The sequence below is a fragment of the Lichtheimia ornata genome (assembly GCF_029851405.1).
Source record: "Lichtheimia ornata isolate CBS 291.66 chromosome Unknown scaffold00047, whole genome shotgun sequence".
NCBI lineage: Eukaryota > Fungi > Mucoromycota > Mucoromycetes > Mucorales > Lichtheimiaceae > Lichtheimia > Lichtheimia ornata.
Window position 1 is genome coordinate 1 of NW_026695367.1, and position 272,853 is coordinate 272,853.

Sequence of the window (272,853 nt, forward strand, 5' to 3'; positions counted from 1 at the left end):
GCTCGGCTTGGCCAACAGCACCTTGTGTGAAAGTTTCGCGTTCAATGTCGCAAACAGCCCAAAAAATATTTTTTTGGTCGTCGTCGAAAGAGGTTGAGCCCCGGATCCAGTTTGGCTGGTAGCGACATTGCGAAATCTGGGATTGCCCACGATGAACTTCATACTTTGACACAAGATTCCTTTGACCCCGACGAGCACGTTGATCTATTAAAGAGCCCACGTTTGATTGTAAAGTTTGGAGATACAGACACCTTTATGTTTTACATATGCTGTAAGGGTGATGCTATATGAGAAATGGTCTTTGTTTAATGTAAAGTAGTATGGATATAATAGAGCAAAAGATGCAGAGGGCGTGTTTGTGCAACTTGAGTCATTCAGCACAGGCGATGCATGATTCATGTACACTATTTAGGAATAGTTCAAGATGCCAGCTAATAACCTTAGTCCTCCCATTCACCTTTGTTACCCGATCCAATGCATGTGAACGATTGTCCTGCTCCATCCCAGCATGCCCATCATTCAACTTTCTTGATTCGAGTGGATTTGACTGAAAAACGCTCAAACACAGAATTATCATCCAATTCAGAAAGATCAAATTGATGTAGTTATTTGTAAACTGCCACTTGATAGCCCATTCCTCCCATTCACCTTCTTTACCAAACCCAATGCATACGAACGATTCCCCTGCTCCATCCCATCATCTCCATCATTCAACTTTCTTGATCCGAGAGGATGTGATTGGGCAACGCTTGTACAAAAGAATATCATTCAAGCATCCGAAGAAGTCTCTTAATTTCCAGCTCATCCACTCCCTCCTCCTTGCTCTTCCTCCCATTCTCAACTATTGGCCCCATTCAAGTACAACTACCACCTGCGAACGATTGTCCTGCGTCAATCCATCATGTCAATCCTACAACTCTCTTGATCCGATTGTCTTCGACTGAATGCCAAGTCCATGGCATGTACACAGCCTTCTTGTCTCTCGACTACAACACGTGCCTTCCTTGATACTACACACTGTCTTGCGCACTCATCTGCCACAACCAAATGCAACAGCAGTCGCCATTACGGATGTCTACTCCATCGTTTCAAACAGCATTCACAACGTTGTCACTCTTCACAACACACGAGTTCCTTGACACCACATACGCTCTTGGACGCTTCTCTGCCACAGCAAACGCAACAGCAGACAGCCATTGTATAGAAGCAGCTTTATTTACGCTTAGCAACTTTCTTCAATACATACGACTCTTTGTGGATATGGATGTGGATATGGATATGGATTTGAATATGGGTTTGGTGCATGGGATGGGAGGGATTGGATATATGCAACGCGTGGAATAGGTATTTGTTCTTTTGTATCCATTTGTCAACTTGACCATTATGCTTGATGCTATCATCTTGAACGATTGGTGTGTTCTATCCCATGGCAACTACAATCATCATTCTTTGTGCAACCTGTCAACCATGTACAACCACCATCACCCAGCTCCATCATGCATATGATTCTCCATCTCAAATCTATTCATTCACCTTTAGACAATTCCAAGATAGAATCTTCCCATATCGATGTATCTCTCCATTAGAGCAACTCGTTTTACCTCCCAATCTATCTCTTGTGAATGATGTTGGATTAAAGGTTACTTTAGCGGATAGGAGATTGTTGTGTATTGGCCAACCATGTCTAAGCTTTAAAACCTTCCTTCTTCGTGAGTTGGAACTCACACTTGCGTGGGAACTTGATCCATTGTATTATGGAAATACTTATGGGGATTATAGAAGAGAAATCATGATTCTAATTTTATCCTTTTATTATCGCTCAAGCGGGTCATTGATGTATTATAATATGTCTATCCTTAATTACCAAATCGATTATAGAAGCCATACTTTTCCCATTCCACCTCTGTTTCTTTCAATTCACGAGATACCGGGTTCTTTCTTCTTTCCAGTTCTTCAGCGGAAGGCACTTGGTCACCCAAAGGCGTTGTAGATCGTGGAACAAGGTTGAATAACCGTACGACTTCCTCTGATGTAGGCTTTGGTGATTGATGGTTGGATCGCTTGTTGTGTTGTTGATTATTAGCAGTGGATTCCACAGGATTGGAAGAGCTGGTGTTGGATTCAAGGTTGATATGATCAAATGGATGTGCCTCGTTTGCGATAGAGTAATGGTTTAGACACTCATGGAATTTGAAGTCCTCGAAACGCTTGTATAATCGGTCATACTGCAAATGGGACATCAGTATGCATGATATTGATAAAAAAAAGTGCAGCTTACCTTCTTATTCAATGCATCCTTCAAGGTCGTAACACTGCTATCTTCAGGATGGATAACCCGCCAAGGATCACGGCAAGTGTGTGCACGGCATGCTTTCAAAACCGAAAGTAAAGCATCAAGGCGCTTCACCAATCGAGAGCTGGCATCATTGTATATGTTCTTGGTTGCATAAGGATCTTTTTTGATGTCGTAAAGCTCGTGCTCGCCTGTGCACCAAACGGTATATTTGTCTAGAAGGATGTAAAATCATTCATCAATCAATTGCCTAACAATAAACTCGTTGAACACTTACAGTTGTAGTCATCAGAAATCACTCGAATTGTTTTATACGTGTTAGGACCAGCCTTGGACGCCGTATGAACAAATCTATAATAAGAGTAAATGGTATGAGTAACCATGCACTTCAAGAAAATGAGATGGTACATACTCGATAAGCGCGCTATCAGACCAAAATTCGACACTGAAACTTTCCTTGCCAACAGGACGTGGATGTTCTTGAAGATCTTTTGTCAAAGGGATTACTCCACCATCCACCCATTCAGGTACATGCTCGTCACCCTTCGCCAAGGCAAGGAAGGTTGGTGCGAGATCGTGATGTGCACTGACAAGGCTGCTCACGTGGTTCTTTCGTACGCCCGGTCCACGCACAACAAAAGGAACGCTGTAATAATGGGCCATGTGAGTCTTTTTTTTCCCTAATCACATTGCCAAATTGGTACTCACTTGATATCTTCTTCCAATTCAGTGCACTTTCCTGGGAGAGCTCGGTGTTGGCCCAAGTGGAAACTATTACCAAAAGTACCGTTCTTAGTAATGCGTAACAAAATTTACCATGATAAACATACCCATTATCTGCACTGTAGATGATGTAAGTGTTGTCCAGCTTTCCTTGTATTTCCAGCTCGGCAATGATTGTTGGGATCATTTCATCCACGGCTTGTAACGCTTGAAGACGCTTACGATACACCTCATCGAGATAATCCACCGTAGTTTCATTGAGATGCTCAAATGTCTTCCAATAGGAGGCTGTCTTGGTTTGTTTCTTTGGGTTGAAATGTGGATGGCGGGGAACTGCAGATATCGAAGTCAGTGAATGCATTTAAAGCAAAGCAAAACAAAACACTTACTAGTGGCATTGGGGAAGAGGTATGAGTGTCGAGCAGCTGGTACAGGAGGGTATGTGCGAGTGCTGCCAGCACCGCTGTTGATAACAAATTGACCATGAGGAGCGGTAGGAGCCACTAAAAGTCATAGATGGGCACGTTAGAGACGATGACAATGACATTGGAAACAAAGAACTTACACCAAAGAAAGAATGGTTTCGTTTCGTTTCTTTGTCCTTGTAGAGCTTCAAGGCCTTTGGCATGGATCACATCCGTCTGATAGGTGTTGTTGTAGTACACTGGTGCCTCACCATTACGCGAGAAAACAGCCGTGTCGTAAATATAGGTATAAGGATCAACAAGTTGCTCTGTAAGGATATAGAAGATTAGCATCAAAGATCACTTCCCTTCAAATACGCATCATCCAATATACCTTGATAGTCAAAGCTGAATCATTCAAGTACATGAAAAGATTAGCATGGGGTCAAATTCATTAACGGGAACCTTTGTGTGCTTACCCTGGTGGAGCAGGACTGTCATAATTGTTCACATTGTATTGGTTCATGAGCTTGCCAATGTAATGGGTCGAATATCCAGCCTGTATAAATCGATTTACGATCACGTTAATGACCGTAAATAAGGAGCATGCAATAAACGTACCCGCTGTAACCATAGGGGCAAATAGTCTTCGTGTAAACCAAGCTCGACAAATCGACCATAGCCTCCATAGGGTGCATTGACATCCGTGATACTATTCTCATGAGCCGTGTGGTTAACATCAAGTTGCAGGTGGATCAAATAGGATACGTACTTGGTATTGTGAGCATACTGGCCGCGTAATAAACCCACTCTACTAGGGCAGCACACAGCAATGGTGGCATAATGATTCTCATAAAGGGTGCCTTCTTGAACCAGATACTTTTGCAAGTTGGGCATATAATCCAATGAGTCCAATCGGGAATCTTGGTCATCCGTAAAGATAAAAACAAAGTTGGGCTTGTCGCCAGAGGAAGGATTGCTTGCTGCTTGAACGCCTTGAGTAGAAATAAGGAAGCTGGATAGCATCCATGCTGCTGTCAATGTTACAGAGATGAACTTCATGTTGTCTCGAATTGATCTCCATAACCATCAAGTAAATTTTACCTCTTTTATAGACCTCTAGCATCCATTGTGTCGCCATCTTGATCAGGACGTCGGGTTACATGAAGCTCTAGATAAGCTAAAATCGCATCATTACATCTTGTGTCATTTGATACGCTTCCCCCGCGCTCCCCCACATTACATACCTGGCTAGACGTCATGATCACTTTTCGCTAGCATCTCGTGAAGATCGTTATGATAATAGTAAATTCGTGTATGAATCCAATATCAAAGCACAAGATGCGTCAATGAAGAGGGGCCAAATGAATCGTATCCATCACTGGTTGCAAGCACGACGATCGACTGTGTCACATGGGAAACGTCAAGGTATCGAAGTAGATTATCAGCGGCAACGGCAATGCGATTCAATAACAATTGGCGAGATCCACATATAGCCATATGTAGTCAATGATCGGATCCTTCCTCCAGGCACATTGTTGCACGTTGCATCCAACAACCACACACCCAACGACCAAGGATGTCATGGCAACCACTTGTGTCGATCCATATGTGAACTACGATGATTCATGGCTGTAGTTGGTATTATTGTGTGAATACCCTATAGTTTTTCCGGTGATAGCTTACTTGCACAAATGACGCGATCCTGTCACTTTTTCACGGCATCCATTTCTTGGCGACGGAGGTACCTCCCCGCACCATTCCCAAGCAGAGAACCTCAATGCGGTTGCTGAGTCGATAACATGTTGTGGTGATGGATGTATATATATATATATATATATGATGATGATAAGCTTGTTGGAATGCTGTATCGATGCTGTACCATAAACATGGATAATGATAAAAAAACAATGGTGATTGAAATGTGTCTTTGTGCAACCGATCGCGTTTGACGTGATTTGTATGTGTATGGCACAATGGTGTGTTACGTTGATCAAATAGCAGCATATTCCGCGACACCAGCCCTTTCCCTTCCCTCATCCTCATTCCTCCATTGTTGTTGTTGTTGTTTCCATGTCCAATCCATAGCACGAACTGTTCATTGCATCTGATGCTGGTATCATTGTTTATTTCGGTGGTGAAAATGATTTGGTGGCCTCCAAGTAGATTTGCGTTGATGATCGATAAGCTGACCAGAATTTGGCATGGTTGCTGATATCATTCATCTCTGTATTGACATCCTGGAATCATCATATCAAGTCGTGTTATTGTTGTGCAGTGTCAAGATGAGGGAGGTGCTATTGACATGAATACCTCTAGGCGATCATTGAGCTTCCCTAATGAACCATTGAGTGCTTTCTAAAAACAGGCATCTTGTTAGCCAGGTCCCTTCAATGGCAATCGTTCTCCATGTATGCAAGTAGACGTACCGCATTGGCAACTATTCGATCGAGCAAGGCATTTTGTCGTTCTTGATGTGGATCGTTCATGGCAAAACTGTGGTTGCTGGGTAAAGGGAAAAAGGAACAACGCACAGATCAACCCGCGTCGGATTCTCCTTCACATCATCGCCTCCTTTCATTATACATAGATTAGATTCACTATCAACCACCGATACATAAAGCTTCTCATTTTTTCCTCTCATTGTAAATGTCGTCTTAAATATGAATTGATTTACTGCAAGATGACTGCTATTGGGTGTGTACGTAACCAACATGTATTAAGTACCGTTGCTATGGTGCCAAGCAGAACGCCAGCGACCGAGAGGAGGATGGGTATCTTTGGCGAAGCCAACAGAGGGAGAGCAGAGGATCAAGTACGCATCAAGATGTAGTGTGGTAACCATCCTTGCCTATTGACGCGTTCATGAACATAGTCTTGAAGGTGCTGGCGTTGTTCTTTAGGTACATGAGCAAGGTCGTTGTTACAACCCCAATTCAATAAAGCCATACATGATATCGTCAAACAAAGACATAGAGGGGAACACACAAAAGAGATCATGCTCTTTTGATCAATCTTTGTTTTATTCTTGTCTACATGGATCAGCGTAGTAGGTTGAATCACCCACCCATGAATTTCGAGTAAAGGAAAAGTGGTCCACCAACGTAAGGTATGTACATCATGGCACAGATCCGAACGTCGTAAATGCATCAAAAGAGGAAGGAAACGACATCAAAAGAATCCGCTTTTACATCCTTAAATAGGAGGCGGCTATGTCAATCTCAGTCTAAAATGATAATGAGAGTACAGTAGGATAACAATGAAAAGCTAAAAGCGACTACAAAGATAGATGCAGTCCACGCGGTTACAAAAAAAGGACCACCGTCATCTATCATGATACATCTCCATGTAAGCAATCGAAGGTGATACCATGGAAGAAAGGGATGTGTGGCGACAACGTTCTTATTTAAATCTGTATAGTGGTGGGCGTGGGTATTTCAGTGATCACAGGAAGGTGGAAACAGTGACAAGAATGATGCATTGACTGGTAAAGTGGCGGGCCGTTTATGTACATGATCAGGATGAAATCTACTTCTCTCTCCTCATCAACGAGCCTTTAGTGTGATTGATGGCGATCATGCATGAATCAGCGAATGACATAGCTATAAGTAGGCAACATGCCTCACGAAATGAATAAGGCTAATGTTTCTGGAAATGGCATTACGGACGATTTATTGGTCGTGGTTTGGCACAAAGAAGGGTAGTATGTAATAAATAAGGGTTGCGAAGCAACAGCAAAAACGACAACTATTATAGCAACAGCCTGCAACGAATGGTCTTGTGTTTGTTGGGTAGTACAACATGGTCTTTCGAATGATTCTTTTGGTTATTGACATCCACCACCATACAACTTTGCAGAAATTGGAGCATTGAGAGGAGCTTCATTATGGGCCCCTTAATAGCGCCACCACGGTGTGGCTTTCCCATTTACGCTTGTATCACCCTATTCTTTGAATAGTCTGGATCTTTGTGCAACATCTATTGATTGAAATGGAAGCAGTAGTTATGATATGTGAACGACCTAATTCTTTCATATCCCAACTCCTTCCTTTCGCTTCTCCTGACACGCACTCTTTTTTTACCTTTGGATACTGGCTTGGTTGCCCTTTCCGTTACTCGATTCCAGTTACCCCCGACCCATTCCTTTATTCAATTGACGCACTCAAGCAGCTGGATTGCTTGAACGAGACCATGGTGACAATCAACAAGATCGTACGTGTGTCATGTTACATACTAGTCAACTTCTTGGTGCCCATGACTTATTCATGTTGTCTTAGATAACGCGTATTACAGAGACTCGCTGGTCGAAACTCTATATTGCAACTGCGGCAGTACAAGCGCTTATCATCATTATATTACAAGCGCTGATATGTTCTCAAAACACACTACAAGCAGCATATCTACCAGAGCCGTCCGAAGTTAATGTACTCTATTCGACCATAAATGGCGACGACGCAAAGATACCAGAACAAGCAGCCGATCGTTTGGGACGTATTAAATGGGAAAACCTTGCATTTATTGGATTCCAAGTATGGTTTCTTGGCATGGTCTTTGATGCTGTAAGTTATCCACTCTTTTGTATTCGTTCCTGTTAGCTTATAGACATGTATGTAGACCGTATATCAAAACACAGCCGAAATCCTTGCCCTGGCTTTTCTCAATGCAGTATGTGCTGTGTTAGGTGCCTTGCAAGTGGTCGATGGTGTCCGATGGCTGGATCGATTAAGCACTACCGATTATCCAACTACGCCCCTGCAAACAGCCATGCGACTTGAAATTGCTCTCTCAGTGGTGATTCTTTTATTTGCCTGTGCCATGATCTATCTCAGTTACGGCATGTCTCGACAATTTGGATGGAACATTTACAAGAAAATCGGTGCCGATGTTCAAATGCAACGTAGGTGTGATGCTTTTTTACGCCACAAAGTCAATAAGGCTCATGATGTATACATCTACCATTAGGCATGTACCGCATGTTTCAATTCTTTGTTCTTGGTCTTAAGATTGACATTTTCATGGAGTTCTTGGTTTCTTTGTTCTATGTGATTCAATTTGGCATGACATCCGATATCGTTACATGGGAATCTGGTATCCAAATTGTCGTCACCATTCTTATATTGCCAATGCTTTATTTTGCACGCACTGCGGTATGTAATGTAATGTACATCATTGTCATTTTGGGTTACTCATGTTTTCTATTATAGGGAAGCACCGAAAGCTATGGTCGAATGATTACATTTGTCACTTTTGAAGGCATTGTCATTGTTCACTTTTCATTGATGCTATCACAAACCGTACAGCCTTACAACAATTGGTATACCTGGATCTGCCTCGGTATGTATGGATGGATTTGAAGACTCCATCAGCACGTTACTCATGCATTCCTATAGTGGTTATTGGCATTTTGCTCACGGCAGCAACTGGTGTATTGGGTGTCATTTGCATGAAAAACTTTGGACGTGGTCTGAAAGCTTATGTTCAACGTGGTCGATCTAAAAAGGAGCGACAAGATGTAGAAATGGCGAGCAAAAACGATACAGCCTGGCAAATTGACGAAGATTAGAATCTTACTTTTTGTGTCGCCTATCATGTATACTCTTTTCCAGGCAGAGATATCTTTCTTTCCACCCACATATCCTTCTTCTTTCCTTGTTGTACAGTATAAAATCCTCTCCCATGCCTTGCCTTGATCACCGCATTTATCCACACATTCACAATCACTTTTACGCTTGCTTTCTTGAATAATAACCTTTTTACCCCATTCACACTTTCTTTTATTCCATGTGTGTGTGTGCAAAAGTAATGGGCGGATATGTTGACTGGATAATGGGTTTGGTTGGGAGGAGAATAAAAGAGAGAGGGAAATGCACATGTAGACTTTGAAGTATTATGCTGCAGAAGGATTGGAAGTGGTTCGTACAGGTGTTGCTGCAGGTGATGTTGGTTGTTGGGTGGATTCTTTGATGGCCAACAATTGTTTAGCACGGAAAGCTTCATAATGAATCTGTGCTGTGGTCTCGATCAAGTCTTGCAAATGAGTTCTCGTCAAAAAGTTGCGTAAATGGATAAACTCGCAATGATTTTCGTCCTCCACGTTAATCACACCCCATCGTGTCTTGCGTCCACGTACTGCCTTGCCATCCACAACCACGTTACGCTCCGAGCCCACAACGGCAAACGGGATCAAATCCTATGATCTATATTTAGTCTCTTGGTTTCATCTCCCACTATCCTTTCAAAGACTACTTACGCGAATATACTCATTCAACGATTGTTCCTGCTCATCGTCTTCTTCACTCTCATAAGGATAAAGTCGAATATCATGGAATGCCAACTCAGCCTTGATCTATCATGTCACATGCCCTACCCCCATCAGTAACAGGATCATCCCAAACATGACTGCGTCATACTTACACGCTGTCTAAAGGCATCACGTTCTTCCATGGTCAAACAATCCGATTTGGCAATCACAGGAACGACATTGACAACCTCTGACAACTTTTTCAGCACCACAATGTCAATAGGCTTGAGCCTAAAGAAAGAGATGAATGAGTATCACGTGATGGAAAGGCGATGGTGGATTAAACGTACGAATGACCGGATGGTGTAATAAAGAACAAGCAGCAATGAACACGAGAATCGGTAATGTAACGATCACGTTGAGCTGTCAATTCCTTTCGCAAGTAGGCTGAGTGTTGATCCTTGATGTATTTGACAATAGGTTCCCAGCTAATGATCCATTTAACAACATGAGTCTTCTTCCAAGGAATTGTTTGCATGATTCCCCCCCCCACCCACTACTACAACCTACCAATTTTCATTATTGACTTGATCACCATAACCGGGAGTATCGACGATATTGAGTCTCAAACGCACACCATGTTCTTCAATCACTGGCATTTGGATAGGAGTAACAAGAGCATAGGAGATGATGAGTGGAGTTCAGGGACATGATGGAAAAACCAGTACTTACAGTGAGAGACTTGCTCAATCTCTGTGGTTTGACGTGGAGGCTCTGCTGCTTCGAGACGACCCTTGCTATCAATGAGATGCGAGGCGAAGATGGTATTGACCAATGTCGACTTGCCGAGACCCGTCTGACCTGGGTGGCCAAATGTCCAAGAGAGAGAGAGAGAGAGAACAAAGGGGTGAGCAAGACATGCCATGGCAACAAAGAGAAAGCAATTGACATTACCAACAACCATAACATTGAATTGGAATCCGCGTTTGAGTAGTTTCTTTTCAATCTGCTGGGTGATGGTGTCGAAACCAACATAGCCATTCAAAGTAGTCTGGGAGATAGTGGTTGTCAGAATGATATCAATAAAAGGACGAGCGTAAGTAGTAGTACTCACCTTGTTTGCATCGGGAGACGTAGTAGTGGCAGTGGTAGCCATGATATAAGAGTAACGCTGTGGTGGGTGGAAAAGGAAGGGAAAGGCTTGATGAACAAAAGGTCTCACAAAGAGGAGTGCAGTGATACAAAATAAAGAGCGATGCACTGCACGTGTACCACCCCGATTCCCTTCAAGTTAGCACACTCACTTGAATCCCCGCATCTCAATTGAGATGTTATGTTGCTATTGAGATGGACATTGTTGTCATTTTCATGCACGCGTGTTTACATCTCATTGTTCATTCTTCTCTTCGTTTTCGAGATCGTTGGCTTAAAGATGTTTTTCTTTGGTACATGTTTTTGACAAGTTGCACGATTCCTTCATCTTCACCTCGACGTGGTTACCATGAAGATAACGATGTTTAACCACGTGACGCCACCACACTCATCACCCACCAAATCCCAGGTAGCGTACGATCGAAAACGGTGGATAAGTCAATACAAAGTGATACTAAATCATCTCTTTTCCTTAATAATCTTCATCTCGTCGATCTGCTGTAGCAGTTGGTTAGACTTTGTAGTATCCGTACATTTAGCAAGCAAGGTTGTTATGGCCAACCAATGCGGCCACATGTTGAGTACCATTCATCCAATCATGTTTTGCATGTGTCTTTGTCTTGATACGTGAACCTTTTTCTTTATCGTGATCCCCAAAAAGAAGGGTAAATGATGGATGATGTTGAAAACGGAGCAGTAAAATGATGAACATAAATGTGAGTGAGTGTGTGAGTGTGTGAGAGAGAGAGGAAACCCTGCATGATGGATAGCTACTACAACAACAACAATCACTAGCAAGGCCACGATACTGTAAAAGGATGAAAAGGAACGACTTGGCCGTGATATTTCCCAAAAAGACAACATGAAATGAAATGCCTATTTCCATTCATAGGTCCGTGAACGTCCTTTATAGTTGCATCCCTCTTACACTTTTTCCCTCTTTCTTTTTCTTCCTTTCTATACCCCTTGTTCGATCATGTCCCGTGATGATGATTGTTCAGAACGTGCCTTGAGTGTATGAGATGCTTCATGTTTTGTGCTCTCCTCATTGTGTGTATGTATGTACGTGGTCATCCCCTGGCAAGCTCCTTTGTATGTATGGGTGGGAACCCTATGCTTTTTTTCGCGGGTTCAGTGGTTGCTGTGCATTAATCGATGTGTGTACGTGTTCATTAGATCACAGCAAAAGGGGTGGACGCGGGGATGGAGGGAAAAAAAGAAGATGCAAGTAGTAGTAGCTGCCTAGTAAAAGGAAATCTACGGGAGAATAAACAAGGGACATTAGCCATGGGGAGAAAAAAGACATGCTCCGTGCGTGATGAAAGAGAGCAAAAAAAAAAGCAAAGCCATCGTACAGGAAGAGAGAGAGAGGAACATCCCTGATCTGCATGGTAAGCATGGAACGGGGTAATATGTATGTGTGTGGTGTATGTATGTGTTGTGGGGCACAACAACAATGTGCTGAAATCAGGTGCAGATCGTAACGCGGCTATTATAGGAGAAAAGAGAACAAAGGAGAAAAAAGCACTGGGATATGGAATGAGAGCCAAGGAATAATATGCTCTCTCGCACAATCAATGATTATGAACCGCCTTGTGTGACCCAACCATGCGGTGTCGTTGTGTGCAGATCAGCATCATGTAGCTGCATGTCACTAGCAACATCATATGCATCTCATCTCACAATCACCCGCGTATTGTATACCACTTTATCCCACAAGTAGCAAGATGATACATATTACTACTATTGTAAATGATTATCACCATGACACATTTTGTCACCCTTGTAGCACACCACCCACCCACCTTGTTAATATCAGCAGTGTACTTGTACGTATTGCCCTTGTGCACAGGGTATTAGGCGGACACACCTCCCATTGTTCCTCAATCGCGTGAGTGGTATTGGGGGTATGTGTACGGTATCAGCTTTGTGTGTACGTTCCAATCGTTCCCATTATAACATCATCGATGCATCATCGTTAGTACAGGGACGATAGATCGCTTCTCCTTGAGCATATTATAGTGTGTATGAGAGATGAATGGGATTAGGGATACCAATCATCTGAGAAGGACTAATGAAAAAAAAAGAAAAGGGTGTTCGTTGGGGAAATAGAAACAAGGTTGGCGTGTGTGTATGTGTGTGTGCCAGCAGTGTATGTGTGATGGATGCTTCAGCAAAGAGATGATTCGCATCCTATTTCCAAAACGGTGTTTGATGGTGCAACAAAGAAATACCCAGCGATTGACATCTTGAACACATGACAATCCACGCTGGTTATTGATCGGCATTCATCCGTGTCACACACACTGCTACCTTCGGTAGCAATACAATACACCGCCCAAAGCGATCATTAGTGCACACGCAGCGACACAGCAGGGCTGATCGCATTACACGAGTGGGGGGTGTTGTCTATGACAGCACGCTCTTGTCGCTAAGGTAGACACGAATTTTAATTTCTAATGGCAGTGGCTCCCTTGTTGCTCCTTTCATTGCACTTTTTATGGTCGCTCTCTTTATTCTTCTCCGTGGACCTCCTAGCACATCCCTCGACTAGTTGCAGTAGTATTGGGGGAGGGTAAAGTAAAGAAGGTTGTGATTTTTGGGGGGAGAGAAAGAGATGTTCAGGGTAGAACACATATACATGCATGTTGAGCGAACACAAGACATCTGTTGTACGTCTTTCAGGGGAACAAAAGACAAGCAAGGAGTGAGGCACAAGCATTAACAGGAGCGCGCACGAACACTTTTGCACGACCCACCACACCGCCATTATCATATGTGTGGCTATTGGCACTCATAGGTATAAATACACCCACCATTGCTTGTCTGCTTTGGCTTTTTTACACCATCTTTTTTCTTCACTCGAGCACCACACATAAACGCTCACGGACAAAACCGCACCTATATATACACTTACAATATACACACCACGTTTCTACGTTACCATGGAGATTCTCGAGCTTGTCAACCAAGACCACCTTCCCACCGAGGAGCGTCCTTTTGCATGCACCGTTTCCTCTTGCAACAAGACCTTTGGTACGACACCCTATTAAGCAAATCTAAAACAGCAATCATATTTATGTATCCTGCTTCATTATTATAGGCAGACGCTCAGACCTTGTACGCCACCTACGTATCCATACCAACGAGCGGTATGTAAAGACACACCCAAATGTCCAAATGGATCGATAAACTTATATACATTGCTTCATAGACCATTCAAGTGCCGTGAACCTGATTGTGGCAAGAGCTTTATCCAGGTAAGAATAAAAAAGACGCCTGTTCCAATTTTGGAACGTTGTAGGCGTTGATGCACCCACCTCAATAATAGCTGTATAGCTGATTTTCTTTGTTGCTTCATTATAGCGATCAGCCTTGACCGTGCATATGCGTACCCATTCAGGCGAGAGACCACACATTTGTGAATACCCATCATGCAACAAGAGTTTCAGTGACAGCAGCTCACTAGCACGTCACCGGTAAGTGATCTATCGATCGCCAAATGTATATGCAATGCATGCTTACGCCCTTTTCTTTTTTTCTTTTTCTATCATCAGCCGCACGCATACTGGCAAACGACCTTACAGATGCCCATTTGACGGATGCTCCAAAAGCTTTGTGCGTAAAACAATGCTTACCAAGCATATGAAACATGATCATGCTAGCAATGGTAAACGACCCAGTGTGCAGTGGCGTCCGTTTATCGAAGAACGTCGTCTTGTTCAACAACAACAACAACAGCTACGACAGCAACGATGCACGTGCGCTGAATGTTTCTATGGTGTTTTGCATTCGCCCACAACATGGCAACAAGCTGCTGCTGTGGCAGGTTCATCACCTCCACCAGCACCACCTTCTCTCATTGTAGAAAGCCCAAGCTCAAGCTCAGTGGATGATCTTCCACCCACATCACCTGGATTGTTACCAAGCCCATATTATCCATCACAACCCGGTGTCGTTCTTCCCAGCCTCTCAAGCTTTATCGACGTTAAGGATCAGCCCGAAAATCGACGTGATAGTGGGATTTCTCTATACTCTCTTTGAAACAAACAACCCACACTACCATGAACTTTCATTATTACAACAACAACAACATGCACCACCACCAACATCCTGATACAAACACTCGACCTATTACAGCACAGCATACAATCCTTGTTATACACCACCATCATACACAACGCCTCTTGATTATACAAACGCACAACATCATACATATACATCATCCCTCTATTAGATCTTTTGCGATCTCACACCACCACCACCGCTCTTGCTCGCTTTTTCTCCTTCCTCTCAACTCGTTCGATCCAACAAACAACAGCTGCTTGCGGTGATGTCTTATGGATCATGTTAATTTAATGCACTCGTACAATACGCACGAGCTCTTTTTCCTCCCCCAATATAACATTATGTTCAAATCCTTTATTCTCCTCTTGCGCTCCTCTCTGATCACCCACCCATACCCACCCACACAACCAACCATCCCAAGACACTCTCCCCTTAACCGTACCTATATGCCCATGTCACCCTATTTCTTCATATGGCTATTATAATTTTTCATTGCGCACATGTACATAACTTTAAACAAAAATGCCACATACACGACGTAATAGTAATAAAAAGTTCATTGTTTGTTCTAATTGATGGTGGTCTACCCATGTGGTGTGTGTGGTTTGATGTGTGAAAAGGGCTTCTTATGCAGGGTTGAAAAAAGAGTTTCCACCATTAGAAGCAGCCAACATGATGCGTATGCGTGTGCGTGTGTGTGTGTGTGCTTCACCCCTTTCTTAGCCCATGGAAATGGCTTGAGCGTCCTTTGACATACACATGGATTGGATAAAGAAAAAAGTGAGAGCGAGTGCGAACCCCTAAATGTAGCATACACATGTGCTGTTGCTTGCTTGATACATCTACTAATGCAGGGTGATTGCTGATGTAGTGGAGTGGACTGTATTGGATGAAATGTAAAAAAAGAGGGATGAAATGGAAAAATGCCTGGGGCGCGCAAGTGTGTGTGTAGAGGACGTGTGTGCATATGATGTTGGGGGAGTGAATGGGGGGAGGTTTGTTGAATTCAATCCAACAAAGACGCAAGGACATGATTGAGTAAAATATACACGTACGTGTGCTCGTGCACACGCTCTTTCCGGTGGTTTGGATGCGTTGGTTACAGGTCATGTGCAACACGGATCCGACTCCTGGGATCTTGTTTGGTATCAAACTCCACCACACAGCCTTTCTAATGCTACGACAATGACGGCAATCATCCAATACATGGCTAAGGTTCACGAGATATACCACTCTTGGATGAAACCCCATATAGATGGTTTTCATCCATAATCATCTTTCCATCCGATATGCAGAACAAGGCGTTTGCTTTTGTAATGATCATCTTTGTTTTTCCTTCCAAAGCTCAAAGTGGCGTGATTTTCCTCGTACATGTATCTTTGATGCTTCATTTCATCACGTTGCCATGTTAAAGAAGGAGCATGGCAACGAGAACAATAATGACAAATTTCCCATCTTTAGCGAATGGGACAATAAGGAACATGACCATGGAATGTGAAAGTGCCTTAACGCGCGCGCCCATATGGTGCATCTCCTCCCCTTGGTTCTTGTTCAGTGGAGGTAAGCAAGAATCTCACTACCATTACTCCTTTAACCATGTTTACCCCAAAACAATGCACGCCAAAGACAATGATGTGAAAGGGTCGAGACCCCAACAATGATCATTTGTATGTATCCTCCATGGGTGTGGTGTGTGTGTGTGTGTGTGTGGATGTGCAGATAACATTGTAGCATGAAGTGTGTGCTTGTGTATAGCATGGATGTTGCCAAACAAACGATAGCGTGCAGCGGTGATCAAGTCAAGGAGAAAGACAGCTGATCGATTCATGTCCTTACATACAAGATGCAAGAGTCAATGGAGATGTTTATTTAGACCCCCAAGTTAAATCCACCTCCTGTGCTTCTTAATCAAATTTTTTCTCGATTGCACAAACCAAAACGCGAGAAAAGAAAAAGAATGGGGACCATCCACAGAGTTGGAATGGGATATGATTGAAGAAAAAAAGGGGCGGGAGAGAGCAGAAACTTATGTCAGGGTCGTTATCATATTATTCCATCATATCGTTACCAGGGGGTCTGCTGCTTACCCAAGGAATAAAGAAAGACAAATGCAGGGATGAGGGAAGGAGACAGCAAAAGATTACTGATGCACCCTGCAACACTCAAAAAAGTGAAAGAAAAGACGACAACATAATAATGCATGTACTTGCACACACACACAATCGCGTGTATCCATGTGAGATTAGCACAATGACCAGCAGCAGCAGCAGCAGGATTCAATGAATCTTTTCCAAAAGCTTATTTGGATGCCGAGAGCTCTTGTTCAGGGTCGGGTCATTTTCTGATACACCTGCCGCTTGCGTACCATGTGTTGAATCAAAACCGGTTATAGAACATGGCCTCCCTTCCTTGCAAGGCACACACACATTGACCACCTTTTAACTTACATGTGGTGTGTGCACACATCCACGCTAGTACAAATACAGTGACCCTCCAGCATCGTCCTCTCCTTGTTCTTGTACGTACATAGTACTTATCAATCGCTTTATTGAAAACAAGTAAATTACATCGATCCTTGCTGATCAGACCCAACAACAGCTGTTAGAACCCTGCATGGTGCTGACACAATCATTCATCATCATCCTACTCACTCCCTATCTCATACATAAATGACGATAATAATAATACAACCATTTTTATTTTATCCACACATAGACATAAAGAAGAAAACGAGGGTTCTACTTTTTCAACTTTTGTTCCCGAATAAAGATCCATTCCAGCTCAATCACCTCGCGCCACATTTGACTTTGTTTTCCGAATGTATGTGCAATCGTTTCCTTGGCAAGCAAGATCCATCGCCTGACACCTCGTTCCTGCACCTTTTCAAGTTGCTTTGTTTGTGTAACGAGTTCGTTTTGGATGATCGAATTCCAGGCTGATTTGGCGAGCAGTAGCAAGTGTTGTGCAAGCATGGGATGATAAGGTGGATAAATGATGGCGTATTGAACGAGGATATACATGCCGAGTTTGGTAGCATTTCGCCAATGACCCTCCATCATTTCATCAAAAAAGAGACGAGTGCAATTGGCCAATGTGGTGATACGATATGGAATGACACGATCAGGGGTCTTGTACGAGAGCGTCTTGTCAATCGCATTTCCCAATACTTCAAGGTAGGTTTCACCTGGATAAGGACGTGCGAATGCAGTAGGTGGATCATCAAACTCTGTAATGTGTTGAATGGTCATGGATGTGCCGACCGGTGTTGATCCACCCACAAATCGAATGGCAGGATTGCTTGTGGCCCATAAATAAGGAGTCAAGAATGGCAACAAGAAATGGACGTAATAAGGTAATGTCAATGGTTCATCTGTGTCGGGTACTTCATTGTTATGACGATTGAAACGGCGTGTGAGCATCAGCAGATCCCAATCCTTTTCCAGTAACTGCAAGATCCGTGCACGATCGGTATCGCCATTTTCTTCTCCTTCTTGTAACAAGCTGGCAGCTCGATCCCAATCCGACATCTCTTCTCCCAACATGGCGTCGATTCGACCCACGGGATTATCATCACGACATCGATCACATCGACATTCAAAATAGTACTTGTCCTTCAACGTCTGCTTGCGAACCGTTCTTGAATGAGCAATATCCACGTAGGCCACTGTGATCTCATGTCCCGGTTCAATATCATCAATAGCCTTCACCATCAGTAATGCACCATCGAACAAAATGGCAGCGTTGGGACGACAATCGTGGTTGAACAAGGAGGCCACTGGATAAGTACCTTCACCAATGGCAAATAATTGTTGGTCGTAAATGCTGAAATTGTTGCATCGGAACCGGCCCATGAAACGTATCAGATCTTGTTGCGTCAAAGGCGTGTCTTCCAAATACGACTTGCTCATTGCCCTTTGAGCAACTTTGGCAAAATGCTCTTGCACATGTCTTGAATGTTTGTTGCCATGATCCATCAATGACTCGAATGCTTCCATGGTTACCTCAACCGATTCTTCCTCTTGTTCCACATCTTCTTCATGTCCATTGGATGATGATGATCCTGATACTCCTTCTTCTTCTTCTTCCTGATCCATCTTGGCTTTGCGTTTGTGATAACGAGTAGCATTCAAAGCAACACGTTCCAACATCTCCACATCCATGGATAACACATTCTCCTCCTTGTCCTCGTCGTCGTCGTCCTCTTCTTCATCGCTACTCTTGGGTCGACATACATACTGATGATAGCTGAGCCAGGCATTCTTGAAGCAATTCATGTCGCAAAAGTAAGCTGACTTGCATCGTGAGCATCGCTTGAGAGGTGTAGTGCTGTATTGAGACGCTCCAAGCTTTCTGAAACAATAGTTGCAAAACTCATTACGATGCGCCTTGAGCGGAACTGTTCCCAGAGGTTGCGATGTAGTAACGATGGATCCGCGTTCGATCAACGACGTGGCAACCACCTTGCGTCCTTTGGAAGGGTCTTCAGCCAAAGCAAGGCTATAACTTGAAAGGTATTTCTGTAGTGCTGCTGTCGTAGTTGTAGTTGTCGTTGTCATTAATAAAATAAAGAAAAGATGAAAGAAAAGAGAGAAAGAGAGAAATGGATGTCGCACATTCAGGTACTTAATGCTGCTGAGAGTGTATTGCGTGTGTGTGCGTCAGTCAGTGTGATGTTGACAGCAACTTTTTTGCTCACGCTTGGAAGTTAGTAATACAATTGTAGTAAGCGTCGGTGATAAACCCCCCACACCACCATCAATCACAATGTCATGATCGACGATGAAACCCCACATGAATGGTTCAAAGGACGAGTAATTAGAAGGTGATAAGAAAATCAAATGGGAAAAAGAGCGAGAAAATACCATTAAAGAGTAACAGCTGTATCACCCTTCATGCACAAACCTATTACCGATGACAAAGCACAATGACAATCTCTTTTCCCCACGGGATTATGTATCTCTTGAATCCCGACATCCGTAATTACAGGCAGATAATGAAGAAGGGTCACATGATCAATCCTCTTTTATATACGTCATTCAAACAAAAGGAATGAGTGGTGGCTTCATTGTGATATCAAACGATCCAAGTATAGAACGATTGAAAGTGCTAAACACGTGAAAGCTTAATGTTCGTATTTGGTACTATTCATAATCCTTTACATCAACCCGTAGTGATAGCAAGTTGACTGATTGTCTACACCATCCATAGGCAAACAAAGTATCTACACCCATTTCATCAGAAATAAAAGCACTATTATTAGGGTAATTCTCGCCGAGATATTTAATAGCAGGCACTGGCTATCCTCAGGTACTACATTGATGGTGATGATGGTCACGATTTGGAAAAAGGGAATGAGTTGAAGTACATACTACGAACGAAGACATTGTCATTTGGGTGCAAAGCCGTTCATGGGGATCACAAAAAGAAGTGTCATTGTACATCATAATCCAAGACTATAAGTAGGTATGTGAATTTCTTGGGTGCGCTAGGAGGATAGTATAGCGTATGTGCGCTCCAATTGAAATTGGCTAATAAACTTGCATCAATGTATGCAAAGACGATAAACATGTGTACATTTTTATTAAGCTCGCTATACTATCAACGTCTTTTGCTCTAGCTTCGGAAGCGTATCCGGGAAATGAGACGATAACGTGTGTCCGACATGAGAAAGAGGAGAGTTTCAAGGGCTCCAATCAGCGTATGCGACTTTCAGGTGTGTGCAACCGTACCAAATTTGATGTTGGATATTGGAAGGCCAAGAACACAAGCGACTTTGCAACGACCGTGTCTCCTTCTCTCTTTCTCCTTCCTTTGTTATTTTCCAATTCCTTCTCCTCTGCAACTCTCTCAATTCCATAAATGAAGCCACTGCTTTTCATTGCGGGCTTATTCTGCTACTACTCTCCATTTGTACCAGCAGCAGCAGCATTTCCATGGAAACGACAAGGTATGTGTTTTTCTTTTCCTTTGATTCGTTTCTTGATGCACACACATACACAACGCGATTAGGGGAAAGGAAGAGAGGGGATAGTATTATTATGATCCATGCATATTGACCGAGATACTACCATAGTAACTGTTTCAGCATCGTGTGCTAGCCAACCCAACACGGTGGGCGTCTGCTCACCCACATCAAGCGACGTTTGGTACAATGGCAGCTATTACGAGTTCACTTGGAAGTACAAGTAAGGTTGCACACTCTTACACCCCACCGCCCATGATACTATTTTTTGCTGTTGTGAGCTGACCCAGATCCCTTTTTTGATCCTCATCCCATTCTTGTCCATCATAGCAACCCCGCCTACATCACATCTGAGGTACGTACTAGCTACGCGTGTATAAAAAGAGAGAATTACTTTATATACTCATTGGCCGAATAGGATAATACAATCAATCTATATCTGTTGTACGAATCGGATGGTACTTATACTAGCGTCAAGGAATGGAAAGGACTACCACGATCACCAGGTTCCTTTGTCCAACAAGTCGATGACTCTTGGTTCCCATCCAAACTCCCTGACAATTCAGCAAACAAGACATGGCAACCCTACGCGTATGTCCTCACCGATGGATACGAATACCAGCAGGAGATCGAGAACGATTACAACTTTCCAAAACCTGTGCAATTCACGCTGATACGTAAGTATACATTGGATTGATTGATTGATTGATTGATTGATAGGGAGTGGGGTTATTAACCAAAAGAGGGGAGGGGAGAGAATGGAGAGAGGCAGGAGAGGGGGAGTATCTTTTATATCCCCAGGAGATTTATGTGTGTTACTAACTAATATTTGGTATCTTGTAGAAAGCGCACACAATACATCAAGTGATGGAAGTGATTCACCCAATGGAAGTGATAGTGCAAATGCAAGCAATAGCGGTAGCGGGTTACCAGGCTGGTTAATTGCTGTCATTGTCATTGCCTGTGTGGTCTTTGTTGCGGCGCTCGCTGGATTGCTTTGGTTCATCCGCCGACTGAAACGTACCAACGCCCAGAACAATGTCGCTGCTGCTGGCGGTGGAGCAGCCAACATGAGAGACAGCAAAACAAGCGATCAGCGTAATTTGATGCAATCACCCGATGCCAGCATGCCTACCATACCTCGCCCTTTTGCAGGCTCTATCAGCAATTCAAATGATATGTCATCGATTCACTCCTCCACGCCTATTATGGCAAGCGTACGCAATGCACAACCTGGTTCACCACAACAATCGTCACCAACAAAGAGCATCGCTGAAACTGAACTCGGCAACAATAAACCACCCACATCACCTGCTGTGGCCCACATTATGCAAAATCAGGAAGCACGTCAATCCAGCTCGATTCTCAGCTCCACCGACGCCATCATGATTGCTGACACCTTCAGACAATTTATGCGCAAACCTGAATGGAATGAACAACATGAAGAAGAAGACGATGATGAAAACACATTCAAACTTGGAAACGAACCTATCAAGCAACGCAAGCCGTTGGGCGATGATTTATTCCGAAAGAATGATGATGATGATGCGGATAATGACACAGTACATCACAATGACAATGACGATGATCGAAGGCCTTCTCGTTTAAAGGATTCAAGCAACGCATGAACGACCCCAAAAAAATGATGCACTGACATAAACCATATACCCACATCTCTCTCTCTCTCTCTCTCTCTCTCTCTCGCCTTTCTCTCATTCACTCTTCTCGTCCACCAAACTCCCCTTTTTTTCTCTCTTGTATCATTCTAATACTCTGGCATATCCTCCTCTCTTTTTTTTTCTCTCTCTCTCTTTGCAGAAGCATTATTCTTTTTCTCTTTTTTTATCCCCTCTTTTGTGTAAGAGTAACATGAACTTTCATATACAATTTGATCCATCCTAATCCATCAATTCCAATGATGTCGTAAAAGCCATGATTGATTTCTACAAGCTTATTTTATAAAGAGAGAGGGATGGGGAGAAGGAATCTATGATGATGCTACTACTAGGACTACTATACAACTTGAAGAGCTTCTTCGAGGATCTCGACGGCACCCTTTTCAATAATGACCTTGTCGTATGTGAGGAGATCGAGGACATTGGTTTCGTCGACATGGATGACTTCGCACTTTGGAATGTTGCGTGCTGCGAGTTCTAATCGTTCATTATCATCCTCAGTCACGAGCAAGAGAGTAGGATGATCATAAGTGTTCTTCAAGATAAAATCGAGTTCACGGGTCTTTGGGCTTTCAAGCTGATCAAAGTTGTCGACAATGGTCAATTGGTCTTGGGCGTACTTGGTACTCAGGGCAACACGTAAACCAAGCTCTTGCACCTGACGAGGCAAGTCTGTAGAATGATCTCGAGGCTTGGGAGCAAAGGCAACACCACCTTGAAGAAGAAAGTATAAGTTCCTATCCATTCAATACGCACACAATACCCTATTCTCCTCCTCTTACCTCCTCGCATATGAGGTGACTTCATATCACCCACACGAGCTTTGCCACGTCCTTTTTGAGGAGCCTTCTTTTTACCAGAACCAACGACTTCGGATCGTGTCTTGGCCGATTGTGTGCCTTGTCGCATGCTGTCTCGTTGCCATACAACCACACGTTGCAGGATATCTCGTCGAAGAGGTGCACCAAATACTTTGCGATCCAGATCGATAATGCCAACAGGTTCACTTGTCTTGAAATCACGCAAGAATGCTTGTACATGCTGGGGGAATGGATTGGTGGCTATGTCAACGACAAACTACTATGAGTATCCATGGTGCATTGGTTGTTGAGGCACACACACACACACACACACACTAAAATACCTTTCTCGGATACAGATGCCAATGCACGCTTTTGTTGGAATGCCGTCTATTTGGAAGGGAATCGGTTACTTGTCGTTGTCCATTGTAGGCGTGAGTTGAGTGCGATGAATACCTTGGCAATGTTGCATGCAACGGATTTGAACATTTTTGTTTTGGTGGGTTGCGGCGGAGGAGCTCAAGAGAAGGTGGGTGGGTTGATGGCTGCTGTCATTATTGTTGCCCTTCAAAACATTGGCTAGTCACGAGCCACCGGTTTCGGCCTGGTCGCATTAAAGGCATGATTCGTTTACATATCCCATCCCATCCCATTCACACATACACATGTAATACTATGATAGGGGATTTGATTTGATTCATTGTAGATATTTACAGCGTCTATAATAGTCTATTCCTGTTCACTCTTTTTATCAATTTTCTCTTCCTTCTCTAATGTATCCAGCTCACGATCAATCTCGCTTAGCATCTTTTCAAGTTTCTTTCCAAGTCGTCGGCTGGCCTTGTCAGCATCACGATGGGTAGCTTCCTTGAGTTGTTCAATCAACTAGAATGATAGTTTAAGTACACGCGAGTCATCCAACCATAATAAAAAAAAGATACTTACGTCCTTGTAATCCTCATAATTGAACTTGATCTCATTAAGTTGTGCTCGTTCTTCAAGAACATCCACCTTGGTACGCAACTTGGCCAATGCATCTTGCAATTCTTGTTGCTCTGCAGTAGAAAGCTTTTCATCCAACTTCTTGGCAGGAGCTTCTTCGGCCTATATAGCGAACCATCACCCATGAGTTACCCTGTAGATGAAATCCTTCGATCCTCAAACATACCTTGGCATCAGGAACAAATTGATCACGTTTTTCAGCTTCTTTTTGCTCCATTTCTTGTTGCTTGGCTTGTGCTTCCTCAGCTTCACGTGCAGCTTCTTCTGCCTCACGTCTTGCCTTGGCCTCCTTTTCTTCTTGTTCAGATTCATCCTCAATCAATTCTTGTTGTTGCTCCAAGACATCCAACTTTTGCTTATAGGTACTCTGGCCCACCAATTCAAGCACTTGTAATTCAGTTTCATTGACCTAGGATGACGTAAAAAATGAGTATATACATACACTTTCCATCTTGTCAACAACATACCAAATTATCAGGCAAACTGTTAAAGGTGGCACGCAAGGCATCTTCAGTGGTGAGGGCACGGTCTGTGAATGTGAAAGCACGTGATAGAATCATCAAGGTGGTAGGAACGCGGTGGTTCAAGTTGAGGTCAATCCATTGAGCAAGTTCATCTCTAAGACGGCCTGGAGAGGATCCGGTAGTTCTAATACCACGAGCAGCACATGCATGTTGCAATTCTTGCAAAGTCAAGGAGGAAATACCCTCGGTTTGAATAACCTATCATCCCAATGTCCATTGTCAATCCCATGGTTTTTCATACCCCGTATGTGATGTGTGTTACCTTGTCATCCGCCTTGATTTGTCGCATACGATTACGGATTTGGAAACGTAAAAAGTTGTCTGTACCAAAGGCATTGATATTCATGTACTTGCAAATGGAAACGAGTTGAGGTCGTGACAAGTTGTCCAAAGTCAATTCATCTTCAAAACGTCGAGCCACCTTTAATAAATCTTCTGTAGATGCTTGTTCACCGGTCATGCGGATCTAGAAAGAGAGAGAAAAAGGGTCCACCCCCATAGGTTATCATCCACACTGATAAGGGCTCACATCCACATTCCCCTCCTATTTACCTTGCGGAAAAAGTCAGAGAAATCCTTGGCTGCATGTGAATTATCAGAACCAGGGAATCCAGACTCGGCAATAGTTTCTTGCAAGAATCGGGCCATCTCCAGTCTGACTTTGAGTAGCTTGCGCTTTTTCTCCTCCTATAATGAAATGGATGAGTCAAAAGAAAATGTTCAACATGCAGGTGTGTAACCTTCCACCTACCTCTGTGGATTTGCTTTCATATGTACTTGGCAACATGTTTGGGAATAACTTCAATGCAACGGGCAACAACAATTCCATGAATGGCACCAATACAAAGACTGCAAAGGGCACCAATCGCATAATATCAGATGTAGTACGACGAAGCTATGATCCATCATCATCAACATCATCCATTAGTATATAGAGATCCTTCCCTCCATCCCATATCATCGTCATCACCCTTACCTGACGCGCTTCTCTTCGAGTCAAATGACCACCGTTCAATAGTTTCCAAGTAAGCTTGGATGAAATGCGTACTTCGAGTCCCAATAACTTGGTACCATGCCAATAATGTGTTGCTTCATCCTTGACCTTTTGCCATAGTGACTTTTTGGGCTTGGTTGTGGCAGGTGCTGCTGATGCTGATGCTGCTGCACTCATGGTAGAAGCGGTTGTGGATGCCTTTGCAGTAGTACCAGCTTGTTCTTTGGCCAATTGAGCAGCTCGTGAAGTCATGCTTGAAGATTCGCTTTCGGCAGCAGCATTAGCACTGGACGTGGTTGCTTTCGATTCTGCACTACGCAACATTCGAGCATTGTTGGAACGACGAGCGGCATGGAACGATCGTTGCACCATGATGGGTTTGCGAGTCGCGCATGGTCGAACAAGGACACTTTCGGGCACCAATGTCATGCGAGGTTTGGCGCCATGAACAGGGAGACGCGTGCAAACGGTTCGAAAACGTAAGCTGACTTGAATACCCGGGTACATTGAGGATAGTGTGTGCGCGTGAATGAGGAGAAGGAGGAGGAGTGGTGGTGGAGGAAGTGTCGAGTGAAAGGGAAAAAACAAAGAATAGATTGACAAGTTTGTTTCATGCGGTGACCTGCACTTCAAAAACATAAATCACACTCTTACGGTCACACGGAGCTGTTGATTATCCCGATCCGAAAATGACGCATCCCGGGAAACTATTATATACATCTCGGATACACCTTTTACGTCTGCATAGGGTAATGATAACACTTAGCCCCGGATTTGGCCTTATGATTCATCCACGCGTCGTATTAATGCCACATTCACATAGGCTGACAACAACCTTTTCAACTAGTCGATCACCTACCTACCTATGTATAGCATTAGCCAATCATTTGTTTCACAAGAATGAAGATAGTAAATTGCATTTTCATCTATGCCTATCTCATGGGAAAAACGTTATTTTCGTTCACTAGAATACCACCATTGAGGTTTGACATATCCCTACCTACCATATTTATTCATGTCACGTATCCAACCAAGAATAAAGCATATTAAGTACGAGTTCAAAATGTGATTATGATATGCATCCACAAGGATTCCATGTAAATCTTTATTCTTTATACTACTTGATACGTCGTCCAAGACCAACACGATTGTTCTCATTGTCATAAACAGAAACGTACTGCTGCAGGAAACCGTAACCGAGGATAATATCGATATAGGGTGGTGACTCATGAAGATAGGTGTAGCAGTAAGGTGTGCCATTGACAGACTACGACGATGGAATCAGGGGGTGGGGTTAGTCGACAAGATGAAGATAAAGCATCAAAGCACACTTACGCCGCCAGCTATGGTATGGGGAACAATGTACTCCTCAGGGTATAGCTTGAGTGGTGTCCCAGCAATGTTGAAGGTAATTGGTTTTAGCTCCTTGCTGTCACATGGCACGAGGTATTGGCCCATGTAGTCTGCCCGTATGTCATGCACGTCGCTGAGTGCAAGCTCAACGATTTCTTTTGGCACGAAAATCAAGGTTGATCCTATATACGATGAGAATCAGCATCATCATTGTTGTTGCCTATCGTTTTTCAAACCAACCTGTATCTACCAATGCAGGTATGACCGAATCAAAGTTTACAGTCTCATTGCCCACAATGATCGATTCCATATCCGCTGCCCAATAATCCTATCAAACGATGGTGAGATGAATGCATGAATAGCATTTGCTGGGTATTCTCAAACCTTGTAATCTTGATGTGAGGTGCTTGGAAAGTACGTAATCTGCTTGTCTTCCACCTTATCCAAATCGACTACGTAAAAGATGATAATCAGCAATGACTCATTCCCATACACACACAATAAAGAATGCATCATGACCCACCTCCTCCAAAAATGATATTTCCATTGATACGGCTCTCTAGGGATGTGCCGTTGATTGGCTGAAAGTAAATGGAGAACGAGTTGTTGCTAATGACACCTTGCTCAAACATGGTTGTTACGAGCGTAGGAACAATGGTTTGGTTGGGATTGTTAAAGCGGCTCAATGGATCAGGGCCTACGTGGAGCCACGTCAAAGCTTGAATTTCTAAAGATGGATCAACTTACCGATACCAAGGATACCATCTGGATGCATCAACATGCATAATTTTAGTCACCAGCATACACTGACAACAACAATAACATTCACTTACCAGCACCATCCCTTGTCAACTCGCCATCGTTTATATTGGAAACAGCAAAATTCTATTCCATCTTGGGTTAGCAAATGGGTATGAATGGAAGCGTCAAAAGACTTACTGTGTGGGGGACTGAAATGGCGTCATTCAAGGTCACCGTATCCTGAGCATCATTGTTAAGGCCATTTCAATGTCGTTTGGGCAACTATGACCAGCTGAACGTACCTCGGCATAAAAACCTCTAGAAAAGCCCTCGCCGTATCGAATGCTGAACAAGAGGCTGCTCGAGCGAAACGTGCTAGATTCGAGTGGTTGGAGCGTATGCAGAGGATAGCCACAAAAACGACCACATCCTTCCATAGGCACCCACGTTGTCGACGATCCTGTTATTATAGGTACCTTGCTGTTAAATGGATGCATTATACTTATATGTAAGCTACTTGCCTGTATCCAATAACAGGGTGAAAGGCTGAGGTGGTGTACCTAAAATCGCAAATCAATCATTGGTCCCATGCATCATCCTTGTCAATCGCTATCGTTACCAATGGAGATGTTCATCAAGTACTACGAAGAGTATTGAGGGATCATGTTAATCAATTGAAATCATCAACGTTTATCTTGTATTACCGCCAAATCCATATTCTGTAATGGTACATTGACACCTGATTCATCCAGACGTTGATTCCATGCTGATGTATGCACCCCTTTTCGATCCACGGCCACAAATGGCAATGAAACAAATTGATTGTCAGCGAAAACGTGGGTGGTGATGGCTGCAGCTGCCAGGCAAATGTCAAGGAACCGCATATCGTTTTCGATCGGATGGAGAGTCGTTGACACGACGATGGACATGAATTTTCAGTTGCTTTATATACGGGTCAATGGGCCACGCGAGTTTCCGCCCTTGGAGAATGTCGTTCCAATTCGAATCTTGTCGTGAAATCATTTTTCCTCCAACACGAGAATGTAAAGATATACAACGTTGATACCAACGATCATAATGAATAACAGTGATACGTTATGGTTACCTTTAACATGTGCATACCTCGTCGTCGTCGCCGTCATAAAGGTCCATCATCAAGTGGTCTTTCTCACCCCCAACCATCTCATTCATCCCTTTTTGGTAACCAAGGTTATAATGTAAACCGTGCCCAGTTTTCTGGCATTATCTATTTACAACATCAAAACAATGAAGGGATGATCACCTCAGTTTTTCCATGTTTAGATAATGTTTGGGGAAAAATCTCCAAATTGGATTACCTTATCATGCAGGAGAAAAAAAGATGTATTTATTGAACAAGTGTGTGTGAGTGCGTGAATGTGAGTGTACGTGTGTGTTGTGTGTTGTGTGTGTGTGTGCAATATGTGAAAAAGGGAAAACCAACGTTAAAAAGAAAGCAAATAAGAGAAAAAAAATGTACATTTACAAGCAGAGCACCTTTGCAGGCACAAGGAAACCATGTTCTTCATCCGTGGGATCACTTGCAGAAAAGCCAGGGGAGATAACAATGGTCACCGTTCCTTCAGCCTTGCCTTTACTAGCCGCTTTCATGGTGGATGAATCAAAGGTTGCTTCACCTTCTTCAATCTCTCGTACTTTAACAAGCACCTCCTGGCCCTTGATAGCAAGGTTGAGCTTGGTGGCCCGATTGACAATATTCGTCAGCTTCTTTTCTGTATTGCCGTCAACATGTGGATACACCTTTGACAAAGACTCCATCATCTCTTTAACAAGTGCTTGTTTGGCATCCTCAATAGCGCTTTCATCATCCATAGCTTGACGTGCCACGAGTGCGACCATTTGTTGTCGTAATCGAGTAGCCCATTCTGTATTGCGTTTGTCCATCCATTCAAATACTTGTTGGAAAGCATCATTGATTGGCACGCCAGGGTGTAAAGATTGTTGAAGGATGCGTGAAAGGATCATATTCACAAGATACTTTTCAATGAACACGCCAATAAATCCAACATCCATCATCATTGGCTCATCCTCTTTGTTCTCCTCTTTCATCGCTTCTTCTTTCTTCTCGTCTTGATCTTCTTGTTGCTGATCATCCTCAGTGTCGGGTTTCTTGGCTGGTTGTTGTTGTTGTTGTTGTTGTTTGCTGAGCATGTGTTCTCGAATAAGAGCTTCCTTTTCAGGCCAATGCTCCAATACAAATCGTGCACCAGCAACCTTGTCGGCTTTGGATCGTAAGCTCATGCAAAGATTGGCTGTTTGGCTAAGTACGGCGCTGAGTTCACTTTGTACGGTTGATAGGTCATCATCTGTGGCACGAATCGTGCGCATATGCGAGTAATAGTTGGCTTCCATACGCGCATATTCATTGCGTTTCTTGTCGAGATCAACGAGAGCGTTTTGGTGTGCTTGCATCAATCGATCATATTCTTGGCGTTGCGTCTCCAATGCTTGATGAGCTGCTTGTCGTTCTTGTTCGGCATGCTTTCGTTCCTGCTTACGCTCTTGCTCGACGGCTTCAATATACTGTTCCTTCTCATTTTCAATACGTTCAACAATCTCCTTGTGAATCATGAGCGACTCGGAAAGGGAGCGAATGTAAAGATCGGTATCCGATTCGTGCTGAATCCATGAAGCGATGCGTTGTCGATAGCCATGGTCATGCGATTGTTGAGATGCTGGTCGCTTATTGCCTGTGGTGACACTGTTGGTGCTAGCACCTGACTCGCTAGGTCTCGATGATGGTTCAGGCTCGTTACTTTCCACTACCATATCCGTATCTGTTGTAGCCGTAGTCGTTGTAGTTGCAGTGGTAGCAGTTGTAGTTGTTGTATCAGAAGCAGTAAAGCTGTTCTCAACAGGTGCAGAAGAAGTCTCCTTTTCGTTTGACATGTGGATGATGATATACGTGCGTGTTTAAAAATAAATCAGAGGAAGAAGGATGCTAATGGCGGCGTCGCCGCAGGGACCTTTACAAACCATCCCATATCTGCTAGATGCTAAATTAGGAACACTGGTTACACACGCATAGTGTCCTTGGCATTCATCATCTTCACTTGACTCGCTCATCTCGTATGGCCTACCTGTAGTAGATAAACACATTGATGGCCTTATAAAATGATTTGGTCATTCACTAGTGGGATGTTTGGTTGTCATCAATGATAACATCACACGTGTTTGCTTCATTCTTTTTCCCCCTTTGCCAAAAAGAACAAAGAAAAAGTAATACCAAAGGTCGCGACTGTGGCTCATTATTGATAAAGGATCATCATTGTAGGTGGTTATTTATCTTCCTGTTGTAGTACAATGATCCATGATCCATATCCCACAGGCTATTCAAACACAACAAATCCTTGTGGACTAACACGCACTATCAAATGGCAACAGAGAAAATGTACATGCCATTTATCTTGTTTATGGACATGTGAGCAAATATGTATGAAAACAACATCCTCTCAGTGACATATAAAGGGGAAAAAGACAATCAAAAGGAGTGATCCAATGGATAAAACCTGCCATATGGCACATTCTTTCTCTTTACTTTTTTGAAACAACATGTCTACCACCAAAGTGGCTCATATGCTTTATCCTTATTCATGGGAATTGGCAGTATGGGCTAACCAACAACGCTATCCAACTCATGAACGATACCCCATGCTCAAGGCATCCGAGATCCTTTCTGATGAGGTGTTCTTTTCCCAACAAGATATCGAAACACTTTCACAACAGACATCATCATCCATTGCAAACGCACAACATCAACCATACCGCCGAGGTGATCATTGCACTTGCTATCTTGATTTGATATTATTATCCGCCGATGATGAACAACGACAAAGTAACCCTGTACCCAATCTCACTACATTTCCACCAAGAGTGGATGTCCCCAATGATATCATTGCAATGATGCCTTATGGCACGGATGAAGAACCTCTTGTTCCATTGTCGGGTATACGCCGAATCGTACGCCGTTGCCATGTCGCGTTGCCAAATGTGATGCGTATGTTGCCAGCCTCTTCCATCCCTTCGGATATGATCATTCGACATGAAACATGGATCGATTCAAGTCGACGACAAATGACTATTGTAACCTTAAACGAGATGGCATCAGAGGCAGCTATTGTTGGAGATGTGACCATCTATCGTGCTCTCGATGGTCAAGATGCTATTAGACCATGGCGCGGCAAGGCACCTGTAGCACCCCTGACACCCGAATATGCAATCGCATCACCATCATTGCTATCATCTTCGTCATCACCTTCCTCTCCCTCATGGTGTTTGTTTATGCAATACGCATACTTCCAAGTATCACCTTCTTTCAAGATCCCATTTCGATCCAAGATTGAACGCACATTTTTAAACTTGTATCGGCGTAATACAGAAAAAGGACGCATGTTGGATATGGAAATCATGGCACAAAGAGCCAAGCAGCAGCAGCAGCAGCAAGAAGAGTGAAATCAATCGTGTGTATTTGACATTTATACATAGTAATAAAAAAAGATCTACAAAGAGGTTTAAATAAGACCCTTGGCAACAGCAACTTCGGCATTGAGAACGGAGCTGCCAGCAGCACCAAGAACGGTGTTGTGAACGAGGAGCATAAACTTGATATCAAGAACAGGGCAAGGACGCACACGACCCACAGTAACGGCTTGACCCTTGTGCAAGTCACGATCAAGACGAGGTTGAGGACGATCCTCATTGCGGTTGAGAAGGATGGCTTTTTCAGGGGCAGAATGGCAACCGAGTTTCTGGGCCTCGCACGTGTACTTGTCAAGCACGTCATAGATTTGTTCAATCGAAGGAGCACCATTGGCAAACTTGACAGAGACGGATTCAAGATGACCATCAATCACAGGGACACGAGTGCAAGTAGCGGAAACAATGGTGTTGGTCAAAGGTAAAAATTGCTTGCCATCTTGACCACCCAAGATCTTGGATGTCTCCCACTCCATCTTTTCCTCCTCACCAGAGATATAGGGCACAATGTTATCAAGAATATCCAAACTGGGGACACCAGGATAGCCTGCACCGGAGATGGCTTGTTGAGTGTGCACAAGGATATGGCTCATAGGACCGAATGCATCTTGCAATGCCTTGAGGGGCACCATCAAACCAGTGGTCGAGCAGTTGGCATTGGTAATAAGGAAACCCTTGTCCTGGTTATAAACGCTGCGTTGATAGGGGATCAAATCGAAATGGTCTGTGTTGACAGTAGGCACAATCAAAGGCACAGTAGGATCACGACGATAGTTCTTGGCATTGGAGAATACAACAAGGTTGGCCTTCAAGAATGCCATTTCTATATGAATGGACTCGAATCAATGGGACCGATTCACACCCTTAGATCGTTCTTGACACCAACTTACCAATGTCACCAGCAACATCGGAATCGAGACCGGAAAAGACGACATCGCATTCCTTGAATTCTTCGGGGACACAAGCCTTGACTTCAAGGTTTTCAACGTTGGCTGGGATAGGCTTGCTTTGCTTCCATTTGACAGCACTTTGGTAAGGTTTGCCAGCGGAACGAGACGAAGCACCCAAAGCATGGATAGTAAAAACAGGATGATCCGCAAGCATAAGAATAAAGCGTTGACCGACAGTGCCAGTAGCACCAAGGATGCCGACTTTCTTGGTAGGTGCCATGTTGTATATGTTGAAAGAGGAAAGGGAAAAGAGAGAGAGAGCAAGAGACAAGATAATGCCCTTGATCTGAGATGATTTTTTGTTCGGTGACTCATGATTCGCCAAAGCGATATGTTTGGTCATCCACTCTCATACATCCGATTCATGTAACTTTTACTAGGCCGCCAACTGCTCGCTTCGCTCGTAAACGTCGATTTTGTGTGGAAGGGCTTATTAGGGTACTACCTATGGAATAATGCTTTGATCCACATTGTGTAATTAGCATGCAGACACAATATGTAGTACTGTATCATTTTTATGATGAAAATAGGCTCAACTTCTAATCACACGACTCAGATGCTGCCTTATTCTCTCTTTCCTCGTTATCCTACATTGCACCCTCCCAATCTCAACTGTTTGCCAGTCCATCGCATGCGAACGATTGTCCTGCTTCACCCCATCATGTCAATCATACAACTGCCTTGATCCGATTGTCTTTGACTGAATGGCAAGTCCATGGCGTGTACACCCCTCTACAACACACGCCTTCCATAGACACTGCACCTTCTCTTGTACACTCCTCGACCGCAGCCAAACGTAACAGCATTCACAACCTTGGTCACTTCACTACAACACATGGCCTTACACGCATCTTTGCCACAGCCAACCGTAACAGCGGGTGCTATTATTGCATTATCTCCAAGTTACTTGTAGCAACCTACATTGCAGCATTTATTTACGCGTAGCAACCTGATTCAATAAATACGGGTCCTTATGGATGATGCTATATCAGCTATCATATATGTCGACAGGTTGAAATACAATGGACAAAAGAAAGAGGTTGACCAACATCAGGATGCCTAAGGAAGCTTATCAGGAGTCGAATTGGGTTATGATGGATGGGAACAATCAATTAAAGTGACGATAAACCTTGGAATGCTGCGTTGATTACTTCGCACGTTAACAGCGGGGAGGAAGGATCATATAATATGAATGCTATTGAGGATGATAATGGATGGGATTGGAGTGGTATTGATGAGAGGGCTTATATCTTTGACAAAAGTTGTCTTCCAACTGGATGGGATTATCTATGCGGCAGCAACGAACGCAATTATCCATGTTGATTCGTAGTATCGTCATCTTTGAATAAAATTCATCGTATCCCAGGCAAATTGCATCCATTCTGAAAATGTGAAATATGGAAATGAAGAGCAGGTGTCGGAGAACATTATATGATTAAGGTATGATATAGCTTGTCAACCAAACAAAGGCATGAGTTACATCGATGTCACGTCTCATGGAAAACGGTCGTATCTCAATCAAATCCCATCCATTTTGAAAAAGTAAAAGACCAAAATGTAGAGCACGTTTCAGGGAACATTTTCATATATACAAGTGATTATGACTTTTTCCTTCTTGCACGTTTTATGGCCTTCCAAATACCAACTTTGTTAGATTGGCTCGGATCAATGCGCTTGAAACGGTTTTGGAATCGTCTCATGAAAAGAACATGAGTTACAATGATCAGGGGAAAGGATTGCATTGAAAAGAAAAAAGCCAAGGGCAGAGGTATCATCATGGCGTGCTCATGTCGCGTGTTGCGCGCAGAAATGATAAAAGGCGACCCCCCGTTCCGCAGCACCTTTTTTTTTCTTCTTCCTCACTCACACCCACACACACGCACACGTTCATTTGGTAAGTGTACAGCTAATAGCATTCATCTAATGCCATCTCATTCGTATGTACTTCTTGTAGCACATATACAATATCATCAAGATTCGCTTTCGCTCCTTCGCTGCTTTTCCTCCTCCTCATCATCAACATCAGCAAGTGTAAGTTATATGATCTATCACTTTCAAAGCAACATTTCCTTACATCATCTTCTCTTTAGGATTATCAACAAGGGTGCTACCAACACGAGCCTCGCTCTCCTCTGTCTGGGCCCCGATTTCTCGCAAGCTTTGTCTCTGCCCCCATGCCTGACCCCACCTGTGCAGGGTAAGTGTACTTGTTTTTGCATTCCATCTCCTTGGCCTAACATCTGTTTCATTGCTGCAGGTGAGGGGATGGCCATCCAGCTGGTTTCTTTCTTTCTTTCTTTCTTTTTTTCTTTGTACATACTTCTTTCTTTCCCTCTTTCTCTCTTTCCCTTTTCCCCTTCTCTCTTTCCCCTTTTTTTTTCTTTGATTCCTGGCTGGAAAATCACTTGGTAAGTCTATGATGATGCGTTGATGCTACTCTCCAAATGCTAACGAATACTTTCATATGCTTTGTCTTTGTTGGGTGCCATCCTTCGGCCTTTTATTGTATTCCATGCTCTTGTTCTTTTCATCTCCACTCTGGTTCTCTCTATTACTATTACCCACCTCTATTCCATATTTGTAAATTACGTTATTTTCTTAATATTATAAAGTTGATAATAAAACGTCAACCCATTCTATCTTTTGTATTGCCATTCTTTGTCTCCAAAATGATCGTGCTCTTACTAAGGACGTCGCATCCAACATAATGACCCGCATAAACATTCTCTATGATGAAATGACTCTTCATTCATTCGATTGACAGGTGGTGGTAGCTTGAAAGGTGGGTGGGTAATAGTGACCTATATCATCAGGAGGAGAATTATGCATATTGAAAAAGCTTCCCTCGCCAAAACTATTTGAAAACGAAACTGCCGAATCACTCTTGTCAAAGCAGTAGCATAAAGACCTCATCACCATATGCGTGCATGAGACCATCATCACCCTATTTCATTATGTGACAAGAACAATGAGGCAACCTGATTAAGAGCTGCGTCTATAATATGGAAGGGCTTGTCTACGTATGTGCACAGACCATAAATTTGTGTTACGACGGCTTCATCGTGTTTACATTAGACCATACTACATCCCATGTTGATAGCATCCTTTATTTTTTTGTATGTATCATATAGACATCAATGCCCACATCAAGCTAGTTCTTCACCCAGCCACTGATTCAACATGTCAATAGCATAATCGCGCCGATCCATGGGGGCCACATGTCCCGAATCATAGAGACGCAAGAAAGCAAAGCGACCATCTTTGGTCTGACGTAGCTCACCACCATGTTCGTTTGCTGTAGGAGAGAACCAAGCAGTGTCTTTGGCAGCAACAAATTCATCGTGCCCACTCCACGGCATGTTCAACATCCATGCTTTGATGCCCATCCAATTACAAATAAAGTCCGCATCGCCTGCATAGCTAAGAATACGGATACCATCTTCCAAAAGCTCGGGAATCATATCCACAATTGGGCGCATCCAATCATTTGTCTATGTATGACCAACGAGTTAGCGGTTGTTTTTGTAGCTACATACGTATGATGATGGGCACTTGCCGCTATTTTTTCATGGAGGTCATCATTGCAGCTTTCAAACGTTTCAAATCGTGAACCAATGGCTTCCAATACTTCAGGACGATTGAGGTAGTTTTGCATACCATCAAGAACGGCATAGCACATACCACCTTGGTCACAGGTCTTTCGGACGTCGTACATGTTCTTTCCGCTATTGACATAGGGATCACCAAGATCTTTGTTGCATTGTATGTACGCTGGCATGCATGTAAACAAATTTTGTGAGGTGTAGCATCGCTTAATGAGTGCTGCACATGCTGGGTACTTTTCATCCATTGCGCCGCAAGTGACTTGGTCAAGAGCAGGACCATACGAATTCTCACATGCCATCTTTGACAAATACTTGTATTGGATAAGAGCATTCGTGAGGCCATTACCAATCATTATTGATTTGAGGTTGATGGGTAATAAATGTGAAGCGTAGACATCGTATGGTGTGCTTTGTTGTATGACTTTGTTGTTGTAATTGATCTCTGCTGCTGCTGCTGCAGGAACAAAATGACCACCATCTATACCATGCTAACGTAAATTTGGCTTGTTGTATATAGCCAATAGTGTAGTCTATGTACTCACATGATTGACCAGCGATATGAAAATCAAGGTTGGAGTATTCAGGGAACTCGGTGAAAAACAATTGGAGAAAGGAGTAAATATCCTTGGATGCTGCTTTCGATGTCATTGCACCATTCTCGCCATAGGAAAAACCCGTATTCAATGGCTATGCCAAATGGTAGTAGCAATCAGATACCATGCATTGAGTTAGACCCCATAGGTGTAATATTACTTGGTCGAGAAAGAGCAAATTTGCATTGTTGTTCCACGAGTGCTCATTCAACGTCGTATCGTTACCATGGTCGTTCACTATACAAGGGCTTTTGTACATGGTAGTATCATTTAGCATCAGATGCAAGCTTACAAGTGTCATCCCACATGTCCTCGTACCCTATTGCTACAAACACACCCAACATGGTTGAGCATGCAGGTCCTCCTTCAAGCCATAGTATAACAAGATCCTCTTTTGGGCTGCTTCGAGATTCAAAAAACCAAAAGAAGAAATGCTTGTTTGATCCTATATCAAGATACCCGCTAATCTGGGTGCATGTGCAAGCTGTTATTACCAACATCCAAGTACGCAAAAAGGTGTAAAGCAAGTGATGTGGCTAACCTGCTTGACACTTGGGTCGCAAATTTCGGGGGTCTTGTATCGCATCGAGTACTCTGGAAAGGCAGGATGAGAAAAAGACTTGAGGTATCCATCCGAGCCTTGTGATTCATCCTTGGATGAAGACGACCACCACCATTGCTCGGCCGCACCATTGATATCGTTTTCTTGGCTTGTTGTTGGCATGCAGTCTTCTTGGTTCAGGTCTTGACCCATAGCCCTTTGACTCTTATACAAGATGTTGCTGTCAATAGGCTGCTGTAATATCGTTCCTGGTTTTGCATGGATCGTCAATGATAGCAGTAAGATACCAACTGCTATTGCCTTGTACAGCAAAGATAAAGCCGACATTTCAGCGTAATAGTATGTAAGGGAATACGTGCGAAAAAACCCAATAAAGAAGTGAGCAGTCGTTGTACATGATAAAGCTTCCAATTCGACGTCGCACCACGCTTGTGAAACCAGCGTCAGCCTCATTCAAGTCCTTTGAGCTTATGCACAGCATTGGTAAGTGGTCATATCGCCGTCTATGTATCGGTAATACCTAATCATCGAAAAAAGGGAGGAGGATTATGCTATCGAATACAACCTTTGTTCAAGATACAATGAATCATTCAGACTCTTTCCCTTCCCTCTTTTCCCTTTAACACAGCAATTACAAATGGATGTACTTCTACAATCCTGCATAAATCTTCTGTAATACAATGGATCAAGTTCCCACATAAGTGTGAGTTCCAACTCACGAAGAAGAAAGGTTTTAAAGAAGCTTAGACATGGTTGGCCAATACACAACAATCTCCTGTTCGCTAAAGTAACCTTTAATCCAACATCATTCACAAGAGATAGATTGGGAGGTAAAACGAGTTGCTCTAATGGAGAGATACATCGATATGGGAAGATTCTATCTTGGAATTGTCTAAAGGTGAATGAATAGATTTGAGATGGAGAATCATATGCATGATGGAGCTGGGTGATGGTGGTTGTACATGGTTGACAGGTTGCACAAAGAATGATGATTGTAGTTGCCATGGGATAGAACACACCAATCGTTCAAGATGATAGCATCAAGCATAATGGTCAAGTTGACAAATGGATACAAAAGAACAAATACCTATTCCACGCGTTGCATATATCCAATCCCTCCCATCCCATGCACCAAACCCATATTCAAATCCATATCCATATCCACATCCATATCCACAAAGAGTCGTATGTATTGAAGAAAGTTGCTAAGCGTAAATAAAACTGCTTCTATACAATGGCTATCTGTGTTACGTTTGCTGTGGCAGAGAAGCGTGCAAGAGCGTGTGTTGTAGTATTGTGACAAGGTTGTGAACGCTGCATGAGACAATGGAATGAAGTCGTCACTGATAGCAGCTGCTGGAATGAACGATGTTACGCTTGATCGTGGAAGAGGAGTGTTCAAGAGAAGGTGTCGTGTCAAGAAACGCGAGTGTTGTAGTGGGGTGCACCCGCCATGGACTTACCATTCAGCCAAAGACAATCGGATCGAGAAAGTTGTAGGATTGACATGATGGGTTGAAGCAGGACAATCGTTTGCAGATGGTAGTTGTATACTTGAATGGGGCAACAGTTGAGAATGGGAGGAAGAGGGAGGAGAGGAAATTAACTAGGTAGGACACCTCTTGTAATAAATGCATGAACACTGTACATCAATCCTTGATATTGACATCTCCCCTTTCGAACCTGAAACTTTCACACAAGGTGCTCTTGGTCATGCTGATCATGTTGATCTAAAAAAGAACTCATGTTTCATTTGAAAATTTGGAATGGGAGGGTACAATGTGGGTTTACTATGTAAATCGGAAATGGAGGACAGCGCCGATTCATGATTTATCGAAATAGTATGTGTTACATTGGGATTCCCCCATCTCGAACCTGAAACGTTGTCAGAAGGTTCGCTGGGACATGCTGATCACCTTCATTCATTTAAAATTCGCAGACTTCATTGTGAAGATTTAAAATGCGGGGTGATCCAAATGGTGGATGATGGGATCAAAAGAGCGGACGGCCCACCGCCCCAAAGTTGCCCACTTCCCACTTGGAAATTGGTCAGAAGGGTGCTCTCGCATGCTGATCAACTTTTATCTAATAAAGACCTCATGTTTCATTTGAATATTTGGAATGGGAGCTTCCCAAAGTTTGAAAGGCGGAGACGTTCGCAGGGTCTGCGATTCATTAATTTTCATGTTTGCTGTTCCAGCGTAGCTCAGTCAAATCGCCTCGGATCAAGACAATTGAAAGATGGGAATGATGGGCTGGAGCAGGAGCATTGTTTACATGTTATAGAATTGAAAACTGTGCCGATTGTGAGGAAGTGGTTATTAGCTACCGATCATAGATAGCGTATATGGTATCATACATTCGCCATTCAAGTCATGCAAAATGGCTCCGTTACACAGCCACGCCCCTATGCATATTTGGCTCTATCAGGGTTGGACACCTTGACATTGAACAAAGACCACCGTTCATATAGCATCATGCTTACATCATATGTAAAGGTGCCTGTATCTCTAAACTCTACAATCAAACGCGGGGTCTTTAATAGAACAAAGCTGCTCGGCGGGGTGAAAGGAATCATGTGTGTGCAAGTTTGACGATCGAGGTGACCAATCCCAGATTTGCCAAATGTCGCTATCAGTTTCAAGAGGTCGACTCGACGTGAGTTTGGCTGGTGGCGACATCTGCGAAATCAGGTATTGTCCACCTCGATCGTCAAACTTGCACCCCGCCGAGCAGCTTTGTTCTATTAAAGACCCCACGTTTGATTGTAAAGTTTAGAGATACAGACACCTTTATGTTTTACGTATGCCCGCCGTAAGCGTTTTGCTATGCTAGTAGACATACACTAATGGAGCAAAAGATGCAGAGAGGCGTGTTTGCGTAACACAGCTCAGGGACAGGAGGATTTGAAGGATCAATGTTAGTGGTGGAGTGTGCATGATGGATTCCCATATACGCCTATAGAAAGGTCCACCTATTATAGTGGTGTACAATGGTTCGTTCTCATATAATGTTGCATAAGATAGGGCTAGTTGAAAGTTGATATAGGTAAGCATGGTTTGTTTATGTACTCGTCGTATCCAGCATGCATGCATCAATTCCAGTAAAGCCATCGAAGACAAAATTCCAGTGTTCTTTGTTATTATTCAAGTTGTTCATGTAGCCAACTATTTACCATGTCAAGGGCATAACCACCTTGATCCTTGGGTACCATATGACCGGCATTAAAGACACGCAAGAAAGCCAATCGACCATCTTTCGTTCGACGAAGCTCACCGCCTTGCTCGTTGGCAGTACTTGAGAACCAAGCCGTGTCTTTTGCTGATGCAAATTCATTGTGCCCACTCCAAGGTAACTTGATGACCCATGCTTTGTTCCCCATGTAGTTGCACACAAAGTCGGCATCGCCTGCATAAATGAGTACGCGGATACCATCCTCTAATAGCTGCGGGATTTCATTGACGTATGGAAGCATCCAATCACCCGTACTCTAAATCCACAACAATGAGTACATGGGGAACAAGGCCACAACAATAGGAGATAGGGGCTTACCGTAAATCGAAGGTTGATATCATCATTGCACATCACCACTTTGTCTACTTGAGCACCGACAGCCAACATGACATCCTTGCGATTGAGATACTTTTCCAAGCCCGCGTCAAGTCCAAGGCACGAGTCGTCTACGCAATCCTTTCGAATATCATATGGATTTTTTCCGGTCTTAAAGAATGGATCCCACATGTCCGAATTGCATGTATCGGTTGCAGCATTACATGATGATGGATCTTTGGATGAATAGCACTTCTGAATTAGAGCTGCGCAACCAGGGTATTTGTTATCCATGTCATTGCATATACTTTGGTTGAGCACAGGTCCATATGGATTCTCACATGCGTACTTGGAAAAGTATTTGTACTGTGTGAGTGGATCCGTCTGACCATTACCAACCAAAAGTGACTTGAGCTTGATTGCCATCCTCCGTGAACCATCTTCTTTATCGTCATCAGAGGTGCTCTTTTTGTTGTTGCGGTTAATTTCGCCACCGATGGCAGGTATGTAGTGCCCAGCATCTGTCAACGAAATATGAGCACCTTTACGTAAAGTGACAAGGATGTAAACTCACATGATTCACCTGCGACATGAAAATCGAGGGCTGCATAATCGTGAAACTCTTTAAAGAACAATTGAAGAAAAGCGTAAACATCCTTGGCAGCTTCGCTTGAATAAGGCTTGCCATCCTTTCCATAAGAGTACCCAACATTGGTCGGCTATGTTTGAGAAAAGCATAGCATCCACTAGAGGCTTAGCCAAGTACGCTGGTGCATAATAGCGTAGCTCATTGTATACCTACTTGATCAAGGAAAATGATGCTTGCATTGTTGTTCCACGAGTGTTCATTGTAAACAGTGCCATCACCTTCTTTGTTAATAAAGCAAGGGCTACATTGTAGGAATACTCGATCAACATCAATCGCACTCAGCATCATGTTTGACAATATAGATACCCCAATTCAGTAAAAAGACCTTCCAAAGATGTGCATCCAGGTCCACCATTTAGCCATAAAATAAGAGGATCTTCTTTAGGATTGTTACGCGATTCGAAGAACCAAAAGAAATAGTGCTTGTCGTCTTCAATATCAAGGTAACCGCTAATCTATTGCACGTGAGCATGTAAAAGCACCTTAGGATACAATTTCATGCAACTAACCTGCTTGACGGTTGGGTCACAAATGTCGGGTGTTTTATAGCGCATCGAATGTTTTGGGGATGTAGAATCTGCTAGCACCTTGATAAAGTTATCATTGATAGGATGGGTATTGGCCTTTGGTGTAAGCGTTCTCCACTCGATGGAAGGGTGATCCTGTGTCGTGCTTTCATCATCATGACTTTGTAGTATGTCACCTCTGCTATCACTTTGTTGCGAGGAAGAGGTCACTGGATGTGCTTCGAACACCTTTGTGAACGCCACAATGCATGCTATTTTGCATAACAAAGATACGCTGACCATGGTGTAATTGTTGTGTGAACTATAAAAGATTGCAGCATGGCTTTTATACATGGCCACATCCAACCATAGACGTGGTTCACATAGGTCGAGAAATAGCTTCAGCCACGCAAACCTTGGGGACTTTTGACAAGGTTTGCTTCCCAAAATTGTCACTTCTTTCCAAAAAGAACCCGCTTTTTTACGCGTATCCCAATGGTGGTCCTTTTACCCATATCATCTTTAGCCCATGTCTAGTCCTTTATGTATATGAAGAATGACAAGGATATGGTCTCTTTATCTTAGGCAGTTCCCTTGAGGCAAGCATTACCCAACATACCAATTGCATGACCGTCACTATCTATGCCCAAAAATTACCAACTTCAAAAACGCAAGTAGTAAATGGCCACCCCTAACCATATGCAGCTCATCCACTGCTCCTTTAATCCAAAGAGCAACAAGGCCTAAATGGCGTGCAGCCGATGTATATGCAATGTCCGTATACCATATAAGATAATGAGTTGTACAAGTAACGGCTTGAATGCCCTCACGCATTTTGAAGGGGTTGAACATGTAGCTTTATATGCATGTGGATGTGACAGAGAATTCACGTAAGCAAGTTGCACTGAGTATGTAAATGGTATGCTATTCTCCAGCTGGCACAAAAGTCATTGTCGCACGTGTGTGTGTATATCCAAGCATGAAGATTGTATTCCGCCATAGTCTCATAAAACATAGGTTGAGCATCTGATTATGAAAACGGAGAAAATGAGTCCTTTGCCATCGTGCAAAGCATGCATTACAGAAGTAATCAATGACCCTGCCTCATTGCCCCCATTCCTTTGTGCCCACCTTTTGAGCCATGAGAAATTAACGATCCTTTGAAATCTTCATGGCTTGCAATAACTTGGTAATACGCGCACAAAGAGATGATACAAGCGAGTCGTGGTCCTGTTCATCGTGATTATCACCACCATGATGGTCATTATCATCCAGGCTCATGTGATCCTCCCTGTTTCCTTCATCGGCTGAATCACCACTGCTATCGGAAGGGTATTGAAAAGTGTTCATGCTCTCATCAGATTCATCAGAAGTGGATCGCTCAACGTCCCGGGGACTCAAAAAGTCTGCATAATCGTCCTCAGTATCGTATGAGCCAGTTGTTAAATTCGAAGTCTTGCCTCCAGTGTGTCGACCTCTGATGTTAATTAGACGACTGGCAAGCTTGCATGTGTGTAGATACATTGAAAGCACTTACAAATTGGAGCCTTGATCAGCCATTTTACGTTTGATTGCGCGTAGGAGAAAGCCCACATATACAAATGATCAATTTATATTTTACCAGCATATAAAATGAACCAACGCATGATTCATGATGTCAAGTTGACGTCGTATCAATGAAGACGCGCATCAATCTGCATCCTTAAGCTTGACATCCCACGTTAAAACTACTCCAAATATTATCGCTGCCATCGCTTTAGACGATCATTTCTTGAAACAATGAGCCATACATGTTTAATAAAAGTAGATGTTTGCTTTACAATGCGTAACATTAAACAAGAGTGCCTTGTAGCCAGCTATTCAACATGTCTATAGCATAGTCGCCTCGATCCATGCCCACCATATGCCCCGAATCGAAAACTCGTAAAAAGGCGAAACGGCCGTCTTTGGTGGTACGCAGCTCACCACCTTGCTCATTCGCGGTGATGGAAAACCAATCCGTGTCGTTGGCAGCAGCAAATTCATCATGACCATTCCAAGGCAATTCAATCATCCATGCTTTGTTGCCCATCCAATTGCATATAAAGTCAGCGTCACCAGCATAAATCAAGACGCGAATATCATCTTCCAAAAGCAGTGGTATCTCGTTGACATAAGGTCGCATCCAATCATAAGTCTAGTGGTGTCCTTATTAATAGGCTACCTACATAGCGGATATAGTATTATCACTTACGCTGAATTCAAAGCCGAGATCATCATTGCAGCTTTCAAACGTGTCGACTTGTGCACCAAGTGCCTTCATAACCTCGGGCCGATTGAGATAGGCTTCCATAACACCCACGATCTCAAAGCACAACTTGTCGACTTTGCATTCTTTACGAACGTCATATAGATTTTTGCCTTGTGCTCGGTAGGGTTCAAGTATGTCCCTGTTGCATTGAAGATAAGCTGGCATACACGAGGCTTTGTCTTGGGATGCGTAGCACTCTTTGATAAGCTCTGCACATGCAGGGTACTTTTCATCCATTTGATCGCACGTCTCTTGGTCAAGGAAGATTCCATAAGAATTGCCACATGCAAATTCGGATGCATACTTGTATTGTGTTAATGCATCGGTAAGCCCGTTACCAACCAAAATCGATTTGAGGTTGATAGTCGAGAGAGCGGATTCCATGGAAAGAGAAAAGGAAAGAGATAGATCCTTATTGTTGCGGTTGATCTCACCAGCGATAGCAGGAACAAAATGGCCAGCATCTTGATACAGAATTCAGCAAACAATAATATGGTCGACGAACATTGTCACTTACATGATTCACCAGCAACATGGAAATCAAGAGATGCATAATCAGGGAACTCCTTAAAGAAGATTTGAAGGAAACTATACACGTCTTGAGCAGCAGCAACCGAATCGAGAGCACCGCCCTTTCCATAAGAATACCCCACATTCAAGGGCTAACAAGCATTCCATCCATCAATCGCATGTATCACACCATGCTATATACAACATCCATACCTGATCAAGGAAGATGACGCTTGCATTGTTGTTCCAAGAATGCTTGTTTAAGGTTGTATCCCCTGTCTCTTTGTCAACAAGGCATGGCCTAGTAAGGGATGTACAACATAAAGTCGTCAGCTTGCATTGAGACACAGGCGTTGTTTGACCAATTACACGTACCCGTATTCGGTCAAAAGACCAACCATGGATGAGCATCCAGGACCTCCATCCACCCAAAGAATAAGTGGATCCTCCTTAGGATTATGGCGTGATTCAAAGAACCAAAAGAAAAAGTGCTTATCCTTTTCAACATCCAAATAGCCACTGATCTATATAATAAAGCATTGAGGAAAGATCCAACGATATCCAATGATCCTATTCAGCTAACCTGTTTGACACTTGGGTCACAGATACCATCATCAGGCGTCTTGTAACGTATCGAATGCTCTGGTAAACTAGGGTGAAGAGAAGAGAGCCATGCATCGGTAAACTTGTCTCGATCTTGTGACTCGCTGGAAAATGTTCCACAATGATGTTGCGTCAAGCCTTCATGATGATGTTGATGATCATTCAAAGCACCAATAGGCCGTTGTAAAAAGTCTGCCACCGGGCTAGCATATGTAATTCCTGCAAGCAACACAATAGCTGCTGCCTTGGATAGTAGCGAGACACCAAGCATGTATGTGTAGATACGCGTGTGAAAAAAAGAAGGATAAAGAAGAGCTCGTAATTGTTGGAGATGATTCCCCATAGATATGGTTGACGGCCCGAGCTGCTGCGGTTGCCGAGATATTTTGGGTCTTTTGGTGAAACCAGCATTGTCCACGCACAGCCTGAAATACATCCATCTGTCACATCGCTTTTTGCATAGGCAAATAGCATCGTGTCGTTGTCGCATGCCATGTACAAAATCGTCCGTTTTTGCCAAACTTAGCCATGAGCTGATCCCTTTGTTTCAATCCCAACGCTAGAGAAGGCCAACCCGATTCATCCATTTCAAGTCTCAGTCATTGGTAACTTTGACGTTCTTTGTGTACTACTATCGAGGTTTGATAGCGGTGTTCTAAATCCATGAATCAATCCTTTCAACAATGAGCACCTTCATACGCATTTGGATATGTAACAAACATTGTATTATATGAACAAACATCTAACAATCTAGGCGTTACTCGAGCCACCATATTTATCCTTCCAGACCTGCTCCATCTTTTCATCGATCTTGGAGAAGAGATAAGCTGCACCGTTAAGCTTGTGTCCAGCAAGGATGTTGCATACAAAAGTATCAGGAATGGCGCCAAGAGGTGCGTTGAGTTGACGTGAGATGCTCTCGGAAGTAGCGGGCATGTAAGGATAAAGGAGAGAAGACAACAAGTAGATAAGGTTGAGAGCGAGGTTGATGACAGCATCGCACTTGCCACGAGTTTCAGTGAAGAGTGTGTTGCTGAGGTTGGATTCTTGCAAGTAAACGTTACCACGTGCCGAGATCGACATGGCAATGCTCAAGCCTTGGCGAAGTTTGACGTTCTCCATTGTATCCACGTATTGACCCAAGAGCTCGTTGACATCCTTGATCAATGCTTGTTCAGCATCACCCGACAAATCAGCTTCAGGAACAACACCATCGTATTTGGCAAGGGCAAACTTGATGACACGGTTGACAAAGTTGCCAAGGTTATTCAAAAGCTCGCTGTTGTTCTTGGTAATAAATTCGTTCCATGTAAACATCGAATCGCTAGTCTCAGGACGCGAAGACAAAAGATAGTAGCGCCAGACAGAGGGCGAGATACCACTCTCCTCAGCATTGGTACCAAACACACCAATGTTACGGGACTTTGAGAATTTGCCACCTTCATAGTTCAAGTACTCTACAACACCGTATATAAGTTATCCACATCCCATATAATCCTTTTTTTTTTCTCCATTTACCTGTAGTGCTGATATGGTGCACCATAGTCCACTTATCCTTGGTACCAAGTTGGGAACCAGGGAAGATGACAGAGTGGAAAGGAACATTGTCTTTGCCCATGAATTGATAGAGCTTGACGTTGTCGGGGTTCTTCCACCACTTTTCCCATTCATCGGTGTAGCATGATGTAATGCTGGGGTATCCAATACAAGCATCAAACCAGACATAGAACACCTTGTTCTCGAAACCAGGCACAGGAACAGGAGTACCCCACTTGAGATCACGAGTAATGCAACGAGGACGCAATCCTTCCTTCAACCAAGATTGGGTAATGTGAACACCATTGGAAGACCACTTGCCTATCATGCCATCCATGAGTAAATACTCCTTTCCTCAACCTATCCCTATCTTGAATAACATACCTTCAACGTTGACACGAGCATTGAACTTTTCAATATCACCTTGGAGACGATCCAAATCCAAAAAGATGTGCTTCGAGTCCTTAGTAATGGGACGAGTACCATCCAACTTGCAGCGGGGTTCTTCGAGTTCAGTAGCATTCAACAAACGGCCACAAGAATCGCATTGATCACCACGTGCATCCTACACCTCATGTTAACATTTTACTCCAATCCACAAAGCATTTCCTCTTACATTGTACTTGCAGTTGGGGCAAACACCTTCGACATAACGATCAGCCAAGAATCTATGAATGCATTAGCTATCATCATCACAATGACATGACCTATATATATATATATATATATATCCATACCTTTGGCACTTTTCACAGAAAAGCTGGGTCATGACATTTTCGCTGGTGAAACCATGTGCATGAAGCTTGTTGAAAATGTCCTGAGCAATCTCGGTTTGGTTGTCGGTGGTGGTGCGGCCAAAGTGGTCAAAAGACAACTGGAACCACTTGTACACGTTGCTGTGAATAGCATTGTACTTGTCACAAAGAGCGCGGCAAGAGACGCCTTCTTCCAAAGCCTTGGTTTCAGTGGCAGTGCCATATTCATCGGTACCACAGATGTAAAGAGTATTGTAACCACGAGCACGGCAGTAACTAGAATGATGATGACACTATAAGACCTCATGCAACATGATCCATATCCTCCTCCATCTCCATGATTATCTTACCGAGCGTAACAATCAGCGCTCAAAGTAGAGCCAATAATGTTGCCAAGATGGGGGATGTTGTTAACATAGGGCAAGGCGGATGTAATAAGCACATTTCGTTCACCATCCTTGGGAAGACTATTGAAAATGTTGTCAATCTTCTCGAATGATCAATCATGATGGTGATCCCATACTTACATCTTGGTCTTGCCATCAGGCACAGTAATGAATTTTTCAGTCTTGATCTTTTGAGTCTCGGGGTTAAGTTCACCAACTTCTGTTTGCTTGTTGGTAGACTTGCGATCAGCACCAGCCATCTTCTTCTTGGCAGCCTTGGAGATCTAATAATACCAATAAGACCCAATGAATCTTTTTTTTCCAGCAATTTCCATGCTTTTCAAATTCTTACCAGCTTATCCACGGTCTCAAGAGCTGATGCAATAGCTGGCAACTTTGACACATTGGTGAACCATGTGTTCAATGCAGGGTATTTGCCGCTGTCCTCATTGTTGTTCAAGAATTCGTAAAGAGTACCAAAGTAAATGACATCCACAGCATTCAACTTGTCGCCCTGATCGACACGAACGAGATTAGCCAATCATTCATGAGATCCATCACACCATCCTATGCTTACCGAGCTGAACATCTTTGAACCATACTTGGTCATATAACCATCCAAGATCTTGAAAGCCTCGTGTGTGCTCTTTTGTAACACCAAGCGAGAGATACCTTCTTCTTGTTCAATAGCTGCACTTTGCAAGAGAGCGGTCTCCGATCCGTCAAATGTCAATACGTTGAGAATGTACCTTGAAGAAAAAGAGTTCATGTTGAGTTCGCATGAAGAACGTGTGGTGGTGGTGGTGGTGGTTCGATTGAACAACTTACTTGACAGCAACGTTGGCATCGGTCAAAGTAGTTCCGTTGTTGGTCTCAACGGTTACTGCATCGCCAGGAATTTGTTGGAATTTGACACCGGCAACGAGGGCGGCAAGGACAACCTTGAGAGCATTAGCGAAAGGCTTTGTCTGTGGAGTTAACTTTGGAAGGACGACTTTGAGGACCATGGGGGAAATAAAGAGAGAGAGAGAGCGAGGGGGAAAAAGTGAAAGGTGTCTTGCGGCGGCAGGGCCGATTGGGGGGGAATTTGACAGATCTTACCCACACTCCCACTTGTCCAATCATTTAAGCCACCATACCTGATGCAACCTACCACAGAGATGAGTCATGCTCTAAATAACAATTGGTTCCCTCTCTTATTTACAATTATAGTTTGTATCCATGGCAACGATGATCTCTTTTTACTGGAATTACCTTTGTTAAAGTGAATATGGATCATACAATGATGACGTTTCATTGTTGTGCGCAGTAACTTCTTTATCCGGATTGGATTTGTGTGTCCCTCTGTCAAATAGAAAATGAAATCCCGCGTCATGCCGTTTATAGACACTGCTTGATTGTCATCAGAGGATGCGTCAAGTGACATTTTGCCATCATAATGAGTCAACTCTATTATAGCCATGGTCCTTTATTCGCATTGCAATGTACTTGTTTGATATCAAAGTGGAAACAGGCAATCATTAGTTTAGTCATTGTCAACGTTTGAAGACCTGTTATCCTCTCCTCCAACAATGATACCAATACAATAAAGACACCTTATCCATTAATCCCATCATTGTCACATCACTCAAAGCTCAAGTATATGAATGGAAGGGAGGAAGCCTATGCATGCGTGTGGGTGTGGGTGTCACGTATACCAAAGCTACATGAATTCCCAGCCAGTTGGCGACGTGTTTCCTCTCTTCTCTTTTTCTTCTTCCAATCGCCGCATGTTTACTTTATTGCTTACACGTACACGCCCTCTCATATCCAAGCCTCTTCAACGATGGATGACCACAGAGCCAGTCAAGAAGGAACGACAAAAGATTGTACTTGAGGATTCTGATCTCGTGGAGAAGTTCATCAAGGGATCTGGACCTGGTGGGCAAGCGATCAACAAGCGAGTCAGCTGTGTCGAGTTGAAGCATATCCCCACGGGTATTCTTGTTCAGGTAGAGATAACCATTGAATGATTTGTATGGTATGCATGATGTTAATAAGGTGGAATAGTGCCAACAAACACGCTCTCTTGAACAAAACAGAGGAATTGCTCGCAAGTTGCTTAAGGAGAAATTGGATACGTACATCAATGGTGATCTCAGCAAAAGTGCCAAGCGTGCAGCCAAGATTCAAAAGTCAAAAGCACGCAAGGCACGTCGTGCAAAGAAGAAATATGGTGATCCAAAGGAGCTTGGTCAAGAGAACAACAGCAACAACAATCCATCCGCTGAGTGAAACGCATTACGAGATCGCCTATCATTATTATCAGCAAGAGACAAAAAAGGAGAGATTATTGGCATTGGCTAAGGATTGATATATACACCATGGATGGCTGGATCAGATTGCCACCAAGCAACCCTTTCTTTATACATGCAGCGGATATCACAGCATCATTCGTTCTATGGCTAAATACAACATCATCATCATCATCAGTTTTCAAGAATGGATTATGGGGGACATCCAATGGTGAGAGGAAAAAGGGACAATCGTCATGAGTGTGTGCATATGGCTCATTTGGGATCTTATAGAGGAACACAGTCCAGATAACAATGATCAAGTGGACCAGCGTATATAAAGCCATCGATTGTTGTCCCTGAAGGTATTGGACAAGACCAAAACATACCATGGCTGTTGAAGGTGAGAGAGACCTATATCCCCTTACTGCTCTATATACATTGTTTTTCTCTTTTCCTTGTTCTTGTAATTGCTGACACGTCAAATGACAAAAGATGTCCTTTCACAGATTCAAGACCTACAGGCCACCATTGAAAATTTCACCACTTGTGGTATGTCTTAGGAGAATTATTTCATTATGCAAAAGTGACTGATTGACATTATTAGAAAACACAGAGACGATGAATAATGATCATGCGGAGACGACAGCAACATCAACAAAGAGAGATTCAAAGACGCTCATATGTCAACCGGATGAAAAGACCTTTGTCGAGGACATCGAAGACGCTGGGAAAACATTGGTTGAAAGCCTGACGACGAGTCCTGCAGCAACGGCTGGCACGTCATTGGATCAAGTCAGCATTCGTTTTTCCAACGACTTTTCATCACTCGTGGATCATTTTTCAGCATTACGTGAACGGCTTGACAGTGAAAAGTTGGCAAAGAACGACGAAAAGGCATTAGTGGATTCGAGTAGTAGCAGCAGCAATGATGGCGACAGCAAATCAGCCCATGAGGAGAGGAAGCCCATTGTTGTTGATGAGACCAAAGTGGATCAGCAGCATCAGCAAGATAAATTGCAGGTAGAGAGCGATGACAACCACACATCATCATCGTCACCCAACACGACAGCTTCACAACCAGCGATCCTAGTCGTTTCCAATGACAATACGCCACCCATGCGTCCTTCCATTGAATCACAACGTCATCATCATCATTACTATCATCAACATATGCATTCAATGCCAACATCACCCTTATCAGCATGTGTAGCCACGCCAAGATCACGCATGTCAACCACATCACGTCGTTCTCGTCGCCCATCCACCCTTAGTAAAAAATCCAGCAAATCATCTCGTTACTTTGCCAAGCACAAAAAAGAGTCCTCTACAGTTGAATACACTGCTCGATCTTATGATGAAATGATGCGGATACCCGATCCACGAGAACGTCTCGCCTTTTATGAAAAGACTTTCAAGCAATGTATGCGTGCAGATTCAAAATTGACGTCATGGATGAAACGCGTAAAGGAGAAAGGGCTTCCAAAACCAATGACTGAAGGTAGTGTTGTTATATCAAGAATGGCATTTGATATTAACCATTGATGATGGATAATAGGCTACAAACCTCCTCCTCGACCACGGACACCTGATGAAGCTGAACAATCCAAAGGAACATTACATGGCAATGGCAGCACGGCATCATTGAGTGGATCCATCAGCATGTTTCTTAAAAAGGCATCTGCATCAAGTACACTTGGACGACGCACGTTTGGTGAAACAACACCTCGACCCTCCATGAGTCGACTATTTTTACCTACTTCTCTCAGCCGGTTATCCTTGTCGAAATCATCACGTCAACCCAAAGTAGCACCCGAATATGAATCAGCACTCCCAGATTACGATTTCAACAGAGCAAAACGACCCCCACCACCCATGTCCACTGCAGCAGCACAAAAACCACCTCGTCCAGCAGCAACAATGAGTGCAACGACGACCATGGGAACAAATCGATGGAGGACGACAACAACAACAACAACAGCTAATAATCCACCTTTACGACATAAAAAGACCAAAAAGAAACGATCCACGGATTCCATGTCATCAACGACTACCTCCACTACAACCTCACCAGCAAGATCCATTTCATCTTCATTCTCAAAACTCTCTCGCTTATCACGTCGTCAAAGCACTGCCACGCTTAACAGCACTACCGCCAAATCAAAACAACAACAACAACATGGTGAATCATCCGTAGATACGGTGGTGACCGAGATGTGTAATACGCTGCCACACATGGATCGGCGTGTCATTGAAGAGTATTTGGCCGAAGCTGGAGGAGATCAAATGGTAGCCATCACACTGGCCATGAGTCAATTGAAGAGACCTACTACTACTACACAACCTATGTACCATCATTGTTGATCAAATATATACTTTTACCTTCTATTGTATGTTTTTGTGTGTGTTGAATGTTATATGTATTATACGACGTCATTCCTGTCAAAATCGGTTGTGTGCATGATCTCAGCATGAATTATGACGTTGCAAAAGTCAAAAAGGTTAGAAAGAGGATTATAGCCACTAACAATGGTTCATAGTCAGCCGATCTACGTTTATGGCAATAGGTGGGTATATCCATGATAGTCAAATCCATGGAAACTTTCTCGACTGGGGAGTGAGTAAGACATCGTTTGTGTGTGTGTGTGGTGTCCCCCTTGTCATACAAAGTCCGACGCTCATGCAGACAGCGAATAGGGATGATGGGTGGTGGCTGAATGTCCCCCTCCCCCATATCGCAGGGGTTGTTGCCTGTTTCTTGCACCACTTTTGTGCTGAACACACGAATTGAATGTTCCAAGGACAGACGAAAACGAGGTATGAAAAACCGGGCTTTTTTTTGTTTGTGGCAAAAAAGAACATCTTTTTCCTCTCTTCACTTTTTTTTTTCGTATTGATGCATATACCAATATCCATACAGCAGTGGCTGTTACTACTACTGGTTTACTGCGCAACGTCTGTGCGCGCCACACCAGCCTTCAATGAAGGTGAGCGACAGCAGCCAATAATAAAATGCGCCACTTACCAAACAACAACAACATCTATTTGTTTAATTATGTAGTCAATGGCCATCAAACGAATGGATCCGTTTGCCCACTACCAACATACCATTCGTATCCATGTCCCAACTTGTGTGTGCGTGATGTCTCATTGTGCCCACCAACGGTGCGTCCTACATGTGAACAAGGTCTTACCTTTTGCGTTGATGGCTCTTGTCGCTCGACTTGCCCTCCCAACCTTGTTTCTTCATGTGCTTGTCCCGGTGCACCTACCTTGCAAGGAAACATTTATCCATGCAGAGATACACAAACAGTGGACATTCCCAATTTCAATGCATCTCAAAAAGATACTCAAACAATCCAATCCTGTGCATCCGATATGAGCCTTACAGGCATCACTGAATGGGTCCCCAATCCATACGAGATCATGTGGGGAAATTGCCCGACCCCAAATTATGGAGCTCTCAATTTCCATGAGCCTGTTTTTATTGCCCTCTATGTCTTTTATGGTTCATGTGTCGTGTCTTTGGTGGGTTGGACTATCTATAAACGTCTTCGAGAAAAGGTCAGTCATAGTTGTATAGTATAATATGTGTGTGCTTAAACATCATGTATGCATGTATATAGGTGATTCGACTCCAATACCGCAAATCACGTAAAACGGTGGTTAGCCAGTATCATGACGACGAAGAAGCTACCAGAGAAGAAAAAAAGCCTGCCAATCCTCCTCCTTCTGTAAGTAGTAGGCAAGGTGGTGTATGATGACGCTGTCTTTTTTACATTGTTATTGTATATGTATGTAGGGAATGGAAGAAGATGATACAGGCTCATCGTATCTATCCTCTTTGGAGCCTGAAGAGCAGATGGTGATCAAGGCATATCGACGTGACTATTTGGGCATGTTTTGCTTTGTCCTGTACATTCTGCAAACCATTGGCATGGTTGCCTACATGATCTTGCTTACTCGAGACTACTACCACGACTACATCCTTTTCCGTGGTAATCAAACGGTGCAAGCTAGTGTAAGTAACGTTGTTTGGGTACATCTTTAAGAATACTCAACGTCTCTTTTAGACATTTATGGGTATGTGGTATATCTTGTTTGGTTGGTTTGCATCGCTCGTCATCTTCAAGAGCCGCCTCATGAACTTTTTCCGTATCCAATGTACCTATGACCGGGGTCAATATGTGCAAGTGGAAAAGGCTGAACCAGGTAAGACATTACTATGAGACACACATACATGCATCTAACCTTATTATTATAGCACTCATTTTCTTGGAAGATGAAGATCCTATCATGAAGCGGGTTCATCAACTTGAGTCAACAGGAAAGCGAATCTTTGGTTTGGATGTCGTGGTGAGCACATCCAAGCTTGAGCATACACGTACAGGCACCAAGTACTTTGTTTACCAATGCACACGCTATGTTTATCATCCCGAGACACAGCTATTTTCCCCACACGAATTTGAATTGGGTGACACCAATGCTGATCTTGCCAAACAAACTGAAGGCTTGACAACGGATGAAGCTGCAAGACGTAAAGAGCTGATTGGTGCCAACTTTATCAGTGTCTATGTGCCCAATGTGCCAATGGCTATTCTTCGTGAATTCTCATCCTTCTTTTACATTTATCAATTCACCGTGCTATGGCTCTTTTATTACTTTGCCTACTGTAAGTGGACAACTATAGATATAGATGCAATGGATGATGGATGATGACTAATGATTGAACTATAGGGCAGGTGGGTATTGCGGATACCGCGGTGATTTTGCTATCAGCCTTTGTCAAGGTGGTTGTGCGTCTCAAATCCGAGCATCGAATCAAGAAAATGGCCGAGTTTACAGATGAATGCCGTATTCGACGTGACGATGTATGGTCCACCATGTCAACAGCTGATCTTGTACCGGGCGATGTATTTGAAGTGCGAGAAGGCAAAACGACGCCATGTGATGGTGTGGTGTTGAGTGGTAACATTGTAGCCGATGAAAGCTCTTTGACAGGTGAACCATTGCCGATTCGAAAGTTCCCTTTGCGTACGGATGATATGATGCGCTATGATCCCATGGGTTCTGCCAAAACATCCACCATCTTTGCTGGTACCACCATTTCACAAGCTCAACGCACGGAAGCCGATCAGCCTGTGATTGCATTGGCTACCAAAACGGGCACTTCCACTGATAAGGGCGAACTCGTCAAAAAGATCCTCTTCCCGACACGCGTCTCCTTTATCTTTGATGAGCAGATCAAGATCGTCATTCTTATCCTTCTCATTTGCGGCGTCATTTGTCTTGCACTCGCCATCTGGTTATATGCCAAGGGTACAGCCGCATGGTTCTATGCCATGTTCGCCATTGCGCAATTGGTGTCTCCATTGCTCCCTGCAGCACTTGTCGTGGGTCAATCGGTGGCAGCAGGTCGTCTACGCCACAAAAAGATTTACTGTGTTGGTAGGTTTATACCTCTATACATGCCACCTCTGTTTTGTGTAATGTGGTACTAACGCTTTGTTGCATAAGATCTCCCACGTATTTTAATGGCCGGCAAGGTACAACTCTTTTGCTTTGACAAGACGGGCACCCTTACGCGTGAAGGTCTCGAGTTTTATGGTACAAAGCCAATCACGGATGTGGACAATGTCGTCGAGCAACGTGCTCAAAAGCAAACGCCCACCTTTGGTGTGCACCAGCATGATCCCTTGTCAATGCCACGTTTGATGCAGCTTAGTATCGCCACATGTCATGCTGTGACCATTCTCAACGACCAGTTTATCGGCAACCCCGTTGACATTGAAATGTTCCGATCGAGCAAGTGGAAACTTGAACTCCAATCACATGAAAAGGATGACTATGTGGATACGTTGACACCGCCTGTGAAGAATGCTGGAGACAATGCCGATCCTGTTCACGTCCTCAAACGCTTTGAATTTGTACATGCTCGCATGTCCATGTCCGTTGCTGTCTTGGATACACACACAAACAAGGTCCACATCTTCGTCAAGGGTGCTTATGAGAAAATCAAGGATCTCTCCAACCCAGAATCTGTACCAGAGGATTATGATGAGACGGCATCATCCCTTGCTCGTGAAGGATGCTACGTAAGTGATTTTACCTGAATAGGGAAAAGAGCGAGCTTTTGATGATAATGATGTTGTTGTTGTAGGTGCTTGCATGTGCTCATCGTGAGCTTGATTTGGAGGCGATTGGTGGCATGTCAAATTTCCGGGAATGGAATCGTGATCAAATGGAGCAGGATATCAACTTTATTGGATTGATTGTCTTCAAGAATCAGCTCAAGGACGACACAACTGAGAACATTGCCGAATTGAAACGTGGCGCTACACGTACCACCATGATTACAGGTGATACAGCTCTCACAGGTGTATATATTGCACGTCAATGTGGCATGGTTGAAACGGGTGCCAAGGTGCTACTTGGTGATTACAAGCCAAAAGAAGAGCGTGTGGTGTGGTCGGATGTCGATAATGAAGCAGCATTCCCAGATGTCAATGTCGATGACTATTTGAACGAACAAGAACGTGTCCCTGTGGAATTGGCTGTTACTGGCAAAGCGTTCAATTGGCTTGTGGATCATGATCTTATCCGAAAGTACTTGTTGGATATTCGTGTGTTCGCTCGTATGACTCCAAATGGCAAGGTGCAATGCATCCAACTTCATATGGAGCGAGGTATCACAGCCATGACAGGTGATGGTGGTAATGATTGTGGTGCTTTACGTGCTGCACACGTGGGTATTGCCATGTCCGATGCCGAAGCATCTATCGTATCACCCTTCAGCACAAGTATTCGAAGCGTCAAATCATGTGTGGAGCTTATTCGACAAGGCCGTGGTGCATTAGCTACATCACTTACAGGATACAAATATCTCATTAGTAAGTAATAGTGCAATGCTTTACTGATTGTGTGATACTCAACCCACCAACCCACCCTCTCTTTATAGTGTATGGTCAAGTCATGATGATGCTCAAGATCTATACTTTTTACTTTTCCACCACAATGTCTCAAAACGTGTGGATCGCTGTCGATGTATTCATTACTGTGTTCCTGACGTGGGCCGTGTCACAATCAAAGGCTGCCAAACGTCTTGCTCCTGAAAGACCAACGGCTCGTTTATTGGGTCCTCAGACATTGGCATCCTGCTGGGGTCTTGTGGCGATCAATTGGTTGTTCTTGATTGGTGCCTTTGTTATGCTATACAAACAAAGTAAGTTAGACTACTACTATACGATTCATTCATTGTCTTGATCGGCAGGATATGATTGACTAATAATTTTTCTACCTACCTTACGAATAATGTAGGCTGGTTCCGTTGCAATGAATTTGATGCATCAGCAGTGGATCTTTCAAAGTGGTGGTTGTTAGCCGACAATTACGAAGCCGAAGTACTTGCTCTTGTATGCTTGTTCCAATTCATCAACAATGCTGCCGTGTTCAACTTTGGTTACAAATTCCGTCAAAGCTGGTGGAGAAACTATGCACTCGTCATTCTTTGGCTCGGCTACCTGGTGATCGTATCCTATTGGACCCTGGCAGATCCTAACGACTTTGCATGCATGTTCCGGTTTAATTGTGGTACAAAGAGCGTGCTTGCTCAATTTGGATATACGCCTCCATCACGTAACATTGAACCTTACAATACACCTCTTGGCCATAACGTCATGCCCTGGACCTTCCGCTGGCGACTATGGGGCGTATGCATTGGCAACGTGGTGGCAGGTCTCGCTTGGGAAAGGCTGGTGGTCCTTGGTCCTGTTCATGCTTACCTTGCACGCAGGTTCCCTGTCGATCGTCTCAAAGTCAAATACTAGTAGTGATAGTAGTAGAGATACTTTTTCTTTTTTTGTTATCCATTTTCCCTATATAATCAGTCCCATGTATATTACCATTAAAGTTGTATATGTAGATTTTGTTGTTCTACAAAGCACGCATCATAGTAGCCACGTTAACGATACATGGTATCACAAAGGGGGGATTTTCAGAAAGAGAGCTAGTAAAGTGCCGAGCCGTGTTGTACCACCAAAAGTGTTGTCAAAAGTTATCGTATGGCGATAATTCTACTCACCGGATAATGTACACAAATGTACACAATCATTAATCATGCACGATAATGAGCATTGATGATCTTTCTCCGCTGCATCATAACCATGAGACACGTTCCTTTCTTTCTCCCTCCCTTAGTTTAGATGCAACATGATGCATCTTAAATCTTGACGTTCTTTGTGTGTTCCTGGATAGACTAATGCATCGTCATCACCATGACTCGCATTACTTTCTCCTTGCTACTATGTACACTTGTCAATGAGCATGCAGCAAGGGAAGCAGCAACCAACATCATCCCATTCATTATCATCGTCATCATCAACGAGTATAATGGGACAGCAATCTATTCGTTTAATTAACAAACGTCACGTCGTTTTGAGCAACATTCACTTAATTGAAAGCTCATTGCGGGGAAAAATTGACCACAATGAATGAAGCTTTGCGGAGTCATTGCATACTTTTGATTATCCCATTACTACTGTAACCATGGGCAGAATGTAGAATTCAACGTTTATGGATATAAAAGGCTTCCAATTTCACGCCACCTCCAATTTCCCCCAACACATACAAGATGCGTCTTTTCCTCAGTCACTTGTTATGCCTGGCAGTTACTACCATCATCACCATGGGTGGTGTTGTAAGTGCTGCTCCTTCCAATTCCTCATCAAAGTCATCAGGCAAAACGCTCACTGGCTATTTCCCTAATTGTAAGTCTTGCACCTACATCACATGATGTCATTATTGACGTGGTCTTTTTCAGGGTTATATGCTCGTTGGCCTGTCAGCAACATTGATTTCTCGAAGTACACCCACATCAACTATGCATTCGCCATCATGATCAAGGGAAGCACACCCGAATGGACCGATCCTCAGCAAGTCGAAACACAGCTCCCTGAATTAGTCAAAGCTGCTCATGCTAAAGATGCCAAGGTTCTCATCTCTGTTGGTGGTTGGAGTGGATGTCTCACCTTTAGGTAAAAGGAAGAATACATACAACAATCCATGATGATGATAGCTTACAATTTTAAAAACTAGTTCCATGGTTGGGGATTCATCCAAGCGATCCGAATTCATCAAATGGAGCACTGATCAAATCGACAAGTAAGTTTCGGGTCTTGTTACAAAAAGCGGGTACAGCATGCTAATCGAATGGGTCGTCATTTATTGTAATTGCAGATATGACATTGATGGCATTGATATCGGTAAGGGTTACACACACATGTCGATCTTTTCTATTATATACTAACCTAACCATGATCCATTCATTTGTATAGATTGGGAGTACCCTGGTCGTCAAGGTGCTGGTTGTAATGAGGTCGACAAGGCAAATGACGCAAAGAACCTTTTGACACTTCTTCAAGAACTTCGATCGGCCATTGATAAAAAGTACAAGAACAAGGAGCTTACAGCAGCAGTGCATGTGCGTACTTTTGACACATCTTCTGGTAACATGAAGGATGTATCCGCTTTTGGCAAAGTTTTGGATCGCGTCAACATCATGGCTTATGACATCAATGGCGCCTTCAATTCCACTTCGGGTACGTGTAAGAGTGCCACGTTTACAATACAAATGCTGACGCAAGGATTATTGTAGGTCCCAATGCTCCTTTCAACTTTGAACCTGGTTTGGGATATGATGATAGCTATGTGTCCTCGATTGAAACTTGGATCAAGGCTGGTGTTCCTGCAAGCAAGATTTCCCCTGGTTTGGCATTCTATGGCCGTTCTACGAGTGAGTACTATTTGCGTCCTATCATTTGAAAATTGTTAACCTGATGATGGTGTGCTACATAGCTTCCACTGTTGACATGAGCAAGACAAACCAATACCAACCCCAGGTCAAGGGTAAGCCTCCAAAAGGTGATTCACTTGATGCCTATTGGCAAGATCCCAATTGCCCCAAGGGTAAGTAGTACGATAGTCGTATTGAAACATGGATAAAAAAAAGTGGCTCATTCATACCTTTTACAGATCCTGGTGGTATGTCTGGTATTTGGCGTTATGGTAATTTGCGATCGGAAGGCGTCTTGACAGCTCCCGACAAGGCTGCTTCCCCATGGATCCGACAATGGGACAAGGTTACTCAAACACCATGGCTCTTCAACCCCAAAGACAAGACCTTCATTTCATACGATGATCCCCAATCCATTTCCATCAAGGTTGATTATGCACTTTGCAAGGACCTGGGTGGTGTCATGGTATTTTCTGTGGATGAAGATTCATCCAACAATGAACTTCTCAATGAAGCCTACAAGATCCGCACAGGTACTACATTTTAAACGCATTGCCGATGATAAATCACGTTGATTGACATTTTCATTTTAGGATCCAACTCATCATCCAAAAGCTGCAAATCCAAGTAGACAACAATGAACCCGGGTGGTGATGATGAATGATGTACTGTATTGTAAACAATAGAGCTGTGGCACAATAAACCAACCTTTTCGTTTTCTTTTTACATGAATCAACACCAACCCCTTGTACACTCAATAACCTTTTTCTCTTTCACTCATTCTCTATGAAGGACATACTTATGTCACCTACAAAAAATCACGTTTCAAGTGGCAGGTGGGTTTATCAGCTGTGGTTTTCCATCACTTCCATGATGCTTGACAACTTTATCAGTTTGATTAATCATGACAACAATTCTCACGCCCACTCTTATATAAACAAGGCTGTGGTTTCCAACGCTATCATTCGCCCTTTCTACTTGTATCTATATCATCATCAATGGCCTTTGGTAAGTCTCAAGGATAGTCTTTATTATGTGATCCGCAAAATGAGGGTATTCATGCATTCATCCGTGTAGCTCACTTCACTGCTTTACCACTTGATGTGCTCATTGCTGCCTAATGGTATGTAGCTGTGTTCCTTGATAGACCCTTTGTGGTAGGTATAACTATCATTACAATCAAAAGGATGTCTAGTCTGATAGGAATTTGGTATCGGCCACAGTATCGCTTGATTCCAGGAAACCTCTGAATGCGTCGGATGCACCACTCCGGAGTAAACATTGTCGACCCTGTAGTAGCAAATCAGCATGATATTGTATAGAAAAAAGGTGATTGTCTTACATCGCTGAGAGAATGCTTTTGACAAACACAACTTTGCTTCGAAGATGGTCGTTGCTGTTTGTTATTGCCATACGCCCAACGGCCAACTCAAGATCATCAAAGCTAGGCTAGTAAAAATGCTTCAGTCAGGGTGTTTCAATAAAAGTACATGCCTACATCATCGTTGAGCCGATATGTGCTATACAAATGGGTATATGATCTAGTAAGTATTTTTGCGGGATACTTAACCTACCCTGTCGCTAAAAACAAACAATAGTATCTCAAGAGAACAGTGACAATATCAAGCGTTTCGCTTGAGCACTGTCGTGGTCGGTTGTTGTTGTCAAGATAAATGGGGACGTTATACGACAAGTGAGATTCAGTAAGGTTTAATGAGAAGAAGAACAAGGTATCTAATATCTATGGATAGTTCCCATAAGCGAGCACGATTAGGGATGTAGATGCCATACGTTTGTGCGACCTATGATACATCACCGGGATCCTGGAACACGGCAGGTGCCGCCGAAGTGGATTGCACGCATCGACTTGTTTCCACTACTTGATGTACTGGTTCGAAATACAAGCTTAGCGATTAGGGTGTAAGTCCATCATATGGAAAAAAGGAATCATCATTAATGCTGGTATCTGTAATAGGGGTGAAAAAAGTAGCACAGCAACAAAAACGATTCGCTCTGATAATGAGAGTGCCTACAGAAGCAAAGATTCAGCTGAGAGAGTAATTGGGAGGAAGATGGGTGTTGTAGTATCGCGTACGTAGAGAGGAGACAACAATGAACCCGGGTGGTGATGATCGAATGATGTACTGTAAACAATAGCGCTGTGACACAATAAACCACTCTTTCTTCTTTATACATGAATCAACCACCACCGTACATGAGATAAATTTTCTTTCTCTTTCATCCTTTATTCAATGAAACTACCTCTTGAGATCGTCCACCGAATACTGCTTTACGTTGATTCAACGGATGACAAACGCACGTGTCTCTTAGTATGCAGGTTGTGGTACAACATTGTCAAGCGGATCTTGTACAAGCATGTCAACCTTCGGTCTCCAAGGCAACTTGTATACTTTGTATCAGCACTTGACTCAGCCCCTTCTGTTGGAGAATACGTACGTGGATTGGCAATCGGATACGACATTCGGCCATCAGCAAACGATTTCGACGTTATCACTCGCACGTGTCGTCATTTGGAAGCGATCGACTTTGCACAATGGCAATGGGAAGCACTGAATGAGAAGCAATTTCATCGATGGTCGCATATTACACAAGTACCAGCTATCAGTAGCAGACGTGTTTTGGGATGGATTGGAGATCATTCGATGCTTCAGCACTTGCATCTCATGGATCAATGTCTCACCAATGCAGCAGATCTTGTGGCACGTGTCCCGCACTTGAAACATTTGACGCTTCAGTCATCAACAGAACATTCATGCATCCATTTGATGCCTATCATCATCAACGCTTCAGCAGAGGGGAGGACTACTACTCTCCAATCATTGACATTGAAAGGAAGACCTATTTATGTCATCGATGATGTTGTGCACTTTCCACCTTCTCTAATCGATTTATCCTTGGTCAACGTTAACTTTGGTGGAGACCTTTGTTTGACACCACAAATGGAGCGACTTCATGCATACGACACTACCATCAGAAAGGAAGCTCGATATGAAACAACAGGGTCGATATCAAGTCTGGAATCCTTGTCCATTGATCCCACAAGCACTCTTTCCCTAAGACCATTCCTTGATCTCGTGGATACACAACGATTAAAGAAGCTCAGTATGTCAACACCAAAGGATATCATAGCTGGTCCCCCGAGTCAGAATACAATCAAAGCATCTGCATATGATGTTATCCTGAAATCTTGTTTTACGCATGGCGATGCAACACCTATCATCCAGTGGGCTGGCAAGGTACTCACATACCTCGAGCTGAATGGCGCCAAGGTCGATATCAAGCGATTGGTCTATGATGAAGAATCTTTACCACACCTTCAGCATCTCGTTATCTCGTCAAGGCTATACGATGAGAATCATAATAGTATAGCGCAGCTGCTGCAGCCACTGCTATCCTATTCACAAGATGTACCGCCCAGCAGGCTATTGGGGACTTTGGAACTGAATAATTCATTGATTGAAGACCTTGGCAGCATGGTCCAATGGACAAGACGGCTGATAGTCCACAATTGTACCTGTCGTATTCCACCAGGCATCGGCTTAACGATATCACATCATCGCCTTGATACGCTTCGGATTTCAGATACCCGTTTCACCTATGAATTGTATCACGTTGATCATATCATGGACATTAATTGCAGACTGATTGGCATTATTGATGAGCAAGCACAAGACGACGACGACGACGACTACTACTCCTACCGCAACATCACTGAGTTTTATCACACATGTTCCAACACTTATGACCCCATTCAACGCTTAACGTCTGAGCACGCCGAATCGGTACTACGTTCTCATTACATATGCAAGGATCAGTGGAAATATAATCCGTTTATTGTAATTGAACAACTACGAGACCAAGTATTCAGAAGCATTTGTGGACGTGAGAATCATTTTGGATTTATTGCTATCAAGCGACATCGTATCCAAGAACTTCGTTTCAATGACCAGCTGGTTAAACCTATCCCAGAAAGCGGTATCTAGTCAAGTAGAATATATATCCATTAGCAGTAGTATAGATACCACATACCTACATACACATAAATAAAGCATGGTTGTCATAGTTACACACATGGATGGTTGCATGGTTGGGCTGTTTCATCCTGCTGTCCAAATAAACGTTCCTGGATCGGAGCTCAGGGTTAAGAGCACGAGGGAAAAAAACGCCAAAGTTCTCCTCCACAACTTCAGGTTTCCCCAACACTCGAATGGACGCTTCAGCTACATGAAAGTCAATATCAAATGACGAGACGACATTGCAGCACAACAGTGAAATGGGCATGGCCGCTAAATGTGGGAGTTCATTCTTTTGAATGTCGACTCAACACTCGCTTTCACCATTGACCCATTCGACCGTTTGGCGACCATCTTCCACGTCCACAAAGTTAGCACCAGCTATGAACAGCCACATCACACTATTGAAACGCATAATGGTCGATTGTCGCACGTGGAGGAATATCTTTTTTCATATCGATCTCGCTCTTTATTCCCGTGTTTGCTACATGCGAGGATTGTGTACGAGCCTTACTACCATATCAACATGCTACTGAAGATGATGGGATTACTGGTATGGAGGTTGGTGGGGAAAAGGGGTGGATCAGGGCACAGCGATGGATATTGCCAACTGCCTTTTTTGGTATGCCAATTGCAAATTCACTCATGGATCACCATCACGTATAGGCTATCACTGGTGAAGGTCCCGGTCTATCAGCACAAAGCAATACATGCACCATTCCAGCTTTATCACTGTTTGAACCTGACACCATCAAAGCCCTTGGTAAGTGCCATGATGGATTGTCTTATTGTAAGCGATCGATGTGCTAATAAACGTGATGATCTTTAGCGTTTCATTGTGATCCTACTTTCATTGTCATTGTGCCATTTGGCTCCTTTGTTATTGAGGTAAGTCCTAATCATGTGGATTCATGAAGTATACTTATAGTTCTTTTGATGTAGCAACCTCCCGATATGCGGCTGCAACATTGGATCAAGTGGCAAAGTCTATTACAGCCCGAGAGGTGATGACACAACGGCGTTCCAATAGGCGAATCTCGCATTATGCATCCTCCACCAATAGGGATTGAACCTTCAACTCATGGCCAGCAATAGCCTTTTTGGACATCAAAGCTGCATACGACTCACTTGTGTATGAACACTTACTCTTTCCGCGACCAGCATCTACAATTACCAGATCTTTACCATGCTAGCAGATTGAAGTTGTATCGCCCACGGCCATCCTCAAGCATCCAGTGGTCCGCAACATCATTTGGAATCACATGAGAGGCAATGCTTCAAATAGCGCATTTTACGCGCATGATTATGAAGGCAGTGGCGAAAATGACCTCCGCGATCATGAAGAAAGTGTGGATGCTTTGTCTACGCTGCTACACAAGCTGTCATCAGGGCGCGACATCGAAGGGCCAGAAGGACAGCTTCAATTATGGCGCCACCACTATGATCATGTGCGACTTGCAAATCCATGCACCAAATGCAACTTCTTGGCGCGTGGTGTACTACAAGGTTCCTTTCCCAGCTTAGCGACAACCATGAGAGGGATATGCTCGAGATTCGAAAAGGAGAAGATCCTCAACTTGGTAGGTTGAGCATGTTGTAGAAGTTGTTCGTATGGATCCTGATGCTGCTGTGCCCACGTTAAATTGGGCAATGAATTATAGAAGTTCTGCCCATTGCAAAATCCCGCAACTCAAACTCGAGCAAGCAGGTGAAACCTTACCCAAAGGATTCTACCACTTCAAGAAGACGACAAGATGGTAATCAAGAGGAGAAGTCGTCGTATCAGATCACTTTTGTGCGGCCATCAGAAGTGATCAGTCGCTTGATCTCGAACCCAAAGGCTGGTCCTATGATAAGCACGTTGCCAGATCAGCGTGTTGAATTAAACCAAGGCACAAAATTGGCGGGAAAATGAGTATTTCCAACAACCAGTAGGTACGTTACCCAATTTTCAAAATATGGATGAGTGATTTCGTGCTTGACAAGAATACTTACCAGTGTTACAAGGTTGCCGGCTTGCGTTTAAAACACGGGGCATCTGCCGAAAACACCTGCTCGTTCTCTTTTCATCTACTGAAAGATTGCCCAACCATCGCTGTGTAAGTGCTCCAATCATATACATCTAACGAGGAAGACGATTTGACTGATGACGGATATATAAAGTCGAGCCTTGCGTCCACGAATGCAACGTCCAACAACGGCAATAACAAGTGAATCTGAGGTCGCAAGAAACGAGTCTACTTTCGATTCCATCGGCTTGTGCAAGATGATCCAATACCTGTGCACATCATGTTGGCTCTTCACAGGGAACGTGAAGCTATGCTAAAACGTGAAAAGACATGGTAAGGATATGCATCACATTGGATGGATGTATCATGACATTAATACCCGTATCAATTTAGGATCAAGGCATTGATGGAAAACATCTCCGTTTCCCCCGATCCATCGACACAGCCAAACACTGTCGAAGCATTCCTTTCGATATATCGCTTGGCTGAAAAAAAGTACTTTTGTTGGAGCGACCGTCACTTGGAAAACAATCACAGAGGGTAAGTTGAGGGGCGAGATCATGGGTAGCATGATTGAAGCGCAAGGAGACCGCTACGTGGAAGACTTGTTGACATCAATCTCTACCACAGGACCAACGTACTTCCATTGCATGTCTGCTGGCAGTGCATTGCTTGGGTGGCTTTCACGACCTAATGATGACCATCGTGGTTGGCGCGATGTGTATGCTGTCTTTAAGGAGAATAGGCATACACATTCGTCGCTATTCCTTTTTGATGGCGTTTTCGAGGTTGATCCCTTTGACGAATTGGTGCTATCATTACATCCTTTTGATGAAACAACATTGTTTCACATGCTCAAGAAGGACTTCCATCCGATCAATGCATCACATATCAATAGCATGCTTGGGAAATAAAACGGATCTCTTTTTCCTCCGATTACGTACATCTCCTTTGACACAGCGTTTTCAATTTCAAGCGTGAGATCCCACATTCTCGTACGTATATCAAGGACGGCGTCAGGGCTACTAGGATGAAGATACTTATGTTGATGGTGGATCATTTAGTGTAGATCATTTTCTCTCTTCTTGTACCGCGCGTATACACACTTTTATTCCCACACACACTATCTTTGTCTTTGGTATGTCATCTTTTATTGCACACCGCGTACTTGTGCCAGCTTTCATTGTATACTTATCCCCTTTTGTTTTGTACTTGTGTGTAGAGACACGCAACGGTTTAAGACGCTATAACAATATCATCATGCACTGTCCACCAATAGGATCAACCATTAACTCGCCTCCTCTCTCTGCTAGTTACACAAACACGCCCCTTTGCATCTTTTGCTCTGTGCTATGGTCGAGCTACTTGACAATGAACAACAATTACGTCGTTGTCGTGCTCGTACCCTTTCAGAACGTCGATCCATTTCAAATCGGAATAAGGTTGTCACCTTTCTTAAGGACATTGACACACATGGTGCATGGCGCCTCAAAGTTTGTTTTCGGCGTTTATTACTTGTCCCTTATTCTTCCACACCATCACCTTATTTTGATCATGCATTCCACCGGCTTTTGGCTCGCACAACTTACAATGGTCTGGATCTCGTCACTTTCACCCGTAAACAATTTCGGTACAGCCTTTTGATCCCCTTTCACCAACTCCCCGACCTTTACCCACGTGCATCCAAATCCGAATGGCGACGCTTTTGGTCTTCACCTTTTCCCCAACGCATCATTACGGTTCTTTGGCGCTTACATCACCTCCGCATACCATGTCGAGCACGTTTGCATCACATTGCACCCAACATCGCTCCGTCACCAATCTGCCCTATTTGTCAATCTTTCAATGTCCCTGGTTTGCAACCCGTTGAGGATGACAAGCACTTTTTCTTCTCTTGTCCTTTTGTCCAACCTTTTTGGCGACGTCTTTTCGACCATTACATCCCCGCCACAGGTCCCATAAGGCCTTAAATCCTTCGTATCCTTCCGCCGTGATGACTCCCTTCCTTTCCTTTCGTGTTTTGGTGGCCTGTGGTGTGTGGGCTGTTTGGCGTAGACATTGGGAGTTCATATATCAAGAAATCCCCTTCAATGAAGCTCACCTTTTCACTCTTGCCTATACACTCATAGAACGTTTCTGTTCCCAAAGCCGATATGTACTTTCCCCCTCTTAATTTTTTTTTTATCTTTTAAATCAATGCGTCTTCCATTGACGCCGAATAAAACACACTCTATAAATTGACAATGAACAAAGACCACATTTCATATAGCATCACGCTTACAGCATAGTGAGAACATAAACACAGTCATATCTCTAGATTTTACGTACAATGCAACGTGGGGTCTTTAAGAGAACAAGCTGCTCGGCGGGTCAAAGCGATCTTGTGTCAAAGTATGAAGTTCATCGTGGCCATTCCCAGATTTGCCCAATGTCGTTACCAGCCAAAAACTTTTTCAAGAGGTCGACTCAATCCACTTTGGCGGGTGGCGACATTTGCGAAACCTGAAGTTGCCCACCTCGATCGTCAAACCTGCACAGGGTACTTTCCACCCAGCCGAGCACATTGTTCTCGTAAAGACCGCACGCTTCATTATAAAGTTTAGAGATACAGGCACCTTTATGTTTTGCATATGCTGTAAGCGTGATGGAATTGCTTTTTCCCAGTGTATGGTGTCGGCTGCATTAACGGAAAGATGAAGAGCTGAGTGAAATGGCACGTGGTGGTTACACAAACACGTCCTTGACAGGTTGTTGCACAAATGGATGATGACAATGATTGCTTTTTGTGAAGGTACGTAAGTAAACAGCATCCAATAATGAAGGTGTGTCAAGGTATGCATCACATTTGCATGTAGAAGAAAGTCGAGCTGCATAAACCAATTTGTATATGTAAAGATACATATACATATTGAATGAGTCACTCATCCTGAAACTCAATGGAGGGATCTCTTCACTTTTTCTCTTCTCAAGCTCCTTATTGTATCACAAAAGCCGTGTACTTCTTGCATGACCGATAACCGGACCACCTTTATTATTCCATCTTGGAAGCAATAGTATGTAATCCACATGCTAGCAACCTCCAACAAGCGTGTAATAAATAAACAATGCTTTATTTCATCTAGTTATCTTGCTATGTACTGTACATTGCCACCACCATCGTCGTAGTCGTCCTCCGTCATCATTCCTACTCGTACTCGTCACCAGTCCTCAATCTCATCCGTCACACCAAACATCCAAAAATACACAAGTTGAAAAGAATGGGATCTTGCAGGCTTCCTTTTGAATCTCGTTGTCGTCATCATTGTCATTGTTGTGAATGTGGTAATCATCGTAATTGCCGTCTCTACAAATAAGAAAGCAGGCAAGTTAGACCATCTGATACCGGGAACGATGACGATTTGGTATACCGTTAGGTGATCCTCTCCAAGGAAGAAAGCAAATCCGAAGGAATTCACAAACCAAATCACCACCATATGAGCAACGTCGGGCGATCCCTTGTTCTTGAGAAGGCACTGCACGAATCACGCAAGGCCAGTTCGATCCATGGCAAGGAAGGACATCACTTACGTAGAGTCCAGGCTCATAGTTGTTCTCATTCATCCTCCCCAAAGAAAGAATGATCCCCAATCCTTCCAATCATTTCCCACCTCATGAAAAGAAATCCTCAAGGGAAAGAACGAGCCTATCACGAGAAGAGCGTGTTGGTTAAACACATTCACAAGCTGTTGCAAATCCCTTTTTACCTCAACACGGTGACCATGCTCTTCCAAAAATCCATCGTCATCGACCCATCCTCAACTCAACGCAGGCCTATAGAGCCCTGGACGCGTTGCAAGAAGCTTTTCCAGCACACTTGGCTAGTGCAGAGCGACGCAGCGACCACTTGATACAGGCTGGGATTTGAACCCAAAGAGATGATGATGATGACCCAAGTTGCATTGCCTGACCAAAGAATCCTATTCAATTCATTATTAGCACACACACAATGAACACCCTTTTCATTGTTTGTTTCACTGTACTTGCCTTTTCCATATACACAAAGACCCCGTTATTGTTGGTTACTGGAAACCGAAAACCATGGTGTAGTATAGTTGAGCCGAAACAAAACACCAAACCAGCCGATGTCTTGAAACCAAACTTGCCCTCTATACAAGCTGACGCGTCAATGGAACCAATTCGGCTGCAACATTGGACTCTGAATGTACCTGTTGACACCAAGCGTAGAGCGGGAATAGCAACGAGCAAAAGGAAGCAATGATATCGCCATGGCAACCACCAACCACCAACCACGCTCATTCCTCTGCACTTGGACACACTCACTCCCTGACAATGCATGTTCAGAACTACATTAGCACCTCACAGCCAACAAGAGCACTCTTCTATAATACATTACCTTGATCGAGATGTCGTGAATGGAATAAGGAAAGGTGGGAGAAAAAGAAGAGAAGCTTGTCTCAAGTCGTGGAGCTGCTGTCCCCCAAGTTTAGATCCCCTACTGCTATTACACTGAGGCCACTCAATGACCCCACACAGACCCCATCCACCCATCGTCATCATCACCCTCACGATAGACAATAGGTGCACGTAAATAAAAGAAATGATCCTCACGTACAGCAATAGGGTGTGTGCCATTTTACACTTTACATGATAATGATGATCCAACAACAGCCATTACCTTACTACCAGGTTAGCTCAAATCAGGAAAGTTGAATGATGGGCATGCTGGGCTGGAGCAGGTCAATCGTTCGTATGCATTGGATTGGACAACAAAGGTGAATGGGAGGAATGGGCTATTAGCTGGCAGTTTACAAATAACTTTGCAAAATGATTTTTCTCGTATTGGATGATGCTCCTGTGTTTGCGCGTTTTTCAGTCAAATCACCTTGGATCAAGAAAGTTGAAGGATGGAAATGATGGGCTGAAGCAGGACAATCGTTCGTATGTATTGGATTGGGCAACAACGGGGAATGGAAGGAATGGGCTATTAGCTGGCAATTTGAACTATTCCTAAATAGTGTACAAGAATCATGCATCGCCTGTGCTGAATGACTCAAGTTACACAAACACGCCCTCTGCATCTTTTGCTCTATTATAGCCATACTACTTTACATTAAACAAAGACCACTTCTCATATAGCATCACCCTTACAGCATATGTAAAACATAAAGGTGCCTGTACCTCCAAACTTTACAATCAAACGTGGGCTCTTTAATAGATCAACGTGCTTGTCGGGGTTGAAGGAATCTTGTGTCAAAGTATGAAGTTCATCGTGACCAACCCCAGATTTCGCAATGTCGCCACCAGCCAAACTGGATCTGGGGGTCGACTTCTTCGACGACGACGACCAAAAAATATTTTTTGGGCTGTTTGCGACATTGAACGTAAAACTTTCACACAAGGTGCTGTTGGCCAAGCCGAGCCCATTGCTCTAATAAAAACCCCACGTTTCATTGTAAAGTTTGGAGATACAGGCACGTTTATGTTTGTAAGCGTGATGTAATATGAGAAGTGGTCTTTGTTCATTGTCAATGTCAAGTAGGTGGACCCTGGCAGAGCAAAAGATGCAGAGGGTCGTGTTGTGTAACACAGCTACGTTTGCATGAATGAAAGGGTTAATGTATAATTACTTTATGGATCATCTAGGAACAGGCATGTATTGCTAGCTAACGGCCACTTTTATCCAATCATCATTGTTGCGAGATCCACTGCATGGGAACGATGCCCCTGCTCTAGACATTCATTTCCATGATTAAAGTAGGTTGATCCGAGCTGATTTGACTGAGCTGCGGTCAAAGAGAGATTACATCACTCTGGACATAGAGCACGCTCGATGTAGCTCAACTGATGTAATCTTGTGTGAGCGTAACTCAACCAAATCAGCTCGGATCAACCTACTTTAATCATGGAAATGAATGTCTAGAGCAGGGGCATCGTCCACCTACAATAGAATGCACAAAAGTTGGGAATGTGTCGTATTTCAAGTACCAATACCATCATCAAGTACAAGGTGACAAGCCAAGGTATCACAACGACCACACTCATCCCGCAAGAGGACACCGAATGTAACGTTTCCATATCCACACTCAAGGTTCATCACTCAATGAGCCCCGTCATCTCGTGTACCCAACATCCTTCTATGTAAACGCCATCTCCCTTTAGCATCGTCACACAGCCATACTAGAAACCTATATAAGACATGTTGTAGTTGTAGCTGGTAACGGCACCTTTAAGTTGAATACAGTATATTGATTCTCAACGTACTTTCACTTTCTCTATCATCTTCTTTTTATACGTAATATCTCAGAATGCACAAAAGTGGCTATTAGCTGCCAATGTATGACATCAAAGTGAGGGTTGCGTACCTTTCATGCATTGTCCCTGAAGTCCTGACTTTTTAGCTGAGTTACCCAAAGAGGTCCTTCTGCATCTTTGGCTCTCCAGGGTCTAGCTACTTGGCATTGAACAAAGACCACTGTTCATATAGCATCATGCTTACATCATATGTAAAACATAAAGGTGCCTGTATCTCTAAACTTTACAATCAAACGTGGGGTCTTTAATAGAACAAAGCTGCTCGGTGGGGTGAAAGGAATCAAATCATGTGTGCAAGTTTGACGATCGAGGTGGACAATATACCTGATTTCGCAAATGTCGCCACCAGCCAAACTCACGTCGAGTCGACCTCTTGAAACTGATAGCGACATTTGGCAAATCTGGGATTGGCCGCCTCGATCGTGAAGCTTGCACACAATATTCCTGTGACCCCGCCGAGCAGCTTTGTTCTATTAAAGACCCCACGTTTGATTGTAAAGTTTAGAGATACAGATACCTTTATGTTTTACCTATGCGGTAAGCGTGTTGCTATGCTAGTAGACATACACTAATAGAGCAAAAGACACAGAGGGGCGTGTTTGCGTAACACAGCTCAGGGGCAGGAGGATTTGAAGGATCAATGTTTATTGGTGGAGTTGCATGATGGACATTTTCTCATGTACGCCTACTATAGTAAGGTCCGTCTATGATATGTAGCCCGTATGGCATGTTTTTCAAGTTGACCATCGTATGGTTAATAGGCCAAAGTGATCCGAAAGTATCTTGTATGAAAATGCATGAAGCGTGAGACGTAAAAATCCTTTTCTTGTTTGGCAAGAAAGGCCGCCCAGCAAGATGCCTTCTTTTTTGGTTTTGGTTGACAGCAGCAGTGAATGGCCATCATCAACGTCAGGCCTGGGACTTTTGTAATCCCATTCTTTTTCCTTTGCGTCTTTTTGAATTTGTATTGAGGCGAAGGTGACTACAATACATACTTTCATTTTGCTTGTAGTTGGTGGACATGATTGGAGCATCCATCTTCTATGACATGTTAGTCATGCGATCTTGTGCATTGTGGTGGCACTGCAAGGGTCCTCGGTCCAAGATCGGCTGCTGCTGTCAGCAACCCACTTATCGAGCATAATGCCGAAAAGGAAGAGGTCATAAAAAAATAAAGAGAATGCGAATGACGCACTCCATATCATTGTGAGGGATAAATGATTAGATCGATGGTCCTAATTTGATTGCTTTACCATATCAGCTTAGTGGTACAGTTGCGTTTGCATCATTCAGCAATGTATAACTTGTATCACTGCTAGGGAATTGCAATTGCTACTAATGCTTACGCCCGCTTGTAGTAGTATCAAGCACATAGGTTTCCATCATGGACTATAGGAAAACAACAGTTGTTGTTGCTGATGAAATCTGCATACAAGTGCTATACATTATTGGATGCTTCGTATCTTGCCAACAGGCTTATCATTGATGAGGGCTGTGAAAGGCCACTACTGTGTTGGAGAGAAAGCACCCAACAAGAGGCTTTTATGCAAGTTACGGTAAAACTTTCATATCCGCAAGGTGTCACTGCTACCTACTACCAGCTCAACTAAAGACTCTTTATGTTCCTTATAGCGTATACAATAGCCAACCAGGGGTGCATTATAATGCAAACGTGATATTGCACAGTGAAATGTATACTTTTTTAGAGCAAAGGCGGCAATACAATACACTTGACTAATCCGGGATAAATCCAAAAACACGTATGCACACCATGTGTCTTTCCATTTTGAGACATTACGGTTGCTGCTGTGTTGTATTTGTATTATGATCGAGCCATATGCAACACGCACGGTTGTATAGCCGATCTCGTTGCCTTTCTCCATTATGATGGTGATGCTTTGTCTCGAGGGCGGTAGTCGTTGCATAAAAGGGGTCTTAGGGGTGGAACGTGGTGAAGAAAAACAAGGGGAAAACTGGGTATATGCATTGAGATACGATATGTTTGTGTGGGTTTCTCAACAAAGGGTACTGCATAATCATCCTTGGTGGGTTCCTTTTACCCTAAGTCATTGTATACAAGAAAGCAAGTCGTATAAAACAATTGTGCAGCACGCATATCACTTTTGGGTGGGGGCGGGTGTTGAATGCTCTCTCTCTCTCGCTCTCGCTCTCTATCATGCATTTATGTTTGTGGCACATTGCTGCATGATTGTCGATCCTGTGTAATAAACATCTTGGCGAAAAATGTAGGTTTACTGTAACACGATTTTCTTTTTTTTTTTACTTTACAAAATGCAACTGAAATAAAATGGATGGCTAATGTCATACAACGGTACTACTACTGCTTGTACGATTGCTAATGCGTTGTTGGCTCATCCACACAGTATCCATGCTTGTGTTATTGGGTCTTCTATTTTCAATGCTGCTGCTTTCCGAATATGGGCAATGAACCAAGACACCGCAAAATGTGCCGTCATCCTTTGTTGGATTTGTCATGATCTTGGCAAGCACATCTTGTAACGTGACAAGAGCTAGTATTGCATCAGGGCTCGGCAGCTCGGAAACGTTCTCGCAGGATGATGGATAATGACGAAATGTGTGGGCATCTTGGTGTGAAGAGGAGGAGGAGGAGGAAGATGATGATGATCTTGATGATTGAGGACGTTCTTGTGTAGAAGATGCCGATGATGCGGTACATTGACATGGTTGATAAACCACCGCCATTTGGCCTAATTGAAGTGCACATACACAACATAAAAGCAATAATAACGTTTAGAGGGCTAAGGGTCAATGCATGATGCATGCGCGCATAATCACTCACTTGTTTCATTTTGCAGCATGCGTAAGAGCGCCATGGCTGGAGTACTTGACGGCACATACAAAATACTTTCAAGGTTCAATTTACTCAAAGGCGTCTTGTCTTTCACGTTTAGAGCCGTCAATGACTAAAAACATGAAGCATAATGAGTAAAGCTGAGTATGAAACGCTGATGGTGTCCATTGTGTACCTTGGTATGAAGTACGCCAATGATCGATGGCTTTTTGCAATCAGGGACATCATTGTATATTGGTACGGCTGTGCATCCATTTTTCAAAATGTCGTTCATTGTCTCCATGTCGAGTTGGGTATCTTCGTGAAGCATGTATCGTTGTCGAGAGGAGTCAACAATGTCGCTTGCTGTTTTCTCAGATAGCTGTAAGGTGTTTCGAAGGATCTCCACGGTGTCGTTTTCTAATGGGCCATGAGCATCGCTATCTTTGCTATGCAAATGGATGAGTTCAGCAAGCTCTATTTACAACGATAAGTATTTGGGCTGAGTGATTTTGGCTGACAAGCACGCAACAACAACAACACGCGCACTTGTCGCGAATTCGCAATTGGTCGTACCTGAAACGCCGTACATAAAGCCTTGATGTTTTCCAAGCAAAAGATCAAGTAGCTTGGCTATAGGCCATGCAATAATAAACCATATCAGCATCAAGATGCGAACCGGTATGGCGAAAAAGGCTCCCACTGCAAGGCCATGCCGTGAACAAATGGCTTGTGGTAGGATCTCAGAAAAGATGACAATGAGCACAGTGGAACCAACCACGGCAATATAACCTGTTTTATGCATCACATTAGCATCATCTTACATGACTTTGCCCCTGCCCTATCTTTTCAGGTCGCTTTTATTTCACACTAATTACATCGATCACCGCAAACATACCTTTGCCGAAAAGGCCATCAAACAATACAGGCAATGTCTCATTCAAAACCGTATTTGTGAGTAGTAGTGTGGTCAACACAAGGTGGCCATTTTTTCTGATAGGCATGATACGAGATGCATGTTTTCTTTGCTTGGGCGTTCCAGCTGCAGCAAGGATGGACAAATTGGTCGTGTCTTGGGACATCTATTACCAGCACATCCATGAATACAGGGTCGTTCATGCAAGATGGAGTACTCACCAAACCCAGCGTCAAACCTTGATATCATTGAGGATGAATAATGCTATCAGTTTCCATGGCAACGACAACGATTCAAAGAGGGGAAAAGCTCACCTGCAACTATACCACTGCAGATTACAAGAGCAATGATGGCTACAATTTGCCCCCAAAATGCTGGTGATTTGACGTCAATATTGGTGTCATTCTCTTCCTCGACGGCCAAAGTAACGTGAATGGATGAAAAAGCCAACGTGAACAGCCATATCCGTAATGCAGTAGAGCGAATGGTTGAGAGCATAAAGTGAGGAGGTGTCAAGTAGTTGATAAAAAGAAAAGAGAAAGAGATAGCAAAAAAAAGCAACGTTTGGCTTGTAGCTTTTACGTATTGCAGAGTGATCGTCACATGTGCTCGATGCATGCTGTACGTATAAGCGATGCAACATTCTCCTCCTACCCCCCATATTAACGAGCATTAGCGCTACTATGCATGTGCTGCCAATTTATTCATGATCGTCATTAACATCGATTTGATCTTTCACTTGTGACAACCATACAGCTGCTGCTTCTACAGACATAATAGGTGTTTCATGTATATCTTCGGATCCCATCCGTGATTCCACCGCTCGATAAAATCCCTTGTACTCTTCTAGTGCATTCATCTATGATATGGATTTAATAGCATGGATGAGTGATGAATGTATATTATAGCAGCTAATTCTTTTTCCCGTTACCTGTATCGGCTTCATTAAGATTTGCTCGATTTTGTAATCATTGACATATTCACGCAGCTTCCTCACAACAAATCGTATCCTTTCACCAGCGGATTCCTTGAATTGCCCAACAGTATCCAGAATCTCATCTACAGTAAATGAAATGTGTAAATCCCAACCTGCTTTCTTTGCTCTCTTGAGAACTACACAAACTTGCCTTTCTCGATCGTCTTTCCAGGTGCCATTGTCGTTACCTATGTATGCATATGCTTTAGTTAATTCTTCTTATCTCCTTTCATCCCTCCTTGCTTTCTCGTATCCCCCATTGTTTACTTTGATGGTAAAGTTGGTTAACGGCTCCACAGCACCATGTACACAGTCGGATATGAAATTTTCACAGATTCGCTTGAGCTCTCGGTCGATCTCCCGCCTTGAATCCAAGCTGATTTCAACGACACGGGGCATACCTCGTTGTGCCAAGCCAATCAATGTATTGGGATTAAAGATGAGCGACCGATTTTGTTGCAGGGAATTTAGCGTATCTATGCGATAAATGATATCCTCATTAGCCAAAGTGTCATCCAATGCTGGTGCGTCATCAAAAATCCAGGAACCAACCACCCACAAACCTGTGACATGTGAGAAATCAAGCTCTTTTCCGGAATGAACCAAGTTGGCCTCAAATGGTGCAAGTTGTTCCTTGAGAACCAACAAGTGCCTGATCATGAAGAGTTGTCCATCCAATCGTGACTAGAAAAGAAAAACAAATAAGCTTGAGTTCACTCTTGCATCTCCCTAATACCCGCATGATCGTCGTTGCAGCGCATGGGTACATATATATATTGCCCTTCCCTTGCTCCTTGCGCCCACCTCCGCAAATTTTATCCTTCCTTCTCTCCCTTTGCTTGAATAGACTAACCTTTTTAGTGGTAATCGTTTCAAAGGCCTGCTTTAGAGATTCATTGCAAAGTGATACGGCTTCCTGAGCAAGATCTTCAAACACCACGGTCTATTGCAGATGATGAGTAATTCTCTTGCAGCTGCATCAACTTGTTGTGACTCACCTGCACGCACTGATACAGCTTTGAAAGTATCCAGAGAGTCTTTTGCAATGTTGGGAACCAGCCTCGTGACGTATCTGTTCCTTGTCCCAGTGGTGATCCTGAGCTGTTATCATTGTTGGATGGAGGAGGGTTGGTGGATTGGGTGTCTGTTGTATCTTCTTCGATGGCAAGTGTAGCTGGTGCTTCTTCGGTTGTCTCAGTGGTGGTTGATATAGATTTGGAACCCTCAAGTACAATAGATGACTTTGGAATATCCGTAGTGTCTATAAAAAGGTGTCAGAAATAGACATGTGCAAATGACAAAAGACTTCACGTACCTGCTGCTTTATGGAGTTCAAAGTCTTCAGCCTTGGGTTGATAATTTTGGATCTCATTGTGGATATAGGTCTGTGCCCTGAAAACCAACTTGGCTTGTGCGTCCTCAAGCACGTTTGCGATAAGATGTCCAAATTCTAGGCTGTGTTGCTGTTCATCGTTGTCGTCATCTGTTTTCCATTTTTAGTCCAATACCATGCAAGGATATCATCCATACTTACTTGTAAGCTCCCGATCCGTGGCCACGTACATCTGGAATATGTTGCATAACTCGGATAAAACCGAAATATCGTTCTCGTGAATAATCCGTTTCCTCAAATAGTCGTAAAGATAACTTGTAAGAAGATCAAGATAGGTGCTAATAGGTCATAGGTCTTGGTTAATGCAAACGCTTTCCATCCTTTTCAATACGAGCACTTACTATAGATCATCATCACCGGAAGGGAACATGTTAAAGAAAAGGTTGAATTCATCCAGACATAAGCTCATCATGTATGCACATCCATTCCTTGCCTAATCATCGTATTAATAAAGACGTAATGGGTGGCTGGCTATAAACTTACAAATTCAAGCAAGTCGCCATTGTAGGGTCCGAGATCTTGTATCTTGCGTGATATCACAGGACCCAGGAGATTTTGCCGAGTTTGGAAATAAGAACTCAAAATGTCTTGATACAATGCTTGATACCTGCATATAGGGGGAGGGGTCGGCTTTAGCATATATGCCTCTATCCCTTCCCAATTGCAACTTACTCTTTATGGCCTTCACATCGTTTACTGAGCTCAATGCTGAGAGGTTTCAAGGTGGATGATAACATTCGAAACTTGACGTACAGCAGTGTCGTTTGTTTGCTAAGAGCGAGGGGCTGATCGGTGGTCTATCCATAACATTAACAAAGGATGGATCTCGATAGGATACCTCTATTCCCCACTTTACCTTGGATGAGATTTGTTTGTAAACGTCGTAGCCAAGTGATTTGATGGATGACACCAGGTACATTTTGATCACCGTCATTCCTCGTGTGAGACATTGTTGAAAACGCATAAGATACAGCTCGGCATCACGGTATTTGAGCTATAAAACAAGTTGATCGGTGAGATGGTCTTGGATACAATGATGATCACGTACGTGTTGCTGCATGTATTGGATACATTCGTCTAGTTTCTGAAGCATGGGAACAAATTCTGGATGAAGACAAACATCTTCGCCGGGGGAATTGAATAGCTTTGCAATCGGCTCCAGTTGATTAAAGTAGGTCAACCTCTCAGCAAGCGCATCTGCCAATCTTGTCAAACGTTCCTATCCTAAATGATTAATCCCACATCCATGGCAACACGTGAGTGTCTCATCCATGTCAACTATACCTGTTCATTCAAGAGCTTCTCACATGCTGATTGAAGAGATCGCGTACGCATTTCCACAAATCCATATTCGTTGCCCAAATCATCAAAGAGCTTTGACGTATCCTCCAAATCCTTCAAGAAATCGTCACATGATTGGCGATATTGAGATACGACACCAAGGTAGTTCCTGTATGCAATGATCAGTGATTGATTCATCTTGCAACCATAGCAACCATGCCACTCACCGATAGATATCTTCTTGATCCCTTTCCATCTCTGATTCCATTTGAGCAAACCAATCGAAAAACTGTTGTAAGGTCTCAACAGGTTTCTCGGCACCCAATTCTTGTGCTGATCGCGTTTGTGCTTCTGAGTCTGCTGTAGTTGTTTCAATAAGCAAGTTGGTGCTCGATCGTGGCCGTGTCGACAATGTCAATAAGCGATTGGAGAGTGCTCCCGCATTCAAGGGCGTCAATTGTGTAGTGCCGCTGCCTGGTAATGAGTCTGGTGTATGTCCACCTGAAGAACGAGGTAGGGCTGGTGACGATGATGACTAGAGAACACGATTGTTAACGCATGGGCTCAAAACGTTGTCAGTTGGGTGTTCCAGCATTTACCCAGTTGGAAGGCAATGGCAATTCAGCACAAGCATCTTGAAGTTCGTACACGCTTTGAAGCTCGCTCTCGGATAGCTGTGTCTTGGCTTCCCATTCTTCAAGGGATATACTGCGATGGACTGCTGTCATTGGGGGAGGAGGAAAAGTACAAGAAGCAACGAGTTCCTGCGCGGCGGGAATAAATGCAGCTAGCTAATTCAACAAGCTGTCAGCCATCTCGCATATGGGATCCCCTTGGTTAGAACTTTACATCACAATCACAATGAACACATGAATAAATACGATGCTTGCTTTTGATTGTATGTGGACTTGACACCCTCCTATCATTGATATCGTTTCAACACGCGTGCATAAGGTTGTGTGCAAGCAGCAAGCTATAGATGAATGACCATACACATATCCCAATAGACTGCCAATGCATATTGTATATAGGCAACCAATAGGAAGGAGGGCTCCAAAAGGTTGAAAAGTGGGTGGCAAGGATCTCGCTGGTTGTAACTATTCCCCTCCTCCTCGTCAATGATCAACAACACAATAACTCACAATCTACAACGTGTTCTTTGTTATATCAAATGATCATCCAAAAACCCAATTAAATCAAATGCCCAAGCTACATAAAGCAATGGCTCTATATTTCCATTACGATCTCCTTTGTTTGCGTGAACAACATGGCTGCTATCCCAAACATCATCACACGCCTATTTGTTTGATTCCCATCGATTCAGACTATGTACGAGTCAAAGATCCATAAAGTAGGTTTTATGTATTACTTGTGTTCATTGCTATCTTTGGCCCATCAAAATCAACAGCGTGGTACATACTTGTTTTAAGCCCGCTGGCATGCGCATTAGAGAGGATTCTCTCTTACTCCTTTGACTCCATCTGGTGAGATGCGACCACTGCTTTGCTTGGTGACTATAGCCCCAATGACTGAAACAAAAAGCCTACAGCTCGATCGTTACTGTCAATAGTCGAACCTATTCACAGCGTTTGTGTCCTGTTATCATCTGTGGACGAGAGAAGCTATATACTAAAGCCTACAGCGTTGGTATGGTTTGTGAACATGATGTCCTTTATCAATTAAGAGAAGAGAATGATGAAAACGTTCATATGGACATGTGATCAAAGCATCATGCATCATCCCAAAAGGCTATCAACTACTAGGCTACTACATAATACCAATGATAATCAAAGGGAAATCAGACTATATTGTAATCAAGGAAAAGAGTGTGTTTCCATAATAGCTCTTTATTGTGATGTGCAAGAGGGCCATCTAGACAAAATCGTACCTGACTTGAATCTCGACAAAGTTGTTGCAGCAGGGCGTCTATTTCACTTTCCGCTCTTATAAGGCAAGGCGCGTGGACTCCCTCTCTTTGCAGGCGAAGCTACCACACAACACCCACCACACACAACACCATGGCAGAAAGCACGCGACCGGATTACGAGGATGACATTAGCATTGACGACGACATTGATACGGATGGTGGCTATGTTTCTGAAGGCGACAGCTATTACTCATACGATGCCGAGGCTGAATGGGAAGAAAGCAAGGCACAGATTAACGCACTCTTTTCGTTGGTGATCTTTCCATTTGTCGGCAGATGGCTCGGCAAGAAGTTCTCTTTCTGGTGTATGTATAACGTGTGATGAGAAGTGTGAAAGATAGGGTGAATAACTGGTTTATGCATGTGACAATAGTGTGGTCAAGATATGCTCCCAATGCGACTCTTCCATCATCATCGTTGCTATCGATGCAATGGCTCAACAACTTGAAGCAAATTGCTTATTGAACAACAACAACGATATCCAGTCACCAACTTCATCCAGCATATGAACAACACAACACGATGGCCATGTGGGAGAAAGGAGAAGATGATGATAGAAAGGGGGTGTGAGGAAATGCAACTATTCATGCCATGGTTACCCTTGTTGCTATTACTACCACCACCTTTACTGCTGTTTCCATGCCCTTTTTCGTCTCCCCGTCAACATCCCCCCTTTTTTTGTCGTTTAGATGCAAGCCTGTTTAACCTATTAAAAAGATCAGCTGCTGCTGCTGCTATTGTTTTAAAAGTTGGGGATCATTGAATGAATGAATGAATGAATGAAATAGCCATGTGTGTAACCTTGTCATGGATAAATGGGTTCCGAGGATGGATTACTATTCATGGCCACGTTCCCACCAAACACAAAAGAGGGGACGGCGGCGCCTTGAACAATGGAAATCACATTGCCTTGCTTGTACATGCGTGAATCTCAGCAAAACAAGACTCTATCTTTGGCTCAAGATGCATAGGATTACCGCCACTTGGCTCGTGTTGTGCATAATACAATCCTCCTCGTCCTCCTCCTTCCTCTTACGATGGGTTGTTGCTTAGCATAGATGCCAAGAAAGTAAAAGTTGCCTGAAATTGTTGATTGGTCATCTTACTTTTGGCGTGATCAGCTGGCTTCCAACTAACACGATGTCATGGGGATGGAGTCGTATCAAGCACATGGTGGTAGCAACAGCAGCAGCAGCAGCAAAGGGAAAAGAGAGTGCATCACTTGAGCTGTGGAAAAAAAGTGCTGGGGATTTTTATGATGTAAGAGTGAGAACGGGGTAATGCTTCAAGGAGGTGATGGGGATCTCGTTCCCTCCCTCCCTCCTTCCCAATAATAATGTGCTGCATGTTTGTTTGGATCAACCTACAAGAAATAGCAATATTGATAGTTCTTTACAGTTTCACATACACAGACACACAATTTCTTTGTTGACAAGGAGTAAAGGGTTGTGCGCTATGATGCGATGACGATGATGATGATGCTGATGCTGATGACGATGATGAGACGATCACCAGATGATGATGAGAAGAAACACCGACTCATAGTATCATTACGTATACGCACAAAAGTAGAGAGATAGATACGCACGTGGCGGAGAGGGATGCATGTTAATAGCACAAAGTGGGTGGATGGGTAATGAAAATTGTAACATAGTAAATGGTAATCATAGTAATCTTCAAACTATGATTGTTTTAAAAGAGGTGTGGAAAATAAGAGGTCCATGTTACGGTTGCCACGTGGTAGCCATGATGGTCGGCCAAGGTTTTCTTTCTGGCTCTCCCTCGTTTTCTTTGTACAACGTTGACTATCCTGACTGTGCTGCCACTGTTGCACTACGCTCAAAACGCACACACACTCTCTCGCTCTCACACACCCGGTAGGTCACAAAAGAAACGCCCATTCTTCTTCTTTGTGTGCTTTTCCTTTTCCTTTTTACTCTCTCTCTCCCCACCCCCCACCCTTTTGTTCTTTCTCCTCTCTTTCTTCCTCTTTTACGCTGCTCATTGCCATCTCGTCTCATATACAGCCACTCAACCAACCCTTCTTTTCAACTTGCTTGTGTGTGTGCGTGCGATTCGGCCATTCTCTCTTGTAATTCACTGCACCCTTTTTTCCCTTTCTTTTCTCTCGCCGTCGTCGTCGCCGCCGCCACTCTACTAAACCATGGATCCTTCTCAATGCTCGATCGTCGTTGTATTTCATCCTGCACCAACTCCCTTCTTAATCGAGAACACAGAGAATGATGATGATCACTCCATAAAACAACCTGAATACGCTGCCAAACTCGAGTCTGTCTTTGGTCAAGGTACAACCACAACAAACAATCAATACTCTCTCTCTCTCTTACTAATCTCTTTTGCAGTCTTTTATCATACAAACCTCGTCTCTGCTTTCGATCGAGTCCAGCATGCCTCCACTCCCACCATTCTGTTGATTGATCTCGATAACACCTCATCCGTTACCACCATTCATGACGACAATGACGACGAGACTGTATACTCTTATTCATGCTCTTATTCATGTGCACCCTCCTCGTCAACGGCCCTGAATGATCCACGACTTGCCCTGATACGAAATAGTGTGTGCACCGTGCCCGACAATGTGCCAGTGATTGGTAATCTTTTTATCGCAGTGGGTGGTTGTAAAGATGCATGGAGCTGACATAGCATGTTCTTGATAGCGTGCGGTACTGACGACAATACACCATGGATGATCGAGTGCATGCATGCAGGTGCAGTGGATTATCTCTTGAAACCATTACCAATGACGGTTATCAAAACATTATTTCTGGTATGAGAAGAGAAAACATGCACACACACACACACGCACACAAATGTTATGTTGTTACCCTAACAACAAAGATCTACAATCACTATAGAAATTACACCGATGCCGACCCGATTCTAAAATGCACCAAGTTGCATCGTTTTTGCCATCCTCACCCTCGCTTCCTGATAATGCCATGTCAGCTGCTTCGACTCTTTGTTCTGACGATGCCCTGCAGCATCGCATTCAAGATATCTTTAGCAAAGGAAATCGGTAAGTCTACCACTTAATCTCTCTCTCTCACACACACACGATCCTAAGCCTTTTTACTAACTTGCATGCAGATTTACGCAAACGATTCTAGACATTTATGCATCCCCTTCATCAGCAGCAACAACAGCACGCGTTTCTGGCTTTCGGGGCTTATCTGGGTAAGTATACACACAACAGCCATTGATTGGGTGGGAGTATGTAATCACTTACATGGATTCTGCTGCTACTTAGTGAACGTGCCACATTGTTGAAACACAAAGTTTCCAGCTGGGATTTCAACCCCTTTGACTTTGGCCACGATGATCTCGTTTATTGTGCCTATTTGATCTTTGAGCAAGCTTTGGTCTTACCAGGTTTATTTCAACTCCCCATTAGTCAAGGTATGTGTATAGATTATGTTTGTTATATATATGCCATGAATCTGGGAATCATTAATATTGCGTAACATTTCTAGACCAGTTGTACGACTTCATTATTGAATTATCGGGTGCTTACCATGATGGGAACCCCTATCACAACTTTGCCCATGCCATCGATGTCTTGCAGTGTTTGTACTACTTTCTTTGTCGTCTCGGCTTGCTCTCGTTTGCCAACAAGCCCCAAGATCATCATCAACAACAAGGCCTTCCTCAACACATTCTTCGTCCCAAGGATATCTTTGCACTTTTAATTGCCGCCATCGGTCACGATGCTGCGCACCCGGGTGTCAACAATGCATTTTTGGCAAGTACTGGTAGCGCACGCACCCTTTGTTACACATAATCCTGAGTTGTATTAACCATCATCATCACACCTTTCTCAAACAACAGATCAACTCGGCTTCGCCTTTGGCATTGCTCTATAGCGATCGTTCGGTGCTCGAAAGTCTTCATTCAATGACCCTCTTTCAAATCATTCAAAAACATGGTCTTGATCAAATCGGTGGTGGACCTTCGTCACCTGATTATCTAGGTATGTCTCCTTATTCTGGGTGATGTACATATGACTTATAATGACTTTAGAGTTTCGAAAAACTGTTGTCACAAGCATCTTGGCAACCGATATGGCTCACCATGGCGACTATGTTGAAAAAATTCATGCTCAGGCTCAAAGGATATCCCAAGGCAATTTCCAATCACTCGACGATGCTTCATGCGAAAACGAGCGACTCACTCTTTGCAGTGCACTGATAAAGTGTGCTGACATTAGCAATGTGGTAAGCATCCATCATCTTTAAGAAGCTTCATGACCATTGTATGCTAAGAAAACACGCACGAATAGACTCGACCCTTTCTACGTGCTGCTAGGTGGGCAGAGTTGCTCGTACAAGAATGTGTATCTCAAGGTGATTTGGAACGTGCTATGGGCTTACCAAGCTTGCCAATGAATGATCGCGACAAGATTGTCTTGGAAGACTCTCAAATTGGATTCATCCGTTTTGTTGCGCTTGGCCTTTTCCAAAGTGTATCCAAAGTTCTTCCTGGTAAGTCCAACAAAGAGAATTTAGCTATTTTTCAGTGATGTTGATTGTTGTTGTTGTATGTATCTATTCTAGAAATGTCATTTACGGTGGAATACATTCAATCGAATTTGAAGCGATGGGAGAATCGTAAAAGTGCCAGTCATGATTCAGGCGTTGGCAGCTTAACAGAAGACAATGATCCCTTGGAAACGGTTGGATGCAAACGAAGGAGCAACAGCCTTGATTGTCACGCAAATGCAGTGGAGGTACTTCGTAAACGACTTTCCTTGGATACCGGATACCATCGACACCATGCAGCAGCAGCAGCCATGGCAGCAGCAGCTAGAAGAAGAAGTGCTGGTTCGATTCCTGAATGCGAAGCTGTGTTTCACAAATTACCTACGATGCCAGCCTACGCACGCATTGATCATGTGGAACGTGAAAGTGCTCCTGCCATTGATCATCACCATCATCATCATCATCACCATCATGATTATGAGGGCGGCCCTGTGTTTTGTCAATGCACCATTCAATAAGGTTGACATGCAATCCCCGCACAGACCCGTCTTTCTCTCTCAACTACTACTACATTGACCTCCTCCTTCACCAAAAATACCTCTGTCATCTTTTGCATAACTCATCTCTTGCATCATTCCCCCACAACCCCCTCTCAAATTTGTTACCCCCCAATCATCATATCATCTTGTACTTTGATCCAAAAAATCCCCCTCTTCTTGCCGCTCTCTTTAGCATACAGATTAGGCTCCTGCTTCTTGTACAAGCTCTTTTCCCCTCCCTCCCTTTTTTCCATGTATAGAATTCTTGTAGCCACCACCACAACCAACACCCACTCAACCACTCCATAGACATTTCATATATATATATATATACATATAAACGACCTGGCATTTACTATCTCTTCTCACTTTGTTGTTGTCAGAGTTATACGTATATTTTGATATCGTCGATCATTTGCTTGCTATTGTATCCATGTATACACCACAACAGACCTTGCTATCTTTGTAACCATGTATCAAATAAAACAGCTGTATACAAAAAGTCGTTCAATTCACGGTTTAATATAGCATAAAACAAAAGGGATCAACTCAAAAAGCTACTATTGTTGCGAGGATGATGCTACCATAGCGAAATACTTTTGGGTTGCGGAAAGGGCGTGGTAACGGACATCGGGATCTTGATGGGTCATGAGTTCCATGACCTTTTGCTTGGCACCTAGTTCTTGCAGGTGTCTAGGCAACAGCATCATTAGCATAAAAATCAAGATGTATATGTAGAAGATGGATATACCATACCTTCGTCCATCATTGCCGCTGTATTTCACATATTGTCCAATGTCATGGCAGGTGATGGCCAAAATAGTGGGTTGGCTGCTTGTACTCAACAATCGCACGAGCATCCTAAAGCGGGGATAAAAGATCATCCATCAGCGAACCTGTCTCATTGTTGTTGCCCTTGGTAACCAACTTACTTTAATAATCTTCTATCATCCTCATTCAATCGGCTAGCATTCTGACGCCAAAAGTTCTCGCTTTGATGTGGAGGGGACCATTCGAGCTTGCCCGTTTCCAATTCGGAAGCATAGACTTCAAACGTACTACATCATCCTCCATGTTAGACTCACTGTGTATCCAATCCACAATCCCTCCCCCCACCAAAAGAATAACTCACGTCAAACTTTGAAAGTTGTCCTGCAAACGTTCTTGAACGAATTCAATGTCATCCACCACCTCTTGATCAGACCACTTGCGTGTGCTTAGATGTTCAACAAATGGCAACAACTTGGCAACCAACATGGCCGAAAGATTGGCTCGGGGTGCCTTGTCAATCAAATTCTAAACAAAACATGTCATAAGTAGAAAGAAAACAATGCAACGATGCAAATCACCCCACCTTGAATGTAGCCACCACCACGCGAATGATCTTTTCCTTGACAGCATGCTTGGCAACTTCGATCAATGTAGGGATCACATCGTACTTTTTGTTGAGGTTGGCGGCAATATCTCGATCAAATGTCAACAACCAAATGGCAAACACGATTTCATAGGTCACTTGAGGATTGGAACTGCCCTTTTTGAGAATGTTGACAAGGCTACATTCAATGTGAAAAAGACGTTTTTTGAACATTGCCCCTCTTTTCAACCTACGTATCCACTGCATGAAGCGTATTCCAGAACGCCACTCTGTAAGGGGGTATATGAAAGAGTGCATCAAGGATTTGAATGTTGAGCTCGATCAAGTTGGCGTTACGGCTTTGGAGCTGAAAGGTCATCCATCGGAAAAAGTCATTGATATCAATGTCACGGTTGTTGGTAGAACTATGTTCGTTGTATGAGAGACCCTCCTTCTTTCTTTTACCCAGTCAAAAGAAATACCTACCAAACAAGCAACGCCAAAATCTTGCTCGATTGAATGCCAATAAATTCATCATTGATTTGTAGTGCCCTTTTGTGATGGGATAGATGAGTCGTATGCTTGATACCTCCATGGATTAAACTTACTTGTGGAAAGGACCAAATGGGTATTCTGGACGAGAAGCTGCTGCTTGATGGAAAAGGGCGATTCTTTCATCATGATCTAAAAAAGACAAGACATGAACATCAAATGAAGCAGTCATCATGGATCTACTTACCATTCAACATGTCTTGAATAAGGACCAATACTTTTTGAACAGCATCGACGCGTGCAAGCTTATGCATAAGATCCAGGTACATGCCTGCATAATAAAGACCGTGCTATCATGGTGCATATGAGACACATCTCGTGCTTAGCAAAGGCCCACGGCCCCACATTCACCACCACCACCACCACCACCATCCACACCAACCACCGTACCTCTGCCATGATAGTATTGACTTCTTCAGGCGTCTTGTTTTCGACGTGTTCAATCATGGCCACCTCGTCTGCAGTAATGAGACCAGCGCGTTGATAGTCCTAGGACATTCATTGTACACACTCTTTCTGTCAGCGCATTGTTGTATATAGATAGTGGGAAAAGGAAAATAAAGGGTAAAGGTGCGTGTGGCGTACCTGCCATGGAATGGGTTCGGTTCTGATCTTGTCTGCAAGTTCGTCAAGATAAGGATGTTGAATGACGGTCAAGTTCACGTCTTCAATGAGGGAATCGGTTGCAATATTGTGTTGCTGCTGTTGGATAGTGTCGACTGGTTCAGCGGATAGCATGGTGCACGTAGAAGAAAAAGTGAAAGAGAAGAAGACAAGGCGGGCCTGGGTATTTCAGGGGGTGGGTGCGTGGGGCGATGTGATATCATGGATACGTTCCCTCTTTTGTTTCATAATTAAGTAACACGTTTGAGAATTTAGGATAGAGTCACTTGATCTTTTTTTAATGGTGATGAAGAATATAATGGCACATTAAAGGTAGCAATAAAACTAGTGTAATGGTATAGTAGTAAAAAGTATGGAAAGATAAAAAGGGTGAAACAAACACAATGAGAGCATTTTTATGCAGTTGTAGCAGTGGGCTGTTCCTGTTCCTTGGCAATGGCAGCCTTTTCATCTTGCACAGTCTCTTCTTCCTTCTTGGGTTGTTCCTCCTCAACGACAACATCTTCCTTCTTTGCTTCTTCTTGTTGTTGTTGCTCACCATTGTTCTCCTCTTCCATTACCACTTCAACAGTCTCAGCTGCTGCTGCTGCTTGTTCCTTAGCAGGCTTGTTCTTGTTATTCTTACGGCTGAACAAGGAAGTCAAACGACGACCAAGCTTGGGAGATTTCTTTTCTTCCTTCTTTTCTTCAACAGGCTTCACAGCTTCTTCTTGTTGTTGTTGCTCCTCGGTAACTTCAGGTTTGGAGGATTCAGCTTGCTCTTCAGCAGCAGGCTTGTCACTGGTAGATGCTTCCTTTTGCTCCTCGTTTTCTTCCTTCTTGGGCTCTTCTTCAGCAGCCTTTGGTTGTTCTTGTTCTTCCTTGGTCTCTTCAACAGTAGGCTTGGGAGTAGTGGTAGCCTTCTTGTTGCTGAAAAGCTTGCTAATGAAAGACTTGCGCTTCTCTTCCTTGGGCATAGGCTTTTCCTCCTCTTCAGCAGCAGGAGCCTCAGTGGTCTCTTCCTTCTTTTCTTCTTGCTCCTTGGGTTGTTCTTGTTCATCTTGTTCCTTGGCAGCAGCTTCAGCAGGTTGCTCATCCTTCTTGGGCTCTTCTTCCTTAAGCTCTTCAGCAGCAGCAGTAGCCTCTTCAGCAGCCTTGGGTTGTTCTTGCTCCTTGGTTTCAGCAACAGGAGACTAAAATAGTAATGGGATGAGTTGGGTGTAAACAATACAAATTGCATAAACGGATCAACCTACCTTGCGACCACCGAACAAGCTGCTCAAGCCCTTCTTGTTGAAAAGAGTAAAACGCTTCTTTTCATCTTTCTTTGTTTCGGCAGCTTGTTGCTTGTCATCTTCCTTCTTGGATTCTTCAGCAGTAGTAGCAGCGGCAGCATTTTCCTCCTCAGGCTTGGCTTCCTCTTCTTGCTTGGATTCATCCTTTTGTTCTTCATCCTTCTTGTCATCCGATTTGGATTGCTCTTCAGTGGTAGCAGGTTGTTGCTTATCATCCGAGTTTTCAGTGGTGGTGGTGGTAGCAGGAGCTGTTTCAGTCGACTGCTCAGTGGTCTGTTGTTGTTGAACAGTCTCGTCGGCAGGAGCAGTAGTAGTAGTGGTGGTGGGTTCGGTAGCTGCGGACATGATGATTTGTGTGTTTAGGAAACAGGAAGAAGAAAAGAGAACGAGAAAGTGAGTCTCCGTAATTTATAGTTTTTCGTCATGCTGGCAATCGAGCGAGAGCACACGTTGCCATTTCCAAAAAGAATGAATGCATGGAGCACACACGCTCACACTCCACCAGATCAATCAGCATGCATTTCATCTTTTTCTCTCGTTTTATGCATGCATCCATTTACGACACACTGCAAAAGACAATATGGCCTGATTATTACTGGCATCGTCTTGTATGATCATTTACGCTCTCTTTCCTCCATCATCGTCTCTTACGTAGCCCCTGGTTGACTCATAAAATGAATACTTGATCCCATCACACATATATCTAGATTGAGGCGGCATTCGAAACAACGCATCACCCTCACTTGTGTGGATGCCTGGTCCATGACCGTTTTAGGGGTGTTTACAGCCTGTTGGGTACAATAATGCCTGCTTTGTATCACCATCTGTCAAAAATTAAATCAGAAATGAGACCCATCACTACCATCCTGCCGTGCGTACGTGTAATCGAGAACAATACACACAATTCGATCAGAAAAAGGAGGTCGTAAAAAAGTTGGCCACACAACTCATCTCCTTCCCTTCTCCTCCTCATCACTATACAAAGCGTTGTGCGTAGCTAATAATGCATCTATATCATCATCTTCATCATTTATATTACATTACACAACAAATTTGGGCAATCATGTACATCACCCCCTTGATGTTGTTTGGTCTTTTCGACTCGTTTTTTTTTCTTGTGTCCACCTGATAAAGTAAAGCACGTGTTACATTCATTTGGATCCGTTTAGGTCGCACATGCTATTTCTGTGTATCTTGTCTTGAAATGCAAGCCCGACATTGTTTGGCAAAAAAAAGTGATGAAAGCACCCAGTTGCTTTTTTTTTTCTCTTCCAACCATCAGCCGCCTATAACGTGTGTGGATTTCAAAAAGAACAATCACCCGTCGGATCGGAGCCACTGTGAAATGATCCACACACAGTTAATGTCTTACAAGCCCATGATATTGGGTACCGACAATGGGCGGAAGATGCAAAAGGAGAGGGGATGCTTGACGCAGTACAACATTACCGATCCTAAAGATGGTACGATTCAAGGTATATATCGTTTTGTGGTGCGTGCACATGCACATCCTGATCTCCCCGAGGATTCATCCGACTCCGAATTTTGTATCTGTGCAAGAACAATGTGCCCAGTCTTTTGCTCTAGAACGCATACAACCCCCCCCCCGACCCAGATCACAAAGCAAAAAAATCAATCACCTGATATTCTTTTTGCATCTACCACAATCAGCCAATGACGCTGTGGAGGGAATAGGGTGTCCTTTTTATGAGCCATGCCAAGCTTTATGTACGTCTACTTGGATTGTATTATTAAATGAGTCACTACAACAACAAGTTTACTGATCCAAGCACAAAGGGGTTCGAAATTCGCGACTGACACATGCCAATCTCCTCCGAAACGCGCGGATTAAAGGCACCATAGTGATGATAATATCCGCTGATATGACCCAACAACATACTCATCATGATCCACCACGACTATAGTGACTTCAGAATGAAAGATTACACATGGCGCTTAAACGCTTTGACGTATGTGTACCACACGATCACTAAGTTGGAATGCTTATTAAGCCAGCTAGCGTCACCTTCCTTCCTTCCTCATACCCATTAACTTCATATGAACGTGGTAGCTCGCTTTGTTTTCGGGATTACACCGATCCTTGCACATCATTTATCCTTTTCTCTAATACCATACTCAAGTTTTCACATTCATAAAGCCATTGATCAATGGTGGTATTGAATACAACGCCTGCATACATGCAAAGGATAAAGTTCTCAAACCAAAATTACTGTATCCACAACATGATAAGGGGACACGGGACGAGGATGTAGAAGGTTATAGGATCTTCCACTTGACAAAAAAACCGATGCCGAGAAACCAATCCAAGGGAAGATGGTGGTATAAAAGGGTGGTCATTCTTCACCTTGTGTTCCCATTCTCCTGTCCACCCATTTGCCACGATGAATTTGCTATGGTGAAACAAACCCATATCTCCACAATGCTTGTATTCCTTTCATAAGGGTCTACATTAATCCACTCTATTGGGAAAACAACGATGCTCTCGTTGCCATGGTATAAAGAAAACGAAAATCATATCCCGCGGCGACAAGAGCAAAGAGCACAGGATCACGTACCCACGTATCCATAATTGCGCCATTTGTGTGCTCACTTGGTCATATGGCCTGAAGAGAGACGTCAGCTATCGTAAGCTGTGCATATAAGAACGTATCATTTACAATGATCGCATCATCCAAAACTTGCAACCATTGTTTCTTTTCAGCTTTTCCCACCATTTCATGCAAAAAGCACCATGACCAACGAGTCGTCTAACTTATCGCAACGCGCCATCCAGAGCTTGAATATTGCAAACCCGATGAGGGATGCATTAATGGATGCATGGGATTATATATTCCACCCTGTAAATCCCGTCATCAATCTTGGTGTAGCTCAAAACGACCTCATGAATGATGAGCTCGGTGAAAAGGTAGATGCGTCATACATAGTGCATGGGTGTGTGTCATGATATTAGCTATTAAGCGTCATGCTACATTTTGAAACAATAGATACCAGCATCCATTGGATTTGAGTTGGCGGTAAAAAGTTGTCGTGTTACTTTTTATATTCATCCATCATAACGCAGCATGATAGGATTTGAATTATGGACGTCCAGAAGGCTCCTATCGCCTTCGACAACTTGTGGCATCTACGATAACACGCCATTTCAAGCCAATTCGAGATGTCGAGCAAGATCATATCATTGTCACCGCTGGTGCAGGAGCAGCGATCTTTTACCTCACCATGGCAGTGACTGATCCAGGTGATAGCGTACTTGTGGTGAGCCCCTATTATGGCAACCTTGATGCAGACGTCTGTTTCAATTCACAAGTGGATCTTGTACCATTGTATCTTAATGAAAATGGCGATGATTGGGATATGCATGTCGATGATGAGGTATTGGAACATACTTTTGATGATGCTGTAAACAACAAAGGCAAGCGTATCAAGGCGCTGTTGATTACTAATCCACACAACCCATTTGGCCGGTAAGCAATGAAAGGGGTCCATGATGATGGAGGTGGTTTCCTTATGATTCACACTCTTTATCTATGGCAGGTGCTTCTCTCGAGAAGCATTGGAAACGCTCCTTCAATTTGCATCAAGGCACCACTTGCATGTAATTTCGGATGAAGTATATGGCTTATCCACATTTGGTGATTTGGTGGTGCATAGCCATGATGACACACACGTCCAAAAAGAGAGCTTCTTGTCATTACTCAGCTTTCCGGACCTAGATCAGGTGATTGATCCATCACTTGTGCATGTGGCCTATAGCATCTCAAAGGACTTTTGTATGAATGGATTACGTATGGGATTTATCATTGATCAGTATAACACCGAGCTACGTAATGTGCTATCCACGTCTGCGTAAGTGAACGAATGATAATCCATGAACAAGGTCAATTAACAATCACGTGATGAGTAGCATGTTTAGCTGGACATCATCAATCAATGACCGCTTAGTATCCAACATACTCGAGGATGAAGCATGGGTGGATCATTTTCTCGCTACCAACAAACGTCGACTCGCTAATGCATACAAGGTCGCAGTAGATGCGCTGAAGCATCATGGTTTAGAGTTTATCCCTGCCAATGCAGGTCATTTTATTACAGTGGATGCGCGAAGTCTACTCAAGGAAAGGAATAATGGACCATCTCCTACAATTGAAGATGAACGTTGGCTATGGAAGACCTTGCTTGATCGTGGAGTGTATATTGCAGCTGGTCATGTGTTCCATACACGCTATCCTGGTATATTCAGAGTAACATTCACTATTGAGGAAGAAAAGCTACGAAAGGGTATCGCCATTCTCGCCCAAGTTTTACAATCAGCAGCATAAAATAAAAGCATCTGGTCAAAGTGGTGTATTGTGAATTGTAAAATGATATTGCTATAACCATACACGAGCTAACTTGTTGTCTATGGACCAACTTTGATAAAAATGAAGCGTTGCTTTGATGTAAGTCATTGCCGTTCGTAACGTAGCCTAATATCGCGCCATTAGCTTGCTATAATGTTGCCACAGGTCAGTATACTTGCCTTGGTCATTGTTGATGCATGAATGGATTGGTATTCCTTGGCCCTTTCGCATAAATCCAGATCCAACATACTCATGTCCAAAAGGCTTCAGAACGGCCGTGAGAGGCATGGCCTCGCTTGTTGTAATGATGCCGAAGCTTGCCACGATCCGATTATTGACATCATGCCGTCCCTCGGGTGGCTTGCCTTCAGTGAAGTACTTCGATGTTGCAGTGACTCTTTGCACGCCTCAAATGGATACTACTGTACACAGACACACAACATTGATCAACAAGAAGTGGCGGATACTACAATCAACACATACCGCAAAGACTTGATCGCAGGATGGTAAGTTCCAACATCTCAAGACAAAGAACATAAAATTGGAAGACAACAATGACCACATTATTAGTCCATGCAGTGCATGATGAAGATTATAATGGACTCTTACCAAGGCTGATGATATCATAGACGAATACTGTAACACATCCGTGACAACATCGTCGTCGTAAATGCTGATGACTTGGATTTGAATTCGATTCCCACGAACAGGATCTTGTGAAGAAGTATGTACGCCCATTACAGGAGATGCACTACGTTGTGCAGCTGTTCACAGTGTACGTGGACTTGGGTTTTTACTGTCACTTGGCGTACTTTGTGATCCACCGGCTCTGTAATCGTGGCACCTGAGTTTGCATAAAAATGTTGTCGCGTTTGAAGGAGCGCAATTTCTCTCCCTTCGTCATATCATGTCCACAGGCAGCAAAAGGACGCCGTGAATGCTGATCTCAGTCGCCATGTATACGCAAGCAATCAACTGATCGGCCGCCCATTCAGAGAACGCAACGTTAGCATGAACCCAATGTGCTGGTGGCGATGTGGAAATGTGTGCAATGGAAGAGCAAGATAAGAGTACGTGAGATTCGGTGAAGGTGTTCGAGTATCTTTGTGAGGAAGAGAACAGTGAACAATGGGTTTAATACAAAGTTCCCCTTTATATCATGCAGGTCTGCAAAACGGTGCCTGACGCCAACACTGCTATAGGAGACGACACCTTCATGACCAGTGACATCAGCAGCTGCAGACATTCAGAGATTCACCAATACCAATATGCACATCAACAATGATATCAAATGATGATGTGATCAAGGCCATGTATCTCATACGAGTCAACAAGGAAGGGGATCATTCACCAAAGCATCGATTATTATTACACGATGATCATTGTCAAGGAAGGAAAACATCCTATCGACCCAAAACCAAAATACTTGGGTCAGGGTCACCAGTTGGCAGCGACCAGCATAGAAGAAGACCCAACATACAGGATGTGCCAACCACGTTGATGAAGTTTTAGGGGAGGATACAGCTAAGCGCAATCATTCTGTTGACCTATGATTCATTGGACCCTTCGTGCATCATGCAGCAAGGCTTGAAGAACCACACAAAAGACGCTCGCTTATGTCTTGAAAGGTTGGTAGTAAAGGGCGGGTGTTGCATGATAGATAATAAGAATCACTAATCAACACCATCAACGTATAGAAAGATGGTGAACCAGGATGGCGATAGAAAACCCCACCTAGCATTGGCATATCCCTATCGTAGAATTAGCATGAATAACTAATTTGCAATACATTACGATTACGTTTTCTATCAATCCAAATTGATGAGGAGTTTCGTTGCATAGTCTTGGTGACGTTGATTGCATAAACAACTGGCTCGCTGCCAGGAGACCCAAGTTAGAATTGTGTGAGTGGTAACTCAGCCAACGTAAAATGCCTCTTTCCTTCCAAGTCAAGTGACCTTGAAACCATGCCCAACCTTCCACATTGGACGAGCACCGATACACACCAAGTTCGTCGTCGTGTAATTCCTTACATTATCCCAATGGGAAATTATAGCTGATAAATGGGTGCCTCATCCTTGTTTGTAAAGTCACCTCATGATCCCATATGATTCCATATGATTCCATCACAGCATCTCGTACCTGCATGGTTAGTAATAGCTGTCAAAGCAAGTTGTATCAACCTCATCCATACATATTTAGAGAACCGTAACCCTATCGTTGGTTCAACTGCACATGCACTGCCCTGCTGCAGTAGATCATCACATCATCGTATGCATAAAGAAGAGAATCACACATGCACGAGCTCAAACAGTAATCCATAGACTGATCTCGAACCTAGAGCATTGTCAGCAGATGTCCCCATGCTTTATTAGCCTTCGAAGCATTACCACGGTAACGACTTTGGCATACAATGACATTTAGGTTACTAAAGTCTGTCAAATAAGAGCATCATCATCCTGCGACCATGGTAATGGTATCTACAACAATAGCCCTTGTTTGAGTGAGGAACCACGTACAACAACCAGCTACTTCTACTATCATCGAATGTCCGGATCATGTTTTTCTCTCTATACACATGTCGGGATATCGGCACTGGTAATCGTTTCGGTAAAGCACACTGATGTAAGAAATCGGGCAGCAAGAGAGAAAAAAAAACTAAATCCCCATGCGATGTTCTTACAACTATCCTAGTTGACCTTATCGTGCCAATCATGGATTAGTGGATTGGGTGGGTTATTTATCAAATCCGGTTTTCCAAAAAATAAAAGGTTAACCTTGATGCAATATCATAGTAGCACATTTTACAATGACACAAAGTCTATGTATGAAGACATCCAGCAGTACAAGAGCAACATCACCATCGATAGAATGATGGGTGTAGCGCTGTTCTCGGATGATATGGTATGCAGCATGCTACGGCAAGTCGCGTATGTAGCTGTAAGTTCGACGACTAAAACCATCAAGATGATAAAGAGCGACAACACATACAGTTGTACAGATCACCCAGTGTCGGTTTAATTTGAAATCTTGGTTGCTCTACTACCTACCATCAAAGCGCGGTACTAGATACCCATGATCCCGACCCGCATGCCGAGATGGGCCTTTGCTTGCGTAATTAAGCATTCTACATACATGTATATAAATTTACTTGTGATGATCAACGCATGCGTCTTTTATGTTTGATGAGACTTTAATCTATTCACCATGTCTTTATTTGCTGATTTCCCTGACTTGGGCGGACCTTATTCAGTAGGCTGCCATGATCTCGAATGGCATGTTGGCAGCAAAAAAGGACCCCAAAGCTTTCCAGTATCCTCACTCCTCATCCGCCTATTCTACCCCGCAAACGTAACAAAGCATGATCGACGAGCTTGTTGGGTATCAAATCAAGAATACGCAAGAGGTAGTAGTAGTAGTGTTGATTCATTGTTTAAAGGTAGTCATCACTCACTTTTGTATTAGCATTATGTAAAGATGTAGCACACATGCCAGGCATTGTAGCGGACTGGTTATCGGCACTGGCAAAACGCATCAAAATCCGTGCATCTGCTGATGCTGCTCTTTTAAAGCCTCCCAAAAACACCTCTGGTTACCCTATCATCATTTTCAGCCATGGTCTTGGTATGGCATGATAACCTTCAAATAGAGGAAGCGTTGTTAATTCACCATAATGTAGGTGGTAATAGGCATCTTTATTCTTCGTTTTGTTCAAGCATGGCGAGCTATGGGTTTGTAGTGGCAGCGATTGAACATCGAGATGGCTCTGGTAGCCTTGCCAAAGGACGTGGAGAAGATGATTGGATACGATATGATGGGCTGCCACCTGAAGTGTGGGATTATCGACATGTACAATTGCAACGACGCTTGGCTGAGGTGCAACTTTGCGTGGATGCAATGGAACGCTTAAACTTGGGAACAATGAAACAATCCAAGGCAACCAGTGGGTTTCGTGGTTCGCTTGATTTGGATTCGATGGTGATGGCGGGTCATAGCTTTGGTGCAGCAACTGCGGTAAGCATCTTTTGCTACATGTATGAGTCACACAACGTGGGCTCATCCATTTTTCAAAGATACTTGCGTTGAATCATCCAAAAACACAATTCAAATGTGGGATTTTATTGGACCCATGGACACAACCTTTGGTGATGATGGATCGTCTTTGCACCATTTATCGACCCGTTCTTGCCATTTTAAGCGAACAATTTGCCTTTTGGCCAGATAACTTTGATACAGTACAAGAGCTAATGCAATCATCACCTTGCTGTAACCAATCCATATGCTTCTCATTGACTGGCACGGCGCACACACATCAATCTGACGTTATGGTAAGGACATCCACTACCCCATTTTTAAAGATGCTCATCATGTTTTGTGGTCCACTAGCTGGTTCTTCGACATCTTATTCGATTTGATTTTCGATCCCCCTTTCAGATTGATCCAGCACTGGCGATTGATTTGAACTCGAAAGCAGCAGTTGCGTTCATTCGGCATGCATTAGCACCGGAAGCTAGTGGAAAGCTCGATCTGCATCAAGATGTTTTATCCTATTATAAGCAATACCCCAATCACATTGTAGTCCATGTCCCCTATTTGTCTACCCCTAGAGATCTCGAACGCTTCAGCCCTTCTATACATGAAGAAGATGAAAAAGTATAATGAATCATAAAAGAGAGAGCACACACGAGCTGTCGTTCCATCAAGCTGGATGCAAAAAAAGGAGCTGTTGTCGACCATCATTATGATGTTGCTGCATACATACAACATACGTAATAGGTATCAGCCAATAAAGAGAGATTGATTTTCAGGGTTGTTGGGTTGTTGGTAATTGGCCACAAATTAAGTAATGCAAGGTAGTAAATTGAGATGAATATCAAGGGGGTAAGGGGGGGGAGGTGCAAGATGATACCATGATTTGGAATGCGGTCCTGATTTGTTTCGAGACACATTGATTGTGTTTTTTGATTTTGTGCCTTGCCTCCTCTTTTCCCTTTATTTCCAAAATAGGATAACATGTTGTTGCCACCATCCACATTCTTTGCGCCTTGTTGCTACAAAGCTATCTTCACAAGATCAAAGCCATACATCTGGCTTGAAACAATGTATTACTCTTTGATCAATTGGGGTATTGAAATACAACTTGAGCAACATGCAGCAGCACTTTATTGTTTACCATCCATGAAAGCTTTCCAACCACTCAGTATGCTGCAAGTTATTACGATTACTATGTACCCCTCTACTTTGCTCTTGCTGTTTCCTTGACCGTATTCCTACTGCTGCTGGATGGTGTCGATAAAGTTGATTAGGATATAAAGCTCGCTGTTGAATTTGCTCCCAGAGGACATTGCGTCTAAGGCTTTCGGAAAGCTCCTTGCAAAGAAAATGATCGCGTGCTGATTTGGTATTCTTTGGTGCTGCTGAGCCTCCTGTAGCGTTGGCTGCACAAGTGTCATTTCGCAGCATTGCAGTCAAGAGTGAAGGTCGTGATGCTGAGGATCGTTGTACCGGCTTGGATTTGTTGAAAAAGTTATCGTCATTATTGCGATCATCATTATCAACATTGTCGAGGGATTCATGGTCTTCATCTTCATCATCACCAGGATCGATTTGTATGATAGAAACACGTGGCTTGAACGTTGAATGATGGGAGATGGCTGATTGTTGTTGTTGTTGTTCTTGATGGTGGTGCTGTAATGTACTTTGCTGGGCTTGTCGATCATGCGACCGCTGCAAAGTTCCATTATTGGATGTTTGTTTCGTGATGGATGCGTCGGTTGCAGATACGGCTGCTTGTGTTGTGCCATTTGTGGCATTGTTGTTGTTGTTGGTATCAAGTGCCACGGCTTTTGTTGTGTTGTGTTGTTGATGAGAATGACGTGACCAATCTTCTTGGTGCTCCATGGATGAGATGAAGCGCTTAACACACGTATTGGTATTATGAATGCTGGCGGTATTAATAGTAGAAGTTGTGGATGCTGCAGCAGGTGAAGTTGAATATGCGGGAATGAAAGAGGAGGATGTTGAAGAATCGAATGAAGATACAACTGCTGACATGCAGGAAAAATAGGCGGCGGATGATGTGGTGCTGCTGCTGCTGCTGTTTGAGTTTTTCTCATGATACCAAAGACGCCATGACATGTTCTCCAATCGTCTTCCATTCTCAAGATGTGCTTTGCATTTGGTAAAGACTACATGTTTTTTATATAAATGTCCCGTTGCAAATAGGATAAAGAATCATGCCATTATGTACCAGCCCACATTGTCTTCAAGTCGTCAATATCGACATTATGAATGTGATGCGTTGATAATGATAACATAGGTTGATCGAATAGAATAGCCATTAGGAAAAGGAGTGAAAGGGAACGTAAAGAGAAAAAGAAGCGAAAGAAGGAGATAGTTTATGGATGGTGGCATGTCATTTGTGCAGTAGAAAAGAAAAAAGTGCCTTTTTTCGCCTGATGATCCGCACAGGCTCGTGTTATCAGCATTCCTTTTCCTTTCCTATCCACTATCAATCTTTCATTGGTGTCCTTGTTATCCTCTCCCGTTCTTATTCCCCCCAAACTAAACCCCCCCACACACAAACGCACTCACTCACGCACCCACTCAATCACTCACTCGCTCTCACTACCAGCAGCGGACAAACCCACTATCATTGGAAGCCGAATTTTCAGTGGATATCAATCCTGCTTCCTTCACCGCCGCCACCACCGAAACTCTCATTTTACACGTCTGCCAATGCAAAAGCAACCCTTCACCCATCAGTTCATTCTACCTCCACAATCGCCTTCTGCTATTCCCATCGTCGCTCCGGATGCAGTTGCTTCAACCTCTTCACAGACCGACACCGCCAATAAGCCTGCTTCAAAACCAAAAGGTTGTTCATTGCTTTTATTGATCCGCCCAACTTTACTGACTTTTTGGTCAAGTAGCCAACGTGAATGCTAAACGTCTATGTCGCAATGTGATTATCCACGGGTTCTGCAAGTTCGAAGACAAAGGCTGCGAATTCAACCACGAAGTGGTAGTGTGCTATGGTGGTGGTGTGGTGGTGGCATGCATCGGAAGAAACCCCGGCAAGATAACTCAATACCGTCATTAGGGCATCAAACCATCATCTCAACCTAGTCCTGAAAGGTAAGATATGGAATAGAGAAAGGGGGGGGTAATGTGGATGGTGTGTGCATGCTTAACATACATCATAGCAAATCCACGGTGCGTATCCAGCAACCTACAGCAACATCAAAACCTGCCAATGCGGTGTCCACAGTAACCCCAGATAGCGTCAATGCACCGGTCTTCGTTCCTACATCATCTTCTAACGCCATCACACAAGGTTTGTAACACACATTTTGAATGAAGGAGAGAATCAACATTGGGCTGATCAAAGCGTATCTTAGTCACAACAACAACAACAACGGCAGAGGGTAAAAGTTCACTTTTATTGATGAAATCACATCCATCTCATGCATTTGGGATATAGGTAATACAATCAATCCACCCGCTTCCTCGTAAGTACATGCTTCTTTGTTGATACATCAACAATGAAAATACTCACATGTTTGTATTAGCGGACAAAATGGCTATCCATCTACAAATGGTGATGCTTCCGTGTCAGGTCTTACCAACAGCTTCTCTCATTTCACAATGGCAGGCGAGGTATGCGTTTCGACAAACAGGGTTGTGGATTCATGATTGACTTTATCTAGATATCAGGAGCCGCTTCCCCGATGCAACCACATCCACCTATGTCGTCCATGGGATCCATGAGCATGATGCAACCAGGCCCAGTCGATCCCTATTATTATATGGGGGCATCCATGTTTGATCAGCAGCCGGTGAGTTTCTTCATACATAATACAACGCAAAGAAATGGACTGATTGTGTGATCTAGTTGCAATACCATATGCACGCTCGCACGTTGCCACATCTTGCCAATCTTTCAACACAACAACGGGCACTACAATCCTTCTTTACACCCGATCAACTACGAGAAGAATTAGCACGAAGAAATGAGAACGAGTTGGTTACAATACCAGGTATGTGATGGCTAAAAACGGGAATCACCATCATAAATACTTATCCCCATGACAGCACGTGAATTAGGTCTGCCCCAGGAAGTGGATGTATATCATTCATTGTATCCTTTGGAAATCCGCAACCAGCCTGGACACAAGAGCATGTTCTTTAATCATCCAACAACGGCGTACAAGGCTGTCTCCACAGTGGATGGTCGCACTTATGTTCTTTACCGAGTCGAAGGTACGCCTATGCATACCATTTTGGTGATTGAGATGTTGGTATTGATCATGACGATTTAGGTTTCCGTTTGGTCAATGAACAAGCTATGGCTTCTGTTGAACGTTGGCGAAAGATAAGGCATTCAAATATTGTATCCATCCGAGAGGCATTTACTACACGTGCTTTTGGTGATCCTTGTAAGTGGTTGGAGTAAGGGAGTATGGGCCATCCTCTTACGTTGGGTGAATAGCTGTCATTTTCGTGTACCAGTATCATCCTGGAGCAAAGACTCTGCTTAGCATGTACGGCATGGGAAATCGTTCTGCCAATGGTAGTGCACCCACCTTTATCCCGGAGACCACCCTATGGAGCTACATCACCCAAATCGCATCAGCAATGAAAAAAGTGCACAAGGCGGGTCTTGCTGTAAGGAGCATTGAACCATCCAAGATTCTTGTTACAGGCAAGAACAGGTAAGCTTGATGATGGGAAAAGGTCTCTTCTACTTTCGCTGACACTATTTGATCTATAGACTCCGTATCAATTGCTCAGCAGCATTGGATGTCTTGCATTTTGAATCCGGAGATGGGACTATCGAAGAACACCAACAAGAAGACTTTTTGGCATTTGGCAAACTTATCATTGAACTCGCTTGCAACATACCACAATCATCTCAGAACCTCCCTCGTTCTTTTGAACTTGTGTCCCATTGTTATTCAGCAGATATCAAGAAGGTTGTTTTGTATCTATTGAGCAAGCCAGATTCAACAAAGAACATCGATCACGTGATTTCATTGATTGGATCAAGGATATTGCATGAGGTCAATTGCAACCAAAGGTAAGCATCGGATGGAACCAAGAGTCCCATTTATTGATATCTATTGTAGCTACACGGATGTATTGGATCATGAGTTGAGTCGGCAGCTGGAAAATGGACGACTTTTGCGATTATTGACCAAAATGGGTTTTATCAACGAGCGTGCAGAGTTAGTATTATGATGCGAAGGATTCCTATGTACTTGAGATGGCTCATATACCCATTTTCCTAGATTTGAGAATGATCCCTCTTGGTCAGAAACAGGAGAAAAGTACATCATCAAGCTATTTAGAGATTACGTATTTCATCAAACAGACGACAATGGGCAGCCAAGGTTGGATAATGCTCATGTTGTATCTTGCTTGAACAAGGTAAGCTGGTAAATCAGGAAAGGGTGATGGTGACAATCACTTACATATGCTTCGAACAGTTGGATGCCGGCGTGGATGAAAAAATCATGCTCACTTCAAGAGACGACGAAACGAGTGTCATTGTTAGCTATAAGGAGGTTAAGAACTGTATAGTCTCAGCTTTCAAAGAAGTCAATAACAATAAACCACAACGATAAAAAACAATATATATAAGATGATCGATCTTGGATGAAATAGACATGGAACTTCGTAAGCCGTTGTATACAATCTTGCATGCTTGCAAGGTTATCTTGGACATTCATCGTCAGCAAACCTGTCAAGTGATCACGTGACGGATACAATGTACGGTTCGCTTGTTAAAGTGGCTTGTCAGAGGGGCACGAATAAAAAATTTATTGCTGGCTGCAAGTTGTAGGCCTTCCTCTTTTCAGTTTCCAACCTATTTGTAAGTCTCATCTACAGCACAAACGAATGCGACAAAAGAAAATGAACCAACACACGACATTTTGTATAGACAATGAGCGCTGAACTCGTCTGGGCTTTGGTCAAGAACAACAACTCCTTCCTCGTCAAGCGTCCTAATGGCGTTGAGTTCACTGCCGAGCGTGGTAACTTGACCAACTTGAACACTTTCAAGTACTCTGGTCTTGCCAACAACAAGGTAAATTTTTGATCTTGATGGATATCATAATAATTGGATCATTTATTAAATGCAACGTGTTTGTTATAGGCTGTTGACATCGCTGCTGCTCCCCGTGGTGTCCGTGTCACCCTTAAGAAGGCCAAGCAAGCTAACAAGCCCGCCAAGTCTACTCACTCCTATGTCATTGCCAAGTCTCGCCGTGCTTCTGCCAAGTCTGTCGCCAACTTGGTCGCTCGCTCTGGTTACCGTGCTGATTTGCGCAAGGTAAAGATTGAAAAATGAATGGATCAAGCGATAGGGTTAATCATTAACTGTGTAAATTAGGCTGCTCTTGCTCGTGCCTCTGCTGTCATCTCTTCCCAAGCTCCCAAGAAGGCTAAGGCTGTCCGCCCCGCCAAGGGTATCCGTGCCGAGAAGGCTGCTGCCAAGCAAGCTTAAATTGTTTCGCTTTTCAGCATAGTCGTTTTTCATCAGCATTGTCATCAAATATACAAAAAGGCAACGAAAACAAGGATTCGAGTTTTTTGTGCGTGTGTATTTGTGGATTCTATTCAAGTTTCTTTTCTTTCTGGGGACATGTGTGAATACAATTGTGGTGTTGGAATGGGATGGGTGATTGAAACGATAGATCTTTGTGTCAATATGAATCATGCGTCGATTGCAGCAATGGGATAAATTCTGTATGTAGGATTGATAGTTGTAGCATGCCTTCTCTGCTTTTGGCTTATAAGCAATGGCGTGTAATTGATCTCAAAATGCAATTATGCATGAAAGAAGGACAAAGTATCCCCATTGTGCAACCTATTGGAACAAAAGGATGCAATTTCCACATTGTTGGTTGACTATAATTACGCGTAAAATCAATTGCATTTATGGTTGTTCCCAATCCAACAGGCTGCGTATCTCTTAATCCAACCTGACCTAGTCACATCAATCTAGGAAACAACCAAGTGATCCTCATCTCGCACAATGAGCTGATAATACCATTATGCTCTAAATATCATGTTGGTCATTCAAAGTCGAATAATAGAACACGGTAGCTTGAGCATTTATTCAAGTACATAGCGATAAAGAAATAGCGTTGCAAGTTGAATGTGAGATGAATTGCATATGGTCAATGGGTATCACTGTGTCATTGTATCCTTGATGAACATCTTCCTATTGCTGCGTGCCTTGACTCGAAAATCATCCATCCATGGTTGTAAAAACACCTTTCGTCAAAGACACAAGCCTTCTCGTCAATGTCGCCCAATCCACCATCATCCGAAGCAGTATTCATATGATAGGTACCTTCTTTCCCGCTGACGACGTCTCCAGTAACCAAAGCGACATTCCATAGTTTCTCATCACTGCACTTGATTGCATCCACCCACCATACCCATGGCAGGTCCCATATGATGATCGAAGAGCCATGTGGTAGCTGATGATGCTTCCTTGTCCCATCCAGCGGTTGGTCTATCACTTGTTTCCTCATGCAGCTCAACCAGATGAAGATTGCTTGTAGTTGATGGCTGACATGGCATCATCCAAACTGAAGATCACGTTCTAAATGGGCTAAGGGGACCAACCGGTCAATACATCCACTTCCTCCCATCCCATGCACCAAAGCAATATTCAGATCCGCACCCATAATGAATTCGTGTGTATTGAAGCAAGTTGCTATACGTAAATAAAGCTGCTTCTATACTTTGGCTATCTGCTGTTACATGTGGTTGTGGCAGAGGAGTGTGCAAGAGTGTGTGTTGTAGTAGAGTGGCAACGTTGTGAATGCTGTTTGAAACGATGGAGTAAAGACATCACTAACAGCAACAGATGTTACGTTCGGTCGCGGCTGAGAAGTGCGCAAGACAGTGTGTAGTATCAAGGAAGGCTCGTGTGTTGTAGTCGAGTGACAAGAAGGATGTGTACATGCCATGGACTTGGCATTCAGTCGAAGACAATCGGATCAAGAGAGTTGTAGGATTGACATGATGGATTGACGCAGGACAATCTTTCGCAGGTGGTAGTTGTGCTTGAATGGGGCAACAGTTGAGAATGGGAGAAAGAAGCAAGAAGGAGGGAGTGGAAGAGCTGGAAATCAAGTAGACTTTTTCTGATGCTGATTGATATTTGTTTGTACAAGCGTTGCCCAGTCGCATCCTCCCAGATCAAGAAAGTTGAATGATGGAGATGATGGGATGGAGAAGGGGAATCGTTCGTATGCATTGGGCTGGCTAAAGAAGGTGAATGGGAGGAATGGGCTATCAAGTGGCAGTTTACAAATAACTACATCACTTTGATCTTTCTGAATTGGATGATGTTTCTGTGTTTGAGCGCTTTTCAGTCAAATCCACTCGGATCAAGAAAGTTGAAGGATGGAGATGATGGGATGGTGCAGGAGAATCGCTCACATGCATTGGATTGGGAAACAAAGATGATTGGGAGGAATGGGCTATTAGCTGGCAGTTTACAAATAACTTTGCAGAATGATTTTTCTCATATTGGATGATACTTCGGTGTTTGAGCGTTTTTCAGTCAAATCCTCTCGGATCAGGAAAGTTGAAGGATGGGCATGATGGGCTGGACCAGTACAATCGTTCACATGCATTGGGTTGTGCAAGAAAGATGAATGAGAGGAATGGGCTATCAGTGTATAAGTATCATGCATGAATCTTTCATGTCTGTGTTACATAAACAGGTCCCGCTGCATCTTTGGCTCTATCAGGTTTAGCTAATTGACAATGAACAAAGAACTCTTTTCATATAGCATCACGCTTACAGCGTATGTACAACGTAAAGACGCCTGTATCTCTAAACTTTACAATGAAACGTGGGGTTTTTATTAGAGCAACGTGCTTGTCGGGGTCAAAGGAATCTTGTGTCAAAGTATGAAGTTCATCGTGGCCATCCCCAGATTTCGCAATGTCGCTACCAGCCAAACTGGATCTGGGGGTCGACCTCTTCGACGACGACGACCAAAAAAATATTTTTTGGGCTGTTTGCGACATTGAATGTAAAACTTTCACACAAGGTGCTGTTGACCAAGCCGAGCTCATTGCTCTAATAAAAACCCCACGTTTCATTGTAAAGTTTGGAGATACAGACACCTTTATGTTTGTAAGTGTGATGCTATAAGAAGAGTGGTCTTTGTTCATTGTCAAGTAGGTGGACCCTGGCAGAGCAAAAGATGCAGAGGGTCGTGTTGTGTAACACAGCTACGTTTGCATGAATGGAAGGGTCAATGTATAATTACTTTATGGATCATCTAGGAACAGGTATGTATTGCTAGCTAACGGCCACTTTTATCCATTCATCATTGTTGCGAGATCCACTGCATGGGAACGATGCCCCTGCTCTAGACATTCATTTCCATGATTAAAGTAGGTTGATCCGAGCTGATTTGACTGAGCTGCGGTCAAAGAGAGATTGCATCACTCTGGACATCAAGCACACTCGATGTAGCTCAACCGATGTAATCTTGTGTGAGCGTAACTCGACCAAATCAGCTCGGATCAACCTACTTTAATCATGGAAATGACTGTCAAGAGCAGGAGCATCGTCCCACCTACAATAGAATGCACAAAAGTTGGGAATGCACAAAAGTGGCTATTAGCTGCCAATGTATGACATCAAAGTGAGGGTTGCGTACCATTCATGCATTGTCCCTGAAGTCCTGACTTTTTAGCTGAGTTACCCAAAGAGATCCTTCTGCATCTTTTGCTCTGCCAGAGTCCACCTACTTGATAATGAACAAAGGCCACTTCTAATATAGCATCACACTTACAAACATAAAGGTGCCTGTATCTCTAAACTTTACAATCAAACGTGGGGTTTTTATTAGAGCAATGGGCACGGCTTGGCCAACTGCACCTTGTGTGAAAGTTTCACGTTCAAGCTTGCCAATCCCAGATTTCGCAATGTCGCTATCAGCCAAACTGGATCTGGGGGTCGACCTCTTCGACGACGACGACGACCAAAAAATATTTTTTGGGCTGTTTGCGACATTGAACGCGAAACTTTCACACAAGGTGCTGTTGACCAAGCCGAGCCCATTGCTCTATTCAAAACCTCACGTTTCATTGTAAAGTTTGGAGATACAGACACCTTTATGTTTGTAAGCGTGATGCTATATGAAAGGTAGTCTTTGTTCATTGTGAATTAGGTGGACCTGATAGAGCAAAAGATGCACTTGGGCGCCTTTGTGTAACACCGCCGATATGCACGATTGGAAGGGGCCATGCATGATACTTTTACACTTTTCAGTAACAGTTCATATTGCGAGCTAAAAGCTACTTCTTTCTCATCAGGAATGTTGCCAAATCCTCTGCATACGAACGATTCTCCTGCTCTAGCCCATCATTTCCATGATTCAACTTCTTGATCCGAGAGGATTTGGCTGAACAACACTCAAACAAAGGAGTATCATCCAAACATCAGAAGTATCAAGTGATTGATTGCTTCATAAACTGCCAGTTGACAGCCCTTCTTCCCATTCACCATTGTCGCTCAAACCGATGCATGTGAACGATTCTCCTGCTCAAGCACATCATCTTCATCATTCGACTTGCTTGATCAGAGCTGAATTGACTGAATAACGCTCAAACAACCATATATCATCCAACATTAGAAAACCTCCAGTGTCTGATCGTATACATCAGGATGATGGGATAACCAAATGACACATAATCCATGATCATTGGAGCTGGTAACCAGCGTAGTAATCCAAGCTCAAACGTAATACATAGAAGGTACACTCACAATACACAAGAAGGTGCAAGGAAAGAAGCATGGGATAACTAGAATACGATCACTGATTCATGCAACAGGGTGCCATAATTGGAAAAGCGCGTTTGATCCCTCAATTAGTAAGAGAGATGGCGACATACCCGGTCTCTCTTGTCTCTTTTCTTTACAAACATGGCTCTCGCTCCTCAGTTCGCAGGTAAGCTATTGCATTGGTGTTTATTATTGCTTCAATTGAACATGAGATTCACTACGGATTGCAATAGCTCATCGTCTTGGTGTTGCCTCGGCTCCTCACACCCTTGAAATTTACTTGGATTACGTGGTAAGATAAGACTGGGCATTGCGACAACACGTTCATTGGGTGTGCTGTGCTAATCGCACGTCGTTCAACAGTGTCCATTCAGTGCCAAGATTTACAAGCGTATTCGTGAAGTAAGTGTTCTCTTTCTTTGTTTGACGCGTATGATACTGACACTAGTGCGTTATCCGTTATAGCAAGTATGGCCCTATGTTGAGCAGAATTACTCTGGCAAACTCCAATTGATCTTCCGTCAGCAAGTGCAACCATGGCATGCTACCTCGACTCTTGTGCACGAAGCAGCATTGGCAGTGGAAAAGGTTGATCCTAGCAAGTTCTTCCCCTTCTCGGATGCTCTCTTTGAGAAACAGGCCCAGTAAGCATCGAATGTAACCATCCAATCTTTACTCGCATTGACGTATCACACACATCTAGGTTCTTTGATGAAGCTGTTGAGAACAAGACACGTCATCAGCTTGTTGCCGAAGTAGCCGAGATTGCTGGAGCTGTGGGTGTTCCTGCCGACAAGATCGTCAGCTTGTTGTCTCCTGGTACCGAAGTCAAGAACGGTGGCAATGCTGTTACCAATGATTTGAAGCTTTGTATCAAGATTGGCCGCCAAAACGGCATCCACGTTAGCCCTACCGTGCTCTTTGATGGCTTGCAGGACAACAGCGTTTCTTCCGGATGGGAATTGGATCAATGGAAATCTTACTTTCAGAGCAAGCTTTAAGAAGTAGTAGTAGTCAAGAAAGGACGTTTTGGTTTAATACAAAGCCATTGCAAACATCAAAAGCTTTTTATGAACAATTGGAAAGGATACATGCATTATAATGTGGGAGCGAAAAAAGAACAATGCTGAAGGGGATGTGTATATATAAACATGTGTACGGGTGTATTTCTCTAACCAAACATCTTGGCAAAAGCTGCCTTCTCCTTTTGCTTGCGTTGGACCTTCTTTTGCTTAGCATTGGTCAACTCGCGCTTGATAGCAGCATCTGAGGGATCCTTCTCGGCGGCCTTCTCGAGATCAAAAATAGCACCATCCTCATCCTTGCTGGCCAATTTAGCCATACCACGACGGAAGTATGCCTTAGTCACATCAGTGTCCTTGAGATACTTGGCATCATAGTCAATCACAGTGGTTGTAGCCTTGATAGCTTCCTTGTTCTCACCCAACTTGAGGGCGCACATGGCACGGTTGAGCAAGCATGGGACCTTGACAGCAGAGTAGTTCTTGCGGAAGTCTTCAGTATCCTCTTCATCAAACATGGGCTTCTCATTCAAGTAACGAATAGCCTATTACATAGGACAACTTGTTAATAAAAATGGAGCAACACACACACGCACACACACACACACACACACACACACACACACACATAAAACGTCTCATACCTTATCATACTTTGCACTGGCGTTGCCATAGTCACCCTTCTTAAAGTAGTCGTTACCAATAGCCTTGAGCTGAGTAGCAATTTGAACAAGATCATTGTCTTCCTTGGGACCTTCATAATCCTCGGGGTATTCCTCATATGCATCACCATCAGTGGGTGCAGGCACACCATCATCAGCACCTTCAGGGATCTCACCACAGTCGGCAATCACAACGTCTTGGTTGGGACGATCACTGGTGGTCTCTTGGTTTTCAATTTGACGCACAATACCCTTGCCCTTGAGCACCTTGCCAAAGACAACGTGCTTGCCATCCAAGTGAGGAGTAGGCACAGTGGTGATAAAGAATTGAGATCCATTGGTACCAGGACCAGCATTGGCCATCGACAACAAGAAAGGCTTCTCGTGCTTGAGTTCAAAGTTCTCATCTAAGAATGAATATTCGGTTACTCATCATGTGACATTTACCCACCATACAACACCTCCCCCCTCTCCTCCTTCTTTAATGTACCTTCAAATTTTTCACCATAGATCGATTCACCACCAGTACCATTGCCATTGGTAAAGTCGCCACCTTGACACATAAAGTTCTATAACCATCATGGATTAATAATGATATCTTCTTCCATTCCTCAAATCACTCACCTTGATCACACGGTGGAAAATGGATCCCTTAAAGTGCAATGGTTTGCCAGCCTTGCCAACACCCTTTTCGCCTATTGTGGAGCACAACCATTAGTATCAATGTCCCGTCTCGCATAGAGCATGCCTCTGTTCACTTACCAGTGCAAAGGGCACGGAAGTTCTCTGCCGTCTTGGGAGTGACATCCTTGAACTACGATATCCAACGAGTTGTGCGTGAGCATGTGTCCCCTTCCTCTTGTTGCAAGAACCGCCAATGACGGCATGTTGTAAACCTTACCAATTCAAAGACAATGCGACCGGCAGGCTTGCCGCCAATAGTGATGTCGAAGAAACTATACAACCAAAAGAATAAAGCATACGCGTTAGGAATATCTACAGTGTAACCTTGTAACCAAGCAACCATGAGCTTACACGCGTGGATTGGACATGAGCGGTGATAAAAGAGTGTAGTTGTAAAGCCTGACGTGCCTGCGTCCTTAAATCACTCTCCTTCAAGAATGATCCAGAAAAATTGACTGCTTGTTGCCCACCCACCATCATCCCGGTGCCATCAGGACGTTCGCTTGACAATACATACCCATACATATGCACCTTTTCTATGACCTTCATACGATGTCCCATCAATAAATAGGCTCTTGCTACTAGTGCTTCTGTCATTTCTCTTTGAGCAGTAAACAAGGACATCTTTTTCATGCAGTCTATTTCGTTCTCATTGTTTCCTCCACCTTCTTTTGCAACCCGTTCATGCTTTCTCTCCTTAAATGATTGTATGGTAGTACACAGTTATCATTCGCTTATATTCCATTAGCATCTTCCTTCCATGGATGATAACAGCGTCTCCTACTTGAATACAGCTTTCGTATTCTACCGCCCAAAGACGACTCTATGAATGATAACGTAGACCATTTCATTGTGCAAAAGGTAGCCTAGTTATATATAAGGACATAGCATGATGTGTGTGTGGGGGGTAGTTGTGGATATAAAGAGAGTCGGTATCAAATTGGCTGAGGGGAATGAATGAATGGTTGGCTGTAGAGAGCCCATCATCCAAAGTAAGACGTCATCTGAGAGGAATTGCCACCCTTCCCCGCCCGAAAATTGTTTTTCGTCTCTTAACCCCTTTGACATACAGTACATATCATGTCTGCCTGGAAGTCTGCCGGTCTCTCGTACGTCGTGATTACTCCTTTTATTGAACACCTTTTATCCACCAATGCAATAACTTGATGCTCACCATGCCTCCATCGTTACCCCCCATTATAGCTACATCCAGTACGCTAACATTTGCGCTCGTGCCCTTCGCAACTCTTTGAAGAACGACCTTCGCGTCGCTGCTGAGGCCCGTAACCAAAACAACCTCAAGTTTGCCAAGTGGTCCAAGGGTGTCGCTTCTGAACAGGTAATGGGAACTGTGTGGGTGTATACAATGGCAAGAGGAGTGGAATGCTTATATGGTTCTCGTTGCCTAGAAACCCGTTGCCGAACACAAGCCCCAGCAACAATAGAAAGAGATTCATCATATGCAACTTTTATAAAGAGAAAAGCATCCCCTCTTTTCTATTTGTCTAATAACTCATCATATGTGGTGGTGGCTCGAATATCATTTTTGGCCTTGACACGTTCGTAAAACACAGGGCAATCCAGTGAGTCGCAGGGATGGTCGGCAAATCCAGTGTTTCCAATGGCAGCACGATCATCAGTGGGTGCATTGATGGTAGATGAAACTTGCGAACATGTATCACACACTTTGAGAATATCTGCAATGCGAGTTTGGGATTCGGCTTGCCGTGAACGGAGGATGTACACTGTATTGGCATATTTGGCTTGACATGCATCGCAAATGGCTATGGCAAAGACGGGGGAAGAGGATGAAATAAGCATATAGATCTCTTTTTGAGCATCTGTGATATCCCCTTACCATTCCTTGTTAGTCGTCGACATACGACACAATGGCTGCTTGCATAATATTGATCGATGCGTCGTGCGGTCTGTGCTTCATGCTGGGCATAATGAGAGGAGGCAATAGCTGATACCTTTTGTTGCTTTGGCATCTCATCATACCATGCTGCAATGTCTAATCATCAAATACATGTTAAAAAGGAATCTTCGTCATTGTAGATTTGCTTCAACTTACCAACACCAACAAGATTAAAGATTCTCGCCAATGGGGGTATAATTTGCTTGCGTATGTAATACTCGCCGTCAAGCATCAATGAGCTATGTTGTAAATGTCAGCATCCAATATTTTAGCATCAACATCAACAATACGTACTTGTCAGATATAATCTCTTCAGGGCGAACGACCTTGTCCCGTAGTCGAGCATTAGGGCCTTTGTGTACTACAACATACGGTACACGTTCTCCATATTGAGGTGCAGCTCTTGGGTCTAAAGCCATTTGTGCCTCTGCCACACGAGCACCATTTGGTTTCCCTTGTTCAGTATATGATCCTAGCTTGACCTCCTTGGCAATGATGAAATCCTGTAAAGGAACACGATTGGATAGAATCTTGGTCCATTGTCTTTTCAAGTAATCCTTCAATTCGGACATGTCTTGAGTACGAAATAGGATCCTAGGAGGGTTCAAATGTTCTATAAGCTAACATCCACTTTCGCCATATCAATCACAATTACTTGAGACCAGATTCCAAAATCTTTTGTGTTGCAGGTGTCCCATCACGTCTCACAGTCTCAATTCCCTTTGCTTCAAACTCTGGTTCTTCTTGATCGGGATGCTCAAACTTGAACCCAACGTAGCGCTTCTTTGCAACAAGTACACATGGATGATACACCTAACAAAGAATGGTATCAGTGTTAGTGTTGACAAAGGGCACGTAGAAATGTATTTGATCGCATGTTACCTTTTCAAACTTTAGACGTATAGGTGCTGGGTTCATGGAGGTGATGGTATCTGCAATCTCGTTCCCAATTACAAAGGCTTCTTCCCGAGTACGGCCTGGCAAGTAGACAAACACACTATCTGTATCACCATAGACGACTCGAGCATCCCACTTTTCGGATTGTGTGATGGTGGCAATTGTCTACAGAGAATAGAGATAGCAAAAGAAATCAGTGCGTCTGGTGGCAACATTATCTTTGCATGATCCAATATTCACCTTTTCAAGGGTCTCACGACCTGTTTGGACAATACTATCCGCAATCTCGACAGCTGGCATCCTGCCAGAGAAGGTGGCAGCCGTGTATCCATAGGTGACGTTGGCGATGTACTTTAAGGTAAGCTGTCTTGCATCCAAAAGGCGTTGCAATCCCTATAAAATACATGCATCATGTGAACCTTTGCTACAACGCCTTTTCATTTGTGTTTGATGTATACCTTGTCATCTTTATATTCCTTCATTGATGCCTTCACCATAACTCGAGTATCCAAAATCTCTTGTAACATCTTGGCAAGTAGACTTTTGCGCACTGACGGCTTGACAAACATAATACCATTAGGAGAAACTAAATCGTTTTACCATTAGCCATCATGAATGAAAAGGAGGGGTATCCACTTACTATTGATTTCATCTTTCAATTGATCAAGGATCTCGGGAGGAACGTCCAACTCGCTGACACCAAATCTGGGCGGATCATCTGGAGCACGCACTTTACCAAGGCAAGTAGAAAAGCTAATCATAATACATACGTATCAGTCCCACGAGCCATGTCCATATAATGTGATTATCTTTACCAGTAATTATAGGCAATCATGACTGATGGATACAAAGATTGAAAGTCGAGTACAAGCAATGGGCTGTTGTAATATTTTGTTTCCGGTTCCATGATCAAAGGAAGGCATTCGGCTGCTCGTTGTTGTCCCACCTACTCAACAAGGATCATGGTTACTAGATGCTTTCAACGTTACATCCAAATAAAGATGTTACCTGCTTCCTACTTGGCGTGACCAATATAAAATTCTCTGGCTTGGCAAGTCGAAACATCATTGATTCCACCTTGAACTGGGAGCCACGCGTAATTACAGAATAAAAATCAATGCCAAATACACGTGCAGATTCGGATGTCCGATTTATGCATTCTGATACGTCGAGCATGTCCAGATTCATTTGCACCCGATCCAGGTAATAGCGAAAGAGACGATGCTTGAGAACAGGAGCACCAGCCTTGTACCATGTCGTCAATGTACGATGCGAAAAGTGGGGTACTCTACAATGCAAGAGCTGATAGGCGATGTTTTCAAAGGTGTAGCTTGTCAAGTTGAGCTCGCCACGCATAATACGCCATACATTGACCATGTGCCTGCCACTGGTACGAAACACGGAAGCCTTTCGGTAACCCCAATGATCACGTTGCAAGGTATCAGATGATGCAAGAATACGGGCAAGCTCATCAATAAGATTGATTTCTAAAGCACCTTATCAATAGGCCAATCCTATCACTACTAGGGAAGGTCACTACTTACTCAATTGTGCAGCACGCTCAATCACATATCCCCATGAAGAGTTGTTGAGCTCATATCCAACGAGAAAATCCGGATCATAAAGTCGCACCTTGTCGATCAATGTCAAAAGAAGCTCATACTCGTTTTCAACATAGGTCGTATCGATATCTATTATGATGGATTCTTAGCAAGCGCTAGCATAGGAAAATGATGTGAACTTACCATATAAACCAATTTTTGACACTTTGACTTTGTCTCCAACAGCTATGATCCCAACGTGATACCCCTCTTGAAAGCCATTCGATGCAATATTGACATCTTCAGTCTGCAAACACCAAAAGATGACTTGTATTGGATCATGTGCCGGATCGGGAAGCTTATCATCACGTGTGTTGACTATTGATATCTCGTTTGTCAGCATGCTAATACTATGTCGCATCCACCTTCATTATACATACCATGAACTTCAAGACTCAGCAGGTCCAAATAATTGCGTGTTGATGACACCTTTCCTTTGGGCTTGGTCAAGCTGAATTGAAAGTCAAAGGAATTCAGCTTACTAGGTCCATCGAGCTATTATGTACATAGTGTCAACAGCAATCCCAAAATCCATTTCACATGTTCCTTGCCTGAGATTGCTCAATATTCTTGGGTCTTGTGTCGTCTTCCTTACAATGACTGCTTTTATCTTGTAACCAATGCTTGACTTGTTGGAATGTGGGTGGAGGATCCAATGGTTCCCAAAACTTGATATGCGTTGATGACTTTGCCATGCTGTGATCATGTGAGAATCGCCCTTGCACTGGTTTGAGATCACAAAGACTCTTGGACTTTAGCCGAAATTCCTTCCCAGAGAATACTTTGGGCTTGTTGGGTACATCAGCTGGATTGCTGTAATAAGGCTCTTGATATTGCACACGTTCTGTTGTCACCACTGGAGGAGGAGGAGCAAATACATACTCTTCTCGAAGATCGTCAATCTTTTGTCGCTTCATATCACGTGATGGAGAGCATGTTGTCCTTGTCTTCGATGATGATGATGATGATGTGCTATGATGCGATGCCCTTGGAGGGGAGCAGGAGGAGGGTATCGATTCTTGACTCTTTGATGCAATGAAATTAAGCAGTGCGGCGTCGTGTTTGATTTCCACAATCGGCTCGTTCACAAAATCCCATGATCGTTTGCTGTTCTTGATCCGATGTTTGACCTTGCTCCATGCTTTTTCAAAATTGGTGTCGTTGTCGTTGCTCTCTGTATCATCACTATCCCCTGCACCATCAAATTGCGGCAAATAGAGGCGATTACGCTTGTGTCGTCTAAAGAACTCGTTGTTGGTTTATGCCCATGTCATTGTAATTCATATACTTACAGTGGAGGTGACGGAGGAATATCGCTGACCATGAGCTGATGATCATCTTCGTCCTCTTCAGTCGTTTGGGCTGCATGAATACTGAAATCCAACTTCCTTGGTCTATCAATGCCATCAATCAGCAATGTCATCCTTATTTTGATATCCGATTCATGCTAACCTGAATAATCGGTCGGTGCTACTTCCAGCAGCATCTGGTTCCTCGAGGAAATCATTTTCCATTTGTTGTGCATCATCCATATCCTCACGGTTTTCAAATTCATCCAACATTGCCAATAAATCATCATCATCCATTCCTCCTCCTCCTTCACCATCATCATGAAAAGATTGAGATTCCAATAACGATCGAATCTTGTCCTCGTCAACGCTGTGCTGAGCTTGCAAAAGCATTTCTTGTTGATTGCGGGTGGTGGTAGTGGGTATATTGAAAGGAGATCCAAAATCAGAAAAGAGGTGTTCATCGCTACTAGTGCGTTGGCGAAAAAGAGACTGAGGAAGGATATTGCCATGTCTGAAATAGGAATCTGGGTATAATGCTTCGACTGCTTCGAATGCTGAAGGTATATGGGACATGTCTACTGCCATTGAAGAAGGGGCTTGTACTTCAGGACATGCAAGGGCAATATCATTGTTGATTGCCGGTACTGTTTGATCCGATGCAATATAGCGATCCAGCATACGACGCCATCGATGTTCCATATCCCACTTGATATCAGGCACACGTTGATCCGATGATTGAGAAGCAAATGATGGCATATTCTCGCCTTTGGATTGTCGCCTTTTCTCCTCATCCGTCCAGATACAAGCAAGTGAAGGGATCAACTTTTCTGATGGGTCAAAAGGACGCTCATGCAAAACACTTCCAGTATGCTCGTTGTCATGGATATTGCGTTGCTTCACTTCCAAGCGATTGGCTATCGTCATGGCAGTCGTGTCGGCCTCCAATTCGCAATAGCTTGAACGTGGTACCTCTGCCCATTGTAGTTCGGCTGGTATGCTCCTTGCTGTATAGTATTGTACATCCCCCCTCTCTTCATTGCTGCTATGTTGGCTCAAAATGACATGTGTCTTGGGCTCATCCATCAATGGTTGCCGAAAACGTAGACTAAGCTGTGGATCGTTGTCTTGAATTGAGTCGATATGAATCCAATCCATGCCAAAAAGGTTGTAATCCATCATAAATTGCAATTCGAATGATATATGCGCCTCATGTGGTTGAAAGATAGTCTCGCGGATAGCACCACTTTGTAAGAGATCCAGCATGCGTTGCTTGTCTGATGGATTAAGGAGATGGATCTTGAGGAACATTTGATAGCCTGTATGGAATCCATAGAAGGGTACACCTTTGACCAAAGTGATTGCTGCAATATACTGCTGATCGCTCGCATCCTTTTTAGCTGTCGTCTTGGAGAGTGCAATGGCTTGATTGAGTGCTGCGCCAAACTGATAAATGTCTCGTTGGATATCTTCGGGATCTATGGACGACGTCTTGTAAGGCACATAGAAATAAGGATACGCCTATCATCATCCATGTTAATACACTGCTATTACTACATTCAACGCACTCATACCTGGTGAATGTGCAAGCATGTCTTTTGTCCAGAAGGCGTCGATCCAAATATTCGAATCACCGGCACCTTGTCCAATGGTGTCTCGCTGTAAGGTGTGAAACGACGATCGAAGGGACCAGGCTCAGCCAAGTAGTGATCGATATTAACAATGCGGATAGAAATGCAATGCTGTCGAGACATGGGTGTAGCGCGATCTCGCGCGATCGTGGTAGTGGGTCAAAGGGTGTGTGGGATAGGAATACAGAAAAGGAAAGTGGTGCTTTATTATTGTCCGCATAAACTAGTATTTCATTGTTTCTATGGTTTCGAGCCATCCTCATTGAGACCGGCAGCTTTTCTTGATGCTATTGATAGTAATAACATTAGCAATTCTGTATAATAAACACATCACTACCCTTTGTACATTACCAACAACAACACCCGAAATATCGAGATCTCCTTCGGATTCTTGAACCGAGTTGAGATGGTCCAAAAAGATATCAGTGATGGGTAACTTTGCATTGACGCTATTGCCCAAATTCTTAATGTGGGTGGCATCTTTTCTTGCTGAAGACAATGGGAAGAAGATTTGGTCTTTGTATGTATTCCTCACGATGCGATCGGCATATTGAGGAATCAACGTGCCGGGGAATAGAGCATCCAATAACTCCTTGACCTTATCTTGACCAACACCTGATGCCTGGCCCAACGTCATACCTTCACCCAACATCTCCACCAACGAGGTAACGAAAAAGTTTCCAGTGAGCTTCATATGCAAAGCTTGTACGGGATCATCACCGAGTTGAATCGCCTTGGGGCCAATAGCAGGTACCAAAAGAGGTAGGACTTTGTCGCGTACATTTTGTGGTCCAGCAGCCAAAACAATCAATTGGGCAGCTGCAGCTTTGGGTGGGGGACCCATAATTGGACATGCGATATAGTGTGCTTTGCTTTCCTTGTTTACTTTGGCAGCAAGCTCTTTGGTAACAGTGGGTGCGATGGTTGATTGTTCCACAATAATAGCGTCTTCCTTCAATCCCGCTGATAACAAATCGGTAATAACTTGGGACACAGCTGCATCATTCAAAAGACAAGTGAAAATAACATCGGCTGTTTGTGCCACTTGTTGAAGCGAGTCGGCAACCTGGAGACCAGGGACTTCAGAAGCAAGCGATTCGCCACGAGCACGCGTACGATTGTATACGAGTAGGGGTGGATGACCCGATTGAACGAGATGGTTGTGGATGTGTTTAGCCATATGGATACCCATAGCTCCTAGGCCAATAAACGCGCATTGTGGTGTGGATGTGTTCATTGTAGTATATTGTGGGATGAAAGAAAAGAGGTGCACTTTGCTAAAGTTGCTTTATATACGCATCCGGTCAACCCCGCGCTACTCGGGATTTAATTTTTCCCATTCATGCCAATCATCATTTAGTAATGCTGTGTCATTCATGACATACCACAAGTGGCGAAATTATCCTTGATTGAGCAGATGCTTATTGGCCCTCTACTAGAATGTCAGTGCGACCACTCACTCCTCTTTCTGATGCTTTTTGAACATCCATAAAATAGTAAACATATGCCCTATTAGACCTCAATGACTTGAACACTTGAATGTTTTACCACCTCGATACTATCGATAACGCTCATATAGAGTGCATACACATCCATCCTCATGGGTGTGTGTGCGTGTGTATGCGTGTGTTTGTATCTTTTTGCTTTCGCGTCAGCCACGATGATGATGGATACCATAGATTATGATCATCACGTAATGCTTACAAATCAAAAGATAAGGCACCACCATTGCTGCTGTATGCTATTTTGCTCTACATGAGTCATGATATTGAAAAACGATTCGATAAAGGCTGAACCCTTGTGTCAAGTCAAAAGCACCCCACTCACACGGTAATAGGATCGCCAACGGTAGGTTGGATATGGGCAGATGAATCAGTCCCAAGCATTATTAATGGATCTTGGGTCATATATATGCGTGGATTCAGTGAGGAAGAGGATATCATGCATGAATGGAGGATCGATGAATGAATGTCAAGTATACCAAGAGTACGACTAGGGACGGCCATTTCCCACATTTTGCTCTTGTACGTCTTCTTTCATTCGTATTTGAATACGCTGATGCACATACTATCTCTCTCTCTCTCGTTCTCTTGTGTATTGGAAAACCACACGATGTTGCATACATAGGTGCCGTGAATCAAAACACAGGCCTTGCATATGGTAACCTGGTCTATTAGTAGCCGACAGCATGCTGATGGAAAGGAACCATATTATGTACGCCATCCACCAAATAATCCCATCCTGCCACATAGCCATTATCATTGTCTCCTATTACAGTGGTCCATCAGGAGCGTTGGTTTTCATCTGCATTATTTCTTCTAATGCATCGTCATCATGCTTGTGGATGTCAAGTGGTGCGTCCATTCACTTTGATCGATCCAGGGAGATGCTACCAAAAATTAAATAGGGCGGCCCCACCCATGTTACCCGGGCCCGATTGAAGTATGTAACTACGAATAAGAATGGTCGATAGTAAAACTTTGGCCAATGAGAAAGGGAGATAGTAACTGCCAATGAGAACGGGGGATAGTAACCAGGCAGCTTGTGCAACGCTGTTGTTGCATGAAATTCACAAGGACAGGCACAGCGCGTTTTATAAAAGTTGGCTTCTTTTATTGTCATTATCTTTCACTTCTGCACTAATGAGCAAACGGGGACGTTCAAAGGTACATAAAGTTGTCGTCCAAGAACAAAGGAATCCAGTACACGATTGTTGACATTGCCTTCCTTCCCAACCAGCAACGCCCAGCAGCTCGATCTCGTCCGCATCTCCACCACTTCGACCCCTGTCCTCATGTCAAATGACGACACCAATGACTAACCCATTAGAGATCTTGAAGTTGAGGGACCAGGTGTACCGCTATCTCGGTTGCTTGTGGGTATCGCGTCTCGTGTAGACGACCTCTGACGGATGATGATGATGATGATGACAACCATGGACCAACAAGAAAAGTCATGTGAATGATGATTGTGGTGAAGAAGCTGCTCAAGTACAAGGCGAATGTGCAAGGATATCTGCTCAAGATGCAAAGCAAGTGGTTGATGATGTGAAGGAATATGGCGACCTACGGCAATACAAGAACAAGTCTTTTTGGATATATCCTCTCGACGCTTTCTTTGTTTTGCGTGGTAAGCTAGCTCCAAGTATGCTGTATTTGCCACGCATATTCATTTGGATACCACACATACTAGTGAAACACTTCCAAGCGACCTGAAACGTATTGGCATGGCAACTGATGTCGTCACGGTACGCTGATGGATCCAACATGCATTACTTTACGTTCACGATACACTGTGTGGAAGGAATCGAACAGTGCAGCATAGATACGGATCAACAATGAGAATGTAATAGCTTCGGTTGACCAGCCTGTTCAATCCCCAAGAAGAAAAAGAACAGCACCATCAGCACTTCATCCAAGACCACAAATACTATCATGTGCAATTCAATCGCAAACATCACCTATCGTACTACAAGCTCACCATGACAACAACAACAACAACAACTCAAATCAATTACCTCCTCGTATTCAACAACGTTTACCACCACCATCTATCATTGCATCTCCCAGCATGTGGCATGATGCATCAAACAAGTCGACTTTGGCGCCAAAGCCAATTACTGCTACCACACCACAAGTGTCACAACAAGACTGGGCTGCATAGTATAGCAATTACTCAAAGGTAGCATGTAGTACATGACATTTCAAAAGACGAGGCCGTGAATATGTATATTTAGTTATCTTGAAAGTATAGTAGAAATTAGTACATCATCAGAGGAGTAATAGAGCATTGGAGGGGTGAAAGATACAAGAACAAAGGAGTATATATATATAAGTCGAAAAGCGCAATACAGATTGGATATTATATGGCAATAATAGTGTGTGTGTGTGAGGATCATTGTTGCAGAGGTTGAAGTGCAGATGATCCTTTGGAGGATGTTGTTGTTGGTGCACGGTGTGGTGGCATGGGTGATAATCCTTGGGGTGGCGGCAAGCGAGAGTATCGCTTATTGATAAGAGCTTCAACAACCTCGTCTTCATCCCGATCGGAGGACTCTTCTTCGTCGCTAGTTTTGAGCACTGCAAGATCATCCACATCATCTTCCTCTTCATCCATGGCTAAAGCTGAAACGCCTTTTCATACATGTAAGTATCATGCTATGTTGTGTAAAAGAGGAGCACTTACCATCCACGTTCTTCTCCATTGATACAATAGCATTGGGTGCACCATCCATATAATTGACACTGTTTCGGTTACTGCGACCCGATTCCTCACGTAGCCTCAAAGTGTGATTACGTTGAAGAGATGGTAGAGGTGGTGATGGTGATGGTGATGACGATGGTGTTGTTGGCTTGTCTTGTTGTTGGGTATCCGTATCAGTGGTATTAGGAGGAGCTGGTGATTCTTCTTCGTGTTGTTGTTGTGCGGCCTGATTGTCGCCTTTTTCTTCATTGGCAACTTGCTCCTCGTTATCTTTTTCATCTTTTTCAATCATACGTGGGGCAGCATCACCGTTCTCGGTCGTCCAAAAGATGTACTCGAACTCGCTCATGAACAAATTGAAAATGCTCGGCGGGATACCAAGTGTGGGTGCAAACACAATGCTGACATTGCGCATCGTCATTTTGTTTGTCTCAGAATGCTGCACCACTTGCAATAGGTGAGCTGTCAATGCGCGCAAGAGAGTGTAATTGGCCAATGGAATCAATGATACTAATCGACCAAGCTCGTTGACACGATCCTTTCGATCCAATAGATCTATACATGAAGCATGAGTAAAAAGATGTAAATGTATTCCTAGCTAAGCACATACCAATGACATGTAAAAAGTCGGCGCGATGTTCACGTGTCAATACCGTTGTAGGCAATTCTCGTAACCAAAGCTTGAGTAATCCAGCGATAGCATGTACATCGTATTCTTCCTTGGCTGCCAATAAATTCACATCGCCATCTAAAGATGATCATAAGGTTACTTTTATCCCACCTGCTCTTAGTGTATGTATATACAACTTACCTTGATTGAACTTCTTTTTCAACTTTTGGATAACCATGTTGCTGCCACTGAGACGGTACAAGCCTTCTTCCATCACTGCCTTTTTTGCATCCAAGTATTCAATGCATCGGTATACCACAGATGGCAATTCGTAGCCTTCCACAACACGTGACACACGCACAGCATCTTCGAGAGGGACACCAAAGACTTGCTTGGATCCATTGCTATCTTCTGAATGACGTTCATTGGAATCATTGGATGATCTTGACAAGAAGCTACGAAAACCAGAAGGCACGCTACTCATCCTTGAAGCGGTGTCATTATTGTCTGTTGGAGCCAACGAAGAGGATGTGGATGGTCTTGCACTTGGATTAGGTGATCCAGTACCTCCTCCTTCAGCATTGCTTGATCCACCGCCACTGCTACTACTGCTACTGAACATTTTCTTTCCCCACATGGTGACACGATTGGCTTTTTGCTTGATACGACGCTCCGATACATCATTGTTGCCACTATCAAGTACCAAATCTTCACTGCTGCGGATAGCATTGGGGATAGGCGAACCCATTGTTTGTCGTAAACGTGTTGAATCATCATCCATTGACTCTGATACATTGCTAGTGGAATTTCTACGAGGCGGCATTTCTCGTGAAGGAGGTGTTTGATGAGGTGGTGGAGGAGGTGGTGGTGTTGGTGAAGAAGTAGTACTTGAAGGTGGAGTTGTCGATCCTTGGTGTGATGATGAAGGAGGAGGAGGAGGAGGTGGTGGTGGTGGTGGGCTCGCTAGCTGTGGTTGGTAATGTCCACCAAGCATAGGTGACACATGCATATTGGGTAACGATGTCGATAGCGTAGCTGATGATGATGACGATGGAGATGGTTCTGGAGCACTATCACTTGTTGGGCTTTTGCATTCATCGATGACATTGTTGTTATCCAAAGTTGGGGATGAGAGAGGAACCACGTTAACGGAAGGAACGGATGTTAACTTGTCCATGTCCGCACCAAGGTTCGGTTTCATATGACTGATAGGTGCAGCTGCAACAGGTCGAATTTCCACCTTGGATATTTTACGTGTCTTGTCACCCTTTTTCGTTGCCTTTTTAGTGTTGGTGCCATTGTTGCTGCTGTTGCCCGCACCACCGACATTGTCCGCTCTACTGGTACTGGATGATGATGTGCTGCTGCTGCTGTTGTCCCCTCCTTGACGAATGTTGAGCATCAACGCTTGAACCCATTCATCACGTTCCTCATCAGAATTGGCACACAAAATATGGCGAGAGAGGCTACTATGGACGCCTGGTCGCTTTTGTTCCACAATCAAGAATGCATGACGATATACAATGTCTTCCACAGCAGGATGGGGTTTGGTTTGTCGTCCAAGTTGTGCATTGGTAAGCTTAATCTCTCCCAAATAAGCACCATCCTTCTACATAAAACATGTTAGAAATCAATCGATCTCACCCAACCACCCCCCTTTTCCTATCGTAATTACCGATTCATAATATTCCAATACAGGGCCATTGATAACAAAGTAACGTGATTTCCATCCACCAAAGTTCTTGCCTCGTTTGGTCAAGTACCCTGCTTTACGTCCCGTTTTCTAGATTTTGCAAGGAGTTTGTAAGCTAAATGCATGTGAAATCGGTTGTAAATTTGTGGTGTTACCTGGAAGGATACGTCACGTTCGCATACATTCGTGCTGAGGAATTCACAAATGTCAGTGATATCTGAATGTGGTAGAGACACAAGATGCTGCAAGTATTGCTCGAGTGCAACCTAAAAAAGGGGGTAAAAAGGATCCACCACAATTCATGCAAAAATAGAAAGTTAGCCATGTAAAGGGTGTGTTACCATTGTATTACATACCTTTCGTTGATCAATCTTGTTTGGCGCACGACTATTAGAAGATAGCAGCTGTTTGTCGGGTAATTTGCTCATCTTTTTCTTGATAGTGTGATCCCCGGTGGATTTGATCTATAGCAAAAAAGAAAGGATCATCATTGTTAAAATCTCCTTAAAGCCACAATGAAATGCTTGAATGACAGTAAATGTCATCATCATTCATCATCCTCCACCCCTTTTCAATTACATACCTTGGTATCAAGTGCAAGGATATCCGAATAAAGCTTTTCGACCCGCCATAGCTCTTCATAAGTATCAGATGCACCACCACCACCACCACCACGCTTTCCCACAGAAATGACAAAGGATACCACCTCACGACCTTTTTCGTTACGCTTGATATTGGATCCCACCACCTTGACAATCACATCATCCATTAACTTGGCTAGTCTCAGCGGAGCTTCACCACCGGCGGCAGCAGCAGCAGCAGCAGCAGGGGAAGAATGATCATCATCATTGCTATTACTCGGGGAGGGTGACCACGACGTTGTCGTACTGTCATTGATGTTGGATCGAGAATGATGGATCTTGTGGACGCCGTTACTACTAACATCGACTGCTGATGATGACCATTTTCCTAACTCGGGTCGATGATAATAGGATGATGATGTTGCTGTATCGGTTGATTTACTTGGTGTTGGTCTGTTGTTGTTGTTGCTGTTGTAATGATGACTCTCCTTTCGTTGGATCGACATTTGATATTGAGCATAAAGCTGAGCATCCTTTTCAATGATGGTTTGAGGTGAAGTAGGTGTTGAAGGTGCTGGTGGAGGAGATGCAGGTGTGGAAGGTCTTCGGTCAAAAGGTGGTGGAGGTGGAGGTGGAGGAGATACGCCTCGGCTGGTGTTATCTGCATTATGATGATAAGGATGCTGATGACCACTACTACTGCTACTGTTATCATCATTGTGTTTGCTGTTGCTATTGCTGGCTCGATAGGGTGATCGAGGTGGTGGAGTAGGACTATAGCATGTCATTGATCCAGGCACTGATACGTCTTCGCCAGTCTCGCCCTTGTTGGAAGAAGCAAGTCGTTGTTCGAGATGTACAATACGGTCGCGTAGTCCATCACGTTCGGCAGCAAGAATGGCATTACTCTTTTGAAGGCCTTGAATGAGGACGCGCTGCTTCTCAATGATCTTCCACAGCTGATCTTGTTGAGGAGAGTGTTGAATATCGCGACTTGTATGCGAGTCCGAAAGACTACTATAAACTGCCACTGGTTGTTGTTGATGTTGTCGTTGTTGCTGTTGTGATGGTTGCTGTGGCATTAAAAGAAGGAAAAGGAAAGAGAGAGAGAGAGAGAATAGAATATAGAATCAAGGAAAGAAGGGGGGGAGAAGATGTTGTTGTATAAAGAAAGAAAAGAAAAAAAGAGGGAGGATATGCACGAGCGTGTAAACGAGACGCAGTTATGGATGTTGCAGATAGGAGGGAGGAGAAAGAGAGAGAGAGACTAGAATCCACCACTGCTAATAATATTATCTTTTGTACTCTTTCACACACACACGCACACGCACAAAAGAATGAAAGGGGGGGAGAGAGAGAGAGAGGACACAAGCACTAAAGGACTCATTTGATAGAGTTTATGTTTCTCATTTCACGTCGTATCACACACTCCAATACACAGCCTATATGCACTTATGATGCTGTGTTACCAACCTGCTTTGCCGTCATAACAATAGAACCAAAAGTCGGAGCTGTATTGGGATATCATGGTCTTTTTGAGCACTGCGGATCACTGCCACGTTGCAGGAATGCGTTGAGACGTGCATGTACATATACATGCGTATGAAGCGTGTCGTATGTTGTTGCTATAGCGATCTTTGCCCTTGGCTGTTTCCACTACTACTCGCCCATTTCCCACATTACAACATTCGTCCCTCTCCTTTGTGTTGCGTTGTAACTCCTTTTCTTTATTGTTGTACTGCGTCGTCTAATCTTCGTTGCCAAACCGTTTCCATACAGCGTCATCCTTATCATCTTCATCTTCATCCTCATATTGCCGCTCGGATCGATCGTATTTGCTTGTATCCACAGACTCGTCACCTTCCTCCATGTACTTGGAATCAGACATTGCAAGCGTAGTGTCTTGTTCAAATAACTGACGACCTATTACACAACGCATCATCATGAGTTAACACACCATCCAATCCATGACATCCTCATCCATTCATGAATCACCTGTTAACTTGTTCTTGAGTTCCTTTGCTCTTGCTGCTCGCTCTTCCTTTTCTTTCTCGGCAATCTCTTGATCGAACTTGATCTTCCACTCTTGGAAACGTTCCCAGGTCACCTTGGTGCCACGGAATTTTGCATTCTCAGCTTCTTCCTCACGGCGAATCCTTTCGGCTTCAGCGGCTTCACGCATTCGCAAAGTATCATCCAAGATTTGATTCAACTCTTCCTTAGCCAATGATGCCAATGTAAATACCATGACCATTCCCAATGAATCTTCAGCCTAATATCATACATACATAATACATGATCAACACAAAAGGCAAGAAAAAAAGAGTGTGTGTGTGAGCGATAAACTTACCGAAGCTTTCAAGGCATCCATGATTTGCTTTTTTTGGTCACTTGAAATCTTCCCCTCCAACACGTCGATATCAAACTCGGGCAATTCATCTGGATACTGGGGGGTATACTTGACACGCAGCGAGAGAGAGCCTGCAAACAAATCATGAGTATTCACTGACGCGGTTGTGGCTGCTTGCATAACACATACATGAATTCTCCAGTTCCAAATCGTCAGGGTGGATGGCAATCGTGAATTCGTTGTCGCTAATCTCTGTGTATAGGAACGTTTATGAGTTTCCGTTTCAAAGCAGTGAAGGCGATGCGGCCCATGTCACCAGTAGATTGGTCTGTACCTTGGAATTCCTCGGGATATATGGATTGCAGAGCCTCCAATTCGTTTTGTTGTTCCTCCAAATAGTCTACAAGCGTATTAGAAGGGAGTAAACGGTGGTGCAAGTGTCGAATTACCGGTCATGGTGAGTATAGTGTATGTGCAAGTTGAAAGAGGTCAAGAAAGGACGAGCTTGCCCAACTCCAAAGCGGTCACATGCTAACTCTGGCTTGGTTTTACATGATTCAGGCACCATCGACAAGCCTTATCGTATTTCTCCAAATACGTCTTACCTTTTCCCCATGTCATTGGTAGTAGCAATCACTTTACGCATCCTCAACTATAAGCCATTTCACATTTATCGATTAAAGTCCAATGTTTATCATCCTGCTACAGCTATTGGAATTGGAGGTCTAATGCATTCATTTTACTATAAGGCCTTCTTGATGATTACAGGAAACCACTATTACTATGGTCTTAATGAAACTACTCTTTCAAAGTACGTAATGCAACACTAGGATGATGATATACATCTATGACGAAAGAAGTAGAACGCATTTGGCTTGACATAAATAGGATGATCTATAAGCTACAAGGGCCTTTTTTTTTATCGAGCCCAACATTACGTAGGTGAAGGTGAAGATACCATATTTGATATAGTATGCACCTTTTTGGATCTGGTTGGCAGCGAGATGATACACTACAAGGAGGCGAATGATGCAGCCGATAGTAAAATGACAACTTTCAACCCCACCACCAAACCTGGAAATGCCAACATCTTGGCTTTTCTCACTTTTTTCTTTCTATATAGTGCACACTCGCCGAATTGGAAAACGCATGCTTAGCTATCATTGCGAGATCAACATCAGCCAACTCAATCGCCTGATGATAATAATAACCAGCAGCCAACGCTTTTTCACAAGTAAGCTGTATACGCATGATTTCTCATTCCATCGCACTATTACAACTAGTAGCACCACCACACCATGATGGAAAAAGGGGGGGCGCTAGTGGCAATAGGTGGTAGATCCAAGGTTGCAACGTGGCTGAACCAATAACAACAAACGCATGTACTTTCACGCATAAAGCCTGTCCTTTTTCGGACACGGAGGGATAAATTGGGTTTGGGAAAAAGTTACAGTGGCCACCACTGTCCCTTGAAAAGAGGACACAAATGAAAACCGGTCTGATGGATAATATGCACGTCAAAAAAAACAAGGAGAGTGAGGGCTTCTGTGGTTGAGCGGGCTGTGGTTAGAAATAGAAATCAGCGGAGGAAAAAGGAGTAGTCCAGCGGGCGGGAGAAGACAATGTTGTCATGTCATTGCCTATTGACGATCGGAAAGATATATGATGAGCAAGTGTGTGTGTATGCGTGTATATGCGTGTGTATCCGAAGATGCCTATTTATGGTAGCTGAGATCCGTTTTCCTTTTACGCCGCTCCCTTTTCTTTTTCTCTCTCATCTCGCATGGCATTCCTTTTTCATGCAGATGGAGTGTACAAGGATGTGGATTGTAAATGCTCAGCTTATTAGTGCATCCGATCCGATGCTAGCACACACACATAGGTCCCCTTGCAAAGCGGGCTGCAGAATAAAGATAGGGCGGGTTTGGAAGAGACATTGTGTTGGATCGGGGGTTGTGTAGTTAGTACATAGTTTGGTAATGATGATAATGATGGTGGTGATGACATTGTTCGATCTCTTTTTTTCACCCCTCTAGTTGCCAACAACACAAAGCATGATGTACCTACTATACACAGCATGAGTGGAGAACCCTGTAGCTTTGATCTCAGAGTGAATGGGCTGATTCGGTGTCACATGCTGAAACGTTTTGTAAAGCAACGAGCTGTCGACACGTTTAAATCCTGCATTATGCACCATAACCAAACAAGGGTTGGTTTGAGCAAGGAGAGTGTGGGAAAGACAAAGAATATTAGGCGGGCAAAAACCACCTGCACATGTATGTCATCGTGCACAGCATCGATTCTAGTGAATGAAATGGGTTATGCAGGATGAGAGAGAAGAGCAAGGAACAACACAAACATGGTTGTGATGGGGGGTGACACGATGAAGGGCGGGGATTTGCTGTTGTTGGGTTGTGTGGAAGGACGACATGCGTCATTCATAACAAAAAACAATGGGCAAAAGGGAACACAGAACGGATGTAACATACACATCCGGGCGGATTGGCAATGCAAAAGATAGATCGCCGACCTTGTCTTTTGGTCTTGGATGATAATATCAGTAATGATGATGGAACATGAAACGATAGATGCATCTATCAAGTGTTTTATCTCTTCTCGTCACAATCTCCCACGCATATACAGTAGCTGTATTATGCGAGTGGCTGCAAGGTATAGAAAGTGTTGTGGTAGAGTTACGTTGTTACCCGCCATCATACCATCAGCCGAGGTGCATCAACATAGCCGTTTTGAGTTCTGTCACACCGAGCACACTGCTGCAAGCTGTTGCTCCTTTCGCGCGCGCTTTTTCTCATTTCTCCCATTCCCGTGATACATCACTTTTTCCATTGTTGCTGTCCTCGTCATCGTAATTCCTATAAATACAAAACTTACCCAGCCCTCATTTCTCCCATCTTTCTTTTCCCCTCACCACTATTTCCTTCAATGGCAAACATCAACAGACCCAGTCACCAACAACCACCATCATCTTTGTTGGCTCATCCAACATTATATCACATTCAGCAACAGCAAGAAAGTCATCGTTTCAAGGACTCAACCACGATGAGCTATGGCGACACAACAATGCTGGAACAACACCAACACATGTTTTTCCCGCAGCAACAGCCTCATCATCCACAACAAGAAAGCTCTCCAAATCTTTCGGATCTTGACTGCTCCGAGTTTACCACAACATCCTCGGTGTCTGGTATGCCCGCAGCCGATCTTTTACTCCAATCGCCACCTTCAGCTGCTCAAATGTCCTCATCCAATGAAGATTACTTGTACAACCATGACGGCATGACACCTGTTACTACTGCCAAGCATCAGCATCAGCACCAGCCTTATCAGCAAGACCCCTACGTCATGCTGCCTAATGGTAGTGGTAGCCCATACTACTATGGCAGTAATAGCAACAATAGACCAACAGCCCCTGCATTTGCCATGAGTGCCCCTAGCGGCAATACATCCATGCATCATCATCATTACCACCACCACCATCAGCCTTCTTTGGTTGGAAGTCTTGGCGATACAACAACAACGACACAGGGCGCAGCTACTACTACTATGGGTGCCACTGCGGCAGACCGCAGTATCAAAGATCCTTATGAAGATGATATTGCTGCCCAAGCAAAGTAAGTTTAATGTTTTATTTATATGCGCAGCTTGATACTAATAACGTATTTTTAGCTTGCAAGCCATCATGGAAAAACGTCGTCGTCGACGAGAGTCGCACAATGCTGGTATGTGTTATACGAGGCTGTGAAGTTATGCAAGAATACTAATAATGCATCTTTTAGTTGAACGCCGTCGAAGGGACAACATTAATGAACGCATCCAAGAACTTGGCACATTATTACCCGAGGAATTCACCATGGAAGAAGGTGGCATGGCTCGACTCAATAAGGGCACTATCTTGCGTAAAAGTGTAGACCATATCAAGATGCTTCAACAAGAGCTCTCTAATTACCAACAACGGGTGCGTGACCTCGAAGCAACTCTGGAGCAACTTAACAAGGGGATGTAACAACCCAACCTCCCTCACACAAACACATACACCCCAACGCATATACACACACACACACACACACATATTGTAGTCTATCCTCACCTACCCTTTTTATTGATCATGCCATTGATACGATACGCACATATGGGAAGCAATCATTATGCCTTTGATATACCCCCATTCCCTCTACTACAACTCCCCTTTTTACCCCCAATCTTTTGTATACTTTTTCTTTGTTCTGATGTATATCTTACCCTTTCTGTTCCTACACATATAGCCCATTTCCCTTCTCTTTTTTTTTACATAGTTTATAGCTGTTTAGTAAATACATATACGGTCCACATACATACCACTTTTACGTTTGTGAAACACATTGGATAAAAACCAACACATGACTTACATAGACAAGGCGCCGCTTGTAAATCCGTGTATCCGTACAACTCCATCACCACAAACAACAACATACATCTCTCTAGCCGCTGACGGTTAAATTTAAACAAACATGACGTGCATATAGCATGTAGACAGGGTTCTCCTTATCCTGACGTTGTTATATATACATCGGCTTTATTCATCTTCTAATGCATCATCTCGGTTGTTATATGCCCGTGGGCGCACATCGTGCATCGGCTTTTCCAGCTTTTAGTACGGAACGCTGCTTTTGCAGGAGGCGGAAATGGAACCTTAATGTAAGAAAAAGCGAACAGAATCAGAAGCTGTAGATCCTAATTTTCCGCTTTCTTGCACACACACACAATGAAAACGCGGTCTGAGTAATAATCCTTATCCCCCCCCCCTTTGTGTCATCTGGGTGTACACATACACACGCGAGTTTCAGGACCGACAACAAACGTGGGACAAGATGATGTTGTGCATAACAGAATTCTTGATTGGGACACGCCACTTTTTTATATTTACAATAATAAAAAAACATCCACACTTGTATATCGATGATGATGGTGTAAGCTAACAACAGCTGCTGGTGGTATAGTATAGTTTGCTCAATTAAGCCTATCATGGAAAAGTGTTAGTATGCATTTACCCAAGCCCAACATCAACAATAACAATCATCTAAACTTACGTTCCCTTGCAGAATTTGCTACCACATAGACAGGGTATCTTGTCCGCCTCGATGGGGAACTTGTAGTCGTATGTGATTTCTTCTCCAGGTTCGATATCACGATTGGCATAAATGACAATTTTCTTTTGCTTGTCAACGGCAATGATCTTGGCACTGCAATTGGGCTGTGTACGTATCGTGTCACACAATGGATGGCACACGTGTATGAACATAATGAGTATCCACAATGATGATGCGATCACCTTCCTTTATAATACCACACTTACCGAACAACAATGGTTAATGAACCGGGCAATGTTTCCCTTTTTGGTTGCATCAATGACGGTATCATCGTCCACGCGGAAGAGATAACTGCTACCAATGCCGCAGCGTTCGTATCGTTTCTCACGTTCTTCAGCCACTTGTTGTCGAATCATTTCTCCAACGTATTCAATCACCATATCATTGGCATCAATGTGTTCTTCAGCAAACAGACCCCAATCGTGAATAGGCGACTTGGCAAATCGTAGTTGCTTTTTACGATTCTTGAGCTGATTGAACTTGAGAATATCGGAATCGACCATGGATTTCTTGTGCATATCCATTCCAGCGACAAGGCGTCGATTGTTGACTCGATTGGTACGTGAAGTCATGCGTCCTGAAGTAGGTGTGTTGCTGCTCGTGTTGTCAAATACAGCCTTGTTCCTCGGGAGATAAGTTGCCTTTTCCGATTCGGGGATGACATAGTATCCACGGGCACGTGCACATCCTGCAGGTACATTGTTGCCACTCTTTTCTTTCTCCATGATGACAATGGCATCTATAATCAAAAGAGGTTTTAGCTCCACTGAGAAATTGAACATTTTCAACACACTTTTTTTTTCGTACCTGCTGCTTCCTGAGGTGCCACCTTTTCTAGTATAGCCAATCGCAAAAACTCGTAATCCTCGCTATCTTGTACTTGTTGGAAGGGATCCCATTGTGGTAGTGGTGGTACGGAGCCTCCATTATCTTCGGGGGTGCCAAGTTCCTCAAGGTCCGATTCATCCGTTGCCAACAATTGCCGTTCATATTCCTCCTTGTCACGTTGTGCTTGTTCTCTCTTTCGCTCAGCCTCTTCTTCAGCACGCTTTTCTTCCTCAATCTCCTCTGGAGTTTTGGTCAAAGTGGATGCTGCCGAAGCTGCTGCTGCTGCTGCTATGGCTGCTGCTGCTTTGTCAGTCGTCGCCTTTTTAGGTCTTCCAGGACGTTTTCTTCGTTTCATCTTGGGTAATGGAATCATGATTTCTTCTTCGGATTCGTATTCTTCTTCTTCCACACGTGCACGTTTCTTGCTTTGTTTGTTGTTGTTATTGCTGAGCAATGCTTGTGTGATTTCCTCCTCGAGCGAATCGGGTGTACCAGCCACATCCACATCTCGATCCTCATCTCCATCCTTTTCAGCAACGATCACCTTTTGTTGAGATACATCTTCCTCATCGTCACTTTCCTCTTCATCATGTTGAGATCGTTGTAATTGCTGTAAAAATGCTGCATGATGATCATTGTCCACTTCTTCACTTTCATCATCACTGAGATAATCACGCAATCGTCGAGGCTTGGCACGTGGCTTCGCTTTGATCTCTGGTTCAGATTCTTCCTCGTCCTCTTCGAATACATCAATTCGTCGTTTGTGAGAGGGTCGTTTCACAATCATCTCTTCTTCTTCCTCATCCTCTTCATTTACTTCATCCTCATCCATGGCAACCTCTGATGTCGGGGGACGTTGTTCATAGTCATCATCATCACTGGTGGTGGTTGTAGTATGCTGTTCCACTGGTGCTGGTGATGGCGCCTCATCACTCATATCGCTCAAGTAATCACGCAAACGTCGTGGTCGTTCTTCCTTCTTCACAATACCCAAGGATGGTTTGTCGCTTTCATTGGTTGTTGTTGTCGTCGTCGTTCTCTTTTTGAATCGAGGAAGTTTGCTGAGTGATGGTAAAGCAGCCTCGACACCTTCTTCAGATTTCATCTCATTCGCAACGATTGTATCCGCTGTATCTGTTGTAGTAGTAGTGGTGGCGGCAATAGTGGTCGAAGGAGCTGATGATGAAGAAGTCATATTGGCTTGCTGATGTGCTGCAGCTGCTCTCTTTGCTTGGAAATCAGTGATAGCAGGACCCACCACACGATTTTTGAGATCCTTTAAAAATACATCTGCCAATTGTTGTAAGAGCAATTGCTTGGCTTGTTCGCTGATAGGAAGATCACGTGCAGGTTCCTTTGTTGGCGAAGGTTGTTTATGATCCGATGCAAGTGATGGTTCGGTAATGGAGGATGGTGGTTGATCACGTGCAGGTATGGTACTGCTACTACTTGTAGATGCTGAAGAGGGTGTTGCCTTTGGATCATGCAAGGTGATTGCCAATGTATGGCCCATTACTTGTTGTCCATTGGCTGCTGTCATGGCTCGTTTGGCTGCGCTTACAGAATCGAATACTACAAACCAATCATCCGCATCATGGTAAATCTATAAATAAAGCGAATGAGCTTCTGTATCCATGTTGTCTATATCCATACTTACATCCACGCAATTGTAATAATAAAACAGCTTTCGTAAATCTTCGAGAACACCACGCATGAACGGTAAGCATTTACGTGAAATGGTGAGTGATGGCTGATGTTCGACATTTCCACTTGAACGGCGATAATCATCACGTCTTCTATCATCGGATGGTGCACGGTATTCACTTCTACGACGTTGACGGTCACGTTCCCAATCAGGATCACCTCCCCAACGACTACTAGGACGATCATGTGGTGGTAGATAATAACCTGGTGGAGGTGGTGGATGTGGTGGTGGTTCACGACTCATACTACGACTTCGACTACGGCTGCGGCTGCGATAACGTGGACCTGGTGATGGGCTATGTGCATCTCTATTCCAACGACCTGGTGGACGACGTGGTGGACCATAGCGATCAGCTTCTATATGTCGTGGAGGTGGTGGTGGTGGACGTGGTGGATAACGTGAAGACGACATATACATGGGTGGCGGTGGTGGACCTTGACTTGACATACTACGAGAAGGTGGTGGTGGTGGTGGTGGATAGCGTCGATCTTCTCTGTCATCATATCGATAATCACGTGGTGGCATTCGATGGTGATGGTGATGATGGTAATGTGATGACGATGATGATGATGCCGGCCTTTTATCATGTCGTGATGATGATGATGATGATGACCATCGAGGCACTTCATCCTCCAATACTTCGCCTTCTTCATGATGATTTTGATTGTCGATTAATGCTGCTGTTGATGAGGGACGTGCTGAAGAGGATGACGAAGAAGAGGATCGTGGTTCTCCAACATCTTTGTCTGATGTTTTTGATTGTGTCCGTGCAACCGCTGCTTTCAATTTCTCACCTATTGTGCCACCAAGAAAAAAGAACAATGAGATCACTTACATATATGGAAATTTCTATTCATCCACATCCCAGACCCCCCAAAACTTACCACTTGGATCCAACTCTACGCGCACGGGCCCTGACGCACCCATTTTACGTCCATTGCCCTTGTCAACAGCTTGTCGTGCCGATGAGGATCCATGCTCAGATGCAAATATGACCTTGGCGATACCCAAAGATCCACCCGTAGTCGCGCACTTTTCAATCTCGACAAACACCACTTGGCCATAAATGGAAAAATAGGTAGCCACTTGCGATTCAGTCGTTAATGGTGATAAATTGGATACAATCACAGTTGCTGCCGCTTGTTGTGTATGAGATCGTTCAGATGATGTGCTGCGATGGCTGTTGGTAGCTGTCGTTGTTGTTGTTGCTGTGGTGGTGGTGGTAGTAGTCTAAAAAAAGGTGGGGGCATAAGTTGCATACATCCAAAACGTGCCCAACATGCCGCACTATTTACCGTATACTCAATCTTCTTTAGTTTGCTCCTGTATTTTCGACTACCTCTTGACGTCGTTTTGCCATAGCCAAGAACACTTGCACGTGGATCTCGAGGTGTGCCTGATGCCTACAACAAAACAGAGTCAATCTCCCTTTCTTTTTGGAGCTGTTGGAAGGTGCCAATGATCGTACCACTTCATTCTCATAGCGTCGTATCGGATGAGCACCCTTAATTGCACTCTGGTCAAGTTCTGGATCGTAAACGAGTCTGTAATTCTGCGGCAATTTATCAAACGAGGAGCTTTTGGCGTTCACTGCATCTTGATTCGAAGGGGTTGGCGAGCTACGTATATAATAATAGACGGACCACTGCATTAGTCAAATAAAACACTGCATTGTAGTTGTTGTTATCGCACCTGGAACGATCCATGAGATTGGACAGGAAGGAGCAGTGTAGGGTGTATTGGGAAAGATATAAGAGTCGCCGGCAGTTATGGGAGACACCAACATGTTAAATTGAGCTTCCGAGCAAATAGCTTGCGAGACACCTAGCCAAACAAAACGCTGTAGCGTCGATCTCTGATTCAGATACTTTGTGCAAGAAGCATTGATCCACTTTCTTGGTTAGACAACGTCATTCTTCTTTTTTATAAAGGGGGAGAAAAGGAAAAGACACAGAGATAGAGAAAGAAGGGGTGAGCTTTTATGAGGAAGGAGTAAAGTAAATACTATCAAACGGGTAATACCAGTAGTAGTAGTAATAAGGTGGGATTGCAAAAGACAATCGTATATTGGCTGAGACATCCATCCACACGCTCACACGCATTCACATGTGTCTATAAAGTACTGTTCCCCTTCATCCTCCCTTGGATCATTTTCTGCTAAGCTGAGATTTCTGTATAACACGAGGAGGATTATTACGAGGAGAGAGAAAAGAACATCAAGATGAACTTCTTGAATGACCACCCCACTCTTTATATATATATACTCTGATGCTTATTTCTTTTTAATCCTCCCACCCCTTTCCCTTTCCTCTCGTTTTTTTCTGTATTCCTTCATGCAAATTTATGCATTCAACGCATCATCATGGCGTCACTCTTGGACTCTACTACTTGTTCTATTCTCGATCTCGTTAGCCATATCATCATCATCAGCCGACATGATCTCTGATGCATCATCTCCAATGGATGCAGCTGGTGGTTTATCAGATGAAGACATGGCATCACCAAATGACCAAGACCTTGACTTGCCACCTGACATTGCAATGGATGGCCATGATGACCCAATATCACAACCATGCAAGTAGTAGCAGCACCAACATCACCGACGACAAGCATTAATCTCTATCTTCTTACAATAGTGGCGATTCCCATTGGTACATGGTCAATCCTTGAGCTTAATGATACAGCTCGATCGGATGTATGCCATCAACAAATTGACTTTTGCGACGTAGGTGTGATCCAATAACCACATTATTGATCCATATAAGCTCATGCAATGCGTTACTACTATAGGAAGAATGCGGTGGTTCCGATCAAGTCTCCCTAAAGTATAATTGAATGGATGGAAATCATCGTTGTGGATGCCATTATACTAATGCTGTTGAATAACTTTTAGCTTTTGCAAAGAAGATACCATGGAATGGGGATGCAATTGCAAGGTATTATATACGAAAGGAGGAGTGGACCTTGTTTATTATGCTAACGACATGACGACGCTGTGGTAGAGCAAGATCCCTGAATGTGCACCTTATCAATGGCCAGTGACGGTGGCTGAATGTCGAGGCCGGGAAACCAAATGTCAAGAAGGATGCACCGATTCCGTCACGCAAGAATTGTGCAAAGATGGTTGTAGTGAGTACTTTCGATGTCAACGACCTGGTGGCCCTGCCAGTCAACTTCGTTCCGAATCAGTCAACAACGCATCAGCAGCATCCATGCACGATGACGCTCATCCATCAAGTGCAGCAACTACTCTTCTTATACAACATCAGCAAATACTACTATCCTCCAGCAAAATAATGATAATGACTATCGTTTGGGTGAGCATCTTCATCCATTATTGATGATGCCTTTTTCTTTTCCCATGATGATACAGTAATTTGAATCCACGTGTCCTGCTACAAAGACACGCGTTTTTTGTTTGATGTGAGAAAATGAACATGTTTTCTTTGTTATACCACCACTGGATGGTAGCATGTGGCACAATGAATGTCATTTACATTTTGTCTCCTTAAAGTGCATGTGTGTGATTGACAAGTTTGAATCGTGGTAATACATCAGTATATGCGTATTGTTCAATGGAAGATTTATACTCCTTTTATGGAGTTTATGATGGATTGCACATGATGTATACGTAGATTGGGGGATTGCTTCTGCTAGAACACTAGGGACTTTGCTACTTGCATCATGTCTCTTGCACCATCCTTTATTCAAAACGCGATTGCGCAATGCCAGGCGATGCTTGATTACTGATATCAAAGGTGATCCTATCATCCTCGCTGCTTACCGAACACACATACCAATATCAAGAGAACATTGACAACATGCTAAGTCACCTTTATGATAATGGGCATGTGCATTAGGCGTACAAGTGATTAATTCCTTGATAGATTTCTTATCACTTGCCCTATTCTGGCCGATGTATGATGCATAGACAACATTGCACTAAGCTCTTCAGATTTATTCCTGGTGTATGCGGGACCATCATTTATCAGCTCTTGCATCATCGCCAACAGAGAGAATTACTACCCACGCCCACAATGCATAATAAAAGGATGTTGTTGTCGCCGCCCATCATACTCCCACACGTCTCTTTCCTCTGTCATACTTCTTTCACTGCTTACAAGGTCAAATTTCCAAGGTTTGTATGTATTACATCTTTCAACCTGTGAGTAATTGCTGATCTTTGTGGTCTTTCATAGTGCTTTATTGTTGTCGCGGTCGTCATTGTGATATTGGATCCTTATAGAAAGGTAAATCCTGATCATGTTGCTTGATGAGTCATACTCATACACGCCACCTTGTTGCTTTCCATATAGCTATCTCCCCTTGAAGCATCTGCAAAAGTTGGTTTACATACCATGGTCTACGTCGGGTGCTGAAGTTGACATGCTGCAAATAGCAAATAATGGATCTCAATACGCCATGAATAAGGTCTTGAAAGTGCATTCATGGATAATTGAAGGACCGTGTTATTCAAGGATACATCCTTACTTTCATGGAATATTTTTACCGCAGTGAAAAGTCCGTAAATTTGTACTTTGTCCATTCCCATGGTAAGTAGCTATACGGCTGATAATGATGCATAAGTAACAGAGTGCTCCTAAAGGTATACACATACGGCTTTGGTGTTTCGCGGTGCTTGCACCCGGTGTGTTTACGATGAATCGGGTAGATAAATGTACAATCCCTGTTAATCCTGATGACGAACACGCTGTGCTGGGATATGTACGAATGTTCTGGGATTTAAAGGTAAAGGCAAATAACACAGTGGAAAACATCATCTAATACTCTACTCAAAGATACGCATCAACGAGGCCATCACAGCCATATACCACTTGCAACAAACGCACTTAACAAATAAGAAAAGCTCTGGCCAATAAGAAAGGGAGATAGTAACTGCCAACGGGAAAGCGGGATAGTAACCAGGCAGCTGGTGCAACGCTGTTGTTGCATGAAACGCATTAGGATAGCGATACAACGCGTTTTATAAAAAGCGATTTCTTTATTTTCATTGTTTTTCACTTCTGCACTAGTGAGCAAACGGGACGTTCAAAGGGGCAAAGAGCAAATAGGGACATGAAGCTCGTTGTCCAAGGACTAAGGAATCCGGTACACGATTGTCGACATTGCTTTCCTTTCCAACCGCCAACGCCCAGCAATTCAGTCTTGTCATCTCTACCACCTTCAACCCCTGTCCTCATGTCGAATGACAACACCAATGACCAACCCATTAGGGACCTTGAAGTTGAGAGACCAGGTGTACCACTATCTGATTTGCTTGTGGATATCGAGTCTCGTGGAATCACTACGTGTAGACGACCTCTGAAGGATGATGATGATGATGATGATGACGCCCATGGACCAACAAGAAAGTGAGGTGAATGATGATTGTGGTGAAAAAGCTGCTCAAGTACAAGGCCAACGTGCGAGGATATCTGCTCAAGATGCAAAGCAAGTGGTTGATGATGTGAAGGAATACGGTGAGCTACGGCAATACAAGAACAAGTCCTTTTGGGTAAATACTCTCGATGCTTTCTTTGTTTTGCGTGGTAAGCTTGATCCAAGTATGCTGTATTTGCCACGTATATTCATTTGGATACCACACATACTAGTGAGACACTTCCCAGTGACTTGGAGCGGGTTGGCATGGCAACTGATGTCGTCGTGTTACGCTGATGGATCCAACATGCATTACAAACACCCAAGTATTTACGTGGCTGTGCATGTAGATGTATATGACAATAGGGACGACAGTGATAGATCGTACCACCCCCCTTGTTCTTTCTTCTACATAGCATCTTTCTTAATAAAAAAAATGAACAACACCAATCGAGGATCAATGTACTGGTTGTTGATGGGGACACGACAAGCTCCTGTAGTCCAAAAGCAGGCAACAGTGGTATCCGTTACCATGCCACTCCTCACTCCTCCTCTTTCTTGTTGTTATGTAGCCAGGCTTTGTGTGCTGCCAATGCCAATGATTATCAGGGTTTTATGTTACACGATTTGTGACAACAGCTATAGCAACTATATAGGAATGCAAAATGTGTGGTGGATGACGTGGTGAGGGTGAGCAAAAAGTGTTGCTGTGATGATAATAATTAACATGTTAAGGGAGATCTTTGATAAGTGAATGCAAGTGTGGCCATTATGGTTGTTGTAGTAGTATGTTGTTTTGTATGGTGAAGTGCATATGTTCAAGCCGTATGTTCATTATGCTGCATATTAGCTAATGATACAGCATGCACATTCTTCTTCAGGTGGCACATCTCGCCGATTATTGGTTCTAGACATACTCCCTAGAGGATTGTTGGTGTTGTTGCTTGCCGATTGCTGATGGTGTGGTACCGCCTTTCCTGCAGATGGCCGTCGTTGCCCCACCAAAGATGAGGCATGTCGATCTGATGCAACAAGAACCCAATGATCATCTTGATATCGTTGTTGTTGATGCTGAACATTTGATGATAGGGTTGATTGTTGATATGCATCAAGCATTAAAGTGGTGCTATCAAGCATCACAAGCGAATCCATGCTTGTATCATCATCATCCATCATGACTCGTAAAGTTGGGTTTCTGTAAAGACCGTAATGAATATCGCCTGCTGTCATGGTGCCAAGAAATGGATCAGCTATAGCAGCTGCATTGCCAAATGCTTGCTGATCATGGATTTCCACTCGTTTTTTTCCTTCAAATGCCTTGTCCAATAACTCGAGGTGCCGATCGGATAGTCGTTTGTGATCCATGCCGTCCGTTGAATACCAATACGATGCCATGATGTTGTAATGATGTATGGATGAATGTAACGATTGTTTATGCAGTGAATAGTAGTAGTAGGTAAAGAGGGAAAAGAAACAATGAAAAGTGTTATGCGTGTCAGTGATAAAATAGGTAGATCCTTGCCGCGGAGGAACAATAGTGATATAGAAATGGGGGTCTTGGATAGTGGTGGAGAGGGAGAGGCGGAAAGGGGATAAAAAATGACCCAAAGCGGTGGTGGTGATGATGGTGGCAGCTATTAAAGGGTGATGGGTGTGCGTATATTTATGAGCGCTGTGTATAGTATGTGCTGGTTTCAAATGACGATTGTTGATGGGTGTACGTTACTTTCAAGACGACAGCTGTCAGCCGACATCTTTTTATATTAAGATACTCCTTGTAAAAGGGGGAGAGAAATAAAAAGTGGGTGGATCGTGGCATGTCGCGTGGTGTTGGGTGTTGATGAGTGATAGGTTGGTATAAACCGGATGGGTGGGAGGTGATGAATAGAGTGAAGTAAAAACCTTCTTACAACAACAATCCAACAAGTGTATGCGAATAATGGATGTGATGAAAATTGAGCGTGATAGACTCCTATTGTTTTATCCTTGTCCCCTATCATCCATGTGGCTCTTTTGATGTGATGTTTCCTTTTGTCGGATCGTTGTTGCTACTTCAAAGGGTCAATGGGACGTGCATCGTCTCCATTTATAGCTATTGCCCGGTCTGAATACACGCGACATTTTGGCCCGACAGGTATCTGTGCTTGTGCACGATACTCGCTAACCCCTTCTCCTACATGATGATGAACAGCTACCTCCTCTCCTCGCTCTCTCTTATTCTCCTTTGTTAGTCATCGCTCGATCTCGGTCCTTTTATTCTACCAGATTGCTAGTGGATTATCGCACTGAATAATGGTTGTCGATTTACAAGGAGTAAATTGTCGCCGCTTAGGATACGATGGCAAAAAGAAAGAGGGATTATCATTACATGATGGTGGCAAAGGTTGAAAAAAGAGATGTCAATGCATTGCTCAAGTAAAGAGTGATGCCAAAAGCATCATGTGATGTGCTGCTGTTGTTATGGATGGACTGTATTTTCGCTCTAAATGCGCAGCATCATGCACATTCTTCTGATTTCATGGTTAACGCCATGATTTTCATTATTCAGAATTGACGCGTCATGTGGGGGAAGAGGAGAAGAAGATGTTCCGGACCAACCAAGGAGAAGGAGAAAGCATTTATTAGAATCATCAACAAACATGCCATTTGACATGACCTTAGTAACGATATTACTGGTGAATGTATCCTACTTTATCGATCATCGCATTCTATGATGATGAATCTAATAATGTATTTGAAATGAGCTGTTGTACAGCTATTAAACACCTTGATCCATGACGACATGATGCTAAAAATGCACTCCTTGGTGGTGGTGCAAGGGGGGTAGATGAAGAAATAATCCAAAAGAGGAGAAGAAAGGGACGATCCACCATGAACTTTAACTGCGTGTGTGGTGTACACAAAGCATAAACCATGTTGGCGTTTATATGCGGAGAGAAAAGAGAAGAGGACCCTGCTGCCACATGGTGCACATGGCATAACATTTGTGCAACACATTTCATTGTGTCGATATAGCCATATGGGATCAATGAGCCAATACTGTCACTATGAATGATTTGTCTTGGTAGTGTGGGTGTGTGTGCTGGTCGGCATAACATTCTTGGCAGCGGGTGATTGCCAAGACCGGGTGATAAGTGTCACGCCCGCTGCATTAACTTTCTCTTCCAACTCTTGTAAAAAGACTTTCTCAACCAACCATGGGCAAAATAACGAATGAGCGCAATCCACCCGATCACGATCTAGACCCACCACCATCGTACGACGAGAGTGAAAATGCAGCGTACAATCCTAGGTTCTACCAGGGCAATGCCTCGTCTTCATCACCACCACAGCAACAACCACCTCCACTCCCTTCAAATGAGCAACAGCAAAGTCATTTGTATCCAACTATACCTCCACCGCTCTCTTCTCATCAACAACCAGTAGCTGGTGTATTACAACCACAACCACAACACCCTCGTCCATATTATCACTATCAGACATTCCCAGTAGCAACACAACAACGATACCATTATCAAGGAAGATCAGGTGTTAGGGATCGAATCTATGTGAATACTGCAGAACGACGTTTTCCTACGGCAATCATTTTCTTTGTATTGGGATGGTAAAGGACTTTCATCGTGGTGATGATGTAGTAGGAGAGGTATACTCAATCTTGAATGATAGGGTATGTCCATTACTTTGGTTTATGGGTGCATGCTGTTGTGCTGGTCGACGCAATCCGTACGAGTCATTTTGGGGCAAGGCGAATGCTGTAATGGGGGTATTATTCATTCTATCTTCGATTCTCTACTCCATGGTGGCCGTTACTGTGGATGATTGGTCGGTCGGGTTACGGCTATTCTACACCTTTTCAACTGCATAGTTACTGTATAGCAACCATCCATCCATCCATTTATTCGTTACAAAATCTAATACATTATCGATATCATCATGATCCAAAAGTGTGTTTGTGGCAAGTAGAGCTGTTATATGTGTGTGTGCGTTGTTGACGATAAACCTAAACATGCAGCAGCAGCAATGTGCATTGTCAACAGCTGCTTGGCAACCAATGGCATACCTGGATACAGTTCACACGTTGCTCATAGCCATTCATGATTGGATTGTGAATGCATTTGTGCCGCCCTGTACTGACACAGAATGTTCTTGATTTGCATTTTACGCCCCTTACTCAACAAAGCTTGTGTGTGTGTGTGTGTGTGTGTGTGTGTGTTTGGATCTTGTGACAAGGCATGGATGACACTTGCCCCTTTTGTTCTCACAACTCGCACCAATGGCATCGAGGAATGATGGTACATTTCACCCTTGATTCTCAAACAGGCACAAATTAGATAGCAAGTGATACGTTTAGCTGCCCTCTTTGAAGCAGTGTGTGTTTTAACTAGCTATGTTATGACCCTCCATGGTTATTCTATATCCGCATCCTATTATTCATCCCTGCCAAGAACAGCCTGTAAACGCCTTTTTGCTGCAAGATGACTTTCCAGAAGTTTTATTAGAGTTTTCATTTGAACCGACACAATCCACAATCATATCTCAGGAGAGGATGATCCTTTTGCAACAAGGGGCCCCACAACTCTCTGGGTTTTTGGTATCCATTTTATTCGCGACACACACATCCATCATGATAAAAAGCGTTTGACAATGCAAAAGAGGAAAGGGGTTAAAATCAATATATACATTAAGAGAGATAGGGAAGCGTCGTGATTACTCGTCAAACACGGTGTTGAATGAAGGGCTGAAAGAGTCACTACTGCCATGAATATCATCTGAAAGTGAACGTGGAGCTTGGGTACTATGTTGATCAAAATGATGGTCCACATGGTGTGCAAACATAGATTCATTTTCCTTGTTATAGAGAGCCTGAATAGGATTGTGTTCTTGGGCATGGCCACTATGGTCTTGAGCTTGATGTTCCCTACCCAGCACGGATGATGATGATGGCATGGTGGGTACAGCGGTATAAGTTCGGTTGACTACAGAGATAGCACCAGGACGAGTGACTTGGATACGGAGCAAAGTACGAGAGAGCATGATTTGTGATATGGAAGAGAGATGAAAAAGAGAGAGAGAGATGTAGAAACCAAGGGGATGATCTGCTTGCTTTTATGGAGAGTGGTGTGTGCGTGTGCGTGTGCTGTGATGGCACTTTTTGGCGCTCGTAAACTTTAATCCTGTCGTTGCTGCTGCTGTTGCTTCCTCTTCCATTCTAGGTACGCGACCGAGTGCACTGGTTGAGTGGTAGGCGTCACATGAGCTGGTGGTCCTGCAAACCAAAGCAATTGTCCATCCTTATCACGCTTAAACATAGAAGCTGATACCCTTATTAGTCTCACCTGGCAACCCGATCGCCTCCTTTCCATTTGACTCTCACTCACCTAATTCTGGCGATATTGACTCGGTAGGTCTTCCAGTTGCAGTTGACGAATTGCTTGGCGATGGCTGCTGTTGTTGTTGTTGTTGCTGCTGCTGTTGCTGCATCATAACATTGAAAGGTGGCTGACTATACATTTTGCGATCGTGTAGAAAAAGAACAAGGTGAGGCGGCAATAGCAAGAAGCGTTTTTGATTTGAGCCTCAGACATCACCATCGCCCCTCTATTTTCCGAACGCCCTTATCTCACTATCTTGGCCACTAGTAGACATCTCCCTAACACCTTCACGTTGAAGAATACCATGCATTATTGATAATAAAAGCACACCTTTCATCTTTAAGGATGGGTGTAGTTGCAAATGAGCTATTCATTGGTGGCGACAACTGATGGCGTTGATGATGATGATGATGATGATGGTAAGCATGCGATAATAATAAAATGTTGGAAACAGGATGTGGCTCGCGCGCCAAGAAGGTGCTAAACGAAGCCACTAGCCGATCCCTTGATTCGAATAGTGGTATGTGAACAAATGCACGAGGAGCAATAAAGCTGAAACGATAAGTAGCAAAAAGAGCAAAACGTATATTTGGTTCGCTAACAAAAGTGGTCTTTATTTTTCGTGGCAGCGTGTAATAGATGGCATGGTTTTCTATTCTAGTGGGCATCATAACGACACCCGAATGTATGCGATGTACCGGAACGATACAAGCATGGGAGAAAGGTAGCGGTTTCATGTGGTATAGGGGAAGGTTTGCGAGTTCATGTGTGGTGAATTGATATCTCTTGTCCCCAGGGAATTGCACCAAAGCAAAGATGTGGTCGATGACTTCTTGATCGGGCTTGACCTCAAGGATTGGATGGACAAAGAAGTATACGACACCGCTCCGAATCATTTGGGATATCGATTCTCCTCATTGCACGCATTTGCCCTGTTGATATTTGGACATCCAAAAGGTTTTGCGGCTTCATCAACCTTTGATAGCTCTGTTTAAATAAAGGGCTTACGGGAGTATTTGTTGATCGGAACCTTGTGGTACCATCATAATGATCAAAGCATACACCCTTTGTTAAATACGGCATATGATCAACATAGTAGTGGAATAAACCATGACTCCTTCAAGCTTGTGAATATGATATTAAATCGAGATGAGGTATAATGCATGTCATCATGCATGAGCTGCATGATTGATTCAAGCTGTCGTAAATGCGTTATGGAATCATATGAAGAATAGTAATAGCGATGATGGCCGGTTCATGTGAAAAAAGTCGTTGTTAGCACTTGTAAGCGATTTACAACGTAAGATTGTATTTATTGTTATCGGAGAGTTTTACTCGAAGAATGGGGGGATGGGGGAATAACAAGAAACCTGCTGCATGAAAGATAGTGTCATATGGCGTATAATTTTTATGCGTGTATATCCCAAATCGCGATCTGTTGAGTTATATTATCATCAAGTAGTATTGGTGCAAGGTGTTGAGGAAGAGGGGGAGGACGATGATGATGATGATGATGATAGTGTAATAGATTTTTGATACAGTAGAGGGAGTTATGCAATGTGATGGAGGTGAGCATATCCAAGAGACGCTAGCATGACAATTGCCAGGCACACTATGATGCATGTGTGAGCATACTTTTCCGCACACACCATTTTGGTACTACCAACCAACAAGGGGCCGAACACAAAAAGGAAGAAAAGAAAAAAAGAGCGTAAGGAGTTTACCAACATCTTTCCTGCAAGGGACAATGACAATAGCCTTAAATCGATCGCAGCACGCACCTTGTTCAGCCCCTTGCTTGTCTGCAGTAACATCAACAACTCAAGAGGAAGACATTCAACACCAACACCACCACCACAATCAACATTCGTTGTCGCATGGTCCCTGCACTCCACCCACTTCACCCAATCCTGACCTTGTCTTCAAGTCTTCTACCCTCGTCAATCAGCAGCAAAGTTCCGAATACATTGCACCCTCCACTCCACCTCCATCGCGTTCAAGCACTGTGAAGAGGTCGATACCCATGAATACTACACATACCACCAACAACCACCCTTCGCGCAAATTCCCCGAGCCATCCACTACAACCACTGGTGGCAGTAAACTATTAGCAGATGTCCAGATAACAACTCCAGAGCAAGTAGCAACAGCTGCAACCACTAGCAACCACCATGATACCACCACCAATAATGATGATCATCCATTATGCAACAAGGAGAATGGAAGCGATAACCAAGCAGCAGCAGCGACAACAACAATCTTTGATCCTCTACATCCTTTGGCCCATGATAATGAACCATCAACAACAGCACCAGTCAATATCCCACAAAAACCCATTAGGGATTCAGATTCAGGCCGACATACGTTTACACAATCCATCAACAATTATCGTCGGGCATCCTTACGTTCTTCCATGTCTATGCGCCGTGCTCGTCAATCAAGTATCCTGGATTTGGACCCTGAAGAACAAGCAGCCCTCAAAGTGGAGATCGCATCTCGTCGTGCAGCTCGTCGTGCTTCTACTCGTAAACGACGCACCTATGCAGACACAGATGATGAAGATGATCACCAGGATCATATCCGTATCGGCACTCGTATCGCTGAAGGTCATCGAAATTACCAGCTCATGTGAGTATTGTGTCTCCTTGATTCTACAACAACGATATTCATTGTTCTTGTTGGTATAGGTACGACATGCTGACAGGTATACGCATCGCGGTAAGTGATTGGTTGTCATGCTGCATGTTGAAAAGAAAAGGATACCGATCATGGATATGGGTATTTAGGTGGGGCGGGTCTCTGCCAAAATGTGGCGCGATTTGACAGATGAGGACTTCAAAGCTGCTCACAAGCTGGTGTTTGACATGTGAGTATTATTATTCATTCTATCAAATGGATCAAGTGTCACTCAATCCTCGTTTTAGCACTGGGAATGAGCTTACGCCAGGGGTCAAGTACGACTTTAAGTTTAAGGATTATGCACCTTGGGTCTTTCGCCATTTACGTGAAAAGTTTCATGTCGATGCTGCTGATTATATGGTGAGTGAATCTGGGTCATTGTGTGTGTGTTGGTTTGCTTTCAAGCGGTCAACTCTTTTCTGACAGGAAAATCGATTCCATCTCCCTCCCTTCCTCCCTCCCGCTGCGAGTAGATGTCGTTGACCAACAAATACATCTTGTCGGAATTGACGTCTCCAGGAAAGAGTGGAAGTTTCTTTTATTATTCAAGGGATTATCGTTTCATTATCAAGACCATTCATCACACTGAACATCGATTCCTACGAAAGGTGCTCAAGGATTATTACAATGTAAGTTGAAGAGGAGGTATCTATGCCCCCACGTGTGATTAACAACTTTTTTGCTAGCATGTATGTCAAAATCCCAACACCCTGCTTTCACGCTTCTACGGCCTTCATCGCATCAAGTTACCTCGTGGTCGCAAGACGCATTTTATCGTTATGGGAAATGTCTTTCCAGGCAGCAAGGATGTCCATTTGACTTTTGATCTCAAGGGCTCAACTTTTGGTCGTCTTACCCCTGAAGAAGAACTCGAGAAAAATCCAGGTACGACGCTCAAGGATCAGAATTGGATCACTCGTGGAGAACGGCTTCGACTTGGACCTGAGAAACGATCCTTGTTTTTGAAGCAGCTTGATCGTGACGTTGAGGTTCGTTTATGACAAGGCAGTTGCGTGTGTGTCTCTTCCATCCTAACATGTCTTACATTGAATAGCTGTTGACACGTCTCAACATCATGGATTATAGCTTGTTGATTGGCATACATGATCTTAGACGGGGCAACGCTGAAGGCATTCGTGATCATCAACTTCATGTGGTCAAGGTAAATACTCTGGGATACCCATACTTTGTCATGTTCTTATTAGGGGATGATAGACCGATCATATGGAACGACAAATGTCATTCGGCGGCTCAAGTCGTCGAGGAAGCAATGCTGATATCGTACGAAAGGCATTACGGAATACAAGTCCGGTACAATTGGATAGTTCAGAATTACCAGAGTCCCCATCCGAGGAGTAAGTATGGCATGCTGTAATCAGCTATGGGCATGTGCTGATGTATGGTGACTATTACAGACGCCGCTGGTGCATCTTTTATGCAGACGATGGTGGTTTTCAATCAACTGATGAGCACAATCTACCTGGATTATCGCTTTATTTTGTTGGCATCATTGATATCCTTACTCCTTATAACATGGTGAAGAAAACCGAGCACATATGGAAGAGCATTACCCAAGATAAGGTAAGGTACCAATGACGTGGAATGAGAGTGCAACGTGATTAATGCCAATTTGATTGACTTAGTATGGGATCTCTGCCGTTCCACCCACAGCTTATGGAAGACGTTTCCTCCAATTCATGAAGAAGGCGGTCATGCCATCATCCTCCTCATCTTCGAATTAACCACTTTTTATCCACCTATCAATATCAACACTGATTTCTATTCATGAATGGGCAACCCTTGTATATATCAGCGCCTTCTAATAAATCGGTTTATATAATAAAGCGAACGTTGTTTGATGATGTTGTATGTTCTTATAAGATATGGATCACCAAGGAGGAACGCGTGTTACGATGTTATTGACAAGATCTGATCATCCAAAAAGGGAGAAGAGTTATAGTCCTTTGTTCAAGGCACAATGAATCAATCAGCCCTTTCTCATAAATCTTTTTATAATACAATGCATCCCATGCTTACACACAACGGGATCCAACTGAGTATGAAGGAAGGCTTTATAGAAACTTATAAATGTGTTGGCCAACGGAACCTCGTATTCGCTAAAGTAACCTTTCAATCCAACAGCATTCACAAGAGATGGATTGCTGTAATAGGAGGTACATCGATTTGAGAAGTTCCTGTCCTTTGGGCGTGCATTGTGCAAAGGTGAATGAATGGTGAATCAAAGCATGGTATTAGATGATGATGGTTATATACGGTTGACAAGTTGTCCAAAGGATGATCATAATAGCTCTCATGGAATAGCGTGTAAATGGATGTATCAATCGTTCAGGATGATAACATCAAAGTCAAGTGAAAATGGATACATAAGAACAAAGGCTCTTTAACCACACGTTGCATATCCAAGTCCTTCCAACCCATATACCAAACCAATATCCATATCCATTTCCATGGTAATATGTATGTATTGAAGCAAGTTGCTACACGTAAATAAGCTGCTTCTATATATAGCTGGCTATCTGCCTGTTCACGAAAAAGAGCCTGTAAGGCCCAAGTTGCTGCAAGTAACTTGAAACAATTGGAGTAAAGGCCTTGCTAATGGCAATTGCGGGAACGAACAATGTTACGCTTGGTCCAGGTAGAGGCATGTACAAGTGAGAAGGTGTGTGTCGAGAAATGCAAGCGTTGTAGTGGGGTGCACACGCCATGGACTTGCCATTCAGCCAATGACAACGGGATCAAGACAATCGTAGGGTTGGCATGATAGGTTGAAGCAGGACAATCGTTCGCAGGTGGTAGTTGTATACTTGAATGGACCAACAGTCGAGAATGGGAGGAAGAGGGAGGAAGCTGAAGTGGAAGAAGTGGGAATTAAATAGGTTGGACACCTCTTGTATAAATGCATGAACACTGTACATCAAACCTTGATATTGAGATCACCCCCCTCTCGCACCTCAAACTTTCACACAAGATGCTCTTGGGCATGCTGATCACGATGTTCTAAAAAAAGACCTCATGTTTCATTTGAGAAAATCGAATGGGAGGGTACAATGTGGGATTTACTATGGAGGTCGGAAAGCTGGTCAGCGCCAGATTCATGATTTAGCGAAATAGTATGTATTACCTTGGGATTCCTCATCTCGAACGTGAAACTGGGTCAGAAGGTTCGCTGGGACATGCTGATCAACTTCATTCATTTAAAAGTCGCAGGGTTCATTGTGAAGATTTAAAATGCGGGGGTGTCCAAATGGTGGATGATGGGAAATAAGGAGCGGACGGTCCACCGCCCCGAAGTTGCCCACCTCCAACTTGAAAATTGGTCAGCATGGTGCTCTCGAGCATGCTGATCAACTTTTTCTAATAAAAACTTCACGTTTCATTTGAAACTTTAAAATGCGAGCGTCCAAAAGTTTGAAAGACGGAGACATTCGCAGGGTCTGCGATTCATTAATTTTCATGTTTGCTGTTCCAGCATAGCTCAGTCAAATCGGCTCGGATCAAGAAACTTGAATGATGGAAATGCTCGGCTGGAGCAGGAGAATCGTTCCCATGTAGTGGATTTTGCAACAATGCTGATTGTGAGGAATTGGCTGATAGCGCGCGCCATATGGACTATTATGGATAGACCATAAAGTATAATCCATCAATCCTTCCAGTCATGCAAAGTAGCTGTGTTACACAAAGAAGTCCCTCTGCGTCTCCGGCTGTATCAGGGTCAAGCTACTTTACAATGAACAACGACCACTTCTCATATAGAATCACGCTTACAAACATAAAGGTGTCTGTATCTCCAAACTTTACAATGAAACGTGGGGGTTTGAATAGAGCAATGTGCTCGGCTGAGTCAAAGCGATCTTGTGTCAAAGTACGAAGTTCATCGTGGCCATTCCCAGATTTCGCAATGTCGCTACCAGCCAAACTGGATCTGGGGGTCGACGTCTTCGACGACGACCACCAAAAAAATATTTTTTGGGCCAGTTGCGACATTGAACGTGAAACTTTCACACAAGGTGCTGTTGGCCAAGCCGAGCCCATTGCTCTATTCAAAACCCCACGTTTCATTGTGAAATCTTGAGATACAGGCACCTTTATGTTTGTAAGCGTGATGCTATATGAGAAGTGGTCTTTGTTTAATGTAATGTAGCTAGGCCCTGACAGAGCAAAAGATGCAGAGGGTCGTGTTGTGTAACACAGCTACTTTTGCATGAATGAAAGGGTCAATGTATAATTACTTTATGGATCATCTAGGAACAGGCATGTGTTGCTAGCTAACGGCCACTTTTGTCCAATCATCATTGTTGCGAGATCCACTGCATGGGAACGATGCCCCTGCTCCAGACATTCATTTCCATGATTAAAGTAGGTTGATCCGAGCTGATTTGACTGAGCTGCTGTCAAAGAGAGATTACATCACTCTGGACATCAAGCACGCTCGATGTAGCTCAACCGATGTAATCTTGTGTGAGCGTAACTCAACCAAATCAGCTCGGATCAACCTACTTTAATCATGGAAATGAATGTCTAGAGCAGGAGCATCGTCCACCTACAATAGAATGCACAAAAGTTGGGAATGCACAAGAGTGGCTATTAGCTGCCAATGTATGACATAAAAGTGAGGGTTGCGTACCTTTCATGCATTGTCCCTGAAGTCCTGACTTTTTAGCTGAGTTACCCAAAGAGGTCCTTCTGCATCTTTTGCTCTATTATAGCCATACTACTTTACATTAAACAAAGACCACTTCTCATATAGCATCACGCTCACAAACATAAAGGTGCCTGTATCTCCAAACTTTACAATGAAACGTGGGGTTTTTATTAGCGCAATGGGCTCGGCTTGGCCAACAGCACCTTGTGTGAATGTTTCACGATCAAGCTTGCCAATCCCAGATTTCGCAATGTCGCCACCAGCCAAACTGGATCTAGGGGGTCCACCTCTTCGACGACGACGACCTCCAAAATATTTTTTGGGCTGTGGTTGCGACATTGAACGCGAAACTTTCACACAAGGTGCTGTTGGCCAAGCCGAGCCCATTGCTCTAATAAAAACCACACGTTTCAGTGTAAAGTTTGGAGATACAGGCGTCTTTATGTTTTACCTATGCTGTAAGCGTGATGGAGTTGCTTTTTCCTAGTGGATGGTGTCGGCTGCATTAACGGGGAAGATGAAGAGCTGAGTGAAACCGCACGTAGTGGTTACACAAACGCGTCCTTGACAGGTTGCTACACAAATGGATGATGATGATGATTGCCTTTTGTGAAGGTACGTAAGTAAACAGCATCCAATAATGAAGGTGTGTCAAGGTATGCATCACATTTGCATGTAGAAGAAGGTCGAGCTGCATAAACCAATTTGTATATGTAAAAAGATACATATTCATATTGAATGAGTCACTCATCCTGAAACTCAATGGAGGGATCTCTTCACTTTTTCTCTTCTCAAGCTCCTTATTGTATCACAAAAGCCATGTACTTCTTGCATGACAGATAACCGGACCACCTTTATTATTCCATCTTCGAAGCAATAGTATGTAATCCACAAGCTAGTAACCTCCAACAAGCGTGTAATAAATAAACAATGCTTTATTTCATCTAGCTATCTTGCTACATATGTACTGTACATTGCCACCACCATCGTCGTAGTCGTCCTCCGTCATCATTCCTACTCGTACTCGTCACCAGTCCTCAATCTCATCCGTCACACCAAACATCCAAAAATACACAAGTTGAAAAGAATGGGATCTTGCAGGCTTCCTTTTGAATCTCGCTGTCGTCATCATTGTCATTGTTGTAGATGGGGTGATCATCGTAATCGTCATTGTTGTGAATGTGGTAATCATCGTAATCGTCATCTCTACAAATAAGAAAGCAGGCAAGTTAGACCATCTGGTACCGGAATGATGACGATTTGGTATACCGTTAGGCGATCCTCTCAAAAGAAGAAAGCAAATCAGAAGGAATTCACAAACCAAATCACCACCATACGAGCAACGTTGGGCGATCCCTTGTTCTTGAGAAGGCACTGCACGAATCACGCAAGGCCAGTTCGATCCATGGCAAGGAAGGACATCACTTACGTAGAGTCCAGGCTCATAGTCGTCCTCATTCATCCTCTCCAAAGGAAGAATGATCCCCAATCCTTCCAATCATTTTCCCACCACATGAAAAGAAATCCTCAAGGGAAAGAACGTGGCTGTCACGAGAAGACCGTGTTGGTTAAACACATTCACAAGCTGTTGCAAATCCCCTTTTACCTCAACACGGTGACCATGCTCTTCCAGAAATCCATCGTCGTCGACCCATCAACTCAAACGCAGGCCTATAGAGCCCTGGGCGCGTTCCAAGAAGCTTTTCCAGCACACTTGGCTAGTGCAGAGCGACGCAGCGACCACTTGATACAGGCTGGGACTTGAACCCAAAGAGATGATGATGATGCCCCAAGTTGCATTGCCTGACCAAAGAAATCTATTCAATTCATTAATAGCACACACACACAATAAGCACCCTTTTCATTGCTTGTTTCATTGTACTTGCCTTTTCCATATACACAAAGACCCGTTGTTGTTGGTTACTGGAAACCGAAAACCATGGTGTAGCATAGTTGAGCCGAAACAAAACGCCAAACCAGCCAACGTCTTGAAACCAAACTTGCTCTCTATACAAGCTAACGCGTCAATGGAACCAGTTCGGCTGCAACATTAGACTCTGAATGTACCTGTTGACACCAAGCGTAAGGCGGGAATAGCAACGGACAAGAAGAAGCAACGATATCGCCATGGCAACCACCAACCACCAACCACGCTCATTTCTCAGCATTTGGACACACACTCACTCCCTGACAATGCATGTTCAGAACTACATTAACACCTCACAGCCAACAAGAGCACTCTTTTATAGTACATTACCTTGATCGCAATGTCGTGAATGGAATAAAAGCAGAGGAGTGAGAAAGAGAAGAGAAGCGTTGTCTCAAGTCGTGGAGCTGCTGTCCCCCAAGTTTAAATCCCCTACTGCTATTACACTGAAACTACTCAATGACCCCACATACACCATCCACCCATCATGATCATCACCCTCACGATAGACAACAGGTACACGCAAATAAAAGAAATGATCCTCACGTATAGCAAAAGGGTGTGTGTCATTTTACACTTTACATGATAATGATGATCCAACAACAGCCATTGGCTTACTACCAGGTTAGCTCAACTCAAGAAAGTTAAATGATGGGTAAGCTAGGCTAGAGCAGGACAATAGTTCATATGCATTGGATCGGGCAACAAAGGTGGATGGGAGGAATGGCCTGCTATCAGAGGTAGTCTCTTCGTATTGTGGGTCGAAAAGGATTAAGCAGGTTCCTGTAAATATGAATACTACGAGATTTTAATGTGTTTGTGTAAACATGTAAGATCATTACTCCATAGGTAGCCTTAAGTCATTGAAAGGTAAGCGAGCAATTCCAGCCGCTAGCCGTAGGTTATTATTAGGAAGCAAGAACAAATTACCAGTACAGCGGTTGCACATATATACAAATACATAATAAAGGCACAATATGGATCATACAACGGCAAAGACCTTCTTGTTGACAATGAAGCGAAGATATAGCATGACCAACGCAGCTGCCACAGTGGGAGCACCAGCGAACTGGATGGCAGCTGTCCATCCTTTTGAAGTCTGTAGCAAACCTATCAAAGGCGTCCCAAGGAGGTTTCCAAAGATGGTGAGGAAATAGCACGTGCTGAGACCTTTTTGGATATGCTCTATACCAACGATCTCTGCAGTCACCACAGGGAACAATGACACAAATCCACCGCCAGTGAGCCCATAAAGAACACAAAATGCAACAAAGGCCCCATATGAATTGGCAAATTGCCACACAACCATTGTAAAGATGCCTTTAACAAAAATAACGCCGTTAATGCCATTTGATGTGTGGTAATAACAACGCCAGCAATCGTACCTGCAAGGAATGTGCATCCAAACATGGTGTTGAGACGACCCGTATGATCGGCCAAAAATCCCAGGGTAATCCGGCAGACTGAATTCATTCCTGGTAATGTTGCAATGATTGTTAGCAATCAATATCGATGAGAGGATATGTCTAAGAATATGGCGTTTTACCTGACATGATGGATACGAGCGTAGAACCAGTAGAAGCATCGGCAAGGAGCACATTTGAAGCATACGTAGGAGCAAGGAAGAATGGAGCTATGTATCCAAATGGTACAAGGAAACAAAATAACGCGAGTAAAAAGAACTTCCATGAAAGCATCGAAGGATCAAAGAATGCATCAAGACCTTTGGAACCAGTGTTTGAAGGTGCTGGTCGAAAGCGACTCTTTGCAAAGATAATGGCTATAACAAGGATGCCGAAATAAATGCAACCAAGTACACGCAATGCCATACGATATCCAAGCTCATCAATAAGGCGCACTGTCAACGGGGATAATGCGACACCACCGATCTAATTTTTATGCATCATGACCAGTGAGCATAGAATAATGTTGTTGGTATTGAATTTAAGCCCTTACCCCTGATCCGCTCACTGCGATCCCGGCAGCTAATCCTCTTCTCTTGGTAAACCATTGCGGTGGCAAGGTAATAGAAGGTGAGAATACGAATGCACCTCCTATGCCTACGAGAAGGCCCTGGCAAATGTATCTACGATATCGATCCAACATGATGAGCAACACTCAACATCACCATGTATCAATCCTTTATCCTTACAATTGCCACAAGGATGTTGTGAAGCTTGCAAGTACCATTCCCAATGGACACACAATGGCGCCAACGGCCATTGTAGCACGATATCCAAATCGACTAATGATTGGTGTCAAAAATACGCCCAATGATATGAGTAAAGAGTTGGCCATTGTGCCAATAAACGAGATGCCAAATTGAGTTGTGCTTTCCGCATACACTTCTTCGAGATATCTATACCCATATTATTATTACTCTAGTGCTTGTCAATAGCATGTGGATACTTGCAATCGTTGAAAATTACCCCATGAGAATGAATTCCCAAAGACGGTAAAGTTGACTAGGAAGGTTGCAAGCACTGCAAACCAACCTGGATTTCTCCATCCTTCTGTTTCTATCGGTACCTCCCATGGTTTTTCATTTGCGTCTCCTCCTTTTTCAGTTGCAATGCTTGCATTATCGTTTTTAGGTTGTGCTTGGACTCCACTTTCTCGGCTCATGATCCGGCTCACTTCATTTACACTTCCAAGAGCGGGGAAAGGGGCGGACTCTGCAATGCGTGGATACGTCGTTGTTGTTGTTGCATGATCAACCTCGCTATTGGCCGAGCGTCTTCGATTTGTAATGGTAGCAGTGGCTGTTGGTGATGATGCATAATCACCATCCTTGATATCCGAATCAAGGCTTTTTCGTTCGAGATCTGATGTAACGGTCTTTATAGAAGAGGTCGTCATCAATGTATGTGGTGAGTATAAATATCGAGATAGGGTATCCGTGTGAGACTAATGAAACAGAAGCTTTGGAATCAGGCATTATTGCCTCTTTTTATATATCCATGGAGAACGGGGAAAGTTTCACGCGATCCTTTCTTGATATTTCTGGTTGTGGAAGATCATACTTCTTGTTGTACCACGATTTCTCTCACACATTTGTCGGCCAAACTTTCCCCGATTGTGTTGGCGGATCACATAGCCACATAGCCGCACTTGCCACGTAATCCGCCACTTGCAAGTATAAAGCATACAACTTGGCTACATGTAAAACAAAGCTGAATAGATGTACCAATGCATCAAGATCATCGTAACATTGATAGCCATCATGAATGTAAATAAAAATGGATGTATAGTATTAACCACGTTGTTGCGTGCAGCATGCTAAAGGTTACGGGGGTTACCGAGGAAACGGCTTCCGCTGGAGGATGTTGCAGATCAGTGATTGGGATGTATTTGTAATTCAAAAAGGGGCGCATGTGACCAAGGAACACAACACAAACTCAAATTACGTTTATCGCAGCTAGACCAAAAGCCATTGAAACATACAAGTATAGCTCTTTCGATTGATTTTTGCTGTGTGGTAGAGGTTATTGCAGTCTTTGATACGATCATATCATCCACGGACATGTAAAAAGCCCTGTTGCATAAATAGCAATACCTGCAACTGCATCCCAGCCGATGTATGACGACCTGTCTCGTTGTGTTTGTGTCACTTTTTTGGTTGTAGGCACAATCTCCAATTGACCGAAAATGATGCAAAGCCAATCGTCATTTCAGTTACACCAAATCCGTGCCACTGGATTGATCCATAACGTTTGATTTGTAAGCTGTCAGTGTTTATGGGCATGTGCTTGGATGGCTCTGAATGATTGTGCAATTCAGGGATAATATTGCCAAAAGCCGATATATTCATAACGCTGGTGGATTGATAGGTATCCATGGTGCTACCTTGATCACATCTCCTCACTCGAAATAGCATTCGATTTTTGCGTTGAGCATGTTAAATTTACACGAATCATTTCCAAATCCTTATCCTGCTGTCCCATTGTATGGCAACGAACGATGCATGTTACAAGGCTTTGCTTTGTAATAGGTTTATTGTCTTGAGCCATCCTCACCTTGTGTTTTAAAACAGTGGTTCCTGATCTCCTTGGTGCCTGGCCATATTACCAGCACCTATATTCAAAAACAAGTACAACAAACCTCTATCCTTTGTGTATGCATAAAAATTCACACGTTTACCATGTTCTCTTTCAGCCTTTGTATATCGTTGTCATTGTATACAGCACCATCAAGTGCCATCTTTTCTTCGTGCGTTATGGACAATCATTGTGATCCAAAAATCATGCATGTATTGATGTCTTTGATTATGATCCATAGTTTACTCTTTGTGCTTTTGCTCATGTATGTTTTCTTGCCTTGGTTTTAATGCAAGATGGTTTCTATTCTACGTCCTCGTTGTAAGGCTTGGGTTTCGGATGAAGAAGGAAGCAGGAACGTGGAAGGTGCTAAGTGTTTTCCAACAAGGATCAGGATGAGGCTGAGAAGGATGAAGGATGTCTACTGGTCGGGAGGATGTGATGGGACACAAAGAGAAAGATGAGTCAAGAAACGAGTATGAGAAGATAACACGAGAGAACCGACTGATGGTTTATTGCTGAATGAAAGCTAGGTATATACATGTGTAATGAGGAATGATGCCAAAAGGATAACGAGTATATACAAAAATGAAGCAATAAAGCAAAGATAGATGATATGAATGTATATCCCTACAACTAAGAACCACAAGGACACATGTCAAGCATGACACTCGTTGACAACCCCATACAATGAACCCGTTTTCCTCGTCTTCATCACCCTATGTCTTTGCGCAAATCCACCATCACGTTTGTTTCTAACACCTTACCTCACTGACACTGATACGTTACAATACAATCCCTTGAATCCACTCTTGTTACCCTTCGTCGTCGTCATGAGCAATGAAACTGTATAGCAATGTCGAGTTGCAGCTTTTTTCCCTCGCCTTTGTCCAAGTTGCATGCACCAATCATATAGACACAGTTATACAACAATAAACAATGCTTGCTGGAACCAGCTTTACGATAGTTTTCAAGTGTGTCTTGAACGCTGATTTATTCAAACATATGGGTGTCACTGGAAACAGTTGCTAGGCATCGTATTGCTGCTTGCATTTGTGAAAGCAATTGCGCTCCAATGGCGTTGTTGAAGGCAATGACGAGTAGTGTGCGTTGTGTATAGGTAAAAGCTTTTTGTCCAGCAAGATAATCCCTAAGGAGTGTTGTATCAGCCGGGGTAAGGTGAACAATAAAGTCATTGATACAGAGATAATCCATGTGTTGGAATGTATGATACATTGCCATTTACTGTTCTGGTGAAACAACTGGAATGAGGCGACAGTGACGCGCCATTCATGGTGAACATTGATCTATTAAGCGCCACCATGAGCCAATATTTTCTTGAGTTTACAGGGATGTGTGTGAGGGCATCGGTGTTCCTGATGCCAAGTGGCAACCGATGAATGTGAGATATCATTTGTTCAAGTCTAAGACACACATGTTGGATCTTTATTGGGTATGATGGATAGCCTGAATACAACATCACCCCCCTCCAGGTTGGCACTTGGGTGGTATACTAGCGCAGGGTCATGCGTTATTTATGCATGGTGTTTTCTCCGACGTTTGGTCTCCCTGTGGTGAAGGAATTGTGGTGGATCACGGTCTTTCCAAAACTGTTCGACGAGATAAAGGTCATCAAAGTTTTGCGGTGGAATCCATGAGTCTTCAGAAGGAGGATAACCTTTCCAGCAGACAATTATTCAAGATTGTTGGGGTTGGTACCCTTGTAGTCGATGATCCTTTCAACCACAAAATGTTCTTCTCGTTCGGTTGGGTCGGCTTCAAGCTCATCTAATGAAGCAGGTTTAAGGTCCCATGGTGCAAAGCGGTGTGGTACTTCTTTTCCCGAATCCTCATCAAGAAGGATGTAAGAGCCGCCTTTGGTTACACGAATGACCTGGAAATGGGCCTGCATATTTGCGCTTGAAGGTAGCTTTGTTAAACCTGTCACGCAGCATTACGTGGCTTCCGGTGGAAACTCGACGAGTTTGTGCTTCATGTTGAACTTCTCTTTCATCAGGTTGCTGTACTGCTAAAGCTCTTTTTCCTAATGGTGGGGAAGAGAACGTTCTCCATATTGCTCCGATTCTTTTTCAATGGGTCCTCAACATTCAAGTCGGCCAATGGTCCATCATCACTGCACGGTAGTCCTTGAACGCGTTGAGACGACGACCGAACATAGCGACAGGGACTCACTTTGGTACGTTTGGGTACTTTGTTGTCAATGCAAGCTGTGTGCTTGGTAAGAAAAAGTCCCATGCACCACGTATGCCATCCAAACGTTTGCTGACAGTTTCTTTGGTCTTCTTGACCCATGCCTCAGCTGCACCATTGGCGCGAGGATGATAGGGTGTGATGAGGCGGTGATCAACTACCGCAAGTCTCAGCAAGATTTTGCACGATTTCATTTACAAACTCGGTGCCGTTGTCTGATTGCAATATCTGTGGAAACCGAATTCACAGAAGACTCGGTTAGCTGCTCAGCGACATGTCCTGCATCTTTCCAAGGTAATGGTCTTAATATACAAAAGCGTGTACAGATGTCAACCATAACGAGTACGAAGTTGTAACTCGGCTTGTGGTTGGTAAAGGACCGGCAGTATCGATAGCCCAATGGTCACCAGGACGCTTTGCTTCTATTGATTTCAAGAGGATGGAAACCAGAACGTGATACGTTGAACATCTGGCAATTGAAACATCGGCGGACTGTATCCAAGAACCTGTTGGCGCATTGATGTCCAATTCATCCCATTACTACGATAGCAGCAACGATTGCATCCGCACCATAATGGCCAAGGAGATGGTGCTCATCAAGGATCTTTTGGCGTTCATTAGGTGGTGGTGTCCACATGTCAGGGATATAGTCCTGTGTAAGTAGACCTGTTAATGGAGTTGGTTGTTTGGTATCGAGGTGCATTGGCAACTCCATGCTTTGGTTTTTTGATTGAGATCTAAGCGTACGTCTGATAGCATGTTTCTTCTTTTTATCAAGCTGTTTTCCCATTGGTGATTGTTGTGTGACGCCTGGGATTGTGCCGATGATATCCAAATTACCCCCCTCCAGCCTTGGTCCTTCTGGATAAAGGCGTGACATATGATCAGGTAGGGTGTTATCGGCACCAGGGATGTGTACAACTTCAAAATTGTAATCAATGAGAGTAGCCATCCAACGAGCCATCATATCGTTGGCAAGCTTTTGGGAGTGCAAGTATACCAAAGCTTGGTGATCGGTGAACAATTGGAATTTGGAGCCCCAAAGGTATTTGTGGAACTTTTGCAAGGCAAAGACAACGAGTAACAGACGTTTGAAGATGTTGTAGCGACGTTGATGCTTATTGAGCGAACGAGCCATAAACGCAATGTAACGCTTTTTGCCGTCAATGACTTGGAACAAGGCAGCACCAATACCCACATCAGAGGCATCAGTAGCGACCGCAAAAGGATAACGAAGATCTGGATGACCTAGCGTTGGGACTTTGGTAAGAAGCTCTTTCAATTGATCGAACCGAGTTTGACACAAAGGTGTCCAATCAGATGGCTTCAAGACTTTTTTGGTGGTCAACGCACTAAGAGGAGCCATGAGAAGAGATCGATTGGGGATGTGTTGTTGAAAGTAATTGACAACACCCAAGAAGCTCTGGACCTCTTTGATGGATTTGGGCACTGGCCATTCAAGCACGTTTGTGACTTTACGGTGATCCAGTGTGCGCCCGTCAGCGGACACGCAAAAGCCAAGAAGGTAAACCGACTTCTGTGCAAAGTGACATTTGTCAGGGTTCAAAACGAGATTAACATTGGTCAATGCTTTAATGACAGCTTCAACATGGGGAATGTGCTCATCCATGGTCTTCGAGAAGATAACGATATCATCAACGAATGCAGTGGCAAAAGGCATGTCCTTGAGCAAGGTTGACATGACTCGTTGAAATTTAGCCGAGATGTACTTGAGGCCAAATGGACACCCAACAAACATGTGGTGGATATTGCGTACAGAGAAGGTTGTTTTGGTCGATCATTCGACAATCTCGAATCGGTGAAAAGCACTTTTAAGATCGAGCGTGGAAAATGGATGCACCACTCAATGTTTCAAAGACTTCTTCGATAAGAGGTAATTCATAATGGTCATCACGCAAGTGACGGTTCAAGTGCCGAGGATCCAAACAAGGGCGTTTCTCACCAGTGTGTTTGCCAGTGACATCCTTTTTAGGTGCGAAGGTGATGGGACTATGCCACTCAGTGAAATCAGGTGCATAGGTAATGATGCCATCTTCCAACCATTTGGACGGTTTCATCAAGCAATGGTTCCCATTTTTTAGGCACAGGGTATGACTTAACACGTTCGGTAACATCATCGATGGTGTCAAGTGAAATCTTTGATTCAGGTACGGTGCAAAAGGCGTTCTTGGGAATTTGCTGATTAGCCTCAATGAGCGGTTTCAAGGTGCGTTCAAGAAGAGCACGCTCTAAGCTGTTACCAGCAGGTGAGTCATTGGGTACGTCAATGCAGCCAATCTCTTCCTCGATATCGGAGTCATTGTTCTCATCAAAAGAATATGGTAGTCCTCCAATGTAAATGCCAAGTTTGCTATACAAGTCAGTCACTGCCAACAAGCATCGGCTCTTCAGTATCAACAACAGCGAAGGAATGCCTGATGGTACGTTTGTTACAGCGGATGACAAGGGGTTCAGTTTCACCTTGTACGTTAACATAATTATTCTTCCCAACAGCCTTTACATGAACAGACGGCAAAATTTACTGAACAACCAATTTTATTGCAAACAAGTGTGGAAAGCGTACTAATAGTTGCGCCCGTATCAGGAATACCGCAATCTTGTGATCATTCTGCACGAGGATTGGTAAGTAAATTGTATTGGGATCATCATGTTGTGTATTGATTAACTGCTTACCTTGTGCCTTCTGATCAATATCCATATCATCGTCAGAGCCACCCGAATCGGATGCGGCAGGAGCAGGTTGGCTATCCTTACTCTTTGAAGCAGGACGCAATGCACGAACCACACGCTCACCAGTTGCCTTACCCTTGCCCTTAGAGGCCTTGCAAACAGCCAAGTGACCATAGTCAAAAGGTTCGCCACAATGCCAACAAGGTGTGCTTGAAGGTTTGCTTGATGAGGATGGTGCATGTTTGGAGGCAAGTAAAGAAGCAGAAGGTTTGTATGGCTTTTTCAAGCCCTTCTGGTTGCACACCTCAGTGGTGTGGTGAGCCTTGGCGCCATGGTACTTGCAGCCCTTGATGCTGTGAGGGTTGTCCTCATCATTTTTTGGCTGTTTCTTGGGGCCACGACGACGAACAGGAGAAGCAGATCTTGATGGTGATGATGAGCGAGAACGACGAGAGCGACGAGAGGAACGGGAAGGACGACCACGATCATCATCACTAGCCGACTCATCCGAGAAGTCATCAGCAATGTCACGTGCTTGATTTGCCACGTCGGTGATGCTGTTGGGTGTGATGTTCTGACGGCGAAAGATGGTTTGGATCTCGACCCTCAAGGATTTGCTCAAAGAGCCAAGGAACTTCATCGCCAAAGCATTGTTGTCAGGTACGCCACCAGCACGACGAGCAGTACGAAAGCGTTTTTCGTAAGCACGAAAGGTCTCGGTCTTGCGCATGTTGAGGGTCCACACCTTAGCCGACATCTTTTGGCGGGAGAGAGAGGAACCAAAGTGGGATCGGATGATCTCTTTAGCTTCACACCAAGGTAAGTGGCGATCAGCTAGAGTATCCTCAAACCAAGAGAAGTCTTCTTCAAGAATGTGCATGGATAATAAACGCTCCCAATTCTCATCCTTGACCATACCATAACCACTGAGGACCGCATCAAAACGTTGTATGTAACGATCGATGGTGGAGTGAACATCCTTGGACTTGTTGATGTTGTGTTTGTGGTGGCCCTCAATTTGTAGCCATGGCATGTTGTGAGGTACAGGAAGCTTACCACTCTTGTAGGTGGCATCATTGGTGGTACTAGCACTTGTTGAAGCTGTTGAGCTTTCAGACGAAGCACTAGACAATGATGGTGATGGTGTGGGGGCAGCAACTTGTTGCTGGAATTGCTCCATAAGACGCTTGGTGCGCAACAATGACTCCAAATGCACTTGTGCATCGACCAAGTTGGCACGGATGCGGGTCACCTGATCACGCTGGGAGCTGACTTGGTGCTTGGATTGCTCAATGGACAGAGCTAGCACACGTTGTTGTGCTACAAGCACAGCTTCCTCAAAGCCTTCTTGCAAGTTGGAACCATCCACATGGAGACCAGTGATGGGAGCAGGGGCACCTGGTTGGTCCAAGGGTGAAAAAATTTGTTGAGGATGTTTCTCGGTGGAACCGGTATGCACCTTTTCAGGTGCAGATGAGCCAGTGGTGGTTTGAGAAACAGAGGTTTCACCTGAACCAGATTGTCTTGATCCTTCAGGGGCAGGAGCAGAGTTGTTGTTGTTGCCTTGGTTGTTGCCATGGTTGTCAGAGTCTGACGGTCGTAAGAACAATGCCATCACGATATAACATCACCAGGAAGAGGTTGACCGTTGTATGGTTGTGTTAGATATGATGAAATGAAAATTTTGGTCCTGAAAAATGTTATCAAGCAAAGAGACAAGTAGGGCTGTAAGTCAATGAAAAGCGAAGATAATCATGTATTAAGATATGCTCGATACATGCGTATTTATATTCTATGGAGTGAAACTAGCTGAGATGAGACGACAGTAGACGCACCATTCATGGTGCGGTATTAGATCTGTTAGGCTGTAGGTAATAATGCTAGAGGTTCAGGATGTGTGTGAGGTATCGGTGTTCCTGATGCCAAGTGGCAACCGATGAATGTGAGATATCATTTGTTCAAGTCTAAGACACACATGTTGGATCTTTATTGGGTATGATGGATAGCCTGAATACAACATAAAGTATAACTATACAAGCGAGTTTGTGTGCATGAAGGAGGTTGATACGAAAGCGGCGGAAGACGAAACGTCGGAAGTAGCCTAGGAGACCCCTAACGCATGTCATTGGTCCGGTTGACGTTGCCGTCCGGCTCAATTATTTTGCCACCTTCCTTTTTGGGAAATTTTCAGAAATGTGATGTCACTCCATATTTAACTTGACTGAGACGTAGGGCAGTATGAGGTTGTAGAGAGGTTGTCAATCGATCCAAATACGGTAATCACAAGGAGTCTTCAATCGTCAAGTCCAACAAAAGCAATCGCAACTGCTTCCACACAAAAACGTCCACAGACAAAAATATCAAAGACGAAAGACAAGGGTTTTAATAAACGTTTTCAGATGCTATACAAATAACCACGCTCAGCTAATCTAGTGGATGACAATGCAAAAGTTTCACTTGGGTTAAATTCTCGGCCAAATATGGCAACGCGAAGGTTGACCATCCCACCACGGACGTCTTATGACAAGAAGCTCTTATGGCGCAATTGGCTAGCGCGTCTGACTGTTAATCAGGAGGTTGGTGGTTCGAGCCCACCTAGGAGCGATGTTCGATTCCCGGTAATCAAAGAGTGTTTGTTTTGCCAATTTTTCGATTGGGGTCACGTGACCAGTTCATTGGCAACGAGAAGAATCCAATACATGTTGTCGAACTCAATCATTTAAGTATGTCAAAGAAGATTGTTGCGTACTAGTGGACCCTTGTAAAAGGGTGCCTCAGTTCCTTGTTCTTATTATCAAGTAGCATAAGCAATCGTAGTAGCAAAAACGTGCGAAAAGAGAAGGGCATACACATCGCATATCTATAAACATCAATTTCATTTCTATCAACTATGTTGCTAGCAATATGCATGTGAGTAGCAGGTGGTATACATTGAAGAAAAGCAATTCTCTCATCTTCATCTTGCTATGTTCAAGTAATGTATTATTGTGTTCTTGTACCAAAATTGCAGCTATTATCATCCCATGAGTGCTACTATTTATTACGTTCTTATAATGTAATCTTATCTTTCTACCAAATCAGCGTTGCTTGTTGACATGAAAAATGTCTGCACTCATCGCTTTATCAGCAGGCGTTTGTCATGTACCCAAATGTATTGTTGTATCGTGAGGATGGATGCTGTGTGGAGTTGTAGGTATGTTACACAGGCTGGTATTCAGATTCATGCAGCAATTTCGCATGACCTGGCATGTCTTGAAAGATTGTAAATGCTCAGAGTAATAAACATTGTCATTAGACAAGAAAGAAGGAGAAAAAAGGGGGGGTTAAAAAGACCGTGCTTGTCATGATTGCATATCTTGGAGAAAATGAAATCATTGTTGTCGGCGACCAGCAGCATCTTATATGGCATCATCATTGAAAAATGGCACTTGTATGTGTAAATAGCATATATTGTTCAAGACAGTGTTATAATGGGATGCCCCCTTTTGGTGGTTGTTTGGTTGTTTCTAAAGCGAGAGAGCGCATATGACGGGCTTCATTATCTGTAGTTTGTAAGGGGAGGAAGGGGAGTGTATCATATCTCTCTCTTTCTCATTCACACAAAGAACACGACGACGACGACCCATTCCTTCGTTTCAATGGCTCACCAGAAAAGACTTGAACGATCGTCGACCACACCATCGAGTAGTGAAAGGAGCAATCAGCATCACCGTCATTCCCCATTCACCCATGGGCGTCCACTTGACATGGCCAACTTGACAGCCAATGAGTCAACTTCAATACGACCTTCGACACGATCTGGATCTCCACCGCTCCACCAATTGGACACTGCGACACCAAGCGATCATGTTTCATGCGATGAGGCGACACCTGTTCCACGATCTGATAACGTTACAACCACTAGTGAAGGGCTGCAGCAGCAATTCGGGATCTTTAATGATCATTCCAGCCTCTTCGAGCAAGTGAGCCGCATCGATTGTCAATTTGATCAATTATCTATCGTGGGTGACAATCCTATCCTCGATGACCAGGATATACAACATCAACATACGAGAACGAATCGATCTGCAAAAAGAGAAGGCGTATCCACAAGCTCGACGACATTGAAAGAACAGGAAAAGGTATTTGGATTTATCGTCAACAGGTCTCTTGCTGATTCACTATCATAGACGATCGATATCCTGAAGAAAGAGAACTTTGGATTGAAGCTCAAGATCTACAATCTCGAGAAACGGCTGGATGAGTTATCACCGGACCATATGGATGATGCATTGAAAGAGGTGAGTTATTAAGCAAGTTGTTAAGGGTGATGTGCTGACAATATCAATAGAACGTTGATCTCAAGGTCCATATCTCCATTCTGACGCAAGAATTGAAAAAGTACAAGAAGATGCTTCTCGATCTCAATCATGCAATGGATATCTTGCAACAACAGCTTGACACCACCACGGCAGCTGCTACACCATCATGTGATTTACAACACGGGATGTCTGCCGAGGAGAAAGCCGACTATGATGCAATCGTTGCCAAATGCCATCGACAAGAACAAGAGAATCAGCGCTTACACAGAATGCTCAGTGAATTATCATCAGAGAATGCGAGATTACGGGCATCACGTGGAGGATCTATGGGTGGCTATGGGGGTCTCAGTGGCAAACTAGGAAGGAGTAGCAGCTACAACAATATCAACAACGTTTCTGACACCGAGATGGATGTTTGGTCTACTCATCATCGACGTCGTCGTTTGACATCTGGCGCTGAATCCTGCTCCTCTTCCTCTTCCTCAAGGTACAACACCACCACTGCTACGACCACTTTAAAAGATGCATCCTTCCAACATGAAAGACAGGCCATATCATACAAAGAGTTACGACAGGTAAGAATACATACGTGAATGGTGTATCAACTTGCTGATTATAAATGAAAATAGACCTTGAATCAAGTACAAGAAAGGAATGCAGAGATGGCGTCGCAGCTTGTTTCGAAGAACAAAGAATTGGATCAGATGTATCGGGATTTGGATGTCATGTCAACATCATTGCACGAAACAAGACAGCAGCTACGTGATAAAACGAATGAATGCCAAGCCTTGAAACGTGAATTAGCGATGATCGAGGAACGACGAGAGCGGATACCAACAAAGGATATCTCTGAGCTGCTCAATACAATCAGCAATCTACGACGGGAGAAGGATGATTTGGATTTGATCGTGAGAGAATTGAGACAAGAACTCGATGGCAACACGTTCAGCCACCAAAACGAGATTATCAAGTTGGAGAAGGAGATTGACAGCCGCGAAGAAGAATTTATCAAGCTTGAAGAGCAAGTACTTAAGGTAAACATGGCTTTTCCAATCGCAAACAAACGCACTCTTGTTAATGCATGAATCCTAGGTGGTTGAAGGGGCCGAGAGATTGGAAGCTCGTGAAAAGGAAAAAGATTTGGTCATCAGCGAGTTGAGGCGCAAATTGGAGCACACTGGTCGTCATCGCAAAGAGGATTCCATGGATGAAATTCAGCGATTGAGACAAGATATCATTATCAAAGAGACTCAGATTGCAGAGCATCGAGAACAACTTGAGGATGAAAGGCTATGCAAGAATGACATTGATGAGCTTGAGCAGCAACTGACAAAAATGAGACAAGATGTCAAGCAAAAGGAAGCATGCATACAAGAGCTGGAGGCAGAGCTTGATTATGTCACTGAGGGCTTAAATGAAGCACGTGCACGATACGAAGATGACCTCAAGGATCTTGAGCGACAGGTCACTGAAATTGAGCGGGAGATACGCGAGAGAGATGTGAGGATTGCATCATTGGAAGGACACCTTGAAGCACAAGCCGATGCCACCCAACGAGAGAGGAATATCCATGCTGAGGAAATCAAAGACCTTGAGGACAAGATACATAGCTTGGGAGATACGCTGCGTGAAAAGGAGTTGATGCTTTCAAGCATGCAAGTACAACACCAGCAGCAGATGGTGACAGAGGAGGATTATGAACACGATTTAGCTGCTGTGAAAAAGGTTCGTGCATATGATGGTGATGATATGAGGATGTAGAATCACTCATTGAGGCTTTTTCGAATAGCATATGGGTGCCAGACTTATTCAAGCGGAAGAGGATTGGGAGAAAAAGATCACTGCTCTGGAAACCAAGTTGACAATGGCCGAGAACAAGCTCAAAAATGAAAGGCGGATTTCCAAGGAAAGAATCAGTGAGGCATTGTATGCCAAACGTACGTTACAACAAAAGCTACACGCTGCCAGCAAAAAGAATGAGTTACTGAATGAACTTTTGGATCAGTACAAGGCGAACATTGAGGTCAAGTCACATCCTTGCATGTTGAAGTTATACTAAATTATATATATCCTATTTGACAATAGCATGGGTCGTGGACACAAGCGTATCATGTAGTGAATCAATTAAACAAGGAGTTACAACAAGAATTGGAGGATCGGGATCGGGACCTTGAGCGAGAGACGTGTAGGCTACAAAACATACAAGAAGCGCATGCCAAATTATCTGAAGAGAAGGAGCAATTGGAAGATTTATTAGCACGCAGGAACAGCATCATCACACATTTATTCGAAAGACTCGAGGTGAATAGCAGACGACAATCATTATGATTCAAGCAACAACTTACACATACCGGATATAGAATACCCAGGAACGTAAGGCGGTGATGGAGAGCGTATTACTTCGCCAGGCAACAGAGGAGATGGATACGAGCATATACATGCGTTCTGATTCTGGATTGAGCTCTGGATGAGAATACCACATGCGCATTTGTCATTTATACCCGAGAAGTTTACGCAATTTCCCTCATCACTGTATTATTATATTTCATGGCATGATGTTGCTTCCACCCTATCCAGCAATAATGCACCACCTCCCCGATTTCTCATTAAAACGATGTTCTTTGATTTCTACTTTGTACACCTTACAGCGAGAGATGGAGATAAGGGATCATTCATGTATGGCATGGTGGTTTTCTATCAGTATACAAAACAAGAACGCGTCTGTGTGTTTGTTTACTACGTGTTTCATGTAGCATTTATTTGTCGACGTGCCACCATGCAACATGATAAGCACCTTGCCTTTCTTGGTTTGGTCGCACAGTAACTGAGAAGTAAACGAGAAAAAGGAACCGGCCCATGCATGGCATTCCAACGCATCTTTTCCTTTTCTTTTTCAACTTTTTCAACGAATCATGGCACCCATCATTACTCCAGAGGTGACTTCAAGTATCCAATGGCTGGCCCAAATGAATGTGGATGTTGAGCTCGAAGCGGTTCGCAAGTCAACTATTATTGGCACTATTGGTGAGAAGAAGATCCCATTTACAGCCGTATTTATGATATGCATGTTGATACGCACACACCCCAACAGGCCCCAAGACAAACAGTGTTGAGATGATCACCAAGCTTCGCAACGCTGGCCTAAACGTGGTTCGGATGAACTTTTCACACGGCACATACGAGGTAATCTCAGATAAAGACTTGACATGCCGCAAGACGCACAAGACTAAGCGCGTTATTTTTACACACACATATACATAGTATCACCAATCCGTTATTGACAACACGCGTAAAAGTGTGCAATGTAAGTTTCTTTGATTGTTGTTGTAGTTGTTGGGGAGGGATGAGGCTGAGAAAGCGTGTGAGCAGGTTGTTAATGAAATACCATTAGTGTACCCGGGCCGCGAAACAGCCATTGCATTGGACAACAAAGGACCCGAAATTCGCACTGGAAACATGCGTGATAATGTTGAGGTAAATACAAGGGGTGTGTTCGCGTATACTTTTGAGTGAGCGCCGCTCATGTATGCTTGTTTTAGGTGGCTATCAGTGCTGGTCATGAGATGATTTTCAGCGTCGACGAGCAATACAAGGATATTTGTGATGACCAAGTGATGTACATGGATTACAAGAACCTTCCCAAGGTGATCAAGCCTGGCAAAATGATCTATGTCGATGATGGTGTTTTGTCGTTTGATGTCCTTTCGGTGGATGGTGATGAAATTCGTGTCCGGGCACGTAACAGTGGCAAGCTTTGTGCACACAAGGGCGTTAATCTTCCTGGTACGGATGTGGATTTACCAGCCTTGTCAGAAAAGGACAAGGCGGATTTGCGATTTGGTGTCAAGAATGGCGTCGACATGGTGTTTGCTTCCTTTATTCGTAGTGGCCAAGATATTCGTGATATCCGCCAAGTCCTAGGAGAGGATGGAAAGCATATCAAGATCATTGCCAAGATTGAAAACCATCAGGGGGTTGCAAACTTTGATGACATTTTGCAGGAGACGGATGGCGTTATGGTGGCTCGGGGCGTAAGTGGTAGTGTGCTCATTCTTTTGCATTCTTATTTATTTACTTTGTTTGCAACCAAATAGGACATGGGCATTGAGATTCCTTTGGAACGAGTCTTTATCGCCCAAAAGATGATGATCACCAAGTGTAACCTTGCTGGCAAACCCGTCATTTGGTAAGCTTTCTTGGATTCCATGTGGTACAAGTAGTAACAACAACACGCATTAACACGCCATGCCTTTTGTTTAGTGCAACACAAATGCTTGAATCGATGACCGTAAGTAATTGGTTAAAGGGTCCAACAAGCTTGTTGTATTGAATAAGGCTTCTTTCTTTTGCATAGTACAATCCTCGCCCCACACGTGCTGAAGTATCAGATGTTGCCAATGCTATTTTGGATGGAGCTGATTGCGTGATGTTGTCAGGAGAAACAGCCAAAGGCAACTATCCTGAAGAGGCCGTGCGTACCATGCATAGCGTTTGTATGATGGCTGAGTCAGTGTTGTGCTATCCTGCTGTCTTTAATGAGATGCGATCTCTCACATCGCTTCCAACGGAGACGACTGAGACGGTTGCATGTGCTGCTGTCAGTGCTGCCAATGAACAAAATGCTGGTGTTATCATTGTGTTGACCACCTCTGGTAATAGTGCAAGGTACATGTATAGGCAATAACGATCCCATAGTAGTGAACTAATCGAAAAAAACAATAGATTGATTAGCAAGTACAGACCCAAGGCACCCATTGTTGTCGTTACCCGTAACCCACAAACAGCTCGTCAAGCCCATTTGTCGCGTGGTTGTTTCCCCTTCTATTATAACAAGCCTTCATCATCCTCTGCAACCTACAGCAGCAGCAATCACCTTACTGTTAGCGCCGCTCATCTAGCTAGTCCATCAGATCATGCACCTTGGCAAGAAGATGTGGATGCACGTTTGATTTGGGGTGAGTTGCATGTTATAGTGTGATTATTTCAATAATCTATTAACGGTTTCTTTTGTGTTCTAGGTATGGAGCAAGCCATGAAATATGGCATGCTTAAGCATGGTCAAGCTGTTATTGCGGTCCAAGGCTGGCAAAGTGGTCTTGGTCATACCAATACCTTGCGTGTTATTTATGCTCCATAGTTGTTTTTCTGTTGTTGAGATATAAAGAATCAGTATTGTTCCACGGAATTTCATGATAGAACCATTCCATCGGATAAAAGGTACCTTTGCCACTCACGTACGTTGCTCAGCCCTAATGTAGTAGCTTTGGCTGAGAATTTGATTCACCTTTTATCGCATGATTTAGAGTGTAAAAAAAGTAATCATCTCCCATATATGCAAAAGTATATATTTATTCGTGTAGTTTGTTTTTATATGTATCCTATGTATCCGTGTGTGTGGGTGTGTGCGATGGAAAGGGGGAGTAATGAATATGCGCGTGAATGGTATTGGCCTAATTCAGTAAGGCTGGCGGGCATGAGTATTTGGACACATCGTCTCATTGTTTCAAAGCACCTTCTTGTTCTCTTTTCGCTATTAATGCTCGTGGTCCATATTCCCTTCAAATCAGCACCATTTCTACATTGATAATAGCAGCAACACAATGTCAACTATCACACGACGACGAGTAGCAGGTGCTTCGTCAAGCACAGATGACAACAACGCGGTCGATGGTTCCCATTCACCTCATCACAACGCCACTTCACCATCATCAGAAAAGAAAATAGCCTATGACCCTGACGACATTGACGATAGCAAAAGCACACCTCGACTCACACTCATGGAAGAAGTGTTATTACTCGGTCTTAAGGATAGACAGGTCCGTGAATATGAACACACACACATCTATATCATAGCTAATGCCTTGATCCAGGGTTATTTATCATTTTGGAACGACAGTATCAGTTATGCGTTACGTGGGTGTATTGTGATGGAGCTTGCTCTTCGAGGACGTATTGCTATGGTCAAGGATTCCAATCGAAGGAAATACCCATTGACAGATCGATACATTGAGGTGATCAACGACAAACTCACAGGCGAAGTGTTACTGGATGAAGCTTTGAAGATGATGAAGATCAGTGAAAAGATGAGCGTTGCCAGCTGGGTTGATTTGATGAGCGGTATGTATATCCAAGAAGAGAGTGGGGAAATGGGAGGAGGAGGAGGAGGATCACCACCAAGACTCAAATGATTGGAGACGATTCTAGGCGAGACATGGAATGTCATGAAAATTGGATATCAGCTTAAGCAAGTGAGGGAACGTTTGGCAAAAGGATTGGTTGACAAGGGCATCTTGCGAACGGAGAAGCGCAACTTTTTATTATTCGACATGGCAACGCATCCTATCGCCGATACAGCTTGCAAAGAGGAGATTATCAAACGTGTATGTACAATGCTTGTCACTCGTGTCTCAGCATCATCTATCGATTCCCAATCAGACGTTCCACACGCTTATCTACGCACAGTATGCATGATTTGTGCAGCCTATGCAGCCAACGTACTCGAGAACGCCTTGCTATATATGCAGCCGGATTTACGAGAACAAGCTTTCAACAAGGTGGACGAGCTCATGAATGATTTCTCGACATGGCCATTTGCAGGAAGTGGTGCAAAGAATGATATACGTCCTGGCTCTGAATTATCCTTGGAGGTCGTTGCAGCTACATTGAATGTACTTACAAAGATGGATGCTATTGTAAGTTGAAGGATTGGATTGGATTGGATTGGATTACAAAATGGTTGACTGATATTGGGCACAATGTAGCTTTAAAGTAGAGGAGGCACCTTTTCTTTTATGAAAAATACCAATTCATATCTATCTATACAAGTTACACTCATATTCCAAAAACATTTATTGCTGCAATGATAGCGTTGGCAAGCTAGATTAAAAGATACGATGCATTTTCTTTGATTGTTGACAGGCTTGAAGTGTGCACCGTGCGCATGAGGTTGTATTAGTCGGGGTTTTTAGATTGGGGGGAAGCGCGGTGAACATGATCGGTGTGGGAAGGCTATTGGCAACCCCCTCTTTTCGACATGGTACGTTGGATAGTGAATGATGATGAGGGATAAGATGGCAATCAAGGCGTGGTGAATGTATTCGATGAATGGATGAATAGGATGAATCGATGGATGAATCAGATACAGCAAAAAATCATACACCACTTACGCCTTCCATCAACTTGACCTCGTCAGCCCGTATCATAGCAACCAACCCTATGCTAACATATATACACACTCTCGCTCTATTCAGGCCGACACTACCGTTACTATCCGCACTCGCAAGTTCCTTACCAACCGTTTGCTCCAACGCAAGCAAATGGTCGTTGACGTTATTCATCCCGCTCGCCCCAGCATTTCCAAGGATGAGCTCCGCGACAAGTTGGCTAAAATGTACAAGGCCAACAAGGAAGTCATTTCCGTTTTCGGTTTCAAGACTCACTTTGGTGGTGGAAAGACTACTGGCTTTGCTCTTATCTACGATAATGTTGAAGCTTTGAAGAAGTTCGAGCCCAAGTACCGTCTTGTTCGCGTAAGTGATATAGGTTTTATTTGAGATGTCATTATGCAGCCTATCTCATCATCTATTTTAATCATTACAGATTGGTCTTGCTGAGGCACCCAAGGGTGGTCGTAAGCAACGCAAGGAAAAGAAGAACCGTGCCAAGAAGTTCCGTGGTACCAAGAAGGCCAAGGCTGCTGCTGGCAAGAAATAAAGGGTTGATCTTTGCTAGAGAAAAGAAAGAGAATTCCCACCCAACCCCCCTTTGTCCTGTTCCTTTCTTCATCTCATCACATTTGTGTGGCGTGTGCGTGTGTATATTGTGGATACGCTCGGTTTCGATAAAAGGCAATACAATTAAAAAAGACAATCTCATGTTTTATTGATGATGAGGATGCCATTCTTATCGCTGGGCATCAGGCTCTACTGCTCCACCAGCTGCCATACGCTGCAAGTAGCTAAAGTCGGCCATAAGAGCGGTCTCCTCCTCTATGATCCTGAATATACTTGATATCTCGCTTCCTTGTCTTTTGAGCAACATCATTGTCCTTGTCTTGACACCTTCATCTTCTTTACATAGCGCCGCAATCACCAAACAAACACGTTGAAGCGTAAAAAGACCAGCATCCAATCGTCGTAAATAGAATTCTTCTTGCATCTCTTCTCGTTCTTCATCGTCCAGGTCCTTGGAATCCTTTTCAATCTCTTCTCGTACTCGGTTGTCTCTGGATTCATAAAACTCCTTCATTTCCAATAATCGGTCCACCTTTTCATAGTCGTCGTCAGTGAATTTCCGGATCAGTCGTAGTCGTCCCACGTCTTCTCGTGATAGGTTGCGCATTAATGACAGGATAATGCACATTGTGTGCTCTAATTTAACCCAATCAGATCGTGTGGTACATGGGCCCATTGTTCATTCTTACCTTCATCTTCGGTTTCCACAAATGACTTGCTATGCGTCTTTTTAAGCTTTTTGATGCCCTGTCAAAAGTCGTTAGTATACAAGATCAAAAAAGACCAATCGTCATCATAGCTTACCTTGCCCATGAAAATGGGGAATAGCACTTTGAGACCCATAGCTTCGACAAAGCGTAAACAGTTTCCTCGACCCGCCTCGCCGCTCAATGCATAGTTCAAGGCCTTCATAGCTCGAATGCGTGCCAATGTTCGTTCTCTATAACATGCAAGGTTCAGTTATTGCCAGCCTTCCATTTTTGCTATACTTACTTTAGCATGATGACCATGAGCTCGACACCTTCACCCTCCAAAAATTGTTGCTTGGATTCCGGTTCATTCAACATGGAACATAGGGCGTTGAAAAAGTTCTCCACCATCTCTGTTTCATCATCATCCTCAGGATCCTTCTTTCTATAGCTCTACAAGGATGATCAACACCATGATCCATATATCATGTTCCTTTTTTCTTACCGATAATGCTCGTAAGAGGATATCAATGCCTTCCAATTCTCCAAGCTTCAATCGAATATCTAATTCCGATCATTGATGAGTACCAATATCCATGAACCATAGCCACCATTATCATCAATAAAGTACCTCGGCTATCTTGTAATAGGATGGACAATATTTCACTTGCGTAACCACGATTGGAATCATAGCCCTTGGTTTGTATGCGTTTCAACAACCATGGTAGAAATTCAGTCTTCAAAGCAATACGTTCGGCCAGCTGAGGATCAAGACCAAGCAAATTTTCAAGGATGCCTACATATAGTTTGTCAGCCTTCCCTATCCCAACTGCCATCCAATCTCTCTTCCTTACCCAAGATTTTGAAAACACCTTGTCGATCAGCTTCTTCATTCTCATCAAGACGTCCCAAGTTTTGAACCAGGAGTTCAAGCATCTCATTTTCAAGCTATACGATGGGGGAGGGGGATTAGTATGCTGAAACATTGAAATAAGCGAATGATCACATACCAGGGCATCCACCAAAGTCTTGACACCATTTGTTGCTTCTTCGGATCTTTCCAATTCATCTTCTGCTAAGCCGACATCTTCATCCGTCAACTCGTTGATAAGATCAATGGCGTCAATGGCGATATCAGTGTTCTCGTGACTCAGCAAGGATATGATAGAAGTGACACTTCCAAGTTTGACAAGCTCAGGATACAAGTGGGGTGCCTGAGTAAGTGTCAGCAAGTTCTTGACCTCCTCATCCAAGTCGGCTTCTGATTCCATAAACTTTTCAGGTTGATCGGCGTATCGTACGCGTTGGTCTTGGTTCTTGTTGATAGCCTTTTCAAATTTAAGGATCATCTTTTTGACCGATGTTGCCGACAATGCTTCAGTCTATCATACGATTCGATTAGATTGCGCGTGTATCATAAAGCATTGATTGACATGACTTGCCTCGTCATCTTCGTATTGATCCACAAGATCCAATAATCGACTTTGTTCATCCGTCAATCCTCCTCCAAAGAAACGGCCTTCTTCATCATCTTCTTCCACCACGTCTTGTACGCCATATTCCATACCCGCTGTATCTTCGTCTTCATCCTCAATCGTCACGTTTCTTCGTTTGCGTGCTGCATCGCTGCTGCTTTCAGCTTGAGTATCTGAATTGGCGCTGTAACTTTCAAGAAAGGCGACATCGGGAGTTGCAGGCATTTTGCGCTTGTTGCGTCCACTAGGGATGGACGGGATCTGGTTGGATCGGTGAGCGTCTTGATACCCTCAATGGTCAATCGCAGTCGTTTATTACCTTGAACATTTCATCGATATTCATGATGCAAGGACGTGTTCAGTGAACGGATCGAAAGGTGGAGTTGTGGTGGTGGAAGAACTCGTGAGCGCTCCTGGCTTAAATGGTGGTGGTTGTCGGGACGACCCAAGTCCGATGATGCCAACTGTAGACGTGGATATTAATCCCTCCTCCTCCATCATCCTTTTTCCTTCAATGTCATCGAGAATAAACGTACCATCCTCTTTTAAACCTCAATGAATGATGAATGGCGTTGCTATGGAAACACTTGCAGGGAATCCCATTTGATTACAATACCTTTCCACGTGACCTTGGAGAGCTCTTCATTCGTATCATGGCGCATTGTAGGGAGGTTCTTGGATGAAAAGAGGCAATTGATCAGGAAGAGATAAAGCAAAGCAAATAGCAACAGCATAACCTATGCTAGTAAAAGTGACGTTTGGAAGAGAGGGGAAACTCAAGACAAAGAAAAGCATAATGAAAGATGGCATCAACATAGCTATTGGTCCTGCCTTTATGTAACATTCCTATAACACAAAGGATTTCATCAAAGTTTTATGTGGATGGTTGATTATGAATCAGCAAGACTACCTAGTTAGGGTATGGATTATATAGGCAATGGAAGGTATTATCAATCATGCATGATGTAGAGAGAGCACATTTGCATTGGCTTCAGATAACGCTAACTAGATTGGGTTGCCTTTTGATGTTAGATAGCTTCATCGAGTGAAATGCTGATAATATCAACTACCTGATTTACATTGATAAATGTGTGATGTGGGATAACCAGGATCGTCAGGAGGGAATTTGCTGTGCTACGTCCAATTTGGACAGAGGACGGAGGAGAGTAAAAGCACTTTTTTGCGTTTCCCCCTTTGGTTCTTTTTCTCTTTGTTTTCTTTGTTTCTCTTCAAGGATACTCTCTCCCACTCAAATATGCCTTCCGATCACAAAGGTAAGTTCTTACTCTAGGCAAACAGAGTCTTGGACGGCATCAGGTTGATGGGTTGGCTTTTTTCCAGATCGATCGTGGATCCAAAGCTCTGACAAGGCGTCGCATCGCCGTGGTCATTCAAGCCGAAATGTGTATAAGCGTGCGCGTAGTTATTCGAGAACCTCGTAAGTGTTGATAGGTGATAGGGGTGGATGATGGTATGAAAATAACGCCTACTGTTGCAATAGACTCGAGAAAGGCAAAGCTATGCAATACAAACGACAACGGTCCTCTTCTCACCACTCGTCTCGATCTGATGGATTGAGTGAGGAGGAAGAAGATCCAGGAGACTACAAGACCGGTGGATACCATCCAGTGCGAGTGGGAGAGTTGTATGAGAATGGACGATACAAGGTTGTACGGAAGCTAGGATGGGGTCACTTTTCCACAGTGTGGCTCGTGCAAGATCAACAGTAAGCAGCGACTCGTTTTTTCTTTTATCAAGAAAAGAAAGGAACAGATGGAGACGGTTGTTTTTTGACTCTTGGGCAGGACGCGGAGACATTATGCAATGAAGGTCGTCAAGTCTGCAAAGCATTACACCGAGACGGCCTTGGATGAAATCAAGTTATTGGAACGTGTGGCTGAAAGTGATCCAAAGGCATTGGGGGCTCAATTCGTTACGGCTATCGAGGATCATTTCATGGTCAAGGGTCAAAATGGCACACATGTTTGCATGACATTTGAAGTCCTTGGTGAAAATCTTCTTGCCTTGATCAAGCGCTACAAGCATCGAGGTCTCCCTATCCGCCTTGTCAAGCAGATCTCTAAGCAAATGCTCCTTGGCCTTGATTACTTGCATCGCATATGCCAGATCATCCACACCGACCTCAAGCCTGAGAACGTGCTCATGTACCTCGACAATGCCGAAGAGCTCTTACGTGAATCTACACAGGATATCCATGATGATCAAAGTGAGGACGCTTCATTCACAGACAATGAGCCAAGCCGTGGGCGTAGTCGTCAACGAAAGGATCGTCGTACTCGTGTTAAGCCCGTTGCCTCGCAACCGTTGTCCTCCGATGCCAAAAGAGATCACCATAGGGGACGCAATCACTCTTCTCGTAGATCACATTCATATTCCAGGTACAGAGAAATCTCCATACGGCATCAATGAATACAACAGGCTCATTGTTAATATAGTTCTCGTGATCGTCGACCTACCAAATGCATGGATGATATCAAGATTAAGATTGCAGACCTTGGTAACGCATGTTGGGTGAATCACCATTTTACTGAAGATATCCAGACTCGTCAATATCGATCACCTGAAGTGCTTTTGGGAGCTAAATGGGACGCTACGGCAGACATTTGGAGTTTGGCATGCATGGTAACAATGTCACACACATACATACACGCATACACGGCCTGCATGGTCATCATGTCGGATTGTTAAAGATGTTTTTGCATTTCAGATATTTGAGCTTTTGACTGGTGATTACTTGTTTGACCCTCAAAAAGGATCCCGATTTAGCCGCGATGATGGCAAGTGGTGGACTTTTTCCAATCCTCTATCAAGCGTTTATTGACCATGCATTTTATATATAGACCACCTTGCACAGATTATTGAACTAGTTGGACCCATTCCTCGACGATTTGCACTTTCTGGACAAGACTCAAGAGAATTTTTCAATCGACAAGGCGAATTGCGACACATAAGCCGGCTGCGTTATTGGCCCCTGAAAGACGTCCTCTATGAGAAATACGGCTTCAATCGTGACGATGCTGAAGAGATTGAGAGTTTTCTAATGCCGATGCTGCGGTACGAGCGGCGCGTGCAAGCGATCGACATGTTGCATCATCCTTGGTTGAACAATGTTAACCCTGTATTGGAAGGCGAAAGAGAAGAACGAGATGAATGGATGAAGCATACAAGACCATGGAAGGAATGGGAGCGCTCTCAACGACGACGTAGAAGAGATTAATAATACATAGCCGTACAAATTTTTCTTTTATCAACAATGCATTATCATTTACATCATATCATCATTGGTGCTATTAGGAATGACAGAGCTGTGTGTCAATTTGGAATGTTGAATGACCCTTCAAATGACGAGTCGTATGTAGTCGTAGTGCTTAGCTGGATGATTTACTAGTTTTGGGATGCAGGGCATGACACCGCCTCTCGCTCGTTTGATGGACGCTTGTACACTGTAAATAGTCAATTAAAGTTTATATTCATGTATGACAATGCGCCTTTTTTGTTTTGGCTAAGTGATGAACAAAAACAACGTACGTGCATAGGTGGTGTGGGGAGATCATCCGTAGACTACACTACGATATATAAACGTATTCTTTTCAAGCGTGCTTTATTGTTGAGGATGGCACAATAGATAAAACAACAATAGGGGTAACGGGTATACACAAATTTAGGAATACAACAAGGGCAAGATCTAATAAAAGATGATTACAACAGCGTGCACAACTTTTTTTGCAGCTTCATGATACCGCCTGACATGGCAGCTCTGGTAGCCGCTTCGATGACTTCATTCACATTTTTGTTGAGCATGGCACTGCATTCATGGTATTTTGCTCCAATCTCCTTTGCAAGACGTTCACCCTATGATGGTTTCATTGTTAACCCTATTTTCATTCATGTGGTAAAACACAATGAGCACTTTTTGCTTACCTGCTCGTAAGTGATAAGTTGACTACCCAACGCATTCAACTGCGCGATTCTGGTAGCGTTATCACGTAGATCAATCTTGGTGCCTATGAGGAGCTTGGGAACACCTTCGCAAAAATGGGTTACTTCGGGAAGCCACTAAGATACCATTGGGGAGATCAACATGTGAGTATATGTATATCCTTAAACTTTCCCATTTGTAAACGAAAACATGATGATGATATCATACCCTATCCTGTACATTGGTGAAAGACGTTCTTTGATCAATGGCAAAGCAAATCAAGACGACGTCGGTCTCGGGATAAGAGAGCGGTCTCAGTCTGTCGTAGTCTTCCTGGCCAGCAGTATCCCACAACGCCAGCTGGATCGTCTTGTTATCGAGTTGAACACTTGCAATGTAATTCTCAAATACAGTGGGAACATAACGCTACTATCCATGAGTAATCGCAATCCTTCTTCCTTTCATGTATCCCAAAATGATCTTTTTACCTCTGGAAAGGCGCCTCTTTTGTAAACCACAAGTAAACTGGTCTTGCCACAGCCACCGTCACCGACTACAACGAGTTTCTTTCGAGCAACCTAAAGCAAAGCCATTGAGCAAGAGTCAATGAGGGGACGAAAAAGTCAAACGCAACTTACCCGGGTCATTGCTCAAAGATGAAAAAGAAAGCAAAAGAAACAAGGAATCAGCGAGGGTGCACAAACGTTAAAAAAAGAGAACAAGTGCGAGAGAGCGAGGGAGAGAGTTGAGGAGGTAAAGGACCAAAAAAGAAAGTTGCGTGGCACATGGGTCACATTGCAGCTCTAGGTGGAGCGTACTATTGGTAAACGAAGCTTGCACAGGCACTATCCCTCTACTGCTTCCCTTTTATCTACCTAATAAAGCATTTCATGTGGATCGTTGGCGTTATTCGTGATATGTCATCGATTGTTGTATCGATAGCAAGATTGTATTACATCCATAATATAAACACACACACACACACACATCTTGGTGAATGGGCGGGGTCCAACAAGTGAACCAAGTGCATGATGCTTTTCGTTCCACACACCGCTAGCGGGATTGTTGGTCCATGCACTACTACTACTTTTTGCTATTCAAATGTGTGAAATGGATTGTTGGTTGTATAGTTCCAAATCCTGGAATTGTTCATTGTTCTCTCTTTCATCACATTCTTGGGCTAGTCATTGACATGACATCATGGTGCGTATGCAAACAATGAGTTACTATCAGGAGATAAAGCACCCCACCTTAAATCCTGCGTCTTTATGATGATGATTAAACAACATCTCGTTACTATCATAAGCATGCACGTGGTTACATGTCGCTATCCTGCATCATGTAGCTTTTCTTGAATTGCAATGAAGGAAAAACATTGGGACCATACGTGAAGAACAACAAGCGTTTGAAAAAGGGTCAATCTTCGTATGCCTTCTTTTATTCTAACATCCACGACCATGCTCTTCTATCGTTCTTAGATGGTACCAAATCCGCCTCCCTTTATATCTATTGCTGTCAGAAAGGGTATGAGTCTTTATCCAATCCCTTCTCTATACGTTTTAAAGTCTTTAAGAATCCCGCCGTTTGATGTCATTGTTTGCCTTTCATTGTATTGCCTCGTAAACAAAGAGCAAGGTGGATGATAATGAAGCATGTCATAAGAAAAGGTGTTGCTGATGTAATGATCTCAAGTAAAAATCACGCATAAAAGAGCTTTATTGCCATGTCAATCAACAACGCACATACAGGAACGAAAGTCAGGTGACCAAATCCTTGCGGAGTGGGATGGAGGAGGGACGCGGCGCGCGGTAAAAATGGGAAATTGGTGTTTCTCCTTTTTGTTTCTCGTGTGCATCTTATTTAACGCGTTCCTGGGCATATCGTTCTCATGTTTCCCCACTTTAACTTGACGAGACGACCGGTTTACACCTATCGGCGAAAGACAAAGTTGGAGTTTATATCCGATTCAAGCGACGATGACAGCGATCTCGAAGACCAGAAGCATCAACAACGACCCACCATTGTGAAGGTGCATGAGGAAGGTGTATCGCCTTTCGCTGCTATTGAAGATAAGAGCTTTCATATCAAGTCAACAAAGGCATCAGCACACGATATCAGGGATCAAAAACTACCTGGAGAGGATAATGAGGAGCATGTAACACCAACGGCTACAATGGTAAATTGAGTGCAGATGAATGGGCTATTGAATGTTGATTAGAAATGATGACCTCCTCTCCTTTTCGCTTATTAGCAGCATGAGACGCCCAATACCAATACGGCAGCAGCAACAACAACACTGACCAATGGACATTTGGAAAAGATGAACATCTTGGAGCACACTATGCAACCCTCGTATGAAGCAACAACGCTCGAATCGCATGCAATAGCGTTGGACACATTTACAACAACTTGTAAACAAGATTTGGAACCTTTACCAATCGAGAATTTGGATGCTATGGACAATGGCATGAATGACATTCGGCTGCTAACACATACAAACGTGGAAATGGAGGCCTTTGATTCGACATCGCTATTGACTCAACAAAGTACATCGGCGCCTATCCCTACAACAACATCATCCACCGATCAACCTTTGAATGATACGACATCATCAGCCGACAATGATATATTTGCCTTCCCCACTGATCCAGATCTCTTGGTGACACCGAAAGCACCCAAGCAAAAGCATGTAAAGAAGCCCAACAGCAAGAGTGAGGAGATGGACATTTTCGATTTCCCTGAGGATGATCCAGGTGAAATACGTCTCATGGTCGCATCTTCATTGCAAACGAAATCAACAGCATTGTCATCATCACCTTCATCACCTTCATCTTTTATATCCCCCACATCTTCCTCCTCCTCTTCCTCTCGCAAATCCAGACGTCAAAAATCAGTACGCTTTGCACCCAACCTTATCGTCAGCACATTTCGTAAGACATCTCTTGCGTACAGTGAACCAAAGTTATATCCATTGCCTGGTTGCACAGATGATCACCCGCCACCACCACCGCCACCACCTTCACAACAACGTCCATCCTTACACTATCAGCCACAAAAAACAAGCCAAAAACGCAAACGTAATCTGGTATCTCGATTGAAAAGTGCCAATGGACAAGGGATCAATGATGGAGGACCCCTACCAGCATATGACTTTGGTGGTGACGATGATGATGATGACTTGGATGAGGCGGATAGTACTTGGACTACAACACCTGTACCTGAATCACCTGAACGAGGAGATGAAAACTTGCCACAAGATGTATGGATGAAGATGATTGAGGAGGCATTGAATGACAACAACAACAACAATGATGAACATAATAACAATGAACCAAGACGACCGAGATATCAACCACAAAACCCCATCAACGTCAAAGTCACTTATACTCGGCAATCCAAAAAACATCCTCGGAACTCCCAGCCGGATCAGGAACTTGCAGAGTTAGATAACTTATTAGCTACTCTTCGCAATTGTAAATAAGACCCATGCATTTTATAATACACTCTAATTGAATGTGCTTGCCATCATCATAAAAAAAAAGATATATATTTATGAACTTTTGACTACAGGTTCTCCACTAGCTGCAGCTGCCATCATATCTAGACCCTTTCTAAAGCATGCAGAGATGGTCTTGTTGTCGGCAAATCCATATGTTTCCAAGACCTGGCGCCACCACAAGTACCATTCTCGGACTTCATCATAGTTGATTCGATCTTGACTGAGGGTCAACCATTTGTATAATACATCGAGCCATTTGCCAAAGAACTCCTTCTCTATCAGCTGCGATAGGGTCGCCTCTGAAACCAAATCTCGCCAAGCTAGCACCCATATCAATGGATCCAATTGCTGATCGCGTGGATTGACCACAAACTCGTCTCGAAGCACCCGTTTAAGCTTGGGCAAGATCGCTTTGCCAAGGAACGTCTCCATTTGAGCATCCGTCCAAACGCCCTTCCAAGGTGTAATAATATGCAATGCCGATTCATCGGATGGATGCCATACACGCAAAATGACAGAAAGCTTGTGTCGGATATTCGTGAATAATTCTGCTAGTCGCCATGCCTCGAGTACAGGAAGCCATGGATGGATCCATGTGTGAACCATTTCAGGGTCGTTGCGAGGATCCCATTCATCCACCGCACGTGATATCTTGGGAAGGATCAGCTGGTTGACAATGTTCTCGAATATGAACGTGGGTAATAAAGGTGGCTTCCATGCTTCCAATAATTGTACAATAGGCTCCGGATCACGCACATTCCAAGTATTACTAAGATTGACATGTTGTTAGATATAGAAGAGCCAAAGCATAAAAGAGAAAAAAGACTTACTTGATGGCTGTACGCACACGAACCAACCAAACAGTATTCATCATCATTTCAAAGGGTGTTGCATTGGGTATCTCCTTCCTTGGTCGTCGAGGAACCACAAAATCGGAATCAAAAGCACGTTCATCATCATCGTTGGCTAATAGTAATTGGCGCCATGCTAGGACATCTTTTGCTCCCCAGGTTGGATCTGCCAGCACATCCCACCTTGACGTCTTGTACTTCATCACAGGTGTCCACACGGCAACGACAATCTGATCCAAATGCAATGACCTTATATCCTCAGGCGTGTACTCCTTGATCATTCGCTCAAAGACATCTCCAAACAATGCTGTAATGTTGGCTTGTTCATAGGCACCACTTGCCAAAGCACTCTTTGAGATTGATTGCAATTCCTGAGCCATCTCTTTGACACGTATCACCTTGTCACGTCGAGCTGTATCCACTTCACGTCGCTTTTGAATCACTGAACAATCTTCCTCCAATGCTTTCAAACGAAGCTCATTCGATGTGCGGTCACGTGCCAAGTTCTCCAAGTCACCTCGTGCAAGATCCACAATGAGTCGTAGGTTGTGTCGTAATTCAGGGAGTCGTGTTGTTGTTTCCTGCCAGCTAGGCGATTCTCGTTCAAGATCCGCTAATGAAACTTCTCGTACAGTAGGTCCACGCATATCAATAACCTTTTGTTGTGTTGCTGGTACTGCCCCTGTTGCCGTTCCTTGTTCGGCTGTATCGGCAATAATGGCAGCTGCTGTCTTGTATACAGTCTTTGGCTTACGGGTTTTACGCTTCCATGCTTCACGTTTGGGCTGCTGTTGTCGTTGTTGATTGTCATCAGATAGCTCCTCTCCTTCTTCTTCAGATGTAGAACCACCATGTTGTCGCTTAGCTTCTTCCTTGGCTTGTTGCGTTTGTTCACTGAAACCACGAAAGCCCATACCCATTCCCTTGGGTCGTAATTTGGTCTCGATAGGATTGATGATACCTGCACCTTCTTCACCAAGACCTTGTCCCATACGCCAACCCATCTTCTCAAGCATCCGTTTACCAAAACCAGTGCCGTGTGAGGTGAACTTTGCAAAGTCTTCTGCAGGTCGAATGTTGTGTTGCTGACGAGGTCGTTTAGGGGCTTCCTTACTAGGTGTACTCGATCGACTTGTGCCAGGTGAAGGCGTTGATTGTGTCGTTGACGGTTTGAAATTCACCATATTAGCCATGCTGAATCCTGATCCAAGGCCTCCACGTCCAATGTCTGATTCGTCTTCATCGAGATCGTCATCGTCGTCTCCAAAGCGTTTCCTTTTGCTGCGACTTCCATAAAACCCTTCAGCTTCTTCCTCCAAATCGCGGTCGGTAATGTCGAATCGGATACGACCCCCTTCCTCGTCAGAAGAATCGTCGCCATCGTCCATGTACTGTTTCCGTCGACCCATTGTACAGGTTGTGTAGGTATGTGTATGTGTATGTGTGTCGTCAAGGAAGACAAAAATTAAGTGTGCTGTGCCCAATCTGACCATTTGACCTTGGCTACTCACACCTGGAAATTCACTTGAAACCCCGTTCTCTACATCCCAACAACATCATACACCATGCACATGAGTAGTAGTCAAGTAGTCAAACAGTGAAATAAATTCATATTCCCACTCATGGGTTGTGTTATTATCATACGTGATACAAGGCTGAAAAGTAAGATCATCTATCAATGCAAGAGCAGGAGCTTTAGTTACAGCAGCAATCACCGAAAGGACAGTTACCGTCACTTCCCAATATACAAATCAAACTTTGAGAAACCAAGAAGCGTCAAATGAGCAAAATATTGTATGTACGTGGATGTATTACAAGTATCATTTTATATTACGTAGCTTGGCTGTCGGTGAGAAGAAGCACGATGATTTATTATAGGTTGTAGAAGTGCTTGATACTATATCAACAATTACGAAAGTGTCATGCTAGTACTTGCAACCAATCACACCAATATCGTCAGCGATTAATTGATCATACTTTTTTTTGTCCATCGTGCATTTCCAGCTGATGCATATGCCCGTTTGTTCGTATGCCTTGGTGCAATTAACATCGCCATTCCAGCATTTCGCGAAATCAATCCCCCTGCGGATGTTAAAATTGGATTCCGCGAAACAGTCGTAGAAGGTTTCCATGCCCTTCTGGTACTGCTTGCATCCTCCAATGTCGACAAGATCAGCGTTGAATCCGTCTTTGAAGACTTCAATAGAATCTCCGGGCAAGTCGCACTCGTACGTTCCTTGTGAAGTCACTGGCATGGCTATCAAGGTCAGCGCCACTGCTGTAATACCTGCGAAAAATTTCAACATGCTTGCTTGGATGGATTGGAGGTGGAGAGTGAGCTGAGAAAGTGAAAAGTGTGGTCTTTCTGTAAGGTGATTTGGGAAAACAGGAGTGGTTGATATGCTGTGCAAGAATGTTGAATGGGCGCAGCCTCTTTATATAATAGGTGAGGATCGAAGAATACTAAACGATCAGGGGTACACGAAGAAAGGGGTTGCCAAAGGGCCAAGATCATGCTCAGGAGTGCACGTCCATTCAGAAGGTTTAAGGGGGGTTTAAAGAGAAAGATGTATACTGCGCAGATGCATTGACATGCTATTTTGTGGCGTTCAAGTATCCATATCTCAAGGCAAAGTGTGCCGTAATTTTTCTCCTAAGCAGAGAGATAGTTAAAGGAGTTTACAGTGGGAGAAGAGAGAACACAAGGGATAGAGCAAAGAGAGATGAATGCAAGAAGGGATCAAGGAATAGGATACGTGCATAAAAGGAAGAAGCTACATTGATCCTTTGATGTGAGAAGACAATAACACTGATTCTTTATGTTTGTTAACAAGCTACAACTCTACGTCCTATGATGGAGCATAAATAACTCACAAGGTATTGGTGTTGCCAAGGCCACTTTGCCAGCCTTGCACTGCTATCACAGCTTGATCATGCTTATGCGTACCATATTTTATTGCTTGTTCCATCCCTCAGGTTAAACATGAATCGACATCTTCTTGCCACCAAGGTGCATGATCGGAAGGACTAGCTAGGTGAGCGGCGCTTAACAGTGAGATGATCGTTGCTGCTGTGGGTCGTTGAGGATGATGAAGGCTTGTTGTAGTAGAAGGGGAAACAACCACGCGACAAATGGGCTTGACGAGCTGTTTGTGGATTACGAGTAACGACAACAATAGGTGCCTTGGGTCTGTACTTGCTAACCAATCTATTGTTTTTCGATTAGTTTGGCATTATGGGATCGCTGTTGCCTATGCATGTACCTCGCACTATTACCGGAGGTGGTCAACACGATAATAATAGGGAGAAGAAGTGCACATATTATTCACCTTCATTTTCGAGTCATCTTTCACATTGTTTCACCTTCAACCATGATGATGTCTCCATGGCAATAAACAAGGCATTCAATTTAGTGAATGATGCCCTTAACGGCGTTACTAAAGAGATCATCAATGAAGTTCATGGCGTTCCAAAAATGATCTTGCACACTTGGGAATCTAACAAAGCAGGTACTCTGATCAACCCCATCCTCCCACATCATCGTAAATGAATCCAGTTATCATTTCTATTGACTCGCTAATACCACTAGAGGCACCATACACTAAATTTGCCTGCCTTGCTTACTGCCATAGAGACACCATCGTGATGGAAGGTGAACGTTAAGGTGCAGTGTGAAAGATGGCTCGAAAATGGGATGTACGTATACGTATTGAAGTTGTGATGTTCATATAATGAAGTCGACAGTGATGCCTATGACAAGAATACCTTCAACGCTTGCCCATCGTATACCATAGTAGGGCACACGAAACACTTGTTTTCTTAAACGTCCACGTCTCCTTTTTCACATCAGCATTAGGTATATCATACAACAAATTAATACAGGATGGGGGATTAAGAAAAGAGTGTATAAAGTGCTTCAGTTGGTAGTAGGTTTCAACATTGGTTGGGTGGGCAAGCAGGCAAGCAGGGAGGAGAGGGTGCACAAGGTGGGGTGCGAATAGCCGAGTCCGCTCGCTTGTATCCTTTCTTCTTCTTTTCTTCACTCAGCGACACACCCGAGTACTCATTCAATTGACGCGATGAAGACCTTTGTCAGTCCTGGAAATGCTGCATGCTGCAGTGTATTGTCATTCTGTGGTATCATTTTCCTTGTAAGTCATGACCTTTGTAGTGTGCAAGATGGCCAACGCAACTTACGAAAATGGCCCGACATGTTAGTTTCTACTTGGATTGGCCTTTGATGCTCGTGTGGAAGTGTTGACTGAATTCATGGACGACCCTGACGATCCCTCTGCTACTGCACAAGCTTGCTTCACGGCTGCTATCGTATACGCGTGTTTCCTTGCTTTCTGTGGCTGCCAGGTAAGGGGGGTTGAGGATAAGCGAGAGATGTTTCAGCTTTTTATGCCAACTCATCCACTCTCTCTCTCTTTCCTATGCAATAGTCACTTGTGCACAAATACAACTCACGCAACCAGATCCAACTGTAATTTACGACTACAGAGATGATATGACACATTGATTAAAGATATCCCTTTCCTGTACGTGTTTCCCCACCGCCATCAAACCGAACAACTATACTTGCTTGAATGGGATGTGACAATCGAGGGGTTAAAATGATGCACTTTACGCCTCCAATCATTTCTTGTCGAAATCATGATCCAATGACTGTTGTTGCTATGGGGATGGTTGTCATGGTGATTATAGTTGGGGAAGGTAGCTACCGATTGTATGCTTTATAGTAATTCGATGGGATGCGTGCGTTACACTATCGTCGCCAAGGAATAGTACCTATGCAAGTCTTTTGTCGTTCTTCTGATACTTGCGGCATATCAAGGCTATAGTAGGCGACTTTTTTGTGTCCCAATGGATAGCCCTCTTTGAGATGTGCTTTCCCCTCCTTCCACAGCGTTCAATGATTAGGCCACATCCCGTACTCAGGTCTACTATCCTTATAGGAAAACGGCAACCATCATCCACTGGCAGCCTTGCATGAAAAATTCGGATAATGAAACCAGCACGTGATCACGCCCTGATGATAGAACTGTACCCACACACACGTACATAGATGATCTTTTCACTCATGACGTCAAATGACTAAATCACATGATATAATGATACAAAAGCAATGTCTATATTGAAGGGGGTGGTGTTTGTGAATGTCTATCAAGGGGACGGGAATGATTTATGAAGCAAAACTCTTTGCAAATTTGCTACTAAGGAAAGGTCTCTTCTTTTTCTTGATGGTACCAGCGCCTGGAATAGGATTACTACCACCACCATCGGAATCACTTGCAGTGGTATTGCTGCCCTGAGAAGCAATGGCATCGACAGCGACAGGCACCAGTGGCTTCGATGTTGATAACGAAGGCGAATGACGAAAACCAAGATCTGGACTTGCAGCAGAAGGAGGTGGAGAAGAAGATGGGTTGGGTAATACGGAGAATGGATTGGGCATATTAGCGGAAGCGAGTGAAGGGGATGGCAAAGGTGGAGAAAGTGGATGTTGTTGATTAGGTGGAAGGGTCGTACTGCGAGATGGCATTGGGAATCGAGGAGAAGAACCCATAGCAGGACCACCACTGATAGGAGGCTCAAAGTAACCAGCTGAAGAAACAGATGCTGAACGTTGAATAAAATTGGGATTGTTGGAGGCGGAGGGTGATGCGGGTCGATGTTGCTGTAAAAGCCGTTGGTGTGTCTCACGGCTAAATGCATTATCAGTCGTTGGGTATGCGCTGGTGGTGGTGGTTGTACCATTAGAAGCAAGTGTATGGCTCATCGATTGTAGTGGTATCGTGGTGGGTGGTGTTGCTGCTTGTTGCTGCTGCTGTTGTTGTTGCTGGATCATCTTTTTAGCCGCAATCATCATCTTAAGTGCACGGACTTGCAAGCTCGTTTGGTGAGAAAGGGCAGCCGTTTCAAAGATGAGTGGTGCTGTTGCCATATTGAGCATTTGGTGCAAAGCATGCGTGGCGAGTAATCTTAGTCGACCCAATCCATACATATCGGCCAATAACAATAGCTGAGCAAGAATATGGGGCTGATATTGCTGAGCTGTGATCAGGTGATCCGTATACAAAAATTGAAGCAATGCAATGACCACTGGATATGGATAAGGCAAACTCAAGCTATGCGTGCGTAATGTTGTTCCTTCGGGTCGTTGTCGTGTGTTGCGTGTCTCCATCAATTGTGCAAAGTAGGACCAACGTTGGGATAATACAGCCGAGTTGACTGGTATCGAACGCCCATCGCTGCTCACAATCCGAAAATCACATACGGTGGGTTCATTCAATAAACTCAAGCCCATTTCTTGAGCCAACGTTGAGCACGTGTTCTCCGGTACACGATAGACACCAAAGGCTTCGAGATCAATCATTGCAATATGATCAAAGTTCAGCTGTCGATGGTTGTAGTCTTCCATTAAATGCCGTTCACGATGACCAAATACCAAAGCTCGGTTGTTGTTCGGGTATACAGTGCCACAATTCCATGATCCACGGCTAAAGATGGTACCCGTCTCGATCCTTGACCATGCAAGGGTTCCCAAATCCAATGCCCAAATAGCAAATGTTTGTTGTTGAGGTGATAAATGGGTACCGCAAATGACCACGTGATGTCCAAGCGAATGGCCACTAGGGAATCGCAGTCCTGGAGGCAATAGAGTTCCTGCCATAGCATGTGTACAATCTTCCACGGTGGCTCCTGTACCCAAGGGTGATCGAATCACCTGCAATTCTCGTTGAACATCGGTAAAGTTGTAATTGGAATAAACATAAATGGATGATGATGATGGTGCGTCGTTATTTCCACCACCACCACCACCTCCAGTGTTGTGTGAGCTGACGGCATTCATTGGATCAGGACTTGTTACTCGACTACTGGGCATATCATTGCTTGGTGTACCTGCAGGTAATCGAGTGCCTGGTGGTGCTGCCACGGCAATGGAGCGATAAGTACCCACATGTTGTTCAATGGTGCGTGCATGAATCCACTCCCAAGATGTCATATCAAGTACGTTGATCTCATGGAGATACGAATTTTCAATGTTTTGTCCACCCATCACAACAAGCTTATCATCAATGACTGCTGCTAAATGTGCGTAACGTGGTCGAGGAGCAAATAAGGATGGTTCCACTGTAGGTCGTTTCCAGCTCATGGTGGTGACATCGAATATGGATACATCATCAAGGACACAGAGGTTGTCTTGAGACATGCGTGAAGTGCCCATGCCACCAAATACAACAATCGAATTCTTGTACACATTGGCAGAATGAAAGTATCGAGCACGAGGCGCCTTGGCTGAATCTGGAGGAGGGATATGCCGTGTCCATTCAAGCGTATGCAAGTCGAGCACATACATGTAATTGGTCATTTGACGTGTACTGACGAGTCGTCCTGCAAACACAAAGACTCGATCATCCACCACACTAACAGACGCTCCCACCAGTGGAGGAGGCACTTGACCCGATGTGGCTTGAATTTGCGTCGTGATGCCCGAAATCGACTGCATTTGTTGCATGGCGGTTGAGGTAGTAGCCGACGGCATGTCTGTAAGAGAAAAGGAATGACTGACACCTGTTGAAAGGTTGGTTCACCCAAAGAGCAAGTGTGTGCAAGTAGCAAAGTGAGAGTGAAAAAAAAAGATAGACTCTGTAAACGACGGGGAAAAAGGAAACCCATTCTTTGTGCCCAATCGTTACCATCCTTGTACAACATCTGGGAATGACGACCCTTTCTTTATTGATCGCAGCAATGACACCACTCATCCACGTGCTACATTTTTAACTTCTGTCATATTTTTCTTTTGGCATTTTCCCATCCCACGCTTCTTTTGTCTCTTTTTTTATGTATTCTTCAAAAAAGCACCTTGAATCCATGATGTGAATGAGGGAATAAATAGAATTGCTATATACTCAAACAACCAAGGAGGAGGAGATGATTACCGCCATTTGTAATGGCTTTGTTCAATGGGAATGGGAGGAGAGGGCGGAGTCGTTTTGGGCAATAATATACCACCACCCTTTGCAAAGTAACCATTGGATGGTTGCACAAGAACATCCGACATGGGATCTTTATATATACCTCGTGGCCCTATTGTGTGCATCTTGCTATCTACCTTGCTATTGTCACCAGACATCCAAATTACTGGGATAATATCCATCTACAGGGGTTATTGTTACCTGGTTGAATTTCCCGCCCCCCTCGGTTATCTCGGTAATGACCTCAATTGATAGGTTGTGTAAGCATGCCATTTTGGTAAAAAGAGTGATGAGCCCGATGATGATGCGAAGCACAAAGAAAAACACGCGCCTCCTCTGTCATCCAAACTTGCCTCTTTACCACTATCAGCAAAAATAGCTCTTACAGTGTTTGGATGGGGTATCATGTGTCAATCCCCCATGCGATATGAATGCATTAACCAGAAAAACGGTTTACGGTTTCTTGTACCATTATGGTGTGCGTGTGTGAATTTAGCGGACCCTTATCCTTTGCGAAATACATGCAAGCCGATATTAAGTAATCTGTAACGCAAAAAAGTGTATCCTTTGTCATATCCCAAGCAATGCAAATGATGGATCTATATCTTTGGATCATAATCATTGTATCATTTAACATCCTTGCTGCATGACGATACTGGTGTTGTTGTACTTGTCCTTTCTTCCCCCCAGTGTTACGGATGATGTGGAACCTACAGCCATCGGTAGCACAATGTTTCAATGCGTGGCAAAATACAACAGCCATCGAGCGTGGAGTAAAAGAAGCGTCATGGCTACTCTATTGCATGATGGTTTATGACTATGAGGATGATCATTTTGATGTAAACAATCAATTCAGATACTTTATTAATAGGGTGGAGGCTTAATTGCAATCGACACGGCAGATCCCATTGTCCGCATTATGCGTGTATACAAAGAGGTGTATGAACAAAGAACATTTTTGGATCCATGGAGAAGGGAATACATCATATGAGTTATCCTTTATTGATCAAAGCGCAAACAAGAGGTGCTCGTAGTGCGATGATGCATTAGCTGCAACATGCCATTGCTGCTGGAGAAGGAGGAATAATTTCATTGGCTGTTTCAAGGCTATGCTTTCCATCCAGGTCGCAGCTCTTTTTCTCTCTCTCTTTGTCTAAAGCCTTATGAATCATGCTGTTCAAGAAATCAAAGCACTAAAGAAAAAGAAAAACTCAAACGAAGCATTGCAGCTTCTCAAACGAATCGCTTCACAGGTACGAATCAGTCACTTCATTTCACATTGAAAGCTGTTTTTAACCCTATGTTCAGGTCCTCCCTATTATGCGCAAGCGAGGATGGAAAGTGCAACACTTGTGTGAGTTTTATCCTACCAACCCCAACCTTCTTGGTAAGTGAAAACCATGTTTGATGATGGGCTATGTCCTAATACCATGTTGCATAGGTTTGAACGTCAATCATGGATACAAGATCAATATCCGTTTACGACCGCATTACGACGACACTGTATTCCTTGACTACAATGACCTTCTTGGAACGATGCTACATGAGTATGTTGATTTGAAATGGATGAAAGACAACAAAGCTAATGGAATGTAGACTTGTGCATATAGGTAAATCAATCATGGACAAGCAACAACAAGTGTATTCATTTATTGGATGACATTTGCTTAGTGCGAGGACCCCATGATGCAACATTTTACAAGATCCTGGATGAATTGAATGATGAGCTCGATCAGTTGCTGTTGACAGGCCAAAAGGGATACTCGGCATTTGATGGCGTTGGTCATAAATTGGGTGGCCATACCGGATTCCCATTATCAACCTTGGATATCAAGAATCGTACTCTTGTAGCTGCCGAACAACGTCGACAAGTACAACGGGTCATGCTTCCTACTGGTGGTATAAGACTTGGAGGATCGACACCCAACCAATTGGAGAAGAGCTTAACACCAAAACAAATGGCAGCACGAGCAGCTGAAAGACGTCTTCGAGATCAGAAATGGTGCGGTGGATTGCAAGAAGAATCAGCTGAAGACACTACTCCCAATGATCCTTCAACATCCACGGTCATTATATTGGATGATGATGATGATGATACGAGCCATACCAACCCTTCTGGAAGAAAGCGAGGACGTGATGATGATAACCAAGGCGCATTGACAACAACAAAACGGCATCATTCGACATGGATATGTGCTATATGCACCTTTGAGAACCAAGAATTGGTGCTAGCGTGTGCAATGTGTCTATCAGAGCGAACCAATGCCGTCGATACCTCTAGCAGCAAACACACCTCATGGACTTGCCCTCAATGTACTCTTTTAAACAACATAGCTACCACTACATGCGATGCTTGTGCTTTCAATAAAGCTTAAAAACACTTTAATTCTTCAACTGCTACTCTGTTGTCCTGCTTCCCAATAAGCCTTAATCATGGCACTACATTCTTCTTGCGTTCCTTCAGGATTTGCCAATTGCCATTTCATTGTCTGCTGGAGCAAGTCGCCCATACTAGGACCAGGTTTGATGCCAAGGATCTGTGCAATTTTTTTGCCCTACAACAAAAGTTAGCAACTTCCCTCATGCCAGGCATCCATATCTCCCCCCACCACTTACATCAAGCATAGGCTTCCATTTGTAACAATCGCTAATACCATACTGCAATGTTTGTGATATCAGGGCGTTGTATTTCTCGCAAATAAATTCTAAGCTTTGATCTAATAATGTTTGTCAGCAAACTCCTTTGATATCCATCCAAGCTAATAAACCTACCTGATGTCACGTTGTAGGGTTGACGCCAGTCAATGGTATCATTTGCTTTCAGCAATTCGACCACAAGTGCCAATTTCAGGGTAGTTGTCCATAGTTCCTTCGAGCCTCGGATAAGCATGCCTAAAAAGCCTCATTGGTTAGGAAAGCAAAAGTCATCCACATTTGCCTAAAAAGTATTTACCAAGTTCTTGTCGTGAGATGGTATTTTGCATGTTACTATCCACAGCTACCGTAAATGATGGATATTCGGAAAAGAGATGTGCAAGGCAAGTCATGTCTGATTTGGTAGCCTTCATTCGAATGAGATCCAAGCCGTATCATCACAAACAATACACCCATTACCTTGATCGAATCTCGCAATACGTCTTGCACACCTACGATATGCCTGCCCTTTTGTTCGGTAATGATGTCGGAAAATGGTAGAAAATAGGAAGCCATATTGAGCAATCGCATCTCATCCTTGCTGTATGGACGTAATGCTTCCATTGGATGGCCTGCCAACCTACATGACATGCATGCCAATTATCATGTTAGCTCTCACACATACATGTGGCAACCAAACCCATCCCATGATGCTTACCATTGGATAACACCTACAGCTCGTACTGCTATACTGGAATCTTGTACGGTACCCGATACAATGTTGGCATGTGTAGCGAAAATGACATTGTACAAGCCGAGATCATGGATCATTTCAATTGCTTTGAGGGGTAGTGGGCCTGTCACCATCTTTTCAAGCTCATTGCCAATACGCTCCTTGCTAATCTTCTCATCCAATGCACGTCGAATCGTCTCATTCTTAACAGCATCCACGATTTCAGGTACAAGCTCGAAATTGAATCGGCTGGCAAATCGAACGCACCGAAGAACACGCAATGGATCATCTCTGAAGGTCTCAAAAGGCTCCAACGGCGTACGAATCAATCCTTGCTCAAGATCGGATAATCCCTGTTTCATACATAGGATCAATAAGCGATCTCCCCCCTCGATTTTCCTTTCCATAGCCACCAAACATACCGTCCCAGTGAAATCCTCAACTTGACATGTATTGATATTGTAAAACAAGCTGTTGATTGTAGTATCACGTCGATAGGCATCTTCTGTGGGTGTGCCAAAAGCCTAAAACAAGTTCATGTATGCATGAGCGGGGATGATGAGACATACACGTGATCATGACTTACAATGGCTGATGGTATTCTACTATCATCATCATAGACTTCAGTGCGCAAATTGGCGAAGTCGACTTCGATGTTGAATAGCTTTGTGGTGGCTGTCTCGAGATGCTTTGATTTAGCCGGATTGCTGTCGATCTTTGCAATGTTGCGTGTAGGATATCCATTCTTTTCCAAGCACTTGTTGACGTATTGAGCAAACTCGTATCCCATCATATCGTTCACTGCAATATCCAAGTCGTGGCAATCCTTTCCAAGGAGCTGGAGACCATAGCAAATGGATTAATCACATCGAGCCGTTATGTACATGTGCTATCACTTTACCTTGTCGCGTACCCAACCACCTGCAATGCGCGATTCAATGCGTGGTAGATCAGGACGTTCTGCAGCAACGTAGTCGGATACTTGACGCAATAGTTCGCAAATGTTGGCTTCCTTGTCGTCTAGTTGGATACGCATTTCGGCGCCATTCTTTGCCATGCCGTATACGATGGGTTTTGGTTCATACTGTGCTCGCTTGTTTGCAAAGTGACAATCGCTCATGGTTGATCGAGGGCGTTTCTGGAAATGGGGTGCTCTTGTCAAAGTGGAGGTAAATGGGTAAAAAGACGTGGCTAAAGAAGGTCTTACTGCGCGCACAGACTGCCTTAAGAGCATGAAATATACAAAATGACGCTGACTGAATCACTCATACTCTGCCCTGTGATTTTACTGCTGCGGGTCCATTTGCAAGCCACACCACGGGATTAATGCACTCCCAGACACCATGTCTTGCATAAAGAATCATATCTCCCACTCTTTTCATAGCTATGTCTTTATAATAAATCATGTCATCTTATAAGAAAAAATGATGGTTTGGATATACCAATACAGGTATCACAACATGGATGATGTTACAAATGAAGAAGAGCAAAAAGTAGTAGGGTCGTCAAGTTGCATGAATTGGTCTCATGGCAACGGAGGATGTGGTACAAGCAAACAACCCACAATGACGCACTTGTCCTATACCAATCCATCACATGAAATTCATGCTGGACCATGGAGAATATCATTTGTTCTTTCATGTAGTACGTATTTCTGCCATTGCTTCTGGTTTTGCCTTCAACGGCTGATAGGAAATGACATACTCGACTACCTATACCACTAATGATGCCTATGCCCAATGAGTTTTATCTAAGTGTTCACTTGGTCTCTAAATTGGATGATTGTATGAGATGCAATTGGTCAACATCCTTTCCTTTGTCAGTGGCATTCTCTTCTTCAAACGTGATGGATGCACTAATAACTAGCTCACTACTAGTAACGTGCGAACTTCCATGAAGGGATTAAAGTTTTGGGCTTATTGTGGATCAATGGGACACCTCTCGTGCATCGATGGGACAATCATTCTTCGTGAAACTAATCAAGTAGAAGCTTATTTGTCATCCAATGCCATCTTTTCTCTTCTAGCAGGCTCACAAGTTGTCACGGCCTTTGACGGCACATGTAAAGAAACAGCCAATGCCTACTACATCCTTCATCGTTTGTATATTGAAAACAATCAATAAGATGATCAAGAGATGATGTTGTTTGGAAACAAGGGAGGAGCAAAGCATTACACACTTTAATGTGGTAAACGTGATGGCTGTGTTTATGGACGCCACATGTATTAACATTTCTGGATGATTGTACCTCAGCAGCAGATGACTTTAGTGTTGCATCAGCCCAGCATTGGCCCTCATGTTGGTGTTCAATGGACCTTGTGGTAATATGAAAGGGCACATCATCAACAAAGAGGGCATGCAGAATAAACTTGTGGGAAAGACAAAAGCCGCTCTTGCAATGAAAAGTATACTAGGACAATCATTGGCCGAGTTGCATGGATCGTCCATGTGTGTGTCCCAGTAGTACAAGAGAAAGAGTTTTTTTTATCCATGCAACCCTATATGCTAATGTTGTGCAATTGACATCAACACGGTCCCCGGATCCACAGACCCAAATGGTTGGGCTGTCACATCAATGTGGTACCACCCACCACCACCACAAACAACCCATCTGACAATCATAGCAAATATAGCTCATATAATCACTGGCTGGGGTCATGGCGGAAAAATGGCGGACTGTGGAGAGGAGCATGCAAGGTACCAGCAGCTCGGCAACCCATTTGTTGCAGGAATGTGAGTCGTAATCGGATAAGCGATATCATTCGCTGTTAGATCAAAAGGATAAAAGGCTATGTGTTGCACAGTCAAGGGGTGCTACGGATATGCCGGCGTCGGAGGATACATACAATGTGTGAAAAAAAAGGGCACAGCAACAGAAAAAAAAAGGGGGAAGGCCATGTATCAGAACCTACTTTCTCAGATCGTACGAGACAATGCCAGCCAACTAGAGTCGCTCTTATCTTTACTCATTGCTTTTGACATATTCCATTTTAACCAAGAAAAGCTAAACAACATCTTGCCTTGCCACCAAAAAAGGCTGTTCCCTTGTCTTTCCCGCCTGTCCTAGTGACCCCCTTTTCTCTTTACATCCAACACCGATCGGGGTCGCACATTAAAAAAAAAGAGAGAAAGAGAAAAAAGAACAGAGTAAGGGAACAAACGATCGAATGCACATGAGCTCATTTCCCACGGTGGGAAAAAAAAGAGTGTCAGGGCCAGCGTGTTGTCTACATCAAGATGATGGGGGATCAACATGACCCATGCCATGAGGTGGGGAATGGGGTGTGGGAAGAGGATTAAGATAAGGGTAGAAGAAAAGAACAATGTAAAGTAAGCCAATGTATTAAACACAGCCAGCAGGAGCAGGAGCAGGAGGAGCAGCATTTGTGAGCACGGATCCCGGGAGCGGATAACAAGACAGCAGCATACATGCATGTCATCATGATCCTAAACAAACGCCAAAGCACTTGCCACATATGTCGAGTTGCACACACTCACACATGCACACGGTTATATTACATTCTCCTACTTATTACTCTTTGGCTGGTGTTGATTGATTGTCCTGTAAATGAATTCAGCCAAATTAGCGACACGGGACACTTTTACCAGGTGAGACACCTATTATCCACCAATGCACAAAGAAAAAAAAAAGCGAGAGAGCGATCCCAGGGACCCACCAACAACCCCCAGCTTTTTTTAGCTCCTCGGAGTCAAATCAATGGTACACGCCCTTTCATTCTCTATATATCCAATATGTTCTTTTATTAAGCATTGCTAAGTAAGGCTTTGCCTATGAGCCGTTTAGTGATCATATGGCGTAGCTGCGTGGCTGAAGATAAAGTAAAAAGCTGTAATAGGGATGGGAGCTATGCAAGGTTAATTATCACCATGGCAACCGAGCGTTGGTTTTAATTGCCTTAATGGGTTGTGGTAGTGGTGTTGTCACAAGAGCGGGGAGATACTACTGTGGAATGCATGTATGAGTGAGAGTATATGTGGGGGGGGGGGGGAGGAGGAGAGGTTAATGAATGCTATTGGAAAAGTGGCATTTTCAAGTGGCAATAGGGATTCCGCGGGTATCCACATGTGTGAGAGTGTGCGTGCGTAAAGCACGATAACTAAATCCAGATGCATATCGATATCCGCCCATTGACATCCCGCACGCGCCCCCTTTTCCAAGGACAGCATTTTGATCTGGGAACACGGAGTGCAATGTATGTGTGTGTGTGTGAGAGAGAGACATCCATACGACTTGTTCTGATGGCGTACAGACAACGATAACGCGGGAAACTATCGTTTTTTATGGCTAATGGTAAATGTGTGTGACATGTAACAATGAGGAGGAGGAGTATAGCAGCACAACTATTACGTTTCAGGAGCATTTATCTAAAGTAGCTTTTATGTCTAAATGTCATGGCGAAAAGTGAGCAACGCGTGAATGTGAAAAAGATGGGACACGTGGTTGTTGCAACAATGTTTATTTTACATGGATGGCGTGATGATGGGGTAACAAGAAATACAACTTGAATGACAACCATAATGCTAGTGGTATGGTGAATGCGTTAATAAGATATGGAAGATGAGAACATGGTGGTGGTGGTTTAATGTGTGTGTGTGAGATACAGTGGGTGTGTGGGTGGGTGTGAATAAGTATGTGTGGGTGTGTGGGTGTCTCTTTTTTCTGTTGTTTTGCATTGACCAACTCAGACACCTGCTTTGCTCTCTTATTCACTCTAAAACCTCCACCCTAAAAAGCCCCCTCTCTCTTCTCTCTTCTCTTTTTTCTTCTTTCTTTCCACTCTCCCGCGACAAGTTCTCTTTTACTCAACACCTTGTCTCAGATGGAGGATTCAGTCCTATACCATTTCGCGACTGTCAAGCAAACTCGCTCCAATCGGGAAGACATGTACGTCTCGATCACGGCAGCTGGGCTCCGCAACGCCGTCCTTTTGTCCGAGAATGTCTCTTTTCTCTTATTCACCTTTGCCATTCTTTCAGCCAGTATGATTTACAGCTTCGTCAACAACCAAAACGATCGCGCATGTGTGGTGTAGGCGAGAAAGGTCTGTGCTTGTCCCGATGTCTCATGACCTTGGTCAACAACAACAACAACACACTTACGCACATTGCTTTTTTCTATTCAGCTGATAGGAGACCTATTGATCCTCCACGTAATACCATTGATGCATATCAACATTGACGTATAGACACATGCTAACATGTTTTATAGCTATTGTGCAACTCAAGGTTAATGATCCTAATCTACCATCTTCGGACCAGCAGTAAGTGTGACAAGGGTTGCATCAAGGGGGGAGGGAGGAAGGCGAATACGAGAGAAAAAGAGATCACGAGTGGCGTTATTTACCGAATCTCGGGGAACAATGAGCATTGACAAGCATCATAGTTCGTTCTTGCAAAATCCTTATTATTTCATGTATGCGTCATTGATGGCGGCTGACTTGGATGAAGAACTTCACCTATTACGGGATGGCAAAACTCGAAGCACCACAGGCTCGGTCGTCTCATCACTGTACCACCTCAAGGACATTGACAACTCGGATGCTGGATTCTTTGTCTTTCCAGATTTATCGGTGCGAGTGGAAGGACATTATCGCCTCAAATTGAGCCTTTTTGAAATTATTGGGTAGACGTACACTCTTGGAATGGAAATGGGGATCGTATCCATGGCATTATATTGACATTTGTATCTATTTACTTTTTATAGCAAGGATGTCTATCATTGTCGATCCATCATATCCGATGTGTTTGTGGTTTACTCGGCCAAAAAGTAAGTTTGGAAAGGAGATCGATTGAAGGAGGATGGGATTTATTAAAGAATGGTCGTGATGATGATGATGTAGGTTTCCTGGAATGGAAGAATCGACATTTTTGTCACGAGCCTTTGCTGACCAAGGACTCAAGATTCGCATCCGAAAGGAATTACGACAACGGAAAAAGAATAGCCGAAGAAAGGAGCCTGAGGATGATAGCAGCATGCTTTCGGTGGAGGATAAAAGCAGCAAACGAGTGAGAAATGATGAACACAGCATTTTGGAGCCATCTGGATCAGAGGGATCGCCTGCTTCAGGCTCAAGGACGCCGGCTGGTGGTAGTGGATCAGGTGATTTGAACATGTACCAGCAACCCAAGAGTTACACGTATCCATCTTCGTCATCATCATCCAGCTATCAACAACAGTCATCAGATCGAATGTTGGCTTCTGTCACAAGTAGCAGCAACAATAACAGTAATATACCTCCAACACATCCTCCCCATCATCATCAACATCATCATCATCCATCCGCTCTTTCCATTGCCACAGCATCGATTTCTACCACATCTTCATCCACAAGCCCAACAGCTCCTATCGTTGCATCTTCCACTACATCATCACACTTTTCTCCACAACCATCCAACCCTGTTGATGCTCGTTATCAAAACATGCGTATCGATTATCCATCCATGCCATTACCAGCACCACAACAACAACCTGGTTTGGTACGTCATTACGCTGATCTTACTTCCTCGACAGACGCCTCCAAAATTTCTTCCGCTACACATCATCATCCTGTACGACCTTGGAGCGATAGTAACATTACCACCGATTTTCAATGGCGACGAAGCAATGATGACCGGGCATATGAATACAATGATCTCTCGGCAGCAGCAGCAGCAGCAGCGGCAGCACAACAGCAACAACAACATCATCACAGAATATCCAGTCGACCTACAGGTAAGCTTAATTGATGATGTTGTTGTAAAAAAAAGTGATAAGAATAACCCACCAACGATTAAAATAGATCACCAACGAGATGAGTTTGCAACAAGAACAGTCGCGGGTATCCCTGGCAACGAAGGTGTTGCTGCTGCTGCTCCACAACAACAATCCTTACTGTACACAACCCAACAACCACGCTATTCAGTAACACCTGATTCGTACTACTCCCCAGTATCACCCTTTGCACGACCACCCACTGAAACACAGGCACCGTATTCGGCTCTTCATCATCCTCATATGTCAGCAAGTGCACCTTCTACACCCAACAGCGGCAGTGGCAGTGGCAGTGGCAGTGGTGGTGGTGGTCATCCTCCCCCACATTCATCACGTAATCCACCCATGCCAGGCTTTGTCGAGAGACCCCAACCCCAAAGAGCTCCCAACATCAATAGCCTTCTCACTGATATGCGTATAGAACACAGAGATCGACAAGAATGAAAAGAAATGACATTTCCCTACTACACCACCATTCCTCTTTTATGACTTTCCACACACACACCCCTCTAAAAAAACCATGGTATGATGCCAAGCAAGACTGGATCTCAGGGCAAAAGAATTTGTGTTGTTATTGTTGTTGTTTTTCCTTAGCAGCTAGTAGTTTTAATCCCCCCCATCCCATCACCATCCCAAAATACATCTTTTTTTATATAAACAACACATGACAAAGAAGAAAGCAAACGCAATTTATTAAGGAAACAATACGAAATCATCGTCGGGAACAATGGTAGTAGTAGAAGGAGAAGAAGGAATGAAAGTATCTTCAGCTGCAGCCAATTGGGTGAAATCATCGAAAATGGCTGTATCATCCATAATATCAGAATGGAATATCAATTGCTCATCACTGGGACTAGAAGAATCGACCAAGTAAGAAGATGAAGAGGAAGAAGAGGAAAAAGAAGAGGAAGAGGAAGAGAAGGATGGAAGATCGGGAAACAAGGGTGAGGAGGAGGCTTTTGATGATGAATGTCGCTGACGATGACGACGATGGTTGGTGGTGCTGTGTTGATAGGGTTCGTAGTAAAAAGTGTAGCGTTGCTGATGATCATGTTGATGACGACGACGACCACGGTAAATGTTTAAAGACACATCATGGTCGCTATCCGTTTGAAAAAACTGTAAAAGATGTCTTGATGGAGAAGGCACTGTAGTTGAAGTTGTAGTAGTATGGTTGCTACCCCCTCTCATGGCAACGTGCTGCTTTGTAACGGTGCGGTCTTGTTGCCCAGAGGTACCGGGTACCCCTTGAGGTTCTCTTGTTGTTGTTGTGGGCATTGCGCATTGACATTGCCGATGAAGATGTTGTTGACTGGTGATTGAGTGTGAGTGAAAGCCATGTTGATGGTATTGAGAAGAAGGACCAAATGCTCTTTGAGGAGGAATGGTGTTGTGGGTGGGTTTATCTGTTGTCTTGGGAGAGCCGTGGTAAGCTGACTGATATGTCGCGTCTTACACACAAGTGATTAAAGGATGGGCTTGTTCACTTGTCTCTTGCTTGTATGACCGTGGTATCCCCTTTGTAAACCAAGAGGATGTGTGAAAAAGAAACGGATTCAAAGAAGAGGAGATAATCGTACCCCTCACCTCCTTTGACTCATTTTTAGGAATCATCCACCCCCTCTCTCGTCCTTTGTATTATAAAATCGAATACACTGTGTTACATCAACTTCGCCACATGGGCCACGTACATATGGAGGTCAACGATTGAACACCTCTTCACACTCATCATCATCATTGTTGAAAGGCTCTTTTTTAGATATTACGATATAATGATAATATAAATTACATAATGAATCAGGGTAACATGGTTTTGTCCATAAGGTCAATGATCCTTTCTACTTAATGTGTAAGGGCAAAAGATTGATGACCATTGTTGTATCCCATTAAATGAGATGCTGAAATCACAGAGCCATTTCGACCAAGGGTGGTGGAGAATGATTCATAGTTCTCAGGATGGCCTTGTTGTTCATCCATAGGTGTGATGACGTAGCGAGGTGGCGTACGTACTTGGCTGGTGGCGTTATAGTGGAGCTGATCTTGCTCAATTTGGTGTCGGTGAACCGATGACGGTGATATGGGTCGTGAATGAGGCTGCATGTCATGTTGTCGACTATCAGGTGTTGAGTATTGCTTGTTGCCATGGAGGATATCCATGCCCATATCAGCACCCACAGAGTAGCGTGGAAGGCCATCATCCATCATCATCATGTTTCCACCACCAACACTAGCTGGAGGGAGCGTGTGGTCGGGATGGCTAAGAGTATCAAACTTGTCCCATTTTGCAGAATCAATCGATGTTACATTATGAGCATAGCTTGTAGAGAGAGTGGTGCCTCCGCTTGGATCTGATTGTGAGCCGTTCGTGCTAACACCCGAAACACCCAAAGAGGCTGTCATGCGTGGACTGATTTTTTTTGGGTGCTGAGTTAGTAATTGAGATCAAAGATTATCATCACACACATTTAACAACGTACTTGAGAATCAATGCCATCTCCACAAGCAAGGTCGCCACAACACCATCATAGGTCCAAACAGCAGAAATTGCAAGATTGTAACCCGTATTGCGAATGATTTGATCACGTAATACACCATAGAGACAAAGCACCAAAGCGAATACCCATAAGCAGACGCATCCCACAAGCATAATGATTTTCACCTATTGTCCCGTGCACGGTTATACACAATGTTGCACACAACATTTACCGGTCGATCGGTAACAAATTATACGTACCTTGAGGGACCCGGTTTTGATCTTTGCGATATTGGTACGCAAATCATGTTGCATACGTAAATGATGGCCAAGTAAACGTAAAAGCTTGATACCAGCAAAGAGAATCATGAATCCCAAAGACCCACAATAGATGGTCCAAAAGTAATATTGGGCATGCGTGAATTGGCCGGCAATAAAATCTTCTCCTCGCTCAGCATAGATGCCTGCTGCAATAGAGCAGATGTTGTTGGTAATGAATGGCATGGTAATAAAGGTTGTGCTGAGGATATCAATGCGAAGAGGCGAGCTAAACATGGCGCTGTAGATGGTTTTACTACTCTATTAGAGTTTTGGGTACCCAAAAAGAGATCGATGGTTAATAAAACAATCGATATTGCTGTGTTGCCACCACTTTAATAGATGAGCAACCAAACCAAAGAATACATACATCCGCTACCGTATGGGCAATACCAAATACATAGCATGCAAAGGCACCAAGACCAAATTGCCATGGGATCTCGTACATGACTACAAGCATTGAGAGTTAAGATACGATCCTACGCATAGAAAACAAGATGACCGGGACTTACAAGATCTAAATGCTGGGTTGGGAGCTGCGTCTGTGACAATGATAATGGCTTGTATCATACGCACTACCATGCAAAGAAGCAACCTGTCAGGACCAGCAACGTATGCGTGTGTACTTTTCACTTACGTAAATTGAAGATGATGGCCATGAATAACATGGCTTCGATGGGCTTTGGGCGAATAAAGCCAGTGGGTGTACGATTAGTGAAGATCTGTTGCTTTCGGTAGTATAAACGATAAAACAACAATGCAATGCCTATTGTCATTCACCCATTAGCAGCTGTATGTGATGATGTATATGTATACGACTTGCATACCGATAACTGAAACGACTGCTGAGCCGATGATGTTGATGATATAGATAATACGCATGGCCTGGTCTTCGGCACAATCCCCAAGCGTCAGTCGCCAGTCGCAGTGACAGTTGCCGTTGTCATCGCATATCCGCCAAAAGGTGGATTGAGTCCCTTCGGGATTGATCATTGACGTGTATAAAAATGTCGTTGAAAGGGAATCTTGGGAACAATGTACGAAAAAGGGAAGAGAAAAAAACCAAATGCAAAAGGGATTGTCGACGACAAGGATAAAGAATAAAAAAGAGCGAAAGAGAAAATGTGCCCTGAACACGAAAGCTTATCTGTAATACAAGTAACGTTTACTCAATATAATTTTCGGCACCAGATGCGACCAAATTCAAGAGATATCACATAAGATTTGGTTTTATGAAAAAGTGGGGCAACACAAGCGTTAGCGGCAAAAGGAATAGAAGCATCCAACTTCTCCCTCTTTCTCTCTCTCTTTACCTTAATCAAAACAGCAGTCTGTATACGTGCGTGTGCTCCTGCTTTTGTATCACTATGACCCTCAGAGCGTTTTTAATTTACTTGACCACGCTACACACAATCGGGCAAGATTCGACACGCGTTGTTCACACACCGTTGCACAGTGCCGAGCCGTCATTTATCTCTTTTTGACAGATGGATTAGGAAAACGAAGATCGGCTGCAATAATTGGCATCATGAATGATCCATGCTTCAAAAGAAACAACATGCTTTGTTATCTAGTACAATGCACATGTTGAATGGTTGATCGTTTGTGCATGTCTCCTTATTCTTTTGTGGTTCCGTCGCTTATATTTTATTTCCGAGCGCGGAGGGAAAGGTCCCGGATCGAGGAAAGCGGGGAAGACAAGTGCGTGTGTGCATGCTCATTGAACGTTTCTTTTGTAATTGTATACCACTTTTGCTGTCAACACGGTTGCACTCCATCCCGTAACAAGGACGCCATGGTGTGGACCCACAGACGTAAGCAAAATACAAATCAATCTTCCAATGTTTCCCAAATTTTAGTGGCTCGTGATATTGACAGGCACGCTTGTACTCGTGCCTGTTCCTTTTTTTGTTTGTAAGAAATGTTGCATCAGTGACACCATGGCGGTTTTTTTTGGCGATCAGCGTTTTCATATGCCGATGTGTACTGAATGCAAAAAAGGACAATAACCTTAATCCTATCTCTAGTCGTTCCCATCACATGGTAAAGTTGATCGAGTCGTATAACATAAAAATGAATGCCATGGCTATGTGATTAAGCCGATAAAATGGTTGTGTGTCGAATGTCGATCTTGTACGTGAAAGTGCCGCGGTAACAATAACAAATTACATGATCATAATCGACATGACAAAAAAAGGCATATTCGGGGTGAAAGCTTAGGATCCCGACAACCTTGATTGGCTGCATACCCAATTCAAGTACCTCGTGGAAGAATGCTCGTGTAGATCATGTCGGCCTTACTCTTCCGGATTTACTATACCAGCTATTATCAGCATCGTATACAGGTTAGGGCGGTTGTCATGCCATAAGCAACATGTTTTTAAATATCACAAAGCGCATCAACAAGACAGGAGATGTAAAGCAGTAAAGGATGTCTTGTTTACTTATGAAAGATAAACCAAAGGACAATAAACTTAATCTTATCCTCCCATCTATACCAAGGTTGTCGGAGCAACGTTGCCTGGCAACCACCATTTGAACGCTTGCAATGCCTTCACTCAAAATACTGCTGATCACCGATACCACCTTTGATGAATTGCCAAGCCATTATCGGATTGTTATTGCCTGGATCAATGCTATGGTGTGTCACGTTGTATCGAAAGGCATTGTTGACAACGAAGTGGTCGATCAGGGCATCCAATATTCGATGAGGTGGATAACAATAGCGACCAAAAGAGAGATGGGCGAATAACATGTGCTGCTTTGGCTGATGTAAAAACGGCGAATAGAGAGTGGCCTTCACGTCAACATAAAATTGCTATTAGCCATTGCTGCTCGCAGCACTCCAATACCATAAGCATACTCGTAGCATTCTCCGGAAATGTGGATGGCTGGTGTCACTCCTTCCTAATTGGAACATCTCGTGATTTGCTGATGTATGCATGAATGAATCGAAATCCAGGGATGCAGAATGTCATATATGGATGCCGTAGTATTGAAAGTGTACGGTGGAATGGTCCAGCTGAATTTATTACTAGCCTTGTTGTCTGCTACCCTATATCTTGGTTAGCGGCAATCCTGTTGTAGTACACTCCTCCCCATGCTTACCTGATAATATCCCATATAATATCCACAATAATACCATGCCATGATAAGATTAGCCATGTCTACCATTTATAGGTTCATCAGTAAAGCGTTTCTTCTCCTCTTGTACCGAAAACATACCTGAATCTTGAGATGATCCTGGATAAGGTGGTTGATTTGAAACAAAAGGCGAGCCATTGGCGGATAATGTTGCATGGGGTAAAGGAGGAAGAGGAGGTGGTGGTATAGACGTATGTGGTGATGCTGATGCTATTGAAAATGGTGGTGGTGGTGGTGGCATGGATGCGGTAGACTTAGGTCTCTTGGGGCTGTTGGTCCGTCGTCGTTTACCAGTAGTCGCAGTAGTCGCAGTAGTAGCAGTAGCAGCTTTTCTACTAGGAAAACGGCATGAGGTCCAAGCTTGAATGGCTATTCTTGAACATACCTTGCCGATGATGACATGTTGGAATAATGATTGAATGGATCCTCGTCGATACCTCCATCTTCTAATTCACTGTGATAACGCTATCATATGGACATCATGAGCCTTTGGCTATATCCACCTATCATACACTTTGCTGTTACCTTGTATTGTTCCAGAGCTGCATCCCAATGCTCGATCAACTCGCTATCGTCCCATGCTGCATCGTTCTAAAACGAAAAGCATCGGTTATTCATGTACAAGATTGCATCACGCGCGATTGGTTACCTTGCTCGAACCTGCAGTATAGATCGTTTCACCAATGACGGGCACCCATTCGTCCTTTCGCCCAGAAGATTGCGTTGCTTTTTTCATCGACAAAGGGATCAAAAAGTCGTTTCACGATGACCGAGCCACGCTTTGAAAAGAGAGGAGAGGAGAAAGAAAGACGCCAAATTAATGCATACACGCTCGGAAGCCGTTGTATTCCTTCCCCTTTACGCTTGAGTACGAAGATAATGCTATCAAATTTCCTTACATTAAAATATCCTTGAGCAATATCTTATCTTGTGGAATTTGAGCATAGCAAGTGGTTTAGCCGATGGATGGCACTGTTGGATGATGGATGTTGTTGCCACCTTGTTTACCTCAGATCCCTGATTTATGCAGCATCATCATCACTCATTCTTTGATTGCTGACACCTTTAAAACCCAAGTTGATGCGAGTAACATGGTAGATCGCACTCTTTGTAAATAGTACGTGGACTATAGTCGTGATGGTGGTGCTTAGCGTTTCATTGTCATCCTACTTTCATTGTCGTTGTTGTCATTGTGATATGGATTATCTGGCTCTTTTATTGGAATAAAAGCCAACCATCTTGCTTGATGAAGTACATACACACTATACTTTTGGATATAGCTACCTCACGAGGTGCATCTACAAAGTTGGTTTAGGTGGCCAATAGCCTGCATGGGGTGGGGTGATATAATAGGTTCCATCCAAAAGTCACTGGCTTTCTTGGATCCTCCATTAAAGGACTACCAGGCGAATTGTAAAAGTTGTAGTTTGCCTCGCAAGTCTTCATACGCAAGATACCAGCTGATTTTACATCATCTGATCGCCACATACGGCAACGTGCCAAAGCATCATTAGCGTTTCCTTGGTCGATGTAGGTACCACTTTCCATCTCATCCAGTAAATCCACTTGCGGTTAGAGACCATCCTATGCACCACGAAAGTAGCCTAGATGGTATACCATCATGTGTTGCTTTGTTCATGATAAATTCCAATCCAACCCTTTCTTTTCCTCTCTTTATCCTTCATCACACAATCTACAAATGGATGTACTTCAACAATCCTGAATTTGCCATGCCATACATATCCCATAATACAATGCATCAAATGCCCACGCACGAAGAAGATCCAACTCGGGAAGAAGGAAGTCTCTTACACAATAGAAGCTTAGAAAATGGTTGGCAAACGTAATCTCGTATTCGCTAAAGTAACCTTTAATCCGACATCATTCACAAGAGGATAGATTGGGAAGTAAAGTGAGTTGCTCTAATGGAGAGATACATCGATATGGGAAGATTCTACCTTGGACGTGCAATTGTCTAACGGTGAATGGATAGATGTGAGGGGGAGAATCATGGAACTTGATGATGGTTGTACATGGTTGACAGGTTGCACAAAGAATGACGATTGTTGTAGTTGCCACGGTATAGGATAACGCCAATCGTTCAGGATGATAGCATCAAGCATAATGGTCAAGTTTACAAATCGATACAGAAGGAAAAACGCTCTTCCCACGTGTTGCATTAATCCAATTCCTCCCAACCCATGCACCAAACCAATATTCAAATCCAAATCCATATCCACAAAGAGTCGTATGTATTGAAGAAAGTTGCTAAGCGTAAATAAAGCTGCTTCTATACAATCGCTATCTGCTGTTGCGTTTGCTGTGGCAGAGAAGCGTACAAGAGCGTATGTAGTGTCAAGGAACTCGTGTGTTGTGAAGAGTGACAACGTTGTGAATGCTGTTTGAAACGATGGAGTAAAGACATCCGTAATGGCAACTGCTGTTGCATTTGGTTGTGGCAGATGAGTGCGCAAGACAGTGTGTAGTAACAAGGAAGGCACGTGTTGTAGTCGAGAGACAAGAAGGCTGTGTACACACCATGAACTTGGCATTCAGTCTAAGGCAATCGGATCAAGGCAGTTGTAGGATGGACATGATGGGTTGAAGCAGGACAATCGTTGGCAGGTGGTAATTGTACTTGAATGGGGCCAACAGTTGAGAATGGGAGGAAGAAACAAGGAGGGAGTGGATGAGCTGGAAATTAAGTAGACTTCTTCTGATGCTTGAATGATATTCCTTTATACAAGCGTTGCCCAATCACATCCACTCGAATCATGAAAGTTGAATGATGCAGATGATGGGATGGAGCAGGGGAATCGTTCGTATGCATTGGGTTGGGTAAAGAAGGTGAATGGGAGGGATGGGCTATTAGCTGGCAGTTTACAAATAACTACATCAATTTGATTCTTCTGATATTGGATGATGTTTCTGTGTTTGAGCGTTTTTCAGTCAAATCTCATCGGATCAAGAAAGTTGAATGATGGGCATGCTGGGCTAGAGCAGGACAATCGTTCGTATGCGTTGGATTGGGCAACAATGGAGAATGGGAGGACTAAGGTTATTAGCTGGCATTTTGAACTATTCCGTAGATAGTGTACAAGAATCATGCATCGCCTGTGCTGAATGACTCAAGTTACACAACCACGCCCTCTGCATCTTTTGCTCTATTATAGTCATACTACTTTACATTAAACAAAGACCACTTCTCATATAGCATCACGCTTACAAACATAAAGGTGCCTGTATCTCCAAACTTTACAATCAAACGTGGGGTCTTTAATAGATCAACGTGCTCGTCGGGGTCAAAGGAATCTTGTGTCAAAGTATGAAGTTCATCGTGGGCAATCCCAGATTTCGCAATGTCGCCACCAGCCAAACTGGATCCGGGGCTCAACCTCTTTCGACGACGACCAAAAAAATATTTTTTGGGCTGTTTGCGACATTGAACGCGAAACTTTCATACAAGGTGCTGTTGGCCAAGCCGAGCCCATTGCTGTAATAAAAACCCCACGTTTCATTGTAAAGTTTGGAGATACAGGCACCTTTATGTTTGTAAGCGGGATGCTATATGAGAAGAGTTCTTTGTTCATTGTAAAGTAGTATCACTATAATAGAGCAAAAGATGCAGAGGGTCGTGTTGTGTAACACAGCTACGTTTGCATGAATGAAAAGGTCAATGTATAATTACTTTATGGATCATCTAGGAGCAGGCATGTATTGCTAGCTAACGGCCACTTTTATCCAGTCATCATTGTTCCGAGATCCACTGCATGGGAACGATGCCCCTGCTCCAGACATTCATTTCCATGATCAAAGTAGGTTGATCCGAGCTGATTTGACTGAGCTGCGGTCAAAGGGAGATTACATCACTCTGGACATAAAGCACGCTCGATGTAGCTCAACCGATGTAATCTTGTGTGAGCGTAACTCAACCAAATCAGCTCGGATCAACCTACTTTAGTCATGGAAATGAATGTCTAGAGCAGGAGCATCGTCCACCTACAATAGAATGCACAAAAGTTAGGAATGCACAAAAGTGGCTATTAGCTGCCATGTATAACATAAAAGTGAGGGTTGCGTACCTTTCATGCATTGTCCCTGAAGTCCTGACTTTTTAGCTGAGTTACCCAAAGAGGTCCTTCTGCATCTTTGGCTCTCCAAGGTCTAGCTACTTGGCAATGAACAAAGACTACTTCTCATATAGCATCACGCTTACAAACATAAAGATGCCTGTATCTCCAAACTTTACAATGAAACGTGAGGTTTTTATTACAGCAATGGGCTCGGCTTGGCCAACAGCACCTTGGGTGCCAGTTTCAAGTTCATCGTGGCTAATCCCAGATTTCGCAATGTCGCCACCAGCCAAACTGGATCCAGGGGTCGACCTCTTGAAACTTTTTTCGACGATCAAAAAAATATTTTTTGGGCCGTTTGCGACATTGAACGCGAAACTTTCACACAAGGTGCTGTTGGCCAAGCTGAGCACATTGCTCCAATAAAAACCACACGTTTCATTGTAAAGTCTTGAGATATGGGCGTCTTTATGTTTTTCATATGCTGTATATGAAAGGTGGTCTTTGTTTAATGTAAAGTAGCTAGACGCTGGAGAGCCAAAAATGTAGATAGACCTCTTTGTGCAACACAACCGGTTTTGCATGATTGGAAGCGCCGACGCATGATACCTCCAAACCATTCAGCACCAGCTCATCATTGGCAGCTAATAGCCTCTTCTTCCCATTCGCCTTTGTTGCCCAAACCAATGTATGTGAACGATTGTGCTGCTCCAACCCATCATGTACATCCTTCAACTTCCTTGATCCGAGCTGATTTGACTGAACAATGCTCAAACAAAGAAACATCATCCGACTTCAAAAAGAATCAGTTGATTAATTATTCGTAAACTACCACTTGATATTCCGTTCCTCCCAATCACCCTTTTTACCCAACCCAATGCGTGTGAATCGTTGTCCTGCTCCAGCCAACATTCTCATCATTCAAATTCTTTATCCCAGAGCGGTTGACTGATGTGCAACGCTTTAACAAAGAAACGTCACCCAAGCATCAGAAAAATCTATTTAATTTCAAGGTCTTCCACTCCCTGTTTCTTGCCTCTTTCTCCCATTCTCACTGTTGGTGCATTCAAGCACAACTACCACCTGCGAACGATTGTCCTGCTTCAACCCATCACGTCCATCCTACGAAGTCTTTATCCGATTGTCTTGGACCGAGAGGCAAGTTGATGGCGTGTACACATTCTTGTCACTCTTCTACAACACACGAGTCTCTCGACACCACACACTCTCTTGCGCGCTTCCCTTACACAATCCAATGTACAGTATTCAATGCAGTAGTTGCTATCAGCAAGCTCTTTACCCCATCGTACCCAACAGCGTTCTTTACTTGCAAGCGTGTCTTACAGCTTTTTTACGTGAACAGCAGATAGCCATCATAGAGGAGCAGCTTTATTGACGTGTAGCAACTTGCTTCAATACATATGACTTCTTATGGATATGGATATGGGTCTGAATACTGTATTACTTTGGTACATGAGATGGAAGGAATGGATCTATTGACTGGTTTGGTTCCCTTGTTGGCCCATTTTAAACGTGATGTCTAGTTTGGATGACATGCCATCAGCCATCAACGACGCCGTAATACAAGCAGTCTTCAACTGATTGAGCTGCGATGGAAAGTGAACCACGAAGAGAGTGACCAAGGGTCGATGGGAAAGGGAACGTATCAGCAGCGACTTCTGGTGCTTCTTTCTACCAACATTGAATTTGTAGTGGTTATGGCGGATGGGTTCAATCAAGACAAGGATTATTTGTCGCGTTGTCAGAAGGATGAATCATGCCATATGCATACGGCTTAGGGTGATGATGGATTGGAGGAAGTGACAAAAGGGCTTTATACCTTTGACGAAGGAAGGTTTTTCACAGCTACGGATGATATTGGAATACTCGAGCCAAAGTATACAGCATCTATTTTGCAATCATGGATGAAGAATGATCATGGCGGCAGCAATCAAGAATAGAATGGCACAATTATCCCTGTTCCCTCTATGTGATCCACCCGCTTCTTATTCAATGCTGTTCTTTTATCATATTTGCTTGATAAACATCCACAGTACCGTGTACTGGTACGTGCTCTTCGACTTTTTATTGTATGAAAATTGGATTCAACATAATACTTTGGGTATCGTACGATCAGCTTAGATGTGAAAGGGGTGGATCACTTGGTTATTTCACTGCATTGAAGGGAATGGATATCATATATTTGGTAGGAGGTTACACAATAGGCACAATAGGTTGCACAAGTTGGTTCAGGAGTGGAGCTGCATAAAGCCATTGATTCATGTAATGCGCACAGACCTAATAGCTTAATTACGAGAGCTGTTCTCAATTGAAGTCTTGAGCAGTGATCATTCTTATTGATCTAAGAGCATAGGGTATTGTTGAGGGTACGTATAAACAGTAATAGCTGTAGCAAGCGGGGTGGCATGGAGTGCAAGAATTGGAGCGAACAGGAGGAACAAAGAGACCACTCTTCTTCACTTCCACTTCACAAAAAAGGTAAGCTTGTCTCCATTTACAAATTACAACGCGTTAATTGCTAGCATTCCTTCCAATGTACAGCGTCCATTGGGGTGAACATGTGGTCAATGGCGTCACTTTCCAGTTGCAGACATTCAACAACAAGTACGCGCGCGATCTGCCCATGACTCAACCTTCCATCGCAATACAACATGTACGTTCAATCGCTGCATTACTTTACCATTCAAGCTGGACATTGAGATACTAAAGTGCACGTGTAGTTTACTATTCTCGCGTTTATACGAGATCCAAAGGGGGCGTCGTGTGTCGTGTGTATGCTTTCCATGGTTGTCGTCAGGGAGGGTCGCACCCTATTGTTACTATGAGTATGTCGACATGAAAAGCGAATGCTATTCTTGTTATCTTACATTGCATTTACTGTAGCTTGGATACGTTGGATTATGGTACCTCTGGCAGCAACAAGATACAGATCTCAAAGCAAGAATGCTGTATGGTTGGCTCAATGGTATGCATGGTATTGGATCTACAAAGCGAAACCTGTTAATTAACGAACCTTACAATGAAACAGCAGCAGCACCTACTGGATGGCATGGATATACGGTTTCTATTTGAGGCAAAGATGCTATTGAGAAATACCACAAGGTAAAAGTGTACATTATGATGGGATTGGTTGGATTCAAGTGGACTTACCAAACGCCATACAGTGGCAGAGCCTCTTTCGGCGATACTATTATTATCGTGGCTGCACGTCAAGGATGTCATTGTATAGTACTATGCTCTCCTGGGGAATTTTGGCCCGGAAACAGTGTGACTCAAGATGCGATGGCAAGGCCAATTTGAAAAGGCATCCGCTGTGCACACGGCCTCCATCCAAGTACGGCTATTGATTTCCTTGCCTACAGAGAGAAGGTGGATATCTCTTATGATGCCAATTTCAGGATCCAATGAGAGTATAGTACATATGGTGGCATACCTTGGCGCTGCAGGTTGATTATTGTATTTGCCTTCGGATGGTGTATTTGGTTGCAATTCCTTGTGATTACCATGGTTCAGGGCGTCGTGTGCCTTCCTTACCGAGTTGTCCACAATGAGAGTTCTCAAGGCGTCTTTATATTGCCTCTTTTGGGTATGGTGACAACAAAAGCGTGTGGATTGGGTTTGCTTCTTATCTCACATTGCGTTTATGGTAGGTGAACATGTTGGATGATGGTACCTCTGGCAGCAACAAGTTACGGATCTCAAAGCAAGAATGCTGTATGGTTGGCTCAATGGCATGGTATTGGATCTACAAAGCGAAACCTGTTAATTAACGAACCTTACAGTGAAACAGCAGCAAGACAATATGGATGACATGGAGATACGGTTTTATTTGTGGCAATGATGGTATTGAGAAATACCACAAGGTAAGAGTGTTCATTGTGGGATTTGTCCCTTCAAGTGTGCTTACGAAAGAAATATTAGGTCAGGCTCTGGTTGGGCGATTATTTTGATCAATCAGCACGTCAAGGATGTCATTGTATAGTACTGTGCTCTCCTGGGGAATTTTGGCCCGGAAACAGTGTGACTCAAGATGCGATGGCAAGGCCAATTTGAAAATGCATCCGCTGTGCACACGGCCTCCATCCAAGTACGGCTATTGATTTCCTTGCCTACAGAGAGAAGGTGGATATCTCTTATGATGCCAATTTCAGGATCCAATGAGAGTATGGTACATACGGTGGCATACCTTGGCGCTGCAGGTTGATTATTGTATTGCCTTCGGATGGTGTATTTGGTTGCAATCCCTTGTGATCACCATGGTTCAGGGCGTCGTGTGCCTTCCTTACCGAGTCGTCCACAATGAGAGTTCTCAAGACGTCTTTACATTGCTTCTTTTGCGTATGGTGACAACAAAAGCGTGTGGGTTGGTTTTACTTGTTGTCTCACCTTGCGTTTATGGTAGCTTGAATACGTTGGATGATGGTACCTGTGGCAGCAACAACAAGACATTGATATCAAAGCAAGAATGCTGTATGGTTGGCTCAATGGTATGCGTGGTATTGGATCTACAAAGCGAAACCTGTGAATTAACGAGCCTTACAATGAAACAGCAGCAGCACATACTAGATCGGATGGATACATGGTTATTTGCAAGCATCAATGGAATGGTATTGAGAAATAGCACAAGGTAAGAGTGTTCATTATGATGGGATTGGTTCGATTCAAGTGAACTTACCAAGCGCCATACAGTGGCAGAGCCTCTTTCGGCGATACTATTATTATCACGGCTGCACGTCAAGGATGTCATTGTACTACACTTTCCTGTGGAGCTCTACATGTTGTGCCCGGGGACAGTGCGACTCATGTTGCGGCCTTAGGGATTTAAAAATGCATCCTCTGTTCGCACGGCTCCATCGTTTTACGGCTATTGATCTCCTTGCCTTTAGAGAGAAGATGGTATCTCTATTGATGCACTTCATCGCGTCGACCCACAGGAGAGTACCGGTACAATGACGTTTCTTTGGCTGTGCGCTTTTATTATTACTTTACATCCTGATGGCCTATTTGGTTCCCAAATCTGCGGGTAATGATTACGTGATTCAGGTGTGTATGACTCTCGAGCTTTTTGGAGACCTTTGCTGGAACGCCTACCATTATTTAGAGGGCCCATTGCAGAGAGCTACTTGTCTTTTGGTGCTTTGAAGTTTACAAGGCCATAGCTATGTATGATTGCTAAGTATTAGTGGATGGGTTTGGAAAAGTTCTTACCATGCATCTTTTATAGGGTGATCATGTCCGATATGAGGAAAGGTGTTTATATCTTTTGATGGTGTCAATCTTTATTGCGTCTCGGGTGGTTGGTTACCTAGCAACGGGCGATTTCTCTGGAGAATGTCAGCCAATGAACGTCTTTTATGAGTGGATTGTATCAGCAACTAGCAACAGCATCCATATCGTTGGTTCCACATCAAGCTTTATCCCATCATATTGTTTTCTCGTTATCGGCAATTCGGTGGGCATCCTGAAATGGAGTTCTCTTATCGATTGATCACATCAGCAGCAAGGAACAACTTGTATATCTTTCATATCAGCAACTTTTCGATCTTCTGGTGGTTCTGGTTATCGGCAATCCCTTTGATGGATCTCTACAACTATACGTGTCTTATGGATGGATCATGTCATCAACAAGCAATGAAGTCCCGCGTTCGAATCTTTTGTGTTACCAAGTCATTCATGCATCTCGTCAAGGACTCCATCGCCAAGCTGCACTCCATACCCAATGAAAAAGGATTGGTATCTCATTCATATCGGCTATATCACTGAGTGTACTCCCTTCCGCAGCTAGGATGCTGGTTTGGGCTTTTCGATGGAGGATTTTTCGGTTTGCATGTGGTCTTGGGCAGCACATTGGTTCGTTCTCGCTCCTTGCAAGGGCTATTCGGCATCGTGTAAGTATGCTATCTTTGGTGGTACAAGTATTACCCAACCTTCTCACTGTATATGCCCATCAAGTATCGTTCCATCGCTTACAACTTACAACCCAGGTGCCACCGTAGCTGGTCTTATCAACAAGCGGACGATTGCAAAGAGTCGGCTTGATTTGGATATCAGCAGGATTGCGTGCATACATGGGTATCATTGGTAAATAGTGATCCATTGGTTTCTACAACGTCTGCCAACCTCTTTCGTTTATTGTAGTATGTGGTCTATTCAGCAAGCTACTTGTCTTCTGGTTCTTTGGGATTTTCATGGATGCAGCTATCATTGGATGTCGACATGTTTTCGTGCATACATGGGTATCATTAGTGGATAGTGGATGATCCGTTTATTGGCTCCAAGCCCAACCAACCTCCTCTTTTATTTTATTATAGTATGTGGGCTATTCAGCAAGCCTTCTGGTCTTTTGGGGATTTCATGGATGCAGCTGTCTTTGGATATCAGTATGTTTTCATGCATATGACTATCACTGGTAAGTCGTTATCCGCTCTTTTCTACAACGCCCACCAACCTCATCTCTTATTATAGTATGCGGGCTATTCGGCAAGCTACTTGTCTTGTGCCCTTTGGATTCTTGATGGATGCAGCTATCATTGGATGTCAACAGGGTTTCATTCATATGGCTACCATTGGTAATTGATGATGCATTCGTCTCTACAACGCCTGCCAACCTCCGCTTTTATCGTAGCATGTGGGTTATTCATCAAGCTACTTGTCTTCTGGTCCTTGTGAATATTCGTAGATGCAGCTATCATTACTAAGTATCGTTCTATGGATTTGGAAAACTGTTTACGTGTATCATTTATAGGTGAATCATGTTAGCATCAAGCAGCAACGTCTATATTAGCATCTTTCAGTGCCAACTGGCCTTATTACATCGTCGATGGTTTTCGTTACCACCTATTGGACACTTCCTTTTATTTGCATCTGCAACAATAAGCAACAGCTTCTATATCTTCTGGTGTCGCCGAGCTTTATCTCCTCCTTATTGTATCACAAAAGCCAGGTACTTCTTGCATAACCGATAACCGGGCCACCTTTATTATTCCATCTTCGAAGCTATAGTATGTAATCCACAAGCTAGCAAAGTCCAAGATTGCAATAAATAAACAATGCTTTTATTTCATCTAGCTATCTTGCTACATTGCCACCATCATCGTCGTAGTCGTAGTCGTCTTCCGTCATCATTCGTACTAGTACTCGTACTCGTGAGCACTCGTCAACCTTCTCGACACCCAATATCCAAAACCACACAGGTTGAAAAGAATGGGATCTTGCAGGCTTCCTTTTGTATCTCGTTGTCGTCATCATTGTCATTGTTGTGGATGGGGTGATCATCGTAATGGTCATTGTTGTGAATGTGGTAATCATCGTAATCGTCGTCTCTAAAATAAGAAAGCAGGCAAGTTAGACCATCTGGTACCGGAATGATGACGATTTGGTATAGTTAGGTGATCCTCTCTAAGGAAGAAAGCAAATCAGAATGAATTCACAAACCAAATCACCGCCATACGAGCAACGTCGGGCGATCCCTTGTTCTTGAGAAAGCACTGCACGAATCACGCAAGGCCAGTTCGATCCATGGCAAGGAAGGACATCACTTACGTAGAGTCCAGGCTCATAGTTGTCCTCATTCATCCTCTCCAAAGAATGATCCCCAATCCTTCCAATCATTTCCCACCTCAAAAGAACGAGCCTATCACGAAAAGAGCGTGTTGGTTTAACACATTCACAAGCTGTTGCAAATCCTCTTTTACCTCAACAAGATGACCATGCTCTTCCAAAAACCCATCGTCGTCGATCCATCAACTCAACGCAGGCCTGTAGAGCCCTGGACGCATTCCAAAAAGCTTTTCCAGCACATTTGGTTAGTGCAGAGCGATGCAGCGGCCACTTGATACAGGCTGGGACTCGAACCCAAAGAGATGATGATGATGATGCCCCAAGTTGCATTGCCTGACCAAAGAAACCTATTCAATTCATTATTAGCACACACACAATAAACACCCTTTTCATTGTTTGTTTCATTGTACTTGCCTTTTCCATATACACAAAGACCCGTTGTTGTTGGTTACTGGAAACCGAAAACCATGGTGTAGTAGTGTTGAGCCGAAACAAAACGCCAAACGAGCCCACGTCTTGAGACCAAACTTGCCCTCTATACAAGCTGACGCGTCAATGGAACAAGCTACGCTGCAACATTGGACTCTGAATGTACCTGTTGACACCAAGCGTAGAGCGGGAATAGCAACGAGCAAAAGGAAGCAACAATATCGCCATGGCAACCACCAACCGCCAACCACGCTCATTCCTCGGCACTTTGGACACACTCACTCCCTGACAATGCATGTTCAGAACTATGTTAATGCCTGACAAACAACAAGAGCACTCTTTTATAGTACATTACCTTGATCGCAATGGTCGTGAATGGAGTAAAAGCAGAGGAGTGAGAAAAAGAAGAGAAGCGTTGTCTCAAGTCGTGGAGCTGCTGTTCCCCAAGTTTAAATCCCCTACTGCTATTACACTGAGGCCACTAAATGACCCCACACACACGCTATCCACCCATCGTCATCATCACCCTCACGATAGACAATAGGTACACGTAAATAAAAGAATTGATTCTCACGTATAGCAAAAGGTTGTGTGCCATTTTACACTTTACATGATAATGATGATCCAACAACAGCCATTGCCTTACTACCAGGTTAGCTCGAATCATGAAAGTTAAATGATGGGCATGCTGGGCTGGAGCAAGACAATCGTTCACATGCATTGGATTGGGAAACAAAGGTGATTGGGAGGAATGGGCTATTAGCTGGCAGTTTACAAATAACTTTGCAAAATGGTTTTTCTCATATTGGGCGATACTTCTGTGTTTGAGCGTTTTTCAATCAAATCCTCTCGGATCAAGAAAGTTGAAGGATGGAAATGAATGTCTGGAGCAGGGGCATTGTTCACATGTTATAGAAAGGACAACGGTGCCGATTGTGAGAAAATTGCTGCTAGCTCACAGCTTATGGACTGTTATCAATCGTGTATCGGTATCATCCTTCAATCCTTCCAGTCATGCAAAACAGCTGAGTTACACAAACACGTCCCTGAGCATCTTTTGCTCTATCAGGTTCAAGCTAATTCAAAATGAACAAAGACCACCCTTCATATAGCATCACGCTTACAGCATAGTAAAAACATAAAGACAGTCATATCCCATGATTTGTAAATATGGGTGGCGAAGGGTTGCAGGATCATTCAAAGATGAATACTTCGAGATTGGTATGCGTTTGCGTACATAAGCATTACCTCATAGTAGTGCCAAGCCAATGAACGAGAAATCCAAAGCTTATGAGCGAAACGAGCAACCTTAGGCCGCTAGTCATACCGTAAGAAGCATCCTGCTACTAGCATATAGACCCCGTTGTATTTTACTTATCAACTGTGGTGGCTATCGTTGTATCATTTTAAAGTTAGCGTCATTGTTGGTATAACACCGCGGAAAGAAATGATGCAGACACCGTCATCTTTCTTTACTAAACAATTTTCACGCACGTTAGTAAACGTGTTGGGTGTTTTATTCTCTCCAATTCTTATGCTCAAGTCAACATGTTTGTCATATAGATGTTGTATGCAAAACGATTGGCCTTGCTGCTGGCGACGTTGATCCTTTTATTAGCCATGTATGATAGATATGATTTAACTATAGCATCTATAGCTGACGCATTTCAATGTGTGTGATCAAGAGATACATCATTCATCGAAGCATGGCTGACAAGATGGTGCTATATCAGCGGCGGTGGCAATAGGTTGTCATTTCTTTGTCGGAACCTCTTTTCTCAGCAGTCAGTGTACCTGTCTTCTTCGTTGCCAATGAGCCATCCCTACCATCGTATAGTTTTGTTTGGAGTAATTACACTGAACGACATGCGTGTAATTTGCAACGGTACTAAATGCTCAAGTAGGATTCCATCACACAGGTACAATGTCGAATCCACGTTCCTTGCAAGGCTTTATTGACGTGCGTGTGTGTATACGCGCTTGTAGTTTAGCTTTGATCCAGAGTTGAGCGGTTTTGGTGCTGGTCTTGCTCATGTAGGTCATATGACACCATGGATGTATGCAGCGAGCTAATGTGTTTCTTGGGTGATGATTAGAGCTATCAACGTCGCATGGATGTGATGAATCGTGGTTTCTCAGGTATGTTGTTGTGGTCATGGTGATGGTGGTTGATATAGGTATCAATCAAGAAGACTCTCACGTATCATTTGGATAGGATACAATACCAAATGGGCTCTTCCTATTCTACGTCAATTGCTACCGACTGTCGAGCAACAAAAGCAGCATGCGTCCCAAGTACAGTTAATGACCATCTTTTTCGGTGCCAATGATGCTGCATTGCCATTTTCCGATCAGCATGTTCCACTTGAGCAATACAAGGATAACCTTCGCAAGATGATATCCATGGTCAAATCACCTGACTCTCCTTATTACAATCCAACGACGCGTCTCGTTCTTATCACACCTCCTCCACTTGACGAAGCCCAATGGGAAAAGAATTGTGATGGCCCCCTGAACCGGACCTTTGAATCGGCTAAACAATATGCAGCAGCAGTACGTGAAGTGGCCAAAGAGTGCAATGTGGTCGTGGCAGATCTATGGACTATGCTTGTTGAAGAATCGGGCGAGGCTCATTTTGGAGAATATCTCAATGATGGACTACATTTGAGTGCCAAAGGCAATCGGGTATGTAGGCTTGCTTACAAGAGGGTTGTTTGTCACGGATAATAGCTGATTGAAGATATGGATTCTAGGCTGTGCATCAATTACTGATGAAATTGATCAAGGAACATTTCAATGATATTCATCCAGACAACTTGCCGATGGAGATTCCATGGTGGAGAAATCTTTCACGCACCGATTACGAGCAAGAGCTGCAATTTCCTCTTTTGAAGTAATTCGACCCCAAAAGAACGATGGATCACGCTGTTGTTTTGCGTTACCTCTTGTTGTGATGAATGTTGGCATGCATGGATAGATAGTTTGTGTCTAGTGCAGTGTGTGCGTATATTTAGACGAAATTAAAATCATACCTGCCCTGCCCTTTTGACAGGTGTATTTCCTATTATGGCATGATTAGAGTGGTTATGCATCCATGACAGCGTTTGGTGTATTAAGCTTACCTTGAATCATTCATCATTTCTTCAATCTACCGGATCTTTCCATTGTTTCTTTCTTTCTTTCTTTCTCAATTGCCGCTGATTCTGTTTTCCTGTGGTAAATCATGAAGGCGTCATCTACACCGTCTTCGTCACCTACGTCGGCAGGGCCATCAATGCAATTTGATGGTAAAGCACAACGATACAATGCATCCTCTCGTTCTCGATTCACAAGCATGCTATTGCGAGAGCATACTTATGTCGCATTTCTCACACTCACATCCATGTACTATCGCGTCATGGGTACCATTTCTCCAAGTGGTATACTGTAAGTCTCTTGTTTTATATCATGCACCCATGCTTATCGCGTTCAAAAAAAAGAAATCAAGAGCTTGAGCTGTGCTCACAAGTCAATTGGTACCTGCAAGGAAAATTCTTTGTTGGCGCATTCCCACCACTTGCAGGAATGATGTATACGTATTTGGCACACCATCTTGGATACAAGGGTGATCAAACCGTGTATTATTCTGGCCAGTAAGTAAACGGTCACTTTGATTGTATTATGTGCCTGACGTTGGATGGTATAGAATTTTGGATGCGTTTCCTATTGAGGATCTTCGTGTATTTTCAGCTATGCTAGGATCGCTTTTGGTCCCAGCTACGTATCTTATTGTGCGTGCATTAGGCCATGGAAGCTTAGCTGCTAGCATGGCAGCTGGATTGGTTATCTTTGGTAAGAGCAACAATATAAAGATGAATATGGGTATTTATTTGCTATGTATTATAGAGAATGGTCTTGTAACGCAATCAAGGTACATCTCAACCGAAGGTCCACTTTGTCTTTTCACAGGCTTGACTATCCTCGCATGGGTGGTGCAAATGAAAAAACAAGAAAGGTAGGTTTAAATAATGCACGTACCAAGAGCGGAGTTAACAAGGAGGTATGCAGAGAGCCCTTTGCCATCCCATGGACTTCATTGTTGGCCACAGGTGTGGGTATCGGTACCTGTATCAGGTGAGGAGGCAACAAAAAATACAATAGACATGATCACTGATGTATGAATATAGCACCAAATGGCAAGGCGTGTTTACATTTATCATCACGTGGATATCATCGTTCATGTACCTCTGGAGAATACTGGGTGAGAAACGTTTCTCGCTGGCAAGTATCATTTATTGTATTGGGGATGATTCACGAGCGAACATTAACCCATTGGCTATAGTGGTACGTTGGGCGCCAATTCACAGCACGCTTTTTGGCTACTGCAGCTCTTCCAATGATGATTTATTATGCCATTTTCCATGTCCATATGGGTTTAATCCCTAAAGCAGGTGATCATGATCTTGCTGTAAGCAGCCCATTGCGTTATTCGCTTGAAGGCAACCACCATGAACCCGTTCAAAAAGGTAAGTACCCCTATTTTTTGCTCATCGTATATACTTAACTTTATCGCATAGATATTGCTTATGGCTCTAGCATTGTTTTGAGACACCTTGGTAGCAATGGTGGATATCTTCATTCACATCTCAGGCGATACAAAGAGGGAAGCACACGTACGTTGTCATAGTATTTGGATGCCATAAACGTAGCTGACATGTGCCACACCTTATAGAGCAAGAAGTAACCATGTATCCTCATTTTGATCTCAACAATATTTGGATTATCCACCGAGCTGGCAAGCGATGGAATGATACCCAGCCACTTGAATACGTACGCAACAATGATCAAGTCATGCTTGAGCACTATGCAACCTCTCGCAAACTGCATTCACATGATCATCGCCCTCCAGTGACCAACAAGAAAGAACAATCGGAAGTAACGTAAGTATGAATGGACCTGAGTAGATATGACGAGTGTGGCAGCTAAACAATGATGCACCCTAGTGCATATGGTGATCCTTATATTACCGATCCGCATGATTATTGGTGGGCGCAAATTATCTTTGATGATGACATCCACCGAGGCAAGGACAAGACACCTATTCAAGCTATCAACACACGTTTTCGCCTTTTGCATGTACGAGGATGTCATTTGATGAGTCACAAAGTGAGTCTTCCAGAGAATGAAGATGGCATGCCTCCACAACAGGAAGTATCTTGTTTTGCCCCAGCAAAAAAGGAAGTCAGCACATTTGTCATTGAAAGTGCATACCATGAACAATGCAAGTATCCAAAGAAAAGGTTATAAACGATGTGTGACTAATGATTTGGTATATAGTGGAAGACAAAGAATCCATCAGCTATCCCAAAATGACAACTATGGAAAAGATCATGGAAGTTCACTCGCTCATGTTGTCTTATCCTTCAACAATTCAAGACCAATTGGCATCCAAGAAGCCTGCTGACCCATTGTATCAGCACTTTCAACACCAACTCCAAAAACCTAGGCTTGGTATATGGTTCACTGGTAAACTTGGTGCTCGTCTTTGGGATCAAGTTTCCGGGAAAGCTGTTTACATTACGCTTAATCCCTTGGGACGCATGTTGACCCTATTTTCCATTCTTGGATGTGCTATCTTTTGGGTCGTTGACACATTGCTCAAGAAACGACAAGTCAATTGGTTGCAAGTCAAGTTATGGGCTAACACAGGAGCTGCATGGGCAGGTAAATTACAAAGAAAGTATACTTTTATAAGATGATTGACATGTTCTATTAGGCTATGATCCAATTGCTACCCGTGAGTTGTTCCATCAATCCATTGGGTTTTTATCCATGGCAACGGTTTTGCAAGTGTTTACGTTACGATTTATGCCGACGTTTTCCATGCATCCTGGTGACATCCTTCCCAACACCTTGCTCAGTGCAGGCTTTGTATCGATTGTGATTGAAGCTGTTACTATGCGATGGGCAAGACGATATCGTGTACTCTTGTTCATGCTCTTGGTTGGTTTAGCAGCACATCAATTTTATCGACTGAGCCCTGTCACATATGGTGATCGAGCCCTGACAGTACAACAATGTCAACGGTTGCCACGCAGCGCTGGCATTGATTGCCAACGCTTCCTCAAGTCCAATAAAGGTGAAACGGCATCATTGCAAATTGACATGCCTGGGAAGACTGAGACCTTCAAATACACGGTGGGATCCGAAAAAGATGCTGATGCAAGTATTGCGTCTATGCGTCGTGCTAGTTACAGTGAAGCCTTGCATGGTGCTACCGGTGCTGAGCGTTACCATGCCATCGTTAGCACACCAGGCCCTTCACACCAGGATGTTAAAGAATGGCAAATCTCAATTCAACACGCAGCTGAAGAACGTATAAGAATACAAGCCGAGAAAGCAAAACAAGAAGAAGAAGAGAAGAAGAAGGAAGAAGAAGAAATGGAGGATGATGATGAAGAAGAACAACCTGCTGAGGAGGAAGATTAGGGCATTTAGCATATCATTTTGTCAAATTCAGTTATAAAGATAATTCCATTTATTCATGTATCCAATATCAAATGTGATTGTCCGTGAGTCATTTCTACGTGTGCAAGACATCATTTGTCGCTTGGGATCAATAGCTTTAATCCGACCGCTCGCATAAAAACGCCATCATCATCTCCTTGTCCCTTAGACGCAAGCAGTATCCGCTCTCTTTCTCTCGCTCGATTTACGTCAGTCATATCATGTTTGTTGCCATACGATTCAGTCGTCGACAAGTCGCATCAAGGTTCATCAACAAGCGTTGTCTTTCGGTGAATGCGTTGAATCCACGTCTCGTAAGTGAACATGGGAACCAAAAGCAACATGAGCTGAATACAAGTCGTGATGTTGTAGATCACCAAGGTGCTCGATGACTATGTTGTTGGACAAGATCAGGCGAAACGAGTGCTTTCCGTAGCCGTATTCAATCATTATACCCGAGTGCAAGCCAACTTGGAACGGGGTACAAGCAGCAGCAGCAGCAGTAGTACCAGCAACGAGGTGAACGAATCATCATCAGAGCACTTGTGTCACCATCACATCAATGAAGAAGAAGTGGATACACAAAAGGAGCAAGATCGATATTATCGCACTTCATTTTGGAGATCGGATGAATTACAAGCGATGGGAGAACAAAAGACCTTGTTGGAAAAGAGCAATGTGTTGCTTATTGGACCTACTGGATCAGGTATGAGGAGTGAGGAGGGAGGGAGGGAGGGGAGGGGAGGTTGTCATTGACATGAATGCTGCAGGCTGACGATCCAATGTTGTATGTTTTTTTCATTCACCACACAAACAGGCAAGACACTCCTCGCCAAGACACTAGCAAGTGTCCTGCAGGTGCCTTTCTCCATGTCAGACGCCACATCTTTTACTCAAGCTGGTTATGTGGGGGAGGATGTTGAATCCGTTATTGAACGTCTATTGCAGGTAATTTACCATCAACACCACCCCCCAATATCATCATCATTGTTGTATTGATCCCCCATGATGATGCATTATGTATATGTATAGGCATGCGATTATGATGTGGATAAAGCTGAAAGGGGGATTGTCTTTATTGACGAGATTGACAAGATTGCCAAACGAAGTGATCATGGATCCAATTCTCGAGATATTGGCGGCGAAGGTGTACAGCAAGCTCTTTTACGAATGTTGGAGGGAACTCAGGTCAAGGTTACTTACAAAGGAGGTGGCAGTGGTGGCAGTGGTGGTGGTCCAAGCCAACATAGTCGACCCATGACGACCACCGGTGGAACTTACATGGGCCATCAAGTGATACCTAATCCATTGGGATCACCCGTGGAGGGGGGTGGCGCTCCTGCAGCAAGTGGCAGTGGCAGTGGTGGTGGTACCAGTGGTGGCGTGCATTATCAACAACAGCAACAACCACCACATCCAGGAGATGTATTCACGATCGACACAAGCAACATCTTGTTTATCCTAAGTGGTGCATTTGTTGGTTTGGAAGATCACATTGTGCGACGTATTGGCAGCAGCCTTCCTTCATCGGTAATAAACATGTATTCGGGGTTCATACATCAGAATGGATATCACTCACACACCCACTTTTTTTCTCTCCTGTCGTTAGAATGATATACAACAGTCTGCCCTAGATCAAGTTGAACCGCACGACGTTATGAAATATGGCATGATCCCCGAGTTTGTTGGTCGTCTACCCGTGCTTGTCAATGTCAATCAGCTCACTGAAAAGGACCTTGTTCGTGTATTGACGGAACCCAAAAATGCATTGGTCAAACAATATGAAGAGTTGTTCAATCTTTACAAGGTATGTACAACTCTCTCTTTCTCTTTCTCTTCAAACACGAAAGCTTGCTCATCCATCCATACATTCATTCATCTCCTTTTAGGCAGAGATAAGGTTCACTGAACAAGCTCTTGGATTGATTGCTCGGCAAGCTGTACAAAAAAAGACTGGTGCCAGGGGTCTTCGTAGAATCATGGTAAGTTTGGATGGGTGTATACACTTTGACGACATTGCGCGCAATGACCTCCTCCAAAGACCCGGAAGGTGTATTATTAGGAAATGGGGGATGAGCAGGGTTTATTTGTTTTAGGGGAAAGAGGATGGAGGTGGTTGATGCAATGAGGCTGGTGTTGATGATGATGATGCTAATGAACTTTGTCTACTATAGGAGAAGTTGTTGTTGGATGCCATGTATGACACGCCAGGATCATCCATTCGGCACATTCTAATCAATGGAGATGTTGCTAGCGGCAAGAGCAAGCCCTTGTACTATTCTAGGGGTCAATGGGGGATGATGGAACATAGCTTGGAGCTCGAGAATGGGAAGCAAGAAACACATGCATCATGATAATATATATGTTTGTTAACATCGTGCAAAAATTATTGATGATTTATTGTTGGTGATGATGAGGGATGTATGAATGTATGTAATGTACTAATAATGTAGAGCGTGGTGTGGGATGGTCATAATTACCAAAGGGATGTTGTTGTAATACCTGTCCAATCTTTCATAACAAGGGTAAAAAGTTGTGTTCGTGTGGGCATAGAGTGTGTGTGAATGACGTGAGGATTAAATTAGCGTAGCAAAGGAAAAAACAAATGAAAAGCAAGAACTGAAAAGAACCATGAGGAGGGGAGGCAAGGGGAACAAAGAAGAAGGGGAAATTTAGGGTGAGAAATGGTGGGTATGTAAGGTATTCGTGTATACTGATGAGGTGGTGTTTGTGGGTGAGCGTGCGTGTGTGTGTGTGTATGTGTATAGAAAGAAAAATGAAGCATTTTTGATGCGCATGCTTTTAGGGGGGCGGGTGTTTGTATACGTGCGTGGTGTGAGTGTGTATATATGATGTGTGTGCGTTTGTGGATATTGGTGAACTATGTGCAAAAGCTGTTGTTGGGGGGAATGAATGAAGGTATAGTGTTGCATGTGCAGTTGTACGAAATTGAATTAGGCCGTGTCGTGGAAAGCGGGTGGCAAAAAGGTTTCTGATGATAGACAATCGAAGCAGCCAAGCGAAGCTGGTGAATCAGTCACTGAGTTGGATGTTGAGGATCCTGAGCATGTTGAAGGTGCCATGGCAGGGTTGCCATAATCAAAGCTGATATCCATGGTGCAAAAGTCAACAGGGATGACTGAAGGATCGCTCCAGCAAGCATTGGGCATCATGTTGTATGAATTAATATCGGTCTCTGATACTCGGCGGTCTTTGCACTATATAGCGATGTTCGACATGTTAGCATGTAATATTTTTATAGGATAGATGATTACTTTACCTGATCAACTTCAAAGTAAGGATCGTACATATTAGGAACAGGGCACGAGTTTCGGCGAGCAGCAGCCATCGTCATGTCATCTTGAAGAGGGTGCACAAACCAGCTTGGGTCATAAGGTGTGCTTGCATTGACAGCAGCTGCTGCTGCTGCAAGTGCCACCGATTGAGCACTTTCAGTGTTGCTTGGCCATGAAGAGGATGTTGTTGGCCAATAGTGAGTCGCACTCTTATCGGCAACGGTGGCATTAGGTGGAATGCTTGTGGCAAAAGCAGGCTTGCCTTCATATTCCATGCATGCTGGACCAATGTTGGCAGAGAATTGAGAGAATAATACCGATTGTTCCATGTTGGTATTGTTGTTATGGTGCGAGGCATCATTAAAAGAACTTGCTTGTTGCTGTTGTTGTTGCTCGGCAGGTGATGTGATGGTTGCTGTGCTGTTGTTGTTGTTGTTGCTTGCATTGTGTTGAGTGGTAGATGATGAAGCGGATGAATCTTGTTGTTGTTGGGAAGCAGCAGCTTTACGTCGTTGAAGCTTTGCCTTTGCTCTTCGGTTTTGGAACCAAATTTGAACACCTCGAGGTGTCATGTCAAGTTTTTGAGCGAGCATACGACGTACGGCTGCATTGGGTTTTGCGTTTTCAGCGAACGATTTTTCCAACACCTTGAGCTGAGCGCGAGAAGTGCGTCTACGATGCTTGATTTCAAATGGATTATAAAAGGTGGGACGAAAATCACCCTGAGGTGGAAATGGAGGGAAAGATTCGAGCAGCTCCGCAGGTGTATAAAATGAAGGAGCAGCAGTGGCAGCAGCAGCAGTAGTAGTAGTGGTATACGATTGCATGTTTGAATGTATGTATAAATGTGTTTGTGTATGAGTGTTTGTAATGTGAGAGTGGATGAAGTGGATGCAGATTGATTTCAAACGCGGATCATGCAGCCGGTTTATATACCCTGGAAAAGTGCTGCTGCTGATAATCCGAGATAGGAATAGAAAGAGTAAGAGAGATTAGGGCCATCAAGGGAAAAGGAGCGAAATTCCAGAGAAAAAAGGGGAAGGGGTTTTGCTCTCTCTCTCTCTCTTTTGCTCTCTCTCTCTCTTTTGGTTTTCTCGTCTCTAAAGAGTCTGAGAACAGTATCAAAGCACACACTGGCCAAGAGGAATGAAACGCAATATTCTTCCTCTTTTTCATTTGCAATGTCCCTGTTAGGAGGCAAGGACGCGGGTTATCCCACATAACCTAACGCTCAATCCAACATTACCACGCGGTGTTGCTGAAGCGTGCATAAGTGGACCAAGCGTCTGACAACGCAAACAACGCACACACACCTACACACAACACTCGTATGCGATGCAACCATGCTTTGCTTTTCCTTGTGCGTTGCTTCTTTCCCCCATTCATATCCCCCACCATGCGAGGCACATGAAATACATGCAATGTCAAAGTTTCTTTATACATTTCATACCCACACACAAAGATGGGGTTGCTATACTACATGTTGCCATGGATACCGTAATGCCTTTCGCAGTAGTAACAGAACGACGATATCAAAGCCCCAGGGATAGATGGTAGCTTAACAGTGGGTCAATGCACGAGAAACATCCACTTGATATGGATAAATAAACGAGCTTAATAACGGGGTGGGTGGAAGATCAGTGTGAGTGAATTTCCCCTTGGAGCACAGGGTCATGTCAGAGGTGGTGGTGGTGGTGGTGGTGGTGCTCTGTGTTGATGCATTGTTCATCCACCCGCACGAGCGCACGTTTAGCAACAGTTCGTGCTTGCCAGATCCTGTGATCTGGTCCCTGCATATTGCTCATGCCGATCCCCTATCTCACCTTTTGCTCTTTTCGCTCATCATAACCTAACACAATCGTCACATCGCTTTCCTCATTCCACGTCAATATCCGGCTTGTCTCATGCAAAGCACTCCTCATTTCATCATCATGGCACCCACTTTGTGGATCATGTCATGCTCTCTCGCTCATTCACTAATCCCTCCCCCTTTCTTTTCACGCTGTGCCTCTTTCCTTTAATAGCTCCAAGGCCGTCCCCCGATTTTCTTAATTCCTTTTTCTTCTTGTCTTTAACTGTATTAAGTCATATCTTGGTATTGGGGAGCTGTGTACTAAGATAGTGCAAAGGGATGAGCAAGGAGCAAAGGGAAAGGGATGGTAAGGATTCTTGTGCTCTTTTTCTTGGGGGAAGACGCGGGCATGACAAGAGATGCGTGCATGCATTTGGGAAAACCGCGTGGCTTGAGTTCATTTCACCTATTCAAGACACCACACTGACCATCCCTGCGCCACAGACAATAATATCGGTACACCCACACACATACATACACATACATGCACACCATCATAAAACTTGCGTAAACTTTGCCAAGATAGCTATATTCAACAAGTTTTTACAAATCCTTTTCACCCTGATATCCTCTAGCAATACCGGATCGGCCTTCTTGAATGGTGCTTACTTCTGTTTGCCCCAAGTTTTGTTCCAAACCCCTGAATGAACGATTCTTCAAGTATTCCCCTTAAGAGATTCCTCATTCAGTATGCCTTGTTCATATGTACGATATGACCATCCTCCATCATCATTCCTCTCCCATTTACCTGCTGTGCTGTCAAGCAGCCGGCTGATCGTATTGCTGTTGTTGCGGATCGTCAAATCAGTTAAGCTGCTGGTCAATGCTTGTTCTATTGACACATGTTAGCCCAAGTAATAAATCATCTATCTATATATATATATGAGCATGAGTTTACCATCAACATTGTTTTTGACGCGTGTCTTTGTAGATGACACATAGCGGCCCGTCACAAGGGAAAAGTGTGGTTCTTCATCGCTTGAAACATCATCTTGTTCCTGATGAGGAATAGGGTAGGTTAGCCCACAATGTTTCCATCTTGATGATTGCACGTGTTTCATACTTGCCTCATCTTGATACGAGAAGCCATCCGTACGCACATTCGGTAGAAGCTTGGAGAAATCAGTAATATAGTCGCCTGTCCACTCCTTGGATCTATGCACGTTTTCGTCCACACATACAAAATAATATGAGCACTAAAAGGAGCGATACATAGGAGAAAAGAAATCATTTTCATGTACCTGACAACTGCAAGTTCCAGCTCGAAAGGGGTGACAATTGGGCGGTAAAACTCCTGCACACACACATACACACATACACAAGCAAAGTCAAATGTCACGGTGAGTAAATAGCTCCTTGGTCCACAAAAAGAAGAACAAGCGGAAAGGGAACAAAAACATAGGAAGAAAAGGGCAAAAAAGGAACACCCATAGAATAATGCACCCAAAATAATAGAGACAAAGAGAGAGAGAGTGAGGGATGTTACCTTTGAATCAATCAAACTATTTTCAGGACATGCAACAAGAACATAGCAATCCACCTCCATAAAGTTGGCCATTTTGGCAACGTTCAGCTTGCCCATCACCATCGTATATGATTTTCGACCAGAGGCACGGATCACCTTTTTGACGTGATCAATGATATCCATGTACGATCCTATACAAAGGAGCAGCATCATGTCCATTCATTAGTCATTCCCCGACTAGGAGCAAGCAACCATATCATCCAACCCCCTCACCCCAATTGCGCGCGCACTCGTTCACCTTTTTTTCCCTCGCTTATCCTTGCATCACCCTCTTTTACGTACCTACACCTAGTGTGCCGACAACGATTCCAAATGTCTCGGCATCCTTTGCTTTTTGCACTAATGAATAACTATCCTCACATACACACACACATCAATCAGTATACGCTTACTTTGTCTCTCTCTCCTTCCCCTTTTTTCCACCCCTTAGGTATCTCTCCAAGAACCCTTACCGTTTCATCAATAATCGGTTCACCTGCACTGTTTCCCTCCGTGCTTCTCGTGTCTTGGGGTTGTATGTATACACCTATACACGACGCAAAACATAAACAACATGTCAACCATTGTCTATCTCCTTTTCTCCTTTTTCTCCCCTCCACATTCTTCAATACACACATACCGGGCATTTGTTGTGGATCATCATGATGTTGGTCAAAGTAAGACTTTCTGCACCGATGAAAAAGATGGAGCAGTCTTCAATTGCAATATCCTCGGGGAGCTCATAATAACGTCCGCCCTTTGTTGTTGTAGTGGGTGATGATGATGCCTCTTGCTCCTCCTTGTTGTTGTCATTCCCCAGCACAGCCTGCAGCTTGGATTCGGTTTGGATGCTCGTAGGAATAATGTTGGTATACTTGTTCGATAGCCTTTTCACCAATGATTCTTTTCAAGGGATCAATCATCATGCATGATCACGCTACTACCAGAGATGTTACTTACCAACTGCATAAGAATATTCCACGTCGCACATAACAATCACTGGTATGGAAGGATCCGGGAATAGCTGTTCAAATTCATGGATGCAATGGTCTTGATCAAGGGATTGCTGGCCAAATACGTATAAAACGGGAAGATGTGATGTACTATGCAAGTGCGTGTGTAAGTAGACCCATTCTACCCATTCAATCAATGCTTTTTTTTTTATTTGTATACATACGGGCTAAGGCAGGATCGTCCATAGTGAATAATCAAATCAGCGTTGACATGTTCAGCAGCAACTTCATCCACACAACAACTGCCATAGGAAGTATCTGCAAGCACATAGATATGTTGTCCCGTTCGCTTCTCTAATTCGGTGGCCACTGAAGCAGCATCGGCAAGCAACTCGTCTGGGAATTGGAGCGTGATCCTTTGGTAGTTGCCTTTGAGGATGGCATCCACCGTGCGATCGATCTCGTACAATGACTCGAGATTGCTGTGTTTGACGCTTTGGACATCGACTGTACGACTAATGACGGCGCTTCCATCGTCTGCAAAAGCTGTGGGACCGTTGGCTGTAGTCATAGTGATATAGCAAAGAAAGCAAGAGTGATAAAGGAAAAATAAGAGAGGCGGAATAAACAGCAGCGCCAATGATTTTGTTGTCAAATGTAGTAGTGTAGTCTATTGATGATAATGCTTATCTCAAGTTCTAACTATAGACCACCCCCACTTTTATGCGGCTCCCTCGTTCCATGCAATGACAGCCATCAAAGCTAATCCCACCAACATGGCTCCAAATTCATATAATGCTTGACGACGATCTTTTTGAATCTTGCCGGTCACTTCGAGTAGTTCAGGAATGACACCCACCGTAGCAATGTACATGAATCCACCAGCAGTGAAAGGAATCACCAAATCGCTCCATTGTAAACCGGTTGCCATGATACCAGCATCATGCAATGCATCATGTGCTGCCTTTTCGGATGATGACGACCGAGACATTTGCTCAATGACGATGCCGATAATAGTACCAAGAAAAGCGCCAACAGCTGTTGTGAATTGCGCCATCATGGCTCGTTGCTTGGTGAAACCTGACTGGATCAAGATGGCATAATCACCCACTTCATGAGGGATCTCGTGGAAAAATACAGCTACAGCGGTAGTGGCACCGACGCTGGGGGATGCATAGAAGGAAGCTGCCATGGCAAGACCATCCGTCATGTTGTGTGTAAAATCGGCAAGCAAGTTCAAATAGGCACTAAGCTTGATACCACCATCATTGTTGTTATGCTTGTGTTCCTCCTCTTCCTCCTTTTCATTCTCTTTTTGCTTTCCACCATTACGTTGTCGAAGATTGTTGTCTTTTGAATCCTTCACAGCAGATGTTGTTGCATGATCATGGTCGTTCTGTTCTTGGTGGTGATGATGATGATGGTCATGACCGCTACCACCATTAAAGACACGCATCAACTTGTCCATGACGAAAAAGAAGAACAATCCACCAAAGATACCCATGCCGATAAGGACATTCTTTTGCTCATTGACCTGCACCATGGATCCGCTCTCAACGTGTTCACCGAGGAATGCATGTGGCAACAAGTGCAAAAAGACATCTCCCAATAATCCACCTATCATCATACATACCATCACATGTTAATTGATCCCTGCACGCGAGTTCATATGGGTGATAGATAGAGGATCTCCTTACCAACAGCAAAACTGACCAAGACGTTCAACGCGCCTGTATTGATATCAGGAGGGACAAAGTACAATAGTAGATTGGGGAAGATGGAAATGTAAGCTGTGGCCAGCAATGAGTTCACCATGGGGCTGCCTGGAAAGAGGTAGGCAAACGCGGTTGCCTGTAATGACATGGTTGACGAGATGGAGGGTTGATGAAGTAAAAGGAGATACGCGCACGATGAACTTGGCTTGCGGAGATTGGCTCTTTTATTCGCTCTACTACTGCTACTTGCTACCACTACCACTACTATTACTGCTGCTGCTGCTGCTGCTGCGATAACGATGTAGATGATGATGATGATAATGCTGATGATGATGATGATGATGATACCTTGTTTGCTGTCCAGAATGCACACTCGTATACATACTTCAACATGCCATCTGGATTCGATGTATAGGTGGTGTTGATCATCTTCTCGTTCTATACATCACGAAAAGTAAGTCCCCAGCTTGAACAATCAATATAAAATTTCACATCCACTAACCGTAAATTGGAATCCAATATCCTTCGATACCCGCTTGACTTCCTCCAAACTCAATTCAATCGATGACTCGTTGGGTGCGTCTTCAAAATGGTACAAGAGAGGTCCTATACATGATTACATTAGTTTCTCTTTGCTCGATTACTATTTCCATCATAAAGCACATACCAATGTTGATCCAGGTACCTCCCTCCTTGAGGATCTTGTGGATAGTCTCAATGTAGGACAAGATGTTGGTTGCCGTATCAATAAAGAAGCAAGTCACCACCACATCCCATGCACCTGTTGCATAAGTATCTCCATCAGAATCTCATGCCATAAAGTGCTGAAAAACACCTACCATGGTTGCTCTCATCATCACCATATACTTCCACGAATTCACCTGCAGCCATTGAAAAGTCAACCGTGGATGGTAAATTGGATGGCACAATATCTGGGACACGCACAGGTGCAAGTTGTTGTGACGACAAGCGGATGTTGGAAAAGGAATGCACGAATGGATAAATCTCGTATTCCCCAGCCTTGCTCATTCGATTCAACACGAAATTGGATGCCACGAGCTATTCCAGATAAAACTACCATTAGCCTCTCACTTTTTACCTTTTCCTTCCATCTTTCTTTACCATAAAGAATGAAAACTCGTTTCCTATCATTGCATGGAGATTAATAATTCATGTCACATGATGTATTCTTGGTACAACTTACCTTGACAGCTAAAACCTGTGAACGGCATGAAAAGGGCACATGAGATCAAACTGAGATCCAAAATAGAGATCGTTACATACCTTGTCGAGCAATATCATAAGCCAATCGACCCAATCCTGCACCAGGCACCAAGACTCGAATATGACCTCTGTTGTATAGTAGAAATCAACAATCACAATCCTAACCCTTATCAACTTGTACATACCGTTCTTCAACCTTGAGATCTTTGTAGATCGAATTGAGCTCTTCCAAGATAGGACGATAAGTGGCATCACGTTCAGCTTTTCCCTATAAAAGAGAGAGAGAGAGAGAGAGGTTAGAGTGGAGCATTGAATGATAGCAGGATGTTTCACTTTTTACCTCTTCAGCCCAATCGCGTACAAATTGCTTTAATGTGCTTCGCACCTTGTCCATGTCCATAGGAGTTACAGGTGGATTGTTGCCCTGGATGGATAGAGAGATCCATGAATACGATGATTGTCAAGCGAGGAATGAAGAGAGTTACCTTATCACGACATCCTTCAGCGACCAGAGCACGTGGATCGATACCCATAAACATGCCAGCGCATTTGACTATATCCCGAAGCATGATCATGTTTTGCTCGATACACCGGTCCACTTGGTTTATCTTATCCATCACGTCAGGAATAAGTCGTTTGTGGTGTTCTGGAAGAGCGAGGAAGTCGTGTCGACGGCGATGGTTTCGTTTCAGCGCATGGGATTTGTAGTAAGTGAAGGCGGTCAAGACGTTGCGTAAATGAATACGTTCAGCTTCAGCAGGATCCACGGCATCATGGTTATGGTCGTGCATGGGGTGGTCGTGATCGTGCGTGTGATCGTGTGTATGTGTGTGGTCCATAGTATTCGAGAAGCACCAAGTAAAGAGAAGGATACGACACGCTGCCGTCAAGTGATCTCAGAGAGAGAGATTATACTCGCAACCCAGCCCATCTCGTTGTCGTTGTCGTTCTCGTCGTTCCCCGCACATTGGATTTCTCTCATAGCAACCTGCCATCATCATCATCGTTCACTATGAGCCTATTAAAGATTATTTCATTCTTAAGTGTGACCCATTGTAGTAGTATTTGATACATGGCTTGTTCTATTGCACAAGGAGCTATCATCATCAATGCATTCATTGTCCACCTCCTACATCTCGCCGTCATCTTTGTTGTTACACCCAAACCAATGCCTGTGCATCCATTCTTACCACTATGATCGATACCGTCAACCGTAAACAAAGACCACTTTGCACACACGTATTCATCATGTCGTATTAATGAAGACTACCCTTCTCTAATGCTGTTGTCTTTGTTACACACAACAACCCATGCCTTGTTGCGAATGACAACCATCGTGGATACATACAAAAGGCACTCACATAATCCGTTGGTTGATAAACAATGCTCATTGAGTCCAAAGATATGAACATCAATGATAGCTTTAATGATTAAATGCCATGTGGACAAGAAGTACAAGTAGTGGAGCAAATATCATGTGATGAGGTTGAAGGAGTTTGGGGTTGACATTTGTGTGACATGAAAAAAAAGTTGGGTTGTGCTGAGATTGTTGGTTCTTCCTTTTTTCTCTTTTTTCCTTTTCGTTCAGGAACGACAATGACCATCAAGGACTCATCTGAAAAGAGCAGCTGTTGCAGCACGTCCAAGCTCCTTCGTCTTTTATTCGTCTTTACTTTGCTCGCTGCCGTGTTTGTCGGCTTTGACCAAGTCAAGGAACGGTTCTATGTGTTTGACCAGCACGTGCTTCACAAGGTCGCCCAACGCAACATTGAGAAATATCAAAATGACAGCCATGCCATGATCACCAACATTGCTGCCGATTTGGAGCGTGAGTATCCTGGTCATATTCAAATCAAGGAAGAATGGGTATTCAACAATGCCGGTGGTGCTATGGGCTCCATGTGGATTTTGCACGCCTCCATTACCGAGTATGTCATCATCTTTGGCACCCCTGTTGGCACTGAGGGTCATACCGGTCGTTTCCTTGCCGACGATTACTTTATCATCTTGGAAGGTGAACAATGGGCATATGCTGCTGGTGAACTTAAGCGTGAGGTAAGTAAAAAGAAAAAGGAAGAGGTTGAAGGAAAAGGCGAACAAGGTATTCATATGTATATACTACGTATAGGTGTATAAGCCTGGTGAGATGCATCATTTGGCCCGTGGTAACTGCCAACAATACAAGATCCCTGAACACGCTTGGGCTTTGGAATACGCTCGTGGATGGATTCCATTGATGCTTCCTTTTGGCATGTTTGACACAATCTTTTCCACCGTTGACTTTGTTTCATTCTACCACACTTTCCGACTCTACGGCAAGGCCGCCATCTCCGAGTTGCTTCAAGGCAAGATTTAGAGGGTGATGATCTTTTATCACAATTCCCCATTTATACTGTATACAACTGCGTAATAAGTATGTAATACATCCTTTTTGTTTTTTATTCATTGTCTCTTTGTCAAGTCAACGGAGAATTACGGGGTATAAGTAGATCGAGGTGGGCGTTGGGTGTTAAAATGGGGGAGGAGTTGTGGGCTGATCTTTGTTGCATACATCACACACCGCTTCTTTTCTCTCCCACGATATCTGCTGCATACCCATACACGCACTCATGGAGGCCATCGATGACTACGCCAATGAAAACATTGCACGATCGCTAGCCTATACGGTGCTCGAGCAAAGACAACAACACAACTTTACAACCTTGGTTCCCATGGCATCCAAGTTGCTAGCCCACCGAGTTCGATTCCTTGGACCATCGCTGTCAAGTAGTAGTGGTAACGACTCGAATGAAGAACCATCCAAAGACGAGTGGAGCAACCTTATTCAATGGCAAAAGGACGACTGTCAAAGGATCATCGAGACTGAGTGGAGTACACATGATCAATTGTATCGTAATCCAGTATACTACAAACGGCTAGACGCAGAGACGTTGCATTGCATGGTGGAATTTGCAGCAGTGGATCATCGACGTTATGCAGTTGTATTGATACTCGAGGAGGGCGCAACCGACATTTCAGAGTTAAAGTATCACAACACCAAGGCATTCTCGGAGGATGATTGGAATACCAATGTTGTCAAGAGGTGGTCCGAATCATTAGAACATGCTGAACGTGATTATATGGTCCCACCCAGCCCAGAGGTACGTAATACCCAAATCCCCTTGATGATTCACACACACTCCTAATTCATGTTATATAGCCTGTAGCAACAGCGAATGGACACGAGGCACCAGATGGATATTGGGGTCAATGGTCATCTGATGAGAACGATGATGAAGAAGATGATGATGAAGACTTGGAGATCAAGGGTAAAAGGGGAGGACGTGTTGTTGATGGTGAAAAGAAAACAAGCACGAGCATGGAGGACAAGGAGGAAGATTCAGAGGATTCAGAAGATGAGTATTATGCGAGATGGAGTCAAGACCCTGGAACCCTTACACCAGGTCCTACGGATGATACGACGACGACCGTTGGAGAAACAAGGGATGAAAGACGCACGTTGCAACCTTACAAAGTGTTCCAAAGTTTGGCTGATACGGAGCGACAAGAGATGCAGGAGGAATATGATACATCATTCAACCCGCTCTATACTGTGCCAAGTGTACCTGATTTAATGGATATGCATACATCGGCCCTGCACGAATTAACGCAAATGTTACACGAATCCCTGCCACCTTCCTCCTCTTCTGGTGGTGCTGCTACAACTACTACTGCAACGACACATGCTCCTCCTCCTCCCCTTTCAACTACCACAGTGGATCCTTTGCCCAAAGTAGTCCGATCCCGCGAAAATGACGAGTTTTCACAACAACAACAACAACACGTGCCAGGTGCTTTCCCATTAGCCCCAACCACCCCACCCACACATGCATCATCCTATGGTCAAGAAGCAGGTCGGATGTTCCTCGAAAAGAGCATGCGTGCTTTGATTGGTGTTGCTCGTCTCGTTGGTTTCAAAGATTCGGACATTCTCGGCATGGTCAAACATATCATTAGCGAAGACACTAAAGCCATTGCATAATTTTACATGTTTTTGTATTTGTATTGTGTGGATTGAAATGTGTGAATAATGTGTGTCATGTGTGGTGGTGAGGGTGTGTGTGTGTGTGCTGTGCTTTGTGAATAATGTGCATGATAACAAAAGAAAGAAAGAAAAACTATACATGTGGGGGGAAGGTACTTAATAAAGCCACTTTAAGCTTGTGCTTTCACCATCTTCCACAAAGTCGGTCTTGCGAGTGAGAACATCGAGCACCTTGGCAGCAACACCTTGCTTGCCATTACGTTCACGCAAAAAGTATTGTACCACCTCATCAAAGCTGAGTGCATAAAGTCCAACATCAGCAGCTTCACCGGTAACAACACGCTTGATATCATCTTCGGAAGGCAACATGTACTTGCGGTGGGGGTAGCGCTTGTAGTCTTTACGAGTCAACAATTGGAGATGTTGTGGTGATGGTGCGTCGAAGTATTCTTGCTTGATCTTATCCAACTTGACATCACTCAACTGGGATGGTTGCCAAGATGCCTTTTTCCGGGGCTTCTTAAGTTGCGAGTTGACACCTTCAGGGAAATCATGTCCTTGCTATTATTGATACATTGTTAGCCTCATGTATGGATACTTCTTCCCTCTTTTTACTTTACCAAGAACTTTTGCACAAGGTGATATTCCATCTTGAAGCATTGACCAAGAGTAAGGTTTGCACCAGCACGCAATTGTTGCAAGGTAACCTTGAGCGATGTGGGTGATACAGCCTTCAAAGCCTTGAGCGTTTCAATGGACCATTCAGAGCCTTCCTTTTCAAGGGCCTCAACAATTTGCTCCATGGTATCATACTTGAAACATCTAGAATGCTATTAATAAAAGCCATAGGGGATCAAGGTGATATGGTTGTTACCTATCGATAGCTTCACGGATGGAACCACCCAAAGAGAAACCAGGTTCTTGATCCATTTCAGCAGAGAATTCTTCGATGGCAGTGTTGATCACATCGTGTGTGGGATTTTCAATTTCAGAAAGGCGAGCTTCAAGGGCAGCAATGCGTGATGAGGGTACATAGTGGGTAGCGATACCAGCATAGCTATATTTTTAATGTTAGACTCCCACCCACCCTATTGCTTACACACAATACTTACAATGCATCAGCGGCGCTTAAGCGTTTGCCGGTCAAACCAAGGTAGGTTCCAAGTTCACCATCAAGACGAGACAAAAAGAAGCTGCCACCCACTTCGGGAAGGAAACCAATACCAGTTTCAGGCATGGCAAAGAGCGTGTTTTCGGTAGCAATACGGAAGGGTGCATGCACAGACAAGCCAACACCTCCACCCACTATAAAGTACGGTTCCCACAAGATTAGGTTAGACGCCTATTCCAAACCTGGGCCCCCTCCTCACTATCACCATCCTACTACTACTACTACTACATACTTGTGATGCCATCCATAATAGCGACATAAGGTGTGTCAAGGGTACCAATGAGATGATCAAGTTGATATTCATTCTCAAAAAAGGCTGCAGCTTCCTTAAGTTTTCCTTCGGTGGCGAGATCGACAACAGCTATAAATGTACACACGCTCCATGTGAATCTATGTGTCACATATACACACACACTCTCTCTCTCCTTGTTGGGCTCCCAAAACTTACATTGCACATCACCGCCAGCACAGAATGCTTTTCCGCCACTGCTCTTGAGAAGGATGATTTTGGCTAGATCAGACTTTTCCCACGCCTATATCCAAAAAAAGTATCGTCAATGCACAAATCCCTCCTACTTTTACCGGCATTATCGGCCTCGTCGCATGTATATACCTGGATCTCAGGGGTGATCCTTTCCACCATGTTGAGGTTCAATGCATTGAATTTCTTGGGGCGGTTGAGAATGATTTCACGCACACCAACATTCTTGACAGTAAGCACTTCGGACTATTGATAATAGTACAATGATGATGAGCGGGGCTATATACAAGATAACACTATAAACACAACACAGCTTACCTCGGCACCAGCAGTAGCTACACTAGCAGAAGCACTGGTCGACATCTATTGACGTATATCGATTAATCAAAAAGAAATGAAAAAGGATATAGAAAAGAGAAAGAGAAAGGGGGTGGGGACTTGCCTTGGAGTTTGACAACCAGTTGTAAGGAACACGCTTAGCAGCTGCAGCAGGTCGAGGTGCGGTTGCCAAGGAACGTGTAGAGGACACCACATTGACAGCAACAGGGGAAGCAATGCGTTGCTTGGATAATCGCAATGCGGATCGTTGGAGTTGATTGCTGACGCGTCTGGAAACGAGTTGACTCATTGTGAAGAGAGAATAAAAATAATAACAACAAATGCGACTTTTGCGGACCAAAGATCAGAGCCAGCTTTTCGGCCATCCATTTTATAGGTGGTCTTCGTGACTCCCTTTCTCCTCCATTCCTCAAACACCCGTGAGAAGTAATGCTAAATCCATTGTATATCTCGATAAGCTACATCCGTCTTTTCTTCGTTTATTGCTTCATTTGGGATATGGACCGCGGGTATACTATGATGTCAAATCATGCCAACGAGTTGGTTGGTTCATGGGTGCTGCTGTTGCTATGCTACCACAATCGCTATGCTCCTCCTCCTCCTGCTGCAAACGCTTTCCTCATGGCCAATTCTTGATCATCCATCTCTTCCAAATCATTTGCCTTGCTTGTCAATGCTGCTTGTCCTTGTTCAATAAGCGATTGGAGTTGTTCTTCCATTCTTGTAAACATTTCATCCTCCTGGGGTTCTTTATCATTCACACTAGTATCAGCGGGTGCACCAATAAGGGTTGAATTGACATCGGTGACAGTAACGGAAGGAAGTTGAAGCGATGGTAACACGATGTGTCTCTTGGCACCACCACCATCCTGCGTGTGAAATTATTAGCATAAGATTCATCATGTCTCTCACGCATAGATAGATACGCACGTGTTTGTCATTTCCTAGACTATTACAAGTACCACTGCTGCTGCTGCTGCTGTTGCTGTTGCTGCAATTACTGCTACTCCTGCTATGCTGACTTTGTTGTCTTGCCATACTTTCAGCCCATTCCATTGTACGTCTTCGTTTTGAATCCTCTAAACTTTCTCGTTGTTGTCTTGGATGATGATGATGATGCTGTTGCTGCCTCAGTGGTGGATGCGTATGTCGCCATTGTCGGATATCCATAATACGATGTTGTTCCTTGTCATCATACATTGCAGGAGACGCTTCAATGCGTTCTCGCTTATGTAAATCGCCCTTCCAGTAATTGTAGGCTGCAAGTGCAAGTGCTGAAGTAAATAGTAAAGCGTCCAATAACTTTGAAAGCACCAAGTTGACTATACAAGACACAACCGTTTGTGAACTCTTTTGTTGTGGTGGCAGAGAACGATAGTGCTGATAGGGTGGTGGGTGGAGGTGGTGGCGATCTTTGTTCATGGCATCGTGCTTGGCATGCTCATGCGATGGGTGGCGGTGATGTCGTTGTTGTCCTCTACTGACCAGGTCCATTGAACGTTGTGCATGCTGCTGTTGCTGCAATGACGTGGGTTGTTCGGGTTCAAAAAGTGACATGAGGTGTAGGACGTATAGCGATAGAGAGAGAGAGAGAAAGAGACAGAGGGAAAAAGAGGAGAAAGACAACAAAGGAGTACAAGATGTTTGGTGAGACAAACAGATGCGATGATGATAATGAGAATGATGGTGGTGGTGATGGTTGTAACCAAATTATCATGCGTCCAGCTGACCGGATTATCGCCAAAAGCGTCGCCTGCTCAATATGCACGCCCCTCCTTGTTATGCTCGCCATCATCATATATCACGTCATCTTGTACTGCTCAATCTGACATCTTCATATCTGCACCATGTACCTGAATGTTGTTGTTAATTGCAGATGGCGTGTGTCATCCCATTCTATACCTTAAACCCCCTCATTGATATCACACTACTCATTGTATTCAATAACATGATGACCATGCATAGGTATGCATCTTTGGGATTTGCTTTGTTTAATTCAATAGCTATTATACTGCTGCTGCTACTAGCTCTTGTGTGATGATATGTGGCGCCGTCGATGAGTTGCATAAGTATGCATGATCGCTGTTTTGATCAGCAACCACGCATCCAGATCTCTGGTCCTCAATGTGAATCAACAAGAAAATCCCATATCAATGCTTTTATTCGCTTTATAGCTTATTGTTTGATGATGATGCAATAGTAGAGTGGGACCGATCGAGCATACAAGAAGATGACCTACGTATGTAGGTGACTATGATCAACGTTCAAATGAAAGAATGATGATGTAGATTGTATATAGCGTTCTTGTATACCTACTAAAAGTAATGCAATCCATGATCTTATCAAAGAACCCTGCTTATCTATTATGGATCGATCGCAACATTTAGCTTTAGGCTGTGTGTAACTAAGGGTGACGCATTATTGTACTCACGTTGACAGATGTTTGCAGATCTTGCACGCGAAGCCACCGAGATTGGTTTCAAATGCCTCCCAGATTTGTTGGTTTGAGACACGGTGTCCTTCTCTAACCCCACGTTTTCCTAATGGCTTCTGGTGAGTAATGAGGACGACTCAACAACAACAACAACAACCCCATGGCATGCTTTCATACTAACACAATACCTTGCCTTATAGAAAAGCTCACTATCTTGCTTGTCGGTTCTGGTGGCCGTGAGCATGCTATCGCTTGGCGTCTCGCTCAGTCGAACAAGGTCGAGCATATCTATGTTGCGCCAGGTAACAGCTGAAAAAGACATTCCATGTATCAATATGCAAACATCATGTCGCCAATGACAGGCAATGGCGGTACTGCTATGGGTGACAAGGTTACCAACGTTGCGATCGGTGTCAGCGACTTTGCCAAACTCACCGAGTTTGCTGCTCAACACAATGTAAGTCTATATGAGAAGACCCATATACACACATGGACATGCATACTGATATAGAACCTATGGATAGGTCAACTTGGTGATCCCTGGTCCAGAGCAACCTAGCGTGGAAGGTATTCAAGCCGTCTTTAAAAAGAGTAAGTTTTACTATAAAACATGATCCCCCCCAAAAGTAAGATAGATGACTCACTTTCAAGTAGTTGGTATTCCTTGCTTTGGTCCATCTCCTAAGGCTGCCATGATGGAAGGCTCCAAGACCTTTTCCAAGGATTTCATGAAGAAGCACAACATTCCTACTGCTGCCTACGAGAACTTTACGGACTATGCAAAGGCCAAGGCTTATCTTGAATCGATCAATCATCGTGTGGTGCTCAAGGCATCTGGTTTGGCAGCTGGCAAGGGTGTGTTGATTCCCACTACCAAGGAAGAATCGCTTGCTGGTCTCAAGTCTATCATGGATGACAAGGAATTTGGTGACGCTGGTAACGAAGTTGTCATTGAAGAGTATCTTGAGGGCCAAGAACTTTCGGTGCTTGCATTCTCCGATGGCTATACAGTCATTCCTCTTCCTCCTCTCCAAGATCATAAGCGCGCCTATGATGGTGATGAAGGTCCCAACACCGGTGGTATGGGTGTCTATGCTCCCACTCCTATCAGCACCCCCGAGCTTATGGAAACTGTCAAGCGCACTATTCTTCAACCCACCATCGACGGCATGCGTCATGATGGCTATCCATTCGTTGGTATGCTCTTTACCGGTTTGATGTTGACGGCTTCCGGTCCCAAAGTACTCGAGTACAATGTCCGCTTCGGTGATCCTGAAACTGAAGTTGCTCTTCCTTTGTTGGGTGATGACTCTGATTTGGCTGAAATCATGCTTGTAAGTAATTTACTTGGTTTCCATGGTAACAATTTTATTCATTTTTCATGTATTAGGCTTGTGCTGAAGGTCGATTGGATGCCGTTACTATCACCAGCAAGCAGGCTTATGGTGCCACCGTCATTATTGCTTCTGGAGGATATCCTGGTAGCTATCCCAAGGGCAAGGAAATCACTATTGGTGAGCTCCCCAAGGACGTTATGGTGTTCCATGCTGGTACTGCTTTGAAGGATGGCAAGCTTGTCACTGCTGGTGGTCGTGTGTTGGCTGTCTCTGCTATTGGTACCACTCTTCGCGAAGCCGTTGATAAGGCATATGAAGGTGTCAAGTCCATTCATTTCGAAGGCATGATGTATAGAAAGGATATTGCTCATAGGTAAGTAAAGTAGGATTATCAGCGTTATGAAGTAAGCATGATGGACTCATGATCCTATTCACTTTTATAGAGCCTTCAAGTATACCGAACAACAAGAAAAGGAAACCGGTTTGTCTTATGCTGATGCTGGTGTTGACATTGATGCTGGTAACTTGTTGGTGGAAAAGATCAAGCCATTGGTCAAGTCGACTCGTCGTGTTGGTGCTGATTCTGATATTGGTGGTTTTGGTGGTCTTTTCGATCTCAAGGCTGCTGGCTTCGTCGATCCTATTCTTGTCTCCGCTACGGATGGTATTGGTACCAAGCTCAAGATTGCCCAAGATTGCCGTATCCATGACACTGTTGGTATTGACTTGGTTGCCATGAATGTCAATGACTTGATTGTCCAAGGTGCCGAGCCCCTTTACTTCCTTGATTATTATGCTTGTGGTAAATTGGAGGTGGATGTTGCCAAGGATTTCGTGGCTGGTGTTGCTGAAGGTTGCCGTCAAGCTGGTGCTGCCTTGATTGGTGGTGAAACAGCCGAGATGCCTGGTCTTTATGCTTTGGGTGATTATGATGGTGCCGGTTTTGCTGTGGGTGCTGTGGATCGTACAAAGATCCTTCCCCGCGCTGATTTGCCTATCCAAGCTGGCGATGTCGTGCTCGGTCTCGGCTCTTCTGGTGTTCACTCTAACGGCTTCTCGTTGGTGCGCAAGATTGTCTCCACTCAACCTGGTTTGACTTATCAATCGCCTTGCCCTTGGAATAACGAAAAGACGCTTGGTGAAGCCTTGCTCACCCCTACTCGCATCTATGTGAAGCAACTTTTGCCTGCCATTCGCAAGGATCTTATCAAGGGTATGGCCCATATCACTGGTGGTGGCTTTATCGACAACATTCCACGTGTGATGCCCAAGGATCTTGCTGTCAAGTTGAATGCTGCTGGTTGGGAATTGCCACCCATTTTCAAGTGGCTCAAGCAAGCTGGTGGCCTATCAGCCTATGAAATGGCACGCACTTTCAACTGTGGTATTGGTATGATCCTTGTCGTGAACAGCAATGCCGTCGAACAAGTCAAGCAATTGTTGCAAGAGGCAAACGAGCAAGTTTACGAAATTGGTCAAGTTGTTACTAAGGCTGACCTTGGTGGAGAAGAAGTTCAAGTCAATGGCACTGAAGCATGGTAATAATAAGATAGTCTACCACACAACAACATCACACACGCGCACACGCACATACGCACACACACACACACATTCATACACACCTATACACACATAACACACATATCATGTATAAAAAGATCCGCATTTACTTGTCTGCAGCACATAAAAAAACACTCCCATGCTGCATAAATAAAAGATTCTCTCTTGTAATCGTAATCCCCGTCTGCTGACAAATCATTCTGACAACCTTTTTCTTGGGAACTACCACCATCACTAATCATACTTTTTCTTTCCCTTTCCCTAACAACTATGGCTGCCACAAAGAATATCGTCCTCAAGATTGATGTCATTAGTGATACGATTTGCCCTTGGTATGTTCAACTCTATCGATCACACACACACACCTTTGTGCAAGTACATACAAAGAGAGTGTTTATTCATTGACTACTATGCTATCCTACCAGGTGCTTTATCGGGAAACGAAGGCTTGAGAAAGCAATGAGCCAGTTTACATCGACGCATCCCAATGTCTCTTTTGATGTGGAATGGCACCCGTTTCAACTCTCACCCACCATGTCAAAGACAAACCCGAAACCAAAGATGGAGCATTATATCCGCAAGTTTGGAGAAGAACGTGCCAATGCTATGGTGCCTTATATCAAAAGTGTGGGGGAACCAGAAGGCATCTCCTTTTCATATGGTGGTGTCATGGCCAATACGCTTGATTCACACCGCCTTATTCACTGGTCGAGACAATTTGGATGCCAAAATCAAGTCGTTGAAGAGCTGTTTAAGGATTACTTTGAACGCGAGCAGAACATTGGTGATGCATCTGTTTTGGCAGCAGCAGCTGAACGTGCTGGCATCGATAAGAACAAGGTAACCTTTAAAAATTGGATGCATGCGTTGCATTTTCACCACTGACAACATTTACATTAGGCATTGTCCTACCTGAAATCGGATCAAGATGTTGATAGTGTGAGTGCAGCAGTGGAAGAAAATAGAATCAACAGCATGGGAGGCGTACCCAATTACAAGATCCAGCACAAGTAAGTCCAGGCATTTGTTTTGTGTGTATGTACAATCATCATTCCATTGACACTTACCCCGTGTACAATAGGTTCACTTTTCCAGGGGCTCAGGAACCTGCTTCGTTTGTGGCATTCTTTGAAAAAGCTTTGCATCAATTACAAAGTACCTTATAAGATTGTTACATATGCAATAAAGTGTAAATGATGTTCTTACAAATGCCATAACGGCTCGCTATATATATTTATTGCTTCTAACAACGTAATTTGCCTACAAGCTAATCTTCTGTTTTAGCTGCTACTTTCTTGGCCTTTGGCTTGGCAGGTGCTCTCTTTCGTTTGCGGGTGGTTGCACTTGCTAATGGCTTGGCTGCCTTTGCGATTTGTTCATCTTCTTCCAGAATTTCCTATAAAGAGAGCGTAAGAAAAAAAACAGAGCCTTCTACCACTACTTGTATTAAGCACATACCTCCCAACGCTCAAGAATGACCTTGAGATCCTTTCTCCAAAAGTCCTTGGGGTCGGTTGCTTTGATAGTTTCCACTTCTTTCAATTTCTCCTCACGTTGTCTCTTCAATTCTTCGACCTACATACATGACATGTCAATAAAAATCGCCCATACCAGCTATTGTGATGACCAGCTATACCCTACCTTCTTCATTGTAAAGCCACGAACGTTGATAGAGAACAAATAATCATAACCATCTGATCCTTGTTGTTGTTCGCTGGGTTGGCTTCCCTCATCATCGTCCTCAGTTGCCAATACATTGCGTTTCTTGAAAGGATAGATGCGTTTGAGACCATGCTTTTCAAAGTCGGCAATGACATCCTCCTCTGGTCGATTGATGTAATGCAACTTCTTGTCAATCACCAGCTCCATGAATCGTGCCTTGTTATCCAAACGCATAAACTGGTCCTCGAGAACACGAATCATGTAATCCTATATCAACATGCAATTGAGAATCTGATTCTAGAATATCAACCCCCCCACCACCATGGATTCTTACTTACCTTACGCTTCGAGTAGTATTCCAAACGCAGAGGATAGAATTCACGCATCACATCTTCTGGGCCGCTATAACGTTTCAGACGACCATCCTTGTCGAAGCAAACAATGTTGGTGGTGGCAATCGTTGATTGGATCTTGAGCGCCTTGAGAAGACCAATGTCCTCAGCCTTGTTCAAGTTGGTCTCATCAATTTGGACAGTGAATTCGATGGCACAATCGGTGGAGTTGTTGCTGTAATCCTATAAAAAAGGTGTTAGACTCATGACATTGCCATTGATGATGCAAGCAGGCACTTACCAAGATGTTGATTTCAGGCTTCTTACCCTCCTTGGGATCACGCATGGTTTCGAGGTTGTCTCTAAAGGTATCGGTCCACAAGCGTACTGGTAATTCTGTCACCTTGATGCTGCTATCTTCTTGAACGTTGGCAATGCCATTGCATGAATATCGACCTGCCATGGCTGTTGGTTCAATTGCTCCCTAAAAAAGGATTGCATGAGACAACATGTATAAATGCCTATGGAAAGCACCTAACTACCCACCCTGAATCCTCTAAACCATGGGTTCATTGGCTGAGGCTCTTCGCCATCCATCATTCGAAGAAGATTATCCACAATGTCTTTGGGATTGTAATTGGGAATGCTCGTACTCCAACCTGCAATGAAACATGACAACATGAGTACCATCCTACCAAGAACAAAAAGTGTGTCCTCATTTTACCTGTTCCGATACCATCTGCACCATTGACAAGCACCATTGGGATAACAGGCACGTACCTTTGATATATTGTGTTAGCCACTTTGAAGATCCACCAATGAAAACGACTTACCAGTTGGGTTCAATGGACTTGTTTTCTTCAATCAAGTAATCAAGGATATCATCATCATCGGGGTGGAAGATATGTCGAGTGATCTTTGATAGGCGCGTGAACAGATAACGGGGACTAGCAGCAGCTTTACCACCCTATGAATTGTAGTAGGCATGAATAAATATGTATCATATCATGGGCCATGAAAAAGATCTCTCTTACCTCATGTCGAGTACCAAATTGACCAGCGGGGACAAGCAAGTTGATGTTGTTGCTGCCAACGAAATCCTGGGCCATGTTAATAATGGTAGCTGCGACACTTGCTTCACCGTGATGATATTTGGTAACACCAGCCACGTGGTTAGCCAATTGAGCGACCTACAAAAAGAATCAGCACCTATGGACAATGAAAGTATGTACACCCTATTTTTACCTTGACTTCGGTATTCTTGGATCGTCGCATGGTGCCGAATAGAACTTTGCGTTGACCAGGCTTCAAACCATCCACCACGGAAGGAATGGATCGAATATTGTCCGCCATACTGAATAGCATAAGCTCTCGGTTGACAAAGTCAGAGATTTTGATCCGGTTGACGTTGTGGTCGATGTAAATATCAGGCTAAAATGATATATAAGTATGCATTATTGATCCCTGATATGTATAGCTTACCGAATAGCCAGTCAACCAATCCTTACGCTCACTGATCTTCTTTTTGCTGAATGCCATTTCGATCAACTTTCGGTCGTCTTGATCCACTGTCTGGAACTCCTTTCGGTGCAAGTCAAGGTTTGAAAAGTATTTGCGGGCGTCTGATCGATCGGAAGTACCCAAACCCTATCATCCAACGTAAGCAACAAATAAATAAAGAATAGGATGGTTGGTTTACCTTGAAGTACTTGGGTTCCCATTCATTGTTGCGATTGTTCTCCAAAGCCCATGCCTCATATTCAGGGATCGTAAAGAAAGGAATCTCTTCTTTGGTGCGCTTGTGTTTACACTGACAATGGGGAAATAAAAGGTTAGCATCAAGAAGCTTGTTCCATGATATCACTTTTTTTTTTACCTTGATAATGGGTGTGATGAACTCCAAAAGGAAACCAGGGATATCAAGGAGGGATGGGAACATTTCATCAATGAAATTGATAATGAGACCCTTGATGTGAGAGCCATCGTGATCCTATGATACCGTTGTTAAAATCATCCCAAACCTGAAATAATGCTTGTCATTGTACCTGATCCGTCATAATCATCAACTTGCCATATCGAAGCTCATCCACGCTGGTGTATGTTTTGCCGTGCTTCAAACCAATGATTTGCTTGATGTTGCTGATTTCTGCATTTCCCATGATTTGCTGGTTGCTGGCATCACGCACATTGAGAAGTTTACCACGAAGAGGGAATACGCCATATAAATCACGACCAACAACCGACAAACCACTGAGGACAAGGGCCTTGGCCGAATCACCTTCCGTCAAGATGAGTGTACAGTTCTTATTGTGGGGTCTCAAGCCGGCAAGGTTGGCGTCTTCGAGCTTGGGGATCTTGAGTCGACTAGATAGATACAAAGAAGATGAGATCATTTGAACGTATATGCATAGGAACATTTTCAACTTACCGAGACATTTGACCTCGATCTTGTTTAGCCATCTGCTCCTCTTCACGTGTACGGAATGACTTGATGATATTGTCAATGATACCCGACTTGGTCACTAAGGCATAATAATATGAGAATGAAATCCAAAACACAAGGAGGAGAGATCCTTACCATTCTTGATGAAAGCTTCACTTGGTTTATACGATGAGCCAAAGGAACTTGCACGGAGAGTCATATTTTCCTTGGTTTGCGAGTCGAAAGAAGGATTCTCAATGAGACAATTGATGAAGATGCAAATGTGATTCTTGACTTGGAAGGGCTTGATGTTTTTGCTGCCACATCCCTTTTGCACCGCAGGCATGATAGCTTTGACGATTTGATCCACAACATGATTGACGTGCACACCACCCTTGGCAGTACAAATGGAGTTGACAAAGCTGATCTACAAGAGAGAGAGGGGGGAAGAGTGAGCTGTGTGCACGACCATAATATTTCCATTGACTCTACCTGATTGAATTGACCATCGCTGACGGAAAAGCTCACTTGCCAACGATCCGATTCTGTGGCTGTGTCATGGACAATGGATTTCTTGTTCTCGGCTTGCTTGGTTTCAAGGACCTTGGTGTACAATTCTGCATACTTTGGGAATGATTTGATGGGAATTTTGGTGCCATTGAGATAAACCGAGACGCCTTGTACACAGCCTGCCAAGTCATACACACGCTTCTTGATCAATGCTTCAAAGTCCTCATCCATCTCCGTCAATTTGAACTTTGCCAAGTCTGGTTTGAATGAAATGCGCGTATATTCTTCACCACGCTTGTTGGATGTGACTCTGGGCTTTCCCTTCTTTGACATGTTGTCGTTGAATGTTTGTCGATACTTGAGCTCGCGCTCTTTGTCGGCTGTCTCAACAATGAATTCGGTGCTGAAAATGTTGCACAACTTGGCACCATAACCGTTGCGACCACCCGTCACCTTTTTTTGATTGTCGTCATAGTTGGAAGATGTCAACAAGTGTCCAAAGATCAATTCGGGTACGTAGACGTTCTCCTCCTTGTGCATCGTCACAGGAATACCACGGCCATTGTTGTACACTGAAATCAAGTTGGATTCTCGATCGATCAAGACTTTGATGGTGTTCATTGTAGGATCACGAATCTACATGTGATAAAAAGGTTAACATGATTCATGCATATATAGGCATCACGTGATCATTTACCTTGTTATCAGCTGCATTGACCAAGATTTCATCCACAATCTTGTACAAGCCAGGGACATACTTGATCTTGCGTCGCTTGATAAGATCTTCATCCGAATCATAGACCCACATCTCCTGCTCCTCAAGCTCGATGGATCCAACGTAGGTGTCAGGACGTAACAAGATGTGTTCAAGCTGAGTCTTTTTCTTGTAAATCTCCTCAATCGTACGCTCCTCATAATCGCCTTTGGGTTTGGATGATGCTTTTGATGCTGTTGGTGCTGGAGACTTGTTTTCATCAGAAGGAGTGGCCTCTTTCATCGTGATATCGCCATCTGCATCCGTGCCTCTCGACTTTGCTGCTGCCTCTTTCATCATCACATCGATCCCTTTAGCTTTGCTTTTGCTGCTGGCTGCTGTCTTTTTGGGTGCTGCTGGTGCTTTGGGCTTGGCAGCCTTCTTGGGAGTGGCAGATGTCGTCTTGGTCTACATCGTTTGATGGAATGACACGCGATGAGTGATCTATGCAGGTAAAAAGGGGATCGTGTCCATGTAGACCTACCTTTTTACGTGGACTTTCTTCCTCTTCTTCAGGAGCGTAATCAGACTCGGCATCGGACTCGATAAAGTCGTTGTCGGATTCGAAATCGTCGTCAGAGATGGTCATTGTTGAGTTTTATCAAAGAAAGTGAGAGGTAAAAGGACAACCAAAGTCAAAAGAACGAAAAGGGGAATTGGTCGGTCAAATCACGGTTCGCGCTCACTTAGACCCAGCCACTTAATTTACGCGTTTAGGTACGCCACACTTGACCTATTGAATCACATGGTTCCAGGTCCCAGTTTTCCCTCTTTTGTGTCACACCATTTGTTGTTTCTCCCTTATAATGAATGCATCGACATGCACACGTACACATACACATATAGACATTTAATGAGGGTAATACTTGAAAACTATCGACTATTTGCTAGCTCCTCGATAATAGTTTGTAGCTTGTCCACATCACAGGGAAGTAAACTGCCTCCATTGTTGCCTTTGACTACCATTTCCTTCTCCATGTAAGATAGCTGTAGAAAACTTTCTATCAAATCGCCATCTATAAAGTTGTGCGAGTCTGCCTTTCGTATTCCATTTTGAAACATTCTCCAAACACGATGCTCCAAGTTGCCAATGCTGGGTCGAATATTTAAAATGTTCTGCTGCACCACCGCTAAGAATTCGTATTGATCTTGTTCCAAAGGTGTGATCGCTCCAATAGATCCTCCAACCGTACCATACAATAATCTGCCAGTGTCCCCAATATCAGAGGGTTGCCGTGATATAGAGCCTATAATGAACACACATGTTATTTCATCCATGCCAACACATACATACATACATTGCTTCTTACCTTGCTTAATGCAATTAACAAGCTCGCCAAGATGATATTCTCCTACAATTTCCAATCGTCTTGCATCTTCGGACATTTGTCGAAGGATAAAAAAGTTGTAACTGGAATCAGCACCGAGATAGAGATCCTCTCTTAGTATCTTGACCGTTTGCATGTAATTCGGGTTGTAATCGCTCGCCACCTTTTTCAGTCGTCGTTCAGCAGAATCATCAGGCTTGATGATACTCATGGAGTGGATCATATCGCCAACCAGGAGTATGTCGTTACGGGTATCCAAGCTGAGAGCAATCATATTCGCATGAAGCTTTGGAGCCAGCCTAAGCTTCTTTCCACTATCTTCATCTTGTTTGAAACTCTCTAAAAAGTACAGCTGAAAAGATGCGTCATGAGCTTGTGAGGCTGAAACGTGTGTATTCCATGTGTCCTTACCGATCCATTCACCGACATGATGATAGAGCCAAGATAGGGCCTCATGCTGTATACTACGCCAGCAACATTCGCTGCATCCAATAGCTTGTATTCGTAATTGGGCATCACTTGAAAAGCAAGTACACGTCCTGGAAGCTGATCCTTATCCTGCTCACTGACAATGGCTGTTCCAACAAAGACCACCTCCGATTCAAGTTCTGCCATGTATATAGAGCACATGCTTTCCACCACTTCGTGTTGAAGAAGATTATAAGCGCTCAACTCTATCCCCAATTCGTGAGCCATATAGCATAAAAAGTCACTAATTCAGGATGCTTACCTTGAAGCGTACGAGCGTCGAATATCCGTAACCACCCTGTATATGATTCAGAGCCATCATCAATGTTACGCTTGACAGTGGATGTTCCAACAGCAATGGTCTTTGTCTCCTCATGGTATAGCACTCGGCGAGCTGTCTCATTCTCAAGGGGCACCTTTGTGATATGCAGCTTTCGTACAGGGTTGATACGACCAAAAACAAGACTTTTGTCGGTAGCGACAATGACACCTTGATGGATCGGATTATTAAATTCCTTGCAGCCTCGAATCTCCTATACATCGGCACTTGTTGATATCATTCCAAGGTAACAATACTTGTACCAAATCAGCATACCTGCAAATTTACGCCCGAAAAAGTAAGTCTGTTGTTCTCACTGGTGATCATGGTAGGTCGATCCGATGCCGCAAATATGCAAGGGCGACCATTGTGCATCAGCTTGTGGAGGAAAACACTGTGGGTGCCCAATGTAAGCTGCTTTCTGTCAACGAGACCTTTCTTTCCAAGACGATAATACACCAGCTGGCCATCACCTTTTTAAATAGTGTCAGTGATCACCGACGTACACAAATCCTCTTTAACACAACTTACCCAGAGTCAGCAGCAAATATTGTACATGTTCGAGTTCGGCAAGGACGACTGAACGAGGCACCAGGGTCTCAGTGAACGTGTCTTGGGCAACTTTGGATAGATCGGGTAACCGAAGCACTTGTACATGTTGTCCACCCCATAGACCAACAGCCACGTAGCTTTTCTCAAAATGACTTATATCCAAGCATGAGATTTCATGATCCAGCACCTTTGACCTATGTAATAGGTCACTTTTTAGTACCATAGGTGACATCAAATATCCAAATAAAACTTACTCATCATATACCAAGCGATTATTTTTGACCTCAATGTATAGCAATTCACCACGCCCAGAAGAAAGGACACATTGCATTCGATTCACAGCAGCCACCGTGATGACTTGATCTGGAGCTGGTCGCCATTCATCCAATAACGCACCCTTTGGCTCATTTTCCACCAATCTCACACCTGATGGCGTCACGTGAATGATGATGTTGTCGACTTGATCAATCGCCAAGGTTGACTCCTCCATCTTAAGTGCTGAGAACTCTGATAATTCCTCCACAATATCCGTCCCAGGCTCAATGTAAAGGATACGCGTACCATGCACAGTGGAAATCACCATCGTATTATCAATGCTATAGAGGGTAGGAGATGAGTGAGCAAGCCCAAAGTGCCTACTACGTATGTATGTATGCATCTTACCTTGAATCCCCTTTTTGCTTTAACGTCCAAACACCCTTGATCCCTGGCATCAAAAGCTCCGTTTTTGGTAAAAATCCAACACCATCTTGAACCATGCGTAGGGATCCATTATTGTCTGCTCCTGAACAACACACCATTGTTTGCTATATAACCACCTTTGTCAGGTTGTGTTGTTGATAGCAATGAAATCGACCACCATCATCACTTACTCTTCCTTGCTTGTCCAAGTCAAACAAACAAAAATCCACAATCGGTGCCAAGCTTAAGAGTTCATCCAACACGGTGATCGGCTTGCTGTCCAACTTGATCAAGGTTGAATCTGCTTGTGCGGAGCCAAGGAACAGACGATCATTCGGTAACGGCACAATAGCTGATGCTCTCACCGCCTACATAGATGGATGAGATCAAATTGCGAAAAAAATAGGGGGCATCTTTTTTTTACCATGCCAAGGGACTCCAATGCAATGCGAACAGCCGTGCCATTTGTGTTGAACCATATACGTAAAACATACAAAACACGTGACGTATCACTCAGGAAGCATTGTATACTGTTTTCCTCCTCGCCCATGGTAAACTCGCTATGTCTAAAATACGTATCCATGTGAGTGAGTGAGTGGGAGGGAAAATGTAACCATGGAGACCACTCTAACAATACATACGCTGTCATGATGGTGAAATTGATACTCGTAGATTTTGAGTTTTGCGGTGCTCTCTTGTCGTGGCAAGTGATGATACTATCGCTGATGACGCAAAAGCCAAAGTAAGGAGCTGGCATGGGAAGGAGCAGATAATCGCTGTCACGTGCATTGGATGTATATCCCAATGCTTGCTCATTGATCGATTTGATTTTCAGGTTGAGTTGATATGTCTTGATGAAACGTCGTTTTCTCTCGTTGGCGTATAGGACGGCAATGGTCGGTTCGGGTTCATTGTCGAGAGCAACCAAGGATAAAATCAAAAATTCGTCGATCCTTAACATACATGAGGAATGATCATCATCATCATCATCAGCCAATGCTACTTTTTTTTCGTCATTGTATCTATACATACCTGATTGCAAAGGGCTCTGGACGTAAGGTATTCACGGCTTTTGCTTTGCCTTTGCCGGAAGGAGTAGGAGCGATAGGAAAGACATGTAATAAACCCGAATAAATACTTGCTACCACAAGATTGCGCTCTCGGCCGATCGTTCTCACAAAGATATCATCAGCCAATCGAGCAGGATGATGACCTGGATGACCATGTTGTTCGGTGATGATGGTTGACTGGATCGGGTCGTAACTTAGGATACAATAGCGGCCTTGGTCTGTAAAGATGAACAACGAGCACGTATCGCGACCCTGAACACACACACACACACGCCATAACGTTAGCACGTGATCCCTGCTTTGTATCCATAGCTTGACAAGTTTACCTGCATTTGACAAGTCTCCAACGCCTCGATCCTTCCGTACAAGTTGAATTGATAGACCAATGACAATAAATCGTTCTCAATGTTGTATACTTCGACAAAAGTCTCCTTGCTAGAATCGCTACGTTAGACAACTTTTTCTCAACCAAGCCATGGAGGGGGAAGTGAACATACCTGACGATCAAGTCGATTCTATCTTTGACGATAAAGTTGCCCTTGACAGCTGCATTGACTGCAGTAGGAGCTTGAGCCGATGCTACATAGTTGAATGTGCTCATGGACGATCGTTTCAGCAGGAAAACTGCTCCGCATGCACCACCATAAAGTTCCTGCTACACACGCTCTGTGTTTTAAATTACCTTGGAGCCGAGTTGCTATTAGGATATAATGATAATGCAGATGCCGGATTTATTTGATTAGTGGTTGGTATACAAGTAAAAGATCGATGAGATGTAAATGAAGATGTTGTTGAATGATTCTAATGTAAGATGATGATGATGATGAATGAAGGTGGGGGTGGGGGAATCTTCTAATCTATGCAATTATCTTTGGGTTGGTGGAGGAGGGTGCTATATCAGTGACATGGCTCGTTTTCAACTTGATGAGAACACCTTTGCTAAATTCAAAGACCAAAAAGTAGGCTGCACTTGCTGGTGCTGCTTTCAACAAGCCCGGGATCAATCCTTTGTATAAAGCCCCCACGCCTTCTGTTTTGACAACCGTGCTCATACAAGAGAAGATCGATGTCTTTGCATATTGTGGAATGGATGAAATGATGTAACCGTTTCGATGGGGTCCTTGCACTTGTAATCGCTTCCTTATCACATCCAAGGGATATACACCCGTTTTACTCAAAGCACCTGCTATTGATCCTGCCACTGCTGTATGCGAGAGCTTGTTGTTGGAGCTAATATAACCTTCATCCTATAAACACGACGTATGTGTCAATCATAATGCGTGATACCACGCACACACAAAGAAAAGAGAAACAAACATACCCGTAACCATTCAAAGGACGTGCATAAAAGATCATAGCTGAGAAACATCAATCCCATGTATGGCATGATTTGGGTGAGTGATGGCCAAAGTCCACGGTAGAATCCACGAACACCTTCATTCTTGTAGATGTCACCAATAGCATATCCCACGCTTGTATAAATCTACATGCTTCACTTGTCAATCGCTCGTATCCATCACCCCATCCATTTACCACTTTTTACCTTGGTATCCCCTTGAATAGCAAACCTTGTACGTAACAAGTCAAATGGATAGGTGGCAGTGGTAGCAAAACTTCCCGCTAGCATACCGCAAACAAATGCTCGAGGCGATGACGAGAGAGGCTAAGACAAAGATATCAATACATTCCTTTCAGGGGGAAAATTGCCAACCAACACCTACCGTATCGTTCATAAGGTTGTCCAGATGATGATATGCGAATAGCTGTGATACGCCATATGTCATGTACAAATAAACGGCTGACATGTTGCCCTTGAAGAAACCCTGCAGCAGTAACCGGATGCATTGATAAGCATTCATTGTTTGAAACCATCCTCCCCCCTACTCCAACCAGTTTTCATTATACCTTGACCCCTTCCTCAGCTGCAATCAATCTAAAGGATTGGATAACACCTTGGTACTTTGCGTCTTTGGCCGTAGCAACTTGCGAGAATCCAGATCGTGGCACCGATTCCACTTGAAGACGAATTTTCACCACGTCAATGGGGCTGACAGCAAACCTAGATTGCCATTCAACTCAATAAACGCCATCAGAAGACCCCGTTTGTAGTTCATCGTTACCTAGCAATCATGCCTGCTAGACCACCACAGAGAGCCGTCTCCACGGGTGAAAGGTCAGAGTTTGTAATATGGGAAGACATACAAAAAAATGAGGAGTAAAAGCCGGGAACGGTCGGGATTAAGAGGGTGTATCTTTCTGGTAATTTCAGGAACTCCAATGCTGGTGGTCTCTTTCGGCCACGCTTTACAGCGTCCTTTTTTGGATTCTCACTACTGTAGACTAGCCATCCATTAATTATGTCATTTCTCAATCCTGATTCGTTCAATAAAGACCATTACTCCAACCCCTTTCCTCGATTGGATGACAATGACAACAATCAAATGATACGCACTATGCTTGATTTGGTCATGCATGGATACAGTAGCAACGTGCACTAGAGGTGCTACAGGTTTCCCAGGCAACAGGGGTTACGTTTATCCGTAAAAAAGACCAATCGACCCTGCTAACTTGAGCTCTTTTATAAAGATTGCTTGTTTAGAAACAAGTAAATGCCATGGAAGTACGTCTTCAACGAAGAGCACATAGACCCATTCATTATGATTCATGAAGCAAATGCATTAAGTGATGGTGTATTTGATATAATATCAACGAAGCTTCTATGATACATATACATGTAGTAATATGATGGCAAGGGATGAAGTATGTTGATGTCTATGCGATATTATGTGATGAATTGGATGATGGCTTAGTCATCGGATCCCATTTCGTTTGCAAGCTCATGTCCACGGTTTTCAGCAGCCATCACACCATCGCGAATGATTTGACGAATATTACCAGCTTCCATAGTCTTCAATGCAGCTTCAGTAGTACCATTGGGAGATGTAACTTTTTGTCTCAGGGTAGCCAAATCATCATCGGATAATTGTGCCATACGTCCTGCACCCACACATGTTTGCATCACAAGGGCTTCTGCTACCTCGGGAGATAAACCAGATTCGACACCAGCTGCCTCTATTGAGATGATGAAAAGAAGAATGAATCAATAATGTGATCACGTGTAGTGATATTCTTCCAATGACTTACTCATCGCTTCCATGAATAAGAAAAAGTAAGCGGGTCCACTACCGCTGATACCAGTGACCGTGTCGATATGTTTTTCCTCCTCAACCCAAACCACTTCCTTTCCAATCGACTTTAGGATCGCTTCGGCAGTAGCGCGTTGTGAATCGCTCACGGCATCGGTTGCATAAAGGCCTGCAGCACCTTCGCCAATAAGAGCAGGGGTGTTTGGCATGCATCGAACAACGGCGGTGGAGGCGTTCTTGCTATTGATCCATCGTTGGATATCAGAGGTGCGGATACCAGCGGCAATGGAAATGATGAGAATATTGGGATCTTGTACTTGGAGTGCTTGAACCACTTTACGCATCACCTGGGGTTTGACAGCAAGCACCACAACATCAGCACCTTCAATGCATGCATTATTGTCAGAGCCATAGCTGACAGCTTTGGGGAATTTGTTGCACATGTATTCGCAACGCTCCTTGACAGGTTCCGAGAAACGTAAACAACCCAGTTGTGAAGTAGCTCGCTTGGCGTATAAACCACCTAGGATAGCTTCGGCCATATTGCCAGCACCAATAAACGCAATCACGGGTTGATCTTGAGATGCCATTTTGAAACGTGCGATCGAGTGAGGGAAGAGAAAAAGAGGAAAAAAGAAACCAAAATTATTCGAGATGATCTCTCTCGCTGGTTGTTATCAGTCATTCAAAACCTCCACCTCCTCCTCGTCCCCCGCTTTGTTACACACAACGCATGCAACCCTTTTCCAGTCACCACCACTTTTTGTTCTCCAATCACCATGGATACATGATAAACCAAGAATGGATATATTGATTCAAACCATACAAGGACATTTACCATCATTCATTCAAATACAAAAAGAAAACGATTGTATTCATCTACATACATGCTGGTGTGTATCTGTACCAAAAGAGTGGATGACTCATTCTGATGTGTTTTTGCTGCTGCCCTTGGAAGCCTCTAAATCTGGCATTCTTAGGATGATCCTGCTTTCATTCTTGGCGTGTTCTCGAATCATTTTCAATACTTGGTTGTCTTGGAGACGGTCTGGGATGGTTTTTTTGTCGGTTGCATAGTAGAAAATATCCCAATCAGGTTCATCAAGTAACTTGTCATATTGTTCAAGCTGCTCCATTGTAAAACCTTCCAAGTGCTCGGTTGCAAAGGTGGATAATAACAAATCGGTCTCCAGGATACCACGTTTACGTGATTGATATCTCAAACGTGCACGCTTCTTGTCGATACTTTCGTTGGGTCGTGGAATGGGAGGAAGGTTGGGGTATGGCGTCTCAAGCTCCATTTGAGGTGCATGTCGAATGCCGAGGTCTGGATAAGGATCTTCACTCTTGCGCGTACGTAACAACGTGGTCGTCGATAAGCATCGAATGTTTCTTGTCGAATGCTGCATGCATAGCATGCCACCTCGTTGTGCAATGCCTCGAAGCGAGTGTGCTAAATTCATGTGTGCGTGTGTGTGTGTTGTGTTTGTGTGAGTGACAAGTGGTCCCGGCAAAATGATAAACGGCTTTGATTATTCAACTGGCGGTTTTGATTGGCCACGCCGTGCTGGGGTCTCCCCCACTACTATCGCCTTTATGCAAATGAAAAAGAAAAGAACTATCATTGATTGGTAATGGGCGTCCACCTACCTGTAACTTTGTTGGCTGCAATAATGCCATAGACGATTAAGGTGACAGCATGATAGCATGGCGATTTTATTACCGTCCATGCAATGCAGTGGTAGATGTTACTGCATGCATATTTATCTACACCACAGCTTAATGCTGCCTGTGCTTGCAAAAGGATTTCCCTCACACACTTCATCATGCAGACTTTACAAGAAACATTGGCATTGAAAGATGCCCTTTTCCCTTGCCATCCCATTAAAGTGCTGCTTGTACGACATTGCTTTGAATTCCTTTACACAATGCTTGAGATTATCCATCCAATGTTTTGCCAAACCGATTAGGCTTTATTTCATGATACGACGAGGGTGCACTGATTGATCTTGAGTCTTTCACAGAAAGAGAAAAAGAAAGGGGTGAATGATTGAATAGTATCTTGACCTAGGCGGCTTGAAAAAGACCATAGGCGTGGTAAGCTGACGAAAAGGCATGATCAACACGGTTGTAATAGTCTTGGGCTCGGTCTTTATCTTTATCAGGTGTAGCTGCGAGTAGCTCTTGCTCCAAATAGTAGGTCTTGAGGAACATGTCGTGGATGTCCTTCGTCACCACAGGGGTAAGCTTTGGCACGGAATCAAATTCAGGCTTCTTTTGGACTACAGTATCCATCAAGTTTTCAATAATGGGAACTAGGGAATGATAGGAAGTCATGATGGGGCCGCTTAAAAGGACGGATGCTTTCTCTCCTCGAAAATCGCAATTCTCTCTTGCTTCTTGGATACGCTGCTCGACCTCTTGCTCAAGTTCTTGGACTTTTTGAAATCCATCATAGTTATCATGAGGTTCCCAGCGTGAAATGTCGATGCGTAGATGGTCCATATCGGGACCAATGTCAGCAATGTTGGAGGCACAATGAAGGTGTGGGTCACTAGGGGCGGCAAAAGCTATAAAGTATACCAATAGATAATGAGGACAATGAAATTCTCGTATTATTGTACATGCTTACCGATAGCAGCGATTGCAACAAGAGTAACGAAAATCAAAGATTGATATTGCATTGTGTTTTTGTTAATGATAATGGTGGTGATGATGATGGTGGGATCTTGAATCAATCATTCAAGCTGTTTAAATACAGTACCATTTTGGCCGGTAGACACTTGTTGTTATGGTGGTGTGAACATATGGCATTATGCCGAGTCAATCACGTACCAGCCTCTTGACGCATTTAAGATGCAAGAGACGCCGTATGTACAGAATGACTCTTTTCACGGCTATCCATTTGATTTACGGATTTAAGCTATACAATAGGAAAGATCATGCGAAAGGGCTGTAGTATGACTGAAGCGTGTCAAGGAATTTTAGCGGTCAATGCATCTTAAAGGTGTTGTGGAACTTCAACTGCAATAGTACGTGGTTGAGTTGAAAAGGATTGTTGTGCACAAAGGTAAAAGCCCAGGTGCTTAACATGGGTTGGCAAGAAGGAATGATGGTGTCATTGTTGCATGATTTGCAGGGTCCATTACAGGGTCTTCTACATTCTAGTACCTTTCCTTCTTATGCACATGCATTGTAGTCCAGTTGATTCTATAGCTGAATGTTCTCTGGTTTCCTTTCCATTTTCACTTGCATAGTGCGAAGATCATTGTGTTGTACAAGTGTCATGCTAATATACAAACGGTGTCAATATGGCAGCCACATGTACAACGAGCCACAACAACTAGCAGTGACACTGCCACACATATTATTTTGCATTATTGGTCAACATCGTAACGTTAGACGATTCGCTTCTTCCCAATTACTTTTTCCATCAAAGAGCTTAGTAGCCAGCAGGTACATATTGACAGCCAGCGCTTTGTTAGGAATGGCCGCATACATACATACACATCCTGCAACCACACATCCTTTCCAATAAGATTGGTCATCCCTCAAGCATGTCAAGTATGTATGTACCACCTCCCCCTTAAAAATCCCCCATCCTCGTGAACTCTTCCGCTAAAAGCATCCATGTTTCGGCAAAAAGTCCAGCACAAGTTTAAATGAGAATCGCTTTACATACATAATTCAAGAATGATTGTGTACTCGTGGTATTCGTGTGTGTGTGTGTGTGTGTGTGTGTGTGTGTGTGTGTGTGTGTGTCAAGAAAGTAATGTCAAATGATGTTATACTACTGATATTGATCATATTGGTGCATGCCACTGTCCAATGCTTTGGCCCGTTCGAGATCCTTCTTTTTACGTAATACAGTTATCCTGCTTCGGATGGAATCGATAACTACGAAGGTTATGACCGTAAGGAAAGATGTCCAATAATAGAACAAAAAAGAAAGGGGTACGTACACTTGTTGATGATACGGCGGTCATCATCTTCAATTTGGGTGTCATCATCCGGTGTTACTTCCAATATGGCCTCCAGCATCCAAATAGCAGTTTGGTAATCGTGCTCACATCCAGGAATGTTTTCACCGACCAACTCGTATACTGCAGCTGCTCGACTCTATAAACGATCACCGCATATGATTAGTAACATGCTTGTCCCTCTATTTTTCACCTTTCCCTTACCATTTCCAAGGCTCGATCATAAAGAAGCTTTTCAACACATGCACCTGCTGTTATTTGTGAATCACCATGGCATTTGCTGCCAGCAAAGGACGCCCTGTCAAGACATTCGTTGAAACGTTCTCGCATCCATTGAACAGCATCATTGAGTCGTACTGAAGCGATACGAGTGGTATCATCCAAGAGTTGATTCCAATAATGACGAGCTGTATTCATGCCCAATTCCAAGAGTGATAAGGACTTGATGTATAAGACCATAGCTTCTTCTGCAACAAGCGCTTCGTTTGATGATAACCGTCCTTGCACCAATTGATCGTATTTGCCATCCGCAAAACATGCCACTGCATGGGCCATGCATGCTGCTCTTTCAATCGTCTTCATTGTTTGTCGTTCTTGTGCATCCATAACGCCTTGATTGCCATCCATGGTAAGGAATCCACGTGGTGAGCCACTCATGGTGTGTTGATGTAATCGGCTGAGCTTGGGTGGTGAATTGCCTGCGCCAAACAAACGCACAGAGGCCATGGACGCCATTGAAAGCGCTCTTGCTAATGCCGAGCCTGCCGAACCACTACTTACTTTGCGTTCTCGCGTCACAGCATACGGTGGCGTTGAGCCTGTTGATGAGGGTGATGGTAAAGGTTGCTCAGTGGATGTTCTTCGTGGAATAGGAATATGACGTTGTTGCTGTGTTGCCAAGGTATTATTGTTGTTGCCATGCGATTCGGTTCGTGGTGATGCGCCAAGTTCTAGAATAATGATTACATGTAAACACCTTGGATACCGTAGCCCAATGTTCATAACTTACCATCTGCAAATTGGTTGGTCTCAATGATACGTCGATCCAATACAACATAATCGTTTAATACATCCTCATCCGCTCGTGCAGGCTGATTGCGTCGTTGTTGTGTATCATCCATCCATGTATGTGTTGTATGTTGATCAGATCGTGGTGTTGTTGATAAACGATCATCATGACGTGTCCTTGACAAGTGGGGTCGTTGTTGATCAGAAGGTGTATGTCTTTTCCAATCAGTGTAAGAAGGCCGTGAATGAGGTGGAGTTGCATGGGTCATTGTTGTAGGCGGTGTAGGTGGTTGTTGAGGAGGAGATTGAGCAAATGGTGGTGGTTCATATGACATGTCATGGTGTATCGGTGAACGTGGAATATCATGTGACATGCGTCGATGACGAGTAGTAGTTGTAGTGCTGCGAGAGGATGAAGAAGAAGGTCTTGGTGGTGGAGGAGGTGATGGTGATGATGGTGATGGAGGGCTGTTGGTGATGGCTGGATGCATAAAAAACTCTTCAAATGAAATACGTTCAACAGGATTCTTCTTGAGTAGCTTTCGGATCAAATCCTTGATATCATTGCCAATCGGTGCAACAGCAGCATCCGCCTTTTCATCTGGAAAGCGAATACGATCCTCATTCTCATTGATTTTTTTCAATAACTCGATGTGGTTTTGTGCTCTGAAAGGTGGTCTCCCAGTGACAACTTCATATAAAACAGCACCAACGCTCCATAAATCCGCCTTCGCATCATATTTCAGACCTGATAAGATCTCAGGACCCATATATAACGGTGATCCACACATGGTATCGGCCAGACTTGCATTGGGTAGATTACGAGCAAAGCCAAAGTCAGCCACCTTGAGTAATGGGACATCATCTTGATCATTGGGTGGTATCAACAAAAGGTTCTTGAATACATGTATGTGTGAGTGATAAGGTGAAAAGGGATGATTTGGGCGGTTGGCTTACCTGAGGTTTAATGTCACGATGAACAAGATTATGGGAGCGGAGGAATTTAAGGGCGTCAGCTGAATTCAGCATTGATTAGTCCGCATGCATGATGAATCAGTTGGCCACAACAACTTACCTAGCTGCTTGAGAAAATGACGAACAAAGTGTTCAGAAAGACCTCCTCTCGTTCCTTTACTCGGTCGT

The 272,853-nt window shown here is 43.7% G+C and overlaps 93 protein-coding genes and 1 non-coding gene across 94 annotated transcripts in view; 39 read left to right on the plus strand and 55 right to left on the minus strand.

The window, feature by feature from the left end:
* Nucleotides 1-1,856: 1,856 nt before the first annotated feature.
* On the minus strand, nt 1,857-4,561 carry O0I10_008657 (uncharacterized protein; the record flags this gene model as incomplete). Its single annotated transcript, XM_058488659.1, has 13 exons — nt 1,857-2,225; nt 2,279-2,508; nt 2,571-2,644; nt 2,706-2,939; nt 3,002-3,064; nt 3,124-3,349; nt 3,406-3,519; nt 3,582-3,749; nt 3,815-3,828; nt 3,900-3,979; nt 4,042-4,132; nt 4,193-4,454; nt 4,525-4,561. 13 exons carry the CDS (start codon nt 4,559-4,561, stop codon nt 1,857-1,859), a joined length of 1,962 nt encoding a protein of 653 aa, XP_058340482.1.
* Nucleotides 4,562-5,546: 985 nt separating this feature from the next.
* On the minus strand, nt 5,547-5,909 carry O0I10_008658 (uncharacterized protein; the record flags this gene model as incomplete). Its single annotated transcript, XM_058488660.1, has 3 exons — nt 5,547-5,660; nt 5,734-5,778; nt 5,850-5,909. 3 exons carry the CDS (start codon nt 5,907-5,909, stop codon nt 5,547-5,549), a joined length of 219 nt encoding a protein of 72 aa, XP_058340483.1.
* Nucleotides 5,910-7,611: 1,702 nt separating this feature from the next.
* Nucleotides 7,612-8,983, plus strand: O0I10_008659 (uncharacterized protein; the record flags this gene model as incomplete). Its single annotated transcript, XM_058488661.1, has 6 exons — nt 7,612-7,632; nt 7,698-7,979; nt 8,035-8,317; nt 8,383-8,567; nt 8,625-8,754; nt 8,811-8,983. 6 exons carry the CDS (start codon nt 7,612-7,614, stop codon nt 8,981-8,983), a joined length of 1,074 nt encoding a protein of 357 aa, XP_058340484.1.
* Nucleotides 8,984-9,307: 324 nt separating this feature from the next.
* On the minus strand, nt 9,308-10,817 carry O0I10_008660 (uncharacterized protein; the record flags this gene model as incomplete). The annotated part of the gene is made up of 8 exons (XM_058488662.1): nt 9,308-9,610; nt 9,671-9,766; nt 9,835-9,952; nt 10,012-10,149; nt 10,232-10,313; nt 10,394-10,522; nt 10,616-10,712; nt 10,776-10,817. 8 exons carry the CDS (start codon nt 10,815-10,817, stop codon nt 9,308-9,310), a joined length of 1,005 nt encoding a protein of 334 aa, XP_058340485.1.
* Nucleotides 10,818-13,758: 2,941 nt separating this feature from the next.
* On the plus strand, nt 13,759-14,857 carry O0I10_008661 (uncharacterized protein; the record flags this gene model as incomplete). The annotated part of the gene is made up of 5 exons (XM_058488663.1): nt 13,759-13,849; nt 13,917-13,965; nt 14,028-14,073; nt 14,180-14,292; nt 14,371-14,857. 5 exons carry the CDS (start codon nt 13,759-13,761, stop codon nt 14,855-14,857), a joined length of 786 nt encoding a protein of 261 aa, XP_058340486.1.
* A 2,762-nt stretch (nt 14,858-17,619) lies between these two features.
* Nucleotides 17,620-19,437, minus strand: O0I10_008662 (uncharacterized protein; the record flags this gene model as incomplete). The annotated part of the gene is made up of 1 exon (XM_058488664.1): nt 17,620-19,437. One exon carries the CDS (start codon nt 19,435-19,437, stop codon nt 17,620-17,622), a length of 1,818 nt encoding a protein of 605 aa, XP_058340487.1.
* A 1,303-nt stretch (nt 19,438-20,740) lies between these two features.
* O0I10_008663 (uncharacterized protein) lies at nt 20,741-22,471 on the plus strand (the record flags this gene model as incomplete). Its single annotated transcript, XM_058488665.1, has 5 exons — nt 20,741-20,828; nt 20,955-21,066; nt 21,174-21,198; nt 21,262-21,520; nt 21,687-22,471. The coding sequence occupies 5 exons, from the start codon at nt 20,741-20,743 to the stop codon at nt 22,469-22,471; spliced, it is 1,269 nt and encodes a 422-aa protein (XP_058340488.1).
* A 385-nt stretch (nt 22,472-22,856) lies between these two features.
* On the minus strand, nt 22,857-23,808 carry O0I10_008664 (50S ribosomal protein L4; the record flags this gene model as incomplete). Its single annotated transcript, XM_058488666.1, has 4 exons — nt 22,857-23,233; nt 23,302-23,580; nt 23,664-23,709; nt 23,776-23,808. The coding sequence occupies 4 exons, from the start codon at nt 23,806-23,808 to the stop codon at nt 22,857-22,859; spliced, it is 735 nt and encodes a 244-aa protein (XP_058340489.1).
* Nucleotides 23,809-24,048: 240 nt separating this feature from the next.
* Nucleotides 24,049-26,346, minus strand: O0I10_008665 (uncharacterized protein; the record flags this gene model as incomplete). The annotated part of the gene is made up of 8 exons (XM_058488667.1): nt 24,049-24,204; nt 24,265-24,423; nt 24,488-24,730; nt 24,789-25,043; nt 25,108-25,311; nt 25,398-25,532; nt 25,597-25,740; nt 25,822-26,346. The coding sequence occupies 8 exons, from the start codon at nt 26,344-26,346 to the stop codon at nt 24,049-24,051; spliced, it is 1,821 nt and encodes a 606-aa protein (XP_058340490.1).
* A 610-nt stretch (nt 26,347-26,956) lies between these two features.
* On the minus strand, nt 26,957-28,862 carry O0I10_008666 (uncharacterized protein; the record flags this gene model as incomplete). The annotated part of the gene is made up of 12 exons (XM_058488668.1): nt 26,957-27,106; nt 27,175-27,374; nt 27,433-27,520; nt 27,577-27,644; nt 27,716-27,889; nt 27,940-27,957; nt 28,026-28,077; nt 28,132-28,173; nt 28,236-28,393; nt 28,455-28,493; nt 28,553-28,574; nt 28,638-28,862. 12 exons carry the CDS (start codon nt 28,860-28,862, stop codon nt 26,957-26,959), a joined length of 1,236 nt encoding a protein of 411 aa, XP_058340491.1.
* Nucleotides 28,863-29,433: 571 nt separating this feature from the next.
* On the minus strand, nt 29,434-30,861 carry O0I10_008667 (uncharacterized protein; the record flags this gene model as incomplete). The annotated part of the gene is made up of 1 exon (XM_058488669.1): nt 29,434-30,861. One exon carries the CDS (start codon nt 30,859-30,861, stop codon nt 29,434-29,436), a length of 1,428 nt encoding a protein of 475 aa, XP_058340492.1.
* A 663-nt stretch (nt 30,862-31,524) lies between these two features.
* On the plus strand, nt 31,525-32,424 carry O0I10_008668 (uncharacterized protein; the record flags this gene model as incomplete). The annotated part of the gene is made up of 1 exon (XM_058488670.1): nt 31,525-32,424. The coding sequence occupies one exon, from the start codon at nt 31,525-31,527 to the stop codon at nt 32,422-32,424; it is 900 nt and encodes a 299-aa protein (XP_058340493.1).
* A 59-nt stretch (nt 32,425-32,483) lies between these two features.
* On the minus strand, nt 32,484-33,618 carry O0I10_008669 (aspartate-semialdehyde dehydrogenase; the record flags this gene model as incomplete). The annotated part of the gene is made up of 2 exons (XM_058488671.1): nt 32,484-33,271; nt 33,339-33,618. The coding sequence occupies 2 exons, from the start codon at nt 33,616-33,618 to the stop codon at nt 32,484-32,486; spliced, it is 1,068 nt and encodes a 355-aa protein (XP_058340494.1).
* Nucleotides 33,619-36,544: 2,926 nt separating this feature from the next.
* On the minus strand, nt 36,545-38,485 carry O0I10_008670 (uncharacterized protein; the record flags this gene model as incomplete). Its single annotated transcript, XM_058488672.1, has 6 exons — nt 36,545-36,889; nt 36,955-37,481; nt 37,546-37,690; nt 37,757-37,844; nt 37,915-38,063; nt 38,138-38,485. The coding sequence occupies 6 exons, from the start codon at nt 38,483-38,485 to the stop codon at nt 36,545-36,547; spliced, it is 1,602 nt and encodes a 533-aa protein (XP_058340495.1).
* Nucleotides 38,486-41,300: 2,815 nt separating this feature from the next.
* Nucleotides 41,301-43,165, minus strand: O0I10_008671 (uncharacterized protein; the record flags this gene model as incomplete). The annotated part of the gene is made up of 6 exons (XM_058488673.1): nt 41,301-41,648; nt 41,711-42,228; nt 42,282-42,426; nt 42,510-42,597; nt 42,663-42,811; nt 42,866-43,165. The coding sequence occupies 6 exons, from the start codon at nt 43,163-43,165 to the stop codon at nt 41,301-41,303; spliced, it is 1,548 nt and encodes a 515-aa protein (XP_058340496.1).
* Nucleotides 43,166-44,011: 846 nt separating this feature from the next.
* On the minus strand, nt 44,012-44,422 carry O0I10_008672 (uncharacterized protein; the record flags this gene model as incomplete). The annotated part of the gene is made up of 2 exons (XM_058488674.1): nt 44,012-44,339; nt 44,400-44,422. 2 exons carry the CDS (start codon nt 44,420-44,422, stop codon nt 44,012-44,014), a joined length of 351 nt encoding a protein of 116 aa, XP_058340497.1.
* A 271-nt stretch (nt 44,423-44,693) lies between these two features.
* Nucleotides 44,694-46,536, minus strand: O0I10_008673 (uncharacterized protein; the record flags this gene model as incomplete). Its single annotated transcript, XM_058488675.1, has 6 exons — nt 44,694-45,038; nt 45,096-45,616; nt 45,670-45,814; nt 45,876-45,963; nt 46,038-46,186; nt 46,246-46,536. 6 exons carry the CDS (start codon nt 46,534-46,536, stop codon nt 44,694-44,696), a joined length of 1,539 nt encoding a protein of 512 aa, XP_058340498.1.
* A 479-nt stretch (nt 46,537-47,015) lies between these two features.
* On the minus strand, nt 47,016-49,949 carry O0I10_008674 (methionine-tRNA ligase; the record flags this gene model as incomplete). Its single annotated transcript, XM_058488676.1, has 10 exons — nt 47,016-47,722; nt 47,784-48,122; nt 48,186-48,366; nt 48,418-48,469; nt 48,539-48,832; nt 48,907-49,023; nt 49,084-49,226; nt 49,295-49,456; nt 49,520-49,691; nt 49,771-49,949. 10 exons carry the CDS (start codon nt 49,947-49,949, stop codon nt 47,016-47,018), a joined length of 2,346 nt encoding a protein of 781 aa, XP_058340499.1.
* Nucleotides 49,950-50,711: 762 nt separating this feature from the next.
* On the plus strand, nt 50,712-51,216 carry O0I10_008675 (uncharacterized protein; the record flags this gene model as incomplete). Its single annotated transcript, XM_058488677.1, has 2 exons — nt 50,712-50,933; nt 50,992-51,216. The coding sequence occupies 2 exons, from the start codon at nt 50,712-50,714 to the stop codon at nt 51,214-51,216; spliced, it is 447 nt and encodes a 148-aa protein (XP_058340500.1).
* Nucleotides 51,217-51,605: 389 nt separating this feature from the next.
* O0I10_008676 (uncharacterized protein) lies at nt 51,606-53,579 on the plus strand (the record flags this gene model as incomplete). Its single annotated transcript, XM_058488678.1, has 4 exons — nt 51,606-51,618; nt 51,711-51,767; nt 51,823-52,716; nt 52,774-53,579. The coding sequence occupies 4 exons, from the start codon at nt 51,606-51,608 to the stop codon at nt 53,577-53,579; spliced, it is 1,770 nt and encodes a 589-aa protein (XP_058340501.1).
* Nucleotides 53,580-54,111: 532 nt separating this feature from the next.
* Nucleotides 54,112-59,041, plus strand: O0I10_008677 (uncharacterized protein; the record flags this gene model as incomplete). Its single annotated transcript, XM_058488679.1, has 11 exons — nt 54,112-54,202; nt 54,277-54,779; nt 54,842-54,949; nt 55,018-55,236; nt 55,289-55,427; nt 55,480-55,887; nt 55,953-56,663; nt 56,733-57,310; nt 57,376-58,105; nt 58,174-58,437; nt 58,533-59,041. The coding sequence occupies 11 exons, from the start codon at nt 54,112-54,114 to the stop codon at nt 59,039-59,041; spliced, it is 4,260 nt and encodes a 1,419-aa protein (XP_058340502.1).
* Nucleotides 59,042-59,898: 857 nt separating this feature from the next.
* O0I10_008678 (uncharacterized protein) lies at nt 59,899-61,636 on the plus strand (the record flags this gene model as incomplete). Its single annotated transcript, XM_058488680.1, has 9 exons — nt 59,899-59,980; nt 60,034-60,247; nt 60,309-60,374; nt 60,450-60,475; nt 60,548-60,811; nt 60,868-61,005; nt 61,068-61,178; nt 61,245-61,538; nt 61,599-61,636. The coding sequence occupies 9 exons, from the start codon at nt 59,899-59,901 to the stop codon at nt 61,634-61,636; spliced, it is 1,233 nt and encodes a 410-aa protein (XP_058340503.1).
* A 1,621-nt stretch (nt 61,637-63,257) lies between these two features.
* On the plus strand, nt 63,258-65,009 carry O0I10_008679 (uncharacterized protein; the record flags this gene model as incomplete). The annotated part of the gene is made up of 1 exon (XM_058488681.1): nt 63,258-65,009. One exon carries the CDS (start codon nt 63,258-63,260, stop codon nt 65,007-65,009), a length of 1,752 nt encoding a protein of 583 aa, XP_058340504.1.
* A 556-nt stretch (nt 65,010-65,565) lies between these two features.
* O0I10_008680 (uncharacterized protein) lies at nt 65,566-66,047 on the plus strand (the record flags this gene model as incomplete). Its single annotated transcript, XM_058488682.1, has 4 exons — nt 65,566-65,592; nt 65,706-65,802; nt 65,869-65,927; nt 65,982-66,047. The coding sequence occupies 4 exons, from the start codon at nt 65,566-65,568 to the stop codon at nt 66,045-66,047; spliced, it is 249 nt and encodes an 82-aa protein (XP_058340505.1).
* A 1,281-nt stretch (nt 66,048-67,328) lies between these two features.
* Nucleotides 67,329-67,742, plus strand: O0I10_008681 (uncharacterized protein; the record flags this gene model as incomplete). Its single annotated transcript, XM_058488683.1, has 3 exons — nt 67,329-67,381; nt 67,442-67,588; nt 67,679-67,742. 3 exons carry the CDS (start codon nt 67,329-67,331, stop codon nt 67,740-67,742), a joined length of 264 nt encoding a protein of 87 aa, XP_058340506.1.
* Nucleotides 67,743-68,400: 658 nt separating this feature from the next.
* O0I10_008682 (uncharacterized protein) lies at nt 68,401-69,018 on the plus strand (the record flags this gene model as incomplete). Its single annotated transcript, XM_058488684.1, has 1 exon — nt 68,401-69,018. One exon carries the CDS (start codon nt 68,401-68,403, stop codon nt 69,016-69,018), a length of 618 nt encoding a protein of 205 aa, XP_058340507.1.
* A 6,664-nt stretch (nt 69,019-75,682) lies between these two features.
* On the minus strand, nt 75,683-77,586 carry O0I10_008683 (uncharacterized protein; the record flags this gene model as incomplete). The annotated part of the gene is made up of 7 exons (XM_058488685.1): nt 75,683-76,089; nt 76,182-76,305; nt 76,369-76,649; nt 76,749-76,964; nt 77,071-77,254; nt 77,310-77,326; nt 77,403-77,586. 7 exons carry the CDS (start codon nt 77,584-77,586, stop codon nt 75,683-75,685), a joined length of 1,413 nt encoding a protein of 470 aa, XP_058340508.1.
* A 202-nt stretch (nt 77,587-77,788) lies between these two features.
* Nucleotides 77,789-81,466, minus strand: O0I10_008684 (uncharacterized protein; the record flags this gene model as incomplete). The annotated part of the gene is made up of 17 exons (XM_058488686.1): nt 77,789-77,947; nt 78,020-78,147; nt 78,216-78,252; nt 78,332-78,540; nt 78,628-78,748; nt 78,918-79,007; nt 79,063-79,325; nt 79,380-79,547; nt 79,599-79,735; nt 79,799-79,890; nt 79,941-80,064; nt 80,130-80,254; nt 80,314-80,451; nt 80,506-80,676; nt 80,742-80,907; nt 80,966-81,273; nt 81,338-81,466. The coding sequence occupies 17 exons, from the start codon at nt 81,464-81,466 to the stop codon at nt 77,789-77,791; spliced, it is 2,565 nt and encodes an 854-aa protein (XP_058340509.1).
* A 1,290-nt stretch (nt 81,467-82,756) lies between these two features.
* On the plus strand, nt 82,757-83,130 carry O0I10_008685 (uncharacterized protein; the record flags this gene model as incomplete). Its single annotated transcript, XM_058488687.1, has 2 exons — nt 82,757-82,970; nt 83,039-83,130. The coding sequence occupies 2 exons, from the start codon at nt 82,757-82,759 to the stop codon at nt 83,128-83,130; spliced, it is 306 nt and encodes a 101-aa protein (XP_058340510.1).
* Nucleotides 83,131-84,829: 1,699 nt separating this feature from the next.
* O0I10_008686 (uncharacterized protein) lies at nt 84,830-87,682 on the plus strand (the record flags this gene model as incomplete). Its single annotated transcript, XM_058488688.1, has 11 exons — nt 84,830-84,971; nt 85,029-85,280; nt 85,347-85,456; nt 85,545-85,705; nt 85,777-85,863; nt 85,937-86,085; nt 86,160-86,428; nt 86,515-86,656; nt 86,707-86,900; nt 86,966-87,167; nt 87,240-87,682. 11 exons carry the CDS (start codon nt 84,830-84,832, stop codon nt 87,680-87,682), a joined length of 2,151 nt encoding a protein of 716 aa, XP_058340511.1.
* A 581-nt stretch (nt 87,683-88,263) lies between these two features.
* On the minus strand, nt 88,264-90,347 carry O0I10_008687 (uncharacterized protein; the record flags this gene model as incomplete). The annotated part of the gene is made up of 11 exons (XM_058488689.1): nt 88,264-88,396; nt 88,460-88,564; nt 88,636-88,761; nt 88,836-88,999; nt 89,058-89,256; nt 89,312-89,482; nt 89,544-89,609; nt 89,666-89,741; nt 89,797-89,899; nt 90,000-90,098; nt 90,195-90,347. 11 exons carry the CDS (start codon nt 90,345-90,347, stop codon nt 88,264-88,266), a joined length of 1,395 nt encoding a protein of 464 aa, XP_058340512.1.
* A 281-nt stretch (nt 90,348-90,628) lies between these two features.
* O0I10_008688 (uncharacterized protein) lies at nt 90,629-91,852 on the minus strand (the record flags this gene model as incomplete). The annotated part of the gene is made up of 2 exons (XM_058488690.1): nt 90,629-91,405; nt 91,469-91,852. The coding sequence occupies 2 exons, from the start codon at nt 91,850-91,852 to the stop codon at nt 90,629-90,631; spliced, it is 1,161 nt and encodes a 386-aa protein (XP_058340513.1).
* A 2,407-nt stretch (nt 91,853-94,259) lies between these two features.
* Nucleotides 94,260-95,847, plus strand: O0I10_008689 (uncharacterized protein; the record flags this gene model as incomplete). The annotated part of the gene is made up of 5 exons (XM_058488691.1): nt 94,260-94,433; nt 94,513-94,542; nt 94,598-94,992; nt 95,063-95,374; nt 95,433-95,847. The coding sequence occupies 5 exons, from the start codon at nt 94,260-94,262 to the stop codon at nt 95,845-95,847; spliced, it is 1,326 nt and encodes a 441-aa protein (XP_058340514.1).
* Nucleotides 95,848-99,075: 3,228 nt separating this feature from the next.
* Nucleotides 99,076-100,527, plus strand: O0I10_008690 (uncharacterized protein; the record flags this gene model as incomplete). Its single annotated transcript, XM_058488692.1, has 5 exons — nt 99,076-99,274; nt 99,334-99,492; nt 99,548-99,882; nt 99,942-100,196; nt 100,255-100,527. The coding sequence occupies 5 exons, from the start codon at nt 99,076-99,078 to the stop codon at nt 100,525-100,527; spliced, it is 1,221 nt and encodes a 406-aa protein (XP_058340515.1).
* A 510-nt stretch (nt 100,528-101,037) lies between these two features.
* O0I10_008691 (uncharacterized protein) lies at nt 101,038-102,185 on the minus strand (the record flags this gene model as incomplete). The annotated part of the gene is made up of 2 exons (XM_058488693.1): nt 101,038-102,056; nt 102,119-102,185. 2 exons carry the CDS (start codon nt 102,183-102,185, stop codon nt 101,038-101,040), a joined length of 1,086 nt encoding a protein of 361 aa, XP_058340516.1.
* Nucleotides 102,186-102,606: 421 nt separating this feature from the next.
* O0I10_008692 (uncharacterized protein) lies at nt 102,607-106,378 on the plus strand (the record flags this gene model as incomplete). The annotated part of the gene is made up of 20 exons (XM_058488694.1): nt 102,607-102,745; nt 102,801-102,892; nt 102,971-103,005; nt 103,074-103,204; nt 103,269-103,295; nt 103,352-103,379; nt 103,440-103,527; nt 103,578-103,706; nt 103,763-103,907; nt 103,963-104,130; nt 104,190-104,306; nt 104,360-104,582; nt 104,642-104,947; nt 104,997-105,095; nt 105,159-105,297; nt 105,357-105,434; nt 105,713-105,742; nt 105,812-105,958; nt 106,028-106,204; nt 106,265-106,378. 20 exons carry the CDS (start codon nt 102,607-102,609, stop codon nt 106,376-106,378), a joined length of 2,412 nt encoding a protein of 803 aa, XP_058340517.1.
* A 4,458-nt stretch (nt 106,379-110,836) lies between these two features.
* Nucleotides 110,837-111,696, plus strand: O0I10_008693 (uncharacterized protein; the record flags this gene model as incomplete). The annotated part of the gene is made up of 5 exons (XM_058488695.1): nt 110,837-110,861; nt 110,929-110,987; nt 111,059-111,097; nt 111,161-111,339; nt 111,399-111,696. The coding sequence occupies 5 exons, from the start codon at nt 110,837-110,839 to the stop codon at nt 111,694-111,696; spliced, it is 600 nt and encodes a 199-aa protein (XP_058340518.1).
* A 170-nt stretch (nt 111,697-111,866) lies between these two features.
* On the minus strand, nt 111,867-113,431 carry O0I10_008694 (peptidyl-prolyl cis-trans isomerase D; the record flags this gene model as incomplete). The annotated part of the gene is made up of 7 exons (XM_058488696.1): nt 111,867-112,262; nt 112,362-112,786; nt 112,870-112,948; nt 113,004-113,074; nt 113,142-113,193; nt 113,281-113,335; nt 113,415-113,431. 7 exons carry the CDS (start codon nt 113,429-113,431, stop codon nt 111,867-111,869), a joined length of 1,095 nt encoding a protein of 364 aa, XP_058340519.1.
* Nucleotides 113,432-114,143: 712 nt separating this feature from the next.
* O0I10_008695 (uncharacterized protein) lies at nt 114,144-114,508 on the plus strand (the record flags this gene model as incomplete). Its single annotated transcript, XM_058488697.1, has 3 exons — nt 114,144-114,172; nt 114,267-114,402; nt 114,473-114,508. The coding sequence occupies 3 exons, from the start codon at nt 114,144-114,146 to the stop codon at nt 114,506-114,508; spliced, it is 201 nt and encodes a 66-aa protein (XP_058340520.1).
* A 52-nt stretch (nt 114,509-114,560) lies between these two features.
* O0I10_008696 (uncharacterized protein) lies at nt 114,561-120,522 on the minus strand (the record flags this gene model as incomplete). The annotated part of the gene is made up of 18 exons (XM_058488698.1): nt 114,561-114,847; nt 114,922-115,077; nt 115,138-115,220; nt 115,276-115,575; nt 115,637-115,794; nt 115,864-116,043; nt 116,119-116,271; nt 116,337-116,464; nt 116,519-116,631; nt 116,694-116,824; nt 116,887-117,365; nt 117,423-117,569; nt 117,624-117,797; nt 117,860-117,974; nt 118,031-118,718; nt 118,772-118,873; nt 118,932-120,289; nt 120,343-120,522. The coding sequence occupies 18 exons, from the start codon at nt 120,520-120,522 to the stop codon at nt 114,561-114,563; spliced, it is 4,932 nt and encodes a 1,643-aa protein (XP_058340521.1).
* A 117-nt stretch (nt 120,523-120,639) lies between these two features.
* Nucleotides 120,640-121,636, minus strand: O0I10_008697 (uncharacterized protein; the record flags this gene model as incomplete). The annotated part of the gene is made up of 2 exons (XM_058488699.1): nt 120,640-120,686; nt 120,751-121,636. The coding sequence occupies 2 exons, from the start codon at nt 121,634-121,636 to the stop codon at nt 120,640-120,642; spliced, it is 933 nt and encodes a 310-aa protein (XP_058340522.1).
* A 2,657-nt stretch (nt 121,637-124,293) lies between these two features.
* Nucleotides 124,294-128,568, minus strand: O0I10_008698 (uncharacterized protein; the record flags this gene model as incomplete). The annotated part of the gene is made up of 8 exons (XM_058488700.1): nt 124,294-124,532; nt 124,585-125,157; nt 125,213-125,350; nt 125,414-126,821; nt 126,888-126,995; nt 127,061-127,171; nt 127,262-127,369; nt 127,489-128,568. 8 exons carry the CDS (start codon nt 128,566-128,568, stop codon nt 124,294-124,296), a joined length of 3,765 nt encoding a protein of 1,254 aa, XP_058340523.1.
* Nucleotides 128,569-129,233: 665 nt separating this feature from the next.
* O0I10_008699 (uncharacterized protein) lies at nt 129,234-130,292 on the minus strand (the record flags this gene model as incomplete). Its single annotated transcript, XM_058488701.1, has 6 exons — nt 129,234-129,409; nt 129,482-129,758; nt 129,837-129,967; nt 130,026-130,088; nt 130,171-130,236; nt 130,286-130,292. The coding sequence occupies 6 exons, from the start codon at nt 130,290-130,292 to the stop codon at nt 129,234-129,236; spliced, it is 720 nt and encodes a 239-aa protein (XP_058340524.1).
* A 2,487-nt stretch (nt 130,293-132,779) lies between these two features.
* On the plus strand, nt 132,780-133,860 carry O0I10_008700 (uncharacterized protein; the record flags this gene model as incomplete). The annotated part of the gene is made up of 3 exons (XM_058488702.1): nt 132,780-133,468; nt 133,524-133,576; nt 133,634-133,860. 3 exons carry the CDS (start codon nt 132,780-132,782, stop codon nt 133,858-133,860), a joined length of 969 nt encoding a protein of 322 aa, XP_058340525.1.
* Nucleotides 133,861-134,843: 983 nt separating this feature from the next.
* O0I10_008701 (uncharacterized protein) lies at nt 134,844-139,222 on the minus strand (the record flags this gene model as incomplete). The annotated part of the gene is made up of 9 exons (XM_058488703.1): nt 134,844-134,853; nt 134,924-135,087; nt 135,190-135,722; nt 135,791-137,414; nt 137,469-138,310; nt 138,401-138,746; nt 138,812-138,919; nt 138,985-139,135; nt 139,209-139,222. The coding sequence occupies 9 exons, from the start codon at nt 139,220-139,222 to the stop codon at nt 134,844-134,846; spliced, it is 3,792 nt and encodes a 1,263-aa protein (XP_058340526.1).
* A 729-nt stretch (nt 139,223-139,951) lies between these two features.
* On the plus strand, nt 139,952-140,857 carry O0I10_008702 (uncharacterized protein; the record flags this gene model as incomplete). The annotated part of the gene is made up of 5 exons (XM_058488704.1): nt 139,952-140,090; nt 140,153-140,241; nt 140,307-140,341; nt 140,410-140,452; nt 140,519-140,857. The coding sequence occupies 5 exons, from the start codon at nt 139,952-139,954 to the stop codon at nt 140,855-140,857; spliced, it is 645 nt and encodes a 214-aa protein (XP_058340527.1).
* Nucleotides 140,858-143,741: 2,884 nt separating this feature from the next.
* O0I10_008703 (uncharacterized protein) lies at nt 143,742-144,290 on the minus strand (the record flags this gene model as incomplete). Its single annotated transcript, XM_058488705.1, has 1 exon — nt 143,742-144,290. The coding sequence occupies one exon, from the start codon at nt 144,288-144,290 to the stop codon at nt 143,742-143,744; it is 549 nt and encodes a 182-aa protein (XP_058340528.1).
* Nucleotides 144,291-146,092: 1,802 nt separating this feature from the next.
* Nucleotides 146,093-146,760, plus strand: O0I10_008704 (uncharacterized protein; the record flags this gene model as incomplete). Its single annotated transcript, XM_058488706.1, has 2 exons — nt 146,093-146,499; nt 146,562-146,760. 2 exons carry the CDS (start codon nt 146,093-146,095, stop codon nt 146,758-146,760), a joined length of 606 nt encoding a protein of 201 aa, XP_058340529.1.
* An 842-nt stretch (nt 146,761-147,602) lies between these two features.
* On the minus strand, nt 147,603-147,929 carry O0I10_008705 (uncharacterized protein; the record flags this gene model as incomplete). The annotated part of the gene is made up of 1 exon (XM_058488707.1): nt 147,603-147,929. The coding sequence occupies one exon, from the start codon at nt 147,927-147,929 to the stop codon at nt 147,603-147,605; it is 327 nt and encodes a 108-aa protein (XP_058340530.1).
* Nucleotides 147,930-148,063: 134 nt separating this feature from the next.
* Nucleotides 148,064-148,406, minus strand: O0I10_008706 (uncharacterized protein; the record flags this gene model as incomplete). Its single annotated transcript, XM_058488708.1, has 2 exons — nt 148,064-148,209; nt 148,274-148,406. The coding sequence occupies 2 exons, from the start codon at nt 148,404-148,406 to the stop codon at nt 148,064-148,066; spliced, it is 279 nt and encodes a 92-aa protein (XP_058340531.1).
* A 1,608-nt stretch (nt 148,407-150,014) lies between these two features.
* O0I10_008707 (uncharacterized protein) lies at nt 150,015-152,688 on the plus strand (the record flags this gene model as incomplete). The annotated part of the gene is made up of 10 exons (XM_058488709.1): nt 150,015-150,895; nt 150,955-150,985; nt 151,054-151,133; nt 151,192-151,306; nt 151,420-151,575; nt 151,633-151,935; nt 152,001-152,108; nt 152,162-152,301; nt 152,362-152,527; nt 152,590-152,688. 10 exons carry the CDS (start codon nt 150,015-150,017, stop codon nt 152,686-152,688), a joined length of 2,079 nt encoding a protein of 692 aa, XP_058340532.1.
* Nucleotides 152,689-158,518: 5,830 nt separating this feature from the next.
* On the minus strand, nt 158,519-160,395 carry O0I10_008708 (uncharacterized protein; the record flags this gene model as incomplete). The annotated part of the gene is made up of 6 exons (XM_058488710.1): nt 158,519-158,856; nt 158,922-159,011; nt 159,083-159,425; nt 159,493-159,622; nt 159,689-159,895; nt 159,950-160,395. 6 exons carry the CDS (start codon nt 160,393-160,395, stop codon nt 158,519-158,521), a joined length of 1,554 nt encoding a protein of 517 aa, XP_058340533.1.
* A 2,871-nt stretch (nt 160,396-163,266) lies between these two features.
* O0I10_008709 (uncharacterized protein) lies at nt 163,267-163,485 on the minus strand (the record flags this gene model as incomplete). The annotated part of the gene is made up of 1 exon (XM_058488711.1): nt 163,267-163,485. One exon carries the CDS (start codon nt 163,483-163,485, stop codon nt 163,267-163,269), a length of 219 nt encoding a protein of 72 aa, XP_058340534.1.
* Nucleotides 163,486-163,586: 101 nt separating this feature from the next.
* O0I10_008710 (uncharacterized protein) lies at nt 163,587-163,978 on the minus strand (the record flags this gene model as incomplete). The annotated part of the gene is made up of 2 exons (XM_058488712.1): nt 163,587-163,707; nt 163,767-163,978. The coding sequence occupies 2 exons, from the start codon at nt 163,976-163,978 to the stop codon at nt 163,587-163,589; spliced, it is 333 nt and encodes a 110-aa protein (XP_058340535.1).
* A 209-nt stretch (nt 163,979-164,187) lies between these two features.
* On the minus strand, nt 164,188-165,486 carry O0I10_008711 (uncharacterized protein; the record flags this gene model as incomplete). The annotated part of the gene is made up of 2 exons (XM_058488713.1): nt 164,188-164,276; nt 164,355-165,486. 2 exons carry the CDS (start codon nt 165,484-165,486, stop codon nt 164,188-164,190), a joined length of 1,221 nt encoding a protein of 406 aa, XP_058340536.1.
* A 326-nt stretch (nt 165,487-165,812) lies between these two features.
* O0I10_008712 (uncharacterized protein) lies at nt 165,813-168,090 on the minus strand (the record flags this gene model as incomplete). The annotated part of the gene is made up of 2 exons (XM_058488714.1): nt 165,813-166,171; nt 166,479-168,090. The coding sequence occupies 2 exons, from the start codon at nt 168,088-168,090 to the stop codon at nt 165,813-165,815; spliced, it is 1,971 nt and encodes a 656-aa protein (XP_058340537.1).
* Nucleotides 168,091-169,005: 915 nt separating this feature from the next.
* Nucleotides 169,006-169,079, plus strand: O0I10_008713. The gene has a single exon. It is a non-coding gene; the product is annotated as a tRNA-Asn (tRNA).
* A 1,142-nt stretch (nt 169,080-170,221) lies between these two features.
* O0I10_008714 (uncharacterized protein) lies at nt 170,222-173,247 on the plus strand (the record flags this gene model as incomplete). The annotated part of the gene is made up of 8 exons (XM_058488715.1): nt 170,222-170,596; nt 170,645-170,755; nt 170,806-171,351; nt 171,406-171,810; nt 171,869-172,501; nt 172,566-172,799; nt 172,862-173,077; nt 173,137-173,247. 8 exons carry the CDS (start codon nt 170,222-170,224, stop codon nt 173,245-173,247), a joined length of 2,631 nt encoding a protein of 876 aa, XP_058340538.1.
* A 441-nt stretch (nt 173,248-173,688) lies between these two features.
* O0I10_008715 (pyruvate kinase) lies at nt 173,689-175,913 on the plus strand (the record flags this gene model as incomplete). The annotated part of the gene is made up of 10 exons (XM_058488716.1): nt 173,689-173,800; nt 173,868-173,959; nt 174,038-174,080; nt 174,168-174,250; nt 174,316-174,807; nt 174,871-174,962; nt 175,037-175,064; nt 175,131-175,441; nt 175,499-175,731; nt 175,795-175,913. The coding sequence occupies 10 exons, from the start codon at nt 173,689-173,691 to the stop codon at nt 175,911-175,913; spliced, it is 1,605 nt and encodes a 534-aa protein (XP_058340539.1).
* Nucleotides 175,914-176,376: 463 nt separating this feature from the next.
* O0I10_008716 (40S ribosomal protein S24) lies at nt 176,377-178,489 on the plus strand (the record flags this gene model as incomplete). The annotated part of the gene is made up of 5 exons (XM_058488717.1): nt 176,377-176,592; nt 176,647-176,893; nt 176,981-177,468; nt 178,027-178,305; nt 178,376-178,489. The coding sequence occupies 5 exons, from the start codon at nt 176,377-176,379 to the stop codon at nt 178,487-178,489; spliced, it is 1,344 nt and encodes a 447-aa protein (XP_058340540.1).
* A 189-nt stretch (nt 178,490-178,678) lies between these two features.
* On the minus strand, nt 178,679-181,016 carry O0I10_008717 (uncharacterized protein; the record flags this gene model as incomplete). The annotated part of the gene is made up of 10 exons (XM_058488718.1): nt 178,679-179,145; nt 179,199-179,256; nt 179,314-179,449; nt 179,503-179,651; nt 179,704-179,762; nt 179,830-179,994; nt 180,053-180,146; nt 180,209-180,580; nt 180,641-180,934; nt 180,993-181,016. The coding sequence occupies 10 exons, from the start codon at nt 181,014-181,016 to the stop codon at nt 178,679-178,681; spliced, it is 1,818 nt and encodes a 605-aa protein (XP_058340541.1).
* A 912-nt stretch (nt 181,017-181,928) lies between these two features.
* On the plus strand, nt 181,929-183,911 carry O0I10_008718 (uncharacterized protein; the record flags this gene model as incomplete). The annotated part of the gene is made up of 7 exons (XM_058488719.1): nt 181,929-181,947; nt 182,015-182,111; nt 182,175-182,399; nt 182,479-183,072; nt 183,130-183,316; nt 183,402-183,471; nt 183,535-183,911. The coding sequence occupies 7 exons, from the start codon at nt 181,929-181,931 to the stop codon at nt 183,909-183,911; spliced, it is 1,569 nt and encodes a 522-aa protein (XP_058340542.1).
* A 482-nt stretch (nt 183,912-184,393) lies between these two features.
* On the minus strand, nt 184,394-185,260 carry O0I10_008719 (uncharacterized protein; the record flags this gene model as incomplete). The annotated part of the gene is made up of 5 exons (XM_058488720.1): nt 184,394-184,546; nt 184,616-184,750; nt 184,842-185,039; nt 185,102-185,191; nt 185,252-185,260. 5 exons carry the CDS (start codon nt 185,258-185,260, stop codon nt 184,394-184,396), a joined length of 585 nt encoding a protein of 194 aa, XP_058340543.1.
* A 1,241-nt stretch (nt 185,261-186,501) lies between these two features.
* On the plus strand, nt 186,502-188,094 carry O0I10_008720 (uncharacterized protein; the record flags this gene model as incomplete). Its single annotated transcript, XM_058488721.1, has 2 exons — nt 186,502-186,789; nt 186,865-188,094. 2 exons carry the CDS (start codon nt 186,502-186,504, stop codon nt 188,092-188,094), a joined length of 1,518 nt encoding a protein of 505 aa, XP_058340544.1.
* A 69-nt stretch (nt 188,095-188,163) lies between these two features.
* Nucleotides 188,164-190,372, minus strand: O0I10_008721 (uncharacterized protein; the record flags this gene model as incomplete). Its single annotated transcript, XM_058488722.1, has 2 exons — nt 188,164-188,881; nt 188,943-190,372. The coding sequence occupies 2 exons, from the start codon at nt 190,370-190,372 to the stop codon at nt 188,164-188,166; spliced, it is 2,148 nt and encodes a 715-aa protein (XP_058340545.1).
* A 516-nt stretch (nt 190,373-190,888) lies between these two features.
* Nucleotides 190,889-191,269, minus strand: O0I10_008722 (uncharacterized protein; the record flags this gene model as incomplete). The annotated part of the gene is made up of 1 exon (XM_058488723.1): nt 190,889-191,269. The coding sequence occupies one exon, from the start codon at nt 191,267-191,269 to the stop codon at nt 190,889-190,891; it is 381 nt and encodes a 126-aa protein (XP_058340546.1).
* Nucleotides 191,270-193,042: 1,773 nt separating this feature from the next.
* O0I10_008723 (uncharacterized protein) lies at nt 193,043-193,453 on the plus strand (the record flags this gene model as incomplete). Its single annotated transcript, XM_058488724.1, has 3 exons — nt 193,043-193,114; nt 193,182-193,325; nt 193,409-193,453. The coding sequence occupies 3 exons, from the start codon at nt 193,043-193,045 to the stop codon at nt 193,451-193,453; spliced, it is 261 nt and encodes an 86-aa protein (XP_058340547.1).
* Nucleotides 193,454-194,148: 695 nt separating this feature from the next.
* O0I10_008724 (uncharacterized protein) lies at nt 194,149-196,512 on the minus strand (the record flags this gene model as incomplete). The annotated part of the gene is made up of 1 exon (XM_058488725.1): nt 194,149-196,512. One exon carries the CDS (start codon nt 196,510-196,512, stop codon nt 194,149-194,151), a length of 2,364 nt encoding a protein of 787 aa, XP_058340548.1.
* A 1,596-nt stretch (nt 196,513-198,108) lies between these two features.
* Nucleotides 198,109-199,320, plus strand: O0I10_008725 (uncharacterized protein; the record flags this gene model as incomplete). Its single annotated transcript, XM_058488726.1, has 5 exons — nt 198,109-198,198; nt 198,254-198,332; nt 198,387-198,492; nt 198,542-198,555; nt 198,617-199,320. The coding sequence occupies 5 exons, from the start codon at nt 198,109-198,111 to the stop codon at nt 199,318-199,320; spliced, it is 993 nt and encodes a 330-aa protein (XP_058340549.1).
* A 15-nt stretch (nt 199,321-199,335) lies between these two features.
* Nucleotides 199,336-201,546, minus strand: O0I10_008726 (uncharacterized protein; the record flags this gene model as incomplete). The annotated part of the gene is made up of 10 exons (XM_058488727.1): nt 199,336-199,500; nt 199,562-199,662; nt 199,718-199,837; nt 199,899-200,007; nt 200,060-200,219; nt 200,298-200,665; nt 200,735-200,836; nt 200,899-201,150; nt 201,214-201,450; nt 201,520-201,546. The coding sequence occupies 10 exons, from the start codon at nt 201,544-201,546 to the stop codon at nt 199,336-199,338; spliced, it is 1,641 nt and encodes a 546-aa protein (XP_058340550.1).
* A 3,607-nt stretch (nt 201,547-205,153) lies between these two features.
* O0I10_008727 (uncharacterized protein) lies at nt 205,154-207,528 on the plus strand (the record flags this gene model as incomplete). The annotated part of the gene is made up of 8 exons (XM_058488728.1): nt 205,154-205,218; nt 205,311-205,375; nt 205,457-205,483; nt 205,543-205,594; nt 205,717-205,956; nt 206,038-206,100; nt 206,174-207,045; nt 207,113-207,528. 8 exons carry the CDS (start codon nt 205,154-205,156, stop codon nt 207,526-207,528), a joined length of 1,800 nt encoding a protein of 599 aa, XP_058340551.1.
* Nucleotides 207,529-207,777: 249 nt separating this feature from the next.
* Nucleotides 207,778-208,362, minus strand: O0I10_008728 (uncharacterized protein; the record flags this gene model as incomplete). Its single annotated transcript, XM_058488729.1, has 1 exon — nt 207,778-208,362. One exon carries the CDS (start codon nt 208,360-208,362, stop codon nt 207,778-207,780), a length of 585 nt encoding a protein of 194 aa, XP_058340552.1.
* Nucleotides 208,363-208,926: 564 nt separating this feature from the next.
* O0I10_008729 (uncharacterized protein) lies at nt 208,927-210,868 on the minus strand (the record flags this gene model as incomplete). The annotated part of the gene is made up of 7 exons (XM_058488730.1): nt 208,927-209,491; nt 209,562-209,743; nt 209,819-210,136; nt 210,246-210,325; nt 210,388-210,450; nt 210,513-210,641; nt 210,703-210,868. 7 exons carry the CDS (start codon nt 210,866-210,868, stop codon nt 208,927-208,929), a joined length of 1,503 nt encoding a protein of 500 aa, XP_058340553.1.
* Nucleotides 210,869-212,909: 2,041 nt separating this feature from the next.
* O0I10_008730 (uncharacterized protein) lies at nt 212,910-213,755 on the minus strand (the record flags this gene model as incomplete). Its single annotated transcript, XM_058488731.1, has 6 exons — nt 212,910-212,930; nt 212,984-213,042; nt 213,101-213,354; nt 213,405-213,484; nt 213,545-213,610; nt 213,669-213,755. The coding sequence occupies 6 exons, from the start codon at nt 213,753-213,755 to the stop codon at nt 212,910-212,912; spliced, it is 567 nt and encodes a 188-aa protein (XP_058340554.1).
* Nucleotides 213,756-226,665: 12,910 nt separating this feature from the next.
* O0I10_008731 (uncharacterized protein) lies at nt 226,666-227,999 on the plus strand (the record flags this gene model as incomplete). The annotated part of the gene is made up of 7 exons (XM_058488732.1): nt 226,666-226,724; nt 226,788-226,950; nt 227,007-227,021; nt 227,089-227,136; nt 227,199-227,241; nt 227,318-227,787; nt 227,856-227,999. The coding sequence occupies 7 exons, from the start codon at nt 226,666-226,668 to the stop codon at nt 227,997-227,999; spliced, it is 942 nt and encodes a 313-aa protein (XP_058340555.1).
* Nucleotides 228,000-228,325: 326 nt separating this feature from the next.
* Nucleotides 228,326-231,570, plus strand: O0I10_008732 (uncharacterized protein; the record flags this gene model as incomplete). The annotated part of the gene is made up of 13 exons (XM_058488733.1): nt 228,326-228,528; nt 228,582-228,734; nt 228,788-228,933; nt 228,988-229,096; nt 229,150-229,215; nt 229,269-229,342; nt 229,449-229,607; nt 229,659-229,754; nt 229,814-230,021; nt 230,085-230,247; nt 230,312-230,366; nt 230,419-230,805; nt 230,858-231,570. 13 exons carry the CDS (start codon nt 228,326-228,328, stop codon nt 231,568-231,570), a joined length of 2,532 nt encoding a protein of 843 aa, XP_058340556.1.
* Nucleotides 231,571-231,809: 239 nt separating this feature from the next.
* Nucleotides 231,810-233,942, plus strand: O0I10_008733 (ATP-dependent Clp protease, ATP-binding subunit ClpX; the record flags this gene model as incomplete). Its single annotated transcript, XM_058488734.1, has 7 exons — nt 231,810-231,902; nt 231,961-232,294; nt 232,406-232,536; nt 232,621-233,118; nt 233,198-233,395; nt 233,478-233,570; nt 233,763-233,942. The coding sequence occupies 7 exons, from the start codon at nt 231,810-231,812 to the stop codon at nt 233,940-233,942; spliced, it is 1,527 nt and encodes a 508-aa protein (XP_058340557.1).
* Nucleotides 233,943-234,542: 600 nt separating this feature from the next.
* O0I10_008734 (uncharacterized protein) lies at nt 234,543-235,711 on the minus strand (the record flags this gene model as incomplete). Its single annotated transcript, XM_058488735.1, has 2 exons — nt 234,543-234,806; nt 234,869-235,711. The coding sequence occupies 2 exons, from the start codon at nt 235,709-235,711 to the stop codon at nt 234,543-234,545; spliced, it is 1,107 nt and encodes a 368-aa protein (XP_058340558.1).
* A 1,568-nt stretch (nt 235,712-237,279) lies between these two features.
* On the minus strand, nt 237,280-239,764 carry O0I10_008735 (diphthamide biosynthesis protein 2; the record flags this gene model as incomplete). Its single annotated transcript, XM_058488736.1, has 11 exons — nt 237,280-237,404; nt 237,485-237,568; nt 237,635-237,734; nt 237,804-237,891; nt 237,978-238,030; nt 238,223-238,392; nt 238,544-238,611; nt 238,714-238,787; nt 238,881-239,143; nt 239,201-239,343; nt 239,418-239,764. 11 exons carry the CDS (start codon nt 239,762-239,764, stop codon nt 237,280-237,282), a joined length of 1,515 nt encoding a protein of 504 aa, XP_058340559.1.
* A 150-nt stretch (nt 239,765-239,914) lies between these two features.
* O0I10_008736 (uncharacterized protein) lies at nt 239,915-241,056 on the minus strand (the record flags this gene model as incomplete). Its single annotated transcript, XM_058488737.1, has 2 exons — nt 239,915-240,810; nt 240,891-241,056. 2 exons carry the CDS (start codon nt 241,054-241,056, stop codon nt 239,915-239,917), a joined length of 1,062 nt encoding a protein of 353 aa, XP_058340560.1.
* Nucleotides 241,057-241,175: 119 nt separating this feature from the next.
* O0I10_008737 (uncharacterized protein) lies at nt 241,176-242,971 on the minus strand (the record flags this gene model as incomplete). Its single annotated transcript, XM_058488738.1, has 10 exons — nt 241,176-241,346; nt 241,411-241,514; nt 241,576-241,689; nt 241,748-241,967; nt 242,031-242,053; nt 242,113-242,127; nt 242,193-242,260; nt 242,318-242,400; nt 242,473-242,556; nt 242,618-242,971. 10 exons carry the CDS (start codon nt 242,969-242,971, stop codon nt 241,176-241,178), a joined length of 1,236 nt encoding a protein of 411 aa, XP_058340561.1.
* A 757-nt stretch (nt 242,972-243,728) lies between these two features.
* Nucleotides 243,729-244,488, plus strand: O0I10_008738 (uncharacterized protein; the record flags this gene model as incomplete). The annotated part of the gene is made up of 2 exons (XM_058488739.1): nt 243,729-244,187; nt 244,261-244,488. The coding sequence occupies 2 exons, from the start codon at nt 243,729-243,731 to the stop codon at nt 244,486-244,488; spliced, it is 687 nt and encodes a 228-aa protein (XP_058340562.1).
* A 253-nt stretch (nt 244,489-244,741) lies between these two features.
* On the plus strand, nt 244,742-246,153 carry O0I10_008739 (uncharacterized protein; the record flags this gene model as incomplete). Its single annotated transcript, XM_058488740.1, has 2 exons — nt 244,742-245,272; nt 245,332-246,153. The coding sequence occupies 2 exons, from the start codon at nt 244,742-244,744 to the stop codon at nt 246,151-246,153; spliced, it is 1,353 nt and encodes a 450-aa protein (XP_058340563.1).
* Nucleotides 246,154-246,312: 159 nt separating this feature from the next.
* On the minus strand, nt 246,313-248,436 carry O0I10_008740 (uncharacterized protein; the record flags this gene model as incomplete). Its single annotated transcript, XM_058488741.1, has 9 exons — nt 246,313-246,717; nt 246,777-246,978; nt 247,031-247,213; nt 247,269-247,461; nt 247,560-247,688; nt 247,776-247,860; nt 247,941-248,054; nt 248,127-248,171; nt 248,251-248,436. The coding sequence occupies 9 exons, from the start codon at nt 248,434-248,436 to the stop codon at nt 246,313-246,315; spliced, it is 1,542 nt and encodes a 513-aa protein (XP_058340564.1).
* A 295-nt stretch (nt 248,437-248,731) lies between these two features.
* O0I10_008741 (uncharacterized protein) lies at nt 248,732-249,704 on the minus strand (the record flags this gene model as incomplete). Its single annotated transcript, XM_058488742.1, has 2 exons — nt 248,732-249,016; nt 249,078-249,704. 2 exons carry the CDS (start codon nt 249,702-249,704, stop codon nt 248,732-248,734), a joined length of 912 nt encoding a protein of 303 aa, XP_058340565.1.
* A 986-nt stretch (nt 249,705-250,690) lies between these two features.
* On the plus strand, nt 250,691-253,460 carry O0I10_008742 (phosphoribosylamine-glycine ligase; the record flags this gene model as incomplete). The annotated part of the gene is made up of 7 exons (XM_058488743.1): nt 250,691-250,700; nt 250,782-250,883; nt 250,944-251,038; nt 251,106-251,172; nt 251,236-251,915; nt 251,972-252,291; nt 252,362-253,460. The coding sequence occupies 7 exons, from the start codon at nt 250,691-250,693 to the stop codon at nt 253,458-253,460; spliced, it is 2,373 nt and encodes a 790-aa protein (XP_058340566.1).
* A 288-nt stretch (nt 253,461-253,748) lies between these two features.
* On the plus strand, nt 253,749-254,644 carry O0I10_008743 (uncharacterized protein; the record flags this gene model as incomplete). The annotated part of the gene is made up of 4 exons (XM_058488744.1): nt 253,749-253,810; nt 253,904-254,318; nt 254,379-254,488; nt 254,560-254,644. 4 exons carry the CDS (start codon nt 253,749-253,751, stop codon nt 254,642-254,644), a joined length of 672 nt encoding a protein of 223 aa, XP_058340567.1.
* A 101-nt stretch (nt 254,645-254,745) lies between these two features.
* O0I10_008744 (uncharacterized protein) lies at nt 254,746-259,747 on the minus strand (the record flags this gene model as incomplete). Its single annotated transcript, XM_058488745.1, has 19 exons — nt 254,746-254,874; nt 254,937-255,053; nt 255,120-255,407; nt 255,479-255,715; nt 255,774-255,956; nt 256,019-256,131; nt 256,197-256,252; nt 256,306-256,439; nt 256,507-256,662; nt 256,718-256,903; nt 256,955-257,119; nt 257,172-257,282; nt 257,349-257,462; nt 257,518-257,836; nt 257,901-257,994; nt 258,051-258,321; nt 258,387-259,040; nt 259,102-259,566; nt 259,643-259,747. The coding sequence occupies 19 exons, from the start codon at nt 259,745-259,747 to the stop codon at nt 254,746-254,748; spliced, it is 3,897 nt and encodes a 1,298-aa protein (XP_058340568.1).
* Nucleotides 259,748-260,031: 284 nt separating this feature from the next.
* O0I10_008745 (uncharacterized protein) lies at nt 260,032-264,177 on the minus strand (the record flags this gene model as incomplete). Its single annotated transcript, XM_058488746.1, has 14 exons — nt 260,032-260,405; nt 260,469-260,838; nt 260,898-261,160; nt 261,217-261,487; nt 261,550-261,746; nt 261,805-262,019; nt 262,080-262,421; nt 262,489-262,631; nt 262,698-262,874; nt 262,931-263,072; nt 263,148-263,459; nt 263,539-263,828; nt 263,903-264,011; nt 264,074-264,177. The coding sequence occupies 14 exons, from the start codon at nt 264,175-264,177 to the stop codon at nt 260,032-260,034; spliced, it is 3,309 nt and encodes a 1,102-aa protein (XP_058340569.1).
* A 256-nt stretch (nt 264,178-264,433) lies between these two features.
* Nucleotides 264,434-265,776, minus strand: O0I10_008746 (uncharacterized protein; the record flags this gene model as incomplete). The annotated part of the gene is made up of 6 exons (XM_058488747.1): nt 264,434-264,823; nt 264,898-265,059; nt 265,120-265,239; nt 265,298-265,399; nt 265,482-265,635; nt 265,697-265,776. The coding sequence occupies 6 exons, from the start codon at nt 265,774-265,776 to the stop codon at nt 264,434-264,436; spliced, it is 1,008 nt and encodes a 335-aa protein (XP_058340570.1).
* Nucleotides 265,777-266,382: 606 nt separating this feature from the next.
* O0I10_008747 (pyrroline-5-carboxylate reductase) lies at nt 266,383-267,312 on the minus strand (the record flags this gene model as incomplete). Its single annotated transcript, XM_058488748.1, has 2 exons — nt 266,383-266,648; nt 266,721-267,312. The coding sequence occupies 2 exons, from the start codon at nt 267,310-267,312 to the stop codon at nt 266,383-266,385; spliced, it is 858 nt and encodes a 285-aa protein (XP_058340571.1).
* Nucleotides 267,313-267,645: 333 nt separating this feature from the next.
* Nucleotides 267,646-268,185, minus strand: O0I10_008748 (uncharacterized protein; the record flags this gene model as incomplete). Its single annotated transcript, XM_058488749.1, has 1 exon — nt 267,646-268,185. One exon carries the CDS (start codon nt 268,183-268,185, stop codon nt 267,646-267,648), a length of 540 nt encoding a protein of 179 aa, XP_058340572.1.
* Nucleotides 268,186-268,789: 604 nt separating this feature from the next.
* O0I10_008749 (uncharacterized protein) lies at nt 268,790-269,406 on the minus strand (the record flags this gene model as incomplete). Its single annotated transcript, XM_058488750.1, has 2 exons — nt 268,790-269,292; nt 269,355-269,406. 2 exons carry the CDS (start codon nt 269,404-269,406, stop codon nt 268,790-268,792), a joined length of 555 nt encoding a protein of 184 aa, XP_058340573.1.
* A 1,106-nt stretch (nt 269,407-270,512) lies between these two features.
* Nucleotides 270,513-272,853, minus strand: part of O0I10_008750 (uncharacterized protein) — a gene marked incomplete at both ends in the record, with an annotated part of 2,896 nt that continues 555 nt past the window's right edge. The window contains 6 exons of the mRNA XM_058488751.1: nt 270,513-270,619; nt 270,685-270,841; nt 270,907-271,652; nt 271,712-272,606; nt 272,668-272,726; nt 272,786-272,853. The exon at nt 272,786-272,853 is cut by the window's right edge and continues 74 nt beyond it. Coding sequence (XP_058340574.1) covers nt 270,513-270,619; nt 270,685-270,841; nt 270,907-271,652; nt 271,712-272,606; nt 272,668-272,726; nt 272,786-272,853 — 2,032 coding nt within the window. The remainder of the gene's footprint in view (nt 270,620-270,684; nt 270,842-270,906; nt 271,653-271,711; nt 272,607-272,667; nt 272,727-272,785) is intronic.